Source organism: Buteo buteo, chromosome 17, assembly GCF_964188355.1.
Source record: "Buteo buteo chromosome 17, bButBut1.hap1.1, whole genome shotgun sequence".
Taxonomy (NCBI): Eukaryota; Metazoa; Chordata; class Aves; order Accipitriformes; family Accipitridae; genus Buteo; species Buteo buteo.
In genome coordinates, this window is record NC_134187.1 from 29,305,479 (window position 1) to 29,510,774 (window position 205,296).

General features: G+C 55.2%; 6 protein-coding genes and 1 long non-coding RNA gene across 21 annotated transcripts; 3 read left to right on the forward strand and 4 right to left on the reverse strand.

Annotated features, from left to right (window-relative positions):
- Positions 1–1,316: 1,316 nt before the first annotated feature.
- HDAC7 (histone deacetylase 7) lies at positions 1,317–92,985 on the forward strand. Of its 14 annotated transcripts, none has more exons than XM_075049512.1 (25): positions 1,317–1,664; positions 75,826–76,022; positions 77,703–77,793; positions 79,897–80,008; positions 80,506–80,621; positions 80,789–80,911; positions 81,407–81,516; positions 81,945–82,061; positions 82,281–82,479; positions 83,386–83,594; positions 83,903–84,112; positions 84,901–85,126; positions 85,616–85,749; positions 86,394–86,514; positions 86,761–86,810; positions 87,968–88,075; positions 88,304–88,359; positions 88,593–88,680; positions 88,976–89,095; positions 89,555–89,652; positions 89,747–89,865; positions 90,066–90,199; positions 90,309–90,393; positions 90,641–90,779; positions 91,412–92,985. In XM_075049512.1, the coding sequence occupies exons 1-25, from the start codon at positions 1,646–1,648 to the stop codon at positions 91,455–91,457; spliced, it is 3,027 nt and encodes a 1,008-aa protein (XP_074905613.1). In that variant the 5' UTR covers positions 1,317–1,645; the 3' UTR covers positions 91,458–92,985. The 14 variants fall into 14 exon arrangements, 12 of the variants coding, with proteins under 12 accessions (XP_074905613.1, XP_074905615.1, XP_074905610.1 ...); XM_075049514.1 differs by lacking the exon at positions 1,317–1,664 and adding an exon at positions 36,014–36,109; XM_075049509.1 differs by lacking the exon at positions 1,317–1,664 and adding an exon at positions 44,430–44,879.
- Positions 92,986–95,179: 2,194 nt separating this feature from the next.
- On the reverse strand, positions 95,180–103,794 carry LOC142041014 (twist-related protein 2-like). The gene is made up of 2 exons (XM_075049520.1): positions 103,115–103,794; positions 95,180–96,783 (listed from the first exon to the last, which is right to left on the reverse strand). Exon 1 carries the CDS (start codon positions 103,604–103,606, stop codon positions 103,121–103,123), a length of 486 nt encoding a protein of 161 aa, XP_074905621.1. The 5' UTR covers positions 103,607–103,794; the 3' UTR covers positions 95,180–96,783; positions 103,115–103,120.
- A 15,234-nt stretch (positions 103,795–119,028) lies between these two features.
- Positions 119,029–122,102, reverse strand: LOC142041255 (uncharacterized). The gene is made up of 4 exons (XR_012653388.1): positions 121,694–122,102; positions 121,061–121,253; positions 119,259–119,595; positions 119,029–119,149 (listed from the first exon to the last, which is right to left on the reverse strand). It is a non-coding gene; the product is annotated as an uncharacterized LOC142041255 (long non-coding RNA).
- Positions 122,103–123,933: 1,831 nt separating this feature from the next.
- SLC48A1 (solute carrier family 48 member 1) lies at positions 123,934–140,407 on the reverse strand. Its single transcript, XM_075049521.1, has 3 exons — positions 140,247–140,407; positions 128,929–129,096; positions 123,934–126,959 (listed from the first exon to the last, which is right to left on the reverse strand). Exons 1-3 carry the CDS (start codon positions 140,383–140,385, stop codon positions 126,823–126,825), a joined length of 444 nt encoding a protein of 147 aa, XP_074905622.1. The 5' UTR covers positions 140,386–140,407; the 3' UTR covers positions 123,934–126,822.
- Positions 140,408–155,178: 14,771 nt separating this feature from the next.
- RAPGEF3 (Rap guanine nucleotide exchange factor 3) lies at positions 155,179–170,587 on the forward strand. Of its 2 annotated transcripts, XM_075049522.1 has the most exons (27): positions 155,179–155,650; positions 160,832–160,885; positions 161,204–161,310; positions 161,485–161,606; positions 161,766–161,940; positions 162,201–162,285; positions 162,517–162,577; positions 162,830–162,906; positions 163,018–163,164; positions 163,344–163,453; positions 163,702–163,790; positions 164,406–164,484; positions 164,742–164,892; positions 164,990–165,072; positions 165,449–165,488; positions 165,632–165,713; positions 165,788–165,934; positions 166,062–166,159; positions 166,369–166,494; positions 166,580–166,761; positions 166,846–166,936; positions 167,359–167,409; positions 167,603–167,690; positions 167,840–167,904; positions 168,147–168,201; positions 168,292–168,363; positions 169,172–170,587. In XM_075049522.1, the coding sequence occupies exons 1-27, from the start codon at positions 155,339–155,341 to the stop codon at positions 169,288–169,290; spliced, it is 2,868 nt and encodes a 955-aa protein (XP_074905623.1). In that variant the 5' UTR covers positions 155,179–155,338; the 3' UTR covers positions 169,291–170,587. The 2 variants fall into 2 exon arrangements, 1 of the variants encoding a protein (XP_074905623.1); XR_012653345.1 differs by lacking the exon at positions 169,172–170,587 and having other exon boundaries at positions 168,091–168,201; positions 168,292–168,308.
- A 3,970-nt stretch (positions 170,588–174,557) lies between these two features.
- Positions 174,558–181,765, forward strand: ENDOU (endonuclease, poly(U) specific). Its single transcript, XM_075049922.1, has 9 exons — positions 174,558–174,672; positions 178,310–178,444; positions 178,646–178,681; positions 179,374–179,545; positions 179,682–179,881; positions 180,183–180,296; positions 180,378–180,484; positions 180,890–181,032; positions 181,336–181,765. The coding sequence occupies exons 1-9, from the start codon at positions 174,612–174,614 to the stop codon at positions 181,448–181,450; spliced, it is 1,083 nt and encodes a 360-aa protein (XP_074906023.1). The 5' UTR covers positions 174,558–174,611; the 3' UTR covers positions 181,451–181,765.
- Positions 181,766–196,061: 14,296 nt separating this feature from the next.
- Positions 196,062–197,519, reverse strand: NEUROD4 (neuronal differentiation 4). Its single transcript, XM_075049923.1, has 2 exons — positions 197,481–197,519; positions 196,062–197,066 (listed from the first exon to the last, which is right to left on the reverse strand). The coding sequence occupies exons 1-2, from the start codon at positions 197,517–197,519 to the stop codon at positions 196,062–196,064; spliced, it is 1,044 nt and encodes a 347-aa protein (XP_074906024.1).
- Positions 197,520–205,296: the final 7,777 nt, after the last annotated feature.

The window sequence follows — 205,296 nt, forward strand, 5'->3', positions numbered from 1 at the left end:
AAATGAGTTCTGTGCTTTTGCAACTTTTACCCAGCATTATAACAGTGTTTAACACCTTAGAGTGCAGCTGGCTTCACTTTTCTGAACAAATTCAAAATAAAATCCTCAGATTGGACCTTTTTTTCCAGATCGCAGCTGACTCTGTGTTTGGAATCTGTATGTTTTTCCCTAGACAAATCCTTGAAGGGAAAGATGTCTGTGTTTGGAATCTGTATGTTTTTTTCCCTAGACAAATCCTTGAAGGGAAAGATGGCTTCAGGCTGGGCAGAGATCAGCTCGTCGCACAGAAGCGGGAACAGGAGAGAGTGTGACTTGCTGTAAGCTATTGAAGGAAATTAATCTGTTCAGTACGTCAAAACCCAACAGCTTCTCAATCTGTTATTCCACTGTGTGTTTAGTGACACTGGAAAATACTGGATTTAGCGGGATTTGAAAGTGATAAAATGCATAACAATAATCAATTTCCAGGACTTAAAGCCAGGGGCAGTCAAACAAGAAAAAAGACACTGGTTTTGGTGGTGACTTAACATCATCAAAAAAAGTGTTGTTAGGCCGTTAAATTATTGAGGAAAAAAATTGAGAAGCTTGTTGTGTGCAAATCCAGAGCAGATGCTTCTGGAAAACGCTGTAGACGTTGGGCCCAGTAACGGGTTGTGTCGGATGAAAGTTCCTATCTTGGGACAAACCTGAGGACTGTCAGATGAGGAAAAGGTGCTTTTCTGACCCCTAAATCCCAAAACCTGTGTCTGAGTGGTGCTTCAGTCGCCGAGGTCTGTCCCTCGCTATGCCCAAGGATGTCTGTTCCATTTAATTTCTCTCTGGCCCTCTGTTTCCCACCTGCTCTATCAGATGGACTGTTTCCCTTGCTCTATCACTTCACAGTGCCATTTCCCTTTTTGCTTTGGACTGGGAGCGCTGGGTTAATGCCGCCCTCGTAGGGTGTCAGCATTGCACAACCAGTTAACCCTCTCTGGATAAGACATAGATGGGAAAGACAAAAGAAGAACCGAATTCTCTGCCGGTGACACTTTCTCCCAGCCAACAAACAAAAGTTTTATTAGCTAAGCCCTCTCAGATGCTGCATTCCAGCTTGGTAACATTTCGGTAACACATTGCAAACGTTTGACTCATAGAAACTTGGAAGGCTGGAGCCGGGGGAGGGGGAAGAGCGTCACATTCCCATTCCCGGGCAGGGTTTGGTTGTTGGATTTTTTTTTTTTTTTTAAAAGAACTGAAACTTCTCTCTGTTTAATGAAAAAAAAGTGTTTGAGCCTGACGGCTTTCACCGGCTTGCATTGTGTTTGGGAGAGAGGGGCTGGGGGAGGAGGGCTTACGCTGCCAAGGGAGGAACCCAGGGCAGCTGAACTCGCTTTTCTTCTGCAAGTTTTTTTTTTTTTTTTTTTTTTCTCCCTCTGTGTTCCCAGGACAGGGTTGGCTTTCTAGGTTTGATAAAGCATTTCCTTCCATTGTCATTCTATACGGCCTCTGGGCCCTTCTCTCAGTCCCTCCCCTTTTGCCGTCCCCCCTCTTTCTCTCTCTCTCTTCCTGAACTTTAGTGAATCTTGAGATATAAAGAAAGCAGCTGCCTCCCTTAAGCACATCTTGAACAATGAGACCTCATCTCCAAGGGCTTTAATTCCTCTGGATGCAAGGACAAAGCCAGGGTGAGTAGCCTGCTAGTGACTCTGCCCGTCACCGCATCCGCAAACGCGGCCGTTCCCGGTGGGTTCTCGCGTCCGTCCCCGCAGCGTCGGGGTCCTCTCGCTGCTGCCGAGGTACCGTAGAGCACAAAAGCAGATGCTGTAAACGTTGAAACTCTCAAAACCCAACCCAGCGCTGCCTGAGAAAGTGCGGACGCTGTCCCCATCGGACGCTGTCCCCATCGGACACGCGTGCTGGAGAAGGCTTTGCCACCCAACTGTGTGCCTGGATTTGGGTCACCCGCTGGCTCCCCTCCTTGGGAGACTGGGCAAAAACCTGGCTCTTAGCAAGGTGGGGAGGAATCCTCATCTCAAAGGCAAAGAAAAACAAATATGATGCAATCGAGCGTGGCTCTGAGCGGGGCTGCGGGAGGGCAATATTCCCCGCAGCGCTGGGGCTGTGTAATTCAGGGGCGACACCGAAAGAGGAGCTCGGAAAGGCTCCGGGTGGGAGACACCTCCGTGATCCAGGGACGCTTGGTTTTGGAGGCGAGGGCTGCGTCGTGGGGATGCTGCAGACCTTCCCGGCGGTGTCCGTGGCGTTTCTGCTCTCTTGCCTTCAACAGCCTCGTAGGAATTTTCCAGCCCGTTTTAAATGGCGAAGCGAGAGGTGGGCTGGAGAACAGGGAAACTTCTGCTCGGCGCAGGGGATCTGTGACTCGTAACCGCCGCATCCCAGGGAGAAAGCGGCCAGCGGGGCTCGCTGCGGTGCGTGCTGGGGACCGCAGAAAGCAGGCAGAGGCGCAGCGTGTGTTGTCATTGTAAAGAGTGTTATCCGGAGTCTGGTTTTGCCCGAGTGACCTGTTTAGATTTTTTCGTGCAGAAAAAGCAGGAGGCAAAATACAGGACACTTCAGCAGCAGTGTGATATATGTTAATTAAGGGAATTCGGGACAAGTGACGAAGCTGCTGCCTAATGTGCAACTTCCAATAGCGGGTCCCAGTCTTACCCTCCCAGGAAACTGTAACTGATTCACATGGGAGACCGTGACAGACAAGAAGGCCTATTGCAGATATATCTTTAAGATCTTCCCAAGGGATTGCACGCTGCAAAAAAGCACATTGTAAAACTGCCAGCTCCTCTTCCAGAGCAGCTTCCCAGGACACTTGCTCCGGTTGATGTGCACCAAACCAGCTCTGTGTTCCTGGCAGTTCCCCGCTGTTCTTTCTGGCAGGCCTTTGCAAACAGCTAAAATACGCTCATCTCATGAAATCTTTCTTTCAAGGTGTTTGCATTCCCTGAGCTCTCGCGTGCTCTGATGTACTTGCTGGTGTAGCAGTCCCTCCCTTTGCCTCCACCATTAATGCAAACTTATTTTGCTTGCAGTGCCTAGGTGACAATGGGAACAAAGGAGCAGGGACCATGACTCTGAAGGATGTCTGAGGTCAAAAAGTCCCCTCTCTCATTTGTATTGGCTCCTCTATTTGCTGAATAACTTGCAATGCATTCCCTACTCTCGTGTTACTTAGAGGAGCTGGGGGCAAACTGATGGTGATGCACGTGGGCCGCATGGCAGCGCGGGAACCTGCGGTACAATGTGGGCTAAGGACAGTGGTACTAGATGTACTTTTGCAAATGGGAAATGCTGCATGCTTAAGAGAAATGTTGCTGGTTAGGGCATGTTCCTCAGACTGGTAACCACCAGAGTTTGAAAAGCAGAGGAGGGAAAACCAGCGACATGCAGCGGTAGCTGCTTTTGGGGAGGGGAAGGTGCTCCGGCAGTTCTGCCACTTTTCCCATCTCTCAGCTGCCCCTTCACCTCTGCCATTGAACTCGTGTGATTACGGAGTGGTTAAACTGGGCCCTAAGGGTTTATTTTTCACCTCAGTTGCTCAATGTTAGCTCAGTGATCTGGTTGACAATACGATGCCACAAGCCATAGTAGTGCTGCCGCTGCGTGCGCCGTGCTGGTGGGATCAAATGGCCTCGGTGGAAAGTCCTTAAGGCTTCACTGCCAAAGACACCGTGAAGTGGAATGACTCCCAGGTTGAGGATTCGATTGCATGCAACTAAATACAGCCCAGATGCTGTTATCTAATGACCCCAGGTGTCTGTACTCACCCCCCTCCTTTGAGTTTCTCTTCTCCATCTGTGTCCAGTATCTGTTGTCTGCACTGAAATACAATTTGCAGGACATAGTATCTTAGCCTAGGAAATACCACAGGGTATCTGAGGTCCTTGGGATGGGGCATGGAGAAGATTGGTGCCTGAAAGTCCATAGCAAGCCTCCATGCCACAGTGACTGATCCTCAGATAAGTTTTCCTAAAAGCTTTATTACAGGTGAGTTTCCCAAATTTCTGTCTTCTGCCCTAGAACAGGAAAGAAAGTCAGGAATAACTACAATTAGAAAGAATTCCAATGGCTTTATTGATCTCCTTCATCCCATGTATAGGCTTGTCGGGTGGAATTCATCCCAGTTAAGGTGGATGAGCCCAGCTGAGCTGCTCAGCCTTGGCTCCCTTTGCAGACAGAGGGGATGAGGGCCAGGCTCTTCTGGGGACTGTTCATCTCAGCAAAAAAGTAGGTATTTGATGTGCAATTTTGATCTGGGTAAGTTGAGTCCTTCTAGTACGGGCTTTAGGAGAAGCAGCTGATGACTTACACACGGAAAAGACAAGAAAAACAGACAGAGGAAAGACAGGTGATAAAGGGAAATTCAGATTAACAGGGTAAACCTGGGCACATGCAAACAATGTGATTTTGTGTTAGAAAATGCTGGAAGACTACAGCTGAGAACACAGAAAGTAGGTCAGATTCTGACTGCTGGATCTATTCTAGGAAACCAGCTCTGAACAGGATTTGGCCACCACTCTGGGTAGTCAAAAGGACATGCCCCACTTCTCCCGTAAGGCCTAATGTGATACCTAGGCAGATAAAATTAATAGCTCTGTCCTTACTATGTTTTAATCTCACTGGAGTTAATTTTTTTGGAAAATAGTAATGTGGATGCTGCTGAGTGTAGATGTAGGGTCTTTTTGCAATAGGGGGCTGTATTTTAGGAAGCAATGCCTTGAAGAGGCTATAGGAGGCTTTGAAAGAAGAAACCTACTGATACTGTTTCTGGTATAATATGTCAGTTGAGAAAAAAAGAGTGATCTTGGGCCTTATAAACACAGGATGATCAAAGAAGGTATAAAAGAACACTTTTATTACTCACTAAAGCATTACTGAGCCCGTCTGGGGTTCTGTGTCAGTTCAGGTACCTGTTGGAGCATGGCGTGTTCTTATGCTATAAACAACCAAAAAGCTGTCCTTGCATTATGCAACACATAAACTGCTCAAAACATGACTGGAAGTCTTCTAGGAGACCTGCAGAACTTGCAGCTTTTGCAAAAATCATCTAGAGAGCCTATGTAGTCTGTTATGCAGAAAGTCAGAGCAGGCTAGATACATTTTTGAGCTTTTCTCTCCTTAAAATGACATTTCTAGTCCAAGACAACATCAGGTGTTTTCCTTTCATCCCGGTGCAGCTGTGTTTGTGCCATTTGCTCTTAGCCAGAAACCTCTACTAAATCCAGCAGCTTTGGGCAGCACTCTGGTATCTCTGAAAATGGACTAGGAGTTGTGGGTAGAGATGGCTCAGGAGCGGACACGGGGCCGGATGGACATGCGTAGGATTACTCCAGGGAAGATCAGAGCCCATCAACATAAGGGAAGCGGTCACATTCACTTTAAATCCCATTGACTAAGCTGAAGGAGTTGGTAAAATTGGGCTTTAAAGTAGCAGAATGAGGGAGGTGAAATGAACATCTCCAGACTTGATATGGAACAGATCTCAGGTCTGCGGCAGGAGGAAACCTCCAAAGCTGTTGTGCTACTGCCTGGGACAGGCATTTTTCCAGCCGGAGCTGACATGTGTTAATATAAATGTAGATGAAACCTTCAGATTTAATGGAGCTTTTCAGAGCATGATTGTGTTCCCTTGATTTTCAGGAAGAGATGAGAACTTTACTGCCACTGAAAGTCTTCCCCACCTCGGTGCCCATAGTCCCCTCCATAGCAGCCTCCAGGAGTTCATCTGTGTTCTTGGCACTTACACAATGAGGAAATTGGCCAGCATTTCCATATTAGCAATCAACTTTCCAGGGATGTTGCATGTATTTTCCAGCAAGGGATGGAACAGCATCAGCAACCCTTTCATCCGCCAGGCCAGGACTGCAATTCTGCAGTAGGAAGGATGAGACATTGTTTAAAAAGACTCAGGCGAGAGCTTTCAGACCGCGAATGCCCACAGAGGCCATTCCTTCAGCGCAGGAGCTCTGTATTCAGACCGTGTCCTGGCGCTTGGCCCTCGCCTATTGTCCCTGCTCGGATGTTTTGGCAAGGCAACGGTGATTGCTGCCATCACCGCTGCTGCACCCTGCCCCGGCTGTTCCCTCGGACAGCCCCAGTGTCACACCGGTGGGCAAATGGGCAGGCTGGGCAAAGGAGGGAGGGACTGGTGGGATGGCAGCGCTGCTCTGCCGACGCTTGTCCCGCTCCGTGGAACTTTTTGGCATCTTGATGGACCGTCGGAGATTTTGGCATTCGTCATCCCGGCTTTATGGCCCCGTTTCCTTGGTGAAGCTGAGCTTGGGGTCGCTCTGTGGGGGCTGTCACACAGGGAAGGGAAACTGGGACAAAGCGCTTAGAAATGGCCACCTGGAACAGCTGGTAAATTGGGATTGAGGTGATATGATGTGTTTGACCACCCTCGTGGTGCCCAGGGATAGGAAGTGAGAGGTACCCAGCCGTGACCTTATTTCCAGTGACACTTGCCTCTCGTCCTCTCCTGGACAGACACAGCCATGCATTGTTTGCATTCAGGAAGATGCACTTTAAATAAGTATTAATTGGGCTTGGTTAATTCACCAGGAAGTTTACTTTAAAAGCAAATAAAACCAGTGAGCAGCTATAATGCCAGGAAACAGGTAAACTTTTTTTTTTCCAAACAAATCAGGTGGGTGGGGCAAAAAAAGTCTTGCCTGATTTTTGCAGGCATTTAGCAAGTTTGTGATGGCCGCACCTGATAGTTATAACATCACCAGGCAAACTGCTAAATTATGGGGGTTTGTGTGGTGGCCACACAGGAAGACCCTGTGGCCACACACATTCCCCCACCCTTGAAATTTGCTGTCCAAGACTATTGCGGGGCTATTGATGACTCTGGAATAGTTATTCCATCAGCCCATAGTCGGATCTAGTTTGCTGTTGCTTTGGCATCTTTCAAATGCAAAATGCACCGAAGGAAAAAAAAAAAAAAAAGAAAATAAAATCATTGTGCTCTGCTTTGTGCCGTGTCTGGCAGATGCGTACGGGTCTGTAAAACCCATCCTGAGCTTTGCAGCACCGGTGCAAACCTACAGCGGAGCGAGCGTGTCGGGACTCGAGGTGCCGCAGCTTGCACCCCTGGAACGGAGGGTGGGATGGGAGGAGATGGAGCCTTTCTCGAAGGTCACCAAGTCTGGCTGTCAGTCCGTGGCTTCTGCTAGTCCCCAGCAGGCTGGGAGACAGGTAACACCGTGGTTCAGCCTGCTTTAGCCTTTTTTTCACGCCAGCCTGCTCCTCCCTGGTAACTGCTCGCCGTCCTTTGTTCTTGAACCATATTTCTCACCACGTTGTCAGGCGCGCTCAGCGAGACGGAGAAAAGTGCTCCCTTTCAAACACAAAGTCCCAGGACAACCCCGGCCTTTTTGTTTCTTGTTTCTTTTTTTTTTTTTTTTTTTTTTTTCCTTCTGTGCTTGCTTTCATGCTGGGAGAGCAGTTTTTCCAGCCAGTCTGGCTTTGGAAAAGCCCAGAGCACCGGACATGTGCAGAATGAGCAATGCCGGAGCTTCAGGGCTCAGCCTGGAGGACCCTGGGCTGGACAGACGGACAGCGGGCTGGACGGACAGGCACCAGGCTGGAGGACCTCTAAGCAGGCAAATAGTCTCACAGGGGAGGAAAGGGGTTGTTCTGGGCTTTGGGGACAGAGCGTGGCTTTGAAGGGAATACAGGCTTTCCGGAGATGGATTTTGAGTTGGAGGCATCCTGAAGCTTCGGGTTTTGGAGCAAAACTATTTCCTCCATCTCTTTGTGCCTGTGCTTTAAATCTGGTAAACAGCACGTGTTCAGTTTTGGTCATCCATTCAGTGAGACCCAGACCCTATAACTCACTTGATAAATACCGCAGCAAAGTCTGCTTCTGCTGGCACAGAGGCTGATCTGAGCGCTGACAGTACACACCAGGATGGGGAGGACCTGGCTGGTGAATCCTGCTGACTTTTCAGATCAATCTCTTCCCTGTGATTTGTCTAGACAAAAGGTTTTCAGCAAGTTGGAAAAGCACTGTGAGATTCCTGGGCATTTCACAGCCCTCAGCATCCTCTGGCCCCTTTATGGAGGTGAAACCCTGAAATTATGAGAAGCTCAAGATCATATTGCTGTGCGACTCCTAGGAATGATTTATAGTCCAGGGACTATAAATCCTGCTCTGCTCAGATGTAATAAGAAAGGCTCCCTCTTCCCATTTCCTGAATTCATTATATTTAAGACAAGTGAAATTTGCATTAGAACAAAAAGAAAATCTCTAGCAGATCAGAAAGGAAACATTCCTATACATGAAACTAAATCTCAAACCAAAACTGAGACAAGCAAAGTAAAGACCAGACCCAGGGACCTGGTTTAAAAAGTCACAGGCACCTGAGATGGGTCTTGGGCAGGAAGAAGGTGTTATCTGCCAGCTTAGTGATTTAAACAGCCCCTAAAGCTGTGGGAGGGGTGAGATGGGTTCCCATCTCCTGCGGAGGCTCAGAAGGCACCGAGCTGCCGCTGCTGTCCTTGTGCAAACGCTCCTCAAGCTTTTCTTTGGAGCCATTAAGGCTGGAGCAGAAGGTTTTTTTAATGAAGTTAGGATTCCTGCCTCACCCGCAGCATCGGGCGCCGGGGACGCGTGGGGCTGAGCTCAGAGGTCGCTCTGGCTGTCAGCAGTGGTCCTTCACCAAACCCAAGGGTTGGGGACGTCGCTGGAGGCCACCTCTACCATTTCCCAGGGGCAGCTGGTTCCTGGGACGGCAGCACCCACCCAGGGACGTGGCCAGGAGGTTGCCTAATCCCTTCTGCTTTCCGCACATGCAGCGTGAGCAAGCACCGCAAGGGGAAGAGGATGAGGGCCTTTTTCAAGGTTACAAGCTTCTTATTTTTGGACGCCTTTCCCTACTGCTGGAGCTGACCCAGGCTGCGAGCTGTTGAAGTTTTAGGTCCTTTGTTTGTTTAATTGAAGTGCTGTTTGTTTTTGATCACAGGCATTAGATAGGCGCTTCCTCTGCAGGCAGGAAGCAGTGATTTCCTGTTCGCTCGCCGGCCAACTCTCACTGCGCAGGAAACCTCGCTCTGCTGAGTGTTCACTTTTCGTGCAACATTTTTGGAAGGTCTTTCGTGGTGTTGTTTTGTTTTCTCTTTTTTTTTCTTTTCTCTTCACCCCCCCCTACAAGTGGTGCTGGTGGTGTTTGGTCTCCGTAGGAAGGATGTGTAGAGACAGCCCTAAGTCAACGCACGCCGGGCTGAGCGTGCTGGATGATGCTGTTTGCTGAAAATAGTTCCTTTTAGGCTGAAATCTTTTGGTGAGGTCCAAAATGCAGGGAAGACGGTCGCTGTGCTGCGTTCACAGCACCACCAAGCCTCCTGCTACATGAACACATTTAGTTTTGACAGTTATTTGACAATAGCTACGTGTTACCACAGGGCAGTGCAAGCGTATCTTCCTTGTGCTTTTGTGGACCCCACTCAGTGCGGATCCGTATCTACAAACACCCGATTTCTTTGCAAGGCTCGCCAGTCTCTAACTGTTGTTTTGTTGATGTGTGCCTTGCAGTGAATGTTTTGGGTTTGGGTTTTTTTTTTTTTTTTTTTAATGGGACACTACTTCATTGACTGTGAAGGAAGGTGTATTTGTAACAGGTCGTTTAAACAACTTGCCCAGCATCACATAAAGGCTCGGCACATGAGCAAGGAGTTAAAACAGAGACTTGGATCAAATCTGCCAGGTTTGCCTGCTTGTTTGCTTGCTGGGCTGGAAGGACCTGTGGGCAAATGAATACTTTAAGGATGCAGCAGGTGAAAATTTTATTGCCAATTACCAATTAAATCTGTGATAGATCGCTGTTCTCGGTCTGTGCCCACCGTGGCTGAAATGGATGGTGTTTCCCGGCTCCTTTGTAAGTGCAGGCAGCTCATTTCTCATCTCTGCAATACCCCACCAGCCTTGTTCCCTTCTTGATTACAACCGCGTGTCCAGGTCAGTCCCATGAAGCATCAGAGAGGAGTCAGGGATGGGGTTCGAGGCGATGCTTCACACCTGCATAAGTGTTTCTGGGGTGAAAAAGAGCTGCTTAGGCTTTTCTGTCGTATCCCAGACAGGCGCAACAGCGGTTCCTTGGCAGCTCCATGTGCACGGGGATGTTTTTACTCAGCGTGTTTATCCTGGTAGCATCTAGGAGCTAACCCAGATAGGGCTTCACTGCAGTGCAATGCCCAGAGGTGAAGCACTGCAGTATCAGATGGCTCCAGCCACAGGAAGCCCGGACAGACAGACGGACACCGCCGCATGAGAGCTTTCAAACTGCCCCACGGCAACAGATGCCGACCGTCAGTGCCACGCATACTTGTCTGCCGGAGTTTTTAATTATTTTTGCTGTCGTAAAGGGGCTCCCCTGCAGGGAGGGAATTTGCGATGGGAAGAAGAGCGGCTGTAGCAACAAAGCGGGGAGAGAAATGGCAGGGGAAGGGGGAGCAGAGCAGCTCACAGCCCCCCGAGGCGAAGAGCGGGAGGGATTAATCCTGCAAATGCCTGCACATGGGAGAGAAGATGGTCGGAGGTTTTAGCCAGTGTTGCGCAAGAGCAGCTTAGCTGGGGCCGTTTGGCCGCAGGGGGATGAAGCACGCTGGCGGGGGGATGCACGGAGGGATGGGAGCTGGAGGAGGAGGAGGAGGAGGATGGTCTCTGCTACAGCGACCGCACCAGGCTCCAGCTCCCATCCTGCTCGGCCGTGCCTCGTGCTCGGGGCCATCCAAGGAAAACATTGTCCGGGCTGCTCTCATGGGGCCCCGGCTCTCTGCAAGCGTGTCCCCCACCATCTCAGCCTCCTCTCCTGCCTCGTTCCTGGAGAGCTCTCCATTCCCCAGGCCCCTTCCGATCATTGCACGTCGATGACATCATTGCCAGTTGCCATGGAAAAGCCAGGTTGTCCAAAACACGACCCTTTGGCCTCATCCCATGTGTGTCAGGAAATGAAGGTTTTATAGTACATCTCTGCAATGGAGCAGAAACAGCCGGAGCGGGAACCGCAGCCCGGGGACAGGCACACAAACCCACCCTGGTCGGGGGCTGCCCGGCGTGCGACTCCCCGGTGGCCTCTCCGATGGGGAGATGGGCACCTATTTCTTGGGGTTGCAAGGCTGATTTACGTCTCCTGAGTTATTTCTGAGCTTTCTGCTTTGGTCTGAAACGCCCCGGAGGAGAGGCAACCTGAAGTGTTTAAGCCGTTGCCTGGGGAGAAGACAGAAAGTCTGCACCGGATTGAGCAGAGGCAGAAAATGGAAGAAAATGGTCCGTAGGGGCTCCTGGCTGGATGGAGCAGTTGGAGGCGATGGAACGCGTGTCCCACGTGAGCTGCAGGCTCACGCTGCCTTTGGGGGGGCTGTGATGTACAGGGAGAACAGCGAAGGCGTTTTGGGAGGCTTGGCCACGGAAATTTTCCTATAGCCAGAAAAAAAGTGTCCCAGAATCGGTGATTAGCAAAGACTTTGCAGACGGTGTGGGGGCTTTGGAAAGGAAACGTCAGGTGTCACCCCATGGCAGGGATGGGACCCTGCTGTTCAAGGCAGCCTTTGTTTAGGCAGGAATTACAACCAGACTCTCTCTCCTCTCCCGCAATATTTGGGAGTGGAGGTGTTTCCCTGAGGGAGGGCTGGAAGCCTTACCCCTGGATTCTCCGAAACCAGGCCAGAGAAAGCACGAGGTGTCCTGCCCTGACCGCAGAGCCAGGCTGGATCCGCTCCCTCCGTGCAGAAGGAGCATAAAAAACCTCCCATGAACACCTGAAGCAGCCGGTGGCTTTGCCAACCTCAGCTTCAGCTTCCCTTCCAAATTCGCGGCCGGGCCAGCATTCACATCGTCACCCAGGCTCGGATATGCGTCACCTCGGATGCAACGGCTCTGCAGCAGCTTGGGCTTTGACACAGTTTGTCTTGCCCCTGCCCTTCCTGCTCTTGGTTTGGCTGGGAAACGAAAATGCTGCTTCTCTTGCTGTGTTTCCAGACAGAGCGGCTGAGCATCTCCGGATGGACAAGCTGTAATGTGAGAGTCTGAGACCCAGAGACCCTCCAGGTCTCCCCATTTCACGTCGCTGCATCCCACCGCTGCGCTGGGTGGTCCACGCAGGCATGCGTGTGTCTGCACACGCGTGCACCGCTGTGCACGCTTGCATTAGTCCTGGTTCGCGTGTGCCCGCGTACACCGCGGCTCTGAGCACGAGGGAAGTAAATAACAAGAAGAAAATGACCCTCAAACAGCAACGTGGCCTGAATCTGGTTTCCACTCCCTCGTGCAAGCTCGTCTCAAACCCGGAGGCTTTTTCCAGCTCGCTCGCCCCTCTGCCACGCTGTCCCCTTGAACCAGACCCCCCAGAAAACAGCGGTGATGAGCTGGTTAAACAGCACGCCCATTTGGGGGATGCGCTGGAAAATAAAAAGTTGGAGCCTTTCAGTTTTGCATACCCCATCCGGGGGCACGGTGCCGGCATTGAGCATGGAAAGTGCCTGCGTGACTTGTTTTGGTCTCACTTTGCTTGATAACTTGCCAATGCCACAGTCAAATTACCCCGGTAAACAACAGCACGAGCCAGCTCAGACTCAGAAACGGGGCTGGCAGTGACACAGTCCCGATCCGACGGTGCCGGCCGACCCGCTGCATCGCACTGCAGCCTCTCCACCCCCCCCCCCACTTGCAGTGGGTGTTTCGGGGTTAAAAATAGACTCCAGATTTCGGTTAGTAAATGCGGAGGCAGGGAGCAGAGCGCTGTTTATCAATGCCAGGGTTTCCCCTGAGATGCTGAAATGAGTCAGATAAGAGGTGGGCACAACCGTGCACATGCCCTACTTCACCCGTACTGGCGATGCTGCTCTGTGCACGGGCCGTTCCGGGGAACTTTTTCTCCGTGCCGAGGTGCCTTGGAAGCCGCAGTCCCTATGGATGCTCAGTATGACTCATGTTCCTACCAGATTTAGACACTTTACAGCATCCTACCCTCAGCCCCTTAGGAAAACATTGCTCCCTGCCATTAATCCATCGTGGCTTGGCCATGAAAGAGTTATTTTCTAACCTGGCTCAATTCCTACTTGTATTTTGAGCTCACGCAAAGGGGTAGCAGGGAAGCACGGGTGTCCTGAGTGGACCCGCGTGGCTGCAAGGCACCAGGCTCCGCTGGCATCCCAGCCATCTGGGATGCAACTGCACCCCTGAGGGCCGGGCAGGCATCACCCCAACTTTTCTACCACGTGCAAAAATATTGCTTCTGATGTGGAGGTTGCATAACTTAAGCTCCGTAATCCCTGGATTTTAGAGAAGCATGAGCGAGGATTTCACTGTCCCTGAGGGTTTTGCTCTCCTGGCAGCCGGGCTCCCAGGCACAGGGGGGTTTGCAGGTAGCAAAGTCCGTGGTCTGGAAATGCTGGGGGGGGTTCCAGTTTCTTTCAGCTGCACAAGCGCTGGTAAGGTCTGGTTTTATGAACAAAACTACTGTTGCGAGGTTTTCTCGGGCTCCCGGACGTAAGAGGGTGGAAAATGGGGATAAACCGCTAATGGGATAAACAGAGCGCTCGCGACCACCGTTATATTGCTAACATTTGAGACCTTTATAGCAGCTGTAAAGGGAGGAGAGCTGCTCCATCCCTGGGGAGCCGCACAGTGTCATTGCTGCTGTTTGTTGAAAGGGAAATCCAGCGAGACCCATGTGTCCAACCTGGGTGCTCGGAGCCCACCGGCACCACGCGGCAGGGAGGGCTGACCGGTGCCGCTGGGAACAAAGTGGCACTTTTCGGTGCTGCTTTTAGGACCTCTCTTGATGTGCATCACCCAGCGACACCTGAACATAAAGACGCGGGACGCTGTCTTTACGTCCCTTGCCTTTCCACCATGTCTTCACAGTCCTCAAGGCACTGGCCCGTGTTTTCATGGGGGCTACAAGCTCGTCTTGGTCACACCGACCCCGTGTTGCCCTCTGCCCAGTACAATCTTCTCTGGGGGTGATGGAGACTTGGCTGCAGCCTCTGCCCCAGCCTTGAGACACATGGGCCATGTGTTTGAGTCACCCCAGGCTGGTTATTGTGCACAAGGGCAGCAGCACGCTGCCGCTTTTAGCAAAAGACCGAATCGCTTGGTTGCAGGGTTTCTGAGGTCAGGTTGATGGAGTGCCTTGTCCCAGCCCCGTGGGGAGGGGGACAGGACTGAAAACACCCCCCCCAGCTGCAGACTTTCCCATCCTATGCTCCCACACCACCTCAGGCACCCAGAGACTCCCAGCACCATCCAGACCCCGACACCTTTGTGTCCCTGAAGCGACGCATCCGTGCACAAGGAGGTTTCCGATGCTCCGGAACTCTTTTCCCAACGTGACAACATTTTCAAAACCAGCAACTGGGGCCTCAAGATTACCCAAACCTTGTTTTTCAGAGGGGGTGGCACAGGCAACACGGAGCCTCCAAATAACCCTTGATGTGGAGGAGCTGCAGAGCCAAACTCCAGCGTGGGCAGCATCCCGTGGGCAGCATCCCATGGGCAGCATCCCGAACGCCGAAACCTCGCGCCGGCCGGGTAAATCGGCTTGTCATGGGGTGGGCTGTGGGGCCAGGTCCCGCGAGTTAATCGAGGGCACTTTTTCATGGCTAATACCTCGCTCGTTTGTGCAGCAGCGGCTTCCTGTTTGACTCACACCTGACAGCCCCGCTGCATAAGTCGGGGCCTCTCGCGCTTGCAAGCAACTGAATGGGGCTGTTTACAATTAGAGAACATGGGATTCCCAGAAAGAGGCTCAGACCGGACATCCTGAAGCGAAATACCCCAGGCGTCACCGGCTAAAAATAACCGTAGCAGAACAGTCACCAAACAAACAGCGCGTTAACACCAGTCCCGACACCGAGCTCTCACGTATCCCGTGGCACAGGGGGGGAGCAGCAGACGGAGGGGCACTGAAAGCGCCGGCTTTCCCTACCCCCACGGGGTTTTTCTGGCATAACGTGGTGCTACCAAGGCTGGTGGCTGTCACTTGCAGTGATTTCTCTTTGTTTCTGGTTTATTTAGTGGGAGGGGGGAGTGAGGCAAGGGTTAAAATATAAATAAAACAAGTTGCAGGCAGAAATGGCTGGTGGAAATCAGTTTAGCCCACTGATGGGCTGGGGGAAGCTGTGGAGGATGGGAAGCAAAGGAGGGACAGCCTCTGCGAGGATGGGGACTTTGCTGGCCGGCTCTGGACCTGGAGCTGGTGTTCCGCGGCTGGGTAGGCAGATATCCTTGCGACCAGCTCTGGGGGATGCTGAACAGCCTCAAGGAGCGATGCAAGCTACTGCTTCTCATCTGGGGTCTGTACTGGGAACATGTCTCCCACTGGAACCCCCTGGCTGGGGCTCATAGGGGTTTTTATAATAAATGATCACAACAGCCGGAGGGGGAACCAGCCCCGCGGCACCGCTCAGCTCTCCGTGGCTGGTGGAGCGGTGGGAGCTGCAGGGTGGTCTCAGTAACGCTGCTCTGCGTTTCTGAGCAGGGTCCTGCTGTGGTTTCCCACTTGCATCCTCAGGAGAAGCAAGTGCCCAACTCGAGAGCCTTTTCCAGCCTTTCTCCGGGACAGCACCAACAAAGTGGCTGGCAGGAAGAGATTGCACGTGAAAAAGACTCGACAGCGCTTACTAATCCCTTATGAAATTTTCCAGGACCTGAGTCAGAACTAGGGAAGGGGAAGGTGCTAATGTCCCTGGTCCTTTGAGCAGGGCTCAGAAAATGGGGACGCGAGATGGTGGCGGGACCAACCTCAGCCCGAGCTGAGATGTGCATTGCGGTAGCCTGCGCACGAAGCAGGGAGCTGCTGGCTTTGCATCTCCTCCCTGATGCTCGCCGGCTTGAGGAAGAGACAATAAGACAGCTCAGAGCAAAAGGGCACAGAAAGGATCCTAAAGACTCAGGCCAACAGCACTAGTCCAGTCAACCTCTTTCTAACAGAGATTTGAGAAGATAGGAGCTCCCGTTAAAAGGCACTTACGCAATAGGTTGCTATGAGAGGAAGTTTCTCTTTAACCCCAGGCAGTTAGTGGTTGATTTATGTCCTACAGCTTTAGATTTTATAAGTTGCAGGGGTGTTGCATAAGATGATTTGACCCTATATATCTTATAAACTTTTTCTGTTGGGGAACATCTACTCTTTTATCCGCCTCTCGCATGCCTGATACCTTGGTGATGTAAAGGGAAGGAAAACAACATGGCTCAGGTTATCTTATGAGAGTGAATCCCCAAGTTTTCTCAGAGGCAGTGCTGGATTTGGATCTTCCTGAGCTTTACCCAGGGGACTGCCCACTTTTCCTTACTAGTTATATCCCCCCCAAAAAATAACAGAGGCTCTGTCTCTCTGTGTGCCCTCAATTTCTCCTGCTCTCTTCATGTACGGAGTTATAGTTGGTGGCTTTTGCTCTTAAGCAATAAATACCACAGTGGGGAATAGTCCAGGGGTGGGGACGTGGGGAGTGGACTGCTGTAGACAATTTTGCACCATGTTACTTAGTTCGTGTAGGCATTCACCCTAGACTTAAGGGCCCTGGGGACCACTTCCAGTCCCGTGGTCTTTCCTAGGTAAGAGCTATCACTTAGTGGGAGTCAATTCATTTCATGGCAGGGGAGACAGACGAGTATTCTGCCTCATGGAAACTTCACTTGGGGTCTCTCCTGATTTGCCATTTGCCTTTAACCTAAAATAAGTTATTTAAACAAAAAGTGCACATTAGCGATTTGTGAACAGAAGGACAATTACAGGGAGAAAACTAATTTCCACCAGCGTGGTGGGAGAAAGACACTGCTACATTGTCTGAGCCGCGGTATCCTTCCCAGCAGAAGAACCGGTCCAGGTTCTCTGCCTCCAGCTATTTCGAATGACGATAGTTTGTGAACTCGGCCTCTTGTTCTTGGCCTCCTTCTTGGAGTCCCGCCACGGGCTGTCTCGCTGCTACGGCAGCAGCAATACCTCCAGGCCTTTCCTTCGACAGCTGCCTGTGTAAAAAACTTGATTTGCTCAGCGGAGGACCAGGCTCCTCCATCTGCTCTCGACCAGCGCAAAAGCTGAGGAAACAGCCAGCTCACGGTAAATATTGCACTGGAGGGACAGGCTGCCAAGCACAGGGAGGACGATATTGGTGCTCTGAGATGGAGAACGGAGAGTTGGGGCAATTCCCGCTTTTGTTAGAGACTCCCCTGTTGCCCTCGAGCAAGCCCATTACGCTTGGGCATCAGCTCGCCCTTCTTGCAGAATGGGGGGGACAGCGTCTCTCTTTTTGTCTGTCTTGTTAATGGGGACTGGCCCTTCGTTTGCGTGGGTGTCTGCTGCCGTTTGGAAATCTGAGCTTTAGGTTGTAAATTCTCAAAGGGAGGGATTTTTCCCTTCCTGGGTGAGTGTGGGTGGCTCCGAAGCTGCTCCAATTTTAGTCTCCCCGCACCACCCAGATATAAAACTGGGCATCTTGCTGCATCTGCTCCTGGGATATTCATTGTCCGGGAATCCCCGGGTGACCAATTATGCCAGCAGGAGCATTCATGGAAACAGGCCATTTTCTGCGACAGCTCAAAGTGTTTGCAAAAGGTTGGTAGAGTCCCAAGAGCTTCTGGCAGCTTCATTTTATTTTGAAACTGGTTGGCCCCCAGCTGGGTGTGAGAGTAAAATGAAAGGATGCGAGATAAACCCACTTGTGCGAGAGAGTGAGCCGCTGCCCGAGGCAGCGCAGCATCAGAGGTCGTCATTCTGAAACCGAGCATGGAAACTGCACCGAGAAGAAAGCTAGAGAGCAGGGCTCGGGCTCCTCGCCACACACGGTGCAGACCACACTAAAGAGCTGCTCTGCCTGGGGACTGTCACATGCACTGGGGCAAAAGAGAGGCAGAAACCTAAAGGGCAGGAGGCAGCTCCCACCGGGCAGATGAGCACTGACAACAAAGGTACTCTCGTCCTGTCCGGGCTACTCTCGTCCAACCCATCTTTTGTGTTTAAATGTGTCTTTGGGCTTGCTTTATTCCCCTGCTCTTTGCTGAACATCTCTGTCATGTTGCTGTGATTGCCACCGTCGCTGCGCGGGTGGTTTTAGGCATCCCCTGGCCTGAGCTGCTTGGGAGGATGAGGAGGATGTGGAGGTGGAGGGGAGTGAACGGCGAGGTATGGAGAAGAGGAGGCTCTGGTCAGTTCTTAAAGCTTGCGTTTGCATTTTGTTTACTGCCAAGCAAGCTGCCAGCCTGCTCAAGAGCCTGGGTAGCGTTTATCAGGAAATAAGGTTGGTGTGTGCTGTGTTTGTAGCTCCAGTACCTTGTGACCCAGACCATACCCTGCCCAAGAGCACGCAGGGATTTAGGAATTTGTAGTCCGCTTCACCCATTGTTGTGTGGTGTGTACTGTGTTATTCCTGACTGCTCTTGCCTGGGTAGCCCTAGCTCAGCATCTCCATCCCCCCAGCTGGTACAGCCTCTTGTATTTTAAGTAGCTGAGAGATGCTGTGATGGACGGGCTGTAGTAGAGGGCTTAATACAGAGGATCTCCTGGTGGACATCAGCCAGGAAGGGAACGGCCGACAGGGCAGGTAGTCCTTGCTCATGTTCACCGTCGGTTGCTCACCATACAGCACGTGACAGTCTCCTAGCAGACGGGGGTAGCCCCCCTCTTTCAGGTGAGAAAGACATTGCGTTAGGTGTAACACAGTAGGAAACAGCACTGGGTCTTGTGGGACCTCTAGCGGGTCTCTCCAACTTCCAGGCTAGATGCTCAGTTACAGGTTTACACCTTCAAAGCACGAAGGTCTCATTGCTGCTCCTCAAGACCCTCCTGTGTGCGCTGCACTGTGGACACTGTGTTGCCGTATGACCCCCAGCATGGATGGCTTTACTGGACGTGAGCTAACCTGAGACTAGCTCCGTGGTGCTAAACCACGACGATATACAATAGCTGCGGCATTTGCTTACATTACATGAACGATTTCTTCTCTGTACACCAATATTCGCCTTGCAGAGCCCTGGTCTGGACCAAGTGACTGGAGCCAGGACAAGGGGAGCATCTCTCCACTTTCTTCATCCCCAGAAAGGTATTACAGCTCTTCTCTTGCCACTCCCTGGTACTTCCTTGCTCTCCTTCAGTGAATAGGTTGGGAAATTGCATCAAGATAGAAATGTGCAGGTCATGACACCACGGTTAGGAGGAGGGAAGTTGTGATGGAAGAACTTGTTGAGTTTTGTCCTACCTCAAAAGTGCTGAAACTGGTGTAATGCTCCCACACCCCAGCCTGGGAATTTCCAACTAAAACCAACTGGTTTTGGTTCTCTGGGCTGTAGAGAAAGCTGAGCACATGCTCAGGGTGCCCTAGATGTTTCAGAAACCAGGACACAAACTGGAAGATCTGACACTTTTAAAGTGTCAGGACCCTTAAAGCTAAATCTCATGATCTGTAGGCATCCGACGTGACTTTTGGATGGTTGACCCTGGCAACACAACAGCTCTGTTTCAAGCATCTTGTCTCCTGGCTTTCATAGTGAGAAAGAAAGGAGAGGGAGAGGACACAGCACTAAGGAAAATTGAGCCCTACACATGATGGGATACTGTTGAGAAATAGGGAAGAAAGTGCAGGAACTTTGTAGAGCTCAAGCAGCGGGAAGGCTTTCAATCCCAGGGTTCCTACAACCACTTCCAGGCCAAGAAAACACCTTCAGGGCTGTTCTCTACAGCTGGAGACAGCACCACCTGATCATGGTTAACAATTCGTGCAAATTAGAGTCAATTACAGTCGGTTAGCAAGGAGACGGAGGGAGATCTAGCAGACCCTCTCCTCCTTCACCCACTCTTTCCTCTGTTGCTTTCCTCTTGTATTAAATCTTCATCAGCTATGAGCTCTGGTTTGGTGTCATCTTTGTTCCCCGCCTACGGTAGTGAGGCCAAATGCTTCTTTGGAGGAGAGAGGGAAGGAGCTGAGTGAGAAATGCAGCTAGAGATGCTTACAAGGCAAGTGCCAAAGTGCACCAAGCCCCTGAGGATGCTCCAGGGTAATTGAAGGCTTCAAGGAAAGCTGCAGGGGACCAAATGAGTAAAAGATAGCTGCTTCAAAAATCCTTTTGTATCAGAGGTCATAAGGTTTTTTTAACAGGCTGAACTTGAGTTATGAGATGCTGGTGCCAGCCCTTGGATAACAGTGCAGTCCTAGAAGGACTGAAACTTTTGAAGGATACTGGTTTCAGGTAAGAACTCAAAAAAAGAGGCTCTCGCGTGGCATTTATAACAGTTTTGATTGTGCTGAGTCCAAAGGGCAATTCTGGAGGGCTTGTGAACTCTGTAGTTCATGGTCAGACGGTAATGGGGACTGGAGATGAGACCTTGTGGAAAAAAACCTTGGGGGGTGTGTGTGTGTGTCTTGATTCAAGCAGTAAAACTCAGAGGGGGGGCAAGAGAGAACCAGCCTTTGGTGGGGAATCGAGGCAATGCCACTGGGCGAGCAGCCTGTGAGTGACAGCCTGAGATGAGAAAAATGAGGAAAAAGTGAAAACTCCAGGGATGGGACTGTGAAAAAGCAAACAGGGAGTTGATAAGAAGTGGCCAGGGAGGCTTCATGCAGCAGGAGAGAGCACAGGCACCCACGGCAGAGCTGCTGCCTTCGCGGGGAGCAAAACTTCAAATGCCTTCAACTAATGACTGAAAATACCTAAAAGAAGCAGAATTTATCTATTCTGTGTGCTGAAGAGGGTTAATTGACAGAGCTGTTGAAGGTGCAGCCATGCACAGTGGCTAGGCTGTACTTAATGTTAAAACCACTTTACTTGCAGAAGTAAAGCGAGGAAGCCCAGTGGTTAAAGCTTACTCCACACGGACGGGGTCATTCTTACCACGGGTGTTTGTGAGCTCCGTATTGAAAACCTGAAAGATCCCTACTGGTAGGATAAAAAGGGTAAAAAGTCTCTTTTGCTGTTTCTTGACAGTCTGATATCCCATGTGTCAGAGAAAGCCCTTCTAGGGCTGAGCATAACTTAGAGTCTTGAGCTGACACTGGGCAAAGAAAACCTGAAAAGATGCAGACTTGACAAATAAAAGCTCCTTTGGTGGCAATTTCAGAACTTTACGGCCAGTCCACATTCACCTGGTCTTTTCCTGTGTTTCTTGGGAAATCAAGATAGGATGGTTTTGGATAAATTGTTCTTGGTGTTTAGAAAAAGCCTCACTGGCGAACCCAGGAGTGTCTCCTTGCCCTGCAATTGCAGGCAGAGCCAAACTCTGTTAGCAATGGCAGAGAATGAGCCACACATCATTATTAGGAGGTCGAGGGGGCTTTTTTTAACCCAAACAGGATGATTTCCAACCGATTACTTTGAATCTGAAGGATGAGTAATTGTGTGGTCATGGGGATGGTGAGTTTACAATTGTTAAAAGAAAGCCTTAAAAATTGTTGAGTGTCGTGTTCAAAGCTCGTGTGAGGGCAGCACCCATGTACTGGGGACCACAATACGCTGAAACGTTGCTCAATGAAACTTCAAACTAGATGGCTTCATTGTATAAGCATTGTTTTTTAAAAATAGCTTTATTGGAAACGTTCACATCCGTCGTGGGCAATTGCAGCAGAGAAGGTCAGAAGAGAAAAGCCAGGGGTGTGTTGGAAATGGGAGCGTGCATGGGTAGGATTTTCTGCTCCTTCTTTTTGGGATGGCTCTGTAGGAGAGGAAAAGAAACCTTCAGCTCTCGGCAAGAGGAGGTGGAGAGGAAACGGACCCTGAGTCAGAGCTGACGAGGCTCTGAAGGGCTCGGGATGCGGGCAGCAGCGGGCAGGGCGAGCAGGCAGCGCGGGGCTGCAGCCCGGGACCCGCTCCCGAGGCGAGTAACTCCGAGCTGGGCTGAGACCTCGGTGGTTTGTCCTCGAAGGGAAGGTGGCTGGTGTGAATGATGAGGAGCTTTTTGGTGGGATCCAGTTGATGTCTGTCGCAAGAAAAATTCATAGGTGTCTGGCCGTGATGCCTCTCCCAGGGCCTCCTTCCTCCAACTTTTCTTTGCCTCCCTCAGATAAAAACCCATCAGAGTTATTAGCGCCATTTCAAAGACACCATCAACCACAACCAAAGCCATGGCTTAGACAGCAAAGTGTTAAAGTCTGTCCTGGAAACTCTTTGGGAGGAAGGGAGCTGGCCAGAGGCAGATTTGGGTCCCTGCCAGCTGCTGCAGAGCAGCCTCGGCTGCCTCCTGGCCACCTCCTGGCCACCCTCCCTGCCAGCCCCCTGGCCGGGACGCATGCACGTCTTGGGTTGTCCCCTCACTTTCTTGGGATTTCTGTGATCTGTCATGTGAGCAGTGCTGGGTTGCTCATCTAGGCATCATGGCTTGCTCCCCTTGGCTCTGCTGGCACCTTCTTCCATCCTACTCCATGACGGAGGGGCTTCGCCAGCACCTCGGAGCACTTTGTGTAGCTGCACCCAGGAATCCTCCTGGCTCCTACCACAGCTGGCCCATGTCCCAGCTCCAGGAGGAAACCCAGGATGTCCCCGCGCTCACAGTTTTTGCCTTTGCACTCACTGTCTGCCACTGCTGGAAGTTGCTTTGAGCCATGTCACGGCGGAGAAGGTCTCCTTTGGGATGGCAGTGACATGGGCATGTCCTGGGAGAAGGAAGGGCTGAGCCCAAGAGGCAACCTGGAGCTGGCCGGGGAGTTCCCTGCAAATCTGGCCCATCTGCCAAGGCATCCAGAGAGCTGGGAGGCCGTGGAAAGGCTGCCAGCATCGCTGCCAAGCACAAAATGGAAACATGACCTCAGCCTGAGAGCAAAACTGCCCTTCGCTTGGAGGTCTGGCCACTTCTGCAGCTGGTGGGGCCGCTACCTCGGCCCCGCTCGCGGTGGTCCCAGGGAGCCCGTGATGCCAGGAGGCTCGCTGGCTCTGCTGTGTTGGCCAGCCTGAGCTGTTCTTCTCAACAGTCTCCCTCACGAGGGACATCTGGGTGTGTTAAAAGCAGAAGCCACCAGGACTGGCCTGGCTGTGGGTAGGATGTGGTTGCTCAGCAGCCTTTGGGCACATCCTTGCCCAGGGGTTTGAGACATCTCCATCAGCACAACTCATTATATTTGCCTCTTTGGTTGTCACCTTTAGCTCTCTGAATGTGCCCGTTCTGCAGTTGTCAGAAATCAGTTTGGACTCCTCGGTGGCTTTTGGAGATGCTGAGGCATTGACAAAACTTTTGCAGTCAGACCTTGTGGGAATGGAGGGAGAAGAGGAGGAGAGCTGGTGCCCAAACTGACTTCAGAGGGTGGACTGGTTGCATGAAAGCAACCCCTGGGGTACCCAGGGTGTCGGGAGCTGGTGGTTTATTTGCCTCGCTGAATTAATCTTGGGTCAGGCACTTCTCTTCACATTCTCTGCCAGGGACGGTGAGCTCTGGATGTTTCTGAGCAAGCTGCAAGGGCACCTGTACGTGTGTCTGTGTCCACTTGGTGGCACTGTGTCTGCCTTGGTTCCTGCAGGTGAGGTGCCTGACCTGCTTTTGGAAGATGCTTTCAGATCCTCAGATTAGCTTATACTACAGCTGTAGTGGTGTTGCTCTGGGTACCTGCGCTGCAGGACCGTTCTGCAGGGATGCTCTGGGTACCTGCGCTGCACGGCTGCAGCCAGGCTCTTCACCACGGTGCACAGCAGGAGGAACCATGAGCATGAGTTGAAATAAGAGTGGTTCTGGCTGGATATGAAGAGGAACTTTTTCCTCTATGAGGATGGTCAAGCATTGGAATAGGTTGTGCAGGCTCCATCCTTCAGCTTTTCAGGACCAAAGCCCGAAGCATCTTACTCTGATCTCATAGCTGTCCATGTTTCAAGCAGGAGGTTGAACCAGAGACCTCCAGAAGTCCCTTCCAACTTGAATTATCCTATGATGACTCTTCTGGCCATAGTAGGAACTTTGCTGCTTATATTTTCACATCTCAACCCATCTGCTGGCAGCAGCTGGCATGTCCTCCTCCCACCCACCTCCTTGACCATGAGGGCGTCCAGCTCCTGGCTTTCTCAGTGCGTCTCTCTCAGCAAGCTCTGAGCATGATACAATCCATTCCACGTCACCCGTTTCTGCTGCCGACGCATTCGCCGGTGAACCGGCACCAAGGAGCTGAGTGTTGCCTCCAGCCTCTGCAGGCAGGCTGGGAGCTGAGGTCATTGCTTGCTGGGTGGAAAGATTTACTAGCACAGTCGTTCCTGATGTGTTTTCTGAGCCTTTTTGAAAGGCAGGAATCCACCTTCCCCTGCAGACCCGCCTAGTCTGTTGGCGCGGGTGCTTTGCTAAGTCTGGAGACAGCTCTCTGGCCGTTTAGGTAGACCCTGTCCAGGAAGGGGACAGTGCGGTTGCTGTCATGAAGCCTTAAAACATGTTGGTCTTCCTTCTCTAGCCCAGTCCAACCTCACAGTGTTTCCTTTCCCAGGACTGGAGCGCTTGGGTGAGCTCCACATTCTTATTAATAAGAGAGCAGGTATTGATTCAAGCTGTTGAATTGATGGAGAAAGTACTTTGCCCCTGGATGGATTATAACATCCCTTAAATGCTCTTTATTTCTCATTGAAATCTGTTTATCTCCATCTGGATCTTGCTCTGCTGTTGGACAAGAAAAATCCTTCTGCACTGAGAAATTTTTAAATGCCTCTAATCGCAGGTCATTCATCCCATCACCTTCCCCTGGATGCACACAGCGCTCTTCAGCCTCTCATTGCACGGCAGGACATACGGACTCTGAATCTTTACTGACCTGCTGTGATGTTTTACCATCCTTCTTCAAGGGCAGGTGCCAGAGCCAGGGTCTGTGCTCGCGCCTTCAGAGGTGTGTTAGGCTTTGGAGAAGCCAAGCACATAGATTTGACTTTCCTGAAGGCGTGAATTCACCTTACCCGCCTTTAGATGCCTTCACCTGAGCATCACTTCAAAGTCAACAGAGGGGAACAACTTTTCTAGGGCATGAGTCATCTGGGCTATTTTGGAGATGAACCATACGAGCTCTGCCCAGGGATTTCACGTGTGGTTTTTCACTTGAGTGATTGATATGGTGCCCATGGAAAGTTGCCCTCCTAGGTCAGTTTGATTGTGTTTTCTATCAGCCAACCTACGGCAAGCTGCTAGCTGCAGATCAATATTTCCTTCTTCTAACTGGCTTGATGAGAAAATCACAACTGCCTGGGTCAGGTTAAGAAACTGCCATTTCTCTTTTAGCCGTCGCTGCCAAACTGAAGCAAACTTGTGTGGTTCCTGTGCCCAGGCTGGCTCTGAAGAGCTTTAAGATGAGGTGCAACTGTCTTTTTTGTGCCCTGATAGTCAACGATCTGCTTTATATGCCTGAAAGGCTTGGAGAGGAAAAGCCACCCGCAAAGCCTCGTGAGCCACCCAAACCCCTTCTCTGCTGGGGAACCCCCTGGCCCCAGTTTTTTGCAGGGCACACGCAGACGGCAGGGGCCAGGGGGGGTGGGAAGGGCAGGACCCACAGCGGTGGCACCCCTGATGCTCTGGTGGTCCCCAAACCCACCCTGAGGGTGGAAGAAGAGCCCGTTTTTTGCTGTAGGTGCAGGACAGGCTGGCAGCGGGGACCCGGGGTGGACTCCGGACGGGTGGCCAAGGAGGTTGTGCCATAACGGGGGGGTTACAACCTCTGCTGCCAACGTGCCCGGCAGCTCAGAGCAGTGCCCAGAGCGTGCCAGAGGCTTTTGTTCATTCTCCTGGTGTTTAGGAAAACACAGTTTTGCCGGCTATTATTTCTTTATCTGGATACAAACCCTCTGGGCATTTTAAAGGGAAATAAACAATTTCCAGTCACTCAGGTGGTGACATTTGCAAACTGCTGAAAACTTAGACGGCCTCTTTCTGTGAAGCTGTTTGGCCTGAGCTTCTCTAATGAAAAAGGCAAAGAAGAGCAGGTAGCAGTCGATGTATATACACGATGGGCTTTCATGCGATTGCCACATCAGAGTTGTTTTTAAGGCTATATTGAAAAGGCAGAAGTCTATAGAACCTCCTGTATAAGTTGGGCTGCGCCTTGCTTGGCAGGGAACGTGCAGAGAGGAACCCACCAGGTTGTCTCAGTGCTTGCAAATCCCATCGGAGAGGCTTGAAATTGGAGGTGCAGATTTGGGTATAAGGGAGATGACAAAGCCACCGAGTTATTGCATTTGCTCCCAGAGTCAGGAGAGGGCGTGCGGCGTGGGGCCGCAGACAGGGTTTGCTACAGAAACTTTTAGTCAACTCGAAGGTTGTTTCGAAAGCTAAATTCAGAGCCGCTCCGGCTCCTTCCCCAGCCCATTGTTGTGGTTTTACAATCACATTTTCCTGTTTTTAAAACAAATGTTTTTCTCTCCCCTGGGGCTGTACGAAAGCCCCACAAGAGCGGCAAGGGAAGGTGGTCGCAGGACCGCGCTGTGCCTGGGGGGCTGCAGACCCGGAGCAAACCCACCCGCCGGCATCGCCCCTTCCCTCCAATTGCCGTTTGCTTTGCGCAATGCGCGGCAGCGCTAACAACAGCGGGAGAGCGAAACAGGCAGGCAGAAGTGTGATTATTTTCATTTATTTATTTATTTATTTTGAAGTCGATGGTTCCTCTTTACCGCGCTGTGGTTTCATGCTCAGCAGCAGGACGGTGAAGGTATTTTTGTAGGTCTTACTCAAGGAGCGTCTATTTAAAACAAACTTTTGGGCTGCCAAGCTAAGGTCATTGTTCAGTTAAAAGCACAGGCAGAGGACGGGGCTCGTGGGGAAACGGGCTGGCTGGTGGCAGCCCCTTGAGGGCTTCTGCCACTTCGGCTGTCTGACGGGTCCTGTGAGGTGTCTGAGGGTCCTCAGAGCCCGAGTCCCATCTGAATCCGTACAGAGCGTGGACCCGCTGCGGCGTACGCAGAGGCAGTGCAAGACAAGGGCCAGTGGAGGAGAAAAACTATTTATTATACAAGTTCCTGTATGCAGAGTGTCTGCATGCTCCCAGCATTTTGCAGTCAAATATGAATAGTTGTACATTTCCTGAATGAAAGTCAAGAAGTTTACATGCTGAGCAGTAGCTCTGCTGAGCTGCTTCAGCCATGCCCGGTGTTTCCAGGCAGGATGCAACCGGGACCAAAATTGCACTGGGAGTGGGCTAACGCTTGCCCAGCATGGCCCAGGACCTGCTCAGCCCCTGTTCTGGCCCTCCTTCCTTCACTTGTACAACTGAGAGCCTGAGAGAGGAAACACAAACCCTTCGGTGCCCGGCACACGTCCCAAAGACCCGATCGATCGCCCACTGCCTGTTTACCCAAAGCACCGCTCGGCACCTCCTTTCCAGCCCAGCCGCCTGTTGCCCAATGCAGGGCGTGAGTTGCTGCTCTCGTATCGTACATCAGCAAATAAAAAAGGCATCAAGCACTCTTGTGCCCAAGTCAGCAATTCGCCCACCTGCTTGCTGGGTCAGCTAGTCCCGCTGCTGCTGGCAGGCTCAACAGGTTGGCCTCAAACCCCCCCAAGCATCCCAAATTCAATCCCCAGCAGAGAAGAAACGGGGGGGCGGGGGGAAGGAGAAAGTCAGTGATAAAAAGGTAGGAGTTGGGAGGAATGCTTTAATCCCTGGCTTGGGCACCAAGCAGGTTCCCTGACGCATTTGTAGCTGCAGGCTGCTTTGGTCAAGCTGTTTGCAGAGGGATGCAGGGCTCTCCGGCGGCACCGGCATGAGGCTGGAGTTGAGGTCAGCAGGAGGGAGGTTTTTAGATAGGACCTGAGGAAACAGCGCAGGTTTCCCTTCCAATTGCATCTCCAAACCTGCCAGTGCCAAGACATGCTGCCTTGGGTGCCGCGTTGGCTGTGGCCCTGCTCTGGCGTGATGGGGCTTATGTGGATGCTGGGAGCGGGGGCAGCTTTATCTCCCCTGACGTGCACCCCGGTGGGGTAGGTAATGTCCCTGTCTTGGTTTGTAGGTGGAAGATAAGGGCATGCTGGGAGCAGACACTGTGTGTGCTGGAGCATTATCAGATCTGCAGCTATTGAGTGAGAACAGTGATTTTCAGCATCTTATAATGAGGCTAAAGCATCCTACCGCCAGACTGCGAGTTCCTGCTGCAGCCCAGGGAGGCCAAAATATATCTGAGGCAAGAACAACCCCGTTTTCCCCTGGAAAGCAGGAGAAACCTTCATTTTTTCATATTCTATGAGGCCCACAGGTGACCTGGGATGTCCAGACCACGCACAGCCCTGGACCAGCCCTCACGAGAGCAGAGCTTTGTGGTTTCAGGACAGGCAGGTGGAGGAGCTGTGCGTTCGGGATGGAGAGCGTGGGGATGGAGGGAGGAGGACACAGATCAGCACAAAGCCAGGGCAGAGAGCGCTGGGCTGTCCCCGAGGCTGCGAATCCCACCTGCAGCTCTGTGCGCTCCCCTCTTATGCTCACGCAGCCCTTGTTTTGCTCAGGTAATTACAGAGCCGTGGGGATGCAATCAGTCCCGGCAGGGGACTGCTGGCTGCTGTTCCCTAATTTTAACAGGTCCTTCCCTGTGGTCAGCAGGATCCCCAACGCTTGAACACAGCCCTCCCGATGCTGGCAACAGCCAGGCATTCGCCCGGTCGCCACTGCACACCGCTTTGGAGATACTGGGCAGCTTTCTCTTCCCAGGGCTTCGGTTAGGGCAGCCCCATGCCAGGAGAAAACTGGCTGCAGCCCAGGTTCCCAGCGTGGCTCCATAAACCGGGGCGGGCCGGAGAGCTGAGCGCACGTCAGAGGACGCTCTCCTCCGGGGAGCATCGCTCCCGTCTGATCGAAACCGCCGTCACTCCTCACCCGCCGCAGCCACCACCTATGTGGCCTCTCGCTGTTCCAGATGTTCCCGCTCGCAGCGGGCAGAGAAGCTGCAGGCAGCAGGCGTGGGAAGGGGGAACGCGGTGGTCCTGAGCTCGGGAGGGCAGGAGGTGGTGGCTGGGGGGGGTCTCTGAGATGCTCCTGGATGGGGGACGGAGGCTGGAAGAACTGCTGAGAAGGGGGCTGCCTATGCCCCCCATGCACAGGTCTTCCCGGGCCACATGGCCGGCGTTGTGGCTCCTGCCGTTTGCGGGGTCAGGAGTGCCCCCCCAGCCCTGGTGACGTTCCTAGCCTTAACGTCGCGTTTTCCAGCTCTCTGGCTTGCTGCAGGACTTGGGAACGTGGTGTGATGGGTGGGAACTAGAAAAACACATCCAGCCGCTCAGCAAAGGCTTTGGTGGGGAAGCGCCACCGTTGCCCACCCTCCTTCCCCCTCCCAGGCAGACCAAGACCTTCTTCTGGCTCTCCTCCACCCCCAGCATCGGAGCCAACCCCGCGTGAGGATGCTGCGGGAAACGTCCCCGCTTGCTACGAGCCGGCTGCTGGGGAGCTCGGACGAGCCCGGGCAGCCTTGAGAGTCTTTTGTCTCCTTCGCCAGCAGCCTGAAGGTTGCACAATGTGTGGGGCTGAAGCGCATTCATCTCTGCCGATCAAAATAGCACGTTTCTTTCACAACCGGCAGTGGGTTCTGTACACGTCCCCCCGCCCAGCCGCAGCAGAGCCGCAGCCTTGCTGGCAATGGTCTGTAAGGGAGGAGAGACTCAAGAAAGGGAAGCGGTGCCTTGCTTTCCAGGCTAAAAATACTGGCTGCGCTTCCAAAATAATCTTGGTTGAATGATCTTAATTGACCCCATGCTCCAAGGCTGCCGGCTGGTTCAGTTCCCCAATAACTTCACTCTGAGCTTTGGCCACCTGGATGGAGGAAGGTGTCGGTGGGATCTTTTTGCTGGTGGAGGTGGGTTTTGCTTTTCACGTGTAGGTAATTTTTGAATGGGGTTGTAACGGGACAAGCCAGACCGCTGGTGCTTCTTTTTGAAAATGTGAACGTGAAAAAATTTCACGAATTTCAAAGCTGAATACAAAGACCAGAAAAACTCTGGTTTTCCAGCCCGCCCCAAATCTGACCTTTTATTTGAGCTGTTATTTTGTAAGAGAAAAACACCAGCTTCCTCCAGGATGCCCTGGGGAAGATTTCCATGAGTTATACTGGAATGGGGAGCAACCTGCAGGAATGAAGGGGCTGGCTGAGCTCAGGAGGACCAAGCCCCAGTTTGCCCTTCCCGGCGTGTTTGAACTTTCTTGAAGGATGAATTCAAGGGAACTTAGTGCACTGGACAGGAGAAAAAGCTAGATGGGGAGGATGAAACCCTTTTTCCTACTGCTGCCTAATGTAAACCATAGAGACCGGCCCCCACCAATCACACCTTTGGTTGGCTCCACTGAGTAATATGCAAATTTATGCAGAGTAGGGCTTGCTGGGACTTACGTTGTGAAGTCATTAACTGTTCTCAGAATGAGCTGTTAGTCATAAAAACATTGTCATGGCAATTTTGGCGGTGTTGGGGCTCCGGGACCAACGTCAATGTCCCACCTCGTGAGGCTGCCCGGGGTGAGGACAGAGTGGGCTTGAAGTGCCGACCCCCTGGCCAGGCAGGCGATGCTCAGGCGAGCTCTCGCAGCCCTGGGATGTTTGTGGGCTTCTTTGGTGCTCACCAGTGGGTTCAAGGCAGCTACCCAGCCCATATTCCTGCTTTCCCATCGCTCATGCATCCGGAGAGGCTTTGCATCTCATTGTGTCCCTTTCATCACTGCTTTGCTTTGTGGCATGGGTCCTCCCGCGGTCCCAAAGCACAGCCCGTGCTGGTACACACAGGGACCCCCTTCCCAGCGGGGGTGTGAGCCTCCAGCAGCCCCCAGCCACATGCTGGCTTCTTCCCCAGTCTAGGAAATGGCTGGCACTTTCGCAGCTCTCACGAAATCAAGGACGTCAACACTTCTTCCCCCACCAGTCGGCTTCCTCCACTGACACCGATGCTGAGGTTTCCTTATTATCTCCCCCAGCTTCAGTCTGGGATTCATTTGCAACTACCTTAAATGACTACCACTTCTGTTCCAGGGTTATTTTCCAAATCAGGGAGGCATTAAGTGTAACCTCCGTAATTATGAGTTAGTAGAAAAGTCTTTGTCCCTTCCTTCTGTCCTTGCTACAGACTGAACCTCTATCAGGTGCTGTTTGAGGGTTGTGCATCTCCTTAGATGAGCTTTTGCCAAGCATTTCCAAGGTGAAACTGGAGACCGATGAGGTTTTGAGAGTCTGGAAATGAAAGGGAAGGAAAAGCTGATCCAGAAGAAAACTGGCATAAATGAAAGGGAAAGAGAAAGCCCCAAAAGCGAGAGATGCACCATGAGAGGCTGCAGTTTGAGCCTCCCAGCTTTAGAGTGCCGAAAATAACCGCTTGGTAACTGGGGCTTACAACTGTGTGCCAGCCTGTGTGCATGCATGCATGCTTGATATGTAACTTCCCATATTCTGTTCTGGTATTGTAAGAATGAGCAAAATAGCTCAGCAAAAACACAGCCACTGCCCACCCATCTTTCGGTGTTTATCTCGCTGCGTCTGCACCGATTGACCTCCAGGGATGCAGGGTGCTGCAGCTGAGCAGCGGCTCTTCTAGGTCTCCTTGCTCTGGGATGAGGCAGGTTTTTGCTCTGAAGTGTTTTCTTCTTTGGAAAAGAGAAGTGTAATTCAGTGGTCAGAGAATCCCCCGTGCTTTGGATTTCCTGGAAATGCAGCTGTCCTCTTGCAGAGGAGCTGCAGCCAAATAACCACCGTCGCAGGCTCTTCACCCTGTGGTCAGTGAGGAAATCTTGGGTGATATTGCCGTGCCTTTGAACAGGATTTGAAGGCTCTGAGCACCACCTCCTTCGCTCTGCATTGGGCTCATTTACTCACTTTGAGGTGTTGGCTCCCCACCGTGCGCTGTGTGGGGATGCTGCCGTTGTCCTGCCCTCAGCTCATCCCCTCCTCATCCCGTTGTGTCCGGCTGCAACGGGAACTGCCCCTTCCCAGCCCTGATAACCCCGAAAGAGTCCATGGGCGAGCTCCTGCAGCAGGGTGATGGGAGAGCCCCGACAGCAGAGCGAGTCACTGGGAAACACGCAGGAGAAAGGTATGTCTTAAGCCTGCAATTTTAGGCAATTTAGGAGTTTTACTCGGGGCTATGTGGAAGTGCCTATCTCCAATTAGGTTTGCAAAGCTCTCCTCAGGTTAGGGCATTCTGCCAGAGCATTTGCTGCCCCTTTTCTCAGCAGTTTGGTGGCTTGGACATTCACCCAGGATGGAGGGGACTCAGGGTCAAGTTTGGCTTCTAGCATCAAGGATTGGAACCATATTCCCACTTGCCCTGGGTCTTCCTAACCACTCAGCTGAGGGATTGCTGGGACAAGCTGCTCGCGGTCCCTCCTGTTGAAGCAGGTCTGCTCTATATAATAACGAATTTATTGGGTATGAGACAATGTGGCTCCCTCCTGCTGGAGAGGAGGGTGCTCCTGTAGGTGAGCAACCTGCGTTTTGGGTCTTGCTCTAATGGTTACTGCATTTGCAGTACAGCTGCTGAGGTGGTCAGGGTTGAGAGCAAGGGGACTACAAGGAGAGGTGAGGGGAGCTGCTCTGTTTTAGGGTAGGGAAGAGGAGATGAAAGAGAGGTCTAACCACAGCCTACCGCAACCTGAGGGCAAGCACAAGACAGCAGAATCAGCCTATTCCCAGTGGTGCCACATGTTACAACCAAAAGCATCTGGGACAGTTTGCGGTTGGCCGGTACAGGCTGGACAAGTGGAGATCTTTCGCAGCCCTGGGGTAGGCCTGTAGAGAGATGGAAGGTCTCCATCCTTGGAGATGACCAGCCTGAGCGAGGGAAAGCCACGACCACCTTGCTGCGGTGGTGGGGAAGGTGCTGCTCTGAGTAGGAGGCTGGACTGGAGCCTCCGGAGGTCCCTTCCCACCAGCACTCCAACCCCTGAGACATCTGCCTGTCCCAGGGTGGCTGTAGGACCGGCGTTTTAAAAAGAAAACATCACCCAGTCCCAAAGGGATGTAGAGATGGGAGGTACTGAAGCCTGACCGCAGTGTCAAAAACCCAGGATGCTACATGCTGGATGTTCGAAAGACAACCTAAATATTCATGTGGATTTTAGAGCACCTCAAAATACCACTCTGAAAAGGAATGTTTGGCTCAACTTCAATTAAAGAGCTGCTATGCTGCTTAAATTTAAGGCAGACTGTGATCCGCGTAATATTCTGGATTAATAGAATTTAGTTTTCAAAGAGAATACACTTAGGACTAATATAAATAGCAGTAGAAAAGGCTGGCAAGCTTCATGGCTCCTTCCTGCTTGCACATCCCATATCTTTCTGGAGCCACCCTTATTTTTACCAGCCGGATGCATCAAATCCAAATGATGTGACCACTTGAAAGGACTTGTCGTTGGTGACCGAGTTCCAAGGAAACGGGCAGGAAACGGCACCAATCTGCCAAAGACAGCCCTGTGTTTTCAGCTTTGCGTCCTCTGCGCTGCCATACAGCTCTCACTGCGGACTTGTACTGGATTTCAGATTTTGTAAGTAAATCTGGGGTGGAAGAGTCTTTTCCAAACCTTAATTAAGTGAATAAGTCCGGGCTCAGGGTCCAGCTGCAAGAGATTTTAAATGTTCAGTTCCTAGCTTTTCCTTTTTAAATGTGTCTGTGAATTGTACCGGACTCTCTCGAGCAAAGAGCAGGGTCCTGCCCGAGCCAGCAGATTTGGGAAGCGACATAAAAAGCTGCAGTAACGGCAGAGCTTCTTACCAAAAAGCTCTTGCTGCAAGAGGCAAGTTTCTTAAGTTGCTGCATGTCACCAACCCGACCCTTACATTTTCTGTATCTGGGATTTATAAGCTGTAGTGAAGCTTCTCTGTGGCTCACTGATCTTAGCGGGATCGGTTTGGTAGGACCGAACACAGTACGGTTGGCGAGGAGGAGCCGTTGAACCCGCGGAGGTTAAATTCAGCGAGCACCTTGCCGTGTGACTTTCCTATGATGTTAACAAAAGTAAGATGTTAAGATAGAACCTAAATAACCTCAGTTTGAAGCAAGCATGTAAACCGAGGATGGCATCACGCGTCCAAGCAAAACACAGCTCGGGCAGAGCGACTCTCCAAAGGCAGCAGCCCCAGCAGTTAAAGCCACCACCTGCAAACGCTTTTAAGGCATTTTGGTGGTGGGTTTTACATCCCTCTGGGCTGCCGCTGGGGCTCTGCGCTGCTGTTCCTCGTGGCACGGATTATGCTTTTCTGTTTGCCCTGCATCAGCTTGCTGGTCTGTGCGATGGCACCAGCCCTGCGCGTGTGCGCGCATCAGGCACCGCAGGAGAAGCGCCGTGGAAAGCTGTGGGTGCCGGCGTGGCCCGTGGGAACAGCAGCGGCCGGACACCACGGAGCATCCCACAGCGATGCGATGAGCGGCAGTGCCCGGGTCTGGTGCGAGGCTGAGGCCATGGCGGGGAGGATTTCGGAGCACACAAGGTGCTTTTCCAGCCCAGCCACACAACGGGACCGGCTGAGGGGCTCTGCACACCCACGCCAGGCTGCAAGGGCACGGCTCAAGGAGCCCCGTTTTGGCTCAGGCTGGTGAATCCAGTTCCACCCAGAAGTGCGGGACCACAGGCTGGCCCTAAGTGCTTGACCCCCTTGGGATGATCCTAAGTCCTTGACCCCCCCCAGCCTGGTCCTAAGTGCTTGACCCCCCCGGGCTGGTCCCGGGTGCAGGAGCCCCAGGCTGGTCCTAAGTGCTTGACCCCCCCAGGCTGGTCCTAAATGCTTGACCCCCCCGGGCTGGTCCCGGGTGCAGGACCCCAAGCTGGTCCTAAGTGCTTGATCCCCCCAGGCTGATCCTAAGTGCTTGACCCCCCCCAGGCTGGTCCTAAATGCTTCACCCCCCCGGGCTGGTCCCGGGTACAGGAGCCCCAGGCTGGTCCTAAGTGTGTGACCCCCCCCAGGCTGGTCCTAAGTGTGTGACCCCCCCCCAGGCTGATCCTAAGTGCTTGACCCCCCCTAGGCTGATCCTAAGTGCTTGACCCCCCCAGGCTGGTCCTAAATGCTTGACCCCTCCGGGCTGGTCCCGGGTGCAGGAGCCCCAGGCTGGTCCTAAGTGCTTGACCCCCCCCCGGGCTGGTCCTAAGTGTGTGACCCCCCCAGGCTGGTCCTAACTGCTTGACTGCCCCTAGGCTGGTCCTAAGTGCCTGACCCCCCCTAGGCTGATCCTAAGTGCTTGACCCCCCCCAGGCTGGTCCTAAATGCTTCACCCCCCCGGGCTGGTCCCGGGTACAGGAGCCCCAGGCTGGTCCTAAGTGCTTGACCCCCCCAGGCTGGTCCTAAATGCTTGACCCCCCCGGGCTGGTCCCGGGTGCAGGACCCCAAGCTGGTCCTAAGTGCTTGACCCCCCCAGGCTGATCCTAAGTGCTTGACCCCCCCCAGGCTGGTCCTAAATGCTTCACCCCCCCGGGCTGGTCCCGGGTACAGGAGCCCCAGGCTGGTCCTAAGTGTGTGACCCCCCCCAGGCTGGTCCTAAGTGTGTGACCCCCCCGGGCTGGTCCCGGGTGCAGGACCCCAAGCTGGTCCTAAGTGCTTGACCCCCCCAGGCTGATCCTAAGTGCTTGACCCCCCCCAGGCTGGTCCTAAATGCTTCACCCCCCCCGGGCTGGTCCCGGGTACAGGAGCCCCAGGCTGGTCCTAAGTGTGTGACCCCCCCCAGGCTGGTCCTAAGTGTGTGACCCCCCCCGGGCTGGTCCTAAATCCTTGACACCCCCCCAGCCTGGTCCCGGGTGCAGAAGCCCCCCCCGGCTGGTCCTAAGTGCCTGACCCCCCCCCGGCTGGTTCTAGGTGCTTGACCCCCCCGGGCTGGTCCCGGCTTCACCCCCCCCCCCTCCGCCTCACGCGTGCACCCCGGTTCCCAACTACACAGACCCGTTCCACACACCCCCCCCCCCCTTACCCCATCCCCGGTTCGGCCCCGGGGGGGGGCGGCGGCGGCGGCGCCATTGGCCGCGGGGCGGCGCCGCCCGCAGACAACGAACGCACCGTGGGCCGGGTCGCTCCGCTCCTCCCCGCCCGGTTCCGGTGCGGCGGCGGCGGCGGTGCAGGTGGAGCCGAGCCGCCCGCGGAGCTCCGCGCTCCGCCGCCCAGCGCGGCCCGGCTGGGGGCCGCCCCCCCCCCCCACAGACACAAACCCCCCCTCACTCCTTTCGCCGCTGCCCGCCGACGAACCGGCATCGTCTTTGTCCCCGCCGCCGCCGAGCCTCAGCCCGGCCCCCGGCCGAGGTAGGCAGCGGGGGCGGTGGGGGACGTTTCCAACCTGGGCGGCTCTGTCAGCCCCGGGGAGGGGGGGGGGTGGGTGGGTGAGAGGCTTCCCCAGGGCCGAGACCCCCGTCCCCGGGCAGGAGAGGCCTCCCCCGGGCCAGGCCTGGCCCCTTTTCCCTCACAACTCCGGGGAGAGGGAGATGGCTCCCCCCAGGGCAGCCCCGGCTGAACCCGGGCCAGGCCTGGCCCCTTTTCCCTCACAACTCCGGGGAGAGGGAGATGGCTCCCCCCAGGGCAGCCCCGGCTGAACCCGGGCCAGGCCTGGCCCCTTTTCCCTCACAACTCCGGGGAGAGGGACATGGCTCCCCCCAGGGCAGCCCCGGCCGAGCCCCCCTGCAGGGCCCTGCTTCCCAAACCCCCCCCCCCGTGGGGCTGGCAGGCTCCTGTGAAGGACTCACAGATCGACGAGTCCACCCCCCCTCTGCAGCAGGGAGCCGGCCAGGCCTGGATCGAGTGTGTGTGGGGGGGTCGGGTCGCCGTCCTGGGGGTGTTGGAGCCCTGCGGCCCCTGCCTGAGGGTCCACAGCCTCCGGCTGGGCTGGGGGTGGTGGTGCACCCCGTATGGATGGAGAGCGGCTGTGTGTCCCCCGACCCCAGTATTTGGCATGTGGCGTGCCAGGCACCGGGCGAGGGAGAATCCAGCGATGGTCCTGGAGAGCCCGGGCTGGTGCTGGTGCCCAGGGAAGCATCAGGTGATGGTGGTTTCGAGAGCAGCTGATCCACGCCGGGAGGAGACGGTGTCCCATGCAAATGCCTGCGGGTGTAAGTAAGCCTGGAAAAGCTGCCAGAGCCGATGGGAGAAGACTTCAGGCTCATGAGAACCCGAGTCGTCGGGTCGAACGAGGTCCGCGGACCTGTGGCTGCCTTCAGAGCGGGTGTTTAGACAGGGTAAACCGGAGCCTGTTGTTGGCTGGAGTGTTTTTGTTCTAATCCTGTCACCTTTCTCTCCTGAAGGCCAGCTGGCGCTTGCAGGGAGCGAGGCTTTAAGGGCAGAGGAGCGACAGCACTAACAGCTCTGCTGGGTTGCATCCTTGGGTGTATTTACTGAAATAGCATCTCTTTCTCTCTGAATACCTTGTTGAGAAAGGATGCGAGCAGCTGCAATGGGAAAAGAGCTGTCAATACCCCAGGTAGCCCAGATCTGTCTGGAGACTGAGCATACGAGCCAATGCAGCCCACAGATCTGTGAGTCGTCCAAGATTTGCCCTTTGCTGGCAATCCCCAGGCTCCCGAAAAACAGATCTTCCCACACCTTTTTCCATGGTAAAGGTATTATCTGGGGTTTGAACATGTTACGAGGCTCTGCTGAGTAATGGGACGTTGAGAGGCTCCTGCAGAGGCGGTGTTGAGATGTGCTGGACTTGGCTCGGTGGTGAGTGGGCAGGAGAGACGAGGTGTTGCTTGTTGTGGGAGAGGAAGGGAAGCGAATGGCCTGAGGATTTAGGACTGTGCGGTATTTTTTGCCCAACTGTATGATCTGTAAGTGGTTTCTGCCCTGTGCTTGCTCTAGCAGACGGTCGAAGCAGCACGCTCTGGGAGGATGGGGAGGGTGGGCCCCGCTCTCTGAGGGTCCGGATGCAATACCTCTGACCAGATGTTTGCAGAGGATTTCAGCCTGGAAATCACAGCCTTTCTCAGGAGATCTCCGGCGCTTCCTGGTATGCAGTGAGGATCGGAGGATTTCAGCACTTCCTACTCGGCTGCCTGATGTGAGCAGGAAGTGGGAGCCTGAAAATGGCAGCAAAAGTGCTTGCAGCGAGGCTGGAAGCTCAACAGGCGTAAGCACGTGGGATGGTAATGAGGTTAGACCTGTCCTGAACAGGGTCCTAAACCTTTTGGACGTGTCATTTGGGAACGGACAAGTCACAATGTTAGGGCAGGTCTGTGCAAGTGTGTATCCTGTTCTGGGACCGCGTAGCAGGAGGACGGAGGTGAATGGGGACGGGTGCATGTGAGTGTGTCTTTCCCTGCAGTTGATTAAACGGCTTTGTTGCATCCTGCTGGGGCTCGGACGGGAACATCCCCAGGGCAGGGAGAGGCTCATGTTTTGGGTTGGTGCTGGGTGCTGTCCAGTGCAGTTCTGATCTGGTAGAGGTGTTTCAATGTGACACGGTGTTATATCCGGGCTAGCAAAGTGGTAAACTTTGTGTTGTCCTGAGATTGTGGGTCTGGATTTGTGTTCTGCCTCTGGCAGAGATGGGGAATCGAGGCCTGCGGTGGCTGGAGCATGCGTGTCATGACTCTGGCCCTGGTTTCTGTGTTCACACTTTGCTGGGCTGTGGATTGGAGTAAAGACCCAGGTTGTATCTGGTGTTGGGAACAGAGACTGGTTGCTTAAAGTCTTTTGAGGCAGGTGTCTCTAGGGCTGCGAGCGGTGGCACTGATACCTTTGGAATACATGGCTTAAGCCAAAGTCGTCCCACCGTGGGGCACTGGGATAGAAACAGTTCTTGGGAGGCTGAAAGCCAGTGCTGCAAAACCCTAACCATTTAGAAACTGTTGAAATTAAAATGAGGTTTGAAAACGTCAGTAATAAGGAGACGTTGTGTATTTGGAGTCTTTGTGGCTCATATTTTCAGGCTTTTTCCTGTTCAAATAGTGGGATGCAATAGTATACGTGCTTTTTTAAGAGACTGTGAGATCCTGCAATCATGTATTTAACCGCTGAGACCTTGGGGAGGGGGAAAAAACAAAGCGTGTTGGCAATGCTCCGATACAAGGCAGCTCCTTCTGCCCCATTGCCTGACTCTTGCAGGGGAGGTGTGCAAATCTCCTGTTCGATCTCTGGTTCAAACATCAAGACCTTAGCTTTTCTGATCTGATTTATTACCTTTTGATCTCCATCCAGCCCTGTAGCTGCTCTCTGCTACCGAGGGATGGGACAGCACAGGATGGGTAGGTGAGTCAGTCCTGCCAGCTGCTGAGTCCTTCCCAATGTCTGTGTCTCATTACCTTGCTATGCTCCCTGAAGGCAGGAATGCATCCTTCCCCAGTTTAGGCTTTGTCGGCTTCCTATTAGGAGCTTCTTTGCTGACTTTTGTGTCGTTAGTAAAATGGGGGAGATGACAAACGGCCAGAGAAGCGTGTCCTGGCCTTGCTGAGTTTGAACAGTCTGGTTGCAGCTGGGTGGGCTTGTGTCAGACTTGAGCAGCCCTCTGTGACCGAGGCTTGGAGAGCCCCATGCAGTTCAGCTCCTGGCTGGCACGGCTGGTCTCTCATCTGCCACTCTGCCTTAAAAATACTGCAGAAACCCCTGCTGCTTACAGCCTCACAGCCTCGCTGAATGGCCGTAATGTTTTCCTGCCTTTGTTGGTGCCTTAATGTAAGTGGTTTGTTTCTGGTCACTCCACTCCCTTTCTTTGGACGTATATGGGCTGCTCTGCTGAATTGCCTTCCCCGAAGAGCAAGGCTGGGCCTGGCGTATGTTAGGGACAATTTTGTCACTCAGAGAAGGTCTGAGTTGGTACATTTGCTGTATGATGTGATGGTGTCATGAAGCTTTCAAGGGGATGTACAGAGTTCAGGAGGCGCGCAGGGGCTTGTGGGGAGTGGTGTGAGTTGCTAATGCTGTTAATGTTAACTTTTTAGCAGAAAACTTGGGTCTTGTTAAGCTGAGCCGAGGAAGTTTAGGAGAGCAGCGCTGTCCTGCAGAATACAGGCAAAAGATTTGTTTTCTTTCTCTGCCTTGGAGAGCTCTGTCTTCCCTTGAAACCGTCTTCCAGATATAGCAGCAGTTGCTAACACTGAATGAATGCGTGCTGAATTTGGGCAGCTCTGAGGCTGCTGTATGTTGTGCAGGATTCAGTCATTTGGGTTTGAGTTTAGCCAGAGCAAGCGAAGCTAGTGTGCTTGGGTGGCATTGTCCCAGTTGTCAAACTATAAATAGCAAACGGAGCCCAAGCGCTTGTTGAACTGACTTTGGAAATTTCCCAGACTCACCTTGGAGGAGGAATTCGTGCCAAGGCACATCAGCCCTTGGCAGAGTGGGGCTGAAGGCGGTGAATGCTCAGCATGATGCAGAAGTACCTGTAAAAGAGTCGATGAGGTGGCAGAGCTGGTATGAGTGCCACATGTCTGTGTCACTGTGGTCCCTGTTGGGCAACATCTGAGGATGCTGAGGAAAGAGCCTTGAGTCAGTGCTATGCTGTCATCCAGGGAGGTCTTCAGCAGAGAGGGAATGTCCAAAAGTGAGGACTTCCATGGGGGTCCTGAGCCCAAGGAGAGGCTGGAGCAAGATAGCAGCTGTCTGTTATGCTTCAACGCCTTAGCACATCCATCACTTGTATCTGTTCGTCTTCCCTCATCCTAAAATTTAGTCCATCCATGTTCAAGGCTAAGTGTGGTGAATGGTGCTCTCTATTGTCAATGCAAGAATTATGAAGGTGTCTCTGAGGCTGGAGTCTTGCTCAGTGGCTGGCTGGCTTACTTTTTGCACCTCAGTACAGTAACAAACCACATCGCTCACTCGCAGGCAGATACTTTGGGCTTTGTCCCGTGAGGTATCCAGGAGTAGGAACGCATGCCAGCAGGAGAATTAGCTCTTCCACAGGGTTGCATTGCACAGTTGGATCAAAATACCGCTCACATCAGTGCAAAACAAACACTGCTGCTGGTCTGGCACGCAGTCGTGGTCACGCTCACCCTGCAGCCTCTCTGTGCTGCACTAAATGACGGTGTGTGCTTCAGGGGGACGGAGGCTCTGCTCTGGAAAGGTGGGTGCTAAAGGTAGGGAACAAGAAGACGGAGATGCAGTAGTTGGGGGAAGAGGTGGAAACTGAGAGTATCTCACACTGGCCTCCAGAAGAGACTAATTTCTCTTGATGGAGAAATTTTTTACGTGTGCAGGGTGTCCCCGTCAGCAGTGCCTGCCTGGAGCGTCCTTCCCACGTTTACCCACGGGGTGGGACAGGAGTGGGAGTTGCTGCTGGCTGTACATGGCTCCTAGCTTTTGGCACTCTTAGCCGATGGCTCTTCTGGGCTCTTTGTGCATCGCAGTGTGTAACTTAGGATCAAAAATACTCTACTGGTTTACTGTAGCTATCCTAAAGTCATACCTCAAAACCAAGACCCAAAGCTTTGCTTATTTTAGAAATGACTCAATTGATGTTACAAGGCATGAAATAAGCAGGTAGGGTTTCCCGGTGCATTTGGGTTTCTTGACAAGATTGCTCTTGCCTGTACTGATTCATTGGGTCACATTAGGTGATCCTGGACTTTGTCCCTCCACTTTCCCACCTTCTTCTCCTACTTTGCCTCTTCTATTCCCTTTCTCCACCTTCCCTTTTACTTGAGTACACCCAGTTCTCCTGCAACTCCCCCTCTGTGAGGAGTGTGGTAGGCATTTATAGAAATAAAATAGGAAGGTGTCCTGATCCGGTTTGTGTTCCAGTTGTAGCTGGAAGGATATCAGCTTGTCCCTTGGGTTATCTGCTTCTCCAAAAGAGAGCAGTGTGTCCAAGGAGCCTCTGGAGCATCCTGCGGTCCTGCAAATGCCTTGGAGTTCAACTCCACAGCGGGTGGAAGCAGGGCACTGGGGCAGCCTCTGGGGAGAAGTGGACTCCCTCATGCTGCAGGAAGGAGTCTGGAGGTGGTGCTGGGAGTGGTTCATGGGGGGATGTTCTTGAGCCTTCAGGGAAGGAGAATCTCTTACGCAAGGGAGGCAAAAACAGTGTTGATGCTGAGGCTGCTTTTTCAAAAGCTGCCGTTGCGTAAGAGCGAAGCCTTGGGCAGCACAGAAAATGTGGAGAACGTCACTTCCTAGCAATAGCTCAAGACAAAGCGATGATTGCTCCCTGAATTTCTTCCTTTATGCGTATCCGAAACTTCAAGGCTTATGTAAATTCTCCAGGTTTGCTCACTGCTTGATGCACTTAACTTTGCAGAGGATATGTTTCCATACGTAGCCTGGGGGTGCAACTACCAAGTGAAAATAGTCTCTTCTGTTCCTGCCATAGACTCTTTTCCTCATCTAGCTGCCTTCAGCAACACTTAAGAGGCTGGTGAAAGCACCTGCTTTCCAGTATTATCTTTTAGTGCCTGCAGGGTGGGAATATTCACAGCAGAGAGGCTGTCTGAGGTGGGAGCGTGTCCCTGCTCCCTCCCTCCCCTTGACAGCCCAGAGCAGAGGAGAAGCACCGTTCTCCCACTTCCCTTGCCTTGCTCAGTCACAGGTTTTGCTGTGTCCTTTTTGTCATCTGTGTGGGCTCATCCTTGGTCCTCTGGCCTCTCTGCCCATGTCTCAGGGCTGACACAGGGACTGGCACGTGGCTCCTTGCTGTCCTAGGGATGTCGAGGATGGAGGTTTGACTATTTCTGCAGACGCTACAGAGCACCTGGACGCAGGAGCCTCTGCTTCTTTTGGGGCTCATCTCCTGGCTTCTGCTGAGCTCAGGATCATGCCTGCCTCCTTCTTTTCCTTCTTCCAGGACTGCACCAGCACCTTGCTGCAGCAGTAGAGGGGTCCCCACGTGAGGATGTGGACGTACTGGTGGGCAGACTTGCAGTACAGTCCATTTGCCTTGAAAATTGCTTCCACAGAGACCAAGCCTGAGAGCGGACACAGTTCTCCATGGCTCAGGGATGCGTCGAAGCCTGATGAAACTACCGGGCACTCCTTGTATGCCTGTGGTCAGCCCCTTTCGTGGCCTTGCTGCTCCCCTCCGCGCTGGGACTGAGGCGGGCTGGATCCTCTTTGTCCTTGGTGGCACTTTTGTCTCCACAGCACGGTTGCAGAACAGAGCTGCCACCAGCTGGAGGTGACAGTGTCCCAGAAGGGGGGATCCCCATGGTGGGGGACAGCCTTTGCCACAGTGCCAGTGTGGTTGGGTTTTTTCTGGGTCCCTGCAGCCACGTGGATGTCACCTGCTGGCATGGGGCAGGCAGAGAGGACAGCAGTGGTGGCTCACGCCACTGTAATAATTGAACTGCAGTGTTAAGCAAATCTGCGGCTTGTGATCTTTATTCAGAGTGCTCAGCCTCTTTGAAACCATGGTTTAATACAGACTGTTTGACAGAGGCCTTAATAAGCAGTTGCTGTCTGGATGACGACTGGAATTGGAGGTGCCGTGTTCCCTCAGATGCCCTGTGTAAGTTTTGGAGGATGCTTTTATAACAGACTAAGCTGGTGGGTCTGGGGAATTCAATTATTTAGCACTGTAGACTCTGTCAATACCTGCTTATGACTTACTCCTGTCCAAAAAACCAGTAGAAAATACATTTCTTGGTTTTGAGTAAGCTGGCAGGATATACTGGCAGCATGAGTATTCAAATGCACATGCTGACGAGTTGGACACACTATGAACTAGCAGAGAGCTGCTGCAGGGACCGATTTCAGGTGGTGAGTTTGATTTCCAGAAACCGTAGCTTGTATGTTTGTTTTCTCAGTATCTAAGGGTTGAAATCAAATATGCTCCGAGTATTGCCATTTAAATTTCCCTACATTAATCTTAATGTTGGTTGCTAACCGAGACCAGATCTTTCCTAAACACATCTGGTGTCTGGGTATGATTGCAACCCTTTCTTCTCAGGGTGTGCTCTGCTGAAGAGAGCTGCAAGGGTCTGCTTGAGGTCAGAAAGCAAAGACAAGGTTTGGGGTTTGTGGGTGCTCTGTCTGGTTGCTTTGGTCGTGTCGGCTCCCTTTGAGGCTTGGCTCGGCCGCTTGTGAGCGCTTGGTCGCAACAGGATCTCTGGGAGCCCTGCTCCACGAAGGTGCCTGGGCAGGCTGAACCTGTGGCAACATGCTCTGCTCGACATGGGCTGCGCAGCAGAGGCGTGGGCAGCACGGGAGGCGGTTTGCTGGGGTTTTTCTGGATCCCAGGCAGGGAGAAGCAATGGCCACACTGGGCTGCTGCCTGTTGGGGTCCAGCTGTGCAGTTCTTGGTGGGCTCAGCCGGTTCTGGGGATGCTCAGGGCACTGCCGGGCTGGTGCTGTGCCCGGGGACAACCCGCTTGGTATCACGGTGCTGTAAACACCGATGCCGTGGCTTGGGTTTTGAGGAATGAGCTGGCAAAGTGGTGCGGAGTTGGCCTTGGGGATTCATCACAGCGTTTGCTTTGCCTCAAAAGCAGGCGCGGTGGCTCTACCTTCTGTTACCCAAATCTTTCTTGGTGAGGTGAGAGTTGTTGTGCAGAGTTTCCTCTTTATATCCTCTTATGTCACGCTGCCCCGCCGGCTGAGTGTGCTCAAAATAGCTGCCAATCCCAGTAGGTTTCACTTCAAGGTCTCTATTCTTAGCTTGCTGGTTAGCTGAGCAAGCTGCGTTACTCAGTAGTCATGAGTTCAAGGACCGTAGGGTGAAGACTAGCAAACTTATGCCATGCAGGAGTTTTGTTTGCGTTTCATGGCAGCTTTGAAGGGACGTCTTGGGCAGAGTCCTACTCAGCAGCTTCAGACTTGCATGCTCAAAAAAAGAGCCACATGTATGTGAGTATGAAATAAGAGTTGCCAGAGCCAGTACATACTCCCGGAGGAGGCAGACGGCTCAGAAGACGGGATGACTCAGTATACAAGAGTCTGTTAAGTGGCCTATTGCATCTGGCCCATCTACGAGCAGCCTTATCAGATGCGTCTTACTGCTGCACTGATGACCAGATACGTGCGAGGCAGGAGTGAAGCAGAAGTGAATGTGAGATGCGGAGTGGTAGCTTCCCGGGAGCGGAACTAGCTGGATGTTCTCAGACTGTTGCACCAAGGCTGAAGATATCTACCACGCTGGTGATGTTCAGCCCATCCTGTAAGTGCCTTTCCTGTCCCTGGGGGATTTTTTCCTTCCTTGCACGGCTGTGAATCCTGACTAGTTGGGTGGGCTGGCTAAAGGCGTACACAGGAGCATCCTTCTGTACGGCACATGGAGAATGGTTCATACACGGGCCTGAACTGAAGCTTTAATCTGCATCTGGTGGAGACAGCCCCCACTGGAGCAGGTTAAGGGCTTTGAGGTTTTCATCACCTGTATGCAGGGTCCCAGCTCGGTGCCTGTGTGGGAGCTTTCCACAGCCCCGTAGCCACAGGAGGGGAGCAGACAGCATCAGTCCCAGTTGCACCAGCAAACACAGGACAGGCTCATCTGTTATCTCCTCTGCCTTTTGTGGCAGTTTCATTGGGAACTCGCCATTTACCCACCGGCTCTTGCTCAGAACTGATGAAGGTGCTACCTAGATGGATGCAGAGGGGCCCCTCGCTAGTCCTTCAGCAGGACTTAGTTATTTTTGAGAGTGCATTTTGGGAGAGATATTGTTTTCCAGACTTCATTTAAATTCCTTTAACTTTTTCAAACTATTGTTGAAGCTGTCTGATGCCAGTTCTGCTGGGCTTAGATGGATTTCCACCCAGGAGAGGACTAGGCACAGCATGCTGGAGTTAGGGCACGGGCAGGGGCAGCATCCTACATGTGAGGGATTTATGGCACGGGAGAAAGAGCCTGTCCTGGGGGCGAAAGGTGCTGGCCGTGGCTTTTGCTGTGTGCGGGGAGGCGGTTGAGGCTCTGTACGTGGAGTTGCTGGGGAGTGAGTGTTGTGTACCCAGTTCGCATCCTGCCTACGCTGCGGGTAACGGTCACGTGCAGACGAGGCCTTTGTCCTGTGCCTGACTGCTTTTTTTAAAATTTATTTTTAGGTGCTCTTTGGCTTCCTCTTCCTCCTGCGCTGCGCTGCACTCCCTCTTTCTAACTCCCTCTTCTAGGATTGCTTTTTGAACAATCAGTTCCTCCTTAAACCCATTTTTGCAGGCCTTTGTCTGTGCTTGGGAGCTGGCCCAGTTTAGCATTAGCAGCTGCTGGCTCCTTCTGGGTAAGCAAGAACAAATAAAGGTTTACACTGAATGAATCATTTGAGCCTTATCTGTCTTTCGAATTCAGGACAGCTGTACGACTTCTGCGTGGAGTCTGCCTGGAGGGCACAGAGGCTCCTCAGTGAAAAACTTCTCCTGCCAGTGGCCAGGGCTTAATGGGTTTGTGCTGCTGATCTGTGCGCTGCCTCAGTGAATTCTTCTGTGTGCCTCTTTGAGCTTTATCCCACGCTTGGTTATGAAGCACAACTCTGGAATAACTCCCTTTCCTTGAAGACTTGCTCCGCGCCAGCTTTGCTATAGGCTCCTGTGGAAATTTGGCTTTGGGGATGCTTTGAGTGGTTTGATCACCACGTGAAAATGCAGATGATGGCTGCAGAGCATCGTGGTGGGAACCACATCGTGGTGGGACCCGTGTAGTGGATAAGCTTTGAAGGCAGACAGTGCATGGTTTGTGGGGAGTGAGCTGTTGGCATCCCCTTGAGCTCTTCACTTAAGCAAAGGGGCACGATGGAGCGTCAACACTGCAGGAACCATGGTGTGGCTTTGCTGGTTTAAGAGGCAGGATTTGTAGATAAGTAGCGCTAGTTGGTTTAATAACAGGAATGTGGGAGAAGGGAGGGGAGCAGCAGATAAGCCTTGGGCTAGTGCTTGAAAAGTTTTAATCTGACACTAAGGTGGGGAGTTGCACCAGAGCTAATAATTGAGATGAACGGGACAATTTTTAATTCCCTCCTCCTGCTGTCCTCTTCTGGCACTCTAGATTAGTCTTGGTTTATCCTCTTTCTACAGGGTGCAGAGAGGCACCCTGTCTAATCATAATGAAGGTCTTGCCAACAGATCTGGTGTTGTTTAGTGGTTTAGAGGAAGTGCCGGCGTGTGGCGAGCCTTGCCCACCCTCCTGCAGCCTAGTCCTTCTCCCAGCTCGCATCCTCTGGTCGTCAGAGCTCATCAGAAGAAGAAGCAGGCTTAGACACATGATACAGTGGTGGCAAACTCCTCGTAGCTTCTTGCAATTTCCTTTTTTTTTTTTTTTTTTTTTTAAATTCTTCAGAGAATATGTGCCGCAGAGCCTGCCTGTCTCTCCACACCCTCCGCAGATGCTACAGGGAGGTTTTGGCTCTGCGGCCGGATAAACCATTTGCCTGTTGCGATGCTGGGAGCCACCACGCTCTTGCAGACTGGAGGTTGTTGGTGAAGCTTCCTTCATGTGTTTGTAACCTGCCTTCCCAGTTTGTCTCATCCCACACCCAAGGACGTGTGTTAAGATCAAGAGAGGGAGGTGGTGGCTTGGTGGCTTCGGTACTGTAAGGCATTGAGGACACATTTGCAAAACAGAAGTCCATCCTTTCCAGTGGGCCAGGCCTTGGGAGGTGAAGATGGCTCTATGCTTTGTGTGGTAGCAAGGGCCAACCTTGCTGTTGACTTGATAAGAAGAATTAGGGGATTAAAGTGGGCTCTTTGGGATTAAAGTGCACTGCTCCCGAGTGCAGGGACTCTTGGCACTTTGACTCCTCTGTAGAAGATCCGCAGGCTGTCCTGGCTGCTCAGAGCTGGGCTTTTAGCTCCTGTGAAGTGTATTGAGGTGTACGGAGGATTGTGGGTTGTCAGCAAGGTCTTCTCCTGCCTCGTCGGTGAGTTCCCTAGGGCTCCATGGAGCTGGGCTTGCTCTGAAGCGGTGATGGCCAGGGCTTTTGGGATGCTTGGAAGTGATTTTAGGACTAAGGTAAGGTCCTGGGTGAGGAATCAAACAGGTGCTTCTAACAGTGGTGGCAGAATAAGGTTGTGTCGTGGCAGAAGCTGTTTCCTTAATTCCATGTGAACTCTTTCCTGCAAACCCTGATGGATAAACTTCATCCCTTTCTTCTCTGGAGCTTGGAGGCACCCGTCTGTGCTTGTGACCTGGCCTGGGAGCTGCAGTAGAGTGGGGACATGCAGGGCTACATATTTTGGGTTGGGAAGAATAACCCAGAGACCCTTTCCACCTTAAATATGTAATTTTGAAGGAGGTCTGCGGGATGCTGAGGTGGTACAGCTGCACTATGCATGGTGAGCTTGGCTATATTCTGTATCTTCATCTGATGTGGAGGTGGCACATCAAACTCAGTCATCAGCAGGAGGCTCCTCTTCCGTGCTTTGGTTTCCATCGCAGGATGGCCAGACCCAGGGACTCGGTGGGACAGGGGTCTTGAAACAGGGGTAGGGAGGCAAACCTCGCTATTGTGAACACAAAGACTGGCTCCCAAGACATGGGGAGGTCTTGCTCTGAGCCTGATGAGCTGCAGCACGGAGGAGGAGAGCACAAAGGTGGCACCGAGCACATGGTGCCAGAGAAGGGAAAGCCAGGGCAGGGGGACACGGCCAATGCAGTTTCTTTTTAAAACTGAATTTTTCAGTCTTTCTGAAAGCTTCCTATGCATTAGGCTGGCTCTATAACCCATCTGTCATGCCCAGGCGGGGGCAGTTTGGGGCCAAACCCATGGATCCATGCATGGAGGGTTTCTGAGGGATGCCCCCAGCTAGCTGCCACGAGCCTGTGTCAATTACTGCTTAACTTCTGGTCTCCCTGCCCGTGTCGGGCAGACTCCGAGTGCCCCAGTGCAGGGGTAAGCAAACAGGGCTTGTACAACCCTTACAAAGCCGGGGCTGGAACCTGCTTTTCTAGTATGACAGACCAGGTCTCAGCCACTCTGCCTCTTTAAAGCAAGTGTACTCAGAGAGGGTTTGGCTTTTCTGCCTATAACTAATTTTTTAGCCATTAGGTAGACGGGGCAAAAGTCCCTGCTGGATTTGTCCAAGCAGCTCATTGCGGAGCCGTTGGAGGTTGTTTGTGTTGCGACGCCTTGTCTTGTGCGGCGAGTCTGTCTCTGGCCGTGTACCACATGTGACGGGTGCGCGCGGATGCTGAATCCCCCTCTTCCTCACCAGCTGGATGCTCTGTAAAGGCAGCGGGAATAATTCACCTGGATTAAACCACACGTCTTTCTCCCTCCATCTTCAAGGCTCTGCTGTCGTAAACAGCTGCTTACTGGAGTAGGTAAGTGGAGGCAGCGCAGTGCTGCCAAGCCCTCGTGTCCACAAATGACTAAATCCTGCCTGAAAAGTCAAAGTATGAAAACATTATTTTTTGGTTTTGGCTGAGCCTCGTGGATTGCTGGGATTGAGCCATCTTGGCTGCCTGGCAGGATAGCAGAGCCGCCCCTCTGGATGCTGGCTGGGGCTCTGCCCACCTTGCAGCTGGCGGAGGAGGGTGGAGGAAGGCTGGTGCGGACGTGTCGGGGGGCAGGTGGGGGTCTGGGGTGCCGGAGGGGGGTGCCTGGGGGCTGCCGCTGCCCCAGCAGTGTTCGGACCAGCCTTACAGCCTGGGATCCGCTAGCAGCACTCTTGCAAAAATTGTTGTGCCCATTGGCAAAGTGTGTTGGCAGGAGGGCTGGAGGGCGGTGCTGCGGCTGCAAGCCCTCGCAGTTCATAAATAACTGTGGGGGCTGGAGAGCCGGGCTGGTGTCTCATAGAGGAGCTGTCATGCCAGCCCCTGTGCAAACGCAGCACCTTGCCTGCGTTTTCTGGCTTTTAAGCTGGCTTTTTTTTCGTGTGCACTTCCCCGGCGGAGGCCTGCATGCAGCTGGGGGTTTCTGCGTGCTGTCCTCATTTGCTTGCTGCTCTGACATCCCGTGTTGAGATGGTGGCCAGTCATCGCCTGCTTGCAGGCAGCCCTGCCTGCCTGGAGCTGGGTCAGGAGCCTTGTTGAACCGTGCGGTGGGTCCGTCATCCTGTTGCAGCCTGGCCGATCGACCCTGCTGTTGGTTCGTAGGGAATAGGTGGATATGAGATGGGAGACGCTGATGTTTAATAGGGCACTGGTCTGGGAAAGGAGAGCTCTGAGCAGCTCCGTGCTAGAGACTCTTTGTGCGTTTTGATGTCTCTTTAATATACGCTGGAGCCGGAGCCTAAGAGGGTGGAGAGCAGTCTGGTAGTTGCCCAGTCTAACTAGGTGTCCTGGCGTGCTCCTGGGAGCACAGATCTTGCTGCCTGAAACATCTGACGTGTCTCACCTCTGTGGTGTAGGCTGCTGCGAGAGCAGGTGCCTACAAACTCGGCGGTGCTGCATGTTGTGTTGCTCAAAGACCCCTGGCTCTGGCCGGTGGCCCAGCAGAGACCACTACCTTCTCTGGAGAGCACAGCAGCTCGTGGACTGTTTGGTCAGATTGTGTCTCCGCTGTGTTTTGAATGCAAGCAGCAGTGGACCAGGCAATGCATAAGTCACTGTGCATCCCTGCCTGCAACTTGCTTCTGCTTCCTATGCTTGCATCTGCTGCGCCCCAGGCTTTCCCAAGTGTACCCCTCTTCTTCTCCACCCAGAACAGCCCTTGCAAAAGTTGATTTCCCAGCTGGCCAGCAGAGATAACATAAAATGGATATCTGCTCTCCTCCTGCATAAGCTCCAGTCCTTAGAGATGGTGCATGGGTTCAGCTGCAAGTGAGACTTGGGACCCACAGGAGCTCAGCACAAGCCTGGACTCCTGCTGTCTGGCTAGAGCTGTAGGGACAGAGCTGAGGAGCCTATGGTATGTATGGGAGGTGAGAAATCATGATGCAGAGAGGAGGCAGGGTGCTACGGACCTTCATCTTGCAGTGAAGAGGTAGGTGATGTGTTGTTTGCTCTAAAACAACTGACTTGCTCATAGCAGATCTGATATGACACATAATTGGGGGACACCCGTGTTTTTTCAAGCTTCTTTAACTTGGCCAAATTTATAATCAACCTTTGCTTCAGAAGAGGTTGGGAGTCACGCTCTGGGTTGTCCATCTGCAGCTGCTGAGGACAAGTGTGCCCATGCATCAAAAGGGCAAGCTCAAAGCTGGACTCTGTGCCAGCTGGTCAGAGGTAGTGGTGGGAATGGACTGTCCCTTTGCGTCTCCTCTTCCTTGCTTGCTCCACAGGCATGGCTTGCAGGGGCTCAGGCAGCAGACTGTGGGCAGTCTGGGATTGCTGCTGGTGGAGACAGAGGTAGAACTTGGCTTCAAAGGCAGTATCTGGGTCAAGCAGAGCAGTAGCAGGCCTGTGATGCTACCCTGGATGCTTCTCTGCTCCCAGTGGCTCTTGGTGTCTGTTCCCTGCCTCCATAAAAGAAGCCCCTCTCCAAAGAGCAACCTCCACCACTGCTTGCAGGACCTGACACTTCTGAAAGACTCTGCAGTGTCTGGATGGGGATAAGTGTAGAATTTAAGGCCAAAAACTAGGAGAATTTGCTGCTGATAGAGGTGGAGCCTGGATAATGCTGATTTAGGGCTTCAACTCCCATCTACAGCCTCCCCAGGCTCGTGGGGGAAGCTGACCTGATTCCCAGCTTGTTGGGTTTTCCCAGCTTGTTGGGTTTTCCCAGCTTGCACCCACTGGCAGGGTCAGTGCCTCGCTGGATCTATAGGTGGTTTGTGCATATGGATCCCTGGTTCTTGATCTATCTTCTGCATTCATGGCGGCACGATTCCCAGGTACGCAGAGCCGCCGACATGCCGCATCCTCCTGCGGTAGGATGGAGCCTGGCAGCTGAGACACCCCTTCTGCGTGGCCAGGCTCAGTGGTGAGACGCTGGTATGCAAGATGTAAACTTAATACCAAAGTTTAGATTACAGCCCTGTGAAAAACATCAGCTCCCCTAAATGGAGCCCAGATGGTGGCGGAAGCTGTGCAATGCATCGGAGCCGAGGGCCAGGAATTGCAGGAACCGTGTGAGCAAAAGGACCGGGGCTGTGGGGGAGGGAGAGGAAGGGAGGTAAGGTTACAGCTCATATAGGCTGCGAGGCAGGCAGCATCAAGGGTCAGTTCCTAAACCAGGCTGGTTAATCCACCTCGCCCCCTTAAAAACAACTTTGGACGATGAATGTCTCCTGAGTTGCATCACTGTAAATGTAGCATTTCCAAAGCTGAGGTTTCCCACAGCCCATGACAGCTGAACTTGCGGGCCTAAGAGGCCAGGGGCTCTCGGGCAAATTAGAGGAGACCGGGTAGATCTGAGGCAATGAATACACAAGCTGCGCTCTCTCAGGAGCTCTGCCAGAAGAGGAGTTTCCCAGCTTCCTCCTCTCGGCAGGTTCAGAGCCACTGAGCCCGGGAAGAGGGTCGAGTGCACGTAGGGAGCCTGGAGACAGAGCCCTGTCTTGGGTAAGACGAGCACCGACACACACCCCAGCAGCTGGGCGATTGCACGGGTGAGCACAGGCTGTGGGGAGGCTGACCGTGACTCAATATCCTGGTGTTGTGAAAAAAGCAAACGTCCCGGGGCACTGCTGAGAGCGCTGTCTGGGAGGCTCGGAGCCATCCTTCCCCCTGTTGTGCTGCAGGAGCCTCTGCCGCAGCTTGTTCTGGGTGTTTTGGAAAGGCATGGAGCGATTGAGAAGTGCTGAGGGGACCACAGAGCCCGTCTGGTAGGGCCAGACCCCGTGAAGCCAAGCAGTGCCGGTGTGTGCACAGGAGACGGAGATGGAGGTCTCCAAATGATGCCGCAGTGATAGTGAGAGCAAGTTATTCCCTTCCCAGGACAGGTGATGGCCTTGGACTGCAACAGGCAGACCTTCTCTATGGGCTAGGACAGGTCCAGTGGTGAGGATGTGCCAGGAGGTTTCTCTGGAGGGTTTGGCTGTGTTACGTGAACGTTAGGAATGGCTGAGTTAATTGTCCCCTCTGTCAAGTGGAGAGCTGGGGTGAGATGGTAAGAGATGAGGTGTTTATGAAGAAATTGGGGCTCTTCCTGAAGTCATTCTGTCAAGAGAAGTTTTGGGGAGACCCCAAACACGTCCAGATGGGATCAGGGCTCCTCCGGTAGGACCCCACCATCCGTCCTTCCTCCCTGCTCTGCCCTTCCCACGTTTCCCTCTCTTCCCGTCCTTGTAAGAGCTGCTGCATTGTTCAGTGCCACCTGCTTGGGTGGCGAAACAGGGACTGAGGCTGAGTGAGGGAGAGGCAGGAGGGATGCAGAGGAGCACCGCTGCAGGCAGCCGAGGAACCAAGACTGGCGTGGGTACCAAGCCGCAGGGCCTGCGGGTAAGCTTACCCACACGGCATTTGCCTCAGAGGAAGGCCCACATCCCTTGGAGATAACAGTGTGTGCAAAAGCAACACACCCCTCCCCTCGGAGATAAGTTTGTGTGCAGACACAACCCGGAGATAAACACCCAGGAAGGCAAACATCCAAGTTATGCACCGGTACGGACACGGAGCACCTGCAAACATCCACCACGTGGCTGTACCCGTCCTGGGGTGGCACAGCTGAGCCACGCGCGTGTTCGGCACTCACCAGACCAGCACTGGATCTTTTTTGTGCTAGAAAAATCACGTCTAGGGCTGTGGGGTGCCCCAAAACCTGGGGATGCTCAGGGAGAGAGGACAGGTGGAGTTGGGTGTCATCTATGGGTTGAGCTGGCTGCAGCTTTCAAAGATGCTCGGAGCAACACAGACCCCAAAGTGCTGTTACATCCCAGGTTTCGTGTGCCTGGAGGATGGTGTCATCTTTAGGCACTTCAGTTTTCTAGTAGCTTTCGAGTAGCCTCCATGGACAAAGCAGAGCCTTAAAAAGTTCCTTTAAACTGCGGGAAGGGTTTTTGTTAAACTCCTCGTGTCTCAGAGAAGTTGTGAAATTGGCACAAATGAAACTGTTGCTGGCACAGCCTCGCTGCAGCAGGAACGCTTTGCAGGGGATTTCAACACACGTTTCAGGGACCCTGCTTTCTGACTCCTGTAAAGGGAGCTGAACCAGTTGTCTGGGCTCCACTTTGATTCAGGGGAGAGCAGATCTGTGCAGCCGACAGAGCTGCTGCTTGCTTCGTGGGAGCGGCGTGCATCGGGTTTATCTCCCTGAGTTTTAGGTGTCTGCAGCAATGGCACTTACATCTGAGCCTGAACCACATGTTGCTGCACGAGCTGCTGGGGCAGACAAACCGCGCCGTTTTAAGATGTCCATGATGGGATTATTGCTTCTGTCTCTGCAGCCAGCTCGGACATCTGCACTGAAATGTCGACACTGGCAGATGAATCACAGCTGTAGCTGGTGGATTTGGATCTTATCCTGAAGTCGAACTCCAGAGTTTTATTTTTCAGGACTGACTGGCAAATAGTTAGGGCACCATCACGTATATCCCAGGTGAGAGAAGGGGAGCTGGGGAGTTCTGGTGACAGTCAGCCCTGCGTGTGCTGTCTGCAGATACCTCCCAGCATAACCTGCAGAACCCGTTTCTGCAATATTTCTGAGTCTCTCAATGGAAGTGTAGTGGCAAAATGACTACTGACACCATGAAAAACTATGGTTTGGTGCCAGTTGTGCTGTTTTAGGAGCAGAGGAACCAGCAGGCCAACACCAGTTACAGTGTGTGACGTGAAATACAACGGTGCAAGTGTACAATTGCAGTTTACAGGACAAGCTTGCAGGTGTCCCTACCCCTCTGCTCGTCTCCAGTATGGTTAGGAGTACTTCATGAGCAGACTTAGAGATGCTGAACAATTGCAGGTAAAGGCACTGCAGAACGAGACCCCCAGCCTGCCACGCTAATTGTAGGGGCTCTTGAGACATGCTTTGGCACTTCGGTTGCACCATGCGGTTACTCTGATTAAAATACCAATAGTGGGTTGTAACCAAGAAGGGGGTGGTGGTTCTATGTCTCATCTGTCACTGAGAGAGTTTGCGGCAACGCACCCCCAATTCTGGGGCAAGCAGCAACCTGAGGAACCCTGTACTGATAGGTAGGAGCCTTGCAGAGAGTCAGGGAGCTAGACATCAGCCCTGTGCTTCTTGTTATCTTTGTTTGTAAATACTGCGGGTAAATATTAACCTTCTTCCTTGGGAGGATAAACTAGTCTCTAGACTTTGAAGACTAGGAGCACTGTATTGGTGGTCTGGAGCTGCAAAGTGCTCCTGATGTGGATGCAACTGAGCAGTAAAGATGTGTTTGCAGCTTGTCTCTACTGGGCATCCTTTGCTCTCTGTCTCCCTACGTGTGCGGGACTGCGTGTACTTCTCACTGGTTTTGCTAGTAGAGGTTTATTTGTCGTGGATCAACAGCATCCATATCCGTGAGGAGGAACTGAGCTCTTGGGAGAGAGATGATGCTGGTCCTGCTCAGGCAATGCCATCCGTGGTGGCTGTGCTTGAGTCCTTGAAAATAACTGAACAGGGTTGAAGGTTCCACTGAGTCTGTTCTTCTTGAGTGATGCCAAGAAGCATCAAGCAGGAGTAAGGAGATGTCGTTGCCTCAGTAGCCTGTGACTCTTTGAGTGGTCTTAATGCTGCGGCCAGCACTGTACTATCTACTGCAGAAAGGGCAGTGACTCAAAACTACAGAAACGTAGGATCTGTCTTGCAGGGAGAGATGATGATGAAGCTCAGGCTGGTTATCTCGGCAAAAGAGATTCAAGGCATCAGCTCCTCTGGCTGATGGACCAAACAAATGATGTGTTGGAGGCAGAGGTTAGCTTGTGGTTTCAGTGTTAGCCCTGTCTGTCCTACATGAACAATCATAGCAGTGCCACATCTGATCTCTTCTTGCGTCAAATCACAGTAAGAAGGGAGTCTGCTCCTTCCCTGGCCAGAGATCTACAAGTCTCGTTTGCGGTTCCTGTCAGTTTTATTGGCTGCCTTTTCTGTTTGTGTTTTGAGGTGTGGATTTGTAACAGTGATGATGAGGAACACTTGAAAGATCTGTCAAGATCAAGGAACTGGGAGGATTTTTATTTATTTTTTCCTTGGTGGGACCTTGCTGTCAGGGTTGGATGTCTTGTTGGGTCTAGCTTACTCATGAGTAACTGTGCTGGTTGGGTGGAGGTTCGCTGTCTCTTCTGCAGGAGCCCAGACTGGATGATAGCCTGTGACAGCGATGAGAACAAGTGATAGCGCTTGGCTGCTTCCCCGCTGGAGAGGTTGGGATGCTGGCACGGAGAGGCTGTTTCACACCACGCGGACGTGTCTGGGACAATGTGCCAAGCGAGCGAAGAAGGTGGAGGGTGTGTCTGGGGAGAAGCCTGGGAGGGGAGCAGGGTGTAGGATGGGGTGCTGGCACATCTGGAGGTGGGACGGAGAAACTTGCAGAAGGATTTGTGGGCTAGGCCTGGTTTGAGCTTGGGTGTGTGCTGTATCTGCACAAATCTGCATGTCCTCCCTTCTGCCATCTTGTCTTCTGGCTTGGTGGGGGAGGCCTCCCAACAGTGCTGCCTGCCGCAGAAGATGCTTGCAAAACCCCATGGCTTTCCCCTCTGTCCATGTGGCTTCCGTGTTCATCTCCTCGCGGCAGCTCTTGCGCATTCCTGACCCTGGGAATGGGAGATGAGACTTTGCCAAAGCTCGCCCACCTGCCAACCGGTCTGATACCAACAGCCCAGTTCAGAAGAGGGGTTACTGATTAGATGCTGCTGGTTGCTTTTCTGATGTACTTAGCATTAGCATACAGATCTCCCAGTCAGAGAGATAAGGGTACCCCAAATGAAGATCTCGCGGCAGGCTCTGGGATGAGCAAAGCTCCCTAAGTGGCATCTCATTACAAAATCTAGTGGTTTTATTTTGTCAGAATATCTAAATTAATGGCAGAAAGGCTATGACTTACGTGACTTTGAGGCCAGGGTTTGGTCACGGGTGGATAGTTGCCAGCAGACTTGTGTTTTAGGAAGCCATTTGACACACTGTCTTCAAGAGTCTCAACTGAAGAGTGTGCTTAAATTGCCGTGGCTGGAAGGTGGCTGATGTGGGAAGCGGGAGATTTGGGTCAGAGCAGCGAGCAGCACTGCGTGGTGTGTACAGTCACGAGCAGGGGACGGTGGTGTCTTAGTGAGATGTGTTTGCAGCTCCTCCATGTCTAGAAATTCTTATTTCACTGAATAAGAAAGGAGTTAGGAACTTTATGGCAGGGGATAGAAATCACAACGCAAAGGTCTGGCTAGGAGTTGTGGCTTTCAGGCAGAACAAAAGAGCTCTATGAGGCAAAGACTAAGAAGGGAATTGGATTTGGGGCTGGGGTCGGTGGATTTCAGCCTGGAGCGGGGCAGGGGGGTTGCGGGAAGGGTTTGTGCAGCTCGGGGCTGTCTGTGCTGCGGGATGCACCCGCTCCTGGGTCAGGCTTCAGCTCTGGCAGGGCTTTGCTGAAGGGGGAGGCCAAACAGCTGGGAGAGGAGGTGAAGCTGGCAGAAATCAGGCCTGCAGAAGCTGATTTATCTTCGAAGATTAAAAATACTTTTTATCTAGCTGAAATCACGGCCTCCATCTAGGCTGTGCAAGGCAGGGGCTGTGCTTGCTCGCTGTTAGCTCCAGATCCCTGCCGCTTGCTGGAGGGGAGTCTCCTGCTGCACCTCTGCCAAATCAGGAATTTACCCAGGCATTGCTCCGTGTCCATCTGCAGAAGAAACAGGGATCGGTAAAAGCAGCCACAGCACCTCCAGAGCCAGTCCCTCCTTCCCTTTTGGGTGCTCGCTGACCCACATGTGCAGGCTCGCCGGAGCCGAGCGAGCTGGCTGCTCCCTCAGCCTGTCCCTGGGTTCCCAGCTTGCTGGTTTTTTTTTCTCCAGCAGCAGCCACATGGCCTTTCACAGCCCACACAGTTTTTCTTGGGTTGCAGGAGCCCTGGCAGCAGGATATCAGAGCAGGCTTCCCTGCCAGGGCTCTGAGGGTGGATAGACCAGCTTTTCTCCTTCCCTTATCACCTTAAGGTTTGGGAGCGGGGAAGCCGCTGCACAGCTGCTGAGCCGTTGAAGAGCTTTTTGGTTTTGGCAGCAAAGGGAGAACTTCAAGAGTTGCGATGGCTGCAGAGGGACCACCTAAGAGAGCACGGGAGGTTGGCAGCAAACGCGGCTGAGCAAAGAAATGGCAAACTGATGTTGAAACTCCTGGAAAGGGGAGCGTTGTCGCTGTAGAGTGTGGGGGGAAATGGAAGCACGGGAATGGCTTGCCACTAGATGGAGTGAATGGTCTTATGGGGATTTATCTTCAGTCTCTGGCAAGTTCAGTCTAGGACCTTCGCTGTGGGAATCGGTCCTTTCTCCTGGGCTTGACTTTGGGGACCTGACTTGAGCTGGCCGCCAGCGTCTTCTCCAGTGCTGCTGAGGTGTGTGCGGTATGGTGATCCAGGCTGTTGGACGTAGAGCAGAAGAGTCACCTCCAGGGACTGTGGGCCCAGAAATCGAATCCTTGAGCTCTCAAAGCCCATGTCCTTCAGCAGAAGCGAAGCTTGGGACTCTTTGGGGTGAGAGTTTCCGTGTGTGAGTATGGAAGATGCAGGAGGCGCGCAGTAAAAGGACATCTTTTCCAGCCTTGATGGAGGGAGTAGCAGAGATGCTTTGGGATTTGGGTAGGGGCAGTGGCCTTTTGGGAAGCCATCTGTGCAAGGGCTGGAAACATGGCCCTCATGATGCATGCGGAGTTGCAGCGGGACCTTACAGGATAGCCAGCCGCTGATCTCTAGAGCCGCGGTGCTGGCTCCGCTGGCCCCGTGGCCATCTCAGGGGAGCTGACGACTTGCAGCAGGGGACCCTCGCATCCCCTCCTGTTCTCCCACCTCTCGCTGTTGGCAGAGAAGGCTGCAGACCCCAACAGGAAAGATGCAATGCTGCAAAAGGAGATCGACATAGGAAAACCTTGGGCTGTCCCTCTCCGGTGCCGGCTGGGAGTGTAAGGAATCCCTGCAGCAGCAGCTCCCCGGTGACGCAAGCGCCGGCGCAGCGGCCCCGTCGGGGTGAGATGCAGCGCTCTTCCCACCGCCCGCGCACCAGGGGAGGGGTGAGCTACAGCAACAAAAATGCGCCCTTCCACTTGGGTGACTGCTCCCAGTTAGAGATGAAAACATTTGTTCCTGAAATTGGAGTCATTCCTGGGATTGCAACACCCAGGCTGTGTTTCCAATTAATCTGCTGAAGTCGTCATGCATTTCCAAGTGCATTGGCTCAGCAGAGAGAAATCTGGCATTGCCTTCGCACTGAAATGCCAGCTGAGATGCACACAGTATTAAATGAAGAGAGAACGGCCCCGGCAGGCTGGCCCACCAGCACCTGGCACAGGATCACGAAGGGGCACCATGCAGCTCCGGTATGGCGGGGGGGATGTGGTAGAGGGCAGAGCAGCCTCCTTCTGGGAATGAAAACGCTTGAAATAGTTGTTGAATTACTGTCGGGTTTTTCCTGACTGGTTTCCTTCTGTTTCTGGGTGTGTGTTTTGTTTTGGGGAGAAGGGGAGGGGGGTGAAGTGAGTTATGCTTGGTCTATTCGCTGTGTCTGCAGGAGTGTATTTACATCCTCGCTGCCTTAGTGGTGATGCGTGGGAGATGTTTGCCGTCCATTGGGGATGATGGTGTGACCTCTCAACCCCAGCCTCCTCCCAAGCCCTCCCGTGGGGTGCTTCTGCCCCTGGTGAGGCAGGCGAAGGCTGGAAGCCGGCGGCTATTTTGTTTGGGAATTGGGTGATCTCTTAAGCAATGCCTGCGGTGCTGCATGTGGGTCAGTGTCTGGGCGCCTGCGGGGCGAGGGGCGAGCGCTGCCAGCTGCGGATCCTGCCTGCCGAGTCCGGAGCGTGGTGGCCTGCAGAGCCAACTTGGTGTTGGATGGTGGGTCCTGGTGGTGAGTCTCCATGTTAGGCACCTCTCCGGGGAGCTGCTGGAAGGACAGACATCCCCTTGCTGATGGTTTTTTCTCTCCTAGGGCTGCTTTTGCAGAAGCCAGGGTTCCTGCCTGGAGTTGGAAGTGACCCGACACATTCCTCTCTCATCTCCCGTGTGATTTTCTGAGAAATGAAATTGGATCTAGAGCCCGGTCCCAGCTGGGTGGGAGCGGTCCAGTGTGTTAGCACAAACACTCATGGAAAGGCCGAGCTTGCGTAGAAATCTTCCCTTTCCAAGAATGAGGTTCAGGCTGAGGCCCCCCTCCCTCTGGAGTCAGCAGGGATGACGGATGGGAGCAGGGAAGGGGGGGACAGGAAAGCTCAGCAGGTCTCCTGCCACCGCGGTCACCGGTGGCTTTTCCCTTTAGGGGGAAGGATGCAAACTGCTTTTGCAAAAGGAGTGTGCAAACTGCTTTTACCTGTTGGGAACTGGCGCTGGGATGGAGAGTCCGGCTGCCTCCGGCTCCCTGCTCTGCGGAATCCCTCTCCCTGTGCTGTAGGGATGGCGTTACCTGCTTTGCTGCAGCGACGCTTCATTTAGAGCTGGAAAGTGTTAAGCGAGGATGGTGACAAGACCACTCCCAAATTGGATCACGCTTGCTTTCCCATCTGCGAGGGCAGCACCGGGGCAGTACGTTCTTCGGTGGGAGTGTCGTGCAAGCCTGTGCACCCTTCTCGGAGGCCAGCGCAGGCAGGCAGCCTGCGGCAGATGCGTAAAAGCCTGAAAAAAAGCCCAGGGAAGCGAGGAGAGGAGGGGGAAGGCAAGTTTACCACTGGTGTTTAATGCCACAGTGCGTCAATTTAACAAATACTCTTAAGGATGTTGTGCTAACTTCCCAAGTTGACTTGCTCCAGAAATAGAGTTTTCCTACGTGCCTCTATTAGAACAAGTCTCTGTTGCATAGTTTTTTAGCAGTGAGGGTTTGATTTTTCTATATTTGCTTGCAGGACAATAATACTGATGCTTTCTATTTTTAACACATCAGCGGGGCAAAAATGCACTTGGGAATCTTCCGGGAGCAGAGTAGCTCTGCTTGTAGGACTGCCTGCACGGCTAGGCTTCGGGAGCGACGCCAGCAGCTCAGCGAGCAGCCTGGGCTTTGAGAGTGCCTGGCCCCACTTTTCAGCAGGTAAATAGAGGCCGGACTGCATGGGACTCGTTTCCCTGCTCTGGTGGGCACAGCGGAGTGTGGGCTCTGGGGTCACAGGGCTGGCCGGTGGTGGGGAGGAGCAGGGACATGTGGCATCGTCCATCCTTCTCTTCCTCCCGTTTCTCTCCCTGGTGTGGTCCTTCGAGGCTGCGGAGGTGGTGGGAAGTGCTGAAGGGTTTGTGGGTCTGGCTGTGTTGCTGACTCTGTGATGCTTGTTTGGGTGGTGCCAGTCTTGAACTCCCAGCTCAGGTCCTAAGAGCATCTCAAACCTTTTATTTATTTATTTATTTATATATATATATATTTGGGGTTTTGTTTGTGTGGTTTTTTTGTAGTTTTTTTTTTTTTAAGAAAAACAGTTTCTGTCACCACCTTGATGATGAAAAAGGGCTGCAAGCGATAACCTGCAAAACCCTCCAAAACGGGAAGTGAATAACAAAACTGGCACTGACTTGAGTTGCAATCCCAAGTTTGGGGACTGATTCATAACTTTGAGCGGTTCTGCCCCAGCCAGGTCCTTCTGCCACCCTCATCTGCTCAAGCTGCCGTCAGCAGCTGTCCCACGGCAGGACGGGCTTGCGTTGGTCCTTACAGGGTTTTCCGGCTGCTGATGTGCGTGCCGGAGGAGCCTGAACATGTGCACCTCCCATTTGGAGGAGAAAATAGGAATTTAGGGTGGAACTTGCTCCCTGGGGGCTTTGTTTTGCCCTCCGGGCTGGGTCCAGAGAAAGTGTCTTCTGCTGTCTTGGTTTTTTTTAATTTTTTTTCCCTGAAGTGGAAAATCCCACCAGTCTCAGGAGTCGATTTTATTGCGGTGTTTGTGCCTGTTGCGAAGACTCTGGTTTCCAGCCCCTCTGCAGGACCGCGCACAGCAATCACCGTTTTTCCATGGCAGCTGGTGGCTGCCAGTGGATTTCGAATTAAATCCAAGACCCGGCCGTTCTGCCCTGGGGGTCCCAGTGAAGGTCGAATCTCTGCCTGCGGCCGCCCCTCCTGGACAGGGCAGCAGGTTTGCATTTTGGGGCTGGTCCTTTGGGAGCAAAGAGGCAATTTTGGTTTTGCCGTCCCGGGCGTGCAGCTGCGCGGGGCTCGGCCCCTGGCTGGGACAATGGCAGGAAGCCGGGAGCCGCGCGCAGCTCCTTGCTGCTGGCCAGGCACCGCATCCTCGTGGAGCCGAGGCTGCCTCTGCTCCCGCTCCTCCCTTGCTATTTCCATCGCATTGTCCGGAGGAGAGGAAGGATGTTACCAGCCTTCTTCCTTTTTGCCTCAAAGGGATGTGGGGTGGGTGGTGAGCGGAGGGGAGAAGATTTTTCTCGCCGGCGGTTGTGCAATAGGCACAATTTCTGCTATTCGAAGCACCGTCCCGCTCCGCCCACGTCAAGGGGGTGATGCATCTTGGCCGGAGATGTCCCCGAGGTCTCCCCTCCTCTTCGTGGTCTTGGCAGTAGAGATGCATCGTGTCCCGTGTCCACGCTGGCAGCCAGTGGGCTCAGGCGCATCCTCCAGTGCAAGGCAGGGGCTCGGAGATCCATTGGAGGAGATGCTTCTGCAACGTGGCTTTTAGTGGACGCACAGTCGTGGCCAGACTCATGGTGCTCAGCAATGCCAGGGGAGATGCTGCTGCCTCCACATCCCTTATTCCCAGTGGTGGGGTGAGGCTGTCATGAGGTTGCTGGCGCTCAACGTAAGGTATTTTGGGAAGGTAAAGTGGGATCCTAATGTTATAAACACCCTGAGCACCGTGTTGGGGGTGGGATGTACATGTGGAGACGTCATGGTGGGGCTGCAGGGGATGGAAGGATAATCCCTGGTCCCTCGGCAGAGATGGTTTCAGATGCCTCTGAAAGCATTGGAAGAAGCATGTGGTGGGGAAAGGGAATGGAGAAGGTCACCTCTTGCTTTGTGACGGAGAAATATGGCCATGAAAGGGGGTTCTGGCTTTTCTGGGGATGTTTTTAGTTCTTCATCTTGTGGACGGGGCTCTGATGATTACAAAGGAACGCTGCGAAGTCCTTCCTGCGTTTTTGCACAGCTCTGACTGCTGTGGCCGTACAAAGTCGAGGCTCCCTGCTGTGCTGGAGAAGGCCGGGCTCCCACGTGCCAGGAAGTGAAAGCAGAATTAATTAAGATGGGAAATGATCTTAATTTGCTCTGGCTAAATCCCTTTAGCACAAGTAAACCCCAAACATTTGAAGCAAAGATCTTGGTCAGAGTGCAAGCCACACCTCTCCTGTCATTTAGAGGTGGAGAAATTGCCTGTGACACATCTGTGAGGGTTTGACTGTATGGGAGAGTTTTACCAGTTTTACTGGGGTGATTGTCGCTTGCTTGTAGCAGCCAAACTGGGAAAAGCCCATCTCTTGCTGAACTGGATCCCAGCTCAGCTGGGATCACCCTGGGATAGCCAGAAGAGTCCAAATTCAAATCTCACGTGTGCTGGCGTTGAGTCTGCCCTGGGACAGCCCCAGGACTTAGCAACACTGCTGATTTTTCCATAGGGGAACAGAAAGCTTTAAGGATCCCTTTTGGCTTGCTTTCTTTGCTTGTCCCAAAGCAGATTGGGATGAAGTGCGGCTGTTTTGTCCTCCTCGAACAGCATCTGCTGTGCGTGGTACCCATCACATGCCGTTCTCAGGGTCACCCTCCCTACCCTGCTTTGGAGCTGCCGAACATTTCTGACAAACCCCAGGGTTGGGGCCAGCCCGCATAACCTGCCAGGAATATCGGGAGCTCCCGGATTTCGCTGCTGACAGGAGGTGTCCAGCAGTGCCAGGGCGATGGAGCAATTACTTGGCAGCCATCGGAGCCAGCTCTTTGCGTTAGTGAAAAATGCGAATGATCTGCAGGCTTGTGAAAGTACCATTCGTCCCCGGGGGGTCGGGGTAATGACCTCGCCTGCGTGTCCTTGGCGGTTTAAGCCTTCCTGATACTTTGGCCACGCGTGTCCCGTTGCGTGTGTTGGCACTGGCCGCCCTGCGGTGGGGTACGCGAGGGAGGAGAGGTTGCGTGGAAGGAGGAGGGGATGCGCAGTTCAGTTGTCTCCTTCCTCCTCCGTTGTTTTGTGGTTGTAGGGAGGCTGTGAGCATGGAGAACACAGCAGAATAGCAATTCTTTTCTAAACCAGCTTAGAAATGATGTCAGAGGAGCTGATGCAACAAAATACCACTTTAGGTTGGGGCAGAAGTTTTTCCCCATTTTTTTAAAATATGAGCAAGCTGGGCTGTAAGCTTCGTTATGGTCTATCTTATTGCGTGTTCCCGTTTGCAAAGCAAGAAGGTCTTGTCTTCGTCTCTGGCAGCTGCCACGGCGAAGGGAGTTGGGAGTGGGCACGCATGGGAGGAGGGGGAGGGCTGGCATCGTGGACTAACCTCCCTGCTCTGCCGTGGCTTTTGCTTCCCTGACAGAGACCTCAGCATTTCCACCTGCTGCTGCATGGAGCCTGGGTGCCAGCCACCTGCCCGAGCCCACGCAAAGCCTCCCTGTTTATTTTGTCTAAAAGCAATATCCCCCAAAGCCGGGGAGGGGGGGGGAAGAATACCCACTCTGGCTTAATTGCATTTAATGAGTCTGATGGGGCTGGCTGCCAGCAAGCCGAGGGCTTTGCCAAGGTTCCTACTTGCCCGTGAGAACTGCAAGGGTGTGGTGTGCGGCCGCGCCTGGCTTTGCAACCGCTGGGAGAAAAGATCTGAGAGCTCCTGCCGCCCTTCGCTGCAGTCGTTGTGCCGCTCGCCTGATGCCATCAGCCCAGCCCGCGTTGCAGGGCTGAGCTTTACGGGCGCGTTGACCCCCGAGGACTCGGAGGGACGTGATGACGTCTATAGGTGAGTGTGCCAAACCGGGTGGGAATGTCCCTTGCAGATGTTACAGAGGGCCTTATACAGATGGGTTTGGATTAGATGCGCCGTGAGCATCCTTTCGTCTGGAGCTGGGCCCAGTTCAGCTCTGCAGCGTGCACCCAGCCAGGAGCTGTTGTTTGTTTGATTGTCGGGTGAGTTTTAGGGTCCTGGATGGGTGTGTGATTTTGCTGAGTTGACACCAGGTCTGATCTTGAGAGGTGCCGAGGGTTCAAATCCCAACACGTGCGCTGATTCCTCAGTGTCTGAGGTTAACGCTGCTGCTCTGGGCTCACCGGGGGTTGGTTTGTTTATTTATTTTCCTTTTTTCCCCTGTGCTTGAGCAGCTCAGCGGCAGGATTAACCCTGCTTTCTGGGTTAAACACCCTGGGCAGTATTGCTACATGAGTGCGGAGCGCACACACCCCACCGCACCCTCTGTCCCCGCTTTGGCTGCCTCGGGGCACCCGCGTTCTGCAGCCGTCAGCTGGGAGCTGGCCCGCGTCCTCCTCCGAGGTTTCTCCCTGCCGACTGCTGTTTGCTCCTGGTTTTCCCCGGGCAGGCTCCAGTTTTGTGTAGGACACCGGCTCCTCCTTGCATTTCTTCACCCCCAGATCTCGTGGAGTCCCAGAAATCCTGCCTGATGACTTGGCATGCCGTTTCTTGTAGCTTTTCCAGCCCGGGTGGCATTACCCACCTTCAGCATCGTGGATCTCTTCCCATCATCTCCCCTAGCTGCTTGCACGCACCAACACTAACCCAGATTTACCCCCCAGGGCCGCTGTCACTGGTATCCCCATGGTGTGGGAGAAGGCCTTGTTGGAACCAGGCACATTTCAGCCTCCTCTGCATTAAGGATTTGACACCTGCACCTTGCCCAGCTGCACAGATGCCAACTTTGAGCCAAAGGCTGTGCTTTCCTAGCTTCTTTGTGAGCACCCAGCTATGGGAGGCAGTGCCAGACAGCCCCACAGTGAAGGATACCAGAAGCGTATTTGTGCAGGAAACTGAAAATGTTGCGGCTTCCTTCCTCTGACATAAATAGCTCTCACCCTAAAACCCAACTCTCCACTCTGCGTGCTGGTGATCTCCAGCGCTGGCAGGAGGGGACGCTGAGATGGGGTGGGCAGTGGTTGGGGTCCACCATGTGCTGTCCCCTGGTCTCACGGTGCAAAGCTGGGTCTGCCCAGCTTTGAAAGTTTCCTTGCTCAAACACCTGATGGTCAACGCCAGTCGTGCCCTTGCTGATGGCTGTTGAGCAGTCCGTAGATCTGCGTGGGGGATTTTATTCATGCCTCTTTCTGTGGGATGCATCTTATTCCCATAGAGCTGGGGCTGCCGGTGTTTCTCCCAGCTCCTTGTTCTCCTGCTCTCTGCGTTGTATTGGGCCTGAGTGTTTTGTTTGGTTTTCTTTTTTTTAATTTTCTTTTCATGACCGAATCTGCCTTCCAGCCTGGCCTTGGACCTTGGCCAGCGTTTGCCAAAGGGATTTCCTTCTCTGCAGCATGCAGAGAGGCTCCAATTAATGGGCAGGTCCCCTTGAGTAGTCATTCACTGAGAGTGGGTATTGTGGGAGTCCGGGCTTTTTGTCTCAGCACTTCCAGATCAAGCAAGACACCGCTTTGGAGCCCTGAGCTCTTCCCCAGGGGCTTATGAGTCAAGCTGGGCTCTTGCCGTGTTGCACGCAGCAATTAAAAAAATATAAATATGAAGGCTGAGCTGTAGCGCTGGTGACAGCAGCCCCCGTGCAGCGGTGACCCTTCGCGGGCGGTGCGAGGCGAAGCAGGTTATAGGTTTGAGCCAAGTGGATGAAGGCATTGTGCCGTCCCCGCGAGGCACTCCGTGCCACAGTGGGATGCTCGAAACAGCGGCTTCGTGCGTGCAGGGGGTGACAGCAGCGAGGACCCCTCTGCAACAGCCCCTGGACGGGCTGTGGGCAGCAGCATGGTGCGGGGCAGAGGTGCTGACAAGCCCATCGGTGTGCTGTCCAAACCGGTTGGGAACGCTCTCCTCTACTTATGCAAACGGCTGGTAATTGAGGAGAGGTTCGTATAATCGTTTGATCTCTCCTCTGCTTCCCTTGGCACGGAGGCTGCATCCTCTCGTGCTGATGTAATCAAACCCAGTGCGGGAAGACGAGGCGTCCTGCGCCGAGAGGGTGCTCACTCACTTCCCGGGAGCGCTTGGCTGCGGCTGTGGGGCTGCCACACGGCTCTGCCTCTGTTGGTATCTACCTGCTTGGAGAACAGAGACCTGGAGGAGCTTACCTGGCCAGGACCGGTGCCAAAGCCTCTCTCCAAAGAAGACCTGTGTTGGCTGTAGGCAGGGTGATGATGCTGAGGCTCTAGACCGGACTGGTGCCTCTTGCCAGAAGCCTGGTTGAGGGAGAAGATGGGGCTGTTAGAAGACACTGGGCTGTTCCAGTTCAGGCAGAGCGGGGATACTTGCTTGCCTGGAGATGCCGCCTATCATCCGCATTCGTCTTTGCCAGCGGGCCTTGGCAGTATTTAAGGTTTCAGGAGCGCACCTCAAACCGTCGCCCCTTCTCCGGCTGCTCCTGTAGCTGTGTCCGCCAGGAGAGGACATGGGCGGTGAAGATCCGTAGCAGCCCTCCGTGGGGTTCCTTTGCAGGGCTGGCGGGGCAGGAGGAGCGGTGGAGCTCAGCGTCAGCCCGCTGCAGAGAAAGGCTTTGAGGGAGGACCAGGAGCAACGGCACTGCCTCTCCGTCGCATGACTCAGGATAGCATGATATGTGGGGCTATGCCGACCTGCTGCTGGCGGCTCTCGAGCAGGGAGTAGCTGGCAGACGCTGTCTGGGCTGTGCGACCAGGTGAGGGTGGTTGGAGGGGAAGGAATCCCAATGGGGTGGGCTATGCTATGTGGGAATGTTTCCCTTCTGGGAGGGGAGGACTTTTCCTGAATCTCGGCAGTTTCCATGAGCGGTAGCTGCCTACGCTGTTCTGGGGAGTGCGAGGCACCGCCAGGCAACCTTGGCTTTCCTTCAACAGAGCCCTTTGGTCATGAATTTACCTCTGTTTCGGAGGAAATGGCGGTTGTTGCGAGGTTTCCTGGGGATACCTTGCACTCCTCCGCACAGCATCCTCCCCCACGGGCCTTGTGCTGCTATTTGGGATGGGGTTTATGACCGGTGGGGGTGGCAGGATGCAACTGCTGGCAGGAAATGATTGCCAGAGGTTTCCAGCTGTGCCAGAGCCGTGGCGGGGATGGAGCCCACTTGCTGTCCCTCCGGTCCCAAGCCCCGGCTGTGGTTGCAGGAGATGAGCTCTTTGGTCCCCCCTGGCACCTCATGCTGCCCACGCTCAAACCGTGTGGTGTGGGGACCTGATCCTTCTGCAAAGAAACTGGTAAAAACACTATTTATTTACTTACTTGCTTTAGACGTGCACAAGCACACATATACCTGCCCGTGTAGGCATGGCTGATAGTGCCACATATCAGGGCACGACCGAGGAACAGCCGGCAGGGACGGGGATGCCTTACACTGGGATCGCAAGCAGCTATTTGTGAAACTGCAGTCCCTGTGTTCCCTGCGTGTGGTGTGATTCAATCCTGCCTGTGCCCAGCACTTTCTGTGGCTTCACACCTGTGTGTCCCTGTGACCAAATGATCTCAAATTTAGACTTGAAACCTATTGCCAGGTTTTGCTGTGCAGGTTTTGCCTCTGCACGTTCATGGCTAGGTGCTTTGAAGGCTTTAAAAACTCATCCCTGGGAGATGGGCAGCATCCAGGGAGCTCAGCCCCTGGGACATTTGCAAGTTGCTCCAGCTCCTCTAAGAGCTGCATGTGAGCATGAAGGAAGTTGTTTGGCAGTTTAAGTACCGCCTGCGGTGAAGTTCGGGTCTGGTATTAAGGTTCGGGGCTTTGGCGTAAGTTAGCGTGATGCAGCGTTACCTTGGGATCCTCTTGACCAGCTTCGCCCTGCAGCCAGAATGCTTTCAAGGCCAATCTGAACATGCAGATTTGAGAGCGTGCTAAAAACCTGCCTTGAAACAGGCACCTAAACACACCTGTGTGGATCGGCTCGCCCCACTGACCGCATCTGTGGGGCAGCCCTCGGCCAGCGAGGAGGGGGCTCGCTGTTCAGGGAGAGCACAGGCATCTGTATTTCCACTGCAAATGCAGCTGGACCACTTCCATGAATGTTTTGTTTAGCCCTGAAGCATTCAATAGACCTCTTCCTTTGGCAGTGGAGTCCTGCCGCCTTCTCTGTATGGATGTTGTGGGAACGTATAGCGTGGTCCCGTGTCTCTGATGAGCCTGGATGGGAACACCGATATTGGGGTGTGGGTTGAAACACAGAGAGCATTAGTAGCAGCAGATCCAGGTACAAAGCTTTTCGCTCCGTGTCCCTGTAGCGCAGGCTGGCCTCAATGCACCGTGAGATTTTTGGGTCCTGGAGTCATGAGTTTCAAAATGTAACTACGCACATTTGCGGGGAGAAAATTCCAGGGAGGGCTATTAAATGTCTGACTCAAAGGTCACGAGCCGCAAATAACCAGCGAGAGTAATCAGGGGAAGTATCTCACCCTGATCCGCTTCCCGAGGCCTGATGTGGATCTCATTTACAGGCTCGAACAGAGTATTTTCTGATTTATGTGCTTGACATACCTAAATAATGTGCTTCGCTCACAGGTGTATGTGCATAGTCTGGGTGGTTTCAGGTGCGTTGCTTTTAATCCTGGTTCATGACTTTGGTTGTGGAAAGGGTTTTGTGAATGCACATGTGACTTTGCCAAACTTTGATCATTGTCTGTCTCAATTTTTTTTTTTTTCTGGAAACTTTCTGCAGCAGAAAGTTTGCAAGAATCAGCATAGAAAAACAGGGTTTTACCCTTGTGGAAAAGCTCTCAGGGGCTTTTCATAGAGAAGCATCAGCCTCCTCTTGTTTTGGAGCAGGAATTTGATGTCTGGTAGGGAGGAGAGGGATCCACCCACATCTGGCCAATTCATAAAGCCCTTGAAACTCCCAGTTAACATGCTCCATAAAGAGTTATCAGAATTTGGCAACCGACCGCTCCAAACATTACATCTACCCTGAGCATCATCTGTTCTCTTATGGCTCATGCGGGACGTTGCGTACGGCCTCTCCGCTCAGGGACAGCTGCGGCGGCGCAGGGCTTTCCCCGGAGCTGCTTTCCCCGGAGCTGTGCGGCAGCTCCCCGGCACTCCCCGGGCAGCCGCCCAGCAAGTCGAGGAAGGAGAAAAATGCCCCAAACGCTCAGATTTCGCGGGGTCCTGCGAGGAAACCCCCTGGAGACGCACGAGCAGATGGAGGTAGGGGGAGCAGAGGGGTGCGTGGAGCACTGGCTCGGGGTTCCTGCTATTCCCCCCACCGAGAGCTGCGAGACCCGATGGCAGTGCCTGTGTCCCCGCTTCTGGTGTAGCTGGGCAGAGATGCTGGGGTGATGCTGGTTTTGTCAATTTTTTTGCTTGTCTTTGAGGGGAGCATAGGGTTTGGTCCCGTAATTAAAACCAGCATCTTGGTGCATACACCCCAGGGGCCAGGGCGAGGTTATGCGAGGTACCCCGACTCTGGGATTTCCTATTTCTCGAGTTCTGGCTTTGTGATCTTAATGTTATTTCAACATAGTCCTTTTCGTGTGGTTTCTTATTTAAATGTTTTTAATTTGAACAAATTCCCTCCAGCTAATTTTTGTTACTTGTGCGTGGCTCTGGAGAAGACCTTTTCCTTTTATTAAAGAGGAATGTTTTTAATCACACGCATTCTTCAACCCGGCTGAACTCTGAACCTTTCACAGCTAATCAACATAAGATGGGAAACGGTTTTTTAAAAAAACCCTGCCTTTAACTGCTGCTCAGCCTCAGACAAAGCTCTTCGCCGTGTGCGATCGCCTCGCGGGCAGCGCTGGCACACGGCACGGCTGCACCGCACTGCAAAACCCGGCAGCCTGCCTTCATGGCAGGCAGGGCTGAAGGCAGGGATTCACGGCAAGGCGTAGCTCAGATGCGAGTGGTTTGCTCCTTAATAATCTCCCTGCCCTGGTTTGTTTGCTTCTTGCTTTATTTCCCTCTTATATAAGCGCAGCTCTTTGCTGACGGCTGATCTTGCCTCTTTAAAAAAAATCAGGAAATGCCAAAGCAAAGATTTCTGTGTTGCCTTTTTTTTGGGGGGGGTGGGGGGGGCTGTCTGTCTGAGAGCAGCAGCATGACCAGTGATTTCCCCTTCGGGGAGCGAGCGACACAAGCTCTGGATTACCACCGCCAGCCTGGGAAACTCGCTGCCACCAGATCTCACCCTGGCCAAAAGCTTAGCAGGAGTCTGAGAGGCTCTTGACTGTTTGCAAAGCGGAGAGCCCGTCGCTGTCTGCACGCTTGCTCCGTGTCTCTCCCCGCCTCGCCGGCAAGCGCACGGGCTCTTGGAGCGCTTCGGTTGTTTTCCCTGTGCTGTGCCATGCCGGCAGCCTGGAAAATGCTGGTAACCCGTGCCGGGTTGTCGAGCACAGAGCTTGCATTCATGCTTGTACCGCCGAAGGCTTTCCCAGGACGCGCCAGGGAGAGACTCCGTGCCGAAGCTCTTCTTGCCATGTTGCAATCTCCCCTTTCCGCGGAGGAAGGGTGGAGCTGCCGCCGCTGCTACCTGCCCAGGTGCGGAGCGGTTTGTGCAATGGGCTCGGCAGCCCTGGGCAGTCGCCTCCGCGTGCCGGCACCGCGGCGCGGTTTGCCTCGGCTTCCTCCCGGCGCAGCGGCGTGTTTTCCTCCCGGTGACCTGGCTGCGCGAGGTGACCCAGAAAAACAACCGCGTGGTGCCACGGTGACGGGACGTCCGCGGCGCTTGTGTTTTACTGCCGGGCTACGTGGTGCAAGCGGGGACAAGGCAGCAAGTCATCCCCATCGCCGCCTTCATCTCCCGCCCAGGAGAGAGGCTGATGCTGCCTTGCTTTGCACCCCAACTACCCACCGCGTTGTCTGAGCTGAGCAGATAAGCTTTGCGATTAACGATTATTCAGCAGAAGCAGGGAGAAGAGGGAGAAGGCATCCCATCTTTGCAAAGAGGCTGAGTTTTGCTGCGTTTTAACGGCAGGGCCATTTGCAAAGCCGTTTGCCCAGCAAGTGCTGCCCCGGTCCCGCTGCGCTGCTGCTGGTGACATGGTGGCTGCTGAGCCCCTGCCAGCCCCAGCACTTGTGTGAAGACGAGCTTGCCACCAGCGCCGGCCTTCCCATGCGAATGTTCTTGCGAACTAAAAATAATTCGCAAAAATGTTGGCAGCTGGACACACAGCCGGGAGAGGAGCCTGTCCCAGAAACCTTCTGCCTCTTCCCTGGGTGGGTGCTCCCAGCTCGCTTCTCCCTGCTCCAGCATTCGGCCCCATTCCTGGCCATGCGGGTGAGGAAGATGATGGATTCGGCCCCCTGAGACTGCACAGGGCCAGCGGAGCATCCCGGTCCCAGCCCATGCATCCCAGTCTCAGCCCCTCCGTGGCCATGTGTCGTGGTGCTGGTGGCTTGTGAAGGGTCCGCTAGGAACCAGCAGGACCCAGGCTGCGTTGGGGAAAGGGGCAGACCCCCCAGGAGCCATCGTGGGGCTGTGCTTTTGGCCTTCTTTGGGTCAGGGGAAGAGGAGGAGCTGCTTGCCTGGCTGCCTGCCCCCTGAATCATGTGTGAGCATCGGAGGCTGCCGAGGAGGGGAGTTGTTTACTGTAACTCTTGGCGGAGGTCCCGGCATGAAACCCCAAATGAATTCAAGCTGCAGCGGGAGGTCACGGCTGAAACAAACAGCTCCCAGGGCAGGAAGGGCTTTGCAAAGGGGTCCAGAGCTGCTGGAGCCTGGGCTGGAGCAGGAGGGATGCGGCACATCCCCAGGGAGCTGCCACACGCAGGTGCCACGCACCGGAGGGATCCCAGCATGGGGACAACGGCCAAGGCTCCTGCCCCGGCGCTGGGCTGTGCTCCCAGTGCTGCCGGTCCTCGTCCCTCGCCACCCTGGCACTGGGCACATAAAACGTCGTGTTTCTAAGCTCTGGAAAACCTCCCTGAGTTTTGTGGCTTTAACCCGCGCTGGCTGGGTGCGAAGCTGTAACATCAGGGGCTTTGCACGGGCTGGGACGCCCGCGTCGCCCTGGGGCACTTCAGGCCAGTCCGTGCGCCCGTGGTGCCTTGTTTTGGTCCCATCTTCCCTCTCTCCCTCCTCCTGTAAATTTTGCTAAAATGTCCCCAGCTGAGTGGGGTCTGGTGTAGCGGGGTGCTGCCTGCGCCATCGATGTGCAGAGCTGGGGGGCCGTGGCAGGAGGAGGGTCTGCGCAGCCTCTGCCGGCGGCTCTTCCCTGGCTCCGGTGCCTCTTGGCCGTGGGGATGCTCGACAGCCTTTTTCCTGGCTCTGGGCGAGTGGTGAGAAGTTGTTTTTCTGGCTGCTGGCCGCTGGCCTGCCCGTCCTCCCTCTCCCCCAGCACATGCGTTCCCTCCCACTTCTCCTCTTCCGCTGCTTTGGAGTTTGTTTTTAAAAAGACTAAACCAAATGAGGTAGAGAGATTCCCAGAGACCCCGCCAGTGCCTTCCCCTTCTGCTCTGTGCAACTGTCTGCATCTCCCTCTTGGTCCCTGGAGGTGCCTGTAATAGCCCCTGCTTTGCCCCCAAGACCTTTTTGCCCCAGGGAGGTGCTGTTGGGGCAGCATCAGGCCCTGCCGAGCCTGAGGATGCTGATGGGGAGATGAGATCAAGACTGCCGCTGCTGAGCTTTGGCTGGTGGGAGCTGGCCGTGGGCATTTTTAGCATCACAAGCGGAGAAAGGCTGTGACAACTCTTCTCCAGATGCCATCAGCTCCGAGGACAGAGGCTGTGGCTTGGTAGGCTGGTCCCTTCCTCCTCATACCCCCGCTTTCCCTTCTGAATGATGATTTTTCACGTAAGCAGTTCTTTTCAGTGTCTCAAAGCTGATCCCGACGGCTGCGGTCCCCCAGTAGCCCTGCCACGTTTCCCAGCTCCTGCCCCTTCGTGGTATACAGCAGGACACTGACATTTGGCTGGAGGGGACCGAGGGATGGCCGAGCTTCAGCAGGTTCCTGCAGATAGACAGCGTCACGTGGCGGGGATTTGGCTTGGCTGGGAGCTGTCAGAAGTCCCTGTTTCCCATCCTGAGATTTGCTCGTTACAATCTGTCCTTGTCTGGCTGCCAGCAGCCCGACACGTTGGGTAGTACTACGCATGCCGTGCCGCTGCCTCCCTCCAGCCTTCCTCCCGCCGAGCATCCCGGAGGGGCTCGGCCAGCGCCCGTCCCTCCGTCATCCTCCTCCTCCTCACTGGGAGATGGGAACACGTGCGAGCTGAGAAGCAGGAGGTGAGAGCCCGGCTTATCGCTTGCATCCTTCAAAATCGCTGATGTTTAGCAAGATCCAAGGCCCTTTGGGGATTGATGAAGCTGGGAGGTTTCTAGAGCAGCAGGCAGGTATGGCCTCCCAGGGTGCTGGTGCTGGCACCGTGCTGCAAGGAGGTGGGACTGAGCGCTGCAGCCTCTCAGGTAGTGTTGGGATGAATTGTCAGCCCTGTGGACGATGTCATCCGTTTTGGGACCACTGGATTCTTGCAGGTGTTGAAAGGCACGTAGAGAGAAAACTTGGGGTCTTCTTGCTTAGGGTAACTTTACTTGGGCTCTTATTCACTCGTAAAAATGCAGCTGAAACGTGCTCATCTGCTTTTGCCATGCCTGACCCTCAAAGGGGGCTGTGGGGCTCATTCTGCCCATCTCATGGCATAGCGCCATGTCCAGCCCCAAGGTCTTGGTGATAACAGGGCAGAGAAGCTCAGCGGCTTTCAGGCTGCGGCTGCTAATATTCCTCAACCTCCATACCGTGCTGGTTATGGTGGGATAGGCGGGGTGTAGCAATTAGAGCCAATTAAACCCCAGGCAGTTATCAGCAAGACGGGAGAGAGAATGGAGTAAACCCTGTGATGGGGTTTCCTGGGAACATCAGGTCCTTCTCCGACATGGGGTGGGGTCGGGGACGTTTCTGTCGTGGAGAATCGAGCTGGTGCACAGAAACATTTGTCCTTGACCAGAGGGAATTTTCCCTGCCTGGGCCACGCAGGAAAGCCAGAGCTGGCCCCGTTTCAGCCGGGCCATGCACCCTGTCGTCTGCACGGATGTGTGCCTGTGGTTATTAATAGTCCCTGTGCCCTCCTTGGGTGAACACGCTCGTGCTCCTTTGCCTTGCAGGGAGGCGCGGGCCGGGGCGGGAGTTTGCTGGGTTTCCCCCTGGCAGAGGTGTTTAGATGCTGCATTACGGGGCAGGAGCCTGCAGAGATTTCTCCTGCAGTACTGCAGTCATCAGCACAAGCTTCCTGATGCCATTGAGGCTGAGGTTTGAACAGCATAGGGTGTGGTCCTCTGTCTATAAAATAACATTTGCATTTGGGGTTTTTTTTTTTTTTTTTAATTTAAACTGCTTTTGGAAAACAATTAGCTCTTAGGCTGCAGTAGCCTTGGCCCTGCATCCTGCAAGAGCATCCCCCTTGCAGTGTCTTTTAGTGCTGAATTTCCTGCCTACCTGCCTGTTCCCACCTTCCCCTGTGCTGCAATGCCCGTGGTGAAGCGTGAAGCTGCAGTGGCCACGGCTGCCTTGCACCCGGCTGAGTTTGTTTTGTGGGATGCCACAGGTCCATCGGGGCTGTCCGTGCGTCCTTCAGTTGCTGTCGTGCTCGCTTATCCCCTTTCTGCCTGTACTCGGCCGGCTCGCTGCCTGCTCAGCACGGCAGGAGCAGTGCATCTGTGGGTGTCCACATGGCTGGGTGGCTCTTCTGCAGGTTTGTCTTCTGTTTGTTGCAGCTGGAGGCGACCAGCTCTGCTCTGCACTGGCCCGTGGCACGTGCAGGATAAATTAAGCAAAGCTTTAGGAACTGGTCGGTGAAAATCCCCTGCTGCAGTGGGTGCTCTGACGCTCTGTGTAGTTGGGACTATTTTAGGTGTTCCCATGAGGATGGGGGATTCACCACGTGGGGAGGCTGTGCATCCAGGCAGGGCGGGAGCGTCTTAACTTTGCAAAGCAGTTCTCAGCTGTGGTGTCAGAGAGAGATGCCTGCAGCACCTCGAAGACTCTCCAAGGCTGTATGATTTACAGGATTTTTTTGCCCAGATGATGGAGGAGACTTTTGCAGGCAGTAGACTGTGTGTGGCAAGCCCTTCTCAACGGCAGGACGTGTTCCTCACAATGCCCTTCTGTGCATTGGGACATACCCTGATACTTTCCCTACCTACCTAGGAGGGTGGTCTGAGCCGGACAGGGACTGAGCTGTGCCCCTCTTTGTGTCTCCACAGCTGCTGTGAACCCGTGCACCTCCCCACGGGTGCCCCAGACCGTCCCCATGGACCTGCGGATCGGGCAGCGCGTCGTCAAGCCCGGCTCTGACACCACCTTGCTGGCCCTGAAGCACACGCAGCAGCTCCAACACCAGCTCTTCCTCGCCAGCCTGCACCAGCAGCAAGTGGAGCAGCTCGCCCACCAGCACGTGAGGGTATGGGCACCTCGGGGTGCAGGGGGGGACTGCACCCACTTTCAGTAGCAGCTGAGTGAGGACTGGGCACTTTGAAGAATTAATTCTGCCCCTAAAGCACGTAGCTCATGGTGCCGCGTGTGTCTGCCAGCAGTGCCCTGCGTCGGGGCTGGCTTTGTCCGAGCTCCCGTCTCTGGCAGGGATTAAGAGGAAGAGACTGGAAATCCCAACCCCAAAATTACCTTCCCAGGTGAATTCCTTATTTCCCCTGAGCTGGAGAGTTTGTAGTGCTTTTTAGCCAGCCCGGAGACCTCTCTGACACAAGGAGGCTGGTTAGGGAGTCAGGTGGGGGTTTCGTGTCTTGCTTTCAGGCCAAATCTCCGTCCTGCCAAGGCCAGCAGGAGGGCTGGGGCCTCCTGGGATGTGCGAAGCAGGGAAATGTTTTCAGCCGCATACCATGTGTGCTGAGCGAGGAGCCAGAGCGACTGGACAGGATGCCTGGTGTCTGTGATCTGCCACTCCGCTTGGCCACCGCTGTTTCTCTGCCCTAAAGGCATGGCTTACTCACTTTACAAGCTAATTTGCTTTTCTGGGAAGTCTTCACTGAAATTCTCTAGTGTCACCCGGAATAGCACCCCTGCCCTGCACAGCTTCTGCTGCCAGACTCTGCATTGTCACAAAATTACAGCAAGGTTTAGCTTGGATGGCTTCTCTGGAGGCCCCTGCTGAGAGCAGGGCCAACTTCGGAGGTAGGGCAGGTTGCGGAGGACCACGTCCAGGCAAGTTGTGACCATCTCTAAGCAGAGACATCACCCCCTGCATGTCCTAGTCACAGGGCTGCACTGTGCTCATGGCAGGAATCGGTTCCATATATCCAAAAGGGATTTCCCTCGTGGCACATCTGTCCTGTTGCTGCTCATCCTTTTGCTGCACCTCCATCTGCTCTGGAACCCACTTTGGGTGGTAGAAGATGCAGTTGTAGCCCCTTGCCTCTAGACTAAACAAGCCCAGCCTCATCCACTTCTCTCACGTCCCGTGTGCTCTGGTCTGAGCACCAGCCCCGCTCTTGGTGTGTGGCATGTGCTCACTGGTCCCAGTAGCCTCGTCTGGAAGCCCTGGGGGAGTCATGCTGGGGCTTTTTGGGAGAGGCTGAGCATCAACTTGGTCCACACAAGGCGAGTTTGAGATGCTGCTGCTGCTGCCACGACTGTTGGGTGCTTAGAGGGATTAGTGCTTTCTGACCTCCCTGTGAGATGGGATCAGCTCTGAAAACCTCAGCTCTGGAAAACACCAAGATCCAAACTTTTAAGACTACTATAATAGTTTTTTTTCTTTTTTTCCCTTTTTTAGTCAACTATGATTTCTTTTTTTTGTTGTATTACAACATGACCTAGCTACAGATATGTCAAAACATCACAAAAGGCGTCAAGTTGAAACACACTGGTTTGAGTTTTACAATGTCCCTGGGGAGAGCATCTCTGGAGACAAAGATGCATCTGGTTTGCTGTGATGAAACAACTTAACGCATTCTTGTCGGCCAGGGCTGCCCATCAGGTTTCCAAAAATGACATAATGGACCATTTCAGGCATGCTCCATCACCGTGTCATCATGCCTTGGGCTTGGGGAGGGGGTAAGAGGACTTCGGTCTGCGTTGGGTGAGGCTGGGGTCTCCTGATGCTGACGCCCGTCTCCTCTCGCAGGTGACCATGGAGTCCCCACACCGCGAAGCTGAGCCTGGGCAACAGGAGCAGGAGCTGCGGCAGATCCTCAACAAGGACAAGAGCAAGCGAAGTAAGAGCCTCGTGTGTCTGCCGGCACGTGGCACTGGGTGCCGAATCTCTGCCCGAGGAGCCGTGTCCCCGAAACCAGGGGGACTTGGCTCACAGAGGGGGTGAGATTTTAGAAGGGGGCTCAGCAGGTGGTTCTGCCGTTATCCAGACCAAGCTCTGCCCGCTCTTGGTCTAAAGGCACATGATAGCATCCACGCCACTGAGCATCTCTGTCCTGTGCATCAAACTGAGCTGTGCTCTGTGCCTGCCTGGGGCCAAGAGAACCACTTAGTGTCTATGGGGAAGTCTGGTCCTCCTGAACAGCAAGCAGCAATGCCAGCAAGTTGCTGGCAAGAGATTTTTTTGGCTCTGGCCTGGCTGGTGTTTGTCCTTCATGTCCTTCCTAGCCATGCCAACTAGGTGGTCACAATAGATCTCCATGCTAATGTTGCATCGTGCCCTATGGCCACTGCAGCGGTGCTACTGGCGCTGACAGTGCTTGTGACTGCACTGGGCAGGGCATGAATTTACCTCTTGAACTTGCAAGCCCCAGGCTGGAGAACCTGTGGCAGTGGGGAGAGGTTAGTGGGTCCCCCCATGCTGGGCAGAAAAATTTGCAAACCCTGTCTGGCTGCGATCTCCCTGCGCCATCTAGTGCCAGTCGCTGCAGGGAGCTTGCAGGGAGCTTGCTCTGAGCTTTTGGATGTGCAGAGCCCTGCATCACAACCCAAAGATGCAGCTGCAGCATGCATTGGATGCGCTGCGCCCATCCCAGTGTCCGTGAGCCTACTGACCACCTGCCTGTCCAGTCTGAGCTCTGTCAGGATATTTTCCCTTAGCTCCCATGTGGCTGCGGAGCACAGGCTTGCCCTGCCGTGGTTCACAGGGTTGATGGGGCTAATTGCAATGCTGAAAACGCAGTGCCTGCCCTTTTCGTGCCATTCCTGAGCAAACAGCTCCTGTGAATGCAGTCAGCTTGGCACGGCTGAGCACGACAGCCTACACGCAGCCCCTTCGTGCACTCTGGGAGTTAATCATACAAATTAATTAACTAACTTGTGCTCAGAGGTGCCGAATGCTGGCACAGAAGCGTGGAGCATCCCTGTTGTAACCACAGAGTGTTCCTGCTGGAATGGATGGATGGGGGTATGGCCTGGCATGGGTAGGAGTATGGGAATGGGCCCTAGTGGGGTGCGGGGGGAGGTATCCCGAAGTGGGAAACCACATGGGAGGCTCACGGCAGCCAGAGGCTGGTGATTGCAGCACCCTGCAGCAGTCAGACCTCTGTGTGGGGGTGTTTCACCACCACACTGGAGCCAGGTGTTGAATGTGGGTCGCTGCTGTTTGTTTGCCAGTGGGTCGTGGTAAGTCTCATGCTCTTCTGGAAGAGCACAGCTCCATCAAGAGATTCAGGAGCCTCAAAGCTATCCCCTGAACTGTTTGGAGGTGCTTTATTTTTCTTGTTGTCTCTTGTGCAAGCTGTCCCCGTTTGGGGGCAGAGTGTGGCTGCGTGGGGAGCTGAGGTGCAGGACAAGCAGAGCTGTATGCCATCAGCTAGAAATTATCAGCATGTAGCACAGGCTCAAAGAGCCCCAGGGCACAGTGTCTCTGGAGAGGCTTCAGAAGGATCCCATGCACCCGTGGGAGTTTTGTCGCTGCTGTGTGAGCCGCGTTGTGCTTTCATGCTCTCTTTATTCTGTGGGTGTCAGCTTATACCTGCTCTCTCTGGCTCAGGTGAAGCAGGCAGATCCGCAGCTGAGACTCGCCTCTGGCGATGCTCTGCCTCTCACAAGCCACGCTCCCAATGCTCAGTGAGGCGCACACTAAAAGATCAGGCTCCTGAGATGACATGGGAGAGCAGAGTGTGGGACAGGGATGCTTCCCTGACTGTCTGGGAAACTCCAGTTGCCCCAGCTGGCCTTTCTCTCCTTGAGCCCATCTTGACCTGAGAACTGCACCAAGCATCTCTGCAGGGTTTTCTCAGTGTCTGTGTGCTTGTAGGGGTTCTCCGGCCATCCTGGCATTGCTTGTGGAGCTGTGGGGCCACGCTCATGTTTGCAGGGATCCTTTAAAGTGCTCTGTGTTGGCTCTCAGCCCTGTGTGGTCACTGCTGGTCTTTCTGCAGGTGCTGTGGCCAGCACAGTGGTGAAGCAGAAGCTGGCTGAGGTCATCCTGAAGAAGCAGCAGGCAGCTTTGGAGAGGACCAGCAACCCCAACCCTTCAGCCATGCCATACAGGTAAAACGAGAGCATTCTCTGGCCTGCCCCGAGCAGGACATCTGCTTGGGACCTGGAAAAGGTGGCTGTTTATCTTGGGCAAGATCTTGCCATTATCTTCCGCTTCCTGGTCTTTAGAAATATTGTTTAATGCTAAACGTGTGTTGGGTTGAGATAGCTTGGTTCTGTGTGAAGTGCTTGCAGGAGGTTGATGAAGCTCCCACATTGTCTTCCCTGACCTTGTTGAACTTTGATGGCTTGTCCCACTCCTGACCCAAAAAGTACTGCCAGGCTCCTTGTCTTTTGTCCCAAAACAAGGCAAAACCAGCAGCTGGATTCCTTCTATAGGCGCTTGTGGTAGCGGACAGGACAAGCCTTTCTGGCCACTGGCAGAAGAGCTAGCACGTGCCCAGGAAAGGCAATGCCCTGTGGGCCACCCTTGCCTTGGAGGGCATAGTCTGGGTGGCACATGGCTGCCAACTGGGAATTTTCTCCAACAAGATGTCTTCTCCCCGTAGGTCTCTGGAGCCTCTGGATCCTGAGGGCCCTTCCCCTCCTGTGCTCAGCACCTTCCTGCCCCCTGTCCCCAGCACTTCTCTTGACCCCCCGGAGCATTTTCCACTGCGGAAGACAGGTAAAGCCTTGGGGATAATGCCATCTCCCTCCCACCGTGATACCCTCGCAGCCCGCTTGCAGGGGACGGCTGGAGCTGAGAAGTGGGGTGGCCTGGCCCCTCAAAACCAGTCCAGCTTCACCCCCATCAGCAGTGGGACTGGGACTAACTGCCTTGTCTGCTCGCAGCGTCCGAACCCAACCTGAAGGTGCGTTGCAAGCCCAGGAAGTGCCTTGACCGACGCAAGAACCCCTTGACGCGGAAAGAGAGCGCTCCCCCTTCGCTCAAGAGACGGCAGCCCGAGGCGATCGGTGAGGACTTCACCTGGATGGTGGGAGGTTCGGAGAGACCTTGGGGCCAGGCTGGAGCAGCTATGGTCTGTCCAGGACCCTGCGCCACATCTGCTGGGGGGATGTATCTCTGGGGCTTGGCATGTTATCAGTGCCCTCCTCGGGACGTAGCCTGTGGAGCAAGGTCTCTCCCATGATGGCGCAGGGATAGATAAGCCAGGAAAGGATGTTGCTGTAGCTGTACCCTGCTGCTTTTTGGGCCCAGGATGGACCTACAAGGCTGGAAGGGTCCAAGGCCCTGAGCAAATGCGGCTGGTCAGGATTCCTCACCGTGGTGTGCTGCCTCCTACGCTGGTAGGGCAGCTCCATCTCCACTGTGCCAAAGGGAGATTTGGCCCTAGGAGGGTGGTGGACAGCTGTTAGAGGGAGGGAGGGCTATGAAGGGTTGGGGCAGGGGCTGTGCAGCCCTTCTCTGGGTGCTTGTGCCCATCTCCCCCATTTGTTTTCCCTGCGCAGACTCCTCCCCAAGCAGTAGCAGCACCCCCGTGTCCGGCTGCAGCTCTCCCAATGACAGCCTCCCTGCTGAGCACGGAGCCCTCCCTGCTGCCTCCGGCATGGCCCACGAGGTGAGTTTTGACAGCCTCACAGCCAGAGGGCTTGCAGGTTGGGGCTTCTTGACCCCAGGGTTGGGTGCCCTGATCCTCCCCTCCCATCCTAGGCTCAGGCGAAGGTAGCATCACCCCCACAGGGACCCCAGCCCTGAACCCCGCTGCCCAAGAACTGCCCTTAGCCCTGCTTTCCCTGCACGGTGGAAACCTCTGCCTGGCCCAGCGCTGCTTCTGACACGCTGTCCTCCTTCACAGTGTGCATTTCTTGTCTCCTAGCGTATGTGCTGTCCCCATGGGTCCCCGATGCCCCTTGCCCTGGCCTCAGGCATTCTGCCAGGCAGCTGGGGCTCAACCACCCTCTTCTGCTGCCTGTGCCCGAGCTGCTTGTCCCACGCTGAGCTCTGCCGCTGCTGGAGCAGGAAACTAATGAATTGTGTTTGGTGCAGACACCCCTGGCCCAGCGCCTGATGATGCAGGAGAGCTCACTGGCCCAGTTTGCCCTGCAGAGTGCAGCCTCCCTTCCGGCCATCACACTGGGATTGCCGGCTACCACTAGCGCCAGGGTAGGTAGCCAGGTTGTAGGTAGCCCCAGAACTGGGCAGAGGGTTCCCACAGGGCAAGGGAAGCCCTTTCCTTTGGGCCTGGGATTCCTGGGGTAATGCCAGGCATGTGCTGGCTCTGAGTATTCACAGGTGCTGCCCATGGGCACGGTGAAAATATGCCATCCCCTCCTCATGCTGTGTCCTGGCAGGTTGCTAACCCAGTCCTCCTCCTCTCTGCAGGGAGAGACAGATCGCCGCCCCCTCTCGAGCCTGGCACACCGGGTGCCCGTGCTGAACGGACCTGTCCTCGCGGGCACGCACTCGCCCATGTTCATACCAGCTGGCTTGGAGCAGCACGAGGCTGGGAGCCCCTTATCCCCTCGGCTCCAGCCCGTCATCATCCTCGAGCCCTCAGTCACCCACACTCCACTGGTGGCGGGTAAGTGTCAAGCTCGGTGATGGGTACTGAGGCTGTGTCAGCGCTGGCAGGGCTCAGCGTGGAGCTTCACTCGGGGCAGGCAGGTTTTCTGGATGCTGGGAAAGCCCAGTGGCCTTGATTTTTCCATGACTGTGCTGTGAGCCGGGGCTGAGGGAGTGGAAGATGTTGACCCTGGTTCTGGCTAGCCAGCAAGCATGTCCTTGCCATGGGTGAAACCAGAGTTCTGCATGCACCATGGCCTTGACAATGCAGAGAGCACCATAGCTTTGGCTCTTCTCTCCACCTGCTCCTTGCCCTGCCTCAGCTGGGCTGGTGTGGAGCTGTTCACCCTTTCTTCAGCCCAGGAGCCCCTCTCCAAGGGTTCTTTCCTACCTCTTCCTAGGCTTTTGTGCCAGCAGATTTCACTACAGACCCTCTGTTCAGCAGGGCAGCTCAGACCTCTTGGCTGTGCATCTAGCTGCCTTAGTCCCCCCAACCCCTCTAAGTAATCTGCTCTGACTGCAGCAGAGAGAAAACTGGCTCTTTTGTGCTGGTTCCTAGCTCCATCTCTCCCTGCCCTGTCATACCTGCAGTGAAGGAAGCTTCTCCCATTGAGGATGAAGCTGAGGGAGGACTGAGATGATTGAGGTCAGCCAGATCCTGTCCCCAGATCCCTGTGGGCTGTGTGATGCCAAAGCGATGGAGACAGAAGGAGGGGACTCATAAAGGCACAGCCCATCCATCCTAGCCTACCAGATACCGGGCTCCAGGGCTGGGTCACTGTCATTTTTACGGCTGTCTGGAGATAGTCTGTATAGGTACAGACAGCCCTGCTGCTTGCCACGGTGTGGACTGACAGCTCTGCAGGGTGTTATGTCTGCCCAGTGGATAATGTCACCCCTCACGTCTCTTTCCTCTCCCCTCCAGTGCCAGGTCTGGGAACAGTCCCCTTCTCCTTCGCCCCCTCGCTCATCTCTGCAGAGCGCCTGTCACTCCCAGGCCACCATAAACCACTGGGCAGGACCCGCTCGGAACCCCTGCCCCAGAACCCCAAGGCCATCCAGCAGCAACTGGTGTACCAGCAGCATCACACCCAGTTCCTGGAGAGACTCAAGCAGCAGACGCATCTGGGCAAGGTAAGTCACGGAGGCCCAGCCGGGGTGTGTAGGAGGCAGTGGGAGACAGATGCTAGAAGGGTGCGAGATGGCATCGTTACCTGCTGGGCAGTGAGTATTAGATGTCCAGGGCCAAGCCCTAGCCAGGAACGCGAGGTGCTGCCTTGCCCAGACTTGTAGCAGCAAGCTGAGGGTACCTGCTCAGCTTCCTTGGCTCCCACATCCATTGTGCTCCTGCCCTGAGATGCCCTGCCACCCCCCATGACTTTTTTGGCCTGACCTGTCCCCTGCCACCTCTCTGTGCTCATTCCTGACCCCTCTGGCTGCAGCGCATGGCTAAATCCAGTGAGAAGCCCCGTCTGCGGCAGATCCCCTCGTCGGAGGACATGGAGGCCGAGGGGACTCTCCCAGAAGCCGGGGCGGAGAGCAGTGACCCGGCAAGGGCACGCGTGGAGCCCACACGGCCGGGGAGCAGCGTGAAGGAGCCTGAGAGGACACAGAAGATGATGCAGCCTCAAGAGGAGCTTGTCCTACAGCAGGTACACAAGGGCTGGCAGAGATCAGAGAGAGCCCTGGGGAGGGGTCTGGGCTGCCAACCCGGAGCAGCCCTTTTCCTACTGGGCACAAGGAGCCCATGGGCAAAAGGGACAATGCCTTCCCTGGCGGCCCCAAGTTGCGGAGAGCCCTGGGGGTGGTTTGAAGCCTTCGTAACAGGCTCAGGAGTGGGCTGTAAGAGGTGGAGTGCCTAGCCTTGTCCCTCTCTCCAGTTGTGGCTTAATTGCTTTGAGCATTAGACCTGAACAGGCAGCACGCAGAGAGCCCTGCCCTGCAATTTGGAACAATTCTTTTCTCTGTCCCTTGGTGTCTCCCAGAGGCTTTGCACAAACCCAGCAAAGCTGGTAGCATCCTGAGCCTGGGAAGATTCAGATCAGACCCTGAGAGCCACCTGTGTAAAGGGGTGCTGTGTGGGTAAGGACACAGGCACCACGTCTGTACCTTCCTTGAGCATGGGGCAGTTCGCTAGGACAGGGGCGAGAGCTGCAGCCACCCCTGGTGTCAGTAAGGCTGGGCATCATCCTCCAAATTGCTGCACCTTGCTGCCCAGCACTGCAGGGCTGAGCCAGCAGAGAGCAGCAGATGCTGCCTGACGTGTCCCAGCTCCTGCAATCCTGTGGCTCGGAGCCCCCCAGCATGGAGGGGGCTGTCGTATCCAGACCCTGGGAGGGTGCACAGTGGATGCTTCCCTTCCCTGTGCTGGGTGATGCTCCTCTCGCTGCCCTGGTGCCTTGCTCCGACTGTCGTGCTCACCACCGTCTCTCTCCATCAGGCCTATCTCTGGGATTCCTACCAGCGCGTGCAGCACCAGCTCCTCAAGCGGCAGCCCTTGGCTGACTCCCCGGTGGTCTCCACCATCCATGCGGGGCACAGGCCCCTTTCCAGGGCTCAGTCATCTCCTGCCACCGCAACCGTCTCCCTTCCTGCCCAGGACACAGCCTCCAAGACGCTCTCTCTGCCTGTGCAGGAGCAACCAGCTAAGCCGCACTTCACAACAGGTAGATCCCAGCCCCTGTGCAGGGCTGTCACAGCTGGAGCAGTAGCAGGGGCTGGTGACAAGAGCTTGGAAGGGAGGTGGGGATGCCCAGGGGCAGCTTAGCATCAGTCCTGGTCACTCCCAGACTCATAAAAGCTTGGGAGCACTCTGGCTGGCTGCAAAAAGAGCAGAGCAAGCCGTGAGAGTCCCCTTCTCCTTATCTAAGGTGGCTTTTCCAAGCAGGACTTGTCCATCTGGCCCCTTGACTGTCATCCTGGTCCAGCGATGCTGGCAAGGTTCAGCTCTCTTACATATCCAAGGCAGGATTTGCTTCAAGCATGTTGGGACAGAGGGTCCCATGGTTTGAGGGAGGTGTTTCAGTCAAATCAAATAGTTACAGGTGTGTGGGGCCCCTGAAAAGGAGCTGAATTAGGGCTGAATTAGCACCATTGAGGCCTGGGTGTCCAGTCCAGTCCAGTCTTAGGACAGCAGCTCTCCTTGTGCGTTGCAGGGCTGGTTTACGACTCGGTGATGCTCAAACACCAGTGCTCCTGTGGTGACAACAGCAACCACCCAGAGCATGCAGGCAGGATCCAGAGCATCTGGTCCCGTCTGCAGGAGAGAGGGCTGCGCAGCCAGTGCGAGGTGAGGGTGAGCAGCAGGGTGGGAGCCGGACGACTGTGTGGGAGGGGGATGCTGGTACGAGCAGATCTGATGCTAGGGGTGTGATAGGGTCTCTTGCTCCCATCTCCGTCCCTTTTGCTCCCAGATCTTCTCAGCTGGCTTACCACCATTATCCAGAGGGCTTGGACTTGTCCATTGCTGGCAGTGCTAAGTTGGAGTGTGCTGGTCTGACCATCTCCAGCTTCGGATGGCAGCAGCAGTCTGCTCTGCTGGAAGATGGGCATAGGGACAGGCGTGATCCTTATCGAAACAGGGTGTTTTGCCAACTCTGGGAACATCAGTGTCAGTTCCAATCTGTTAGAAACCTTGCCCTGGTCTAGCTGGGCTGACTGGTCCACACAAGGCTCTGCAGTTGTAGGAAGGTGGTGCTGGCATTCCCTGCCTGATCCCTGCCTGCGGATGAGGGGAGTGCTCAAGTTCAAATCCAATGCAAGAAGCACAGTGTTCAGCCTTGCAGCTGCCTCCCCAGCTGCGGTGATACGAGTTGTGGCTGTACTCGGACAGCAGGACATGCCACCTTCACCCTCGGAGGCTGGCATGCTTGGGTGGGAAAGTCTGTTGTCTCCCACCTGGAGCGGCTTGGTCACAGCCCCTGTCTGCCACAGTGTCTGCGGGGACGCAAGGCCACCCTGGAAGAGCTGCAGTGCGTCCATACTGAGCGCCACGTCTTTCTCTACGGCACCAATCCCCTCAACCGCCTGAAACTGGACAACGGGAAGCTGGCAGGTGAGTCCACATCCACACCGCTCCCTTGGGCAGCAGTGCCCTTGCCTTCTGCCTGTCACTGCCCACACATCCACACCGGGGTTCGGAGCACCCTCAGCCGTGGGGACCGCACCGAGCAGCTTCCCTGGAAGCTGGTTCTAGTTCTGGCCAAGCAGCCCAAACCTCCCTCCCTGTGCTATGTGCCCTGTCCCCCACCATTCCCCAGTGTCTCAGCTCTGAAGTCCTCCCTGTCCTCTCTCTCTGCAGGGATCCTGTCGCAGCGGATGTTTGTCATGTTGCCCTGCGGAGGGGTGGGGGTAAGTGCTCAACCTCTGCTCTGGCTGGTTTTGGACGGGGTTATTCCTTTCTTCTGTCCCCATTGAGGGCCTCCTCGTGGGCTTGAGTGGAGAGGGAGCTCCCGAAGCCTTTGGGCTGCTGAGGCTGGGTAGCCTCAGGTGGGAGCACTCCATCTGTGGGCAAGCTGTCGTTGTATCAGAGCTTCCCCCTGTCCTTGGGATGGACCTAAGCATCTCAGCCTTGAAAGGGGATCCTTTATGCCTCCTTACTCTAAGGGCCCCAGGAACCAAAAGCCCGTCACAGCCATTTCTAAGAGACTGAGGTGGTAGAAGGGAGCAAGCTGGCGGGGTGGCCGGGGAAAGCTGCAAGCCGTGGTCCCCATTGAGGGAGAGGAGCAGTGTCAGGGGGACAGCAGCTTGCCACTTCCCTCCAGGCACTTCTGTGGCCCCTCCTTTCACAGCTTGCCGTCCTGGTTTCTCTCCATTCATTGCATTCTCCTCTTTTCCTCTCTCCCCCCTGTCTCTGTCCTTCTCTCTCTCTTTCAGGAATGGTCTCACTCCATGCCTTCCTGCTGCCTCTTCTGGTTCTTCTCCTCTCCTTGCCCCCACTGCTGGGCACCAGCTCTTCTCAGCCCCGTTTGCATCTACTTTCCCCGCTCTGCTTCCCCCTCCCTGCTCTCCTCTCGCCCGTGCCCCAAAGGCGAGGGGCTGGAGCTGCCTCTCTCCGTGGGCAGAGGGGAGCCTTTGAGTTGCACACATGGCGTTGATCAGAAGAGACTTGAGTTTTCCGGCTCTGGCTCGGCCCTTGACGTGATCCTGATCAAACCAAGATGTTTGGTTAAATAAAATAAGATAAAGAAGGTAATGAGCATTTTCTCAGTCACTCCTTCCAGCCCTCGGGTGCAGGGCGAGATGCTCTGTGCGGAGCTCGGCTGGGGGCTGGGGCTGACAGCAGGCACAGGAGCTGCCATCCCGGCCAGCAGCACCAGGGAGCCGCTGGGGAGCTTGCCCCATTTTTTGTGCGAGGTGGTCCAGCTCCATGACACCTGGCCCTTCAGCCTGCATGGGACTTCAGCCCCTGGCCCTGAGCAGGGTGGCTGGCAGAGAGCGTGGGTCCTGTGACTGAGACCTCCTCCACTAGTGCCTTGTCCCTGTCTGACCGATCTTCTTGCTTCCAGGTGGACAGCGATACCATCTGGAACGAGCTGCATTCCTCCAACGCTGCCCGCTGGGCCGTGGGCAGCGTCACCGAGCTGGCCTTCAAGGTGGCCACCAGGGAGCTGAAGGTAGGCTGGCTTCACGTGGAGGTCCCAAATCTGTGCATCATCCCGTGGCCAGGCAAGAGGGGGGCTGTGGGGTCTCGACAGCCGGCACCAGATGCTCCCAGCCTTGTGCTGCTGCAGGCTCCATCCCCAGCTGTCCCCATGGGGCAGGACCAGCCAGCCAGGGGGTGGAGGGGGTGCACGATGTTGGGGGTAGCAGCTCTGATCACCTTGCCTTTGTTTTGTCCCCAGAACGGCTTTGCTGTGGTGCGGCCACCTGGACATCACGCGGATCCTTCCACTGCCATGTAAGAGCCCCTTCCCAAGCTACCGGTCTTTGGGCTGGCATGTGGGAAGCCCCAAAAAACAGCTCTTTGGCTCAAAATTACTCCAGACTAACCTCCCCCAGAACCCATCCATATCCAGGCCAGGGGGAAGAGGGGAAAGGGTGAGCCCACCCTTTGTGGAGCATGTGGGCCAGGAAGGAAGGGTTGCTCAGGAAGGGCCCCAGTGTTAACTGGCTCTGACTCCCTCTTTGCAGGGGATTCTGCTTCTTTAACTCGGTGGCCATTGCCGCAAGGCAGCTGCAGCAGAAAGGGAAACTCAGCAAGATCCTCATTGTGGACTGGGTAAGTCTCCTCTGTCGCCCAGCGTGTCCCTGCTCCTCCCCAGGATGTCCCCAGGAGTGGGTGTCTGCACCTCCTCCCAGTTCTGGTTTGGAGCTGGACCGGAGAGCAGCGAAACCTCCTCTTTCGGGGACTGGCTGCCAGGAGTGTGGCTGAGAACCACAGGAGCAGATCCTGGGGATGGGGGACCCAGCCCTGGAGCAGGGTAGAGATCCAGTTGCTTTTAGCTCCATTAGGCTATTGGGCCACCCTGAAGGCTGAAAAAAAGAGCGTTCTCCCAATCTTTTTCTCCCTCTAGGATGTTCACCATGGCAATGGGACCCAGCAGATCTTCTACAGAGACCCCGATGTTCTCTACATCTCTTTGCATCGTCACGATGATGGCAACTTCTTCCCTGGTAGTGGGGCTGCTGATGAGGTAAAAAAACACCGACAGGCTGCAAGGTCTGTGCATCTCTGTCTGGGAAGGGGAGCGCTGATGGCAAAGGCGATAGCCAGAACAAGGCACTGCTGGGTTTGAGCAGAGGGTAGTTTTGTGTCAGTGCTTTGCGGGCTCCTTTCCTTTTGATGCCTGATCCTGCCTGGTTCACCCAGCTGGCTGCAGAGCCGAGGCTTCATCCCAGCCTGCAGCCAGCAGTGCAAGGACGGGGACTGATGGCTGCGTGGCTCCAGGAAACGTCAGGAAAATGCCATGGCTTCTGCTGCTCTTCAGCAAGCTTTGCACACCCAGCTGGTTCCTGTGGCACAGGGCAGGGGGTGTGGGACACCCAGCCCTGCCTCCTGGGAGCCTGGCAGAGGTGGAACCTGCTCAGGGCAATGCCCCAGCATCCCTGCAGGCCACATCCAGGCCTTCACTGCTGTCCTTGCTCTCTCGCAGGTTGGTGCTGGCCCTGGTGAGGGATTTAATGTCAACGTAGCCTGGACTGGAGGGCTCGACCCCCCCATGGGTGACCCTGAGTATCTGGCTGCTTTCAGGTACTGTTCCTTGTGTTTCTGCTCATCTCCTCTTTCTCTCTGTGTCAGGCTGAGCCAGCACTTAACACCTCTTGCTTGTTTTTTACCCACGCAGGACGGTGGTGATGCCGATTGCACACGAATTCTCCCCCGATGTGGTGCTGGTGTCGGCCGGCTTCGACGCAGCTGATGGCCACCCGCCACCCCTGGGTGGCTACAAAGTCTCTGCTAAATGTAAGGAGGTGGAAGCAATGCCACTGGCTCAGGGCAGGTTGTTCCCACTGCCTACCCAGGCTGGGACCATGGTGTAGGGACGGCAGCTCTCCAGGGAGCCAGGGAAGATCTTTGGGGTTGTGCCAGCCCGGCATCGAGGGCCAGGGCCCCAGCGTTTTGGGCAGGGAGGCTGACAGCATCCCCTTGGGCTTCTCCTCCAGGCTTCGGCTACATGACAAAGCAACTGATGAGCCTGGCTGGCGGAGCTATCGTCCTGGCGCTAGAAGGTGGCCATGACCTTACGGCCATCTGCGATGCATCTGAAGCCTGCGTGTCAGCCTTGCTGGGCAATGAGGTGAGAGCTAAGGGTTAGCGGGTCGTGGCTGTGGGGCTGGATTGATGCTGTGAGCCGAGCCCTGGGCACAGCTCCCTCCTGTTGACCACCTCGTGTCTTCATTTGGCAGCTGGACCCTCTCCCAGAAGAAAGCATGAGGCAGAAACCAAATCCCAATGCTGTGCGCTCCTTGGAAACAGTGATCCAGGTCCAGAGTGAGTGTCCCAGGGCCGGGGACTCAGTTAGCTAACATGGAAGGGCCAGGAGTTAGTATTTCCTCCCCTTTCCAGTAAACCCCATGACCTGCAAGGGGACACTTGGCATACAAGACCCCAGTGGAGCCCTCCATCATCATCCTCCTGATGCGAGGGTGATGCTCCATGCGTGCATTCACTGCAAGGGAAGCCCAGAGACCTGGGGCAGCCCTATCTTGGCACCTCCTGATTTTTGCTTCTCCTGCAGGTAAATACTGGGTGGCCGTACAGCGCTTTGCCTCCAAGCTGGGCTGCTCCTTCCTGGAGGCACAGCACCACGAGGCAGAAGAGGTGGAGACGGTCACAGCCTTGGCCTCCCTCTCAGTAGCCGTGATGGTGGAGAAGAGGTGATGCTCTTAATTGATCCTGGGAGATGTGGGTGCCCCTTACTCCCTGTGTGCCTTGCTCCGACCCTTACAGGGGTGGCAGCAGAGAAAGGCCACGTCCCACAGCCAGATGAACTTCTGGGAGGCCAGGACAGTACTGGCTTCACACAGGTCTTGGGCTCTGGGAGGTAAAAATTACAACCATCCTCCTCCCCGAGAGCTCTGGTCCTGTGACCCTCACATCCTGGCAGATTTGGCTCCAGTGTTCAGCATCAGTGGGTAGTGGGGTGAGGTCCTGCATCCATCCACGTGGTCAGGACCTGGATTGGCTTCTGGGGGATTCAGTGCTGGGCTCTTCCCAAACAAGATGAAAATGAGACCAAATCCTCCTCCCTTCCTTGGAGGCTGGAGATGTAGGGGTGCATCATGTCTTTTCAGCAGGGTCCCCACCTCTCTACCACCTTTTCTCATCCTCACCAGGACTCAGACAGAGTCTGCGTGGGTCTGTGTGGAGCAGGAAGGACTGGCGAGTTGGGAGGCTTGTTGAATAGCTCCAGATGTTGGACTTGCCAGAAGGCCCCTTGAATGCTGAGGGATGCGTTGTGTCGCACAAGTCTCCTCCTTGTCTCATGTGTTGTGTTTCTCCATTTCAGGCCAGAGGACGAGCCGATGGAGGAAGAGGAGCCCATGAACCAGTGATGAGCAGTGATGTTCTTTGCTCCTCTGCTTCCAGGATGTGGCTGGACTCTCCTGAGCCCAGCGCTCGCTCTTCACTCCTGGCTTCCCGTTTGCCACGTCATCCTCACTCCCCGAGTCATGGTCCTGAAATGGCCTGGACCTTTGGCTGCCGCCTCTGCAGGTCTCCCAGAAAGGATGCTCCTGCAGCCACCTGGAAGATGTCCTCCTGCTCGGGACCGATGGAAAACCACAAACTCCCTCTGCACGGCGTGGCCTTGCAAACCTAGACCGTGCCTGCAATCAGTCCCCAACCTTCAGGACCTGAAACCCCTCTGGGGACATGTGTGAGAGAACCTCCACCCCTCTGGCTGCGGTGGCAGCCAGACACAGACCTGCCCTTCTCCTGGGATCTTCCTCACCCTTGGGGAAGGGGTGGGTGTTGGGATGGATGTTGTGGCCGTGCTGCGGGTGGTTAGAGTCGCCTTCGGGACTGCACCCAGAGCTCCTCTCCAGCCAGGCAGCGATGCCTTTGAGAAGCAGCCCTGTGTTTTGCTCGGGAGGGCCAGGCTCTCTGTGTCTTCTCGCGAAGGCCTCCTGCCTTCCCTTCCTCCGGTGGGGCACAAGGTGGGAGCGAGTGTGATGGTGACACGGGCCATGAGCTCGTTCTGCACGAGAAGGGTTTGGACAGCTGTGGATGATGCGCCGATGCCCTGCAGTTGGGGAAGAGCAAGGGCTGGAGTGTCTGCAGTGCCCAGGATTGCACCCATGGGACATCCTAACCACTAACCAGAGCGTGAACCCTCTGGTGCTGGGGCTCTGATTTGCACTATATACAATTGACGTGTGCTAATGTGAACCTTACGTACTCTTCTTTCCATGGGAATTTCGGGAACAAACACCTCTTCGTGTGGACGTTGCCAAGGTGCCTTGAGCCCTTTTCAGCAACCCGCTGACCTGAGGATCTGTATCAATGTAGACCCCTGTAATCCCTAAAGCAGGGGCAGCCCAGCTGTCTTCCAGTCTCCCCTCTGAGCCCACGCTCCCTGCAGCTGCACCCCGAGCCCACCCCCAGCACCCCGATGGGCTCCTCTTCTCCAACTGAGATCAGATCAAGTCCTGTCACCCTCTGCTTGGCGCTCAGCTCCCCCAGGGATGCCCAAAGCCCCAGCAATACAGTGCCTGTCCCTGTGCCATCTCAGGGTGACAGAGGCAGGGTCAGGCCCCCCCAAAATGAGCTGTCCATCTAGATTTGCTTTCTTCCCATCTCCTACTGCATTGTGTGGCTCTTCACCCCCTGTGTCTTCCCTGTGTCCCACAGGGACAGGTCCCCGCTCGGGTGTCATGGTGCTGGGCTGCAGTGGGGTTTGGGGACAGCTGGGCTGGGGTGGAGGGGGTGGATGGGACTGGTTGAGCTCAGGAGGTGGCTGGGCTCTGTCTGCAGGCACAGGGAGATTTTGTAAAAAAAAAAAAAAACCAAACAAAAAAACCGTAACAAGGAGGGGAAAAAAAAAAAAGACCTTGGAAGAATAAAACATTTCTGTGTCTCAGACTGCCCAGAGCTGGGGTCCAGCAGCGCCCCGTGGCAGAGACTTGGGAGGGTGCGAGATCCTTTACAGCCGAGCGACACGCAGAGAAGTCATCATGGCCACACCGCAGCACTGCCCATACCCTTCCGATGGCTGCCGGGGCTCGGGTCCCCACGCAAGGTGGTCCTGGGATGGGCTCCCTCCACGGCAGCTTCTTGCTGGACAGGAGGGAGGGCAATCACATTGCAACGGGCAAGAAGGGGTTAAAAAGCACCTCAAACCCCTCTCTGTCTTCTCCAGAGCCTGGCATTTGTAGACAACTATCCCTCAATCCTGTGGGTCTCCCCAGGTGAGCTGGGGGGTGGTGGGAAGGACCTGCTGCTTCTCCAGCCTTGGGGAACTGGGGCATTACTGGTGGCCCCAAGCCGGGGGCTGGTACTGTCCCCCCCCCTTCCCTATGGCCGTGCCAACCACTGCGGCCCCTTCCCTCTGCTCCATCCCCTTCGCCGTGTCCGTCACCCCGCAGCCCCTCTGCCGTGGCTCCTCCTGTGCCGCCACTTCTCCCACTGCCTGCCTCGGTTTCCCTTCCCTGCTCAGTCCCAACCTCATCCCCGTTTCTCCCAGTGGGTCCCAGCTGGACTCTTGCAACGCAGGAGCTGTGCTGGAGTAAAGGAGGAAGCTGTGGCTGCTCCTCGCCTCCAAGGAAGCCCAAAGCTCGATATCAAAGGAGAGTTTGTGCCCCAGTTTCCACCGGGAGAAAGCTGTGGGTGCAACTGGGTGAGCTCGGCTGTGGAAGCTGTTATTGCCTTAAAGCAGAGGAAATGCCCCAAACAAATGGCCTCTTTCCTCGCTTTTAAACTTCTTCAGCATTTAACTTTTTTCAGGTTTCCTCTGGGTCTATCAGGGCATGATACCAAAGGAAAAAAAGCTGTGATTAATTAAGCTCATGAATTCAAGGGCTGGCCCTTCCCAGCCTGGTAGGTCTGGCTGGGAGCACCCAGCGAGACCCTTCATGAGCATCACCCAGCCTGGGCTGGGGTGGGTGGCCCAGAAATCAACTCATCCTGCGCACTCCACGAGGTAGGGACCTCCCCAAACTGGAACCAAAACCCTGTGCAACCCCTCTGCCTTCGCTCCCCTGTTGTGTCATCCCGCCGGCAGCCGATGTGCCGAACGGTTCATGAGAACCCATCTACCAACCCATCTACCAACCGGTCGCTTGTGGTTTCAACCCCAAAACAACGCGGCGGTGAGGCAAGCGGGGGGGGGGTTTTTCCTAGCAGACTTACGTGCTCCCTTGGAAGGGTCCCCCCGCCCCATGGGGTGGCACCTCGGTGTTCCCAGGTCCCTCCTAAATGTCCCTTTCAGTGGTGTCCGCTGAGCGCGGAGGCTGGAGGAGGTGGTGGGGTCCCGTGGGTGCAGGTCCTGCCGTGGCGATGCTGAAGCCCAGGTCTGGGTGGGTGCATCGCTGTCTGGGTGCTCCCCCCCCCTGCTTTTCGGTTAGGATGGAGGGAGGGACCTCACTGAGCTCCCAGCTGCCTGATTTTAACAGCTGAACATCAGGCAGAGGAGTCCCACCGTGAAGCCGATGGTGGACATCTCCTCCAGCTCCGGGCAGGAGATCTCCTCTGCAGCCATCCCCGTGAATTCCGGACGAGCGCAATCCACCCCATTGCAAACGGCGGATGGGATCTCCGAAACGGGCACCGGGTCCCACAGGACTCACTCGTGCTTTCCAGCCGATGGGCAGGTTTGGTGGCACGGCGAGAAAAGCCTCGTGACATGGTGGGCAACCACGGCAAGGGTGCTGTGGGACACCCAGCGTCGTGCTGGGGTGGCCATCCCTCGGGGACAGGGTTTATTGGGGCTTTTCCCCCAAGACACATGAAGACACTAAGGGCCAGAACATCTCCAGATCCATCCCTCCTTGACCCCAAACACCTTTTTCCTTCACCACTTTTTGTGTCTTTGGTAACAGCAACCATGATTGTGGGCTGTAAATACTGAAAACCCCCCCAAGACCTTGGTTCAAATTATTATTCCTTCCTTAGGGCTGACATTTCGCTCATTTTAAAATAAATCAATATAGGGATTTTTTTTTTTAAAAAAAAGACTCAACAAAATGTTACTTGAAAAATAATTTTTACAAAGATGCTTTACTCTTTTGTTTTAATTAGGGTTGGAAGCCTGAGTCTCCACAAAGAGGTATTTTCCTTTTATTTTTAAAGCACATTTTATTTTTTTGAAAGAAAATTTATATTTCTAAAGGTGGTTTCATTTTTCATGTGTAAAATACTTTGTCCGATGCAGTCAACGAAGCCATCCACAACCCTATTTTTAACGGAATTTTTATTTTTTTAAGCACATTCAGATCTTTTTAAAGGCTGCGGTCAGCTCCCCAGAGCAGGGAATCCACTCACATTGTACATAAAAAATTGAGAATTATATAGAAAAAGATAGTCTGAGCCTTGCTGTCGCTTCTCGTTGGATTCTCTGGTGTGTAATAAAGTGTGATCACTAATTGAAACTCTGCTTTGAGTCATTCGTAACACTTCTCTCCCACGTGGATTATTTTGAGTTGCGTGCCTGTTGCAGCCTCGCTTACAGCGACTTTCCCCCCCCTTTCTCTGCTATTACAAGCAAAAAATACCTGATTCTCTTTTGCCCAATTTAAATAAAACTGGCCGAGTACCAGCGCTGACAGAGGGTGCAGGGGTGGGTGCGCGGTCGCGCCGCCTCGTGCTTACAACAGCACCATTTCCTTAGGAAACAAAAGGATTGAACTTTGGAAAATTCCCTTTGGACTTTATTGGGATTGTCCGGAAACCCCGATGCCCCTCTCTCACCCCCCCAGCATCTCCGCATCACCCAATTCGATCTCGCCCCCGAAAAAAAGCCTGAATCCCCCCGAAGCAGCACCGCTCCCGAGATGTCCCCAAACTCCCCCGTCCTCACGGGGAAGAGGGAAGGGCTGTGTGTAACGTCTCCAGCCTTATTTTCCAGTAATTTCAAAGAAATCAGTTTTTTCCAACAGAGCGAGTGATTTTGAGACACGTCCATGGGACACGAGCGAGTGGAGGGTGTCGCGAGCCTCGGGGTTCGTTGAGGTGTTCAGCAGCCCCCCCAAAATCCACTCCGTGCCCCAGGCAGCCGTTCAAACCACGGTGTCGTGACGGTGCAGACCTTCAGAGCAGGATAAAAGCCGACATAACCCACGAGCCGTGCTCGGTCCATTGGCCAAACCCTTGGATGCCGCATTTTCATATCCCCGGGGACGCAGCGAGGACCAGACCAGCAAGGGAGGGCTCGAGCCCCATCCCGTATTCCCAAGAGGATTTGTCCTGCCTGGTCCTGGCAGAAGGCAGCTGCCCGCTCGTCCTGGCTGCGGGGCTGGCCGCAGGCATCGGGGGGGGAAAAGCGGGGAGGACCGAGCCTGCCGAGCCGAGCATCGGCTTCCCCGCAGGCTCGGCAAGCAGGCGGCTAGGACCGGAGTAGATAACTCGACTATTTCTTACCTGCGAGTCAAAAATAAATTACACCCTAAAGAGTTTCATACGCAGCATCCCACCAAGCTCACTCCAAGCAAAACCACCCAGGTCCTGGTTCGGGTCCCTCTATCCCAGCCCTGGGTTTTTGGAAAGGTCAGAGCAGCCCCGGGAGTGAGGGGGGCTGGTGGGGTGGGATGGGGTTGGTGCTCTCCTGCTCGCCGGGGAGGCTGCTGTCGGTTTTTTCGGGTGCTGGAGGAGAGCGGGGTGGCTGCGTCTGGGTGCCCGGGCGCTGGCAAGCTGCTGCTTGTTTCCATCGAGGCGGAGGCGTAAGACCTAAGGGGAGACAGACGGGGTCAGCCCGGCTGCCAAGTCACCGAGGTTTTGGCTCGGCACGGCCAGCCCAGGCTGCCCAAAATCATGTAAAATCCGGCCCTCGGCTGGGAAGCCGGCGGGGGGAAGAGCCGTGTTTGGTTGCTGGCTCCTGAGCCTTCGTGCTTCGCATTCGCAGACTTCCCCGTAGCCGCAAGGATTTGCATGGGACGCGCTGGGAAACGTCCCTGCACCTGAGCCCGGGACCGTGAGCGTTCCAAAAAAAATCACAGCTTTTACCCCAAATATGCTTCTCTGGGAGGATGGAGAAGGAAAAAGCAGCCGAAGCGCTCATCTCTCCTTCCCTCCCCTCCGTGGGGAGGACTGGTGTGTTATCCCGGTGATGAATTGTTCCCTCCCCAGCCCGGAGGACGACAAACCGTCCCCAGGGTGGGCGACGCCGGAGGGGACCCTTGCGGAGCCGCCGGGCGCCTCCAGCCGACGTCGGACGCCAGCCTGGAGCCGGGGGCCGTGGTGCGGTTGAACCGAGCCCAGGAGCAGGGCAAAGCGGGCTGGTGGCCTGATCCGGATCTTGGGCAGGGAGAAACGGCTCCTGCAAGGGCTGGAGGAGATTTAGAAGTGGCTCCAGCAGGTCTTGAGGGAGCGGGCATGGGGGCCGAGGGGAGACGAGCCCTGCGGGGCGATGGTTTCATTTTGCTGGTCCTGGGCTTTCTCCCCATCACCCCCAGGTCTCTGGTTTTATTTCATCACACACACACCCCCCCGCCACCCCCGCCGAGCCTTCGGCTTTTCTAGTCCCTCCTTGTGCAATAGTGGAGACCTTTAACTCTCCGGAGAGGAGCCTGGAGAGGAATAAATCAAACCCTCCAGTAATTCACCCCGGGCACCGCTGAGGTAATGCAGACGGGGGCCGGCAGGCTGCTGGGGGCAGCCCCTGCCCACCCCCTCTGCAGGCAGGGCTGCCCTCGGGGCTTGCCGACAGGACAGAGCCTGCCCCAGCCAGATGGCAGGGAGAAAAAAAATAATAAAAAAATCCCCAAAGCCCGACGTGTCCCACCGCTGTCCCTTTGGGACCGTGGTCTGAAAGGTCTGTGATGGATGCTGTGCACAGCCACGGTGCTCAAGGGCAACGGTGTCCGGCACGACGGGCAACCAAAAAGGCCGGGATCCAGCTGGCACAGCACCGGGATGTCCTGGGGTGTGGGAAACACAGGCACGAGCATCTCAGCCCTTATAAATCTTAATAACCTCCCCGCGCCTCACGGCACGGCCACGTCTTAAGCCAACAAGGTCTAACACCAAATAACGCACTCACGGCATGATTGTGAAGGCTGCCGAAGGGCTTTGGGAGCCTCCAGAGGGGATTAACCCTGCTCCGATGGGGCAGGGCTTGGGGATGGATGCTCACGAGGCCGGCACGGACCAGATCATGGAGCCGGGGAGACGCAATGCTCTGCGAGCCCGTCCTCAACGCCCCGGCTGACGACTGCCCTTCCCTCCCTCCGCTGCATTAACACCCTCGTCTCTGTTCAGGTACAGCCCTATAAAAGGAAATTAAATGCAAAGCCCGTCTTGTTAACGCATCTCCTTCGTTCCCCCTCAGATCCCAGGTGCATTCCCGTGACACTCGGCGATGAAATACGGGTTCGTTTCAAAGGCATTCCTCTGGGCTAAGCGAACGCAGCTGAGATCTAGCGAGCCTGTCTCCTCGTGGGGATCGTAAACCGGCAGACATTTTAATGCTCGTGAGGGCTGGCTCTGTAATTTTATCTCTGTTTTAATTTTAACTAATCCCGAGTAGTGTGGAGAACCTGCCTTCCTGCGATGGAGAGGAGCCTGGTCCCCTCGGGCAGGTTCGGTGTTGAGTTCTTCCGTCTTTAATAGAAAGGTGGAAGTTTTTGCTGGAAAAAGGTTTTTCTGATGGTGAGATGAATGGCAACCCCTTGACATATCCTTGTGCTGGATGCTCTCATGCCAAGGGACCTGGAGAGGGATGGCTGAACAGCCTGTGGCTTTCCCTGCTCCGGGCTGGGCTCTGGGAACTGCGGCAGACGAAATCGGGACAGCAAAGGCGATGCCACCCCTTGCTCCTACACAGCAGTCGGGGTGAGCATCCCCAGCCCCGTCTGGTCCTGCAGCCTTACCTGGAGCCCAGTGTGTGGGATCAGCCCCGGGATTTTGGGGGATGTCCCCCATCCCTCATCTAGGGCAGTTCCTCCTGCCCCGGGGCACCAAAGTTGGAGCCTTCAAGGCACCGAACATCTCTTCTTCTAGCTGTCCATCCTGCAGATGCCGTGGCAAATGCCACACCGGCTCTGCGCTTGTGGGAGAAGCCAGCAACCTTTGGAGGAAAATTCTGGCCTCTAAACCTGCTCTATGCCAGAGGAAGGAGCAAATCCCAGAAGCATCCTGCCAGAGCACAGGGATGGGAGCACGGAGTACAGCTGGGACTTAACGTGGCCCTTGACCTGAATGGAAAAAAGAAAAATCACCCAGGCACAGATTTCCCAGGATTTGGGTAAATCCTCGTCTCTTCTGGGAGCTCAAACCAAAAGTGAAAGCGAGGTGGTTCCTGCCAGCGCAACTCCTCGCCCGCTGGACCTGGCTAAGGAAGAGCCCAGTGCCTGGGCTTGCTCGGAGCCAGCCTGGGCATCCTGGACCACCTTGGCCAGTTTAACCAGCAGTGAGCGAATGGACCCACTTCTCACTGCTTTTAAAGGACTGATCCAGGGTGGCAAGGCAGCTCAGCCGGACAGGACCGCGCTTTCTTGCCAGTCTGCAGAGGGATCGCAGCTTTTTGAAGCAGATGCTGCTTTAAATGCATTTTCTGAGCAGATCTGAATAGGGAAGGGAGCTTTCCCCAAGCTCCTTTAATACCCTGGTGCTTTAATACTGTGCAATGAGATGTATTTATAAATAAAAGAAAATGAAACATCCACCCGACAAAGCAGACTCCAAGCAAGAGCAACAGTCCCCAAAGGGAAGATTTATCCAAGGTCTTTCAGGATAGACAATTAAGTGAGGGCAACGCAAGAAAGACAATAAATCCAGGGAGACAAATGAAGGGCAAGGAATATCACCCCTTACAACTCCGCCAGTCTTTCCCCGCCAGCAGTTTCAGCTTCCAGCCTCATTTTCTCCTCCAGCAGGAAAAGAAACCATTTTAATGTGCTCAAGACTGTGCTGAAAAACCGTGAGCTTGGGGGACTTCAAACATTATTTTTCTTGCCTGAGGGCTCAATCCCTCTTTCCCCGGATGATGTCTCCTGGTTAACAAGGGCATATCCACATCCAGCTATTCCAGCACCCTTTGATATTTAATAGGCTGAGTTCCAGTGGAGACCAGTATGCCAGCGCTCGCAGCAGCCATTAGCTGCTTTACATTATAAAATTACAGTCCCATTGCAAGCACTGGGTTAATTCACTTATGGGAGAGAGAGACGCAGCCTTTCCAACTCCAGCATCGCTTCCCCTGTGGCTGTTCCCTCTTCTTGGTCTTTGCTTAGCAAATCCTCCTCCCATTACTTCCCTGCCCAACTGGGAGTTGCTAATTGGTACCCGAATACAGCTGCAGGTTGGCACAAAGCAGATTATTATCTATTCAGCTGAAGGATGCTTTGCCTCAAGGCAAGCACCGGAGCCGCTTGGGATGAATATTAACCAGCAATGATAAGCACACCGAGCGTACCACGCTCACAGGACATGAGGGATTTTTTTTACATGGAGGCTTTTTCATTTAGCAGAGAGGTCTTTAAGATCACTAAGGGTCTTTAGTACCTCTGTTTATCATGGGAACACAATTCCTGCCAAGCACTCAGTTTAAATAAACAGGTCTACAAGTCAATGACCGGATGCAGAGCTGCACGTCAGCCCACACACGCGTGCGCCGAGAGCAACGGCCCCGAGTCTCGGGGCGATGGGGAGGGGACTCAAAATCCCCACACCTCCCCAAGGCGAAAATCCCGTTAGCTGGGCTTTAACGAAGTGCACAGCTTTTTCTTAAAAACCATCCACCAAAGAAACTCACGGTCCCACCGGGCTGATTCCACCTCTCTTGCAAACTTAGGAGCAGGGCAGAGCCGTGCCGAGCAGACCTCGTCTTTTGGGAGCATACACGGAGCACCCCGCATCCCCGAAACAGGATAACCCAGCTGCAAACTGCAAAACTCACCCGGCTGCAAAAATGTGATGCCCAGAAGAGAGTAGAAGAGGGTCTGGGGGGGATATGGGCTTGCTCTGCTTGGGGAACTCTGCAGCCCGACTGTCCCCGGCAGCTTTTTGGCTTCTCAAAGTGAGAACAAGTAACTACATGCTTTGCTTCTGGCTGTCCCGAAGGGGAAGGTGTCCCTGACGGCACCCAGCCACGGCTAAGGGGCAGCAATCCTGCTTCCAGCAAAGACAGTCTTTCATTTTTTTAAACAACCAGGTCTACCCCAAATAACTGAAATCTATACATGGATTTAGAAAACGGGCAGTTTTCCAGTGGGTTAGAAGAGATCTTAGCAAGGCTTGCAGGAAAATGAGAGTTTAAATGTGGCACATCTTTAAATGAAACACCCCTAGGAGCTGGTCAACCTCTTTAGCTGGTGCTTGCACCTAGATCTGCAGATCTGGCCTGAAATTCTGGCCTGAAATGTTAAGTGGCAAAGCCCAACGGCAGGAGGGTCAGCGGCCGCAGCAGAGGGTCCCCTGCTGCCTGGCCATCACTTGAGCCACTTTGCAGCAGTTTGCTATGAAATATTTTGTCTCAGAAAGGCCACTTTCCTCCCTTTCCCGCTCCCTCTGGCCTTTGGAAACATGAGATCAGCATGGAAAGCCGATTTTTTTTTGCGCTATGGCTTCCCCCAGAAGTACCCTAAAGGCGAAGGCATCGGGACCCCATCGTCCTCGGCAGGGACCAGAGCTCTCGCATCGGGCTGCAGCATCACACCAGTCCCTGCCCCAGCTGGGGGTCAGCATGCCTTAAATTAGGGTCTTGCACCCGCTCAGCACTTCTCATCGCAGGGGCTGGCCTGTCTTGGGTTATAAATATACGCTACATATGCTTCTGCCTGGAAGGAGACCATGGTTGGGCACGGTCCCGCATCCCTGCACTGAATTGGGACTGCAGTAAGACCGGCCAGAAGGAGAAATGGCATGCCAGGAGGGTGCAGGAGGCTGACCCCAATTGCTGGCAGAAAATAACAAGAAAAGGGTCTTTCATGGGCAGCCCTTAGTGGTAGGTGCAAGAAAAATAAGTGTCCTTTTGCAGCTGGCTTCCCCAGAGGACCCGGTGGTCTCTCACACCCAGCACCAGGGCCGACACAAGGCAGGGGTTAATAAGTCAGTGCCCGAGAAAAGCCAGAAGCCCTGATCCTGCTTAGGGGACAACAGGGACTCTCAGGAGCTGGACTGGGCTCCCATGAAGTGTCCCCGAAGTCCACAGCTTGGGAACGTCCTCCGGAGCTTTCTGCTCCTGCTCGCGGGCTGCAGGAAACGTTAGCACGTAGCTGATCCTTCTCCCTCCGTTCCCTCCTTTCTCCCAGCCCAATGAGACCTAAAGCACTGAAAATAGGATTATTCCCCTCTCAGCAGCTTTACCAGTGATTGAAAGGATGCTCAGGTGGTAGCTGGATGGTGCTGAGTACATCAAGCAAGGGGTGCAGTGCAACGAGCAGGCAAACCTTACCGCCCCGGCATCCTCGCTCAATATTTTATTCCCTGCAACGTGGAATGCCTACAGATCCAAAGGGATTACGGATCCCATCTTATCTGCAGCGCTTCAGGAGAGGGCTAGGAGAAAGCCCGGCAGGCTGGAGGCCCCAGGGCCACCCAACAGCTTCAGGGAATGGCAGCCGAGATTCATCCGGGCGGCCAGGACAAGGCTGGGCGCTTCGCACGGTGGGACCAACAGCAGCCGTCGGCCGCTGGTCTCACTCGTGCGGCTTTGACACCTCGGTAACCCAACCGCATTCAGGAGGGTGTCTGCTGATTTACACCCCCTCCCGGGTTACCCTGGGAGGATAAATCAGATTTTTTTTAAGCCCTCGTTTTAAACCTTTCACTAGCCTGCCCCGGACCAGACCCCGCTAAATGAGATCAGTCGTTTTAGGGCTCCGCCGCTCGACCCCCTGCAACGTCCTACCGGCCCCGGCGAGGTCGGGAATCGCCACCTCCTCCGACCGCCGGCCTTGGCGGCGTCTGGGGTTCGTTAAAGCAAATCGCTTGCACGTGGAGCGTGAGGAGGGGGCGGCTGCTGCGCGTTTCCCCCGCGGGACCGACCTGGGGGAGACGCGTGGAGGATGGAGGAGCGAGGGACGGACGGAGGTGTCGGCGGGGAGGTGGCGATACATACCCCGGCTCAGTGGGATGCGGACATGGACCAAGCCCCTTCCATCCTCCAGACGGAGAAGGCGTAGCTGAGCCTCTCGTGGGCCAGGTAGTTGCAGCTGGTGATCTTGTGGTCCAGCTCATCGCTCTGCAGGACCTGGTACAAGAAGTCTATGTAGCGGGCGGCCAGCTTGAGGGTTTGGATCTTGCTCAGCTTGTCGGAGGGCAACGTCGGGATGATCTTCCGCAGCTCCGCGAAGGCGTCGTTGAGCGACTGGGTCCGCTGGCGCTCCCGCACGTTGGCGATCACGCGCTGCGTGTGCACGTCCTCGAAGGACTGCGGGACGGGGCTGCGCTTGCTCCGCTTGCCCTGCGGCGAGGGCGCGCCGCAATCCTCCGCCGGCTTGCCCCCCTGGCCGCGCTTGCGGAGGCATTTCTTGTGCAGCCGCTCGCCTTCCTCCTCGCTGGTGACCAGGCTGCCTTCGGGGGAGTCCGGGCACATGCTTTCCTCTTTCATCTTCTCGGCACCTTGCGGGCGAAGGGCTCTGGGGGGGTCTCACGAGATGCGGCAGCCGCAGCGCATCGGCAAGGAGGCCTGGAGAGGAGCCGGCGCCCGCTCAAGAGGTACAGCCTGGAGCATCCACCCTTCAGCCTCCCCAAACTTCCCAAGCCTTGCAGAGCCCTCCAAGGAGCTCGGTTGGTTTTTCCTTTGGGCTACGGAGAGGAGGGCGTTCGGATAACTTTGGGGAATGGCTCTTGCTGATAGGGCGAGGAGGACCGTGGGCGGACCAGGCGCAGACCAATGCAGCCGTGCAAGGTAATGCAAACATCAGTGGAGCTTATGGGTTCCAGATTTCCTCCCTCCCTCCTCCACCAACACCCCCAAGCCCTCCGGCACAGATGCTCCTGCCTGCTGCCCGGATGTCAGGGGACATTGCCTATGCTAATGTGAGCACCAGCCATGGACTTTAGGGGAGGCTTTTTTGATTTTTACTCTTTTTTAAAAATTTTTAAGCCCAATTGGCTCTGCAAAAGCCAGCCAGAAATATTCACTTGTTCAGTTTGGAATAGGAGACTTTTATCTGTGAGAGATTCAAGTGGAAGTGTGGAGCAATGGATGTTTCAATGAGCAATACAGACATTCTCTGAATCCAAAGGAAGAAGCAAGAGTGATAGGCATCCATACTGCTCTTAGGAAATGGCATAATTCAAAATGAACTTGAGTTTGCATCCATTCATCCATTTGCCCAGTCATCCATCCATCCATCCATCCATCCCTCTTCCTCTGTCTACATTTCTGGCAGTCTACAATAGCCCTTATTGTACAGATGGAAGCCAATACTCATCCACCATCATATTCCTCTCAAATAAAAATGGCAGCTATTGCAGATAGGGAGGGTGTAATAGGTCCAGACCCCGTTCCTGGCTGGATCCACAGCCAGTTCAGCCCCTGATTTCCCCAGAAAATCAACTACTATAAGCACTATATATCACTTGCTCCTGAGCTTGCCTACAAACGAACCCAATTTCTCCTTCCTGCAGAAATGCTGGGAGAGATGCATCCTCTTTTAGCCAAGGTTGGAGGTCCAGATCCAGACTACCAAGCCATAAAATATTCTGCACAGGTCCCTCCTTATATTAGCTAGTTTTCAGCCCTCTGTTATCACACTGGTAGAATCAGCACATGAAACTGGAGTCCACTGGTGGCCCACCATTCTCCCACATCCAGCCACGTGCTCCCAAAGAGCTCCTACACTTTTGGGAACCCCTATAACCTTCCTATCTCTTGACCTCATCCAAGCTGTCTCTGCTCATCACGCTCTCCTGGCATTGCTCCCCATTCTTGATCATCGGGAATTCTCACCCCGAGTCTTTTTGGGGGGACACTGAAGTCCTGGCACGATGCTCCTTGGGGACATAGGGATCCAGCCCCAGTAGAGCTCCATAGCCCTTGCTACAATCTTGATTTGTTATTCTGTCTTAAAATGAGAGCACAAAGGGGTATTATAGGAACAATATAGTTTAAAACTGTATCAGTAATTCATCAAAATAATTAATATCAATAAACCATAAATTGTTGAGTTGACAAATGCCTGTCTCTGTATAGGTATTTTAAAATAAGCTCCTTTTTATAACACCTAACAAGTTTCTATATATAATATGTTTTATTAACAAAAATATATAATGTACTAGAGTTCTCCTACGCTGATGAGCCTGCACTGTGCTGCAGTGGGATGCCCTGCCTATCCCCAGACTGGCAGTGATGGGGATGCAGCAACTCAGGCTGAGCATGACCAAGAGGCTGCAGGAGAAAGTCCTTTAAAAGGCAACGACCTTTTTTTATTGTCTTGCCGCATATAACAAATTAATATTCTCATCTTGTCAGTATTAGCTTCATCCTGAATAACCTATACTGTTGTACTACAATCTTCTCTTGAACGTCTCTTCAAGAACCTCTGACCCGCTCCCTGCAGCCCGAGGAGGAGGAGGAGGATGGCCTCTTCGCTCTTTGGGATGGGGCTGAAGAAGAGCAAGTGACTTGGCCAACTTTGCTCAAGCAAGCTATGCCCATTTCCAGTAGAAAAAACCCCTCAATTCCAGCTCAGCTACAAGATATTTCTTAAAACCATGCTCCATAGACCTGCCGAGCATGTGTAGCCTTGCTGACCAGACACGAATCCTCTGGTCCACCAGTGCTCCCAGCAAAACCCTTTCCAACCCCTTTACCTCCCTAATTACACCCACCCAGATGCTGCGTTTTCACTCGGGGTGCAGGCAGCCCACAGGTGCTTTTCTTTATTTTAAGGAAATGGGTGTTTTCCCATCCTTCCATAGGTTTTTCTCTAACATCCTCACGCTGGGTGAAACAGCAACCTCAGAGACCCGCCTCAGCCCCCATCCCAGGGAGATGCTGGGTGATGATGTTGAATTTGAGAGGACTTTGGCTCAGCCCCATCCTCCCTGCGCTTGTGTCAACTTCTCAAGGACAGCAGTACCCACAGATGGGAGCTAGCAGAGAGCCGACGTGAGAAAAACACCCAATTTTGCTTAAAGAAGTAAAAGATGCTCAGAAACAGGTTGATACTCGGACCTGCTGGGATGGAGCTCGGTGATTTTGCTCCTTCCTCCTCACCGAAGCCCGCGGTGCCGGCAGGGCATCGGCTCAACGCATTACTCACACGCCAGCGTTGTCAAGACAGCGACTAATATCAGCTGTTCGTAATTGCGGGAAAGACAATAGATCACAGGGGCCTGGGAAAGCGAGAAAAAACAAAGGGTGAGGAAAAAGTACCCCAGGGAGGGCAGGATTTAGGCAGGATTCAGCGTTCTCTGATCCCGTGCTTGGAGGAGCTGGCTCAGCTCTGCCGAGGGCTGGGGAGCTGCCAATGAACACCAGCTGGGGCACGGGCTTGTGCCTGGGTTTTATTTTTTTATTAATTTTTTTTTATTGTTTTCCTTTTTTAAAAAAAAAAAAAAGTTTAATTTAATTTCGCTGGAGAATAGTTTTGGATGAAGGAAGTGAAGTTTGGTATTGTTGCTGATATCCTTAAGCAAAAGGAGAAATACAATGAGCTTTGATCTGCAGGAAGGATCAGCTAAGCACCCCGAACTGCTTGAGCGGGCTTTTTTACCCAGATTTGGATGTTTTGTGGCAAGAGTATTTTTTCCCTTAAGCATTTCAATTTGTTCTTTCAGTGAATGTTTTTTTGGAAGAATATTAATATAAACTTTTCATGGAAAGGTCACAAGTCGCCAAACTGGTTTCAATAACTTTGCTTTTCCAGCTAGCTGGGGGTTTTACAGCGCTCATTTTGACAGATCAGTGAAAATTTCAGACCTTAAATATATGGAGGGGAAAAAAAAAAAAAAGGCTAGCTCGCTTGATTCAGTGAGAAGCCACCAGATGGAAGATTTGAATTCCCACTATGTCCCAGCCCCTCTGCCCACGTCCCCTCCTGGTCCTCCTCCGCCCTCTCACTACTCACATCCATCTCTCCTGAGCAGCTTTTTTTTTGGTTTAGGTAGGAAATATCCCTGGCGCTGGGGTGTCCTTAGCAGATCTGAGCCTGGAAGATGGTTTGCAGGGCTTCTGCGGAGCCAGTTAGCACTTTGGAAAGAAAGGAAAGGTGAAAAAAAAAAAGAAAGCAAGGACACTACCAAAGCACACATGGGCAGAGAGCAAGGGAGTCCATCGCCTGGAAAACCAGGGCTGAGGCACACCGATATCGTCAGAGAGGCTGTGGAACCTCAAAAGGGAGCTCTTTTGTGGTGGTGAGGTGAGAACTGAGGTTTCTTTAGAAAGCGGCTGAGGTGTCCCCTCAAAACCGCCTCCTTGTTGAGGCTGAAAGCACGTCTTGGTCAGCCTGAGCCCATTTCTGTCTCTGAGCCTCACGCTGCCTGTAGATGCTCTTCACCAACTTTCAGTCCTGGATCTGTCTGACCCCCCTCTGCCATCTCCTTGGTTGCAAAACAAGCCAAGCCCTTTTGGTCTCTTCCCCATAACCAGGTCTCCAAAACTCCCGGTGATCCCAGCTCCACCTTGTGCTGTCCCCATGGAGGACCAGCCTTTCCTCTCCGTCCCAGGAGAGCTGAGCTTTGGCACAAAACGCTTACTCGCCTCCTTTCAGTACAACTCACCGGTCCAGGGATGTCCTGGCCTCTCTCCATCTGCCGTAAGTCTGCAGGGTTGGTCCACCAGAGCAAGAGGTGGTTGCCGTCTTCATGGTCTGAAGGACAGCGTGGCACTGCCATGCCTCCAGGTCCAGCTCCATCCCACTCAGGACACCCCACGGGAGAGCAGAGGAACCCCTTAATATCACAAATAAGAGCAAACAAATTTATGACAGCAGTTTGCTGCTTATTCACTGGTGATGGATGTCACATCTTTTGGCTTTTCCGAGTTGGATCTAGAGTATGAGGATCTGTCCCGACCTTGTCGGACACGCTGAGCTGGGCTGGCTGTGATGGGAGGAGGTCTCGGGGGGTAGAGGGGGTCTTTGGGTTAATGCACACTGGGGAAGAGCTTGGAATGGAGGAGATGCTCCACCACCACAGGTGTAAGGAAAACGGGCAGGAGGCTTCTCCATCCTTGGGGTTTGGGAAGGGCTTGAACATATGTTTTTTCTTGTGTCGCGTGGCATAAACCAGGGCTGCGTCTGCTATAACAGCGTAAAGAGGAGAGACGGAGAGAGCTGGGCTCAACCCAAACAACCTCCCCAGATGCAACGACTGGCCCTTGGTGGGCAGAGTGGGGTCGGGATGGGACATACATCACGGTCTGTGTGCAAATGCCAGAGGAGGTTGAGAAAGTGCCACCCCCAGCTCCACCCTCGGTCTGCAGACTGGTCAAACGGGGCTGCAAACCTGCCCGCCGCCGCAAAGAGCTGGGGCTGCGCAGGGATAACACGGTCCATGTGTGAGCCCGGTGCTGTCAATAGCATCGCTTTGATGGCCGAGGACCTGATTACGCCTGCAAATAATTCTGGGCACAAAATCAGAGGCTGAACCTCGATGCAGAGGGGTTTGGGTTGGTTTGGGTTTTTTTTATTTTTTGCAAGCTCCTTTTCTTTGTTAGAGAGGACAAAAATAATCTCTATTTTATCCTGCGTGAAAAAAAGGAGGATAACGCTAATAAATTGAGAACATTAAAGGGAGCCAGGAATAGCCGCTGCCCCTGGAGGCTGGGGAAGCAGCTTTGGTTTCGCAGGTTTTTCTAGTTATTGCAGCGTTAGAGTGGAAACATGTGTGGTGCGAATAAAAATGCGAAGCATCCGCTGTAGCGTGCTGTTGCTGCAGCAACCGCAGGGAATATGGGCGAGGGGGATCGTGCAGGGCTCTGGCTGTAAAAGGGAACTCGAGCGCTGCGGGGTCCTTTGATCTGCGCGCCTGCAGCTTTGATTGATGGCCTCGCAATTCATTTCCTTGTCAAAGTGACATAATGTTCCTGGAACTTGCTGAACTTTTTAAGAACTAAAAGATGTTCTTCCACCAAAACTCACCCTCTCCATCCCTCTCTGAGTGGGGGGCAGAAAGGACTGGGGGTAGTGGATGGGGTCTGGGGGTAACGGATGGGGTCTGGCCACTGGTGTTACTGGTGAGACCGGGCGTGAATCGCGGTGCTTTTCTGCCTCGCTTTGCCCCTTCCCCGGCAGCGGAGCCGTGGGATAAGCTGCGGCACCGGGTCCGAGCGATGGAGGGACACCCCGCGTGCCACCCGCAGATACCAACCACCACCCCGCGCTGACGACCATCCTGTTCCAGTTAATTTTTACGTGTGAAAGTTCCCCCCCCCCCCCCCCTTTTTCCCCATCTGTTTCCATCTGGCCATCAAAGGAGCAAAACGCCATGTTCTGGGTCCCGCTGCCAAGAGCTTCCCCGCTCTCCCCGCAAGCCGAATAATTCCCACCGAAGCAGCCTCCAGCCCAGCCCTGGCGCCGCGCGAGCCGAGGCTCAGGGGGAAGCCGAGCGGGATGGGCTCACGCCCGGGGCACGGCAGCCGAAACGAGCCCTTCTCCAGCCACCGCCGCTAACGGAGCCTTGGCTGGGAGACCGAGAGCTGCCTGGGATTGCGACCTTGCTCTGCCCTTGAATTTGCATCGGTCCCAGGCAAGCGCTGAAGTGGATCAACCCCGCTAGGATCTGCTTTCCTGCTAGTAATAAAAAGATCATCACAAGGAGCTGCTCTTCCTATTTACTCCAGCTTTCTCCTCCAAAGGACCCAGCTGCTTTGCAAACCCCGTGCAATGCCTTGCAGACACGAAGCCACCCTGGGAGGGCACCCCAGATGATGGGGCAGGTGGGGGCCGGGCGTGCTGTGGTCAGTAGATAACTGAACAGGCATTGCCCCAGGAGATGGGATGAAGAGGACAAATGCAGTCTTTGCAGGCAAAGAAACTCTTCGAGAGGAGGGAGCAAGAGCCCTACAGGTGCTCCCGTGAGCAGCGAACCCGTTCCTGCCTGGTGAGCAGCCTAACCCTGAGTTTACTTCATCCCTTCAGCAAACATTTCTTGGACCAGCTCCTCTGCTCAGACATGAGGTGTTGTTCACCCCTGGCCACATCACGCAACGCTACCGAGAGCAATTTGGCTCCACCATCTTTGTAGCTTGTGAGTAGCTGTGCTTATACCTGTTGCTGTCTTGCACCTCAGGAGCAGAAAAAAGCCTCTGTCATTCTTGCCTTTAATACCTTGCCCTGGATTTAAATGCCGGGCAGAGGCACCTTGAGACGTGTCCGTCCTACTGCAGCTCCTTGGCTCTGCAGACCTGGCTGCAGGACCCGACCCTGGCTCCAGATGTGCAGCTCCTTCTCCTGGTGCAAACTAAACCCCCCTCTGCCTCACTACCACCACGTGCTTCGCCCCGCACCCCTGCTCACATCTGGCCGAGGAACAACCTTCTCCCAGCTTCCTACAGCTGGAGGCACCGAGGTCTGTGCCTCGTGAGCCGGTTTGGGTGATGAAGATGCCACAGATCTGCTCGATGCATGCGAGGGGAAGGAAACAAGAGCTGCTGTGGGCACGTTGCAAGCAAGGGCTTGACTGGGAGCTCTGCATTTCATCCCAGTGCTTCCCAGTACCCAGCTAGACCTGGGCTAGCACCAGTAACCCAAAGATGAGGGGTCAGTGACTCACTGTCAGATGGAGCAAGGATCCTGACGGCTGTGGCTGGATTAGCAGGAAGCGTCTTCCCATCACGCTGTGCATCAGCTCAGCTACTCCTGCGGTGAGTCACTCCAGCCAGGAGATCCTACAGCCTCCAGTCCGGTCTGTGGGAAGGGAAACCAAAGGGTCATCCTCTGCTCCTAGGGAGTTTCATGGTTTAATCCTCTCTGAATGTGTAAATGGTGCCTAACACCCCCCTGCTCCAGGCCTGCCTCCCCCCTGCAAAGGCATCAAAGCCTCCCCTTGCACCTATGAACCCCACAAAAGCAGAGTTTTCGACATGTGGGAGCTCACGAGAGGAAATACAGTCATTCTTCTTTTTGCAAGCTGCACCTCTGAGCTCCATACCAGCCCATTTCTGCCTTTTCCTGACCCTCAGGATGTCTCGTCTGTGGGTCACCCTGTGCCCATCCCTCTATTTCAGGCTCAGATCTTCCAGCATCTGACTTCTGGACACCTCTTGCAGCTCCAACTCCATTTCCATACATGCATAGCTGTCTACTCATCCATCCTTCACATACCTTTCCCCTCTAGCTGCCATGTGCGTGGCCACGCACTTTGCCATCCCACCACCAAGCTGTCCCTCCCCTTACCCCTGCGCATGATCCTGAAATCCCAACAAAGCCCAAAAAGTTGACTCTCTTCTCCCCGGTGCACTGAACCTGGTCTCTTGCTTTAAAAGGAATTTGATTGAGGCAAATAATATGTATTTTTTTGTGTGCGGTTACTTCTCTCTGCACAGAACTGGAGAGGATCCAGTAAGTCAAAGCCATCCTGACCTCCATCTGCCCCATGCAGAGAGCCACGCGATCCTCCGACATCAGCTCAAGTATTTGTGGGAAAGCGATGTTCAAAACTGCGGTTAGCAACAAGACAAACATTTATGGTGGGTTTTGTTTAATCTGTGAGCAAAACAGCCTCTGGAAAAATCTGTGCAAGAAGGTGTTAGAAGGGTAGAGGTTGAGTTTGCCCGAGGGTGTCCCTGTCTGAGAGCATCTTCCCCAGAAGGGAAGAGACGTTTCACTTGGTGTTACTTCTAAGCAGCAACCAAACTGTCTTGGTCCCTTGTGCTCCTGCTCACAGCAAATCAACCAGAGATTCAGGTTCAGGAACTGGGAGGGAGTGAAAACAGGGGAAAAAAAATGTCGTTTTTTTTTCCTGGGGGCAACCAGAGCCGGGCCTGTCCCATCCAGGGAAGCAAACAAGGAAGACACTAGTGAGCACACACATTTAATAACAGTTTTCCTTGGGCTGTTAACTAAATGCCGCAAAGCCTACCAGCAGGATAAGGCCACAAAAGCACAGAGCAGACAGACAGACGGATGATACCGATGATGCACATCCCAAAGAACGCCGAGTTATTTTTATGTGAGCAACTTTGTAAGCATTCAAAGCTGACTCAGTTTTCTGCCTCTCCTCCCTTGGAGCCATGGGCCAAACTGGAGCCACGCCAACCCAAGGGATGGAGGAAAAAGGGGTCTCAGAAAAGCCAACACGCTGGGTCTTCTTCATCCGGCTCTGCGTGAGAGTCCACGCTGTTGCAAACCACTAGCATCTTGGAGCGAATTAGTAGCTCATACTCACAGCCCAGTGGCTTCCCACGGCTCCCAGCTGGTCCATGCTTGGCAGAGCAGTTATGAGCAACATCTTAACACACATTTGGGTGGGATGGGAGAGGACAGAATGGGCCCTCCCCCGGCCTCTAGACCCATTAGCATCACCATCCCCATCACCTCATGCCCTGGGCTGTTATCAGAGTCCCAGAGGGCCAGAAAGAGGAGGAAGGACTTTGGAGAAGTGGGACTTGGAGTGCTGGAGCAGAGGGTGGTAGAGAGCTTGGAGCCTTCCCCACAACACTGATATTTTGCTGCCAGTGAGAACTAAACTCCAACTCTGCAACCTGTATAAACCACCTTTGCTCTCCCCTCAGCACAGTCTTGGGCAGAAAGCAGCCCCACCGAGCCCAAAGACCCTCCAAAAGCCTGGCAAAGCAGGGAGTAGCATCTCTGCCTCCATCCCGAAGGAGCTCCAAAACCTTTCAAGCTGCCTAGGCAAGAGACTTTGCAGAAGCTCAAAACTACCAGGAGACCCGTGGGACGGCATGTCCCACAGCGCTCAGGCCATGGACGTCCCCAGCCCCTGATGCCTCTTGCTCTTCGTGACCATCCGGGATGAAGATGGTTTATAGGAACGCCTCCAGCTGGGCATCTCCCGAAGGGAAGAACACTTTTCTCCCATGCTGCTTTCCACCCTCTCCTCCCTCCCGGTCCCAAAGCTGACACCACTCCCAGCCCCAGCAGCACATGTGGGAGGACCCTGCAAGCCTTCAAAGCCCTGTCTGGGGAGAGACGAAAGGCCGGTTAAACTCCTGGCTGGAGATGAAAGAAAACTCTCCCCTCCACGGCTGGAACGAGTTGCTGGTGCTTTGGAGTCGGGTTTGAGGCCCATTTCCTGAGCGCCATGGCAGGAGCTTTCATTTGCAGAGGGACTTTTGCTAACTAGCCACGGGGCTGCCGCGAGAGCAGATGTCCGAATCACCCACGGCACGTCGGCACGTCCCCGAGCACGCCGGGAGGACGCCGGGCTCTGCAGGAGGGGCAGCCTGGATGCTCCAGCAGCTGAGGCTGGTGCTCGCACCCTCTGTATTTCCACAGGAGAGGGCTCCCGGCACAGCTCAGTGGGACCGCACCGTCCTTTGGGGGTGAAAAAGCCATGGGCAAGGATGGGCTGTCCAGCCGGGGCTGGCAGCAGGACGGGGGTGAGCAGAAAGGGGAGATTTTGGCTCCTGCGCCGAGCGCAGATACACAGCCCAGGGCTGAGGAGCGGCTGGCTGGGCGGATGCGAGCGACAGATTTTACTCATTTTGTCAAAGGAAATTCTATTCCGATTAAAACCCGTTTGATCTTGATGGAGAAGGGGGGCAGGGTGGGGGTAGGATTGGGTTTCTCTCCAATTGTTGGGCTTTATTGGGCTAATGTATCAGCTAAAAGCTTCCAAGTAAGATTTAAAGGAGGGAAAGGCAAGGGCATGAGCTGCAAAATCTGGAGATGACTTCAAGGGGGTTTATTAAAAAAAGGGATGAGCTGTGCAGGATGGAGGAGAAAGGGATCGAGCTGCTCGTCCAGGGTGACACGGGCTGCAGATCCAGTTGCCCTGGTACCCAAAAACACCCCAGGGCTCTCCCCTGTCCTCCCACCGTGTGCCTGTATGTCACTGCTGTGTTGGGACAGGGTTACCCAGCATCAAACCTGAGCTGAGCAGAGCCCAGGATGTAGAGACAGTCAATATCAAATGGGCTTATGAGTGTGTATTAAGCTGTGTGACTGCCTGAGGGACAGAGATAAAGGCAGGGAAGGTGTTGGGTAATGTTTGGAGAAATAATGTCAGGGTTGGGGAAACACACAGACCTGAACGCACCGTCCTGGGCAGAGGCAGTGGAAAAATCAGGGATGCTACGGAGCCGATTTGAGCATCAACAGGCAGAGCCGCAGGGAAAGGTGCTGGCCGGGAAGCTGGGCTGGCCACGGAGCCCCTGCAACCCCGCGTCTTCGGCAAGTGGTTCCTACACTGACACATCCCGTTTCATCCACTCCCAAACCAGACATGAGTTCAAACTCAGAAATTTTGGCTAGGATAAAAGGTCAAGTCATGGAAAATAGCAGCTGAGAGGACTTGGAGAGGTCAACCCGTGCATCCTCTGTCCCCAGGATGGATCGATTGTGCCTCTGCCATGCCTGCAAATCCCCATCCAGTTTGTCCTTCCAGCAAAGGGGACCAGACAGTCCACACCAGCAACCCACTACCCTCACTAACCCTTCCCAAGACCTAACCTACATCTGTGCTGTAGTTTAAGCCTATTACTTCTTTTCCCACCTGGACTGGAGAAGAAGAGCAGAGCATTCCTCTCCTCTGTAAATCGGCCCCCAAAGACCATGACCAGGTCTCCTCTCGATGGTTCCTTCTCCAGATCAAGCAACAAAGACACTTTCAGGATCACCGTAGGTTGTGCCTTTCTAGAAAAGCCATACCTGCTGCTCAACCATACCTGTCGTTCTCTGCAGGTCTCTTTGCACTGCTGCCGGCTGCCACTAAGCACATTACCTGGTGAGTGCAGGCACGTAGAGTTGAGCAGAGATGGATGAAAGCTGGACAAGGCAAGGAAAAGATCATTTTAGTAGAAAAACTCCTAAAGGAGGAGATGCCACATCACTGCCTCACTGTGGGCCGGGTTGCTTGTAGGTTTGGGCTGGGCTGTCTGCTTTCTGCTGGGGCAGCTGAATGCCCAGGCTGATTCTCCAAAGGGTTGATTCCTCTCCGTCGAGGAACAGGAGTCCTCCAGTTCCTTACCTTCTCCCCCATCAGCAGAAATAGAAGGGTTTGTCCAGGCTGTAATTTAAAAGGGAACGTGTCCTGGGATGCAAAGCACTGCAGGGTTGGGTGTTTTCAGGGCAACCAGGAAGGTCTCGTTGAAGTTTTGCTTTTTCTGAGGGTTGGAGAGAGCATTGTGGGCTGGGGGACATGGGCAACAGACGGTCTTCCAAGGGAGGCCATGATAAAGCATAATCTGAAATGAGTGATCATGAGCTGGCGTGGGTTAAGTTGAATGGATAGCTGAAGTAGAAGTGTTTTGCTAAGTAATCACCTTTTTTTTGAGACAGAGAGAGGGAAAACCCCACCGAAAAGTTCTGTTAACAAGTAGAAAGAAAAGGAATCAAAAACATTTCTTTCTTGGAGATCCCTGTAGGGATAAAGTCAGAATTGTCCTAAGCCAGGTTGAATTAGACATGGCTAAAGAAGTTCAACTAAAAAGCCCTTTAGCTGTGTACATAAAAAGAGGGCAAAAAAGAAGATTACATCTGTGCAGTGCAGATAGAATTGAGCTTAGAGATAATTTAGACATCTCCCCAGATTACTCCACGATTCAATGAGAAGGACGAGGACACAGGAAGGGTGCGTCACGAGGACGAGTTTATGGAGCGAGCACCTTGGAAGTGAAGGCAAATCTCCGTGAGTATTTAGTGCTGGAGCACTGAAACCCAGATCTGTAATAAATAGCATGACTTGGTGGAAAATAAAACCAACTGAGTAAAGATAGCAAATATGGAACTTTTATTGTCAGAAGGGCAAGAGAGGCGAGTGAGTGTGACCCCGGTGGTGTGCAGGGCTTGGAGGAAATCTGGAAGGCAAAAACTATCAAAGATAGGGAGATAATTGGATTAAAATAGCACAGAACAAGCTCACCTTGGGCTAACTCGATAATTGCCTTTGATCAAAAATTATTTTCTGAACAAAGGCTGTGTAGTAGATCTCCTCTGTCTGGACTTTATTAACACTCTTGATAAATTGCTCCATAGGTACTTGTAGGTAAACTGGAGAAAAGGGGGTTGCAACTGGGGAAAGAGTGGGCTAAAAGGGGAAACACGGGCCTGTTGTGGAAGAGGGATGGCCCCCAGCTTGGGGTCTCTCAGGGGCTGTTGGGGACAGGCTTTCTTAATGTTTTCATTTGCCTAAAAAACAGGAGGGAGGTAAAAGCAATTTCAAGTGATGTAAAGTCATTGCAACGCAGAGGCACTGGCAGCAGAGAGGAGGATCTGGGCATCTGAGTGCAAGACCTGGATGTAATAAAAGATGAGAGTAACAAAAAAATGGAACCAGATCGAATGTAAATTCAACATTTGAAAATATAAACCCCTTCTTGACAAAGTCTTCTTGCCACTGCTGGCACTTGCAATGTGGACATCCCATTTTTCCTAACCCCTTTCCTGGGGGAAGCTGCCTCACAACCAGAATTTGGCTGATCCTATCCCACCAAGCAAATCTTCCCCAGGGTAGAAAAACAAAAAAAAAAATCCTATTTGGAAAGGAGGAGGAGTGTGCATTGGTCTGGTGGGCTTTGGGCTGCCCATTCCAAACTGCGCATCCCATACTCTACACATGCCAAACCAACCCCATCTTCCAGGCACTGGGGAGATAGGGGAGAAATTTTTATTTTTTGAGGTTTGATCTTTAGCTTTGGAGCCCTTAGCTTCAGGCCCTAGCTACCAACCCGCAAGATTTTTAATATAATTATTCCCAGAATAATTTCTCCCCCCCAAGGCCTTTAAACCACTGAACTGTGTCAAGGAGCTGTGGGCCAAGAGACATGTCCTGGCACGGCGCTGGCTCAGCGAGATGTTTCCAGCCACATCAGGCGTGGAGTAAACAGGATCTGGTGGAAGATCTCACAGCCCAAGCGCTTGCAGGAGGAGGGGAAGGGCACCCGTTTCATTGCTTGCCTCTTTGTTTGCAGTCGTGTTTTACTCTGCAATGATTATTTCAGTTCATTCTTGCCTTTTTAGCCCTTTCTTCATTTCTTTGCTCTTTCATTCCTGGTTTAGGAGGAAGATAAGCAATGACCCTTCCATGAAAAGTTGCTGCCAGCCCAGCTCAGCTCCAAGCCTGCAGCGTGGGCTGTCCCAGGAGAGGACCAGAGCCCTCCAGCCAGCTCCAAACTGCAGACTAACTTCCACGGAGGTGCCAGGACCATCCGATAACCTCTTTGCAAAGCTGTGGTTTGGCTCCTTTTGGCTGCACATCATTGCTCTCCATAAATATTGTCTCAGAGGCTCTTCCTAGATACTCCACTTCAACCCGGCAATTTTCAGCCTGCTTGTTAAATATTGGAACCATATTGAACCATTTTACTCACTTGGTTGTTCTCCAAACTGAAAGATGTCCTAAAAATAACTATTCCCAGTTCTGTGTGTGATGCTCAACTCCCCCCCCAGACCATGGCTGCCTCCCAGCTCCGTCTGCGCTTCAGTTAGCTTATCCCAACACTAAATCAGCTCAGCTGGGGACTTTTAATCCCACTGCTAGTTTTTACCAAAACCCACCTCTGCCTGCTGGCTTGTGAGAAGCACAAGGCAGGACCACGAATTCCCTTGGGAAGAGCATCGGCCTGGCAGGACTTGGTGCTGAAGATGATGACCAGGAGGAACCTGTCTGGGCTCATGTCCGTGAGTCCAGCACCCATCCACCTTGAGATATGGCATTTGGGAGGAAGGAGACGCCTCTGGGCTTACTTGCTCCAGGAAAGAGGTCTTAGGCAGGGACCCTTCCTTGCCATCCTCCCCTTGGGCAGGTTGTCCTGTCCTCTCCACCCCATCCAGGCCCAGAGCCACACTCAGGATTGGGGCTGGATGCAGGGCTACGCAGTGAGCCCTTGCCGTCGTCCCTGCCGTGAGGAGGGTACCGGACCAAAGACTGCCAACAGGTCCCTTCCAGCCTGATTTTATGCTTTACCCCATACTGGCCATGCCAAACACTATCCCTGCCTGCCACGACCAAGGTCACCCCACCTTACCACGTCCACTGCTACCCTCTACCCATCATGTCCAGCACTGTCCCATGCCCAGGGCCACCCCATACCTGCCACCTCCAGCTCATTGCTGTATTGGCCTCATCCAGCACTGCCTCTGAAGCAGTGCTACCCCAACCTCTCATTCGTGTCCAAAACCACCCCGTGCCTGCTATATGTCGCTCCAGCCAGCACATGATGGCATACAGCTCCCTCCTGCTCCGATCAGGACGTTGCGTGCAAGGGCTGAAGTTATTAAAATGGTATTTGGGGGATTTTCTTTTTTTCTTACAAGCAACAGCCAGTAAACAAAGAGCAAATATGTGCTGAGTCGGCTCCCTTCTCGCAGGGCGGGCCGGCTCCGCTGCGAGGCTGGGGACTGCGCTTGCAGCAAACCGTGCATCGAGGCGGATCTGCACAGCAGGACTGCTCCGCGGAGTAGTGCCACCAAGGGTGGCTGAGGTCTCCCTTTCCTGCAAGGCTTGTAAAACGGTCCCCTCTCCCTTGCTCTGCAGACAGATACCCCTTCTCAGCACCCACACTGCCAAGGCAATGGGTCCTGCAAGCACAGCTTTGGCCAAGCGGCAGGATGAGACCCAATGAGGCACCGTCAAGGTGGACATCCCCAAGGGGACAGGAACCTCGCGTCTGGGCACACAGTTGACCCTCCTGCCTACACGGCTGGTCCCTTCCAGCACCACGCTCCCAGCCCAGCCACGCTTGGGACCATCCATGGCCACTTCAAGGACGGTTGAAGACCTCTGCAGAGGCTGCGCAGAGCCCCAGGCTCTGCCCCGTGCCTTAGAGCTGTTGGACTCCCCTAAGCACAACCCCAGAGCCTACTTAGAGGATACACTGCCAAGATTTACGGACTCAACAGGCTGAGGACAGTGTCACCCTGCACCAAGCATCCTTCTCCACCCAAACCCACCTTTGAAGACCCACGTTCAGCAGCTCCAGCGAGGCTCATCTGCGGAGGCCTCCACGTCTGGCGGGGCTGCAGCGCTCGAAGCCTTTGAAACGCCGCTTCCGTCCTCCCCACATCTTGAAAGCAGATTGCTAAAATGCAAAAAATCTGTTGTTTTTGTTAATGTTGCTTTGAATATCTTCAAGCGCTGCTCAGGCAGGAAGGTGGGATCAGGGCCACCGATGCGGGCAAGCAACGGACCCTCTGGGATGGTGCCAAGACCCCAACAGTGGGTCCCAGTAAGCTGTTGGAGACCTGCACTTGTGGCGTGGCAGTGGGCTGCAGGTAGAGCTGGGCTTCACGGCGAGCTCCTTCCAACACCAAAGGTCCTCTGCAAGCCCCAACACACGTGCCAAATCCAGCAGATGCTGCCTCGATTTCTGAAGACTTCCTTATGCTGCCAAGTGCCAGGTGATGTGAATGCTGCTGCTCCTCCAACTAAGTGAAAACTGGGCAATCGCATGAAAAAGGTTCTGTTGGATGGTAAAGCCTGGTCTACCCTGAGAGTGGGGTTGGGATCGCCATGACTTTGGGCAGCCTGCAGGTAGAGAAAATCTCTCATAGCAAGATGACAGACTCCAGTTTGCCCAGGGGGTTGCTCTGGCCCTTTAGATCCACATGGGACCACTGCTCCCCTCATATCCCAGCGCCGGAGGGACGAGCAGGTAATTTGGGCTGGGGTGTTGCCCTGCCTGCTTTAGAGCAGGGGCTGGAAATGTTTCCCCAGGAGAGAAGGCTTTTCCCCTCCTGACCGGGGTAGTCAAGGGCTGTTCTACCCTCTCTTTGGAAGGTGTCTTGATTCACCAAGCTGCAAAACCCATCCCGCAGCATGGGTGGGAGACTGCAGCTCAGGGGACTCGGATTCCCCACTGCAAACCAAGCAGAGAAGGGAGATCCCATCCCTTCATACCTGCTCTGCTTTGGCCCTTGCAGCCAGCCTGAGAAGCAGTTTTGTGGCCGTGAACCCACCGAGAGAGGCAGTGGGACCGGAGACCATCGCGTGACACCCAGCACCGCTATGTGAGCATCGTTGGTGATGCCTGGTGGGTACCTACATGCCCAAGCATCCCGTGATGGGAAAACCAGCGAAAGGCACTGGAGTGCACGTGCATCCCTCGGGCTGAACCACACTGAGCTCCCCAGTGGTGTCCACCCAGTCCCCAGTCCAGGGCACACCCCAGATCATGGGGACACGGTGCTGGACCTGAGCTCTGAGCTCAGCCCCTGGACCCGACACAGGGAACGGGGCTGGCAGAAGTCGTCCCCTCCGGTTCTCACCCCGGGAAGGGCTCACGTGGCATCGCCGGGTGCGTGTGCCACGGTGCTGTCAACCCTTGTCACCTCCTGATCAACGGCAGAGACTTGGTGGCTCCTCAGCAGAACAAAACCAGCTGGGATTTCATCATGAACGAGCCGGGAATGATGCCAGGAGCGACCTCCGGGTACAGAAGCGGCTCCCAGAGCTGTTTGCGAGACCCCGGCGAGGGAAGGAGAGCCCCAAAATGTCCCAGGGTGGCTGCTGGCCACAGCTCACCGCTCTGCCAGATCCTCCTGCCGCCCTGGGATGGGGCGTAGGTGTGAAACAAGGAGTTCTGCAGACCTTCTGGAAGGAAACGGGGGTCTTGGCTGGGACGGTGGGGTCACCACGGTGGGAGCTGGCAGTTCCCAAAGGGGTCCAGCCTCGTCCCCCCCTCCCCAGCTCCAAGGAGACCCTCAGCTGGACGCACATCCCCATGATGTGGGTGTCGTGGGGATGAAGATTTTGCTTCTGGGGGGGGGCCCCAGCTCCAACACCCCCCCCCAACCACCACCCCCAGCCATGGCCGGGCTACTGCTGCCCTCCACTGGCCACTGCCCACCCTGCACCCATGGGTGCTCCCAGCCAGGCTGGAGGCTCAGCCACGTCTCCCTCCATCCCTCCATCCCACCCTGCTGCCAAAAGCTGCTGGCACCGGGGCGGAGGGGACCCCTCCTGTCCCCTTCCCCCGGAGGAGAATTCTCACCTCGCACCCCAAAAGCCCCCAACGAAGCCGCTCCGGATCCCTATGGAGAAGGCGGCCAATGGTGCCACCGAGGACGTGGCTGAGCCCGGCAAACTCGTTTCATTTGTAGTCGGAGTCGGAGCGGAGCTCACCACGCAGCGATGCCGGCTGGCGCTCCCAACCCCAGAGCTGCGGAGCCTTGGACTCTTCCCTCCTGCAGGAAAAGCATCAAAGGGGAGATGCCGTCCCAGCGCTTCCCAAATTTATTCCAAATGTTCTAATTACCGCGGCCTCCCACCAGCCGCCGCGCTCACTGGCTGGGCTACAGAAAAACAGATGATTAGGAATAAAGATGCAGGGGCCTCCCCCTACCCCAAACCTCGCTGACCCAGGGGACTCGGTCACAGGTGGGGGCACGGGGTCCTGGTCCCAGCAACAGGGACGGGACTCATGCCACCAGGCAGAATTGGGAAGGGAAGAGCCGCTCAAGGGCTCGCTCGGTGCGATGCCCAGCCGGCAGCGAGGTTTGGAGAGGAGGGATCTCCACCAGCATCAGCCCACGACGGGGACACGCGGCTGCCTCTGCGTCAGGTGCTTGGTTGGAAGAGCTGAGCAGTGGTTCCCACCAAACTTCCCACCAAACTTCCAGCCAACCTTCAGCACTGAGTCGAAGACATCGCCTTGCGTTTCCCCTCCCCGCTCAGCTTCCAAAAACTGCCTTCTCTTTCCCAAAATCCTAAGAGGAAGAAGAGATGCAGGATTCTCGTTTCCCCCTCATCTGCGCAGGCGCTGGACGAGCCTGCTCGGAGCACGCTTCCCAGCTGAGACCACACGGGAGACAGGCGGCTTGCTCTGAGACCACAGCTGGCGTTCAGGCAAGAGCTAATTGCTCATCCAGCCCCGGCAATTTTTAGACAGGCCTAATACCAGAAGCACAAGCATGGAGGAAAGCTTCTGTGCACGCAGAGCTAGAAGGGATTTGGGAATCTCACCTGCAAGTGCAGGGATTTGTATATCCCATGTGAAGCCAGGCGAGGTTGCTCAGCTGTTGGGAGCGGGTGGCGACAGTGCTGGGGGCTGCAGGATGGGTGTCTCCACGCAGGACGGGTGCCTCCACGCAGGACTTTAGCCCACTGCTTCTTCACTGCTCCCCAGGGCAAGGGCAGATTTCTCTGCCAAGGGCTGCGCAGGAGATGCTCACGGTGCAGCAGGAGGCTGGGCAGTGCTAATTCACGCTTAGAGATGGCAAGAGCAAATCCCATCATCCCCACCCGATTGAGCCTGGTTAGGTATTATCAAAGCACTAACCCTTGTCCCATCCATGGGACCAAATCTGCTGCTTGGCAGAAGCAGCAGGCTGTTTATCCTCTGTCCAGCCCAGGCACACACATGTGCCTATTACCGGGACTCATTTGCATAGGAACGATCCTACTCATCTCTCTCAGCCCATTCCTAGATGGGCACCAAGCTCTCACCGCAGCCAGTGACACCTGAAATCCCACAAAGAGGGTCTTCATAGGCTACAGTGTCCTTTTTTTCCTCCGTCCTTTAGGAAACCAATGGCTTAATCCAAACTCCTCTGCATTCAGATGGACACAGCCTGGATGAAACGTGTCTGATCCACCTACAAGATTAGATAAGCGAGTGCCCGCGCTGTCTCTCTTCAGGCTGTGGACAAGGCAAGAGAAATCCAAAGCCAAGAGGGGAAAATAAAACAAAGAGCTGCCTCAGATAGCTGGGATCACCACCAGGTGAATTAGCAGATGCTGACAGCAAGTTCTGGCCAAGCTGCTGAGAGGGTAAAAGGGACTGAGACAGCTCAAAGAATCATAGAATTGTTTAGGTTGGAAAATACCTTTAAGATCGAGTCCAACCACCAACCCAACACCACCATGCCCACTAAACCATGTCCTGAAGTGCCTCGTCTACGTGTTTTTTGAACACCTCCAGGGACGGTGACTCAACCACCTCCCTGGGCAGCCTGTTCCAATGCCTGACAACCCTTTCAGTAAAGAAATTTTTTCTAATATCCAATCTAAACCTCCCCTGGCACAACTTGAGGCCATTTCCTCTCATCCTAGCTCTAGTTACTTGATAGAAGAGACCAGTACCCACCTCCCTACAACCTCCTTTCAGGCAGTTGTAGAGAGTGGTAACGTCTCCCCTCAGCCTCCTTTTCTCCAGACTAAACAACCTGTTTCCTCAGCCGCTCCTCGTAAGACTTGTGCTCCAGGCCCAGGACTGTCTCATTCCAACAGCAAAAATAAAATCTGGAAGTCCCAAAGAGAGGAAAAAAAATAAAAAAAGTCAGCACCCTGTCCCCAGGCAGTCAGCATATGGTTTTTCACAGGAAGATGAAATATTCTCTCCCTATTTTGAAGTTGCAGCCAGGTTTGCTAAAAAGGTGGCCGAGTTTTGGCTTCTGCAGACACTAGTGGTGGCATGCCCGAGATTGGGATGACAATGGCTCGGCTGTCAGGAGTGTTCCTGTCACAGCAGATTATCCAGCCGCATCTCTTCCCCTTGCCCGTTTGCTGCGGGTACAGACTACACACACATATCGTAGTTCAAGTAGAAAGGGGCTGAAAACAACATCACTTGCTCAAAAATTCCTTTGTGCTGAAGTCCCAAAATGCAAAGGGATTTGGGCGGGGGGGAACCACATTAGGTATCACTGCCTGTGGAGCTAGATGTTGAGGGTGCTGATAAAGATCCAAGGGACAGAGCATGACAGGGTTAAATGCTGGGGCTCCACATTATCCCAAAAAGCAAAACGTTTTGTACAATTCACCCCCGTCCTTCCCACAAAGAGTGATGCTCCTGCTGGTGGTCATCAAGGGAGGGAGAGAGACAGAATTTAACAACTTAATAGAGAAAATCACTCCAGACACTGATTTGGTGAGAAAGACAACTGTATTTCTGCTCTTACTGTGGTGTCACATACAAGTTATAGTGTGGTTTAGTACAAGGAGACACTGGGATACACACAAATGAACCCCACTGTGAATTACACCATCCCACCGCAGGACCAAATCTTACACCAAGCGTGCAAACAAAGCATAAACAATGTAAAAATATATTATATATTTACATACACAATCTTTTAAAAAGCTGAGATGCAAGTATAAATTCCAGAGCTAAAACATGTCAGGGAGAAAACAGGGGTTAGATTCAGTGAGCTGTTTGTAGGCAAATTTACAGTCACAAAAATAAACTTTAAAAAACTCCAGGGTAAGCTGATAGGACTTTGGGACATGTGCCCAAGAAAGGAGCCCCTGATGTGCTGCTACGAGATGCCAGTGGCGTGCAGACAGGAGGGCTCTGTAATTTAGTGACAGACAGGGACAGTGGTTTGCTGTAAGGCAGTAGCAGAGCTCCATCAGCCTGACCAGTGTTGGGATTTCTGCATCCCAAGCACACCACAATCTGGTTATCAGAGCTGGGGCTTGCACCGGCACAGCAAATGTGTGGGCAGTGTTGTGTTGGGGAAACATAAGACAAGAGATGGCTTATTGAAATGACCGATGCTAAAACCACTTGCAAACTCCACAGTGGGTACCACGGCTTTGGGCAGAGAAGCGAGATGAGCTATTCCATCCCTTGCCAGGCATGCTGGCAGCCTGACGTCAGCAGTAAGGGAGATTTTAGTAGTTAAAAGCCTGAGTATTAATCTCGTAAGTAAGCGCATTTCACGTTCCCAGCCTTTGTCTGAGTTTAGTGACTCCAGCAGGTCCCCTGGCAAAAGCTGGCTATAACCTAGGTTTACACATTCCTCGATCTAGTTAAGTCACTTGAGGATCTTCCTACCCAAGAAACAGGAGAACGCTAATCAACAGGTGGTGTCAAACACTTCCAAAATCCCCTCAACAGCTCAAATGAACTACTGTGTGCTTGAACCACTCATCTTCCAAAGCAAAACACAGACCAGCGAAGGTGTGGATGGAGCCTTTGAGTGTGGAGAGGGATTCAAACACAGCTCAGTCAGAGCACACCGAAAGCAAGCACACAGAAAGGACAGTCCGAGATACTCCCCAGCAGACAGCTGCACAAAAACAGACTGGGAGTTTTGTGTGGCACGAGAGAAAGCTGGGCTGACGACAGAGCACACAGGACCTCCCACTCGCACCCCACTTGTCACAAGACCCTGAGCAGGTCCTGTCACCCACCCTCTGCCACAGACTGCCAAAAAGGCACTTCAGGGAAGGCTCCAGCAGCACCTAGAGAAGTGGCCAGGACAACCGGCTCTGGGAGACTCCTTCAAACATCTGCCGCCTTCATCTTCCATCAGTCTGCAGGGGAAGGGGGCTTTTCCTGCATCTCTTCTCACCCACCTATAGAATTATTCACGCAAGTTGCCATTTCCACTCTGTAGCAGCCAGCACCGGCTGCCTGACACGGCAAAACTCGGGCCTGGATTCTGCCAGAGCAGCAGCCCAAAACCTTTAGCTGGTCTGAAGTACATACAGTTAACAAGGAAAGATGTAAACGCTTGAAGGTTTCAAGCTTCTCAGGGTAGCTGCTGGCAGGGAGCAAAACACAGGGATTAAAGAGGTCACTAAATCCACTCAGGTTTTAGGTTTGACAGAGCAGTGCCATGCATGGCTGAAATGCAGAGAAAGCTTCACTGCCATCCGGCAAAAGACGTGCCAGTCAAGCCCAGCTGTATCTGGCACACCAGCCCATGAATGTAGACCTGTCACCTCTTAACTCACTGCATGAGAGCCCAACAATTTATCTCTGGTTGCATTATGCCGGTGGCACTCGTTACAGAGACTTGCTGGAAGCTGACTCTGGATACATTTCTTGGTTTTGAGTACCATGCCTCCTCCCCTCTCTCATCCTACTGACTGTTAGAGGGAAGCTGAGTAAAGAATAAAGAAAAGGAAACACAGTACTGCCTACAAAAAGATATTTTTTTTTTTTATTGTAGAAGAATCATATTCACGATTCTCCAGAGGTTCAGGTAGGTAAGCCTTTGCCCAGCACATCTTTCAGCCAAACACCTGATTCTACATGCTTTAAATGTGAGCGTTAAATATAGTATTAAGTTCCTTTTTAAAATGATCCTGGATAGCAGCCAGAAACAGCATTCTCCACCTCTGACAGTGCCTTGAGATGACTAGTGTTTCTCTGCTGCTGACCCATCCCTTCAGGCACGTCCAGACCACAGGAGAGAGCTGACCTTGTGTACAATGTGTAAAAAGAAAATACTGGAAGATGTGGGATACTGGCTGGAAGGTACGCAGGGACTTCCTGCCACAAAGGAAGGCTCATCTCTCCCTTTCTCTTTGAGGAGCAGAGCAGTGCAAAAGGAGCTGACTTTCACCAGCAGCATTCTTTGCTACACACATCTGGGGCACCCACCTGAAGCAAGCCGATGATGCACTCACGAGGACAAGATGTCAGGGTGCTGCATCCATGAGGTATGAACCTGCAGCTCCTGGAGGGCCCAGGACTTTCTCCCCACTTGAAAGCTCCCCTGGACTTCGGGGCAACACAAAGAGTGGATCTAGGCCTGCTGTGTGTAAGCATGTAGAGTCTTTCACCTCACTACCAGACACAAGGACTCCCAGGGAAGTTACAGAAAGACTAGATTGACATCATTAGCCAAACTTTAAATGGTTGAGTAAAAGCAATTAGGAAAAACCCCTACTGCAGACAGACAAACCAAGCAGCACTGGGTGGGTTCCTTCTCCGCCTCTCGTACATCTCTTGCATCTACCATGCCTTTGGGGGGCAATTCAAACATCCAGCACCTTCAGACAGGATTGGAAGTCCAAGCATTAGAAGTCACTGAGGATACTGATGTCTGCAAACTCATTCCTGTACCGGTAAGCGTACAAACTGAGCAGGAAGGCCCATTTCAAGGAGATGAAACTCCAGACGCATGACAGGTAGTAACTTCTGGGATCAGTCAGGGCTAGGAGAGAAAAGGATACAGATACATTTAAAAATCCATTTATCCCTCATGCAGTCTGGCCAGGAAGAACCCAACTCAGCCCCCTAGTTCCTGGGAGATTTTCAGCCTGCATCTAAAGATCTTGTTCTGCAAGCAAGGCTTAATCAGTGCCTTATTCCCAGCTCTCCTGACTCAGATTGTAAAATTTCCTCATCTCTGCCACAGGAGAGTACTCTCTCTGGTCATAGTTTGAAGAAGGTCATTAGTATCTCTGGAGAGGCAGATCCTCAGAGCTGTAAGGTCACCCACTCAGCCACCCCAAACTCTCCTTGCTTAGGGCCCAAAGGATGGAGTTTGTGCAAATTCCTGGATGGCAAAAACACGTAGCTCCAGAAAACAACCTCAACCTGCAATTCTTAATTTCTCTCACCCTGCCTTACTACTACTCCCTTCTCCCCCACCATGGCAGGGAGAGAGGAAATCTGCACGTCTTGGGGGAAAAACAGGAAATAAAATATATCCTCCTTCTAAAAATGCTTTTACCAATCATTGTGACCAACATTTAATATATAATACTAGTGCACTTCAACCTGTACTGCAGGTCTTCAATACAGTGCTGCGATAATCACACACTAGTGAATGACATGAACAGCCTATTTTTAGAGAATCTTTGCAAATGAACACCTTTCTTCTTTATCTATTATAAAACCATCTCTACTTAGAGATTACTTTGAAGTCAAGTGGGTATGGTTCTGCTTTTTGAGTGTATGTCAGCGGTCTTCATACTTATTTTCAATATTTAGGTTTTTTTGTTCTAGAGATGCCAACAGTTTTTAAATACACTTACATAACCTAATGAGTAAAGCAATTCCACCTCTAAGTGCAAGCTGCTTGGCCATTATTAAAAAATAAAGATAGATATTTTTTTTTAAGAATACACAAAGCAATACTTACTCAGTAAAACCCACTCATTAAATGTACCAGTCCTAAGCTTTCCATACATAAATAACCACTGCAGATGTGCTACTTTCCCCCAAAATTAGGGCTTTCCCTAAAAATACCTCCATTTCCCTTAAAAACCTCCATTTCCCTTAAAAAACCCAAATTTTCCCAAAACCACTTTTTCCTCATGTCTCCAAGAAAGGAGGTGATGAAAAATATTTGGTTTTCTTTTTACATTTGTATTTCTAGCAATTGCATGCGAATATTTTCATATCCTTCCACTAGGCTGAAGCACTCAAATCTCCACAGGGAATGTGTTTAGGCTAAGCCAAGTGCTTTTGGTGGGTTATGACCCCAACACAGCTTGCCCACCACCATGAGTACAATAACAACAGGACTCTTAGTGGCTATCAGCCCAAATGCAGCAAGCAACAAACACAGACAACTTCTAAAAAAAACAAACCCCAAACTTTCTCTCTTTGGTCTATTGCCAAGCAAATACTGGGAGTGATTACGCGAACCCTCCTTAGACAATGTTAAATATTTTATAGCAACACAGCTTTATATGCTGACTAAGTGTAGAAGGCATTTTCACCCTGCTGACTTGTGTTTGGATTTCAATATCCTCACCCACCTGTTTTATGAGTGCTGAAGAGACAACGTTTAAGAGCACTCCCTTCATTTGTCATAGAAATAAATAAATTCCAGTTCCTATAGGAAACAATGCTGGAAAATGTGGACTGCCTGCCAGCAGTCCTATAGACCTGGCCTATCAAGGCAGCTATCGTGCCCTAAGGGAGTGGCACTCATGGGGCAGCAGAATTACTCGTGGCATCAAGATATCACAGCAGAAAAATGAAATGCAATGGCATCCCTGCAGCCCCTCCACAAAATTATCTCGACACTTCTCAGAAGAGATGGCAGGAGCACCTCCAGATTTGCACCCCAGCTCTACTTTGCAGGCTCTTCTGTTCCTTCACATCCCATCCCAGTAATCCCAGCATCGCTAGTCATTTCTCCCAGTTGCCTACTGCAACAAAGTACTTACACTGGTGCTTGGTGATGGCCAGAACGAGGAACGTGCAGAATCCCACCACTGAGAGAGCTGAGAAGAGGATCCCGATGAAGAGGAAGAACCTCAGCCCTTTTAACCAGGTCCTCCAGTAATCCTGCACATACATCACATGCGTGATTAGGGCCCAGAGCGCCAGAACACCTGCTCAATTAGACAGCAAGGGGAATCAGTTCCATGCATCACACTGCAACACAGAAAGGTGTCTAATAAATACACATCTTGTTAAACCCCATATGAAACACCAAGGGACACTAATGCTTCATGGCCATGTCCCCCCCCAAAAGAGAGGTGAAATATCAGAATAAACGGCTGCCTGCACAAGCATGACTCCCCAAGACCACCCCAGCCCCCCTGCTTTCCGCACAGGCTTTAAGATACAGATCTTGATTACAGGCTGGCACAGAAAGGACTTCATTCACTGAATGGATTCCCCATTTAATGCATACTCAGTGCAGTTTTATTTAATCCTCCATACAGCTTTCATGACATTACACGTAGCAAGCCAAGCACTTGGCAAGAATTAGTGCACCTTTTCACAAAGGCCAGGCAGCTCCTTTTACATATGGAAACGATGACAAAGAGCCCCACTACGTGACCACTGGTTTTAGACACCTAAATCAAGATATACAGGACCTGTTCAGTACTCAGAGTTTCACATCATGTCCTTTAGCCCCAACCTATCTCTAGTTAACTTCATAAAGAGTCCATTTATACAAATCCCCTCCAAACACTTCAAGTGTTTCAAGTAAAGGGATGTAGAAGTTCAGCTCCCAGATGATTCGTACATACAATTCCCAGTTATGGCAAAGCATGTTCACTAAGTGTTTAAGGTGGCCTAAATCTAACTCCATGCTTTTGGGTCAGGCCCAAAACGTCTGGATTACGTAACCAGACAAATATCTGAGCATGTATAGTTTATATATACATTTTTTAAGAACAGCCAAATTCACTATGGCTTTAATAGGAACAGCAAAAGGCATTTCCCTAAGCTTAGGTGACTAGTCCATAACCAAGTTTCAACTCCCTTATCAAAAGGGAAGAAACAGAAGGAAAAAAACAGGGATGAAAGCATCCAAGTAACAGCTGTAAACAGTTTCTGACACAGGGAGAAACAATGCATCCTTCCCTAATCTTGTTCTAAAAACTGCTACCTTTTCACACTTCAGAAAAAAAATTAGAAGAGACACCCAATACAAGAACTGTCCATTCACATGCTTAAAGCCTGTCAAAGTTTTATAACCTGCCAGAACAAGGCTGCCTGTCATTCCCCATTATACAATCCCAACTACAAGTAACATCACCAACTCCAATTATAGCAAGCTGTTCCTCTGTTTAAGTCTCAGCGCTGAAGAGTATGACTAAATCTCTTTAAGCCGCTAACTCAGCCTATAGTTAGAGCCACTTTACAGACTTCAAACATTTGACTCACTTTGGCAAAGACCTCGGCGGCACTTCTGAAATTTGAACCTCCAGTGGTGCAACTAACTGGCTTGTATTTCTCCTTTGCTGCCACCTCCTTTCCAGATTTTATTTTAAGGGCAGCAGGGGAAAAAAATAATAATAATAATAAAAAAAATATGACACCACTGCTAAAATACCAGGCTGCTTTATATGGTATCCTGCAATAACACGGACCTCCCTCTGCGGCTACTTCTCAACATCAAAGGAAGCGAAAACCAGCCTTGCCCGCTACAAGATAAACATTTTAATACTAAGGACAGCCACAAGTCTTGCCAGAGCTCATTTGTTACTGGATACAGTCATTATACCCAAAGCTTCCCAAGGCTTAAAAGAACGTATTATAGCACAGAGAAAAAGAACTGCGTCAAAACCCATAGATGAGCACAGTCGAGACTTGCTGTACAAACCCACTGGACTCGCTTTTCAGCTCCCAGGCAGCTTTCAGCTCATTTCTAGCAGGTTTTCTGACCTCGCCGCCCACATGGACAACAGATGCACTGCAGGTGCACATCAAATGAAGCTGAATATACACAAAGTCAGTTCCAGGCTATACAGGAGAACCCTGGCAATGCTTTTTGCCTCTTCAATGTCTTGGGATGGGGCACAGAAAGTTAAAAAACCCTCAGTGGTGGCCCACAAAAGAGGTGGGTGGAAAAAGGACAACCTTCAAAAAAAACCCCAAAACCATAAAAGTGAAAGCAAAAGCACTCAGAGTGAACTAAAAACCCAATGGTGAAGTGCTGATATCCAGGACAGATGGAGCTCACAGACTTTTTATGAGAGTGAACACGAAAGGCAGAATCGGTTTACTTTATCTGGTTGGACCCGCTGTACCTAAGTGGTATATAAGCATGTTTTCTGGCTCCAGGCAGCCAGGATTTTAATTCAGAGACTCTCGTCAAGTCAGCTACAGATATTGCTTTTCCATGTCTGATTCCACACAGGCTACCACTACGCACGCGTGCTAGAGATCACAAAGCTGGCGGAAGATATTTCAGAGCTCTGCAGATGCAGAAGACCATAATTGTGTTGGCAATGCTGTTCAAAAAGCCTGCCATGGGATTTGGTGGAAAACCCTATCACTCAGCTTGCTAAATCACCACTTCCTCAACTTCATGTTACCTTTAAGCTTGTGCTCTAGCAAGTTCAACTCACATTTTTTTTAAAAAATGGGCAACTTGTGGTTTTCAGTCAGCAAAACAAGCTGCTTCCCCCTCCCAGTGCTTTCAGATGACTTGGCACAATTTATTTGAACTGCTGAGTCAAGTTGCTGGTGTTTCCACCCCAAAACTGCTGCTGATGCTCTGAAAGCTCTGCGTGGGGAGAGCAGAGGCAGCGCGTGAGCTGTCACTTGATCTTGCCCGCACTGCCAGGCCTGACCCTGCACCTTCCCCTGACCCTAAAGGCTGACACAGTACTTGAAAGGAAGCTATTTGGCAAACTGTTGTGTTCGGTTAAGTCTTAACATCTAGAGTAACTGCCTCACATATGACTAAGCAAAAAAGCCTCATGACAACTTCACCATGTGCTGAAGGACGAGTTTGGTCACACGGTCATTAAAGACAGGGTATCCTTTTACAGGCAGCTCAGCCAACATCATGCTCTTTACCACGTGAAATAGAGGGGAAAGGAGTCTCTTCCAGCTCCAGCTGCATGTTTGCCTCCTCTCCCTTAGACTGCTACACCACTCAGAACCATTGGTGAGGCTATCCAGCTTGCAGAGCAGTTGATCTTTCTTTTTTTTCCTAAAGTGGTAGAAAAGCATTCCAACACATTAAATCAGCTCACAACACTGTCCGAAAAACATCAGCACTGGCATAAGAAATATTGGTGGCATGCATTCAGGGACAGGTAGGAGAAATGAGAACAGGACTTGCTTTTTTCAATTGCTTAATCTGCTCATCCTGAGCTTGTGAGATCATACTCAGGCCAGCACCTGAACCCCACCAGTGCTGCTCAGAACTAGGGAACAGCCACAAAATAAAGCAAAACCACCATCCAGATGTTGACAAACACGTGAATAGAAGGGGCATCCCAAGTGGGATGAAGCTATGTAATAGTAGGGCATGGCAAATCCAGCTTAGAGCCCGAATACACAAAGAAAACACAATTATTGCAGGGAATCTAATTTAAGCAAAGTCTATTGCTAAATATAGTTATCACTAACCAAACGCTTAAATATAGGAAAACATGTACCTTTTCTAAAAAGCCTTCTTTAAACTAACTGCTTATCTACATACAGCATTCAGCAGGAAAAAACCCCACACTATTTCTAACTAACTCCAGAGGAAAAGTGTCCATGAATGCTGGAATGGAGCATTTGATTCATGTTTAATTCAACTGAAATTGGCTTCAGGAAAAGAAACATCACCTCCTATTCACCAATATACATAAGCTAAGTGGTGAGAAGAACAAATTAGGTGTACCAATTTACAGAAAAGACTTTCATTATCACACACAGAAACGAAAACCATACTAGTATTTTTAATTAATGTGAAAACTCTCACTTTGCAGACCTTGAGAGCAAAAGGTTTGCAGGTTTAACACCAACTCATTAGGTACATGTAGGTAATAGAAGAACAGCTAATTCATTCAGCTGTACAACTTTAAAAAAACCAGGTTTTGAAACAGTTTTTACTGGAATAGAAAATAAAAGTTTTGCCTCATTTAAAGCATGGAATGATTAACTGCAGGATCTTCAGGTTTTCTTTTTTACTTCAGGCGATTCCCCCAAATCCCTTCCTCCTTCACAAATGCACTTTGCATTCATACACAGAAGCAATACCTGAACCTGCAGATGCAGCCCTGGAGTAGCGTTGGTGGTTGTCAGCTCCAGTTACGCCGCCTGCTTAAAATAACATCAAAAATCTTACATCCCTTTCAGAGAAACATTTGTCTTGGTGGATTTACCCCACACATCATGGCTGGAATGACCCTAAATTGAGAGTGGCTCAGTAAGACACAATCAAGGGATTTCCGACATAGAGCAACGGGAAAGTTACCTCTAAATCAAAAACTAATTATCCCAAGTACACAAAGCTGCAGGAAAAGGAAACTGGCCCATCAAACAACCATGAATGCATCTGAAACAACAGTGACAGAGGCAGGTTTTTTTAAACATAAGTTAACAGGTATTTTGACAAGATTAATTCCTATTTAAAATACAAAAACTTACAGCATACTTGGAACAAGTTTAAATAAATTCTAAAAGGCAAGTTCAAAAGCAATCCCTCAATCTGTAACCTCATACAGAAAAACACCAATATCTAAATATTTTGATAAGCCCTTTCGAAAGTTTGGCATACTTTAGCTCAAGTGAAACAAACTTTCCCTTTCTCCAAACATAAAAACAAAAACTGTGACAAACAAAAGGTTTTCTCAGACCCCTGCTCATCACTGACCAATTCTTCGGTCCCAGCAAAACAAGTTGCATTGTTGACAGGGAATAACAGCACAGCTGCCTTCCCTGAGGTCAGAGCAGCCAGAGGCCAAACATGTCAGGCCACGTTTCCATGCTGTGGCAGGACACTGTGTACAACAGTAATGGGCGTTACAGATTCTAGGAAAAAACAACAAATGTGCAACAGGAGCCAAAAAACCAAGCACACACATTCACACAGAAGCTATTCTGCAAAGAGCATTCTTATCCCCACCTTCTGAAACTCAAAATGAATGTTGATAATGGCAGACCAAGAAGATGGCAAACAAAATGACAATAAAAATGAAAAACAATATTAAAAACTACTTGCATAGTCCTGGAAAATATGAAGCCTATGGTGACCAATTAGAAGACTTTCTTTCAGAGTGCTTACAAAGCCTTCAGTCATTTTCTGTCTAAACAATCTTCTTTTATAAGCTCTATTACTCTAGCTGGAGCATTAGAAATACCTACTCCAAAAGGAGCCTGAGCTTTGCCAACCTAAGTTCATTTTGCCATTTCTAAGTTTTGAAAACTTTGCTTTGTCTGGTTGACTCCCAGAAAGGGTAAAATGTTTTCTTCCGGGAGCTAAAGCCAAGCTAGCTCAGCCTCAGCTGTTTTTGGAAGAGGTTAAAAATGGGTTTTCTTGAACAGCTCTTCTGCCAAAATAGCTGGGGATCAACACTGAAATATTTTAGGAAAGGAGAGGAGTCTTTGGAGTATTCTAGTGAAAACTGGTTTTCACTTGGCAAAATTTCCCTCTGGACACGTGCAATTGAGTGATTTAATATTACAGGACGTTTTGGTTCGGAGGAAAGCAGATTGGGCCGCACACGTGCAAGAAGAAAAACCTGGCGTTTCAGCTTGTTGTTCAGCACCGAGTCGGTCTGCTCAGCCATTTTCAGAAGCAGGAAACAAGATGTACAGATTTCAGACGCTCTGTGCCTGTACCATTCACATTTAAGATGAAATCATCACATTTTCCAGCACATCAGCAGCACTTAGGAGGGACTCATTCTCTCCTCACAACTTAACTAAATTACGATTAAGCATAAGCCACTTGCAGTCTTTTCTGCATTTTCTTTTAGCATGCCTCCCTCCCTTTTCTTCATTCCCTAAGACGATGGACTAAAGCAGTTACGAGCCAAACCTTAATCAAACAATATGTAGTATTTTATATGCAAATCCAAACATTTAAAAATGCTTTCCTCCATCGCTGCAATGCTTTTGGGCCATGCTATTCCAGCCCTGGATAGGGAACAAGCCAGTTCGCATAAATATGCAAGGTAGATTAGTTACCAGAGAATCACTACTTTTGTATGCAACAGATACTGTGTTCAGCATAAACTAGCTTCTACTACTTTCACTTAGCAGATATTTTTAAAGTTTCAAGTGTCTGAAAAGTATATTTTGTGTTTCATCTTCTTTGCAGCTGCTTTAATATCTGGTCCACATTATATTTGCAAAGCACAAGCTCTATATTTTGCCAGAAATATCTGAGCAGCTTGGAAACAGCCAATAAAGTCTCTTTGGAGCAGAAAAAAAACCCCTCTCTTTCTATTAAATTTAAAAAGAGAAGATACATACACAAGAACATTAAAAGCCACTCAGGAAAGGGCTGGATACATCCTGAAAACATTTAATTGCTTTCTTCTCTTTTAAACTGCCTCTGGCAGAATGAAAACAGCAGAGATGCTTAGAGATTCATGGCCTACTTAAAAAAAAAAAAAGAAAAATATTAATTTAAGACAGTGAGGGGAGAAGGTCAAACATACAAACAAGCAGTAAATTATAAAAGCCACTGTGACTAGCTCAAAATTAAATAGCAAACCACCGAGACAGCCAGTATTAACTCAGGAATGACTTTCTGGGTCCTGTGATCAGTCGATTAAGTTGCTGTCCCTCAGGTTATCAGAAGCATTCAATGGGGTGTTTCTCTTTAAAACAAGGATATGATACAGAAGGTCTGTATCTGATTTAAGATGATCCCAAAATTCCCAAGTATGCATGCCCAGAGGCATATTTAAGATTTTGAGGATTAGTGAGTTGATTTTACTAGGCATTGTGTGTGGGGTTTATTATTATGAAAGCCAACCGGAAAGACTGGAAAGGTAGTTTGCTCAGCACCTTAAATTACATGCTTCTGGTTTCATAATGAGAGGTAACTGAGGGCTCTAGTTACAGACTCATCAGTATGTGGCAATTTTCCCTCCACAGAACTTTAATACAAGAACTTGGAGTAAATAAGTATCTAAGTCTTTGATTCAAATTATAGGAAATGTATCAGAGCAAATGAGAGTTAGTACAAGCAGCAGTGGAGGGCAGATTTCAATGCAAAATGTAGCAGGAAAGGTTCTCTAGAAGATAAGCAAAAGATAAATAAACTGATTACAGAGAGACAGATACAGACTCCTAATGAGACAGGAATCAGTAGGATTTCTTACAGAGAGGAAGTATATGGATAAACATCCTAAAACACAGGTCCCTGACAAACCAACAGCACATCAACAAAAGCTGCAGCAGGCTGCAATCCATCTCACCAACACAGGCAAGAGAAAAGCAATGACAAACACACAGGAGGTGATGAGAAAACCAGAAAGATAGTTAGAACTAGATAAACATGTACAAACACACACTCACAGAGAAGGCTGGCAGGCAAAGCCTCAGCTTAATCAGAGGCATATTAACGAGGAACTGCTGCAAAGCTGCCAAATACACCAGCCTAAACAATCTTCTGCCCCCCACACACAATGTCAGAGCTCCCAGCCACAACAGCCCAACCTGCAACTCACTCGCAGGTGCTCAGATTGCTTTTTGAAGCTTCTGAATGAAAAAGGCACATGGGCCAAAACCCCCCCTGTTTGTGCTAAAGACACCGAACCCACCCAGCACAGCAAACGCACCTCCAGCACAGGGGTTTGATTTCACAACGACACCAGCCGCAGCAGCGCACACGCTGCACCCCAGCACTCAAGCTGGGTCACACATTTTGGGAGAGAAGCCATCTTTCTGCATTATGTTATCCTGTGCAACATGCAGAAAGTTGCAACAGGTTTATTAGTAGACTGAAGGGCACAAAACAATGCCTGACAATTAACTTTGAAATGTCTACTCGGCGGAAAATTTCAGAAGCTCGCCCACTTCCTTTCCTGCCATTCTCTGCCAGTAGAAGTAAGCATTAGTTAGCATGTTACGATAAAAAACGGGTGATTTAATGAAGCATGCCAGAAACAAACCAAGTGAACGCCCTGCTCACCTGAAACTGAAGTATCCACAGTGTCTAAGCATAATGCAAAACACCTACACACTATGATTTTTTTTCCAAGAACAATCTTACTTCAGCAAGTAGCCTTAGCTTCCACGCACAGAAAAAAAACATGGCTTTTTTTTTTTTTGGCTCCTCCACAACTAAACAAGCAACACTTAGCTCTCTACCCATGCAGGCTCCAGTGTGCAGGACATGAAATGTCGATTTGTAAAGGCTAGGAGTGAACCGGGGGCACAACTTGACTTTAACATTTGTCTAGCAGCAGAATGAATGTAAAAGGTCCTCCCCATACACAAGTGGTTTTATTCCCAACTCCTTTCTGACCCCTCCGTCGCAGGGATAACAACGTTTGTGAGACAGCTCACTACATATCCTCAGTTCAGGGGTGGCAACCTAAAATAAAAGTATCATCTCAAATGTCTGGAGCACACTTCACCTATTGAGACATTGAGGGGGTAGAAAAGCAAAGCAGAAGGGCAGGAAAAAGCAGCCATGAATTTAAGATGACAGGAAACCCTTAAATCAGCTTTATCTCACACCAGAACATACATTTCTTAATCTGTTTCTGAGGCTTTGTGATCCTACTGTGACTCTACCTATATACATTTCAATAGATGTTTGAGAGCACACAAATTCAGATTCCAACCTAACAAATGACCTTTTTTTTTTCCTAATTTTGTTTCTTGCTTACCTTGCTCCTCATTACCTTAACTAGCTTGAATTACCTGGTAATTAACCAGCACACAAACCTCCTTCTCCTGGCAGACAATAATCTAAATAACTTCAGCACCAAAAGTACAGGATGGTTCCTCTCTCTGCTTTCTCACCAAGCTCCTTCTAGAACGCAGACTTCCAAAATTCCTCTGTGAACACAAAGACAGCACGTGCATGCAGCATAAAATATTACTTGTTATTTTCTTGTGCATTTCTGGGGTACAGCACTCCAACTTTCCTTGTGCCACCTAGTAAAGCAAGGTGTTGGAAGTTCTCTGCTTAATTCCAATTCCAGCTGGAATTCACGCTCTTTGGAGGGAGAGGAAGCAGAGAGAGAACCACAACCCTGCACCTCACAGCTGCCGACAGCACAGTAAATACCAAGAGGTACATGGGAGCACTGGTGTTGCTCACGCAGCAGAAGTAAGCCAGATTCTTTACAAAGTTTAACTTCACTTTCTACTCTTCCTCCAGGTACTCAGCCAGAGAAAGCCATGAGTTGCTGAGCTGACAAACCAAGAGGACAATGTTCTGCTCCAACCCAATCATTAACTAAGGTCCACAACCGATGTAGGCATCTGAATCTCACTGATTCCAGTGGACGTTAAGATGCAGTTTACAGCTTCTGGCCTGTATAACAAGTAGCCCAAACACCTGTTTCAGAGCATCTGGTACAAATGCTTACAGGGGGTATAAATGTCAGGAGGCTGGCGTTTTTCTTTTTTTTCCTGAAAATACAGAGCACACAAACACAGGTTGCCAGACCAAAATTTTACTAGGAAAGTCAACAAAGCTTTCAACTATAACTTTGAAATAAAATCCTCTTTTCTGTAACAATGCTGGCTAGTCTGTGGATGTGGATATACCTACTTTGATGGCCACACACAACTTAAGCCTCAAACTTTTAGAAGTTTTCCCTCCATAACATAGCAAGTTGTACACCATCATTAACTAAAGCTATTCCACCACAAACAGCAAGTTTACTAGATGTCATTGCAAAAATCTTCTTGGGACCAAGGGGAAGACTAGAACAATTCCCTCTTCACCAGCAGAGAGGTTATAAAATACATAAATTGACTTCCTTTTTTCCCCAAGGGATGACTATCAACAGATGCAGTTAACGTGTCCCACAAACCATGGGTTTGCATTTCAAGTTGGAAATACAGCCAGACACTGTGAGCTAAAGTCTCGCAAACAGTTTTTATTAAAAGTCACTCCCTTGCGGGCACAACAAGCCCCTCCAGGTCAGGAATTCCTGGGCAAATCGGGAAAGCGTCACCTGCAGACTTCCCAAAACAGAGCATAGCCCACCCAAGTCCCAAAACCACATCCTGTTGTCATCTGCTCTAGCCACCAGACAGAGCTTTTTTCCACCCACACACCACAAGCCCAGTTTTGCCACCTTCACCACCAACATGGCAAGAAAACCAATGCACACATCGTGAAGGCAAGGGAGCTGCCACACACTGGCGGCCCGGCCTCAACACCATCCCCAACCACCAGCTATCGCTTCCCTTCCGTTTTCAGGCCGCTTGGTCATTTTTGGCCAGGTAAGACCACGCACCTGGGATGAGGTGATGGGGGGGCTCTGGGCTCACCCACTCTCACAGGTGCTTCCTAAGGGGGTCTGCACTCCCGGGGCAGCACTACTCGCCCCCCCCCCCCCCCCGCCATGTCCCCTCACTTCAAGGATCACCCGCAGCAGCACTGAGGCGAAGGCACCCACTCCACAGCCCGTCACCCCCAAAGGAAGGCACCCCATGGCCCTTCACACCCAAAGGAAGGCACCCCACGGCTCTTCACACCCAAAGGAAGGCACCCCACGGCTCTTCACCACCAAGGGAAGGCACCCCACTGCCTTTCACTCCCAAGGGAAGGCACCCCACTGCCTTTCACTCCCAAGGGAAGGCACCCCACGGCCCTTCACTCCCAAGGGAAGGCACCCCACGGCCCTTCACCCCCAAGGGAAGGCACCCCACGGCCCTTCACCCCCAAGGGAAGGCACCCCACTGCCTTTCACTCCCAAGGGAAGGCACCCCACTGCCTTTCACTCCCAAGGGAAGGCACCCCACGGCCCTTCACTCCCAAGGGAAGGCACCCCATGGCCCTTCACTCCCAAGGGAAGGCACCCCACGGCCCGTCACCCCCAAGGGAAGGCACCCCACGGCCCGTCACCCCCAAGGGAAGGCACCCCACTGCCTTTCACTCCCAAGGGAAGGCACCCCACGGCCCGTCACCCCCAAGGGAAGGCACCCCACGGCCCGTCACCCCTAAGGGAAGGCACCCCACGGCCCTTCACACACACCTCCCCCAGCACCCCCCTCACGCCCTCCCTCAGCACCCACCGGCGGGCCCCGCTGCGGGAGCTCCCTCAGGCGGCGGCAGCAGCGCCCCGCCCCGCCCCGCCGCCTTCCCCCCGCTACCTCGTACCCGAGAGCCCCCCCGCCGCCGCCGTAGCGGGTTGTCGGAAGGCCGGTGCCAGGCTCCAGGTGAAAAAGACCGAAAAGCCCATGAGGGCACCGACCGCCGCGTAGGCCAAGCGGATGGCGAGCGCCCGGCTCACCGCCATCGGAGCACTGCTGCGCCGCCGCCCCGCCCCGCCCCGCCCCGCCCACTCCCGGCCCCGCCCCCTGCTAGCGCACCCCCTGGCGGCCGGGAGGACCGAGGGGAGGCGCGGGGCGGGGACATGGGGGGGGTCGTGGGGACACGGGGGGACACGGGGTGGACGCGGGGGGCGTGGGGACACGGGGGGACAGCGGAGGGTATGGGGGGCGTCAGGACACGGGGGGACAGCGGAGGGTATGGGGGGTGTGGGGACACGGGGGACGTGGGGGACACGAGAGGGGACATGGGGGGGGACGGACACGGGGGGATATGGGGGACACAGGGGACACGGGGGGTGCATGAGGGTGTGGGGACACGGGGGGACAGTGGAGGGTATGGGGGGCGTGGGGATATTGGGGACATGGGGGACATGGAAGGGGGGGACGGACACGGGGGGACATGGGGGACACGGGGGGACAGCGGAGGGTATGGGGGGCGTCAGGACACGGGGGGACAGCGGAGGGTATGGGGGGTGTGGGGACACGGGGGACGTGGGGGACACGAGAGGGGACATGGGGGGGGACGGACACGGGGGGATATGGGGGACACAGGGGACACGGGGGGTGCGTGAGGGTGTGGGGACACGGGGGGACAGCGGAGGGTATGGGGGGCGTGGGGACATTGGGGACATGGGGGACATGGAAGGGGGGGACGGACACGGGGGGACATGGGGGACACGGGGGGACAGCGGAGGGTATGGGGGTGTGGGGACATTGGGGATGGGGGGGACACAGGAGGGGACATGGAAGGGGGGACGGACATGGGGGACACGGGGGGTGCATGAGGGTGTGGGGACACGGGGGGACAGCGGAGGACATGGGGACATGGGGGACACAGGAGGGGACATAGAGGGTTGGGGACACAGGGGGACATGGAGGACACAGGGGGTGCATGAGGGTGTGGGGACACGGGGGGGGCGTGGGGACATGGGGACACAGGAGGACACAGGGGACATGGAGACATGGGGAGGTTGGGCTATGGGGACATGGGGGGGACACAAAAGAGACACAGAGGGTGTGGGGACATGGGTGGGGACATGGGGGGACACTGGAGGGCATGGGGGCGTGGGACATGGGGGGCGTGGGGGGGACAGGTGGACATAGGGGACATGGAGGGGTGGGTGGGTGGGGACGTAGGGACATGGGGGGACACGAGGGAGACACGGAGAGCATGGGGACATGGGGGGTTGGGGACACGAGGGTGGGAAGATGGGCACATGATTGCATGGGAGGGGACATGGGGATCGTGGGGGGGCATGGGGTTGGGTGGGGGGACACAGGAGGCGTGAGGACACGGGGACATTGGGAGATGGGGGAGCACCTGGGGCTGGGGACATTCTCTGCGCGGCTTTCGCTTCCTCTCTCGGGCAGTTTCCCTTCTTCAACCAGCACCATCCTGCTCGATTGCGGTATTGTGGCTTTGGGGGCACCTAATAAAAGTTCTTAAATAGTTTTGGGGCTTTTCCGTTCTCTTTTTCTCCCCCCCCCTTTTTTTTTTAAACCATTTTTTCATTTTCTGAGCTGCCAGCTGGGTTTGGCTGCGCTTAAACCCAAGAGGCAGAAACTTGCAGTGGGGGTGGAGACGAGAATGGGCTTTTTCTACCTATTTCGAATCAATTATTAATTGCACTTGTGTAAACGGTGCATCGTCTGCCGCTCAAGGACGGCAGGGATGGATGCTCTGCCCAGAGCCTGGGAATCCATTACTTGCTCTGTTCCAGCTCATAATGTTTTTTCCTTAATTTTCCGGGTTTAGTCTCTACCAAGATGATCTTTCCAGGCCTGGGAAATTGCAGGTTGGCTGCTGTGACCGCACGCAGAGGAGTCCCTGCTCTAGATGGCAGCAGCCTCCTTCCCTTTCAGTCTGAGACATCCCTGAAACAACATCTCCCCTTCCCTCCTTCACTTTATCCAGCGAGGTCTTGAAAACCACCAAGGATGGAGTTTCTCTGTACATCCCATGTGAATGTCTCTGACTTCAGCCTCCTGCTGTGAACACCACGGAGAACCTGGCTCCATCTTCTCAACAACCAACTTGTAGGTGCTCGAGGCTGCTGTTATGTGACCCCAAGACTTTTCTGGTCTTTAGGTTGAACAAACCCCATTTCCTCAGCTTCTCCTCATGGTGAATCTCCAGCTTCCAACCATGCTCCAGCCTCCAACCATCTTGGTGGCCATCCATTGAATTCACTCCAGTTCATTGACATCTCTCTCATACTGGTGGACCAAAACTGGTCACAGCATCCAGATGTGGTGCAACGAGTGCTGAGTGGAGGGGAACAAGTGACAAACCATTGGAGAACGTGGGGAGGATGTGGAGGATACTCATTTTTTGGAGGCCATGATGATGAGGACAGTCACGGCAGGTCTGCAAATGTTGACGTTCATTGGGGCCGAGAGATGTGGCTGAGGATTCAGCTCTGCCAGTTCAAGAGCAGGTCATGGGATCTGAGAGCGGAGAAAATGTTTATGCAGTGTGACCGACCCGTGAAGCCTTATCACATTCTTGGCTGAAGAATCGGAAAAATTCACGGGGGAGCTCACCGCAGGGCTTGGAGGAGAAACGGCATTTCTCGGACCGCGCCATGGGATGTTATTCTGTGCACACCTCATGCCTGAGGTGCTGAACACGCATCGGTCACGGTCACTGGTGAAAACATGGATAATCTTGCAGCTCGTTTGGGTTCAGCAATGCCGAGTCTCAGCCTGACGCATCCCAGGGCTGAGCACAGTCCTCAAAGACTCGGTGACATTAATAAAATGTCAGGTGCCCTTGGGATGGATGGCTGCAAAGATCTGCTTGTCCTGGGTGCCTTTGGCTGGGGGAAGGACATGCTGTTAGTGGTTTTTTAGCATAAAAACCTTGAGACCTGCAAAACCCCCTCTTTCCTGATGCCTCCTGCAGCCACCGCAGGAATTCAGATGCTGCGTGCACATACCTGAAAGCACAATAAGCGGCGTCAGCAAACGCCAGTCAGCTATTCTGTGTCAAAACAGGTAAAATCAGCTCCATCTCCATTCTCTCTGCCCAGACTTTTCTCACACCTACTTTCCGCCAATTACCCAGCAGAAATTTGGAGACGACTTCTATAGTGTCATGCCAACTCTGCTGAGTCTGCCTGAACGGCTGGTGCCAAAGACAAAAAGATTTTGTGGAATAATTTTTCATGGGTAGAAAACCTCTCTGACTTGATCAGAAACAAGAAAGTCTGTTTTTTTGCGGATGATCAAGGTTCAAATAGATCATTTAGGGAAGATCAAGCCACAGCAGAAAATCATCCAGAAGGATTTGGGGAGATCTAATAAGGGGAGCAGGTTTTGGGGAGCAGGTCTATCACTCAGAGATGGTCAATGTGTCTTTTAAAAGACTGCAGGAGGGATCTGGAGACCACAAGTGGGTAGATCTGTCTCCAGGCTGGGTGATGGGTTTGGGAGACCTTGGGCTTTTCCCATAGAAAACAGGATGTCAATGTGGGTAAATACTGGGAAGGAGTAAATGCTGCTTTGGAAAGTGGAATAAAGTGGTCTCGTGGACGTAACGTACATCAATTTCTAAAGAAATCCATTCTGTTGTGCTCCTTCACCTTTGCTGATGGGAAGGAAACACTCTCCTGCATTAGTAACCATCCACCAGATGAGACTCAAGAGCTGGTGGGAGATCGGCTGCCGGCTCTCCCCAGGCACCCAAATCTGTCGCTGCATCCCAGCTCTGTGCCGGGCACGGGGAGGCACGAGGAGATCGTGGAGAGCTGCTGAGATACGGGGCAGGTTTGGAGGATGGGTCCGTTGAGGAGCTCGGCTCAAGGGTGCCGGTACCGGCTCTGATGTGTGATAGGACTCAGGAGCAGAATCGACATGCAGAAATACGTTGGGCTGCAGCTGATACCCACCAAAAGCCGATGAAGAAGAGAGCGGTGCGTGCATCCCTTCGTCAAAAACGGGATGAGAGCGGCGATGCTGTTTGCGATAGGCACCCGGCGGGGTTGACATCACCCTCGGAAGGCTGCTGCTGTGCAGATGTACGTGTCCGGACCAGCAGGCAGTGAGAAAACAGGCACTTCGGGGCATGAGTCACCTCATCCCGAGGTAAAGATCTCAGCCAGCTCAGGAGAATCGCACCCAAGAAGCGATTGCACCTTAAATCCCTGCCAGTACCGTGAAGGCAGGTCTGGCAGCTGCCAGGAGCGTGCGCCTCGATGCCTGCAGAGTCTGGGTTTGGGCAGCAATCAGTTTTTTGACCAGTTTGGTGTTACAATGCAAAAGCACGTTGATCCCCAGGTGGAAAGGCAGTGCTCCGTGGATTAGCATCCCCCCGCAACACTCCCTCAGCAAATGGGATTCTCTCCATCCACAGAACAACCCCAAATCTACAGGAGGTAACAAGAAGCTGAGTGTGCATGGAGGTGCTCGGGGGTGATCAGTCTATAGGTCCTCCTCTCTTGCCCAGGAGACATTGCAATCACCGGACGAGAGTCCTGCACTGTGTCCAGCTGACCACCAGGTTTTTTTAGGATGCTAAGCTAGCGGAGATGTGGCTTCCATGATTCCCTGAGCCCCTGCATCACCCTTGTCCACGACTGTGTCTGTTCTTGGACAAGATGAGTTTGGCGCATCCTCAGCCAAGCAGAGGGGGAGGCAGTCACCCACACATTGGAAGCAATAGCAACCTCAGACTGGCCCTGGGATTAAGATGATTAGAAGCTGCTGGAATTTGCATGGCCTAATTAAAGATTCACTGAGCAGACACAATGAGCCAGAGCTGGCCCGGCGCTCGCTCCGTGTTTCCCCATGGGCTGCTCTGGGTCATATTTCAGGGCAAGATTCACATCACATCATTAGGAAATCCCTGCTCTCACGGGACCGGGCGGGAGCTGTGTCCTCCAGGCACGTAGGGACACAATAGCCTCGGAGAAAGGGACAGCCGGGTGTTTTAATGCCCAGCTTACGGCGGAGCTGTTCATTTTGCCTTGCGAGCCGTCCGAGGCTGAATTAAACCCAGCTTCGCATCCTGGCTGACCACAGGGAGAGCTGGAGACAGGGGAGGGATGGCTGCCAGCCCCTCTGCAGCCGGCAGAGACCTTTCCCGAGCAGTTTATGGCCGCTCCACATTAGCAGGAGCCCACGGCAGCGGCTGCTGCCAACTCTGGGACATCCCCACCCCGGGACACCCCCACGCTGAGCGGCCGTGGGTGGCCATGCTCCGAGGGGTGGAAACCTCCAGCAAGCGAAGGCGGATAAGATGGAAATGAGCAAGCGGGGCAAAAGGAGGAGTAACCGCCTCAGATGCGAATACAGATGTTCCTGTTCAACAGCTCAAATTTGGCCTGCTTGCATTTCTCAACCTAGTGATATTTTTTTTCACCTCTCGACCCAAAATGGGCTTCCCGGCTCCTTGGCATTGCCCACAACAGCGGGAAACCCCGTATGGCATCTTAATTTTGCAGAGATTTGGACCTTGGCCCTTTTCTCCACCACCAGCACCTGGTTGCCAGGTCGCCCAGAGCAGAGTCTTTCTCCTGGTTATTGCTCCTGCCTGCAAAGTCACAGCAACAGCTGGGAAACAGCCGGATTTACCGGATGAGGGATTGCCTTCCTCCTCCTCCCTCCGCCCCGCACGCCGTAGGTGGGAAAGCTGGATGGTGGCTGGATCTGGGAACAAAAGGAGGAAAATCATTCGAGATGGGGGTAGCCCTGTTTGTTTTCAGAGAGCTGGAAACAGGCTGGTATTTTATCCCGCTCATCTCTTGAGAATTTGTCCTTGAGGCTTTTTTTTTTTTTTTTCTTTCGTCCTTTAAAGAAGCATTTCACATATGGGAATAACTGGAAAAATAATGATTTAGAACTCGTGAATATTAAAGACTCAAAGGCAAAAGGAAGAAGGAAAAGTTAAGGAAATGGGGAGGTCCCAGCCCTTCCTGGTTTGAGGGAGGGTTACAAACGCTGCCTGAAAATGGCCCTTTGGGAAAAAACTATTGTTTTTCCTTCTCCTCTCATTAATCCTTCCTTAAACCCCTGCCGCAGGTGCCTGCCAGTTCCTCATGGGCTCCCACCCAACTCTGGTCACTGTGAAACCCACAGTGGGCTGTCATTCAATTTGCGGGTGCTGGCTCTTGGGGACATGGTCCTTCAGATGCCACCAAGCCTCCTGAAAAATTTCAGTTTCCCACTGATTCGGTGTCTGTCCTGGTGATTCGGTGTCTGTCCTGGTGATTTGGTGCCTCGGTGACTCAGTGTCTCTGTTTTGGTGTCTCCTCCATGGGTCTAAAGGACTTTGTAAGGCAAAGCTTCTCAATTTGAACATTTCCAAGGGGCTGCAGCCGTCACGTGAGCCCGGCCGGGCTGAGCTGTGACAGGCCCTGAGTCTGGTTTTCTTCCTTAGGTTGGTTTGCATCCAAAAATTAGACCTGCCTGGAACCATCCTGTGCACTGAGACCCGCTGGTGCAGGAGTGCTGACATCCACGTGTGATGAACTGGGTTAGGCTTAGGCTTAGGCTTAAGCTTAGGTTTAGGTTTAGGGCTAGGAGAAGGGTTAGGGTTGGGTTTAGGGCTGGATTTGGATTAGCAAATGCCCCTTTGCCGCCTGTGCCAGGCAGACACACACCTTGCAGCTCTGCAGACCCGATGGGCACTGCTGCCCACGCATCCCTGCCTGCCCTCCCCAGCATCGCCCCGGCACCCGCCTGCCTGCAAAACGCAACACAGCCGAGGATTTCCTTTAATCTTGCTTTTCCCAAGTGAAATCTGCCACTTCTAGAGCAACCGTAACGCTAATCGTTCGTGATTTAGAGATATTTTGTCTGCGAAGGGAGGTGAAAGCCATCTTTTTCTGGAGGGCTGATGAAAAGCCCTTGCTGGATTCAGATCTGAGGTGTTTACAGCTCTTCGGAGACGCAAATCTGGGAATCGTGTTTCAGGAAGAATTGTAAGAAGCAAACTGGGTATGGAAATACTGGGAGAACAAGATGCATCACGCTCACCAAATGATAATTAAAGGACTAGCAAATGCAACTGCCTGGGAAACTGAAATCTTCCTTCCCAAAAGAGCAGCATCACTTCCATGACAGCATATTCCTGCTGAAGTTAGAATCCAATCAATGATCCTAAAATCGTTAATATGGCTATAGTTATGGCTAAATGACTATGGCTAAAATAATACCTATAGCTATTTTATTTTCAACAAAAAAAAAAGCATACGATAGCTTGTGTTAATTCCAGAATAGCTGCTAATTCTATACCAATTAGGAGATAAAATGCAGAAGCGGAACTGCTTATTAAATTACAAATCATGCAGACTAAATCCGAAGATTATTTAACGCCAAGTGTTTCAGTAAGACACTTGCAAAACTGCGTTGGAATAATAATGTCACTGTGGAAGTAGTATTAATCAAAGTAATGAAAATATAAATTAGGAAAGGCTTAGCCAATAAAAAGGAAATATATATAGTTTGAGGAAAAGAAATACATAAAGTAGCTACATTAAAGAATAAAACAACATGCTTAGAGTGCAGTAATTTAGAGCCATTTTCCCTAGAATCGTATTTTCAACACTGATTTGTTATCTTGTCCTGGTAAGCCAAAGAGATGATAAATATAAAAGATTTCTTCTATAACCATCTGCCAGCAAATACACTCATCAGTAATACAAAGAGTTCAGCCATTTCTTCTTGAGTTTCTTCTGAGCAAATGCACTAGACCCTAGCACTAATCTTTATGAAACGATGCCAAAATAGGTGGTATAATGGAAATATCAGCACTTAACTCTTTCTGACTTTGGGGACCGGTCACAGGAGGGGAAGCAGGTTTCAGCATTTTGCTGCCCCGTGTATCTGCGGTTCCTCTTTAGGACAGCCCCGGGGTTATTAACAGCCCCGACGCATCTCGCTATCTCTGCCGATGCTGCGATTCAGCATTTCCGAGCTCCGTCGGGCGTTTCCTTAAACAACCCGACGCTCGCAGCTCCTTATCTCATCTGCCGAAGCCCCTTTGGGTTTTAATGCCAGGCTCCGGTTTGCTGCAGCGACAGCCCGGCGTGCCGGGCACGGAGGCAACCGAATGCCCTGAGTTTGCAAAGAGGCTGAAATAGCAGCTCTGCAAACCTGTGCCCATCGTTTCGGGGCGAGTGAGAGATGAGAGCGTTGTTAATGAGATGTGACCCTGGTTTGCGAGAACATCACTAAACCACTTGCAATCAAATAATCTTGGGGCGAGCATCACCATCTGTAATTTAATAAGCAATTCTGGGTCTGTAGCTTGGCCCTTAATTGCTGCAGAATTAAATTCTGTTTGTCAGCCAGCACAAAGCTGTGTCCAAAAGGTGAGGACGCAGGGTCCTGCCATCCCGTATGTGCTTGGGGACAGCAGGAGGGACCTCGACGGGTCCTCGTCCCATGGCTGAGCAGGGGACGGTGCAGGATACAGAGACGGAGGAGGCGTGCAGCACGATCAGAAAATCTAACCTAAACCCGTGACCATTTCTTCATCCAGGGGAAATAAACCCCATCCTTGCACGGCCAACAAGGCGGCAAAGTTGAGCGGTCAACCCAAAGCCACGGCACCTGCCCGTCGGGGTTGCGACACAGCCCTGCCGTGCGGTTTTCTGCCCACGCTGTCACACGTTTGCACGTGCAAACCCGTCGCACCGGTCCTGCGAACACCTGAACCCCGACAGCCGCCCGCCGCGGTGCCGGGCTGGCACGGTTCCACCGCACGCAGGGGGAGTCCCCCCGGGAGCTGCCGGCCGGCGTGGGTACCCGGTCCTCGGTGGGAAAGGCCAGCCCTGGAGCTATAAAGAGCATTAGCCTGACATCTCACGAGCTTTATTCAGTGCTGACACTGTGCATTTGCTGTTTTTCCCACAGAAAGCTGGGGCCGGCCCGCTGCGTTCCTGGAATGCTATTTTATCCCCAATTTGATTTACGAAAGAGCCCGAGAGGAGCCTGGAGATGGAGGGGGCTTTCAATTGGCTTCAGAGATCTTGCAGGCAGAAGGGGAAAAGCTGGGAAAACACCCCAGAAAACTCCTGGCGAGGTTTTTGGGGTGGGCTTGAGGGGTCCGAGCTGCCAGCGGTCCCCACCGAAGCAGCAGCCCCCGGTGCAGGCACGGTTGGGGGCTCAGGGGGACCCTCCCCCTTGGCAGAGCTGCACCCCAACCCCACGGCAGCACCCCCCCACCCCCCCAATTTTACCTGCCGCCCATTACTTTCGCCCAGTCCACAGCATCGCCCCAGGACAGCCTATTTCTGCTGCCACCTTTATTTATACTCGGCTATTTAAAGCTTCAAGCTGTAGGCAACGTCTGGGCACTCGCCCTGGGAATGCCGAGTCCGTCAACCAGGGAAACGACCACAAAATACGGCCGCTGCCTCCAGCCCCGCTGCCGATTCCACCACCAAAGGGAGGGAGATGGGTAACCGGGGCTGCAGCGAGCCCCGGGGAGCAAACGCCAGCCCTGTCCGTCACCTTGCAAGCCCTGCTCTGATTTACAGCCCCTGGGAAGGGGCCAGGAAAGGTTTCCCAATCCCGCTGATGGGGTTTATTGTAGAGATGCCGAGCGGGAACGCTGTCCGCGAACTCCCAGACCTCGGAGAGCTTCTCATCTCCCAGGGAACAAACACATCTTGCCGGAGACTTGGCTCCGGGTAGCTGCCACCGCGGTCCCTTGGTGATGGGGGGAGGCGGGTGCGTGTCAGCAGCCTTGAAATTAGTGATTTGTGCTAACGAACAATGGGGAGGCGACCGGCAGCCGCGAGCCCTTGGCTCCAGCATTGCGAGGGGGGACTCAGCCTGCCCGTCAGGGCTGAGGTACCCGCGCCGGGGGCACCGCTGCCGGGCAGTAAATCACGGGGAGATGGGAGGTGACAAAGCAACACTAAATCATTCGTGCCTTGAACTCCCCATGAAAATGGGAATCTTTTTTTTTTTTTTTTTTTTTTGGCCAAATCATGGGCGATAACAGCTGTTCTTATGAATTATCTGAGTCCTGAAACACATGGATCAAAGCCTGGAGGATTTTGTTAAGGGGCGTGCATCGCTCCCAGCCCGTGCCACTGAAGACCTGAGCACTGATGAGATTTGAGGGGTCAAGCAGCCGTTTGCACTGACGCCAGCACTACCAGTCTCACTGGGAAAGATCTGGGAGCAGCAGCTGAAAACTCTCCCTTAGCAAAGTCACCTGGCTCCAGCAGGTCCCATAAGCCGAACACGCTCCGCACGAAAGGCGCATTTCCACGGGGCCAGGCCTGCCTGCTCCGGGAGATTAATTATTATTCAAGTGCAGATAAAATGAGCAAGTTAAATACAGCGATAAAGAGTTAGATAAAGCAGAGCTGCTCTGTTTGCATTTTATGGCAAGGCAGGAGCTCTCTGCTCGGAGCTAACCAGACTCGGGCAGCTGGTGCAGCCTGTTGGAAACGTGTCCCTGCGGCCGGAGCCGGTGACCCGGCGCGTTGGCTGGGCGCACGGTTGCTGCACGGCAGCAATCCTCCGGCATTCCTGCACCTAGTTTGAACCTGGAAAAGCTGCAGGAGAAGTGCACGGGTGCAGCAGCAGCAGCCGGGGTTGTTGGATGCTGGGTTTCTCCACAATTGGGATCCCACGCTGGTCATCGCTGGTCCGGAGAGCTCTGCCATCGGATGAGTGACATCCCGCATAGCTCAGCGATACCCCTGTGCCGTACGTCGCTGGCTCCGGCGGGCTATATTATACAGCACTGCTGCGTGATGCTCTCACACCCCATCCCTAAAGCATCTTACTGGGCCAGTACAGACAGGACACTGAGCTGGATGGAGCCACTTCAGGGTTTCCAGAGCTGCCATCCCTGGAGATGCTGGACCACACACTGGCCCGTGGTGGGATGCTAAAGCCCGATTTCCCAGGGGATTCAGACCTCCAGCAGCACCCACAGCACACAGCGGCTGTGGGGTCCGTGCGGAGGATTGCCACCCCGGCTCCTCATGCACCGTCCTGCTTGCCGAGCGAGCGGGGCCGCTCCGCACCATTCCCTGCCAGAAAAAGCTGCACCAGCCACGATCTTGGAAAGTTTTCTAAACTGCGCCGGGGCTGGGAGCCGTTCCCAGGAATGCAGGGTGGGAGGAAGCAAGGAGACGGTGGCAAAGGGGCAGGCAGAGCTCTTTGGCGAGGGTGACGGGGCACCCTTCATCTCTGGGTCTAAACTGGGATGGGGTGGGATGGGATGGGATGGGGTGGGGTGGGGTGGGATGGGGGGGGACTGGGGTGGTGGAAGCATCAGCCAAGATGCAGGGAGAGGGAGAGGAACCACCCGCGGTCCTTGGTGGGGCCAAGGCAGGTGTCACGTCCTTGGCGTGTTGTGCTGCATCCGCACGCAGCCGCTCGGGTGGGGCTCCCCCGGGGAAACGCCGCTCCAAGAGCCTCCTGCCTTCCTCAGACCTCTTCCTCCTTCTCTTAATTGGCTCTCATTTGCATGGGGGGGGCATGTCTGTGCAAGGCAGGGATCCCTCGCCCATGTCAGCAGAGATCCGGGGGCCTGTCAAAGGTGAGCGAATCCTTGATGTGCAAAGCGCGAGGCAGCCCAGAGCACTTTCCATCAGGCCGGGGAACTTTCCAAAGGTTCCTCCCTGCAGCGGCCGAGCCAGCATCCTCCCTCGGCGCGGCAGCGAGGCCGTATCCTGGCCCGCTGCCCCGGGAGCGTTTCTATCACAGCACCAGCTCCTTGAGAGCAGGAGCAGCTCTCAAGACTCGATCCCAGATGGGCTTTGCCAGCCGGCGACAGCCAGCCGAGCAGGAGGGAGTTTGCTTGAACTCCGAGCTGCCTTGGCCGGTGTGAAATTCTCTTTCCACGACCCCCTTCGGGCTGCGGCAAGAGCTGGCTGCGGCCAGGGAGGTTTCCTTTATAAAGGGCTGCAGGGGTTGGGAGGGGCTGCAAAACACCGCGCTGGGAGCCCAGTTTCATTTAGCGTAAAGTTTGTGCATGTCGCAAACCCAATGCCACCCAGAGCGGATGGATGCCTGGGAAATGACAGCTTGGGAGCCCTCCCAGGGCCCTCGGTGCGGCCCGGGAGAGATGCACACGTGGGTGGAGGAGATGCACACGCAGGCAGATGCACACGCAGGCAGCGGAGCTGCACGCAAAACTCCACAGGACAAGCTGGGACTCGAAGCGAGAAGCCCCGGCTCGCTGGGACAAGGTGCTGGCACAGCACTCGCATCCGTATTTTGGGGTGACCCCGTCCCACCACCTCTACATCACGACCCCTCTACCGTCTGCGCCTGCAGCATGGGGCTCGGTCCAGGGCTGAGAGGGGAAAAGCTTTTGGCACTGGTGGTTTCCTGGGAAAGGGGAATATATTTAAAGTTGTAAATACAGAAAACACCTCGTGAGAAGGGCCAGGAGGAGCCTGCACCTCCCGGGCACGTTCTGCGCATGCACCCCGCCGTGCCAGGCTTCAAGACAGGGCTGCGGAAGATGCATCTTTTGCAGCAGAATAATCGAAGGGGAACTTTTGCGCCCGTTTCTACAGCGTCCCAAGTCCCCAGGTCACGCCGCCTCCATCCAACCCACCCACGTCTCGCTTTGTCTGTGGGGCCTCAGCTGGGAAACTGGACCAGCAGCGCTACGGGATGGGGAGCTCCTCCACCGTGCGTTTTAAATGCCACTCGTCGAAGTGTTTTCCAGGCAGTGCCCGGCCTCATCCAGCCCCTGCATTGCTCCGTCTCTCCCTGCCCAGCTGGGACCAGTGGCCATACTGGGTTACCGGTGAAAGGGGCTGGGAGACTTTTAGCAAGATCCTGGGAGGGATTTGCACAGAGGATGGTTATGCAGCAGCTCCCCTGCTTTGGCTTGGAGATCCTGGACCAAATAACCGCACACGAGAGCAGACTCCGGGCACGGTGGAAGTGGTGACAGATCTCGGCGGGAGACTCTTCAGCGCCGTAATCGTGCGTGGGTGGTTGTTGTGATCCCCGGCCGCAGCGGAGCCCAGAGCCTCAAGGTCTCCAGGAAAATGCCTTTTCTGCCTCCGAGTGCTCGCGGGCGAAGCAGACGGTGGGAGGAAGGATTGCTGTCCCCGGCCTGCACGGCTGCTCAAGGATTTGCCCAAGGCCACGCTGAGAGATCCTATCTCCCCAGGCTCACGTGGGGTGGCCCTGGGGAGCGACAGTCCTGGGGAGCCTGGTGTGACCCCCGAAGTCCCTGGGGTGCCTGATCAAGAAAGGAAGCAGGGGTGCGCCAGGGATGCCCATCCAAACTACTTGTATCCAGCTGACATTTCTCATCACTTCGCCGCTTGGGGTGGGGGCTTATTTAAATATATACATTTTTAAATCTTTTTTTTTTTTTAATTCAAAAAATAGGGGTTATTTCAAAAGTAAAAGCTCCTTTTGGCAGAAAACCCTTTCTTTTTAGCCAAAAGCTCTCCCAGGACCTCTGGGCCACGCTCCAGGTCCGCTCCTCTGTCCTCCCTGGTCCGAGGCTTGGGGCCACCTCCCCAGTACAAAACGCCTCCCAGTTTCCAGCACCTCTGTGCCCCGATCTCCCCCCACCAGGCTGGGCCCTGCAGGACTGGCCAGAGCAGGGGGTTCCCTGTGATTCCCCAATCCCTGGGGTCTCGGTGGGGTGCTCAGGGGAAGGGCAGGGGCTCCTGGAGGCACCCCCGATGCCCAGGGTCTGGGGTCCCAGGGGGACGTGCAGGGCTCAGGCTGGATGGGGGCTCCCACGGGTGGGCCTCCGGGCTGTCCCCCCCGAAGATGGTCAGGATGGGGAGGAGGAGGGTGTCCCCAAAAGGACAGAGGGGCCCGATCCGGTGGGCAGGGAAGCGGAAGGGGTGTCCCCAAAATGACAGAGGGTCCCAATCCAGAGGGTGTGTGGGGGGGTGGTGTCCCCAAAAGGACAGAGGGTCCTGATACGGAGGGTGGAGTGTCCCCAAAAGGACAGAGGGTCCTGATCCACAGGGTGGAGGAGTGGGGGGTGTTGTCCCCAAAAGGACAGAGAGTCCCAATCCGGAGGGGGGGTGTCCCCAAAAGGACCTCTGGTCCCAATCCGGGGGGCAGGGGAGTGGGTGGTTGTGTCCCCAAAAGGACAGAGGGTCCCGATCCGGAGACAGGGTGTCCCCAAAAGGACAGAGGGGCCCGATCCACAGGGTGGGGGGGTGGGTGGTGGTGTCCCCAAAAGGACAGAGGGTCCCGATCCGGAGGAGGGGTGTTCCCAAATGGACAGAGGGTCCCAATCCGGGGGGCAGGGAGGGGTATCCCCAAAAGGACAGAGGGTCCCGATACAGATGGTGGGTGTCCCCAAAAGGACAGAGGGTCCCAATCCTGAGTGGGGTGGGGGTGGGGAGGATGTCCCCAAAAGGACAGAGGGTCCCCATCCTGAGTGAGGGAGGGGTGGGGAGTGTGTCCCCAAAAGGACAGAGAGTCCCGATCTGGAGACAGGGTGTCCCCAAAAGGACAGAGGGTCCCGATCCGGAGACAGGGTGTCCCCAAAAGGACAGAGGGTCCCAATCTGGAGGGCAGGGGAGTGGGTGGTGGTGTCCCCAAAAGGACAGAGGGTCCCGATCCGGAGGGGGGTGTCCCCAAAAGGACAGAGGGTCCCGATCCGAAGGCCGGGGGGGGTGTCCCCAAAAGGACAGAGGGTCCCGATCCGGAGGCCGGGGGGGTGTGTGTGTGGGGGGGGATGTCGGACCGTGGGACCCCGGGGAGGGGTTTCGGGCGGGGTGCGCCCTGTGCCCCCCCCGTTCCCGGTCCCAGCCCGCTCGGGGGCGGGGCGCGCCCAGCCCGGCGCGGCGGCGGCGGCGGCGGCGGCACCGAGCCCGTCCCGGCTCGTCCCGGCCCGTCCCGTCCCGTCCCGTCCCGAACGGCCCCCGCGGAGCCTCCGCCGCAGCCGGAGCAGCACCGGGCTGCGGCCGCGATGGCTTCGCCCCCCCCCACCGCCGCCCCCGCCGCCGCATGAAGGTGCGTGGAACCGGAGCGGGCGGGGAGGCGGCGAGGAGGGACCCGGGATCGGTGCCGGTAGCCCGGAGCCGGCAAAGAACGCGACGAACCGGGCTGGAGCCGGGGATCGGTGCCGTTCGTTCCCCTCCGCCTTCGTCTTCTCGTCTCCCCCCGCCTTCGTCACCGCCGCCCCCCGGGGGACCCGGGACTGACGGGAACCGGCTTTCGGGGCTCCTCAAGAAGATGCACTTATTCCGGAGCTCAAGCTACGAGATCCGGCTGGAGGGCGAGGGGAGCAGCCTGCCCCGCATCCAGGGCATCCGCTGGGTGAGTGAGGGGTCGGGCGGGAGGGGGACGGAACCCCCCCAACCCCGAGAGACCCCAGGGGACGGTCCCCAAACCGAGGAACCCCCTTTACAGCCAGCTGCCCCCTCCGCCCCCCTCAGCATCCCTCCTTGCACCGGGGGTCTGCGCGTAGCCGGCCGCAGGGTTTCGGGGAACGGGTCCGGGGCGGGGGGGGGGGTTCGGTGAAGCCCCTGCAAGGGCCAAGCGGGGTCCCCCGGGTTTATGGCTGCCTCCAGCCCCGTTTCCTAAGCAGGACTTTGCAGGGCAGGGCTGGGCCCTTCCCTGCTTTCCCAGCTGATCTGTGACCCGAGCCCTGCTCCCCCCTCGTGTTTGCTGCCTGCGAGGCGAAGCGTGCAGGGAGCGAGGCGAGGCGTGCAGGGAGCGTATTTTCGCAGCCGCCCGCCCTAACCCCTTCTCTAGGCAGAGCTGGCAACCAGGCATGAAATGAGCCCGGTGCTATTGTGCTCCGGCACACGGCGGCCGGGCAGCGCACCCCAACCCCGAGCGTGTGAACAGGAAAGATCTTCCCTGCGGCCCTGCAACACGCGGGGTTCAAAACGTTCCCTCCCTGCCAGGTCACGGTGTTTCGACAAGAGAAACTTATCGCTTGGCGGCGGGACGGTGCTCGGCATCACGTCCTCCCTGCCTGGGTCCGTGCTGTCCCCTGGCCAGGAGCTGCTGGTCTCTTGGGGGTCCCTGGGGTGCAAAAGGCACCCGGTCCCCGCTCTGGGTCTCTTCTCTGTCCCCTCTGGGCTGGGAGATGACCCCGGAGCCTGTTCACCTGCCCCAGCTGAGCTTTGTGACTTTCCCCTTCCCACACTGCTTGACCCGAAACAAACATTTTTAAGGAAAGAAGTGAAATTACTTCAAGGCAACAACCCCCCTTTCAGCATTTCTATGCAGCATGCAAGCTCCTTCACAAATAAGAAAGCTTTCTTCTCTTTTCCCCTTTTTCCTGATTTTTTTCTCCCCAGTACTCTTAGGAACTGAATTCTTGGGAGGGTTTTTTTAAGTGGCAAAAAGCCAGGGAACTCGGGAGAGCAGCAGGCTGGAGCATTACTGTGCTAAACTGCCAGACTAGGATAAATCTGAAAAAATCTGGCAGCACAGTGGCACGTGCAGTGTGGCAGGAGTGTCCCCTCCCCAGGTAGCTCCCTGTGCATGGGGACAACCACGGGCCATTTGAGGGGAATGGATGTGATCTTTGCAGGGAAAGGGGGTGTTTTCCCCACTTTTTGCAGGTACTCCCAGCGCACCCATTCCTCGGGGCAGGTATGGGAGAGGTGAATGGCAGGGAACCGTCTGGCTGTGCCCTGGAGCAGCAATATTGTCCCTTGTCCCCGTCGCTGCAAGCCTACGGCTCCTGGAAGCTCCTCCTCGCATCCTGGCTCCATCTCATTCCTCCTGGGGACCTGTTTGCCTGATCCCAGTGCCAGCAAATCCCTTCCAGCTCTGCTCCTTGCTACGAGGCTCCAGCCCAGGCTCCCGTTCGCTGGCATCAGTGGGATATCACAGCCCGGTGTCCCCAAGCAGCTCCGTCCTTCACCCTTCCCAGAGTACAAGTGCCATCGTGCCGGCTGTCACTGCGTCCCTGGAGAGGACGGATGGGACAGAGCGGGTCCCCCAAGCCCCCCTCCCCGACGAGGCTCCCGGGGGGGGCAGCAAACCCCTGGCTGGCTGCCGTGTCTTTTGAGGCTGCGGATGGGCGAGGACTTTCTCCGGAGCCGTAAAGCCTGAAATAACTCCTGTTGTTTTCCTTGGGATTCCAAACAAAAGCGGCGCGTGAGCGCGGAACGGTCGCTGCCGACCTTGGCCGGCCGCCCGCCGCTGCCGGATTTCTGGAGACAGGCAGGATCTCAGCAGCCGCGTGTCCCATAAGCAGGAAGATGGAAAGAGGCAACTCCTTAGGAAGCTGTTTGGAGATGGCAGCTGTGTTGCTGTGACAATTAGGCAAGGGGTGAGGGTGGGGAGGGCATCCTGTGGGTCTGGACCTAGGAGCTGGGGAGCAAGGATGCTTCAGGAAAGGGTTTTTGGGGCCAGCCATGAGATTTTTGCATGTGGTTCAGACCTGGTCTGGCAATGAGAAAACCCCAGGAGGGAGAAATCGCTCCGAGCACTCGTCCTTAGGCAGGGTTTTTCTCAGTCTCCTTCAGTGTCCTTGTGAGCGCAGCTTGGAGCCGGACCATGGCACGTCCTGGCTCCCTGCCTCAAGGACAGACCTCACTTACAGGATGACAGAAAAGGCTGTTTGGGGACTGGAGCAGATTTTGCTTGCACCCAAGGGGGTGACATGGACCTCCAGGTCCCACGGGACGTAGCTCCACGCTCTGGCCACAGCCTGGCTCCTATTTGCAAACATTTGCTCTGCAATTGCCGGTGCGTTTCCTGTTCCACGGGGCGGTCACGAGGCTCAGGAAAGTTTGCAGAATGAGTAAGTCACGGTGTCCCAGCCTCAGCGGCAGCGTGGCCGGGTCGGGAGCGTCCCCAGGGACCTGCTGCGTTCGCTGAGCTGCTTGTTTTCCATCCGCTCCCCAAATCTCTCCTACACCAGTTGCAAACTGCTGGGGGCAGGTTGGTTGCTCGAGCCATCCGGGCTGGCCAGAGGAGGATGGGGAAGCCCTGGGGGTATGGAAAGGGCTGGAGGAAATGAGGGAGCAGCCTGAACCGGGCAGGGTGTAAGCAGGCAGGGTTTGGGACGGGCAAGCAGGCAGCGCAGGGCAGAGCACCCACCTGAGCACCCACCGGGTGTCCACCTCCATCACCCTCCTGCCTGGGCCAGGAGGTGCCAGGGCTTTTTGGTTTCCCCTCAGCTCCTGGTAGGTGGGTTTGTCCTTGAATTCATTTGCAAGGAAGGTTTCTGCAGCTAATTACTCCTCCCCTTGGCTTCCTTAATTGAGGCTTTCATCCGGACCGTCCTTCTTGCTGGGGTTGCTCAAACCTTCCCAGCCAGCCCAGAGCCAGCAGATCTGAGGAGGATCTGGCCCAGAAGACACCGTGTTTCGAGTGCCCACCACCTCCACGGCCAGCCCGGAGTGCTGCAGACCCCTTACAGCCAGAAATAAACAGGGGGGACCACAAAAACTTCCCCTCCAGATGACCCCCGTGCAGGTGAAGACACCCCAAGGAAGGATGGCCCTCACCCCGTCTCGGGGTTAATGCTCAAAGTGCATTAACTGCCTCGGCCAGGGCAGCGCGTGGAGAACAGGTCTGACGGGTGCTCTCAGCTTCCCCCAGCCCATGATTTATGCAGCAGAGAAGCCGAGATGAAAGGTTGTTTATTCAGGGCCATGGCCATGCGGAAGCCCTCATCCCTCTGGGCAGCACCTGGATGGGAGCGCGGCCGGCTTTGCACCGGGATTAGGGCTGCAGCTGGGGTGGGTAATGGCTCATCCCTGCGTTGCTCTGCTTTTCCCTGGAGCAACCCCTCCCCAGGGGAAAAAACCTGGGAGAAAAAATGAACACAAGGTCTAAAAAGCACCTGCTGATGGGGAATATCCAACGGGATGAGTGGTCGTGGAGAAGCTGAGGACTCAAGCGTAGCCCGGCAGGGATCGGCATCGCTCCCGGCGGAGCTGAACCCGATGCCGGGTTGTGCCGTGGTTGTCGGCAGCCGGTCCATCCCGGAGAGCGGGGACCCGCTGCGGGGCCGCGGCTCAGACCGCAGCGTGTGCTGCTAAGGGAATCGGTCCCCAGCTATTCCTGATGCTCTGATGACGGATCGCTCCGGGAGGGACTCCCCGGGCCAAAAAGGGGGATGCTATTTTAGGATCGGTAAACAGTGAAGGCATTAAAGAGGAGCCAGTTTAGAAAACAGCATTGGATCAACTCACCACGTGCGGATTTAAGTTAAATAGAGCAAAAAGTTGGTGGGTGATGGGGGTTTTCCATCCCCAAAGGGAGTGGTTTTGCACTTTAGGCTAAGGGAATACTGAATTGCCGGTGAACCAGCTGTGCTGTGGATCAGTGAGGTTTCCTATTTTGCTCTCTTCCTACTGACACCCATCCCACTATTTGCATTTTTTTACAGCTGTCGAGGCCTGAGTTCACATTGTCAGTCGCCGCCACGGGCTCCTGCTTGAGCTCAGAGCCTCTGACCACAAGCGAGGGAAATTTGGGCTTGTTTTCTTCTAATACGCTTTATTTTAGGCATGTCCCTATTGAATTTTACCCGCTGCTGTTTCTCCATACCCAGCATGTGCTCAGTGACTTTTTGCCTTGCTGATCCATTGTTTCCAGGATCTCCCCTAAAATCCTTTGGAAAAACAGCTTCATATTCACCAGCCCTTCAGTACCAAGGGAAGCACGAGGTTACACATCACCCATAGCAATTCGGCTGCCGTGCTCCTCTGGGCACCAGGGACCTCGCGTCCCGACGGTTTATTACAGCTGATTTTTCGGGATTTATTGGATAAGTTTTTCTGGCCGTGCTGTTATTTGAGACCAGTCCCCGGACACATTGCCTGCAGGGAAGGGTTTGGGCATGTGCTCCTCGGCTCTCTGCCACCCTCGTCATCTGCAAGAACTCTTGCTCCCCATCGTCTGCCGTGGGACAGGCTGGCCATGGGTCCTGTCCTTGGTGTCCTCTGCAAGCTGATCCTCCAGCTCTCCAAGTCTTTCTTGGGTTGTTCCTGTAACCTGGCGGAGTTTGGGATCTTTTCTGTCCTCTTTGTTTGGTCCCAGCTTCAAAGCTGAAGGAAACCCCCCAGGCTTTAGACATCTCTCCCTCCCCTGAGGCTGTGCCAGCTTCCCCAGGTCTTTCTGAAGTCCGTCTCCTCCAGTGGCAAGCTCCATGTCTCAAATACGATGTCTTTGATCCCTGTTTGCAAAGATTTTACTTTTCACTTCCTTCTTTTATCTCCCAGCTCCCTTATTTGAATGCACTTCCCTTTCTGAAGTTAAACATAACCGCGGGGGGTTGCTGGGGGTTCGGTCCCCGGTACACACGTGTGTTTTCAGCAAGATGGGGCAGAGTAAAGGCTTTGCCGTGGTTTTAGGAGATCGGTGCTGGTGAGCATGCAGGGATGTTTGCCTCCTCGCCTGGTAAAGAGCTGAGGATGAACTGTGCCTTGGGGGAGGCAGGAGCTCCCCTGGGGGGTGTGGGATGAGGGGGGGCCATGGCAGAGCCCACCCAGCCACCAACCCCCTTCTTTTTGTTTTTTCCAGACCCCACTTTTGGACACTGAATCCACCCTGGACTACGGACACAGCCTTACCCAGGTGGGTGGGCTGGGAAAACCCACAAGGACATGAGTTTGGGGAGGGCGGGGGGGTGGAGAAACATGCCTTGAAGGCAGTGAGGGGTGGGGGGCCAGAGCACCCCCATTCCATGGAGTCCTCGGCTCGGCTCTGGGCTGCTCGATCCCTTGGGCTCAGTCATTCCCAGGGGTGGGTGATGGAGATCCCGGGGTGCTGGGGTGGGCGTGCGGGTGTTTCGCACCTTGGCAAGGCGTTGGGGGCACAGTTGACCGTGCGAGGTATGCCACCCGCGCCCTCCCCGCTTCCCCTGCAAGCCGTATAATCCCTTCCCATCCCCAGGCATCCTCGGAGAAGATCTGGCGAGCCGGGAAGCTCCTCTTCATCCACCTCACCAGCACCCGCCCTGGCCTCATCCGGGACCACAAGCATCACCTGCGGCATCACAGGTGGGACGCCCGGCACCCCTGCCACGCTGGGGGGCACCGCGGGCCGCCGAGGACCCCGGCAGCCCTCCGAGGACAGCAGGACTTCTCCTGCCCATCCCAGGGAGGGGTTCCCCCGGGGTGCCGGGTGCCGCAGCTCCGTTTCGGGGGCGATTCTCACACCCTCTCCCCTTGCAGGCAGTGCTGCTCCGGGAAAGAGCTGGTGGACTGGCTGCTGAGCGCCGGGCTCGCCGTCCAGACGCGCAGCCAAGCCATCGGCATCTGCCAGGTGCTGGTGGATGGAGGAGTCCTGACACACGGTGAGGGTGGGCGGTGGCAGCCCCCCGCGCGGCGGTGGGGTCTCGCGAGGCGAGATGGGTGCACTGGGTGATGCTGGGGTCTCCCATGGGTGCACGCGGTACCCAGTGGGTCTCTCGTGGGTGCACGGCCGAGCTCATGGCGCTCTCCCCTCCCCGCAGTGAAGCAGGAGTGGCATTTTCAGGACAAGGACACCCAGTTTTACCGTTTTGCCGAGCTGGAGCTGAGCCCCGAGCCCAGCACTGTGCTTCGGGATGCGGAGGAGCTGCTGGAGGCACTGGCCTTCCTGGCCCAGCTGGGTCCCGACGCGCTGCTCACCATGGCCCTGCGCAAGCCGTGAGTGACTGGGTGCTCCCCAGGGGCCAGGGGGGGACATGGGGCTCATTTTGACCCCGCTCCATGGGGGTCTGGAGCACCAAAGGGGCTGCTGTGGATGGGGTGACCTGAGCATCTCTTCCACGACTGTCATATGGGGTGGAGAAAGAGGCTGCCCGGCCAGGGCAGGGGTGTCCATGCCTGGAGAGGGGTGTCTGTGCCCCGGGACGGGGTGGGCAGAGGGGGTACAGATGGCTGCTCACGCCCCGCTCCCCTCCCAGGCCTGCCCAGCGCACAGAGGATGAGCTGGAGCTCATATTTGAGGAGCTCCTCCACATCAAAGCTGTGGCTCATCTCTCCAACTCGGTGAGTGTGGCTGTGCCCTGCTTCCCCCACAGCGTGTATGTCCTCCCTAACCTGCTCCTGGTCCCCAAATCCTCCTGCATCCCACCGCTTCCCACCTGGGCATCCTCTCCCGGCCCTCTCTGAGCATCCCTGGGCACCCTTCCCACCTTGTCCCCTGTGCCCATGCGTGTCCCCTCCTCGCTCAGCTCCGGGCTGGGGTGACCCTAATGGCAGGTGACCCTCTTGCCGCAGGTGAAGCGGGAGCTGGCGTCCGTGCTGATGTTCGAGTCGCACCAGAGAGCAGGCACCGTGTGTGAGTATCGTGTGCCCCAGGAGCCGTGCAGGGCCGGCCGGTCCCCCAGGAAAAAGTCCCCAGCCCGGGGAGGATGGCTGGAGCCTTTGCCATCAGTGTGGATGCTCCTGATGTCTCTTCGTGGACTAGGGATGGAGGGGACCGGAGCACTCGCTGCGTTCGCCTGGGCTGGGAGCTCAGGACGGGGGGGCTGAAGAGGGATGCTTGGGGCTCCCCCTCTTCAACTGCTGGATGCTGCCGTTTCCCCTGCAGTGTTCAGCCAAGGAGACAAAGGCACATCGTGGTACATCATCTGGAAGGGCTCGGTGAACGTGGTCACCCATGGCAAGGTAGGTGCGTCCCTGCACAGCGAGGGTCTCCGGACACCCCATGTCACTGTCCCCCAGCAGGGACGGGGGCTCCCACCCCATCCCTTACCATCCTTGCTCCCCCCGACCCAGGGTTTGGTGGCCACCCTGCACGAGGGGGACGACTTTGGGCAGCTGGCGCTGGTGAACGACGCGCCCCGCGCGGCCACCATCATCCTGCGAGAGGACAACTGCCACTTCCTCCGCGTGGACAAGCAGGACTTCAACCACATCCTCAAGGTGATCAGGGGGCTCACACGGCGCCGGGTCCGAGCCGGGATGCACCACGCACCCTCTCCGTGGTGTTTGGAGGGGAGGATGCTCTTCTGCGTGCCAATATGGGGGTTTGGGGTGCAACCAGCCAGCCAGGCGTTGCGTGATGGATCCGAGCTGGGCTGATGGCTGGTTTTTCTCCCTAGGATGTGGAGGCCAACACCATGCGCCTGAAGGAGCACGGGAAGGTGGTGCTCGTCCTGCAGAAGAACCTGCAGGGTGGCAGCAGCCAGTCAGCCACGGCACGGAGCAGCAGGTGACAGCAGCCTGTCCCCATCCCTCCTTGCAGCCATAAATACAGCCAAAGCCGATGCTGCCTGTCCCCCTGCCTCCTCTGCTGCTTTCTGGCTTCCCTTGGAGGAGTCTACTGGGAGGACCGTGTCCCTGGAGGGGAAACGGGGATGCCAGGCCATGCTGACCACTCGTGTTGGGTGGCCCGGCATGGTGGCCAAGCCCAGAGCTGGGGTGCCGCTTCCCTGATGTGGCCGGTGCTCTGCCCACCAGGTACTTTGTGATGGCTGGGACGCCGGAGAAAATCCTGGAGCATCTGCTGGAGTTCATGAGGCTCGATGCCACGCTCTATGACCCCATGGGTAGGTGGGGGATCTCCTCCCTGCTTTGGGGACCGTGTCCCAGAGCCACTCTGAGATGGGCAGGGGGCTACGGACAGGGTGCCAGTGGAGGGACCAGCACCGAGTGGGGCTGCCTTATTCCCAGTGTTCAACCCCAAAAAGCTTCTCCTCTCATCCTAAAATGCCCCGTTGGGACTGGGAGAGAGAGGCAGCTCCAGGGCTGAAAGCGTCTCCTCTCCCACATCCCGCCACCTCCCTCTGCCTCTGGAGAGGAGCAAAACCGGGTGAGACGGGAACCAGGAGATGTCCCCAGTGGGTAAAAAATCAGAGCTGCCGTGCTGCCCTCATCACCGGCTGTGTTGGAGTTAACTCACTGCGAGGGCTGCACTAAAAGTGATTTAATTTTCCTTCATCCTCCAAAGCCTGCAACCTTGCCAGCCCTCTCCATGGTGTTTAGGAGCAAAAAAATTACCTGCAATGAGCATGGTCACCGTGGTGGGGGAGACCACAGGGCAACCCCACGCAGGGCACGGCTGACCCTTTCTCAGTCAGCCCCACTGCCTGGCTGTGATCCTGGCTGTCCCCAACCTGCTGGACACCACGAAGGGTGAATGATGGTGGCCTGATCTCTTGCAGATACACTGCTGGGGGATTTCCTGCTGACTTACACCGTGTTCATGCCGACCTCGCAGCTCTGCAGAGCTCTGCTGCACCAATATCCTTCTGCGGCTGGATTTGGGGGGGGACCGGGTTCCATCCTACGTGATGCATCGCCCCCTTCCAGGCACCAGAACGTTCAGCTTGGTCCCTGTCACCCTGGTGGGACCTCGGGGGTTGGCCAGGGGACCCCCAAATCCCCCAGGCTCTTGGGCACAGGGCATACCCCTATCTCCCATCCTATCCTGGTTGCACACGTACGGGGGTCCCCACCTGCTCCCCACCAACCGTGTTGGTGCCCTTGACTGGTCCCAGTTTCCGCGCGGAGCCCCTGGAGGGCTCGGAGCAGGAGAAGGCCACCTATTCCCTGCACAAGCGGCGGAAGATCCTGAGGCTGGTGAGCCAGTGGGTGCTGCTCTACGGGCGGCTGCTGCAGGGCGACCGCAGCACCACGGCTCTGCTGCAGGTACCAGGAGTGGGGCGGAGAGGGGGGGGAGAATGTCCCCAGGGGGGTCTGGCTGTGACCACCCCACGCTGACCGCTGAGGCATCTTCCTCCCACAGAACCTGGCGGACCTGGCGAGCCGGGACCCTCGCCTGGGTGGGCTGGTCCAGGAGCAAGCACAGGACCGCCGGCGGCCCCGAGCGTGAGTCCCCCAGGGAAGGAGGGACATATCCATCCAAAACAGACCCTGGGTCTGCCCCCCCATGCCACTGCTGATGCCCATGTCCCTGGGTCCTGCACCCCTCGTACCCGGGGGGGGAGTTTGTACTTTTCATGGTGCTGAGCTTTCAGCCAACGAAGCAATGATTGCCAAGGCTGGGGGGATGCCAGCAGCTCTCAGGCCACCTTGTCCCCAGCGTGGGATTTTCCCAGCCCCAGGGAGGGTGTCAAACGCTGCCAGGACTCCCCTGTGGGGCAGGGATGCTCGGGGGGAGCTTGGGGGCCGCAGGACCCGGTTCTGTCTCCAGCGCAGATGTGGGCTGCGGGGCTCTAACACCGTCTTGCTCCTCTCTCTGCAGGCTGGAGAACGGAGACGGCAGCGTTTCTCCCCAGCCCAAGGTAGGGGTGGCCCTGGGGGGGTGCCAGGGATGGGGGGGGGGGGGTAGTGGAAAGCTGGGTCACCCCTGCCCTCTGGGGACCCCCGGCAGGAGGGGTGGCCGGTGGGGAGGCATGCTCCCTGCTCTCTTCCACCTTGGCCGCAGGCTCGGAGCTCGGGGAACTGGCTCACAAGCCAGGAGGAGGCAATTTTGAACAGCAGCTGTGCCTTAAGAGCCCAGGACAAAGGTATGGCCGCTCACGGTGGGGACTGTCCCCTCCCCAGCAGCTGGGACACTAAAGCCCTCTCCCCCCCGCCGTAGTGCCCTACGAGATCTACAGACCGGACCATTCGTGCCTGATCACGGTGCTGCCCGTCAACGCCTCGGTGCGGGACGTCTTGCGGTCCCTCGCCCCCCGGCTCGGCCGGGATGGGGAGCACATCCTGGTGAAGGTGAATTCGGCCGGAGGTGAGCGGGCTCTCCCAGGGATGCCACCGTGCGTGGGCTGCCACTGCGCCACGGTGACAGTTGCCCCGTGCCCAGCCAGGATCTGGCCCTTTCTCCATCCCGGCACCGACCGTCCTCTCTCCCGCAGATAAAGTGGGGCTGCAGCTGGATGCCGTGGGGGTGTTCACAGCGCTGGGGCTCAACGAGAGGCTCTTCGCCGTGAGCGTGGAGGAGCTGGGCAGCCTGGTGAGCACCGGGTGGGGGGGTCGCCAGGATGGGCAGCACCGGGCTGGCCCCCTGAGCGGGGTTTGGGGCTGCAGTGCTTCCATAGCAGCTCAGGGTTGGGGGTGTCCGTCCCTCCCTGCTCCTCTCCCCCCTGGGGAAGGGGCTGGCGTTGCCCTCCCTGCTGCGGCGGCTAACGGCAGGAGGGGTCAGGCGTCCTCTCCTGCGCACAGACCCCCCACCCCGAGCAGCTGGGACCCCATGTCGGCTCCTCAGAGACCCTGGACCTCATCAGCTCCAAGGACCTGGCCAGCCACCTCACCGACTACGACTGGAACCTCTTCAAGAGCATCCACCAGGTAGGGCCAGCGCCCAGACTGCAGCGGGAGACGCCTCCGGGGTGGCTTTCGGGATCCCCCTCAGCTGCCGCCTTGGGCTTCGCAGGTGGAAATGATCCACTACATCGTCGGGCCGCAGAAGTTTCACGAGGTGACCACGGCCAACCTGGAGCGGGTCATGCGGCGCTTCAACGAGCTGCAGTACTGGGTGGCCACGGAGCTGTGCCTCTGCCCCGAGGTGGGCAGGCGAGCCCAGCTCCTCCGCAAGTTCATCAAGCTGGCTGCACAGTGAGTGCCTCACCGCCCGCATCCCGCTCCTGCGAGGACGGAGCCGGTGGCGACCTTCTCGCCTGACTCTGTCCCCGCCTGCAGCCTCAAGGAGCAGAAGAACCTGAATTCCTTCTTCGCGGTGATGTTTGGTGTGAGCAACACGGCCGTCAGCCGCCTGGCCAAGACGTGGGAGGTAACCGCCTCCGGGCTGCTGCCAGCCCTGCGAGGTCCCCCGTGGTCTGCAGTGATGGATCGGGGTCCCCTGGCTTGGGCAGCAGGCAAGGGTGGCCCGGGTGCTGGGGTCCAGGCAGACCCTGCACCCATAAGCTCTGAGCAAGGGAGCTGCTAAGGGCAGGGAGCGCATTTCCCACCGGGCAGGGGGCCAGGATCAGCCCCTGGGTCTGACTAGACCTGGGCAGGGGCCAAAATACCCCATACTGGAATGGCAACGGGCTCCGAACATATTGCTCACGGGCACCCGGAGCGGGCGGTGTTGCAGAGCCCACGGAGGTGGAATGAGGCGGGTGGAAAGCAGGAGGTTCTGGGAGAACTGGAGGGGGTCTCTGGGGGTGGGAAAGCCGGGGTGCCGGCACCGGTGACCCTCTTTCTGTGCAGAGGTTGCCCCACAAGATCCGGAAGCTGCATTCGGTGCTGGAGCGGATGCTGGTGAGCGCAGCCCCTTCCCTCCCCTTATCCCCCTTCCCGGTAGGGTTTGCCTCTGCTTCCCAAAAGCTGCAAAATCACAGGGGTGCCGTGGAAGCAGTGGCCCCCCCCACTTTTTTCCCCTGCACCCGTGGCAGGCAGCAGCCAGGGCTGTGTCCCCTGCCTGCCCCGTGCTGAGGTCCCGCTCCGTCCCCAGGACCCGTCGTGGAACCACAGGGTCTATCGCCTGGCCGTCGCCAAGCTGAGCCCCCCCATCATCCCCTTCGTGCCCCTTCTCCTCAAAGGTGGGTACCTCAGCTTGGAAGCTGGCCGGCTTTTGCTGGGGGTGCCGGTGGGAATGGGTTGGGCTGGGGTGGCGGGGATCCCTTTGGATACATCCAGCCCTCCCCAGGGAGCAGGAAGCCAAATCTGATCCCTAAATCCCCCTCCCCAGACATGACGTTCATCCACGAGGGCAATCGCACGCTGGCCGAGAACCTCATCAACTTTGAGAAGATGGTGAGTGGGGCGGGTTGGCTCCCCCCGGACCCCCACTTTAGGGGACCTGCTGTCCCCCCATCCCCTGGGATGCAGATCCAGAGCATCCCCGCGGCATTAGCGCAGACCCCCCGGCAGCCAGGATCCCTGGGGGGCACGGGGCAGCCGCAGCCGCCGCTGAAGCCAGAGGGGACTGTGTTTTACCAGCCTGGGAGCAAAATGGGGCCAGGTGACAGCAAGTGACCTTTGTGCATTGCCCACAGCACATGATGGCAAAGACCGTGCGTGTCCTGCAGCGCTGCCGGGGCCACGCGCATGGTGAGTGTTCCCGGGTGGGGGCAAGGATGGGGCTGGGCACCGGCGCTCCTTTGGGATGGGGCTGAGCTCCTGCTCTCTGTCTGCACCCAGCTCCGCTCTCCCCGCTGCGAAATCGCTCCCCGCACCGGCCAGAGGACCCCAAGGCCGTCAGGATCTCCACATGTACGTCTGGGGTTCGCCCATCCGTCCCCCACTCCTGCGCTGGGAGACCCCCACCCCTCGGGGCTACGTGGAGCTGGATGAGGCCAGCCCGGGGGAGCGTGCACCCACCGTCCGTGGGGGGAGGGAATCCTGTGGGGACATCCTGAGGGCATCAGCCTGGCCATAGTGGGTGAAAACTGGTCGAGATGCTGTCGATGCCTCGGAGTACCCAGGGATGGAGGCTGAGCTCCCTCTGCTGAGTGGTGCAAGCCCGTGGGTTGCACGCTGCTGGCTGGAGGCACCAGTCAGCAACTCCTCGTCCTGAAGAGCGTCACGGAGTGCTTCCAGCGTGTCTGAAGCACTCTAGTTGTTAGGGAGCAGGCTGGGGCATCGCATTGCCCCGTGGAGCAAGTCTGTCCCCGCTTGCTCCTGCTCCTTCAGCTCCAGTGGGTTTCTGGAGGTGATGGAAGGGATCCGTGAGCTGAGGGAGAAGGGTTGGAGGGGATCCACCAGCCAATGGAGGTGGGATGGAAGGGGATTTGTGAGCCAGGGGAGAGGTGATGGAGGGGATCCATGAGCTGAGCAAGAGGCGATAAAGAGGCATCCTCCAAGCTGGAGGTCATACAGAGGTTCGATGAGCTAAGCTAGAGGTGATGGAGGGGATTGAGCCAAGCCCGCAGCAGTGGAAGCGGATCAGTGCATCAAGCAAGAGGCAGTGAAGGGGGATCCATGAAATGAGCCAGCGGTGATGGAGAGGGTTGGCAAGTTGAGCCGGAGGCGATGGAGGGGGATCAGTGAGCCCAGCCCTGATCTCAGCTCTCCCTGGCAGGCTCGGAGCAGTCCCTGAGCGTGCGAAGCCCCGTCTCCACCTGGGCGTACCTGCAGCACCTGAAAGCCATCGACAGCCAGAAGGAGCTGCTGCGGCTTTCCCACGACCTGGAGTCCTGACCGGGATGGACGGCCGGAGGGCCGGAGGGGGACCGGAGGAGGGATGCGGCAGCCTGTCTGCCGGTGGCGGGGGCAGCCCCGTGGCTCTGCTCGCAGTAGCACTGGGCACAGGGCTGTGTTGGAGCCAGCCGAGAGCAGCCTCTGCTCGGCCGTGCCACCGGCTGCGGGCACCAGGTCTGGCACCGCAAGGCAGCCGGCAGCCCATGTCGGCTGCGGGCAGGCGAGGGCCATGGACAGCAGAGTGAGCAATAGAGGTATTTTTGTATGCAAGGCTGCACTCCCTTTTCTTCTCCATGCAGCAGCCTGGATTCACTCCCTGCACTGGCCCCGGGGGGAGGAAGGAGCCCTGGCTGCCCCCCGATGCTGCCCACCCTGGAGGTGCCAGGCTGGAAGATGCCCCATCCTCCTGGAGGGACGCAAGCCAGAGCATCCCTATGAGCAGGGAACGCCACGTCTGTCTCCAACGGGGTGCAGACACCCAGGCTGAGCTCAGGGTCTGGCTCATGCTGCCCCACGGATCCTGCAGGCAGCCCCAGAGGGGACGTGCCCTTCCCTCTGTCCTGTGTGTCCCATGGGAGGTGCTGGCTGTGTCCCCTGTCCTGGCCTCTGGGAGCTGCGTGACCCCAGCAGCCACAGGGGAGGTATCTTGATCTTCCCCAGGACTGTTGGGGCTTAAACCAGCCCATGCTGCCAAACTTTCTCCGTGCCTCAGTTTCCCCACATGGATGGGGGCAGGACTAGCCACGTACAGCCGTGACGCAGAAGCAGGACAGCATCCCTCATGGAAGGAAGCTGTGGTGGCCTCGTGGTGGAGATGGTGATCTGCTCTGGCGGTTCCCAACCCATGCCCGGTTGCTGCTGGGCCACGAGCAGGGGTTTGGGGACGATGTCTTTGAAGGAGGCAGAGCTGACAGACCCCAGGGGTGAGGAGCCCCAACCCTCCACCCAGAGCATCTCTGTATGCGCACAGAAGAGTTTTAGCAATGACCTTCCCAACGCTCTGAGCAGGCCTGGATGAAGCTACGGGGTGCAGGGGAGATCGCAGCCCCTAAAAGCTCCCACGTTTGGAGGGTACCAGTGTGGGGGAGGCTCGCAGCCCCTGGCAGGTCCATGCCCCAGCTGGGACACCACGGAACCACAGCACGGAGCCACAAGCCAAAGCCCCCCCAGCCTTGCCCCAAGTACGGCTGGGCTACGAGGGGCCAGAGCACTGCTGCATTAATTGCTCTTTTCAGTCTCGCCATGCAGATGAATGGGTTGCTTAAAATAAAAGTCCCCATCATACCTAAATAATGTTTCAAGCCGTGCAGCCAGCTAAGAGATGGGATGTGGGTTCCTTGCAGCTCCCAGCACCACGTCCATCCCAGGACCACCAGTTGCCCCGCAATGCGAAGCCTGGCTTGGTGGTTCCCTGCAAGGCAGTGGGTGGCCGTGCTCGATGGGGACCACGTTTTGACACCTGGCATCTCCCAGGTTTCTAACTCCAGCCCCATGCATGGTCCCAGCAGCATGTGTGCCAGGGCAAAGCAGAGAGGCGATGGCGATTCCTTGGCATCTGGACCCAGCAGCCCAGACTTCCCGCAGTCACCTTTCCCAGGATGTTTGCCCTGAAGGACCAAAGGAGCCTTGAAATGAAAGAGCTTGTGCATGGGGAAGGAAGGGTTAAACCAGAGTTGCACATTTTCTGGGTGTTTCTGGGCCTGCAGATTACTTTCAGTCTGCAGGTTGGCTGGCTGGGTCAATGGATGTGTCTTGGGGCTTTCCCTTCCTCGGCTGCAGGCGGAATGCTGGCCCGGTCAGCTGGCTTGGCTGGAGAAATCTCCAGTCGAATGGAAAAGTTGACCCTTGTCTGGTTTTTCCAGTGCAGGCTGTGAAGAGCATCCCGTTGGGGAGCTCACCGCGGTCCATGCACGTCCACAACCCACAAGCCTGTATCCTCCACAAGCTGTGTTTTCCCTAGGAGCACGAGCACGAAGGTCCAGCCCCACCAGCAATTCCCATGGAGCTGCAGAAGCCCCGTGATGTCCTGGAGGGTGAGGGAAAACCTGGAGAGATATTCTGGAAAAGGGCAACGAGTCCAGGGGGGGCAGAGAGGAGGATGGCAGGAGGGGATAGGGATGAAGCTCAGTGTCGGGCAGCCCTGCTCATAGAAACACCGGACTGTGCAAAAATAAGAGGCTGGATGCCTGCCTCCTTGAACAAGGTAAAACCAGGGTCTGGACGAGGGTGTAATGCAAGGGGCGAGAGCTAACGGCATTGTTGGGCACAGGAGCAAGCATGGCTGCCCGGCTTCCACTCCTGCATCCCCAAGTCCGGGGCTGGCGTCTTGGCAATTCCCTTCTCCTCTCCTCGGCTCTAACGCAAGAGCAACACGAAACCAGCCCCGGGGTGCTTGACTCACCGCCCTGCTGCAAGACACCTCATGGGCGAGCACCCTGAACAGGGTCCCAGGGTTCCGTGACAGCCGGCAACGCTGTCGTTCTGTCACCAGTGACTGACACTGGACCATGGTCCAGCACACACCTACCCACTCTTGTTCCCGGACCCGCGAACCTTGAGAGCGGGTGAGGAGAGGCAGGTTGTCCCCAGAAGCTCGGAGGGCTTTGGTGTTCGCAGGTCCAGCACTGCTGGAAGGTAGAGGTGGGAATAAGATGCGTTGGACCACAGGGGTATGCAAGGACGGCAGGCGAGGAATGGCCACACCAGGCCACCAGCTTCTGGAAGGTATGGCTGAGAAACAGGCACAAACATGTTGTTCCACGTCTTTGCTGGTGGAGCTGACACTCCCAGTTAAGCCCAGGACAAAAGGCATCATCTTCCACGGTAAGGTTGGGAAAGCAACCTTCTGCAAGAAGAGACGGGCTCCACCTCCGTCCTCCTCCACGGTGGGCATCCAGCTCCCTCACCGAGAGCTGTGGGACTTGCTCCATCTCCAGGCACTGCAGCTCCTGCTCTTCCTGGGCATCTCAGAGATGCAAGACAGATGCACGATGGCTGCAGCCATCCATCCAACATCCAACCCCGCTGACGTGATCTCCTCACCCCCAGCAGGGCTTGAGGCACAGCCCAAAGTTGGGGAAAGGTTGGCTTGCACATGAACCAGTTGATGGACTCAAAGAGCAGCCTCAGCACAGGGTGACACAAAGATGTCGGAAAAAACAAGGCTGCTGTCAGGGGGGACAGGTCAGCAGAGTCACCAGCCCAGGGCGGAGAGTAGGAAATGACTGAGGGGTGAGAAAGAAGCCAAACCTGGTCCTTATTACACCAAACGCTGGTCTCCTGTGCCAGCTAATGCACCCCGAGGAATTAAGGCTGTTGCAATGCTGCCGTGTCGGCAGGATGAATTGCAGGCAACTGCTGCCTGCTCTGCTGATGGAAGTTAGAAATTGTCTCCCCTTAGCTCAGACAGTGTTTGGAGGTCAGTTATCAGCGGACGAGGTGGAGGTGCCCAAGGAGTGAACCCCTCCTTGGTAGGGAGAGCTTGTCCTGGACCTGCTGCTTCTGGTGATGAAAGCATTGGGAGCGTGGCCATCTGGCAGCCACTGTGGCAAGCAGCCCAGGAGAGTCCGGGACTGTTTAGAGAAGCTCCAGGAGCCTCCGGCTGGGGACTTTTCCTGGCTTTGCATCATTGCAAATGCCTGGCCAAACCAGAGGGACGGGGACCACAAGGGACCAGCCAGTATTGGAGCATCCTTTGGGGGTCTGTCGCAGGGCATGGGCGAGGAGGCAGAGAAGTGGCTGCTATAAATCATTTGGGCTTTGGGCAAGGCTTGTGATAAGGCTTCCTGAGAAACCTTGTCATCGTGTGAGGAGAAGCTGGAAACCAGCCGGTGCCTGTGATGGACCCTCAGGTGCAGCACCAACACGTTCTGTTGGTCTCTTTGTTATTTTCCTGGAAAGGCAAGGAAGGTCGATGCTTGCGGACAATACAACCGTGCTCCCTGATGGATGAATTGAAGTCAGCCCATGCCGGCTCTTGAGGCACCATGGCTGGGAAGAGATGGGGAGATGTGTGGAAGAGCTGAACCTCCCCAACATCCTTCAGCAGCAAAATGGGTTGAGGAGGTTCCTTCCTGCTTGCCTCGGTGCACTGCTTTCCAAACCAGAGTGGGAAAACAGCAGTTTTTAAACCAACCTCCAGAAGGATGGTGAGTTAGGTCTGGATTATTTTCCTGATGCGGTTTTGAGTGCAGCTCCGTGAGCGGCTGAGCTGGGCAGTGGAGGGATGTGGATGGAGATCGGCTCAGGGACAATTGCGATGCCCCTTTGGGAACAGGGAGGCTGTGCCACGGTTCAGAGGCAGCATGAAGATGCCCTTGGAGGCAGGATGGGTGCTGACCTATTCCAGTCTGGTCACTCCCATGCCTTTGGGTGTACTGGTCAGCACATATGACACACTCCAGGACTGGGAACCACTGGGAGCCAGGCCCCCTGCTAGGCTGTGGTAGGATGGAAAGCTGTCTCTCCTGCCAGATACACCAAAACACCCACCATCTGGGAACATCTTCCACTGGGATGCGCTGAACTGAGCCTGAGCTGGCCCCGCTGTGGCCAGCGAAGTGGTTGATGACCGTGCCAGGCATGACCTGAGCTCCCCCTCGGCATTACCCGTGGCTGTGGAGGCTCCCTGGAGAAGGGCAGCCCCACGCAGGGTGGGGATGCCCCAGCTCTGGGCTTGCTCCAGGAGTGAGACCACACTGGGATAGCCCACAAAACCTACTCCCTGAGCAGCCTCGACACTGAAGCCTGGCTTGTGGTTATGTCTGAGGGTTTCCTTGTGCTGCTGGAAGACCTGGAGGCTTCAACCGAGGCTGGTCTGTGCTGTAAGTGGGGCACAGCCTCCAGAGACAGGAGCTGAGGAAGGAGAAATCATTACCTCCAGCTAACTGGGGAGCAGAAAGTTGCCCCCAGTTAGCAGCAGTTGCACGGGAGCATGTGGGACATCAAGGGACCAAGCTGTGACACTGCTCACAGCTCCCATCTCTAATGGACCTGCTGGGCTCTGGATGGGCAAAGGCCCCACTGAGAAGCTTCCCCTGTGCTCCTCAATCACCCCTGGGGGTCATGCAAGCGAGGAGTGGAGCAATACTGGGATACTGGATTTACCAGCCCTCCTCCCACTCCGAGCAGCCTATAATTAAGCCGTGCACATAATGAGTTTTGCCGAAGTTTGGGTGCAGCCTGCCCGTCAGTGGCATCACGCTCCTCCCTCCCCTCCGCACCCCCAGGGAACCCACATATAGCAGGGAGTGCCAGGGAGCACCGTCATTCCCAACCTGCTCTCCGGGACGCTCTGAAACGCCCAGCCTGCCGTCTACGGGATGTTGAAGACCTGGATCCTCCTTGTCGGGGCGGGAATAGCCCTGGGCTGCGTGTCTGGCAGTGAGTAATGGAGCTTTGCTTTGGCAGAGGGGCTAAACCAGCCAGTGCGTCCGATGGGAAGGGGCCAGCGCTTGGTTGAAAGCAGACGGTGCTGAGGGCGCTGCCGTAAGCCAGGAGCTCGGCTGTACTGGGGCAGCCGGTTCCTTGTGAGGATGGATCCAGCGGAGCTTCACAGGGGAAAGGGTGAAGGATGTTTTCATGCTGGAGGGCTTCCCTGAGCTCTGGGGAACTCGGCTGGTGACGAGGGTGGTTTGTCCTTCTCTTTGATGGGTGGAGACTTCCCCCGGTCTTTATCCTTGTCCACCAGTTGCTTCCTGGTACATCTTGCTGGGCTTTCACCGTGCAAGCCTGCCTTCCTCTGGCTCCTCCAGCCTCCTACGCTGGGGGAGGACAAAGGGAAATATTTTTCTAATACCTTATCCGCCATCCCTCTGTGGCTGCTGGAGGTGAGCAGAGGAGCCAGTCAGATGCAGTGGAATATGCAACATGAACTCAGGTATTTTGCTCTTCATGACTCTGCGGTTGTTATGAGAGGAGACGGGCTTGGAGAGATGATAAAGAACAGCTCTGTCCTTAAGGCAGATGCTGCAACAAGGAGTGGTTTGTGCGCATCAGGTTTTGGCTCCCAGGTGACCAGGATCCTGCACGTGACTGGGTGCCTTCATTGCCATCTTCTTGCACAAAATGTGATCTATTTGCAAGAAGGGAGTTTCGTCACTTCTGACGCTGCCAGCAGGCTGTATCTGATGTTTCAGAAGCAGCTGACTCCCCTCAGGATTAATGGTGAGGAGTTTTGCAAGGCCACAGCAGAAGAGGAGCTTCTGCTGCTGCAAACCAGCCTTTGGGTTGCCCTGAAAGCAGGAGGATTTGCCGTGGTCTTATCTTGTTTAATGCAAGTGTGAAGTTATTCTTGCTTGAAGGAATAACTGGGTTTACCGTGGCTGGGAAGCTGGGCAGCTTTGCTGGCTTGTGTCGTGGTCTGTCCTGGGCACAGGCTTTGGACCGGAGCTATCAGAGCATCACCCTGGCGGACCTGTCTGAGCTGTAACACCTCCACCATCGCTTATCCTCAGCTAGGCGGGACAGCGGTGGGAGATTTTGCCTGATTATCTCACAGACAGCTTGCACCAGGGTTATACGTGGTTTTGGGAGCCAGGAGCATGTAACTAAATATTTGGGGAGCTCAGACTATCAATAGCTCTTTTGTTGCAAGTTGATTTGTCCTGCAAATGGGCCCTTTTAAAGGCAGGGTTGATCTTCGGTCTGTGTTTGCACAGCGCAGCGAGGTCTTGAGTCAGGCCAGGGACTCATGGATGCTGCTCTGACATGAGCCGTAAGTCATGTTCACGTACTAACCCAAGCTGAGAGCCACTGGGAGGGCTCCGTCATGTCTCAGACATTTCCCAACACCTTGGTGAATGGGTCTTCTCAGGAAACAGCCCACGTTTTCTCGAGCAAATCTTTTTTGGTGGAAATGAAAAGGAGTTTGTTCTTGTCCAAAATGCTGTGCTCGGGGAGGGATGGATCTGGCTGAAGGGCTAAAAATGAGAAAGAAATATTTGTCTGGCTTTTTGCAGCCGGAAAATATCTACTGGCTGGACCAGCCAAATATCGATTGAGTAGTCGAGTGCGGATGCGCTGTGCTGTGCACTGCTGGCCATGTCCTTCTGCTCCAGCCACCGTCCCTTGGCTGCAGTGTTGCCAGCTCTCCCAGCAACCCTTCTCTCCTCAAAAGCTCCAGCAGCCCCTCTAAACTTGACCATCTCGAGTTGCTAACTGCTCCGCAGCTATTTAAGTTCATGGCTGCATGAAGAGGAGCAAACGCCCTCCTGCAGCCGCCCCCCCTGCCCTGCTCACGCTCCCTGTGCCGGGAGAAGCCTCGGCACCCTGCAGCCGAGCCCTGCGGGAAATGGGGGGATGCTGAGCTCGCTCCTCCAAGGACTCTGCAAGGCTCTGGGTTTTGGCTGAGTCATTGCACACCCCAGTATTGGTGCTTTGCTGCCACACGCTCCGGCAGCACGTGCCCCAGGACCGGGAACATCTCAGCGGTGACTTATGTGCAAGCAGTTCCTGCCTTGCACAATCCCTCCGGGACTGCTGTGGGAAAATGAGCCGGGATGCGTGATTCAGGGTGACTTATCCCGACTGCCACTTTGGGAGTGAGAGGGATGCTGTCCTAGGGACAGGGATCTCAGCTGCCAACACCATCAGAGATCCAGACCTGGCTGCTCTGCTGCGTGGACTGGTGAGACTGGGGTGTCTGGACACCACGAGCATCACTCACCACCCAAACCATGGGACGCCCCTTCCCTCTGCAGCCCTTCCCAGTTCTCCTTGCGTCAGTATGAGCAAAGGTGGGAATAAATTAGCACCACGGCCATGTCACCTCCAGGAGCGTCTCAAGCAACCCCTTCCTACTAACTCCCCTTTTGCTATAAAGTGGCTTTGCAGAAAAGGACCTGGTGGTGAGAAGCCAAATGGGAGTCAGCAGTGTGCCCTTACAGCACTGTCAGGGCTGGGTTGCCTGGTGGGGCAAAAAGGTTCTTCCTCTCTCATTGGCACGTGTGGGACCTTGATTATGTGACTCTGAAAAGCACAAATAATTTGGGTGAAATGCCAGACAACAGAGCAACATAGGTGCAGAGGGAAGCCAGCAATCGTGACACTGGGAGGTCATTCTCATTGCTGCTGTATCAGGATTTGCCCTGAGGGCACATTTCGCCTGCTGGAGTTGGAGGCAGGCAACCCAGAGGTGTTTAAGACGTTGCGTGATTGCAGGGTTGCAAGGGAAAGCACCACCCTTTCCTCCAGGGATCGCTTTGCAGGCTGGCAGCTTGGTTGGGACGTGGCTTCTCAGCACGTCCTTGGAGATGGTCACCTTCCTGGCTGGAGCAAAGGGATGCCGAGAAAGCCATGCCTGGGCTGCCCACTGTTCCGTTCCTCCCGTCAGAAACTGATGGGCAGCAGAGAGGATAAGGCACCTTCCCTAAGCACGCTGTCTTAGTACAAACCCAACGTCTTGGTCCCCTGCAGCCCTTCTTTGCCTGATGGCAAGTGTCCATCATCCATCTGAGACATCCTATTCAAAGCACAGCTTGAGTTGCTGCATTATTTTTAGCTTTGCCACCATCTGTAATAAAGCACATGCTTGACGACACATTTGTCATATAAATAGCTCAGGAAGGAGTTCCCAGTTTTCCCAGCATTACAGAAAGAGCAATGGTCATATTACAAATAAGGGTGTCTGGAATGTGGCACTCCTCCTCTGGCCCAGAGACGGTGGGACCTGGGGCACTCCTGCTAAGCCTGGCATTAAAAGGGTGAATCAGAAGGAGCAATTAATAGTGGGGAGCCAAGAACATGTTTCCTGGTGTGAAGTGGCCCTGATGTGGTGGATGCCCACGGCCAAAGAGGAGTGACCCATGGAGATGTGCATCCTGAGGATTCAGCCGGTCAAAATGCCATCCCTAGAGGCTGACAAAGGATCCCGAATAGCTCTGGGGTAGGAGCTTGTTCCTTCAGGCCGTCCCAGGAGGGGAACGAGGGCAGAAGGAAGGATGGTCCCAGGTCGTAGACTGGCTAGGACGGGGTGGTCGGTGCATCCTGAGGACCACGCTGTTGTTTCTCTCTCCCAAAGACCTGTACACAGCTCCTGACTCCTGCGAGGGACGCTGCGAGGAGCCCTACAGCGAGGAGGACGAGTGCCACTGCAACGCCGAGTGCGAGAGCTACCGCAACTGCTGCGAGGATTACTACAGGCACTGCCAACCCGGTGAGCATCTCTGGGTGACGGGAGGGGGGTCGGGGGGGCTGCTCTCCCCGTGAAGCTCCCAGAGCCCAGCTGTAGGGTGCAAAGGGGTTGGTTGCAAGCATGCGTCCACCCGTGTTGGTGTGGATTTGTGTGTGTGGTCCTGGGCAGACCCCAGCCCGCATCTCCATCACCCTGAGCTCCTTTTCCTTTGACTCCGTGCAGGTGGAGAATGGACCAGGGAAGCAGCTCACACCCGCGGTGAGTAGCTCCGCTTCTGAGCAAGGGCAATAAACCACCACGCCGGTTTCACGCCGCGCACCTCGGGGCAGCTCGCTCCTCTGCCCCCCGCGGCTCTTTGGGGATGGATGGCATCGGGGTGTCGTGCTGGTTTCTGGCCGTGTCCGTGCCCGTACCACCCCATCGCCAGCCGCTCCAAGCCACTGCGTGTCGTTGCTGAGCAGACGGTGCGGCGAGAGCCCCAGCATCGCCTCCCTGTTTACCAGCAGCGTTATCTCCCTTCACCAGAGCCAGGTGAAGCAGGCAGGCACAAAGCAGCCAGAGGCAGGGGCGAGCTGGCGTTTGCATCCCCTGGTCACCGCGCACCTAAAATGTGAGAGATCGAGATGGTGCTGATCCCAGCGGACGTGTTGCAAAGAGTGCCTGGGAGACGGGGACCAATGCTTCCCAGCTCACCCCATGCTTAACGAAAGGCTGCTGTGCCTGCAGCCCCGTGGCCAGCTCTTGTCCCCAGGACATGGGGTTGGCGAGGGTTGGGACCCCCCTGCCACCCCTGCACCCCTTAACCCTCCATGCTGAGCACCCGGCTCTCACGGCATCCCATGCATCGATGCGGCATCGGGTGCTGCATCACCCTCACTTCTCATGGGCAGCTAATCTGCAGCCCCGGGAGGTGCTGCCTGCTCTTGCCAGCCTCCTGCCTCTCCTTGCAGAGGGTTTCTCCAGCAGCCGGGATGCCATCACCGACGAGGACCTCCTGCGCGTCTCGGAGCAGCTTTACAGAGCGGATCACAACAAAGCCCGGCCGACCGACATCGCCATTAACCCCCAGTACCAGGCCTCCCCCGACGAGACGGACGACCAGGAGGACCGCTCCCCGCTGCCGTGAGTGTGCACCAGCATCCTCGGGGGGTGGCCAAGGGCCACCACGGCCGAGACCAACGAGCCAGGCAGGGTGCAGGGCTGGTTTTTGGAGGGGACCTCTGCTTCCCCGCTGAGCGCAGGATCTGTTCTCTCCTAGGCTCTACAAATACGTCAATGAGGAACTCTTCTCCAAACCCACCTACGCAAGCTTCATTAAACTGCTGGACAACTACCAGAGGGTGACTGGCAGGGAGGAGGACGTGACAGCGGAGGAGCTGAGGGAGCAGGACAACTTCCTCAAGGAGGTGATGAAAACCGAGCTGATGAAGAAACTCTTTGCCTTCCTCCACAAAAAAAGTGAGTGTGGAGCAGGGCAGGGCTGACAGGGGGCGAATGGGGTCCCTGGATGTTGGGCATCTAAAAGGAAGGCCCCAGCTGGGTGGGAGATGACCTGGGAGGATGCAGACTGGAGGAGCACGGGAGTGGGCTCACCAGAGCTGCCAGGACGTGGGAGAATCGAGCAGGGCAAAGCTGAATTGTTCCTGAGGGAGAGGAGTGGGTCTGGGATGGGGGGGAGTCCCGGCTCTGCCTCTCCCCGTGCTCCCATCCTGGGATGCTGCTCCCACCTCTTCATCTCTCCACACTGCCTTGCCTGCAGACCGCTACGGCTCCGAGCAGGAGTTTGTCGCCGATTTGAAGGAGATGTGGTTCGGCCTCTATTCCAGAGGCGATGGCGAGCAGGACTCCAGCGGCTTCGAGCACGTCTTCTCAGGTAGAGCACGCACCGGTGGGACGGGGGGTGCTGGGCAGTGCCGGGCTGGGGGGCTCATCCCAGGGTCTCGTTTTTATTTAGGGGAGGTGAAAAAAGGGAAAGTGTCTGGATTTCACAACTGGATTCGCTTCTACCTCCTTGAAAAGCAGGGCATTGTCAACTACTTCAGCCACAACTTCAACGGGCCGGTAAGTGATCCTGTGGGGTCCGCGGCTGGCGGTGCTGCACCAGCCGGCAGCATCCCGAATCGGCCACATCCCAAATGGGGCAAATCAGTAGCATCAGAGATGCTCACCCTGCCGCATCCCCTTTGCCTCCCTGTGTGGACCCTGGGATGGAGGCAGGGTGGGAAGGTCCAGAAAAGATGATGCAATGGGCAAAAGGGGCTCCCAAACCACAAGCGAGGGATTTGAGACTGGGGGCTCTGTCTGGCAGCCCCTCAGACCAGCTGAAAGCTGCTCTGGATCTGTCCCTGGAGAGGGCGTGAGGATGCCTGGCTTTGTATGCAGATGGGCTTTCCTTGAATTCCCTGCCCTGCTGCACCCAGAGCCAAGCGGAACTGGAGATCTGATCCCCGAACCCCCTTTCTCTAGTGGGACACCTACCCCGACGTGCTGGGGCTGCAGTTCAGCTGGGATGGCTTTTACAAGGAGGTGGGCTCTGCCTTCATCGGCTGCAGCCCCGAGTTTGAATTTGGCCTCTACACGTTGTGCTTCATCGCACGTCCCGGGAGGGCGTAAGTACCGTACTCGTCTGCATCCGTCTGTCTGTCCTCTGGCCGTGGAGCCAGCAGTGCCCTCCTGATCCCGATCAACAGCAGGATCAGACCCTGAGCCCGGCACAGCTCTGGGGCATTGCGGGTGGGGAGGGCTGGGGATGGAGCAGCGCTGGGATGGGGATGCTGAGAGCATTTTGGAGATGCGATTGTGGGGCTCAGGGATGGAGCAGCGCTGGTGTGCGGCCACCAAGAGCACCCCAAAGATGTGATTGCGGGGCTCCAGGATGGAGCAAGGCTATGACACAGGCTGTGTCCCCCCAGATGTCACCTGAGCCTGGGCAGCTACAGCCTCAGCATCCAGACCTACCCCTGGACCAAAACCACCTACGGCAACGGCAAGAAGTACATCGCCACCGCCTATGTGATCTCGCCCTGAGGCTGGGAGGCGAGGGGTGACTGCAGCCCCGCTCTGGGGTCCTGGGCTGCCCCGCGCCAGGGGCCCGTGGCACTGGTCAGGACTGGTCCTGCTGTGGGAGGTGGATGGCCACGCTGCAGGACCAGTGCAGGGTACTGGAGGGAGCTGGGCAGGATGGTGGTGGCCGTGCCCTGCATGGAGGCAGCGAGGGGATGGAGGCAGCAGCCTCAGCACCCCCCAGTCCCATCAGATGTCGTGATCCCCAGTCGCAGCAGAAGAGCAGGGAGAAGGGAGGGATTTGCAGTGGAAAGTAGCACACCCGAGCGAAATAAATACTGACGCTGGATGGAGAAGTGTTTAATTCCTCGGTGCAGGAGCTGTGGCTCGCCATGCAGCCTGCCCTCTGCCCCATCAGAAGCTCTCCCTCCCCACCACTTCTGTGCCAGGGACAGGGCAGGTACTGACCCAGGGTGGGTGTTGGGAGCCCTGGGTGCTGCCAGGGCCGCATCCAGCCCGTGGAGTGTAGCAGGATGGGCTGTATGTCCTTCCCCTCTTGCTGCAGCCTCCAGTGCTCCCCAGTAACGCTGGTGCAGTGAGGGACGTAGAGCAAAGCCTGTGCCTGCGGTGACGATCCCACCACCCCTCCAGGAGTCCTGCCTGGGGTGGGGGAGCAGGTGGGGGGGCTGCAGGGCTGCAATCCCCCCATTCCCTGCAGGCAGCTGGTCCTGTGGCCACAAGGTTGTGCTTGCAGCTTGCAGCGGCACTGCAGCCTGCCTGAGGAGGGCACCCCACTGGGGAGCTGGCTCTTTTGGGGATCCCGGGGACAGGGGATGGCTGAGACTCCCCAGAACCAGGTACGTTAACAGACAGGACCCTCATCCTCATTTATCCCCACTGCTTCCAGGGAGCAGCCCCTCATTGCTGTGGGTCTGCTGGTGTGGGACATCGGAGGGGTGGGCAAAGCGAGGTCCTGCCAGCCAGAGTCAGTGCCAACATCCGTGCCGCTTAATCCTCCAGTGCGGCACCCAAAATTTGTCCCCTACCTTCCTTTATCCACCCCTGCACCCAGCTTGTCCAGATGCCGCAGGCTTGGCCTCACTCCCTGCTGCCTCTGAGCCCTGGGGCGCTGCTCGTGGGTCCTGCCCCAAGGAATTGCCCAATTCGGGGACCGAGGAGATGGCTGAGCTGCCGGGCCCCTGGGTCTCTGTCCCAGAGGCAGCCTTTCCCTGGGGACCATCACAAGGAAATTAGGGTTTGTGGTAGGTGCATCCTCCATCCTCACCCAGCTGTGCTCTCTCTGGGGGCTGCGGGTCCCCAGAGACCCCCCAACCCCGCGCCCCAAGCTGGGGCTGCTCAGGGCTCCAGGTGCTTTTCCCAGCACCGCGCTCTGGGGGGACAAATCCAGAGCCCCCTTGGGCAGCGGGACAGACAGCTTGGGAGCAGGACCCCCAGAATAACCCCCACCGTAACTCCATTCACCACCCCCCAGGCTGGTCCAGGCAAACGATGCCCCACGCTCGGGAGAAGACCCCTGCCAACCCCATGGCTGCCTGACGATGCCAGCCCTACCCAAGAGCTCCCCGAGGCACTGGGATCCCATCCAGCCCCCCCATGCTCAGGCATGATTTGGGTAGGCAGCAGGCAGGACAGCCACCAGCTCCGGGCTGTTGCTTGCCCCCCAGCCCCCCCCAATCCTGCCTGTACCCCCTGTATCGGCAGAGCAGGCAGCAGCCGGGGTCCCAGGGTGAAGATGCTGCGCGGCAGCTCCCAGGCAGGACCGGGGAGATTTGAGCTGCCTGACAGATGGCCGGCTGCAACAGTTCCTGGGGAAGGGGTGGGAGTCCCCGCACCATCTGCCAGGGGTCACAGGTGACCCCCCAAACCCCGCCGCAGGGGAGGGGGGGGGGGGCATGCCAGAGCTTGATTTATAGAAATGCACTGGGAAACTGGGGAAGAGGCAATTCGGGAGGACCCGGGATGGGTGCAGGTCAGCTCCCTTCTCGGCAGCGTGGGCATCACTCTTCTCCCACGCCCGGGAGCCGGGGGGCAGCAGGGTTTGATTGCAGGAGCCATATGGGGGGGGGGGTTAAGCTGTGGGTTCAAATACTGCGGGGCAGCTCCGGGCCCTGGCCAAGGCGGCTTGTGCCAGCTGGTAGATGGTCTCATGGCAAGGCGGTTTGCAAGGGGCAGATTGCACGGGGCAGGGCACAGCCGGGCTGTGAGATGAGGATGCTCCAGGCACCTTCATCCTTGCTAGAGCCTGTCCTGAAGGTTTGCACCAGAGCTAGCAAGAGGCAGCGGGTGGTTGCTGCTCGCTGCAGGGCTGCACTGGCACAGGACCCAGTTTCTCCTCCTGCTTCTCCATCTCTCAGCCCTCTCCCATTCCTGCCCACCTGTCTGCATCGCTGCCAGCCTCCTTGATGCCAAACCTTTCCATCTAGAAGGATTCTGATGCTCCCGGGCATCACAGACAGTGCCGGTCCCCTGCCCACAGGTCGCCTGTGCCCCACAGTCACTGCCAGCCCCCATGCCCAGGGCTCAGAAGCTGCTTTTCCAGCACCCAGTTCTGGAGACAAAAATCACACAGAGAAAGGTCGCCCACCCTGGCCTGGGTTGCTGCCGTGGTGGTGGGTGTAGCGTTGGGGGACTGGCCAGTGCTTGGAGATGCTCAGGTGATGCTGGGGAGCTGCTCTGCACTTTGTCTGCATCTTTGGCTGCCGCAAGCCGTGGGGAGAGCAAGGAGGGCCAAGGTGGGCACTTTCTGGGTATCTGCCGGTCCGATGGACCCCCTGCCTGCATCCCTTCATGCTGTAGGGTGTGAGGCAGCAGCCTGCCAAGGGCAGGAGGCTCCAGGTCATATCCAGCCAGCCAGGCCAGGCAGAGCAGAGGAAAGCTAGCCATCAGCAAGGCTCCCCGTACCCCAAACTCCCTGCCCGCTGCTGGCAGGGACACCACAGCATCCTCCGCAGCATCACCCTCCATCCGAAGGACCTCCTGGTCCTCCCCGGGGCCAGCACATCCCTCTGCATCTTTCTGCGCTCGGGTCCAGCTCCCGGGACAGGCTCCCTATGGCCGAGTGGAGCAGCACGGCGGGACCCTCCGGCTTCACCCAAAGTGTCAGGAAATCAAACAAAACGAGCGGAGAAGAAAGGGAAGGCCAGGAGAGGGGTGGAGAGGAGGGGCAGGTGTCAGCAAGCTGCCTCCAGCCATCTGTTGCCAGCTCGGGGACTCCAGGGCCCCCCCAGCTCTGCGCCTGACGGGGACAACGCTCGCTCTCGGGGGGGGACACACACACCGCGCGGTCGCATCCCCCACCTGAGCGCAGCCGCGTTGAAGAGTTTCGGAGGGGGATGCTGGCCCTCCCTCCATGGGGCTCGTGGACTGCCTGGGTGCCTTCGCCACAGCTGAGCTCATGGGGAGGCTTAAGTGACTGATGTCCCCCCCCTCCGCTCCCTGCGTGGAGGGAATATTGGGGTATCCCCTCGGCTCCCCCTAAAACTGTCTGGCCAGATGTACCCCCTCCTTGCACATGGGAGAGGTGGGTACAGCGACCGCCTGCAAACCAGGGCCAGGGCTTGGGTTCCTTCACCTCATCCGGGCCAGCCGGGATCAAAAACCTCCAGGCAGCATCGCTTTGGCCCTGCAGTGGAGACACTCCTGACTTACACCAATATTAGGACAGCTGGACCCCAGGCACAGCTCTGCAAGTGAGATTTTTGAGCTGCTAGCACAAGGAGGGTGTTTTTCCCATATTTTCCCTGTTTTTCCCATGCTGTGCTGGGCACAGGGAACCGGGAGGAGAAGAAATGAGAGGCTGGCCATGGCAGCATCCCTTCCCTGCCCTGCCAGCACAGGGGCAGCAGTGCTCCGTCCATCCCTGGAGCCTAGTTTGGGCTCCCTACATCAAGGTTTACGCAAAGCCAAGATGAACCACACCTGGATGAGCTGGCGTGCAGACACCGGGGCGAGGAGGGCTTCCCTTTGAGATGCCCGGCGTGCTGGGAGGCATCCACAGGGCTTGCAGTGCCAGGCTGCGGGAGGCCAGGCGGGACACCCCGAGCATCTCCCAGGACATCTGTGTGTGTGTTCCCAAATCATTCCCCTACCTCTGGGCAAGGTGAACTGCCCTGGGGGAAGGCGGGAGAGGTCCCTCATGTTTTGAAGGAAAGATGCTGAAAATTTGGGGTCCTGAGCGGAGGGATGCTCTGTCACCCACAGGTCCTTGCCCCAGCTCATCTGCTGGGTCTCACCCTTGGAAATAGCTGAGGTTTCTGAAGAGATCCCTCCAGGATTTATCCTGGCAAGGACCATGGCAGCCCAGGCGTTACAACTGAGGGCTCTGGACAGCCACAGCCCTGGGTACCCCCACCAGCTCCAGGCCATTAGAGCTTTTGCAAAGTGAGGATGAAGAGGGTTACAGCTCCATCTGAGCCCCCGTAAGGCAAAGCTTGCTGCATTATATCCTAATCCGAGAGGCCTTGGGGACCGTGACTCTAAGTGGAGGCTCTCTAATCCCCTCCCGTAAACGATACGGCACTAACTACCCCGATGGGACTCTGGCCGCATCTGGTAGGAGAGCCTGCCGGGAGTGCCCGGCTATACCTTTTGCTAAGAGGATGAGGATGCAGAGGGGAATATGCTAAACCATTTATGCCGCGGGCACTTTTTTATCCACTGCGATCAGATGTCTGAGCTGGCAGGACGGGGTCTCCATCTGGATGTATGGCCCCAGCCCTCGGCTTGCTCCCGCAGCCCGGGCAGCATCCCTCCTCGCTGCCGGCCGCTGGAGAAGCACCGCTGGGCTACTCCTGCAAAAAGCCCGGTGTGGATGCGGCCACCTCCCTTTTCCAGGGCTCAGCACCTTATGGGGTGGCAGAAATGCCCCCCACCGATGAGCCCCGTGCTCTGCCCCATCCCTGGCACAGCTCGGCGCACAGCTGTGATGCTCAGCTGTATGGTGAGGGAGATGCTGTCCTGCATATAGGAAACTCCGAGGTGGCTCAGAAACCCTCTGTCCCAGCCCTGAACACAAGTTAACTGAGAAAATGACCCAAAACAACACAGCCCTTGCGTGCGCGGCAGAGTCTGTGAGCAACCGGCTGGAAGGGACCCCTGGGCAGCATCCCCATTCTCCCCCAGCCCACGGGGAATGCCGTGGAGAGGGGTCAAATCCTGCCATGGTTGGCGTAAGAGGCCAGCCAGCGTTTAGGTATGGTAAATCCTCCTTTTACACTGATTCATCCTGAGGACGAAAGGGGTAGGGGAGAGCAGAGCCCCCCCCGAGCAGCCGGGGAGGGGGCACGGAGCATCGCTGGCAGCTGGGCTGGGGGTCCACCCCGGAGCAGAGGTTAATGAGCGAGTGGGGCCGGGAGCCGCCACGGCAGCGGCCGTTAGCCCATATGGACACGCGAGCGCCGGCGGCAGCAGCGGGGGGGGATCGGCACGTGCCGGCGTCCTGCCCCGCGTTTGGGGTGGCAGGGCCCCCCTCGCCTCTTGCGCTGCCACAAGTCACGCGAGATGCTGGGTCAGGTCATTGATGCCCCAAGCTGAAGCTGGTCCCCCCCATCCCTCCTGCATCCCTCCCGCATCCCTCCTGCATCCCTCCCGCATCCTTCCCGCATCCCTCCCGCATCCTTCCTGCATCCCTCCCGCATCCCTCCCGCATCCCTCCTGCATCCTTCCCGCATCCCTCCCGCATCCCTCCCGCATCCCTCCCGCATCCCTCCCGCATCCTTCCCGCATCCCTCCCGCATCCCTCCCGCATCCTTCCCGCATCCCTCCCATCCCAGGGATGCTCTTCCTATGATCAAAAAAATACCACCGGGGAAAACCCAGGACCACAGCACGTCACCCAGGGGGTCCAAAACCCCACACAGCACAGAGGGTGGGAGCGCGGTGAGGACCGGCCGTCCACCCTGGCCACGGCACGGCCAGCGGGCAGGGATGCCTGTGCTGCCGGACCACAGCTGGGTCCGGCCGTTGGAGAAGCAAGCCGAGGTCGCGTCCGTTGCCCCTGAGCTTCGGCTAACGGCCGGGAGCCCGCTGGGCCCCCTCCGCACCTTTCTCTTTGCTCCCCGCAGGGACGCCGAGCAGCCAACTGTTCCCCGCAGAGGCTGGCGGGCTGCAGCTCGGGCTAATCCAATCCATCAGGGGGGTAATGAGCTATGAAAGTGCGGATTCAATTAAGGGGGATTGCGACGGAAGGCAAAGCCCGGCGGCAGACGGAGAAAGGAGCCCGCTCCCCTCTGAAAGGGTCCATCTGTGCCGCCGTGTCCCGTCTTTGTGCTCCCTGAAAGAGCCGGCGTGGCACAAAAGCAGCCGCGTCCCCACCGGGCGCTGGCGCTGCATCAGGGTCCGGTGAATCCGGCAGCCCTGTGGGGGAAACTGAGGCACGCCACGGTTAAGGGAGCAGCTTATGGCACGCAGGGCAGGGGTTGGAGGGCAAAAGCATGCAGCCAGCTCTCTCGATGCTGGTTGTAACCTCATTTGCAGGTGATTTAATTTTTTTCTTTGTGAGTTAAGTGGGTTTTGTGCAGGGCTGCTTGCACAGGAGACCTCCTTTGAATAGCCCAGCCTGGCTGCTTGCTCAGGGCCTCATCTGGGAGGGCTGTGGGCAGCAGGATGAACCCCCGAGCTTTGGGTTAGCTCTCAGGGCTGGTCCTGGTGCCACCTGCCTTTCAGTGCCTGTCATCTGGCCTGGGGGGGGGGGGAAATTCAAGCTTTTCTGGCCAGGTGACATCTCAGTGTCCCCCAGCCTCCAGGTACCTCCAGGACTGATGCTGGCTTGGCCATCTTGTGGGCACATGGCCGAATCCAGCAAGCTTAATCCTTTGCAGAAACTGGTCTCGAGTCACCACACAGGAGGACAGCAAGAATCGGAGCCTCAGGGCTCACTGGGGTCCTTGCCTCAGTTTCCCCCCTGGGAAGGGCTGGAGAAGGTGGCAGTGCCCTGGGGGGGGGGTGCATGTGGGGTCTTTGGCACCTGCTTGCCCTTGGCTCACATCTCTGGGACTCCCCCGGCATCATTTGGGCTGGAAATACCCCCCGAGGCCTCTTCATCTGAGAGGCTCCTGCCTGATTACAACTTGGGAGGGATTGGGCCAGGGACGAGTTTAAAGACGGGATTATTCCTGTACAAATTCTGATTAAACCGTCCCCAAACCCTCCTGCTACAAGATTAAGCCGAGCTCTAATCTCGCCCAAGCAGCAAGACTTCGTCAATAACTCCAAATCTCTCCGCTGTTAGTTTATCTGGTGGGGATTAAGCTGGGAGGTTCCTGAACTTGTATTATAATATATAAAAAAAAAAAAAAAACCCAACCCCGTGTGTGTGTGCTGGCCAGTGCATGACAGCTGCCATCTCCCACGTCTCAGCCAGGGAAGGGGCTGAATGAAACGCCCGGTGCCACCCAGATGCCAGCGTGGGCTCCGGGGATTGCCCAGGGCTGCCTGTCCCTGCCTGCGCTGCTGCCAGTCCCGACGGAGCTGCTCAGCCACTGGGACGGGGCGTGCAGCCCTGGTCCCATCCCGCAGGCTGACTTTGGGATGTTCCAGGCTGCCAGCCCTTGCCGGGAGCCCAGATCCTTGTGTGCAGGACAGTGATGTGCTCTGCTCTTGCAGGACATGATTTACCACCCCAACAGCAGCCCGGCCGGTGACCGCAGCCCTCAGCAGAGCGGGCTGGGGATGGCTGCGGGCTGGCACAGCTCTGGGATGAGCAGCCGCGTTCCCACGAGCTCTTCTGGTGGGCCAGGGGTTTTCTGTCCCCTCTGCTGGAGCATCAGGGCTCAGGTCCAATTGACACCCCAGGAACACCCCTCAAACACGATCTCTGAAGCTTCCAGACCAGAGCAGATGGTGGGAGAGGGGGGAGAAGATTGAAGTGCTGCGTGTCGCATCCTCTGAAGGGACCTCGTGGTCCTCCCTCATCCCGGCCACCGGTCCCTGCGAGCCCAGCCGGGGTAAGACTCAGTTCATGGTGACATCTGCATCCCCTTCTCTCTGCATGGTCATGGCACTCTGGTTCCGCTCTGGACACCGAAGAAGGGCTCAGGAAGGAGAGGACTCTGCGAGAGGGTCCTTCTGCTGCTGGAAGCTGGCACAGGGTTAGTATTGCCCAGGTACCCATGGGTTCATCAGTCAGGGATGTCCTGAGACTCCCCAGAGTCCAGGGGAAGGGGGGACACCTCTCCCAGCTGCACGACAGTCCCTTTTTATCACCCTGAGCTCCCCTCGGGGTCAGCCAGCCCACCAGGACCTATGCCAGCCCTGGGGTAAGACCATGAGGTCCTCCACTACGAGCAGAACCCTTTGCCAGCACCGAAATCCCTCTGGGTGCCAGGAGGACACGCAGCACCTTTGGAGCCAGCACGCTCCCTGGATCCCACGGCAGGGTGGGGATGGGGAAGGCTGGGAGAGCCGGGATGGCTCCCCCAGGCAAGGGATGCTCCGGCACTGGCCGCGGCTGGACCGAGCAGATGCCGGGGGAGCGTTTCCCCTAATCCCCTGGACCGGTCCCCGCTGCGTAAACACTCTGTACAGCTTTGCAAACAGATTGAACCGCGGCTGATCTGGAGCGCAGCAAAAAGCTTAGGGGCTCGGCGGAGCCAGCGCCAGGATTTGTGCGAATTACCCGCCCCGCACTGGTGGGAGGCTCCGGAGGAGCCGGCAGGATGGGGAGCCTGGTCCCATCTCCACCAGGCTGGATGTGGGAAGGGGACCTTGCCCTCCCCTGGGTCCCCTGGCCTGGGTAGGGTGCAGGGGGTGTAGCAGGGTGGTGGTCAGCCACGGATCCCCGGTTAGATGGGTGAGGTGCAGCCTTGGAAAGTTCACAGGACACCACGGCCTGGGATGTGCTGCACTGCAGCTAAGGCTGGCCAGGCTCTTCTCCCAGGCACCCACCCCCACAGCACATCCAAGGGGATCAATCTCCTGTGCTGCGACATTGCCTGGTCCCATGCTCCAAGGATCCGGGTGGCCGGAGCTGCAAGCACACCGCTCCAGGGCTTGGTGGGATGCTGGGAGGACGGACTGGAGGATGCTGGATGCTGCAGGGATGGGGACAGCCCATGCACAGGAGTTACCCACCTGCACAACCATGTCCAGGAGCAACAGTTTGGACTCATGGAAAGAAGAGACTGGTCCTGAAGGCTGCAAACATGTAAATGATGGGTTGGTTTCCAACACACAACGTGAGCCTGGGGGTCACGGCTTTGCACAAGCCCAATTTAACCCTCGATGCCTGCTGGGTGCAGGCAAGCTGCGTCCTGGCACATCCCATTTTCCCCAGGGTCAAGCATGCTGCCACCACATTGATCCTCTTGGGGCCACGCACGGCTCCTCTGCCACCGTCCCACACTAATCAGCAAGAAAGTTAGTTGCCAAAATCTGATGTCCCCAAGGGGGAAAAGACGATTAACTCAAGAATCAACAGTCTGATATTTCGGCTTAGTGGGAAAATCCTTGTGGTTTCCCAAGCTGGGCACATTAGGAGCTCAGTGGCTCACAGTGTTATCAGATTACAAACAATATCAGAATTACAGCTTTTAAATCTGGGGTTTAAAAAGACTTAGCAATTATAGAGCTCTGGGCACTCCCACCCCACTGTGGAAACCAGGGCGACTTGGAGTCAGGACCCTCGGAGCAAAGTGTTGCTCCCAACTGTGGTTTTCCCAGAGGTGGGGAGACCCATTCCATGGACACCACCACTGCTGACCAAGCCATGTGTCCAACTGGTGCGGGATGCCCCAACCGCTGCCATGGCAATACCTCATGTGGGATGGGGGATGAAGCATCCCTCCCTTGGGGTCTTCTCCACCTGCCCAGGGAAGGACGGTGTAGGAGGTTGTTCCCAGCTGGCCTTTTCAGATCTGATGGTCATCCTTCACCTTGCACGTTCCCCAGACAGCTTTCTCCTTCCAGTATCCTTAAAAAAAAGAGTCCTGGTTTTCAGCCAGATCCCTCAAGGATGGGGCTGGCTGCTGGGGTGCCAGAGAGGGTCTGGCTCTGCCATCCAAGCCGACCTCCACATGGACCCAGATGGAGACGTTGGTGGAGTTAAAGCAAAACTTTAGAAGTCCAAGAGGTTTCTGGAGCTGTCTCTGCTCTGCATCCAAAACCGATGCTCACCCAGCTATTGGAGATGCTGGAGCATGAGAAGACGATGGACCATCAGAGGTTCCCGATAGCTGCTCCAGCCTCCCTGATCCTTCTTCCAGGAGAAAGAGCATCCTCCAGTCCCAGCTGTGTCATCGTGTAGGAAGGGGAGAGTTTTTAACAAGGGCTCCTTTGTCCTAGATGCTAATTAGTCATCAAGGCTACCTAAGCGCAGCTGATGGACTCAGCTCCTGGGCACCACAGTGTTTCTGTGGGTCTTCACCAGGGCTGGTGAGAAGTGGGATTACTGTCCCAGCTGCCCGTCCCAGCACCCAGACCCTGCCTGCCCCGTCCCCCTGCCCCGGCTGTGGGACCTTTCCCAGCCTCCCCCCACACTGGGAGGAGGTGGGGGGGTGGCGGGAGCTACAGGGACCCACCGAGAGGCGTGGGGTGGAGAGGGACCTCACCTAGACCACCCAAGGGACAAGAGGGACCTGCCCCATCGGCTCCCAGGCTATGCCAGTGGTGGGGAGCGTGTGGTGCAGCGAGCACGTCAGTTCTCAGCTCCACACCATCCCAGCAGCCTCACCAGTGCCAAGCCTCCGCGTCCTGCAGAGACACGGGGGGGTTTAAACAAGTGCCAGCCAGCGGAGCCGCAACCCCGGGGCTCCTCATGGACTCCTCACCCTGCGTGCACACACACAGGGGTATTCCCTCGCCCCCCGCACACGTACCGGGGGGGCCAACTGTGCTCTCGCACGCCCGTGCACACACGCAGCCCCCTCCCGGGGCAGGGGGGGGCCAGAGCAGGAGCGGGGCAGCGTTTGCCCCAGCCTGGCACGATTCCCTGCCCTCTTGGCACAAGGCTGGGGCTGCTGGAAGGGGCGATTCCCCTGCTGTCGGGCACACACGCGCCTGGGGGACCTGGCACAGAGCAGGGCTTGGCCACTGGCCAGCAAGCAAAGGGCCAGGGCGGGGGGACTGCGAAAGGGGGGGCCGGGGGCACAGCTGGACCCTGGCACCAGCGGGCAGCCGGCCGCTGTCCTTATCCCGCTGCTCCCAGAGCATCCCTGTAAGGGTCACGGCGCCATCGGGGACGTGTTTGTGGGCGCGCGCACACGTGTGCGTGTCCGGGGTGCGGGTGTAAGGGAGGCGTGTGGGTTTGCGTGCACGTTTGTGCACGGCCGTAGGTATCCGGCACAGCGCCGTGCGGGAGGGCCGTGAGTCTGTGCGTGCCCACACAGATGTTGTACTCCTTTATTTGTGCACGCAGCTGTCCCTGCGCGCGTACGTGTGTAAGCGTTGGAGTGTTCTGAGTGTGCGTGTGCATATATATATGTTGTGCATACATGCTGGCAAGGGTCTCCCCGCTTCCACAGGCTGCAATAACCCCCAGCCCACGGCACAGACCAGGGCAGGATAAGACCCATCCCCAGCTAGGTGCATCTCCAGCCCACTCCCTGCTTGCTGGGGGGGACACACATAGAATCATAGAATAGAATCATAGAATCATTTAGGTTGGAAAAGACCTTCAAGATCATCGAGTCCAACCATCAGCCGTGCCCACTAAACCGTGTTCTGGAGTACCCCGTCTATGCGCTTTTTGAACACCTCCAGGGATGGTGACTCAACCACCTCCCTGGGCAGCCCGTTCCAATGCCTGACAACCCTCTCAGTAATTAAATTTTTCCTGATATCCAAAAATTCTTCCTAATATCCAAAATACACGAGATCTCCTTTCCTCGCCAGCCCCCTGCCCGGCTCATACCTCCCGTGCGGCTCAACCCTGTCCCAGCTCGGAGCCGCAGCATCTCCCCCAGCCCTTTGCAGCCCGGCTGCAGCTGCGGGTCCCCCCAGAGAGCCCCTCGCCCCGCACGGGCCAGCCACGTGCCGGGCACAGCTTGCGGGGACGAGGCACTCGGCAGTTCCCACCGGAATCCCGGCAGCAGCCGGCGTGCGAGGCTGGGGGGACGGAGAGGCACTGAGCTGTGCGAGGACACGTGGAGCGCGGGGTCCCCGTGCGAGGGGCCGCGGGGAGGAGAGGCTTCGATGGCAGCCAGAAGCTGTTTTGGGGTTTTAGCGCAGCTGGGAAATTGAGGACTCATGGGTGTTGTTGGGGCAGGGTCACGCACACCCCGCTCTCGGTCGGGGCGATGGCGTAGAGGGGGTGAAGTCAGGACGCCCACGTCCCCTGTGCCTTGCCTAGGGGCAGGATGCGTCCCGGTGCCTCTGCACGGCGCGGAGCCGACCCGCGTGTGCGCGTGCTTGCACGTGCACCTCTCCGCGTGCGCGTTTAGGCACTGCTCACAAGAGCGTGCGCACACGCAGACCCGCGCAGGACAACGCATCGGCGTGTAGGTGCGCGGTGCGCCAGCGTGCACACGCGCAAAGGGTTGCCTGCACGTGTCTGTGCGTGTGCGTGTCACGACCGTGTGTGCGTGCCTGTATGGGCACATCCGTGTAGGTGCACACATGTGCGCGTGTCTGGGGCAGCACGTGGGTGTGACTGTGCATGTTTGCGTGTGTGTCTGTGCCTGCGTGAGCATATGTTCTTGACGTGCATCCCATGAAAGCCGGGGCCAGACAGGCAGAGCCCCGGGGCAGAGCCAGCAGCAGCTCCATGTTAAAACGCACCCACCCTCGCCCCGCAGCTGAGCCCACCGCCACCCATCACCCCCCATGCCTCTGGAAATGGGTCCCTTCCCAGGGAGTCCCATTGGCCAGTGCTGGTCCCATGGCCAGCACTAGCCGCCAGCAGCCAAGCCCTCGGGTCAGGGATCCCGGCTGGACCCCAGCACGGGTCATCTGCTTCCCCCCAAACAACCCCTCACCACCACCACCACGCTCAAGACCACAGAAAAGGAGACAACAGCCCTGGGGCGATGCTGCTTGAAACAAGACCACAACTTTATTTGAGCTAAAAACCCAATTCTGCTTTCTTTACAAAAGGATAAACATTTGCTCTCAGTACAAAAGGGAAGAAGCCCCAGGACCCAGGGGCTGGGAGGGACCCCGGGAGCTCAAGTCATCTCCAAATTCCCAACTCTATACAAAACACCTCTGCAAAACAGGGAGGTTTGGCCAGCCGGGCTCGCAAGGCCAGTGGGACATCAAAAATAGTTGCCTGGATTTTCTTGAAAACAAAAATAGTTGCATAGCCTTTAAAAGTTATTGCTCATATAGAAATACAAGGGATGAGTTGGGAGCTGCTGGGCACAATCAGCCTCCGAAATCCAAGAAATGGCCATGTTAAATATGTACTTCAACATTAAATATGTAACCCCTTGGTTAAATACTTGGTTTCATCACCAGAAAAATAGACCGTGAGGGCAGGAAGAAAATAAATTAAATAAATAATGGCTAATAAATAATCCTGGAGCAACAGCACTGCAAAAACCACACGTCTCCACAAAGCTAACTCCAACTAAGCACTTGGAAGTCAATTGGAAAATGAGGAGGTTATTTAGCACATTCCACATTTCATGTAAAATGGAAGGAAATAAATTAGACCCCCCCACACACAGTAAATAATAAATAAAACAGGAAATTAAGACACACTTCCTTTGGCAGGATGTCTTCAGGACACAGATCATGATAAATAACACTACAAACCGTAAGAAGATGTGGCCCTAGTCGGGGGCAAGGGTTCAACTGAGGCTCCTCTTCCAGCCGGGATATTTGTGCTCTGAAAGATCAACGGTCCCTTAACGAGGTTTCAAGATCCGTGTGCTGATAATCTCATGCTGGTTGTAGGGCACAGGCAAGGTCTGAGGCTCAGGAGAGGACGGGCAGCAGGGCTCAGCACAGGAGCAGAGCGGTGGAGGGACCATCACGGAGAAGCTCTGAGCCTGGCTGGACCACGCCATCCCTGGATGATACGGTGGCAGCAAGGATAAGGTTCTCCGTTGGGTGGGAAGCTTCAAGGAGGAGCAACCGTGTTGGTCTTCTGCGAGCGGTCCAGATCATTCCCACCTCTGCCAGCCTGCCTGGGCACGGCTGGACTGGGAAAACCATGACCCCATCAGAGCGTGTGGAAGGAGAACCGGTCATCCCGAGGGGCAGGAGGGGCTTGTCTCCACCTGATGCGAGACAGAGGTGTGCCCATGCCCCACCACCCCAAGGAGGGAGGAAAAGGAGCCGTAACGTCTTGGTAATGGAGGATCCCAAGTGCTGGAGTGCGTTCGGGCAGAAAGTCCTGCAGGGTGAAGCCACCTTCATGAGCATCTCTGGGGGGAGAGGGAGCGGGAGGCAACGGCTCAGCTTTCAGCGGTGGCTGCTCGGAGTTCAGCTGTCGGGAAGGGTTCACGTGGCTCCTGGGGACAGCTCGGAAATCAGCAAGGTGGCACCAGTGCAGACGTGTTGGGAGAGGACAGGAGGGCCAGCTGAACCTTCCACAGCGATGTCCTGCAGAGATGCTCAGAAGTCTCTCACCCCGAAGTGGCGATATCCTCACTCCAGTTGCGTCCGTTCTAGAAACAGTTCCACGATGCAGCTGAACTTCTCTCTGCATCAAGAATTTGGGTCTAACTCTGCTTTGCTATTCGTTGAAGATGGCGTTGAGCTGAGGCCCGGCCACGTGGTGTGGGTAGGACTCATAGCTCATGTCTATGGGGATCTCGTAGCGGGGCACTGTGTTTTGGAAGTGAGAGGCATGTCCATGTGCTCCAGCCAGGCTGACTGAGGGATAGTGGGCCATGAAGGTGTAGGATTTATCCAGGTCTGGAGATCCATCTTGCTTCAAGGAGAAGTTCCCGCTGATGCTCAGGGGCGGCGTCAGGGGACCCTCATAGGGGGGAGTGGTGCAGTCAGAGGGATGGTTTCCAAAGGAAGCATCCACCAAGCTCTTGAAGGTCGGAGGCTTTAAATGCAGCAGATGTGTTTCCATGGTCCCATAGGGTGGGCTTGGGAGCCCCGGGGACTGGTAGGTGAAGGAGTGGCTGGATATGGCCGATTCACACACCGGGGACTTTTCTTCATGCTTCTCCAGGAACAAGGTCTGCGGTCCCAGCTGCAGACAGCCAGCCACCAGGTTGCTGGTGGGCTGGGACAAGCCCTTGCAGAGCATCTCCACAAAGCTCTTCCCTTCAGGAGTCTGCCCCGTTTCGAGCACCTCAGACAGAGCCCAGATGTAGTTCCTTGCAAGCCTCAGTGTCTCAATCTTGGACAATTTCTGAGTCTTGGAGTAGCAGGGCATCACCCTCCTCAGGTTGTCAAGAGCATCGTTCAGACCGTGCATCCGCGTGCGCTCCCGGGCATTGGCCTTCACCCGCCGGGCCCTGAACCGCTCCAGCCTCGCCTTGGTCATTTTCTTCTTCTTTGGTCCTCTTCTCTTGGGCTTTTCCCCATCATCCTCTTCCTCCTCTTCTTCCTCGATGCTGTCATGCTCTTCATTCAAGCCAGACATCAATCCAAAAGGACCTTGCCTGCTGTCCTCTTCCTTCAGCTCATCTTTGGAGCTCAACGTTTCGTCCATCCAGGCTTGGGTGCTCACAAGCTCCGCCATCTCTTTGGGCTTGGCATATGTCTTGGTCATCTCTGATCTCTGCAACAAAAGGACAAGGAGACGTTAACGAATTCCAGCAGGAGAGTTGCTCAACATGTTGAGGGCATAAAGAACTGAGGTCAAAATCATCTTCCAGAAGCATCAACTGCTTTCTGTCCACCAGGGGTACCTACAGAATCTATTTATCCATCATCTATCTATTTAGCTATCTACAATAATTTCTGCTGAATTTGGGGGGGGGAGCCACTGAAGCCTCTCCCTGGGGCCCATCAGCTCTTTTCCAGGGCTCAGGGTTTCCAGCAATTCAATTTTGGGGTTATTCCCAGTCATGAGTCCCTCCCCTCATGGCTTCACAACCCTGATTGTCACATTGTGGGTTGCAAAAGGGAGCCTGAAACTAAAGGTCCTCTGCTGAGCTGCCTCTGGAGATTTTCCTGCCTGAGCTCTTCTAACCCGAGCACATTTGCTTGAACCTTCGTTTCCCTCTGCCATAACGAATGCAGTCACAACGCACAAACCAGCCTAGGTTTCATGTTAATCAGCTCCCCAAATCCTGTCATCGTGCCTGACTCATTTAATAAAGCTTAGCATCTAAGCAGCTTTGCTGAAAGTGTGCTGCCCAAGCCCTGGCTCCACTGCCCCTGTCCACCCCATTGGAAAATCCCACTTTTAATATGCGTGATGGGGCTTGAGGGCTGGATTAGGGTGTTAATTGCTGCGCACAGCCATCGTATCCCCAGAGGACCATGTGGCCCCAATTAGCTCTTCGGCAGAGTAATAGGGGTCTGTCAGATGCTGGGAAATCTAGTGGGCGAAGGTGGTGAAGGACCATCTTTGGGACGAATGGATGGGTTTGGCTAAGCGAGGATGGAGCGGGTCCAAAGACTTTCTGCCAGCATCCTGGTGGGACCGCAGGGCTGCACCCACCTTGTGTGCTGAGAGCAGCCCAGAAACAGCTTCAGATCTGCTCCAAAACCCCTCCAGGCTGCAGTCTGAGGGTTACTTTCACTCCACCCTTGGGGACCTGTCCCAAATGCAGCATCCCTGCCTGCAGCTCCCGTCCCTTGCTGGTCCTGCCCGCCAGAATCCATCCCAGAAGAAAATCACCAGGTTTGGGGCTCTGCTCAAGAAGCGAGCTCAGCGTCTTCCCCCCTTCCCTGCACTTCATGGTGCAGTATTCCCATGGAAATGTTTCCGGAGGTTGTCTTTTTGAAAATCCAGTTTGAATTTTTAGGGATTTTGCTCTCTTTCTCCAGAATACTGATATTTTAAAGGGTGGGGGGGGGGGAGTAGACAGAGAGGGAATTGCCTGATGAAGTCACTCTGGTAGTTTCCCAGTTTCCCAAGTAAGGAGACGGTGGGAACCCACTGTGGAATGGGAAGTTTGTCCAGCCCATTATTTTGGATACCTTTCATTTTCAAACATCTCCAGCCCACATTGTCTAAAAGAACCACAAAAAACCCATTGCAGGAAAAAACCTGCTGTAGCAGGCTTGAAAATTTAATTTTCAAGTAGGGATGGCTCAGCTCAGAGCAGAGGGAGATGCTCTCTCTCCCTTTGTGTCACCAGGCACCGAGCTCCCATCCCGAAACAAGTGGGTTCAATCCCCTCTCCTTTCCTGTAGGACCAGGAACTTGGTTTCAGCCCTCCACTGGTTTCCTTCCAATGGACTCGATCCCCCAAAGGAGGACAGTTGGTTCAGGACAAAGACTTATCAACTCCAGCCCTGCACAGCCCCTGGCACGTAGACCCTGACCCCAGACAGGGCCACCCAAAGCCGAAGAAACACCGAGCGCTGGGGATGGGGATGCAGGAAAGGTGCTGGCATGAGAGCCAGGGACAAAATGGGCAGCTGGGGCTGGGAAAATTCATCATGGAGAGGGGCAAGCGGATCAAGACACCCCCAAGCAGACCATGAAAATTAGGATTTACTTGAGACCTCTGCACCGTATCCTGCCTGGGAACGCAGCAGGATGTGGCCCAGCTGTACGTGGACCCGGTGGGCTCTGGCTGCAGGGCAGATTAAAACCCTACAGCTGCTCCATCAGCTCCAGCACGGCCAACGAGGGGGCTTTGGGGACACCAGTGTTGGCTGAGTCCTGAACCAGGGGCTGCCCGGAGCTCCCAGTCCCACTCATGGTCCCAGTCCAACCCTCCGCCAACCGGGGCAGGGGAGAGAGGATGGGCTGACATTTTTTTCGGAGGGGGGGAATCTGCTGAAGGGCAGCCCTGCAGCAACCACACAGCCCTGGAAAAGGAGGAGGAAGGTGAGGGATGCTGCTTTCCTCCCTGCTGGGGTCCCAGCCCCGGGTAGGACTCACTGGGGAAGGGGCTGCGCTTGCAGACCACCGGGTACCCTGACCGGGCTCCCCTCCCCGGGCTGCCCCCCCCAGGAGGGGATTAACAAAAGCCGGGGGTTGGGGCAGCTCCTTCATCACCTCCTTCACCTTCATCACCTCCAGCCCCAGCAAAAACCTAGCCCTGACGTGGCCAAGGGTGGCCGCCCCCCCTGCCCAGTTCCGAGGCAGGGAAGACCCCCCCCCCAGCACCGGGGTGTCCCGGGTTCCGGGGCTACGGCTCCATCCCCGACGGCTGCGGGGAACCGGGGCGGGGAGGGCGGCTGGAGCTCAGGACCACCGGCTCCATCCCACCCTTCACCCTGCACCCCTCGAAAGGTGCAGGGTCCCCCCGGGACGGGGTCCCACTGCTCCGCCGTCGGGGCAGACCCCCCCCCCCCTCCCCCGCCTCCACCATCCCGGAGGGTGGCCCGGGGAACCGGGAGCCCCGTCGAAGGGGTCGACACGTCCCTTTGGGTCCCCAGCACCCCCGGGGGGTCCCGGTCCGCCCTTACCTGGGTACCGGAGCGAGTCCCCGTTGTCACTTGCCCGGACACATGGTGCCTCCAGCCCCGGGGGCGCGGGCAGCTCCGGCGGCGGCGGGACCGGGAGCGGGACCGGGAGCGGGACCGGGAACGGGCAGCTCGGCTGTCGGCCGGTTTTGAGAGCTCCGCTCTGCCGGCGGCTCCTGCCCGGTCGCGGACCACGCGTGGCTCCTCCCACGGGGGGGAGGTGGCCGAGACCGGCTCCTCCCGCCGCCCCACCGGGACCCCGACGGCAACCCCGGGCACCCCTGGATGGGTCGTGTGTGTCCCCCCCGCGGTGGGCACCCCCGGTCCCTGGGCACCCTGGGATGGGTGTCCCCAGACAAGCATCCTTGAGTGGGTACGCTGGCCAGGGTCCCCGGGATCGGCACCCTTGGGTGAGCATCCCTGGATCGGCACCCCTGGAGCAGCACCCTTGGATGAGCACCCTGGGATGAACACCCTAGGATGGGCATCCCTAGATGAGCACCCCTGGATGGACGCTCCTAGATGGGTGCCCCTTGATGGGCACCCCTGGGTGGGCACCCTTGGGTGAGCATCCCCGGATCAGCATCCCTGGACGAGCATCCCTGGACCAGCACCCTTGGATGAGCACCCTGGGATGGGCATCCCTAGATGAGCACCCCTGGAGGAGCACCCTTGGGTGAGTGTCCCTGGACCAGCACCCTTGCCTGAGCACCCTAGGATGGGCATCCCTAGATGAGCACCCTCAATGAGCACCCCCCCGATGGGCACCCCTGGATGGACACTCCTGGATGGGTGCCCCTTGATGGGCACCCCTACATGGGCACCCTTGGGTGAGCATCCCTGGATCAGCATCCCTGGACCAGCACCCTTGGATGAGCACCCTGGGATGAACACCTTAAGATGGGCATCTCTAGATGAGCACCCCTGGATGGGCACCCATGGATGGGCACCCCTGGATGAGCACCCCAGCTTGCCCAGCACCAGGACAGACCCTGCCAACACAGCTCCCTCCACGGGGGGACTCCCCCAGGGGGTCCCCATCCAACAGGGCACGGCCAAGCACGATGTGACAGTGACACGGGGCTGCCGGGGTCTCAGATTCGGGCATCATCACCCACCACACCCCTTGGCTGGGCACTGCCGGTGCCGGGGAGAGCCGGGGGGGTGCCAGGCCCTGGGCGATGCTGGCTCCGGCCCAGGTGCTGGGGGTGGGTGCAGGGGCCGCAGCTCCCTCCCAGCTGTAATGAGAGTGCGAGGGGGAGTAATTAGTGGCTGGTAGGGCCAGAAGGGGCCCGGCTGAGCTCTCTGCCGCTCAGACAAGAGAAGGGGCCCCAGGCTCCACAGCCCCCGGCCGATGAGAGGGGGCGATGGAAAAAGACACCCCCCCCCCATTAATTAAGGGACGGGCGTTACGGGTTGCCATGCTCTGCCCCCCGGCCTGGGGAAGAGGCTGGGCTGGGACCCTCTGCAGCAGCGGGGCTGGAAGCGGGGGACAGCGCTGACACCCCAAAAGTCATATCCCCCCCCTCCGCGCTCCATCCCTGCCCGGACTCTGATCCCAGAGCTCCGCATCGCTGCGTGGGAGCCTCCCCGCACGCGCCAGCCCGCAGGACCCTTCACATTAATTTAGAGCGCTCGCAATCATGTCTTTGGCAGCCTGGGATTACAGGGAATACTAATTAATTCATTAGTGGATTCATGGCTTACTTCCCACCGCCAGGCTGGGACGGGCAGGGCAGGCAGGAACAGATTGCGGCCAATAAATCTGCCTGTTGCCACACTGCCCGGGCTCGGCGACGGCTTCGTCCCCTCCCTGACAGATGGCTCCAACAGGTCCGGGCACCCGCACAAAGAGGCCGGTGGGCGCCCGAAGGAGGGGAGGGGGGGGGAAGACACGACGAAACCTCCCCCGGGGTTGGCGGTGGCCCTCAGATGCCGGGAGCAGGAGTGACCCCCGGGAGCGAGCGGGGCGATGGCGGGTGTATTGTCTGCCGGCCTCGCCGCTTTTCAGCGCCCGGCCACGTGCCGCTCGCTAATCCCATTGTGCGGGGGGTTTTGCATCTGTTGGGGTTACGGGCGGTTCTGGCCCCCCGGGACCGCTCTCTCGCAAGATGTTCAACCTTCCCGTTCCCGCCTCCGTCGCCGGCTCTGGGGTGGGCACCGCAAAGCCGGGATGGGGACCTGGGCGGGCGGAGGATGGGGGGCTGTGGCTGGGGCGGAGGTGTCAGCCCAGGTGGGTGCTGGGGGTCTCAGGGGGACGGGAGGGAAGCGCAGCCAGGCGTTACCGTTTACCAGCTGGGCTCAGCCCCACATCCAGCCCCCGGCAAACCAGGGCCACGCTGGTGATCCCCAAACCCCAAGCTGTGCCCGCTCCACGAGCCTCCCGCCCCCATGTGTCCTTGCCTTGTGTCCCCCCCTCCCCAATGCCCCCTGCGTAGCCCTTTCACCCCCCTCCATGTCTTTCCATCCCTCCCAGACATCCTCCATCCCTCGTTTAACCCTCCCACCTCTCAGGGGTCATCCCCTCAGGTCTCCCATCCCCTGCAGGTCCCGCACATCTCATCCCACCCACCCCCATCACCTTCCCACCACCCCACATCCCTCCCCAGCTCTCCATTCCCCAGGCACTGGTGGCTCCGGACACCGGCTCATTACCCCACACCCGTCTCAGCTCAGGGGCACGACTTGGGTCCCCATCACCCTGCATATTCCCACGCGTGCCTGCTCATCCTGAGCCTCAGTTTCCCTCTCTGCTGTGGGGCTCCGAGCAGTGCAGACCATGAGGAACAGACCGTACTGTCCCCGTGACACCTAGAGAAGATGTGGCAGGTCCTGAGCTTGTCCACGTTACCCCCATCTGTTGGGCACACGCAAGATGTCCCTCACCCTGTGGCCCTTCCCTGGCACTGTGCAAGGAAATCTCCCTTGAAAGCAGCATCCTTCTCAGATGCTCCACATCCCGGGGCTGCGATCACAGAGGGGGGCAAGCTGCAATCCCGGTGGGGCTGGCACTATGGGGGGGACTCGGGGGGACCTGGAGCAGGTTCTCCCAATGGCTGCAGGACTTGCCAAAAGGAGCTAGATTTGGAGTGCTCCACCTTGATGATGCTCCACCCTAGGATGCTCCACGTTGATGATGCTCCATCTTGATGATGCTCTACCTTAGGGTGCTCCACCTTGATGCTCCACCTCAATGCTCCACCTCGATGATGCTCCATCCTGGGATATTCCACCTCGATGATGCTCCACCTGGAAAGAAAATGAAGCCACCACTCAGATGCTCCGGGCAGGGCACAAACCTGCACATACAACGGGCAAAATTTGGGGAGGATGAGAAGGGGGGAGACACTTCCCAACCCTGTCCCCGTGTCCCACCAGCACCCCAGGCCACAGCCGCCCACCCCAGCATTTCTCCCTGTCCCCTAACCCACTTGCCAGCCCCTGGTCTCGGAGAGGCCATGGCCTGGAAGGAAGGGTAATTGCCAGAGTAAATATTGTGAAAACCGATTGCCGCCCCGGTGCCGGCCGCCCACCGCCCCCACGCCCGGGCTGGCATTCCTGGGCCTGTGCGGAAACGCAATTACCGCGTATTAACGGGGTCTAATTTAATCCCAGCAGCTGCGCCCGGGACGGCTGATTTGCATGACACTGGGGAATGCAATTAAAGAGAAATCAGGGGCTGGGGGGCCCGGCGGGGCAGCGAGGGGCCGGGGAAGATGCGGCCAGCGCTCGCTGACCCGTGTTTGTCAACTTGAGCGATGGTGGCACTGGGGAGAGGTGGCGGGGGGGGCTGTGACAAAGGGACACTGTCCCTGGGGTCCCCCGGCAGCTCAGTTTTGGGGGTCTCCCAAGCCCCACGCGCACTGTCCTGGTGGCCCAACCACGGGGTCCAGTTGGCTGCAGAGGGTGTTTCACCACCCTGGTGGCTTTTGGCACTGGAGAAGGGACACGTCAGGGGTTGGGGACGTGCTGTGGGGACCAGCCGTGTCCCCAGCCCTCCTCCTGCCTGCTGGCTGCCTCCTGTCCGTCCCTCCCAAAAAAAACCCAGACATGGGGCACAGAGTACAGGGCACGCAGTGTGTCCCGATGCTCCAGGGTGCTTTGGAGATGTTCGGGGCTGAGCCTCTCACACTGCTCCCTGCCTCAGTTTCCCCTGCCCAGCCCAGGGCTGCTTCCCCGGCAAGGAGGGAGGTGTGGGAGGGATGCTGAAGTGCCCAGACGGACCGGGAGGCAGAGAGGGGCTCAAGTACCCCCAGCAAGAGGGGAGGGAAGGGTCACAACCCCGCTGTTCCCCCCCAAGAGCAAGCGTGGGAGCTGTTCCCAGAGCTGCTGCTGGCTCACTGGGCTCCTGGCTGCCCGCAGGACGCGGCGGCTGCGGGCACAGCTGGGAAAGCCCAGATTCATTCCCGGTTGCCTCCGGCCCCATGGAGCTGGCAGGGATGCCCAGGCATCCTCCTCCTCCTGAGAGCAGGGCTGGGCACACCCGGGAGCTGGGGGATGCTGGGGATGGTCCCTATTTAGGGAAGACATCTCCATCGCGTGCAGGGGACAGCGAGTGACACCCCAGCCGTGCCATCACCGGGTGCATCAGTGTGGGTGAAGCCAGGACGTCCCCACGGCTCAGTGGGGACCCCATAGCCAGGGGTCTCTGGAAAAGAGAGGGGTGCGATGCCCAGCACCTTCTCCAGAAAACGATTTATCAGAGCAGGGAAAGAACCTTTTCCCCGGCCCTGCTGGGGGAGAAACCCCCCAAGGCTCAGCCCCGAGACGGGCTTTTCCTGCTGGGAGCGGGGCTGCACCAGCAGGTTCGTAGTGGGGGTGTCCTGGGTGGGCTGGGGACACATGAACCTGGCTGCTGAGGAGCAGGATCCAACCCACCACGTCCCAGTCCCCCTGCCCCACGCATGCACGTGCCAGGCAGGGTCCTGGGGGTCCCCCACGCCGAGGGCAGCCAGCGTGGCACAGCGGTTCCTGCACAGAGGTGCCCCGGAGGGCACCGTCAAACTGGGGGTGCAGGCGAAGGACCCCAACCCGCTGCCGGGGTGCAGGTGTCTGGGACGAGCAGTCGGCGTGTGTCGTCCCCAGCCCCTGCTTTGCATCTCAATGAAGGCTCCCAGGTTGGCACAATTCGGCGGAGGGGATGCTGGGTTTGCGCGGGTTCAGACGACATCTGCTCGTGGGCCGGGGGCTGCTCATGGTCTGGGGGTGCTGGTCCAGCCCCGCTCCATCACTCCTCAACAGCTCGGGGGGGGTCTCCAGACCCAGGCAGCCCTTCGCCCTCCCAGGCTGCCTGCAAGCAGCACCGTCATTTTCCCCTTGCTCCTCTGCTCGCTCCAAAACTCTGCTCCCCGGGATGCTCAGCTCAGCACCCAGCCCCTCCCCTGCATGCTGTCATTTTAATAACGAGATATTTTCTTATA

Bases quoted from the DNA above. Each gene is read 5' to 3' on its own strand.
- HDAC7 (XM_075049507.1), top strand. From the start codon at position 60,515: ATGCTTTCTATTTTTAACACATCAGCGGGGCAAAAATGCACTTGGGAA. The intron at 60,684-75,825 runs GTAAATAGAGGC...GTGTCTCCACAG, and splicing joins CTGGCCCCACTTTTCAGCAG to CTGCTGTGAACCCGTGCACC. The intron at 81,517-81,944 runs GTGAGTTTTGAC...TGTTTGGTGCAG, and splicing joins CCTCCGGCATGGCCCACGAG to ACACCCCTGGCCCAGCGCCT.
- LOC142041014 (XM_075049520.1), bottom strand. From the start codon at position 103,606: ATGAAAGAGGAAAGCATGTGCCCGGACTCCCCCGAAGGCAGCCTGGTC.
- SLC48A1 (XM_075049521.1), bottom strand. From the start codon at position 140,385: ATGGCGGTGAGCCGGGCGCTCGCCATCCGCTTGGCCTACGCGGCGGTC. The intron at 129,097-140,246 runs GTACGAGGTAGC...CTAATTGAGCAG, and splicing joins GGCGGCGGGGGGGCTCTCGG to GTGTTCTGGCGCTCTGGGCC. The intron at 126,960-128,928 runs GTAAGTACTTTG...TTTCTCTCCTAG, and splicing joins GGCCATCACCAAGCACCAGT to CCCTGACTGATCCCAGAAGT.
- RAPGEF3 (XM_075049522.1), top strand. From the start codon at position 155,339: ATGAAGGTGCGTGGAACCGGAGCGGGCGGGGAGGCGGCGAGGAGGGAC. The intron at 163,454-163,701 runs GTGACAGCAGCC...TCTGCCCACCAG, and splicing joins GCCACGGCACGGAGCAGCAG to GTACTTTGTGATGGCTGGGA. The intron at 165,489-165,631 runs GTAGGGGTGGCC...CCTTGGCCGCAG, and splicing joins GCGTTTCTCCCCAGCCCAAG to GCTCGGAGCTCGGGGAACTG.
- ENDOU (XM_075049922.1), top strand. From the start codon at position 174,612: ATGTTGAAGACCTGGATCCTCCTTGTCGGGGCGGGAATAGCCCTGGGC. The intron at 180,485-180,889 runs GTAAGTGATCCT...CCCTTTCTCTAG, and splicing joins GCCACAACTTCAACGGGCCG to TGGGACACCTACCCCGACGT. The intron at 181,033-181,335 runs GTAAGTACCGTA...GTGTCCCCCCAG, and splicing joins ATCGCACGTCCCGGGAGGGC to ATGTCACCTGAGCCTGGGCA.
- NEUROD4 (XM_075049923.1), bottom strand. From the start codon at position 197,519: ATGGCAGAGGGAAACGAAGGTTCAAGCAAATGTGCTCGG. The intron at 197,067-197,480 runs GTTAGAAGAGCT...CTTTTGTTGCAG, and splicing joins GTTCAAGCAAATGTGCTCGG to AGATCAGAGATGACCAAGAC.